Genomic DNA, 230083 nt, shown 5'->3' on the forward strand with positions numbered 1-230083 from the left:
TGTCTGCATAGCACAGTATTATTTTAGGAGCTGTTGTCCTATTCTATACTCTCCATTTCTGGCACCAGTAAATATTACAGATCTGTGATGTTAACAGCAGTTCTTGAAATGCACATTAAAGCCAGGTTGCACAAAAGCTGTTTAAAAATTAGATGATAAATTCTGTACATAATTCCACTGCACCTATTGATCTGTACAGATATTAAAGACATAGCTGCTCAGTAATATGTTTTAAAATTCTTATCCATTTTGTATTTGTAAAACTGCAAATAGTGTCAAAGTACATTTCTATATATGAGAAGTCCAGTAAACCTTGTATTAGCTAATACGTTTAAATTGCCTTGTAATCTGTTTACTTAGGTTACTCAGGTAAAAGAAAATAAGATGAACACATGAACATTATGGTAGGAAAATCTGTCATCTTCCAGGTTGTAAATGTTGTGGTTTTATAACTTAGTTTGGGTGCAGACTTGTTGGGGAAAAAACCCCAACAAACCAGACATTTTTGCTTGTTGTAAACTGTCAGAGTTGAGTATCTTGGGTGAGTTACGACACTTTACAGCAGTTGAAGATTTGTTCCAGAAACTCATGTACTCTGATACAGTCTGAAGGGTCCAAATCTTGCATACTGTAATGGAAAGCAGGATGTATTATTTTAGTTTTCCACTGCAATACAACTTTGCTTTCTCAAGAAGTATGTATAATGAATTTGGCATAGTCTATTAATCAGTGGAAAGGAACAGCATAATTATCCATGCTTTATTTATTAAATATTTATGTGTATGGTTTTTTAAAAAACACTTAGTATGGATGTTATTCTAATGTTTGACTGTATGCCTTTACAACATAATTCCTTGTTTAGTGTCTTGCAACTTTGCCCTTATGCCATTATTATATTGGATGAGTAATATTTAAGTGATAAATATAACTACTTCCTGGGAGAGCAGAGGAAACTGCTGCAGTTATTTGGACTCCATTAATTTTTCTTTTGAAAGTCTTTCTTACTAGCGATTTATCTGCTTTTTTTTAAAAAAAATAATTTCATTCCTCATTATAAAAGCAATAAAGCCTAATTTCTACCAAATGTTATTAATGGTATATGTGTTAAATGAACTACTGAAGTAGGGTTTCTTTTAATTACACAACATTGCAGACTAGTTTGCTCTGTCCCTCTGTAAACTAACTTTTGTAAAAGTCCCACAAGATGTCACTGTTCTTGCATGCTAGCAGAAGCCTTTCTTCATTTTATGTGGTTTTGGCAAGATACTCTTGGTTTATATTTTTAGTTTAGTCCTGTGATATTTTTGTTGCTGATCGGCTTTAATTTTCTATTTTTCTCCAATAAGTGGCAATTACTTTGAAACAATTAAGAAGAGTCACCAGCACGCAGTTGTTCTGAAACAATATTTTCTTCAGAATTTTGTCTTACACGTTATGATCTCGCAACCATGTGCATAAGATTCAGTAGATCAGCAAAAGCTTAGACTTGGTCATCCTTCATCTATACATCACATCTTCGACATTAGGCAGAAAATGAGAAAAAAACAGAAATTAAACTAGCAGTATGGAAGTGATAGTATTACCATAATACAGCTGTATGCCATACAATCGTATCCATGTGTACAGAATTTACAGTGTTACGTATTAATCCTCAGCATTAAGACTATGAGGTTAGTGTGATAGCAAATGTGTAGATTCTACACACAGATACAAGCCTTTCAAAAGTGGAGTCAATTCTATAGAGTGCCTCCTTTCTTAGAGTGTTTTCAATATACAGCAAAGGTCTAGTTTCAGCTAGCACTTTATACTGATGACTGCAGAAGTCTGATCCAGGTGACTTACTGTCCTGGTTTCAGCTGAGAGGGTTGATTTTCTTCATAGTAGCTAGTGTGGGGATACGTTTTGGATTTGTGCTGGAGACAGCATTGATAATATAGAGATGTTTTTGTTCTGTGGACTTATTGTTGAGCAGTGTTTACATGGGGCCAAGGCCTTTTCTGCTTCTTGCACTGCCCTGCCAGCGGGATGGCTGGGGGTGGACAAGGAGTTGGGAGGAGACACAGACAGGACAGGTGACCCAAACTGACCAAAGGGGTATTCCATACCATATGACGTCATGCTCAGTTTATAAGAAGCTTGGAGGAAGAGAGAGGGGGGGCGGCAGCGTTCGGAGCGATGGCGTTTGTCTTCCCAAGTAACCGTTAAGCGTGACGGAGCCCTGCTTTCCTGGAGATGGCTGAACACCTGCCTGCCCATGGGGAGTGGTGAATGAATTCCTTGCTTTGCTTCGCTTTGCTTGCGTGCGGCTTTTGCTTTACCTATTAAACTGTCTTTATCTCAACCCACGAGTTTTCTCACTTTAACTTTTCCAATTCTCTCCCCCATCCCGATGGGGGGGGAGTGAACAAGCGGCTGCGTGGTGCTCAGCTGCCAGCTGGGGTAAAACCACAACACTTACCTTGCTTTTGAGGTTCAGTCTCTGCAAAACTATGTATACCAGGAAAGTCTGCTTTCTAGTCATGTCACTCAGCCACAGCCCTGTGAAGGGGTAGCGCTACCAAGTCACAGTGGTTTACATGTCACAATAGCAACAGAGAATTTAAGTATTGTAATATGACATCTTTCAGTAGAAAGCTTTAATGTATTGTGGATTTCAGTACAAAGTACGCTAAGTACCATCACAAACCCTGGCTCTTAAAACAGACTAGAATGGTAATGTCTCTGGTGTGCAGGTGAATACATTACTTTGTAAGAATCTCATCCTATTGTCATTTCACATCAGTATATGTCAAGAAGTCTGGAGCACCAGATCAGCTTACATAAACACCGATTTAGGTCTCGGATCTGAAAGTTACACTCAGAGTGTAGTTTTCTTTTGTATTAAATAAATGTTTACTTTTATGAGCTGCTATGTCAGATATGTATTTCTGAAATGTAATCATGTCTCTTTGAAAACATATTTGGAAAACAATTTCAGAATTGGGATAGGATGGAGGAGCAAGATGTGAACGGGGAATATGTTTTCACCAAAGTAACATACATAACAATACCAACCTATTTGGACCATGTTTAATAAGCATATGAGCTAAACATCTGCTAGATTTCTTATGTAGTGTGATGGAAGAACACAGTGAAGAGGAGAGATCCTGCAAAAAAGGAGTGCTGTTAATTATTACAGTGGTTTCTGCTGCTGCTATTCTAAACTTGTGTTCATGTAACTGCTGGAAAACATTTTACTACACAAGGTATTAGTTTGCAAATGGCAGTCAAAATTAAATCCTTGCATACTTAACATAAAATCTGTAGCACTCTTCCATGAATGTGAGTGTTTACACCAGTGTTTTTATGTTCAAACTGAGCTTGCTGACACATACCATCAGAAGTCAGCTGTGTGGTATCTCCTGTTTTCTTCCTAAAATTTGAGTGGTTGTCCAAAAAAGATGCCATTGCTTTTGTATGTGCATAGGAAGTGTGTATTTTGATGAGCCAGCCTGTATTATACACGTCCTCCTACCCTGTGTCCACAAGAGAGTGCGAGCCAAAACATTTTTCAGTCTCCTTTTAAAACGTGTCTGCAAGAGTCAACTCTGCAGTCGGGAACCTTTTGACTGGACACCAGTTCTGCAGGTATTTAAGCAAGAATATTAATATTCACGTATGTAGTGAAACAGCTGTTGGTCATGGGGGTCAACTTCTGTAGGCAAAGAGGAGGTGATTTCCCTACATACTGCTCACTTTTAGGCCTGTTCGTGCATCTTAGAGAGTGGGGATAAGCAGTATAGTCTCCGTACTCTTCTGCAACCTTATTGCTGTGTCAAGGCATTCAGATTACTCGGAGGAAGAACCAGCCTCAGATCTTCTCCTGGTGAGCTAGGCAGTTCCTGGGATCATCTTCCATCCCTACACTGATGTGCACCTCTGCCTTGCTCATTATAGGGTATACTGGAGGGTTCCTTCATTGCTGGAGGTTGGGGCCGTTCATGACCGAACCACCTTTGTTTGCATATTTACTGTCTGAATGATGGTCAGTCAGGCCTGGGGAAGGGCTTACTGTTTAAATGATAATATAGACATCCTGAGAGGCTTTGGAGATGCACTTTTAACAAGGGGACTCCGGGGTGACGTCTTTTCTCACTTTTGCAGAGCTCTCTATCCCTGGGTTTGATATTGGCGAGATAACTTGAAAGAGGTTTGCATCTGTTTCACGCTTGCATCCCTTCACATGTCCCAAAATATTAATGTGGTTCCAACAGCCCCTACAGCGCAAAGGAATTTTGTGTGGAGTATGTGCAAAGGGACAGTAGAGTCTGGGTGGACAGTGCTCCTTAAAAAGTGATAGCTACAGGAGGAGAGGCAGCTGTTCTGCACTCACTACTGGTGCAGAAGCTATTCTTCTAAGTCCTGATTACTCTGACATCCATTTGAATTTTAGCTTCCATGGAGCTTCTCCTTATTTTTGCTGGCTAGAAAGGAAAGAATTGGGCCAGTAGTCTCGTATAACACTTCATTTAATAACCTTTCTGTATCTAAGCTGTTATAATAATAACTCAATTGAAACTTCAAGGCAATCAAAAAAAGCCCTTCAATATGTTAGCCCCCTGTAGAGAGGAAAATCAGTAAAAGTGAACAAAGACGACATGGATTGAACATTACATGTAAAAAAACAGGAGGTGCAATATCTTTAACAGTGTTAAAAAGCATAGGAATTCCTTTTGTAAACAAAACACAGTTAAAGTGAGATACTTCCCAAGTATTAACTACCCAACAGATGCCCTCAGCAGGGTTCACAGCTGTTACTGTGAGTGGGAATTTGCTCAGCCAATTGCAAGCAAAATCCTTCTCAAATAGGGAATTGCACCGAAAGACCTATTTGCTACTTGATTGACCAAAACCATACTTTTGATCAAAATGTTTTACAGCAGAGGTTGTGAAAACGGGATGCCTTGAACAGAATAATGAGAGTGGGCTCCACAGTTGAGTTGACAAATTCTACTTTATTCTCCCATTGCTGACCAGGTTTTAGCAAAACCACGGCTGAGATTTCTCCTTATTGTAGTCTCCTCCTGTCCTGCAGCATGCTTTCAATTTGAGATTGTAATCAGCAATGGTAAACCTCTAAATTGCTCAGAAAAATGAAGATTTGAGGAATACTTGGTCTTTTTGTATTACTGAGCTATAAGAAAGATCATCATCTGCTGTAAAAAGAGGAGATACTATTTTCTATAACTATGATGCATGGTAAGCATTTATGGCTCTGCCTTTATTTCTCTAGCAGTAAACTATATTTAGTTCCTCATCTCTTGACAAAAGTAGTAAGAATAAAAAGGGCTTTGTTATAATGTTCATGTAGCTTTAAACAAGCAGTACACAAACTAGACTATTGTAATTCCTATTTGTAGAACTACTTTCCATTGTTTCTCTATAACATACACATCGAGGTTTTTTCCAAGAGCCGTCTCTGTTTTGTTGTGTTCTGGACTCTAAGCATAAATTTGATTTTGCAAAGTAAACCCCCATTGTGTGGAAGCAAATTATAGATAACTTCTTCAAAAGTCTGTTGAAAATGAACTCCTGGCCATTTGGGCTGGAAGGCTGTGGGATGCTAAGGGATGAGCAGACCTGTAAGGAATAAGTGCATGTACATATGTTTTGTATTTATTGCAGTCATCTGTTGCCTGTTTGAAGGACAGATCTGGGAATTCTTGGACAAGATGGTCCCTTGAGGAGAACCTGTTGCATGTACTCAGTGGAGGAAGATGAGCTGTTGTCTCCTCTGTGGGTAATCACTGGTTGCTGCCTTCGCATGCCATTGAATTCCAAACTTGCCTGCAGGAACACAGCTATGTATGCACTTCTTCCCACAGCCTCTGGTTCCCAGAGTACCTTCTCCCTGTATCAGGATACTGACTCTTCCATCACAGTCCTTTGAATATAAGTCTGTTGCTTATCATCCCAGATGAACGGAGTAACCTAGCTGTAGGAGGTATTTTTTCCATCTGAGTGTCATAAGCACGATAGATGACAAAACGTACGTATTTATCCCTATCCAAATGCAACTAAAGCAATTGTCGGCATTCTACAATTTAAAACAGACAAACGTACAATTCTATCAAATTCTAGGAAAGAGCTGAAGGAAAACAAGATTTACTGGCTTTGAGACTTCTACCCTATGGCTGTAGTGGTTAAGCCTTGCTTATAGGTGCATTTCAATTTTTGGCGTAAACTTCTTCACTGTGAGAAAATAAACATTTCAAGATATTTTTAAAAAGATCTATTTTTAAAAAATTTCCTAGCTAGAGGCCTTTACATTACCTTCCCATCTGTGTGATGCTAGTTATAATTGTGCTAGGTATTCTGATGTTATATTTGGTACTAGAATAGATGTAGGGTTGAGAGTTGAAAGCAACATATGAAGATGTCTGTGCATCTGATTGATAGGAATTGAATGTTAAAGTGAAGAAAAAAAAACTTAAGAAATAATTATCTTGTAGTGGTTTTGGCTTATGTGTATTGTGTGAGCTTAGAAATAAAAGGGGGAAGAAATCTGCTCACAGTAACTTTGATTGGTGACGCCCTTTAAACGTGCAGACTTAAGGGCAAGAAACCCCACATGGAAATCTTATTTTTTAAAAAAAACCTACACAAAAACACACCATTCAATAACATTTTCAGAAAATAAGCCTTTTAAGACAACCCACACCTGAAAGCCTGGAACTACTGAGGGAAATCACATTTTTAACAACCCATCTCAGGAACACAAGCCCGAGAGAAACAATTTCAGTCAGTCAAAATGCCATGCATTTCTGCCTAGCTCTGCTACTGAGTCTGGCCCTGCGTGTGTTAGAAGAGATTTTTCCTGACCAGGATGGGCTCTGCCAGTAACATCAAGCGGGATCCCTGCATGTTTGCCTGCTGTCACGTTCCATGTGCATTGTCGTGTTATCCCAAGAACAGCAATCGTACGAAGGTGCCTCCGTGCTTGGGTCCAGCTGTGCCCACTTGCATGTCGAGAGACAGGTGTAAGTAGTCCCCAGCCAGAGAAGTTGTCCAGTTGCTGAAGCCATCAGCTTCTGTGTAAACTGGTTTGTAGTGCTGCAAGAGAAGCAGGGCAGAGAAAAATAAGCTATCTCTGTATAACCAGCAGATTTCTTTTGGGGGGAGCTGGAAGAAAGCCAAGCTGCTAGTCAGATAACCATGCTACTAGCTTACCATCTGTCCAAAAGCAATTACTTGGAAATGGCAGGTGAGGTGAGAGAACGAGGTTATAGCTCAGCTGTAATGCAGAGCCAGCCCGAGTCACTGATCTAGTACTTGGCAGCGTGAGAGTCTCTCTTCTTGACACGCAGGTAACTCACTCTGTGAGTTCAGATGTACCAGCATGGTGAGTGATGGCGTTCGCTGCAGGAGAATCAGGGAAAGGCTTAAAGCAAAACCTGCCCTAGAGGCAGCTACCTCAGGACACCAGAGCGGAGATGTTTGAAACTGCATGTTCTCGTCAGCCCCAGGAAATGCCTTCTGAGGCAGAAGGCTGGGGGAGAAAATGAAAGCATGTGGGGAAACTTAATTTTGCCTGAGACCCAACAGAGACATCCCCCTCTACCCTCGCCCCCACCCTGTACTGCATTGCCCAGTGTGGTGGAAAATCCAGGCTGTGCCATGCTGCGGGGTCAGTGCAGCTCTCCGCAGCTTCCACCTCTGGTTCACCAGCGTGGCAGCAAAGGGTTTACTGTTTGAAGGTGTTGAATTCCTGCTCTTTCTGTTTTACCCTGTACCCGGCTACTTTGCTGCCTGCCATGGTTAGCAGAGGGAGCTAGTGACTCCCAGTCCATCGGGGGAAAAATCAGAAGGCTGCTTGCAGTTATCTTGAAGGAGCACTAAGCCAAGTCTGGGGCTTGTCTGTCTGGTCCTGTTACCCAACGCTCGGCATGGAGGTACATCCCCTGAGCACAGTGTGCTGCTTTGGCGCAGGTTGAAGTCAGACCCTACACTCATAGCAAGCCACTTGGAGCCACCTTGGGGACATCAGGAGGTCTCCCTCACGAGCTGGTCTTCCTGCAAGCCTTCTTGTAGATCATTGCATTGCCCCAGCCATTTTTCAGCACCTTCCCACCATTTCTGCTTGTGTTCTCCTCCTCTGAGTAACCTGGGTGTCTAGGGCCTGTTTGAAATTGCAGCCTGCTGATTTTGTAGCTGTTGACTCAAGCATAGTCACATCTGCATGTAGGTCAGGGTTGGTGACTATAGTCAAGACTTCATTTATTTGTGTTGTATTTATTTTTAAAGATGGGACACAAATTCCATGAGAGACAGACTCATCTGGTGATCATGTGAAGAGGGTGACTGAGTAGCTGCTCACTCCTGGCCCAGCTGCTTTCGGGTGAGCTGGATTCAGCACATGTGCTTCCAGTTCAGCTAAGGGAGAAATTTTGGAGGGAAGACATCTGATAAAAATTCCTCCAGCAACTCAAGGAAAACATGAAAAACAAAGACCTCTCCATAGTCTTTCTTGATACCTGCCAGTCCTGTTTGAGTCCCAGATGTCTCCCAGCTCTTCTACTTTGCATCCCTCCTTTTCTGGTTTGATAGTTTTCCAAGGCATAAAAAATGTGGGAACTTTATCTGTTCTTAAGAGAAAGAAAAAACGGGAGCTGCTTGCGAGTCTGGAATACAGCACAGTTAATCATCAGCTTCATATTATGTAAATTTCAATGAGAATATCAAAACTCGAGGCAGGAACTAAGAACTTAAGAGATACGAGGCAGGTAAAGGGGAAAGACTAATAATTTCCATGGTTTTGCCCATACAACAATTTCTGTTCCCAGTTGGAGGAGCTCTCCACCAGAAGTGACTGGTGATTTTAAATGCTACTATTTTTAAGATGTTTGCTTTGTGAGTAGGAGTCCAGTTTCAAAAAAAAAATGCTGAATACTCACTATGCAAGCCTTCGGTCTGTTGGTGGATATCAAGCTAGACAACAGAAATGATCATCAGAAGGGAATAAAAAGAACAGTATAGGAGAAACAAATAGATATTTGTTATTGGTATTGCATTATGGGCCGTGAGCAGGATGACAGAGATGATGATACAGGCTCTGGCTCTTCAGAGAGAGAGGAAGAGCCTCTTTACCCATTAATTAAGAGATTGGCAAAAGAGAAGGTTTTGCCATCACTGAGAATGGATGGAAGTGAGGAAAGATGACAAGAACAGCGAGATGGGGCTAGAGCCAGTGTGTAAGGAGGAAGGTCCTAGGACCTTCCCAAGTGAGGTGGGAGGTCTCTCCTTGGGAGGAAAGAAATGGTACCTTTTTCTTACAAGTAGGCAGAACTTTCATCAAGGTGGTAAACCTGCTAACTTAAAATCTTGTGCATATGGGGGCTTGATGGTGTCATTTACACAAAGCGTGAAGGAAGGACTTCACTTTTAACCTGAGACTTGATCATCCCACTTCTGTTTGTGTGGCACTTCACCTTACGGATTGCTTCACTTGTGTTTTAATTTTTTTCAAGAAAATACAGCATGATTTTTTGCTATATTCAGAAGTGGTCACTCTAAAAGTTAGCTGGTTAACTTCAGTGCCATTCCATACTTGTCACTGAATTCCTTCTCATCCTACTGAGTACTGCAATCTTACACAAATATGTGCACTTCTGAGTATAGGAAATACATCTACAGCAGCTTCTGTCCTGTTCAAAGCTCTGACTTGGTATTCTGGCTTGGTACTGGTGTGAATGGGTCCTACCTCCTGCTCTGCCTCCTTACATTGCCCCGTGAGTTACTGTACCATGGCCTGGCTATCAGTTCTTTGCTTTGCCTGTTTTCCAGCGCATGAACTGCTTGAGCACTTGTTAATCCTGTCAATGGAAAGCACGGTCACACTGTCAGAGGTGATTACCATGGAGTTTAATCGATAGAACTGAAGTTTCTTAGCACAGCATTATGATTGAAATAGCTGTAAACTAGTGCTAGGGAGTCCGAGGTGGAGAGAGAGAACGATGGTGCAACTCTCCATGCCAAGCACGCTTTCACGTGCCACTTGCCCTTTTAACCCAGCCAGAAGCAGCACCTGCATCCTTTCCCTTCTAATTCAGCATCTGTACTTTCCAAAAATGGTCTTGGGTTCTGTTTGAATGACTGATGCATTTAAGTAGGCCAGAGTCAACATCAATAAATATAGGGGGTTTGCCTTACTGTTTTATTTCTAAGGGAATTGTAGGAAATTTCTTGTGAAAGCTGGTATTTTTACACAAGCCAGAAGGGGGCGGTGGAAGCTAACAAATAAGTAAAATCCCGCATTCACTGTCGCCATAACCAACCAAAAAAAAATAATCCCATCGTTCAGGGTACACAGTGCCAGTTTTCTAAAATTGTGTTTCAGTAGCACAGGAAAGAAAAGTTTTGTTAATGGCTTAGTCTTAAATCTTCCAGACGAGACAGAAATCACTGTCATGGAAAGGATTTATGTCCAGTGCAGTCATTGTCAGACACCATCATCCCAACGTCTGCCGCTGGGGATGCAGTCTCCACCTGACAGGCTAATTTATCAGTGAGGGTGTTGAAAGTTGGAGGGGTTTCTGACAGCAGTCCATCTAGGCTGGCTTCAAAAGAAAGTCTTGGGCATTTGGAGCTTTTACTTTCTGAAGCGAGTTTGTGGTTTCTATTGAACTTATAATTGGGTCAAAAGGAGGAGAAAAAACCCTTGAAAGAAAACTACCCCGGGTAGTGTTTACTGTGATAATCTATGGATGGTGTTTCCATAGCTGTGGAGACAGCTGGGTTAGGATAGACTTCATGTCAAGGCCCTCATTAACCACTTTTTTGCCAGATTTGCTGGCCAATAGTGCCAACCATCAGAAACAACATGTTCCTGTGCTCCTAGCAGGGCAGGATGTTTCATCTCAGCAAGACATTCCCTCTCCTCGCCACTTCCAAATCATTGAAGTCCACAGGACTGCTGTGCCAAGCCTAGCATTGTGGTTGGGTCCATGAGCCAACATCCTGGCAGCCCTTCCCCTGCCTCCTCCTGCCCCACTCCAGATCTTTGCACCAATGTTCCTGAAAGACTCTCATCACTGAACTGGGAGCTCATGTTTTGTCCCCTCCATACTTATCCCAAGCTGATCTCTTACTACCCTGCCTTTACCCTCCTCTGATCTACCACTGGTAACAGCCTTAAACCCTAACTGGGCTGTTCATCCAAGCTCCTCAATCCCAGGATATGAGAGGTGTCTTTTACTGAGCTTTCTACTCAGGCAGCAGTCACCCTGAACCACCTTCAGATCCTTCCTCAAGACAAATTTTTACCCTGTGGTCACCAACTCTAGCCAGCCATGAACTCCAAATGGAAGAGATGATAGCGCTGTGTGTGTGTATGTGCCTGTGCGTGCAGAATTTCTGGGGCCTCTTTCTGTCTGATTCCTTGGGTCACTCTATTGATTGGCATTCAGAGAACAGTGACCGGAGACAGGAGCTTCCAGATGAGGTACTCCAGAGCTCCATGCAGCGCTGGACCTCTGCAGCCCAGTGAAGGTCCTCAACGAGTGGAGGAGCTTTCCAGGGGCAGGAGCAGAGGCTACGTTTTGGTCCTGCTAGAGGTTGCTGGCCACTTCTGTAAAATCGGTCTGCATCCACTGATTGGAGTGCAGCCAGCAAAACTTGGTGTCAAATCCTAGACTTCCAGACTTGACAGCTTTGACTCATGTAACTTGAGAAACACCAAGAAAAGTATTTCATTGTGGCACAGCTCTTACGGACTGCTCAATGCATCGGTGCTGGGCAGCAAGCAGACAGCAGCCCTTCAGCAGTAAATGCAAGTGGCTTTAATCTCAAAGACTCACCTCTAGCCACGGATTCTTCAGCAGAAGTCCCAAAGTGTCCCATGAACCAACTTTCAGCCCTAGTCTTTGATCTGACTTTTCACACCTGCCTTCCCCAGAGTAAGGTTGGTGGATAGATCCAGCCTGCATCGGCAGGTCAGGGAGGTTGTTCTGCTGTTGCTCTACCTCTTAGCTGAACTGTCTGCGCGTATCTGCCTATGCAGTTTGTTGTCCCTTGCACCACACACATGTCTGTGGGGAGCCTCCTTCTCACACACCACAGCTGAGAGGCTGCTTTAATTTTGTAATTCACTTAGTGTGTTTAAAAAGCAACCTGAAAATAAATTTAATTGGGACTCTTGGGAGGAAGGGAGTAGGGAGAGGAAAGTCCTAGAAGCAAAGAAGAGGAAGAGATTAATTTGTATCATCTTCATGTTTTTCTTTAACTGTTCCAGGCTCGCATTTGATATATCTGCATTAACTTGAGGTGGGACAGTCTGTCAGTGAGACCTGAGCCACAGAGCAGACCCAGTGCCTGGTGTCAGCAGGTCGTGTGCTTTCGTAATGCTTGTGGTTTCACTATTTTGCTAGAACACAGTTTAGAGCAGAGGAATCGTGAGGTGCCTTCTGGCATTTTTTCTTAACAATGAGGAAAATGATTCTCTGGCTTTGCAGAGCTGAGAGTCTCATGTTTGAACTGCTGGGTCTGAGGAGTTCATCCTGAAAAACTTTTGCATGGCCTTTGAAAAGTCCAGCTCTGCAATGTGTGCCAAGCAACTGCAATGACTTAACACATTTGGTTTTCAGAGACTTGACTGAGGGATCCTAGATAGAAGGTTGACCCTACTAATGTTTGCAAATGTGTCTTGTTGTAGTTGCTAGTGAATTTGCACTCTCACATACAGCTGCAGATGCAAGAGGAGAGATGGAGTTCTTCCTGAGTCTTTCTAGTTCTACATACTCATTTGGAAATCAATTTAATGCATTTTAATTGCCTATTTTTCTCCTTGGTTTTCTCTTTATGGCTACACACCAGCAAAAAATAATAATAAGGTAGAGTCTAGCCAGGCAGCCTGCTTGACTCAAGAAGATTTTAATTTTCAGGATTTGTTCTTCAAGATAGCTATTTCAGCATGCAGGGATGTCACAAAACAAGAATGCTGCCATTAGCTAATGGAACAAGTAAGTCATTGGGCTCGTAAGTCATTTTGTTACATGAAGAACCAAACACTTATATCCTTGACCAAACTACAGGTGTCTGGGAATCCATTTCAGGATTCAGGATTTCATCCCCTCGGTCAAATCATCACTATAAAGAAAACACCTATTGTGCCTGAAATATGGTGTGAAAAGAATGAGGGAGATGATAGAATTCAAGCTGTGAGGAAGGAAAGGTGTGCATTAAAAGCCCAATCTCTTGCCAGCCTTTTGTGATCCCCCTGGTAAAGACAAGCTTCTTGCTCTGCGAAGCTGATCAAAGGGCTTCTCGGAAACCCCTCATCCATGGAGCATTTCTGCGAGAAACAGGATTTAGCTGAGGTCTGTGGCATCCCTGGACAGCCAGAGCAGGCAGGGTTGCACAAAGTTGGACTGGGAGTTAGGATCAAAGCCAGCCCACCACTGAGGTGTCACCGACTCTGCAGCTGGTACAGTTCAGCTGTGACCTGGGCACCGCTGAATACAGTATCTGAAACTTGCCATCGCTATTGAAGTAGTACACTTCAGGCAGCTGGAGACATCTGCGTTCAGCATCTGCATCGTAGCCCTTCATTTCCAATAGGGCGCAGTTTCCTATAATTTCATCTTTTAGGCTGAAAAGCTCCAAGTTTCATCCCTGTCCAAGGCTTCTGTCTTTGGAAAGACTGAGAAGCTCAATGTTTGGTGAAAATAAGAGAAGAGGAGAGTATATTGCTTTACACCATCGGGCTGCAGTTCATCATTACCTACTTTACATGAAATGTAAAGGATGCTCCTCAACGGTGCATAGCCACAAGTGAGTGAATAAAACCTTGCCACCTCATTTCATTACCTGGAAAACATTTCCTTTCTCCCTCGATACCTCTCATCCCCTGGGTTGATCTATCATGTTGAAAGTACTCGGGAAAGGGGGAGCAGAGACTGGTGTTTGCAAGTGTCTGGCACAAGGGGCCATCATCAAAACTGCTGCTAGAGTAATCCAAATCCTATTCATAAAGTTTGTGAAGGTGAGCCCAGAAAAGTTTAAAGCAATGATTTTCTGTTTGCTGGAGTTTAACAAGGTTACTGACTCTGCATCAGAAAATAAGGTCAGTAAAAAATATGCAAGTATTGGAGTATCAATATTAGAAGGATAAACTTGGGTTAGAGAAAAGTGCAATAAATAGGACTGTGCACATGAAGAGAGCTAACAGGCCAGAGCTCCTGGGGCTCAGTGCTGGGACTTGTTCTGTTCAAGAGTTTTGTACAAATGAGCCCGAGGCTGGCACGATATGCTGGGTGTCCAGATGTGGATGACATCATGATAGGAGGGGAGGATGCTGATAAATTTCAGGAATGCACCAGACTACAGGAGGATTTGGAGACACTGGGGGAACAGGCTAATACAAAGGAATTCAGTATTACACAATGGAAGTTTATTCGTTTAGGGAGAACCAATAGCACATTTAAATGCAAGTTTAATGAACTAGAGCAGGAGAAAACTAATGAAGGAAAAGACTTGGGCTGGTGCTGAGGAGCAGTAGGGATAGTAGGAGCCCATCAAGTAAATAATAGCACAGCTGAGATTTTGGAAAAGGGAACCCATGCCGCAGCTGGGGAGTCCAGGACTTCACATTGGGTCACCGATTTCATGTGGCAACCAGGGTGCTCTCGGCATTGAACTCAGAGTCTGAAACAGGCCAGTCCCTGTTCTGTGCGCCAGAACACGGAGGCAAGAGGAGATGCTACCACAGCACGTGTCTTTGCGGAGACAGCTAAGGACATGTTTGGGCCTCAGGGCACTTGGTTGAGACCACAGCTCAACAACGTGCGCTGCCTTTGGTGTAAATCAGATCAGTCTGGGTCTCCTCTGGCTGCAGGGGCAGATGCACTTGGGGAGGGGAGAGGACAAGAAGGACTTACAGGGACCTGGTGCTAAAAGCAGACTTTCCACAGCACATAGAACTTACAGGCTTATCGAGAGGGAAATGAGCCCCTTTTGCAGTGGAAGAGCCATGTGCAGCACTTCCTAACTCCTGCCCATCACAGGCTCAGCCACTGGCCCCTGGGCTGCCGGGTGAAGCAGCACCGCTGCACAAGCAGCCAGCCCGGGCCTCGCGTCCATCCTCCTGAGTCACCGCTTCCACAAAGCCTCCTGCAGCAACCCCGCTCCCGCAGCTGAAACGTAGACATCTGGAAAAAACTGCTTTGCACTGCCTGAAAACGAAGGTGTGAACCCGTGCCTCGGAGGATGAATGAGGTGAAAGCTGCCATCCCTACAGCGTGTAGGAACCGATACCTGCCATGGGTCCCAGTCTCCTGCAGACATCATGAATCTGATGTTTCCCTTCCTCCAGAGAAGACTCTGCTCTGCAGCCAGCTTGAGTCCCTGTGTACCCAACCAGCCTTTCTTTCACTAGGTACCTTTGAGCGAGGCAAAAAACTTGTTACCAGCCTCTGTACCAGCAACTGGGGAAGTCTAAAACACATGAAATATTTCTGGAGCTAAAATATATTGTCTGGTAGAAAATTTTGCCACTGCTCCTTTGCAAGTCTGTCTACACTGCGTAAGTATAAAAATTTGTCAATTTTTTTAGTACTATTTTACAAACAGAGCGTTATACATGCTCTTAGTTTTTAACCACCCAGTGTACTGTAGACTTAATTGGTAGTGTCCAGGAAGAAATGCGGAGTATCAGTATTTTCACTTTTGATGGTTGTTTTGTCGAGGGGAGTACCTGGTGCGACCCCAGGGTAATGCAACAGAGCTGGGATTCAGCCCACTGCTGGTACCCACCATGATCCGGACCAGCCATGGAGGGGGGTTGCTGCACATTGACCCCAGCCAGCAGCGAGGGGTTCGCCCAGAGCAGAAGGGGCATACCTGCCCGCGATTCTGGTTTGTAGAAGGGGCAAACCCAAAAGGAAATAAAGTGGCACTGACGCAGCATGTATCATTATGAAATTATTTCTCTGAACTAATGTCTTGGTTTAATTCAGTCGCACCTTTCTGTATACGGGTCTGGTGTGGCTGTCTGATGCCTGTCTTGATTTTAAAAAGTCGGTGTCTGAACGAGTGACTGTAGCTCCAAAAAGGTTTAAGGTCCTTTGCCTGCAGTCCCTGGCTGCGTTCCTAAATAGTCGTTTAAAAAAGAGTCTACTAAATCAAAAGCCAGGTAAATCAACAGAGCACTCAACGTCGTAATGAGACCGGTTATAAGGTAAATTACAACATTATTCAAGCACACAGAATTCCTCCTCTGGCATTTCTCCTGCTAAGTGCAATGTGCCTTAAAAGCGGGGAAATGATTTCTGGCAGCATGTGAAAGAGGCTGTGTCTGGGGGATGGGAGGATGAGCCCAGCCCCTGCCTTTGCATCAACTTCTAACTTTGGGGGGGCTTCGGGCAGCAGCTGGCCACCGCTCAGCTGTGCTCCGTGCCTTCTTTGAAAGGTTCATGGATGGGTTTTCAAAATGGTGCAGTACCGGCCACAAACACTGGCCATGTGCTCTCTCAATTTCCAGCAAATCTTGTTACAATTTTCAAAGCAGGGGATTAGAAAGACTTTAATTAGGGACTTGGTTAGGGAGGCTTGAGACTTATAAATCTTTTGTTACAATGAATGAAATTCTGAACAGATGCTGATGCTTTTGAAGCTGCCAAGACCCAAAAGATGGGCGCACAGACCCTAAGGAGATGGCCATTATTATATACGTTAGATATAAAAGGCTATAAGGATATAAGGGCAAGAAGCCCAAAACAGAACAAAATTTCTGGGTAGCTTTTTCTGATCCATATGTTTGATTATGGGATTCTGTCCACTTATTGTAAGAAAATATTTGATATTGGTAAACATTGGAGAGAGAGGTTCCCCCCCGCCCTACTCTCAAAACACATTTATGCAGATGAAAGATTCGCATTTTATAGGAGACCACGCCAAGGAACAATTTGTCCCAAGTCTTGCAAGCAGGTCAGGGTACAAGTCAGGAACAGCAGCCCTACCTGTCTGTTGTGCTGTGCTACTAACGTGTATCCTCTGATGAGGCGATAACTAAGGCATTTTGGTTGAATTAGAGGTTCCCTGAGAAATACTGTAGCTACTGTGGTACAAAGCTCCATGCAAATCATCCCTCCCAGTCTGATGAGCCCCAAAGAAAAGGAGAGAAAAGCAAAATGCAGGAGGGAATACACACACTCCCACGACTTAATATAATGAGAAACTAATCTAGTAAGCATGAATCAGACTCTTCAGTGATTAAAACATCCTGTGTAAATACTCCACAGGTTTTGGGGTGGTTTTTTAAAGGACAGCAGTACATTTACATGCAAGAGCTGAGGACAGAGGGCAAATATATACCTTTGCTTGCAAAGAGGAACAGAAGGGGTAAAAAGTGATCAAAAAGTGCCCATTCAAGCCTGCGGTGCCTGCGGTTTGGAGGAAGCGCATGTTGGACAGCCAAGCTGCCACAGGCGGCTCCAGCGTTGGGCAGGTGCAGCCCAGTACAAACTGGTCACCCTCAGGGCAACGGAAAATCGATGGGAACCCAAAAAGGCTATGTTGTAAGACAGAGGCTCCATGGCCTGCTCTATTCCCCGCTGCGCTACATCCTCTTCAGCCCAAACTCTCGCCCCAGACAGCTGCTTCCCGCCAGGCAGAGCCGTGCCGCACTGCCTCCCACAAGCATTGCCTCGGCGTGCAGCCACACGGACAAGTTTCTCAGCCTGACCTGGGCCACGCAAGGCACCACGCGCTCAGTCTCAGCCAAGGCGGAAAGGTAGAGCAGGGTAGATGAACTGTCCCTGGCAATTAACCTAATTACTGGCTAAAAGCAGCAAGTGCTTTGTCTTCAAGCACAGCTGCCTCTGCCGCAGCGTGAGGGAAGGGGAGCACCAGCTCACCCCCTCCTCCTTGCTGTGGGATGCATGGATGGAGGGCCTGCCCAGGGAGCACGTACAACTCTCTGCAGTGGAGATGGACCATGATAAAAGAGGGATCAGCAGAAGCGTTTTGTGGAAAGCTGGAGAAGGCTGGCTGCATGGCGGTGAAGGGGGGTGAGACACAGCCTGGCACAGCACTGAGGACAAGGGAGGGTTTCTTGCTGGGGTACGCATCTGCCCAGCTCTGTGTATCCAGCGGAGCAGAGCCTGCTGAGGTTCCCCCTCCCCAGCTCTGCTGTGATGTACCCACAAGGGATTAGGGCTGGTCGGTGAGGGACCAGCCTTGGACACAGGGAGTCATGTCTGGTTTTAGTGCCTGATCTGCCATGCAGTGATTCCCACATGGGGAGAAGAGGGGTGATGGGGAGCGAGGCAGCAGGAGCAGCCTTATCTCCCTGTTGTGCACCGCCAACCTCTCCCTGCACACCAGCTGTGGTGGGCAGCACTGTCACCCTGTGGCCCAGGGGAACACTTGAGGTGAAGCTAAATGCAGAGACCTGCCTCTTCCATCTTGCACCTGGGAGGTGAAGAAGTGCTACGGAAGAGCTAGCCCTGCCTCAAAAGGGAAAGGGGATCCCATTTCAGGTCCCCGCTGACCTAGCACTGGAGGTCACCATAAATTGCTCCAAATACTCCAAAGACTTTGTAAAATGTTCTTCTTTTTTCTTCTGTGGAAAGAGTTGTAGGTTTGTGTGTCGGAAAGTCCAAATTAATTAAGGCCAACTGTAGCCATAGCAATTACAGGTAGGGTTTAGCCAGCAGATGTTGGAAAGCGAAGAAAACAATGCAGGGGCCGGCCAGGCGCACGCGCCTCGGCGGCAGCGCAGAAGAAAGGGCTTGGCATCTGGGCAGTGGCTTTTAAAAACGGCCAGGGCGCATTTGCTACAATAATCCACTGAAACAACAGCCGTCTAAAAATAAGGTTGTTTTCTGTACTAAGCTCCTTTTAACTTCATTAGTCATCACCAGCTCCCAAAATAAGCTCCGTGTAACAGTCTCTCCTAGTAGCGGCTGTAAACAAACTTGGGGAGGCGGGAGGGAGGCGCAGGGGAAAGGGAAGAGGAGCAGCGGGCGGAGGCGGGGCGGCGGCGGGCGGCCCGGGGGCGGCAGCGGGGGGCGGCGGGGGCGGCAGGGCCTGGGCCGGGACCGGGACCGGAGCGGCGGGGTCGGGGCGGGGGGCGGCCGCGGGCCCCGCGCTGCGCCGCCACCGCCGGCTGCCTGCGCCGGCTGGCGGGGCCTTGGAGCGGAGCCACCGTGGTCCGGGCAACGGCATTAAACAGGAGGAAACAGACGGGGGATTCCGTCATTTCAGCGGGGAGCGGGGGGGGGACGGGCAGGAAAGGAGAGTCCCGCCGAGGGGAGCGCGGCTCCCGGCCGCCCGCCCCGCGCCTCACCCCCGCTCTGGCCTCCCGGGAAGGCGTCGGGATCTCCCCCCCGCCCCCCACCGCCGTCGGGCAGCTCCGGGAGCCGCCCAGGCGCACGCGGGACCGGGGAGGAGCGGCCCCCGCCTCGCCTCCGCCCCGCCGGTAGCGCCGAGCGCCGCCGCGCCACACCGGGGCCGCGCCGTCGAGGGGAGGCGCTGCGGCACCGCCCCGCGCCCTCCCGCAGCGCCCCCTGGCGGCGCCCCGGCGCGGCGGGGGCCCGGCCCATCCCGCTCCGCGGCCGCTCCGCACCTCTGCGCGGGGGGCCAGCTCTGCGCTCGCCTCGTCCAGGCGACCCACCCCGGCTCCCTGAGGGGAGGCCTCGAGGTTGGGGACCATGCCGCTGGGGGCTTGAGGGTTTTTTCCCTCTTTTTTTTCCCATTCAGTTTTCCTTGAAAGAAAAGCGTCGCCCTTTTTGTTTTGGTTTTTCCCCACCAGAGGGGACGGCTGGGTCCAGGGAGGGGTGTGGGGGGTGTGACTGTGCTCCTCGGCGGGCGCGCTCTTTGGTGGCGACCGTCTTCCACCGTGATTTAGTGGAGGTAGCTCGCCCCGAAGAATCAGCCGCGGCCTCCTGTTCCCCAGGAGCAGACAGGATTTCGTTTATATTGGGTTTATTTTCAACCACATATGGGTGTCAGGCACTAGATTTATGATTATTTTTTTTCTTCATACACCAGATATGCTCAAAACCACCCCAACTCTCCGCACGCTGCCGTCCAATTCCAACAGGAAAGTATGGTCCCCTCCTGCCAGCTCTGGGGGCAGAGGGAGGACGAAGGGGGAGCGCGGAGCGAGGGGAACGGGGCTCGAAGCGGCGGAGGCCGGGGCGGCGCGGCCCCTCTCGGCAGCCCCCGCCCGGGCGGCTCCTGCCTCTGACGGGGTGTCACGGCCCCGTCGGGGGCCGGGCCGGGGCATCCCGGAGGTGAGAGGTGGGAGGAGGAGTCGCTGCGGGTTGGAAACCTCTCTTTCCCCCCGCTACGAAGTGATGAGATACAACTGTGTTGCTGAGATATTTACAGAATAATAATAAATAAAATAATAATAATAAATCTGGAGCGACTGAAACCGAGTCCACCGGGTCTGTTAGTAATTTAGCAGAATGGGATTTTCCTTTCTCTCGCCTGCCAGTTGATGCTCTTTTCCAAATTTCCACAGCGGGGGAAGCCTGCGATTTTTTACATAATGATTTCAGCATGCGAGGCTGCCTCGCTTTTTTTTTTTTCCCCCTCCCTGCCTGCCTCCCTCTCTCCCCCGTCTGCCCTCCCTCCTCTCCTTCACTTCGCGACCCCGGCGCGCCGCCCGTTCCCTCGAAGAGGGTACTCGGCTCCCGCGGGCTGCGGAGACCCCGCAGGCGGTGGCTGGGCCCGGGGCTGGGCGGCCGTAGTGCCCCGCGGAGGGGCGGGCGGGCGGCGCGGCGGCCGGGGCCCGTCGGTGCCCGCCGGTGCCCGCCTCCCGCTGGCCGCCCGCCGGCGGCGGGGCCGGGGCCCGGCTGACATCACGGGGCCGGGGCGGGGAGAGGGGCCGGGAGGGGAAGGGAGGTGGGGGGGTGTTTTCCAGCTTTAAAAAGGCGGCGCCGGGCGCGCAGCCCTGCGTCAGAGCGAGACTTCCCCCGCTCCGCACACTCACTCGCCCCCGTCCCCCGCCTGCGGCACCCGGCGGGCGGGCAGCGCCCGCCGCCCCGTCCCGCCGCCGCGGCGCGGGCAGTGCCTCCGAAGTCCCCACGCACACCCGCCCTCCTCTCCATGCCCCGGCCCCGGGGGGGCGGCGGCGGCGAGCTCCTGTGCCTCCGCGGGCGCGGCTACCACGCCGGGGGCGGCGCGGCCCCGGCCCCCGGGGCGTGAAGGCGGGCGGGGGGTGCGGGCGCGGGGCAGGCGGCGAGGGGCCGGCAGCGGCCCGGGGCGCGGCGCCGGGGCTCCGCCGCCCCGCCGGGTGGATGCCAAGCGCTGCCCCGCCGGCCGCCGCCGCGCCGCCGTCGCGGGACCCAGCCAGCGGGAGAGAGAGGCCGGCGGCGGCCCCGCAGCGCGGTGCCCGCCCGCTCGGCAGCACCATGAAGGCGGCGGAGGAAGGTAACGGGCGGCGCTGCGGGCGGGCGGGCGGAGGGCGGCGGTGTCCCCCGGTGTTTCCCCGCGGCGGCCCGGCGGTTTGCCGGCGGCCGCTTGCCAATAGGTGTCTCCTTCGCCTCTCGCACGGCGCCGCCTCGGCCGCGCCGCCGCTCCCGGCCGCCTCCCGCCGGGCCCGGGCCCGCTCTCTGGCCCGCTCCCGGTGCCGGCTCGGCCCGGCGGGGCAGCGCGGCGGCGGCGCTGCATCGCCCTCGCCGCCAGCGCGGGGCTGCGAGAGCGCTTGGGGTCCGGTCGGGGGAAGGCGCTGCGAAGCGGCTCGGGGATTCCCTGCCCAGACCCGGGCTTGATTTTGGAGGAGGTCGGAACGCACGCTGTAATTGCAGCCATCCCTCGCTCTTGGGAAAATGAGGGAGCCTCCTAAAAACGCGGGTTCCGGTCAGCGCCAGCGACCAGCCCTCCCCGGCGCACCGAAACAGGAGGGCACGCTGCGGCTGGCTGCGGGGCTCCGCCGCCCCGGGTCCTCCGGGCCCCCGGGGGTGTGGGCTGCCCGCCGACGCCGGCCCGGAGCCGAGGGAGCGCTTGCCCCGCGACCCTGGCTCTCTGTCGCGACTTCTTTCGATGCCCCGTAGTAACCCTGCTGCGAAAAGTGCCCTGAAAACAGAGCGGCAAAGTTTCTAGAGGGAAGGATCGTGGGCGCGGGGCTTGGGAAGCGCTTTGCGGGGGGCTGCTCCTCCGGGCTGAACTTGGTCCTACCAGGGGCAGCGTTTGGCTGGAGTCGGGACCGGCTTCAGCCTCTCCTGTGCCAGTGGGACATTTTTCTCTCCCGGAGCATCGTTACCCAGCACTGCTCTGCCCACTGGCGAAACTTTCGCACCTCGTTTTTCTCTGCCAGCGCCATTGGGCACCACCGCGCCGCCTCGCCCCGGGAGCGGGACCCCGCAGACGGTAGCCGGGCATCACCTCCGCGCCGCAGCAGGTGCGGGGCAGCTGCCGGCTCCCCGCCGCGGGCCCGGGAGCAGCCTTCTGCCACCCCCCATCCCTCCCCCTGGCTCCCAAGTTTCCTTCCGATCTGGTGGTGCTGTCGCTTTGCTGCTGGGGCTAAAACGGCCTGCCGGGCTCGGGCTGGGCACAGCGAGCCCGCACATCGCGGAAAGAGAAAGTTGTGAAGAAGTGGGGGGGGGGGGGTCGCGTCCATGTCCGCGGTGTTTATTTCGCAGCGTGGGACAACGGGGCTCCCTTCCCCGGGTTTGTTCCAGAAAAGCCGGACGGGCGCTCAGGACCCATCTTTTCTTTCTTTTTTAACACAGATGTTTTCACTCCAGGGGTTCATTTCAGTTGACAGGACTCGGCCAATGCAAAAGCTACAAACGCGGCTGTGACTGCGGCTCCGCTTTTGAAGTATGCGAGCGCCTTTTTGGATGAAAGCTAATTACGTTTTATTTAATAGCATTGGCTTGCGTGCCTTTCGCACGCTCCGACCTCCGAGAGCTGCGTGCACAGCGTTTCCAGCGCTCTGGGCTTCAAGGGCACCGAATGCACTAACTTGTAAAAATTACACCCAGAGGCAGCTGACACAAAAAGCATACGGCCTCTTGTCAAAAAAAGATATAATCCCCCCCCCCCCCCTTTATTTCTGTGGAATTTCTGATGCCTGTGTTAAAATGTCGCCAGCTCTCGTCGATAGTTCTCTTCCCTGTTGATTTATTTTGTAAGGGACTAAGAAAATGAGGCCAGCCAGAAAGTGTGACCCAATCCAGGAAACACGTAGGGGAGCCCTGCAAGTCAGGATCGCTGCCTGCAATTTAAGGTGCCCCTTGATTGCCAAACTGCAACAATCAAAGAAAATAGTCTATTTCTTGCTTAGCCTGGCAAGAAACTCTCGCAAAGTGTCCCGGTGGACCCCGCTTTTTTCTTTGGGTCGTAGCTAGGTGCAGAGTCCTTTGCGTTAGAGAGTACCAGCAGGTTAACGCCATATGCAAGTTAAATTCTCCTTCGGGGCTGGAGCTAGAGCAGCCCGCCTGCTGGGTCCCTTGTCGGCCCCGCGTTGTGACCAGGGGAGTGGGGACAACTCAGGTTAACTACAGGGAGAGGCTGGTCGGCAGCGGCTGGGCTGGTGGGTCGGGTCGGTGGGTCGCGCAAAGGCGCCTGGCGGCACGGGGATGGCCTTGGCGGGGCACATCGACCCCCCTGGCTTGTTTCGCTCTCCCCAGTTTAATGGCACTGTTTTAAACTGGATTATGAACTGGCGCGACGCTGTTATTCCGTCCTTACGTGTGGCATCGCTTCGGTTTTACCTTTCCGTAGTACATCTTTCCTCTTTCTCCAAGGGAAGTGTGCCAATCGAAATATTTCATCGACAGCACTAATATTTATGGCACTGGCAAATCAGGCCGTCTGTAAATAGTTTTGGGACACTTCACCCATCTCGCAGGTACCAGATGTGGGAGAGGCAAAGGAGCGAGCGCTGCGGGTACTTGAGAGCTTCTTCTCGGTACCCCCCCGGGGTGCGCCGGCAAGAGGTGGGGAGCAGACAACAGCCCGGCGCGGAGGGGCGGCAGGGGGGTGAGCCCGGTGAAACAGGGGGGCTGCGCCGCGGGGGCTGGGGGCCGGGTCGAGGCGGCTGTGCCGCCCGTAGGCCCTGGGCAGGGAGCGGGAGGCGCGGCAGTCCCCGCCGTCGGGGCAGAGGCTGCGGGCCGTGCGCGGGTCAAGCGGGACGCTCTTCCCTGCGGCGCGGTCCCTCTCCCAAGCTGAGGCGGGCCGCCCCTGGCCTGCTCCGGCATCCCGGTGTGAGCGCGGCCCCGGCAGCCTCAGGCAGAGGGGTTCCGCTGCTGCCAAGGCCTTTTGCACACTCGGGTGACAGCCCCGGCAAGTCGGGGAAGCGGCTGCGAGCAGGGGACCGAGGGCAAGCTCCACGGCGGCGCCCCGGCGGCTGCCTCACCTCCGCCCCAAAGCAGACCCCGTCCCCTCCGGGACAAAGCCCAGCCCCACGGCGGGACCGCCCGCTGGCAGCACCCTGGGGCCGGAGGGCCCTGCGTGCCCTGGGGCTGCCCCGTCGGTCTCGGGGGCTGCCGATGCCCACCGGCTCCTGCGAGAGACGAGACTGCAGCGCGGCTGGTCCCAGTGAGGAGGGGAAAAAGCATAACGGGCTCGGATGTAAAAAAAAAAAAAAAAAAATGTTTTCCTGGCACTTTATAACGGAGATTTCAGCCATAAACCTGGAAAATGGTATTCCCTGAGTTTAGAAGGGAATACCATTTCCATAACCGCTTTAAAAAAATATTCCTTTTGAAATCCGGCCTGAAGCTCAGGGAGCTCAAGAGTCGAGGCGAGCCAAGCTGCCGGGGCGGGGGAGCTCCTTTGCCTGGCGGAGACTTTCAAACGGGACGGTATAATCCGACAGAAGTGCATTTCTAAACAGAAATTTCCCCAATTGATTTTTTAACCCGTGCAAGCGGGAAAAGGCAGGCCGGGGGAGCGCCGTGACTGCCGTGCCGCCCCGTCTCGCACCGTCACCGGGCCCTTTGTAAGCGGCCCCCAGAGAGCGGCCTCGGGCCGGGGACCTTTCCCTCCTCGGCGCACGGAGGCAGCCGGTAACGATACGAGTCCCGCTTTAATGCGCTTTTTATAGCAGTTGGCACTAGTGGGTGCTGCAACTAAGTAAAATAAATAATAAATAAATGAAAGCGAAGCCTCCTGGCTCGCAGACACGGCGTGGTGGGGACCCTCGGAGGAAGCCATAGCAGCACTCAGCAAAAGCCGGTGTCCCGGCCAGGCACACAGAGCCGCCCCCCCCCCCCCCCCCCCCCCCCCCCGGGCCGATGGCGGAGAGCGCCGCTCCTGTCCCGCTCCGTTTAGCGGGAGCCCGGCATCTGCGGCAGTTTGTCACCGCCGGGCGGGAGCAGGTGAAGTCCCGCTGCCCTCATCTCGGCCCCGGGGAGCCGGCGAACCGGGGGTCTGTGGTCCCCTCCGGTGCCGGAACCCCGCACGGGGGACGCAGCCGCGGCCTCGGAGGGGCTCCCCGCGGCGCACAGGCTGCGCTGCAGGGGCAGAGCCCCGGCGAGGGGGTCCGGGGCGGGGAGGGCGGGGGGGGCCGGGCACTGCAGTTGTTTGCATCGACCCGGAAACATCAACAGCGGGAGGGAGGGCGGATCAGAGGCGGCGGCAGCGAGATAGGCCGCCCGTCGGGGCCCGGGGTCACGTTACCGCCCGCAGCGGCCGCCGTCCTGCGCCTTGCCGGGGCTCGCGCGCAGCCCGCCGCCGAGGGGGAGCTGGGCCCGGCCCGCCGGCAGCAGGTGTCCGGGAGCGACGGGGCGGGCCCGACGGGGCGGACCGGGGGCTGCGCCGCCGCCGCCTGGGTGCCGGAGAGTGGCGGGGGTCGCGGCGGGAGCCATGACGGGCGTGGAGGCCGAGCAGGAGTTTGACTTCGATTTTCTCTTCGAGTTCAAGCACAGCGATGAGGGCGGCGGCGGAGGTGGGTCGCGGCGGGGCGGCCGGGGCACCTCCGGGGGTGCTGGCGGAGGGATGCTGCGGGGAGCTCTCCCCTGCGCAGCCCGATTCGGGAGGGGGAAAGGTTATTCCCCCCACCCACCCGATGGGAGCGCGGCCGGGGGCGGCGGGGCGGAGGAGCCGGCAGTCCCGCCCGGCGGGGTCGGCCCGGTCCCGGGCGGTGCTTGTCGCCTCCGCCGCGCCGGCGAGCGGGGCCGCGGCGGCCGGGAGTGAAATCCTGCCCCGGCACCTGGAGCCCTTCCTTGCGGTGCCCTTGTAGCACCCGGACCAGCCTGCAAGGGGAAACGACTCGGGAAGCGGCCGGTGCCTAATCTTTGAAACTTCGGGATTGTTTGAGCTCTTCAGAGCCCCGCGTTGCCTGCTCGCACGGCTGCCCCCGTCTGCCTGCAGCCTGTGACCGACCGGGCTGTCCTCGCAGGCTGCCCGGCGCTGGCGGGGGGCGATCCCCTCGCACAGCCCTCACTGCCCCCAAATTCCTCGGGGGGGGTAGAAGTGGGGATCTGGATCTTGCCCATTGCCAACCCACTTCTGCCCCCCTCCCCTTCCCCCCATGAGCTGGAGCTAGTTAGGCTCAGGGTTTAGCTTGAAGGTCATCTGTAAATAAAAATAACGGGCCTGAATTTATCACGGGTCACACCATTCCCAACTCTGGTCTCTCAGTCCGTCTGTCTTTTATTATGACTTCTATCAATACTTGAGGTGGAAATGAGGCGAACAAGTCTGGAACTGACACACAGAGAAAGTTGTCGTTTCCTGGTATGAGGTTGACTGCTACAGCGTCGGTGATAGCTGGTCACCATAAAAAGCACTCATACAAATAGATGATTTAATGCAGCTTCGGAGTAAGGCTGTCTCTGTGTCTGTGCTTCATCTTTTGCCTTGGAATTGGAGCAGGTCCCCAAATCCTTGCCTGCGTATTGCAGCCTGCCAGGATGCAGGTGAAGGCATAGTGCTCCCCCTCGTGATGCTGCCCAATTGCCCAGCTCTCTGGCACATCGTCAGTGTCCAAATAGTTGTTAGGAGCTTCTCAGTTTTTAGAAAAATGCTGGTTTAAGAGTTTCACACAAAGCTTTTCAGATGAGTGTCCTAGTAATTAGACACCTGGAAAGTGGAGGGGCCTAAGCAAATTAAGTGTCAAAGTACTAGTGAGAAAAGTACCTAACTCCATTAGGCAATTTTGAAAGTATGAATTTAAACACAGACCTAGACGTGGCTTCGTCTTTAGAAATGTAAAATAGCCTTCACTTTCTCTGAAGCCCCTCTGAGCTGCAGGTGTTCAGCATTCCTAATTAAAGAATGTAAATAAAACCTGATGGTGCCCAGTGCCTTGCAGGATTGGCCCATTAATGGTATAAAGGAATAAAACCTTTGTGAAATTAACTAGAGAAAAAAAAAATCTGATTTTTTTTTTAATGTTGTCACAAAGTGAAGTGTAATATGTGAGAATGTGCTTACAAGTCAAGGGGTCCAATTCCTTGTCCTAGTTATACTTAATGTAAGTGTGGATTTGTTGGAACAGAACTGTTGTAGACCTGCACTGGTCTATCTGATACCGGGATTTGGCTCAAGATATTAAAAGACACTATTGAAAGTGTCTTGGTAGTAAGTGCTGGGGGCCTCTATGGATCACAGTTGTGACAGTGATTCCATGTTAAAACGTTACCTTCCTTTTGCCGCTACGCAGCTGCATTATGTGATGCAGTTTCATGCCTTTGTAGCCACCTCCGTCTCCCTTCCCTCAAGACTGGCATTTTATTTCTACGTGTCTAATTCATCCTGGTGAGGAAGACGTCAGCATGTTATGAATGCTGACTATGTATGCGCATTTGAAGAATTTTGTAAATACGGAAGTTGTGGAGAAGAATGTGCTTTTTCAGAAATTGTAGCTGGTGGTTTTTAGCTCACAAACCAAAGACTCTGTCTTGTTTCTAGTTCTGGCTTTGGGGCTTTTATATTTGGTGGGCATACTTTCTACATGCTGCCTGAAAATTTAAGATACCTAAATATATTTGGAAGGCTTTGGATCTTGCTTCTTTCAATTTTGAGTACTATTGTGTGAGAAGTTGTATGACGTGTTATTTTTCTTGGCCCTTTAAAAATTGACTCTTTTAAAATATGCATAATAGTTCTAAAAGAGGCTATTCCTTGCCATGTGCATTAGGGGAACTTTTTGCTTGGTGTACTTGAGGCTGTCTTTTAATTTTTTTTTTAAACTGGATTCCAAAGGCTGGTCTGAGCCTTTATATTGCCTATTTGGCCTGGGCCGCAGATCCCCAGCAGACTTCAGTGTTTAAATTTCACCCTAGTCATGCATTAGATTTTAAGAGGCCTGCTGGTTTCACAGGTCTTTCCATGCAAGTAATAGTTATACCTGCTATTTTGTTTGCTTACCTATTGTTTTTCAATAAAAGCTCTAAAGGCACTGATCCTGCAGTCAGCAGATGCTGCTGTTGCACCCCGTCTGCAAAGTGCACCTGGTGGGCGCAGAGCTGGGGCAGCCTGTGGTCCCCTGCCTGGGGCGTCCAGCTGCGTGGTGGAGCCTGGCTGGAGGCGGTGCCTGGCTGTGCCATGTCACCAGCGCCATCCACCTACACAGCAGGCCAGGAGGCTGTGGAAGGGCCCATGGGGTGTACGTGGAAGAAGAGCCAAGCCAGTGTCCTGGCAGCAGTGCAGTGCCAGAAGCATCGCCTTCCTTCAGAGCTGGAGGAAGAAGTGAAGGGGTTGAAGCTGCCTTGAAGGCGCTGCTTAGACCCTTTCTCTGAGATAATTTCTGAAATGGAGAAGGTCTTAGCACTGATCTACCACTTTGGTTTTTTTTTCCATGAAGAGTGAGAGGGGAGTGGTGGTTGTGGTGACACTGAGTGGCACGGCCATGTGGCTGGGTAGCAACAAAAGGGGTCTAATTTTGAAAGGAGGGCGCTCTGATCCCCCAGGCAGATCTGTGTCTTGCCGTGACCACTGCAGTCAGATTATCCTTGTTGAAGGAGCAACTCTTTCCTCACAGTTCCTGCCTGCATTGTTTGAATAGAGTGTGAAGCTGCAGCATGTTTTGAATAATCCAGTTTTATTTGTGGCATGCTCCGGTGTAATTTAATGACCCTTCTTCAGTAAATGGCTGGTCTCTGAAGGCAAACTAGAGAGTGAGTTCAAAAGGTGTCATTGCTCATCGCTCCTGACTGTTACTTGACATGACATACATCAGCTGGAACATCGAAGAGTTGCTGTGAAACTGTGACAGCACATTAATTTTTCCTAAGTACCATTTGCCTTGGAGTCATTGCCAGCAAGAAAGGCGAGCGCGGGATCACCGGAGGATGACACCAGAGAGGGCTGAGCTGATAAACAAAAGAAAGAGAATAGCCCGCTGTGCTGGTGTTATCAGCTCGGAGGCTCGTTTGCATCTGCAGCCAAAGCACTCCCCGGGAGCGGGTCATGTTGGGAATAACAGCTGCAGTAATTAACACAGCTTTTTCCCTATCTCCCTAGGGAAGGTGGGCAAGGGTGACCGCCAGGGAAGCTTGCCTCCTGGGGTGGAAGGGGACGAGCTCCCCGTGTGGACCAGCGGTGGCCAAGGGGGGTGCAGAGTTTCCCTCTATCCTGCAGGAAAGTGCCGCTGCCATAATAAACCTCAGGGAAGGCTGATGCGGTGCAAGCGCAGCTTGGGGCTGGGGCTGGAGCTGGGTGCATTTCCAGCCTGCTGAGAGGAACCTGCAGAATAGCATTACCCAGACTCAAAGTTCAGCGGCTGTTGTCCTGAATAGAAAGGTTTTGCAGTCTTTCCCCAGTCAGGCAAAAGGTACTGGCATTAGGGCCTCTGGCCCGTGTGTGCTGGTGACGCAGAGCTTCCCTGTATCAGAAGGCACGTGGTGGATGACTCCTGATCCCACCGCTGCTCAGAGCACCAGGGCCACGTTGCCCGTGGCTGAGGGCTGCCCGTCTCCCCGCACACAGCCCACCAGTGTCTCTGGGTGGCAAACAGAAACATACGCAGCTCCAGGATGGGGGAGCAGAGCTGAAGGAGTCCCTTCAGCAGGCTGACGGCGAGGCGAGGCAGGGATGGTTTCTTGTGGATCAGCTTTGAGATGCTGGTCCCCGTAGCAGAGCAGGGATGGAGGCGCGTGAAGGATGGGTTGTTCCCCTGTGCTGGGTCAGGGAGCCCATCAGCACAAGTCTGTGATGTAACCTGTCACCTTCCAGGGTTTTCACACTGACTGCAACTCTGCTATTGCTTTTATACACCCAGAGCCGTTAAATGGTTAGACCATTGGCCAAGAGCATGCTGCTGGCAGCGCTCGATGTGGCGCACGCAACAACCAGTAATTTCAGTGGAATTTCAGCTGTCGCGGAGTACTGAGACGTCCATGTTTATCCTTCACCTGGCCTCTTCCAGTTGGGCTGGAGGATAAGTGGTCCCAGAAACCAGAGCAGGTCAATAGATCCCTCTTGTTCCAAAATCCTAGTTAACTGGAACCAGTTGGAAACTTGCTGTAATGGAAATTTTGGTTGCATGTAATTTTTTTAACAGAGTGCAGTCGATCATGTTCTTTGCTTTAGTCTTCCTCCACTTTTTTTTTTGTCCTGTGTTTTTTGCGTATTCCAACTTTTCAGGGAGGGGATTAGGCTCACTTATGTAAAAGCACATCTCTTGAGCAACACTGCAGTCTCTGAATGCTGAAGCAACATTGTTTGAAGACTTGATTTTTTTGCTCTGAAGGCTCATATAAGAAGAGTTTCCTTAAGACAAACTCAGTCCGGGTACATCCCCCTCCCAAGATAGCTTCAGTTAGTGGCATTCAATAGCTCAATTAGTGGCATTTTCAAGGATGTTAGTCTGCAGGTTCTCCCCTAGCATGACACACCTGTGGGCTGGGTTGTTAAGGACAGCTCTCCTTTTGTGTGTTGTGCCATGTCCCTCCACTCCAGTTGGGTATGTTACTAAGTCAGTATATTTGTGCAGCACCTCATATCATTCTTGTTTGTTTGTTTGTTTTTTCCAGAACACTATAATTATACATCTTCAAACGTAAATGCTGGCTTGCCTCTAAATGTGGCACATTCCTCATTGTCAACTCCATGTCATGGTCTTCAGACATCAAATCCTGTCATTTCAGTTGTCCCATCGACAAACCATCCTTCTGGATATGGAGGACACATTGACAGCGGGGCCTCCGAGTATTACCTGCCGCCAAACATCAGACCTAACGGAGCCCCAGCGCTGGAGAGCCCTAGAATTGAGATCACTTCTTACATGGGACTTCATCATAACAACAACCAGTTTTTCCACGATGAGGTTGAGGAGGCCATCCCAAACACCAAGCGGTCACCTTCCACTGCCACTTTGAACTTACCGAACATCGAGGCGTACAGAGACCCGTCCTGCCTGAGTCCAGCGAGTAGCTTGTCTTCCAGAAGCTGCAACTCCGAAGCGTCTTCCTATGAGTCTAACTACTCGTATCCGTACACTTCACCGCAGACCTCTCCGTGGCAGTCCCCATGTGTCTCTCCGAAGACCACCGACACAGAGGAGGGCTACCAGCGCAGCATGGTGGCCTGCACTTTGCTCAGTTCCCCGAGGCACTCTCCATCGACATCTCCCAGGACGAGCATCACGGAGGAGAACTGGATGGGGGCTCGCAACTCCAGGCCTCCGTCACCCTGCAACAAGAGAAAGTACAGCCTCAATGGCCGGCAGACCTCCTACTCCCCGCACCACTCACCCACCCCTTCTCCACAAAACTCGCCACGGGTGAGTGTCACAGATGAGACGTGGCTGGGGAACACCAACCAGTACACCAGCTCCGCCATCGTCGCTGCCATCAACGCCCTCACCACTGATAGCACCATAGATATGAACGACGGTATTCCCATCAAGTCGAGGAAGACCGCTATCGACCACACCCCGTCCATGACTCTCAAAACTGAACCGGCTGGCGAGGACCACGGGACCATATCGCCAACTGCCGATTTGTCACCAGAAGACTTCTCCAGCTTTCAGCACATCAGGAAAGGAAACTTCTGCGAGCAGTACCTGTCTGTGCCACAGCATCCCTACCAGTGGGCCAAACCAAAGTCTCTGTCTCCGACATCCTACCTGAGGTAAGGAACCCTGACTTAAAGGGCACTCCTGATACTATCTTTACTATGTGCTTTTTTCCCCCCGCTTCCTCTTCCTGTCTGTGCTTCCTGCCAAATCCGCCCATCCACTCATTCCACTTAGCTGTATCTTGTGATGTTGCCTCTGTTGTTGGTGTGGCGTGACCATGAGTAAAGCCTTGAAGGGTTGAAGAGGCTGTTGTAGGAGCTGGCCATGTGTGGGTTGTAACTGGTTATCTGCTTTCCAGGGGATGAGCCCCAGCCCAGGCAGTCTGGAAATGAGGTATTCAGAAGCTCGTCAGGCAGCAGGACATTTTGGTGCCATCAGACCTGTGACTGTACTTAAATAGTTCATCATGACTTAGTATGTTTTTATTGCAGGACAAGGAGATGGTCTCATTATTGTGGCTGTTACAGAGCCTTTTACCTTTGTGCTTTATAGACAGTGAATAGAAACAGAATAGGAATATAGTTCTTTTGTGCATTATTTCAGCTTTCACTTCATCTGAAAACTGCTTATCAGTCTTCTTTTCCTATCTGTGTTGGGCAGTGATTTTTTTTTTCCCCCCACCCTTCCCCACCATTTTTATATTCAAAGAAGAAAACCTTATTCATCAATTAATAATACTCAATATACTGGTCACATTTATTTATCACAAGAGGACTCCAGGTAGGAAGCACCACAGAATAGCCAGAATTTGAGTTACATCCATTTGTTATGATCTCAGTTATGATCTTAATTTTAAGTCTTCCAAAGGCTGTATACGCAAAAGTTTGCAGGCTGTTTTCAGTCCCTGGTTGTGATGACGACTCCTTTTCCTCCCAAAGCACACCTGGCTTCTTGCTTTTGACAGGAAGGCTGTCTTTCTCAAAATGAAAGAAGCGGGCATGTAGATTAAGTGTTTTAATTAGCAATACATTCCCTGGCTCTCAATCTTGCCAGTCTCACTTTTCTCCAGCCAGCACCTCTCTGCCACGTGCTGTCTCCCAAAACTGAGATTGAGCAGTCCGTGGCCCTTTGTGTTACAGCACGTAGGGCTGTGATCCCCTTCCTCATCGTTCTCCTCCTCCTCCTCTCTGTGTTGCCCAAGCTCCTTGCAGGACCCTGGCTCAATTCAGTGCTGGGAAGCACAGCAAGCCCTTTGGGTCTGGCCGAGCCATCCAGAGGTAGGCACTCGCTGCCTTTCGGAGCTGGGATAGAGACTTTTAACGCTAGGCAAATCCTTCAGAGCCTTCCTGTATACTTAAAAAAAGCCTTTTATGTTCTCCCACTGAAGTGCCAAGTAGCCTGTGCTCATCAGAGAGGCCAGCCATTGGCTTTGTGTCGGGGACTGCTTTTTGCCGAAGACTTCAAGGACAATAATGGGACAGTTTGACCAAACAGGCTTTTATCTTTCTGTTGCAGCGAGTGGCCCATAGGTGCTTTGCTGTGGTTTGTTTGGAGGCACCCGGCATGCCTGTGCGCTAACACAAACAAGAAAGGTGAAGTGTAAAAAACGGAGCCCCACTACGTTGTGTATTTAACATCTTTTTCCACTGTTTTGGTTTTGTATAAAATATGTTTCCTGGTTCGCAATATGTTTCCATGTGATCTCATTAACTCGTGCTCTAGGGCAGTTGGAAGTTACTGTCGAAATGTGATTTTAAGTTATTTTACCAATCAGATACACTGACCGTGCTTCCTTCCACCAAAAATACCTCTCGTTTTATGTATATGAAAGTGCTGGGCAACTGAGCTCAGACGTCAACAGGATCACAGCCTGCGCAACAGAAACTATGTTATTTTAAATCTTTCCAAAAAAATTGGTTAAGAATTTGTCACAACAGAGCTGGATTTTTTTCCTGTTATGTTACACATCTGTTCTATTTCAAACGTGAGGGCTGGAGGGGTGGGTTCCAACAAACAACTTGGTCTCCAAAAGCTACCCGGTCATAATGATTTTGAGATAACCAGATTTGATTACCTCCTCTGTCTCTTCCTGAATACGCGGTACAATTTTCATCAAAAGCCAGTGTGCCCTGGAAAATCACTGACGCCTTTCCCTCCCTCTCCTGCATTCCCATCTCTTTGGGGGCAGGAGGGAACAGGCTCAGGCAGACCGTCAGCCGGGTGCTCTCTCCTTTCCCAGGGTTTTATAGCGGGCATCAGTCTTAAAAGGGAAGTGGCTTTTTTTTCTATTGTTTATCATTGTTTGATGATGTTTTTCACTTGTCGTAATTAAAGCTCAATCCGCTTTAAGCTTTTCAAGTCCCGGAGCAAGGGAATAACAAGAGAATATAACAAGAATATAATAATGCCTGCCTTAGCAGAAACACAGTCTTTCTGTGCCTCACGCTTCTCTTGGTGGCTTATGAGGACTGTGAGCTCCGAGTCTCAGCCCTGTCCCCAGGCTGTGGGCTCTTTGGAGCAGGTTTGGGCTCACACATCCCCCTCGAGGACTATGAACGTGTGACTCTGTTCCTGCATGGGACTCGGCACGCAGGTGCTGAGGATCGCGGGACGGGTGGGAGGGCAGAGCCTGACCCCGCAGCTGAGGCTGGAGCTGCGCACAGGGTAACCCAGGTCTGCTGGGGATCTGTCTGCTGTGTTTCGTGCTTCGGTGGCGGCCCAGGGCCTCGCGCCAAATCTTTGGATGTAGAAAATATTTAGAGACCAAGCAGAGATTTTCAGGGGAAGCTTTGGAACAAACCCTGAGGTAGTGATGGGAATTGTACCTTTTCCAGACCAAAATTGGGTTACCTAAATGTACCAATCTGCCTTAAAAACTACTGGAGGTGAATCATTGCATGGAGAGTCAAGAGATGGTCTTTGTGAAATTCTGCTTTAGCTTTTAGCTCCAAGGTCTTTTTTTTATTTCAGTATTTATTGCATTGCTACAAATGTAGCAAATAGTCTAAAAAGAAGCACTCTACCAGGCAATTACTGTATGAGCAGGTGATGCTCTGTATTTCTCAAGCCCTTGCTGTCTCAGTTGTGTTCCTTTCTGTGACATTTCTCCATCACTCCTCAGTGCTGTGTAATGCAGAATCTCTTAGGGGCAAAAATGTCAAAGCCAGAATGCAAGTACAGAACTAGACTTCTGCCCTTGGGTATGGGGGCAGTGTTAGTGACTATTTGCAAAACTAAAATCCCAGTTTTATTTTTTACCCACTCATTAGCATGTCCTAAATTATCCTATATTAGAACAAAAAGTATAATAAGCACTCATGAAAGTACTGGATTTCTGAGTATCTTACACAGTTTTATGACTTACTCTTCAGCTGCTGTATTTGACTAAATACAACCTGAAATTTCCTAGAGACGGTTTCTTACTCGATGAAAAGTAATGTATGGTAGTTATTTCTAGTGTCATCAATTTGATCCAAGAAGTGTGTTGGCCTGTAGCACTTGAGTTTTCATTATATGCAGTGTTTTTTGGGGGGAGGGGGAAGAGAAATGGTTGGGTTTCTTGGTCGGGCGTATGGCATGTATGAGGTCTACCACACGAAAAGGAGCTTCCAGGAACAGACACCCAGTTCCAGGTGGCTTATAAAAGCTCCCTACTGTATTTTCTTGTACAGTTTATTTTTTTAACCGTTAAAAGCCACATTTTCTTTAGCTGTAGTCTCTTTTTCAACCTCAAAAATATACATGTGTGTTCTTGACCTCACAGACACGGGGTCATGTAGTTTTACATCTGGAGGCTGTAGTTTACATCCAGAGAATGTATGGCTGAATACCTGTCTACCAGGTGCAAAAGCACGTTTGGCTTTTATCTTCATCAATGGGTTTGTTTATTTCTTGTGGATTTTTTGGATTCTACTTCTGTTACTGTGACAGTATTAAACCCAAGCATGCAAAAATCATTCATTGAGGCCCCAAACCATATCATTGCCTTAAAAGTCATGACTTTAAAATGTTGCATATTTTTTTTCTTCTTTATTTTGATTTGTGTACCTTTCAGATACTCTTGACACATTTTTTTTTTAAATAGATGTTTCGGTTAAGATTATGAGGTAGAGTGTAACCTTACTTGGGAGAAGTTGAGTTTCTCAAGAAATTGGGGTTTTCTGAAGGTGGAAGAAGGCACCAACAGTCTTAAGATGAGATAGTCATCGATGCAGCAGCACTGGATTTGCTGACTTGTGCGTTCATGGCAAACTTGTGTGTTTACGGCAAGCGGGAGGAAGTTCCTCAGACAAAGTAAAGGACTGTCTGGGCAAGACCCAGTGAAATGGAGACTTGTGGCTGTTGTGTCAGTGACCATCCCCTGGGACTCATTAATGTTAATTAAGGGGCAGGGGCAGTGGACAGGGAAGAGCCCGCAATGCTGCTAACCTTTTTCTGTCTCCTGCTATATTCATGCTGGATGGGGATGTTTAGGTGCTTCAACAGGTTTGGTTTGTCACTGCGTAGCAGCGGCTTTTGATTACATTAGGTCACAGTACCGTAAAGCTGGAGACTGCTTAGAAGACTGTCTCACTAAACTGAATCTTTTTTCGTTTGTTTGTTTGATTTAATCCTCCCCACGCTTTCTCCTGACTGTTTTTCAGTTCATTCAAACGCCCCTGTGAGCATCTTATTAATGGCTTTCCTTCGCCAGCTCGTTTTAGCACCGCGTGATTCTAAATTCAGAATGAGCAGACATGCGATGCCAGCTGTTTGTTATCTCCATTCCTGTGGCAATAGTTTCTAACTCTTTTTCTAAGCCAAAAAATGCAAATTTTTGCATGCAAATCAATCTCTGAATGTGAAATTTTAGGACAGTAGTGTTAAGTATTATCTAGGAGTATGACAACGACTTGCATTTTCAGACTTCAGTGTGAGGAATTCCAGCGTGCTGCATGCACTCCACGGAGGAGCTACTTGCTCCGCATGCCAGCAAAATACAGCCAAGTCTAGGGTGGGACACAGCATCTATTTTAACAGCTCGCAGCCAGATTGCTCAATTGTCAGACAGGAAATTAAAAAAAAAAAGAGAGAGCAAAATCTACCCACTTTAACTCATAAGCGAAATATAAAGCAGGTATATTTTTCTGACCACAGTCAAGTTGGTGGACACATAGGCATCATCGTTGTTTTCCTACTCTTCCAAAAAACACAGAAGGATCTTGAACAGGCATCCGCTTCAATGTGAGACTTGGGTAATAAATAATAAATTGTAACCATATTTGCATTTGGTGCACAGTTGGAGCAGGGGCAAACTAGCAGCCTGGTAAAAGTTTCAGCAGCCCTGTGGTTTCTCTAGTTTATGTTTTTGTTTCTAAAGGAACACTCCCTGTTAGAAAAAATAAGTTTAGTGCCGGGCACCCAGTCTCAGCCACACTCCGTCTAAGCGACTTGCTTTACTTTGGGCACTGAATCACATTTTCCATCCTGCCCTTCCAGGCGGTGGCGTATGCCGCTGTCAGGCAGCTACCTGGGTAGATGATTCCATGCTGTGGTACTTGGCCAGCAAGCAGGGGGAGTCCCTGTGTGAGACCAGCAGTTGCTCTGACACCTTTTGCGCAGCAGCCTAGTTAAGGACAAAAAATGTTTGCAAATCTCTTTTTCAAGTGGACTTGGGCATCTAGTAGCTTAGAAAGTGTAATGGTAATTTAATTCCCCAGTGCATAGCAGTCATGTGAAAATGGGGCTTAAACACCTTTGCAACGTTTAGTAGAAGTTTTTGGCTTTGTTTCCTGCCTGTCTATAATCCAGTGTGCTGCTTAGTATCTTTTTTTTTTTTTTTAAACTTGATAAATCTTTCTGCTAAAGGCAGAAGTCATCCAGACTGGATAATCTGTTTTTGATTTAATCATATTGTGTATCTGGTGTATGCAAAATAAATCACTATTCATCTGTTTTGTAATCTGATTTATGTAGGACAGAGTTACATTCAGCGAGTTTTCTACAGCCTAACACCAGGTTTTGTGAACCCTCCTTGAAACAACCATCCCTCATTACAGCATTTAGGAGGACTATAGTTAGATTTATTATGGTGTAGAAAGGAATGGGACAGGTTTTCAGTTGGTGGAAAATTCGATCTGAGGGAAATACGCTGATGTATATTTGGTTGGAAGACCTTTTCTTTCTCTTCTTGACCCCTAAGGAGGGGCTCTTCTCCCCTCCGCGTGATGCTGGCTACATGAGGTAGTTTAGGCCTTTTCAAATTGATAAGGTTTGTTTGCAGCAACCAGATTTGATTTTGCCACTACACCGTTTGCTTGGTGACTTTTTCCTTTAACCACGTTTAGCCGCAGGAAATTAAGTGCACGATGAAGATAACCTAACATAGGAAATAGCTCTGACAGCCCCTGCCCGTGACACTGTTAAATGCATCACTCTGCTTCCTTTATCAGGAAAACTGCCATTAATTGTCAATTTATAATCGGGCAGGTGGTATTTTGAAATTTCGATGATAGATTGCAGGCTAACAGCAAACTGTATTTTTATTTTCAGGTTTTATTTGAGAATGTGAATTTTACAACTTAATTATACTGACATTTTCAGGTGCTGATTGGAAAGGGTTTTTTCCTGGGGTTTTTCTTTGTTTTTTGAAGAAATGTAATTAGTTATGAAACTATTACTTACTTATATGTATCTTTAAAAAAATCCCTCTTCACTTGAGGACTACATGCCTCCGGTCAGAATTGTCCTTTTTAAATAAGAGTTAAAAATTTCAAATCTGATAGATGTTGTGTCCTCAGGAAAAAAAAAAAAGATCCATCAAGTGAGAATTTACTTAAAACCAGAAACATCTGTTTAAAAATGTGTGCTGATCATCACCAGGAGAGACACAGCTGTTTTGCTCTCCTCCGTGTCATTTATCATTAGTCAAATATGGTTTATCCAGAATATTTTTTTTTGAGACTTTTTCAGACTAAAGTATGCGTACCTAACGTGCTAGGCAAAGAATACTGGCTATATACAATGGCCAATTGCCTGTAATTTTTTGACATCTCTTTGCTCTCTGTATGAGTGTCTAGTAGCAGAAGAGCTTCTCCTCGCCCCCAAGGTGGGCCCACTTGCACGGGAGCTCAGAAGACGTAGTGTCCTGCCTCTAGCCAAGGCTGGGGCTCCCGTGCTTGGGAGGGCAGTAGCCAAATTCGGGATTTGTCCCTGGCAGGGTCTTGCCTCTGCAGAGAGTGCTCCGCTGGCTCCTGCTGGATCCAGATGTTCATGGGAGCTGGGAGCCCTCACAGAGGCAACATTTTTCTTTTGGATGAGCTCACATTTGGGCTGAGCTGGGAGCTGTATGGCTACTTTCTTCTCTCACCCTGTTGTTTTTGAGGATGCTCCATGTCCTGAGGGCTGGAGAGCATAGTAGCTGGAAGTTTGGAGCCTGCGATGCACCAGCAAGCCGTGCGGGGGTACCAGGGGTTGCCCAGGGAGTGAGGGTGGTCTTGGTCCTCACCCAGGGCTGGGACTTAGTGGCTCCAGCTGCCCCCGTAATGTGTGTAGTGCCTATCTATAGGCATTCAAATCACATAGTTCAAATTTATAAGCAGTGAAGAAAGATAATGTAGAGAAACTTAGCACCACCTGAAATCCCATCAGTGCATGTGTGCACGTGCACTAGCATATACAAGCTAAATATGCTGGTGATAAAGGGCTGGACAAGCACTTTAAAAAAAAAAAAAAGGCAAAGCAAAAATAAAAAAAGTCAGTGCAAGTGGTTAAAGTCGCTGTCCTGCAGTGAGAGACAGCAATGATGCTTTGGGGGATGTGAGAGCTGTAATGCCTGAGGAGCCACAAGTGCGCTGGGTTAGTATGTGGATCGCTGGGACAGTGAAATGGAGTATTCAGTTTCCAGCTGAATATGTGCTTGTAATATACACATCCAGTGCGGAAGCTCTTCTGCATCCTTTCCTTCCCAGCCAGCTCATTTCAGCCATGATTCACACTGCCCAGACTGTTCCTTGCACCAGGGCTATAGCAGCAAGGCGAGGAACCTGTAAATCCCGGTGGCCAGCCTTCTCTCAGGCTGGGGTGAGAGCTAATTAGCCCTTCAGCTTCCTCATCTGCGTGCTGCGGCGGGATGAGCCCTCTCGCCGTGGCAGGTAGTCCTGGTCCATGTTAACAACAAAGAGTTGAGGACCGTGATTTTCTGCCTGCTTGTCCTCTTCTCCAGGCTGATGGGAGAGATAATAAAGTTTGATGTAAGAGGGCAGGGCAGTATGTTGCGGTTGTGCTGTTTAACTACTTGCAAAGGCTTTTGAAGGACATCTGTTGAAGAGATATGACCGAAGGAAAGAATATACACCAGACATAAAATCAGTGTTTTCATCGTGAAGCTTTTTGCTTCAATTTTAAGATCAATAAATGTGTCTCAGGCCTACTGTTCCTACAGTGCTTGTTTGTTTCTCTTTCTTTTTTTTAACCCAAAGCTTCAACTTAGCATTTCTTACAGCCAAGCTCTGCTAACTATTTTCAAGTGTGGTTTTACTCTGGAAGTGGGTTTCTAAGAATGACACTTCCCCACCATCGCATGCTGTCGAGTTGCTTGCTTGTGTGATGGTAATGAGTCCTTAATATTTTACTTAATTGCAGACTCAATACAGGGCCGGAAGAGCTAGCTGGATTTTCTTCTGGCTTGTGCATCATCGTTTGTAGGATTTGTAAGCAAGTTCTGACTTCAGAGCTTGCTCCCTTGCAGTGCATGAACCAGAAAGAGATCAGCTTTGCTTTGAGACTCTCTGACCTGTTTTGTGTTGTGAAGGACGCTGGGAAATGGCTTTTTTTTCTTCTTTCTGCTCCCTGTCAACTGAGCAGATCTGTTGAAATCCATTAAATTCATTAAATGCAGAACGCCTCCAGAGCTGGTTTGGCATTCACTTTCACAGCAGAAATCCTCTTCCTTAAATTCCTCTGTGTCTTTCTGCCTACCTTTTTCCTTTTGGTTCAAGAATCAATATATTAAGATACTTGTAAGCTGTGTCTTAATATTTTTCCATTTTGTTTACAAACCGGATAGCATCTGGGCCATCAGATGTGCTTGACCCATAAATGTTCATAAAATAACCATTACCTTCTAAATTACTTATGTCGTGGCATTATCCATATTGATGAAATTTTAAATGTAAGATGGTGAAGGATGAACTGCGAAACATGGTCTCTAAAGTAATAGTGCTGGATGCTTGTGGTCTGTGATAGTGTACTTGATGTCAATTTTTAATACGTTTTCCTTTCCATTATAGCCCATCCCTGCCTGCCCTTGATTGGCAGCTGCCATCTCACTCAGGACCTTATGAACTGCGTATTGAAGTGCAGCCGAAATCTCACCATCGAGCTCATTACGAGACGGAAGGCAGTCGAGGGGCTGTGAAGGCATCTGCGGGGGGCCACCCTGTTGTGCAGGTACCAAAATGTGTAACGAGCACCACAGGTTATTTATCTCCATGCTCTGTGGTGAGCACCCTTTCTTCTCCAAAACCGAACAGTGACGGGAGATTTTTCCTGTCCTCAAACACTATTATGCGTGAGAATGCCTTAAACTGGCTGGACCAAGCCTTTATTAAAAACAAGGCAGGAGCATCTAGTTGCTCTTAGCAATGTGAATAGAGCGCAAGCGGATTGCTTCTCTGTCCGCATGCGACTTAGCAAGAGTTCAGCTGGCAGGCGGTGGCCGTGGACCTATCTGTGCAGTCAGATTCCAGACATGCAGTTTATACTGAAATCAGCTGGGGACGTGCCTCAGTACATTTAGTCCTTAACTTGCGGTTGGATCTAATCAGAGCTGTGAACACATGTTGGAGGGCAGAGCTGTAGCAGTAATGTGGAAGTATGTTGTTGGTTTGGATGTTGCAGTGAATGCTGAGCAAAGCGCAGCTTTTTGAGTTTCTTCTGTTTAGTTCCGTAAACCCTTCCAGCCACTCTGGAAAGCATCTGAGGTCTGAATCTAGTTTCGGGAATTCTACCGAACTCTTCAGTTACTGTATATAAAGCATTTAATTTAATAACACTGTAAACTGACGCTTAATTCATTTATATGACTAGTCCCATTCATTTTTAAAGGACTTTTCTCAGGAGTGGGAAGAACAAGATTTAGTTGTTTAAAACAAAAAAAGAAAAAGTAGTGTGAGAGAGCCAACTCTGCCTGTCCCTCCTCGGCTGCTTCTTTCTCACCCGGAAGTTGAACTCTCACTGCCTTCTGTCGGGGTTGTGGCCCCCTGTGCAGCGGAGCCCAGGTTTTATCACTGCCTGGACAGCACAGGACTCAACGGGTGTCAGGGCACTGTCTGTGGGAGGGAGGCAGGCGCTGCCGCCCTGCTCACGCTGCTTGGGTTTATGCCACAACTCTTCATGCAGGAGCAGCGGCTTGTCGAAAGACCGGATGGCTCAAGATGATGTACAGACCACACGTGCAGGGCTCGCGTGCGTTTGTTTATTTGCTGTAAAACCCTGTTAGCAAACACGTCGTTCGAAGGAATGATGCGAGTCTGAGATGACACTGGGCAGGGAATGCTGCTGCAGAACTCGTGTGCTGCTGCGGCAGCTGAAAAAGGAAAGTGAGGGGAGTTGTCAGCAGCAAACACGGTTCGCTCTTTAGCTCTGCCAAAACTCATCAGTGACATGGGATTATGGAAGTCATCTGCTGAAAGACGAAAGGTTTTAGCAGAACATTTGTGAATGATATTAAAGAGGGGTTTGTGGCAGACACGCTTGATGACAATTAATACCTACTCTGTTTGTGGCTTGATGCAAGGAAATGTAAATGGGGAGGCATCAATTCGCAGCGGCCAGCATGGCGTTTAAAGTTTCCTACGTGCTTTTTGGAAAGACTGAATGTGATGCCAACATTTAATTGGACTAAATGCGTCCAGACATTTCCCCTCTCATCCCCTGTCCCCGTCTGTTGGGAGTGAGCATGCTGCTTCCAAACACAAACAAGTGTCAGAAAAGAGGAGAGCAGAGGAAATTGCGGAAGGGCATGAAGGGAGAGGGGAGGAAGCAGCCAGTCCTAGCCCTGTCAATTGGCTCTACCGGTTTAGTAAGGATTAATGTATTTTTCAGTCCTTTTACTACAACCTGAACATCCTTTTCTCCAAAAAGAACAGAAACATAAAGAGGGCCAGAAAAAGCTTCTCCATGTTGACATTGTCATCCCAGCCAGAGTTATCTGTTTGAGGAAATACTTAAAAGCTTCTGACTTAGATCAGAGTTGGATGGATGAAAAGTACTTCCAAAAAGAAAGTAAGCACTTATATTTTTTATAATTGAAATAGTAAGTACTTATAAATAAAGAAGTACTTTAAAAACAAAAGTACTTATAAATAAATGAAAGGAGGAGGAGGAAATCTAGGGAGCAACTTCTGATAAATCAGTGACTGACAAAAGCTGTAAAATGCATCTCTTAATCAACGTATTTCCAGATGTGCAGGTCCTTGGGTCAAGATTGATTCAGTCCACTACGGTATACAGAAAGGAGTTTAAGTTTCAAGGCTCACACCCAGATATAAGCTCAAACAGTATCTGAGTGTCTTCAGGTGAGAGATTTTGGATCAAGCATTTCCCTTTCCTGGTGTTTTCAATTGTGTTGACTCAGGGAAACCCCTCATAAAACTGCTCTGACCTCTTGCACTACCCTTTTGTGTTGTTTTTTTCTTTTTGCCCTGTGTGGGCAGCCAGGTCTTTCTTACGTTGCTGCTTTGGGGGAGCTTGCTGAAGTTTTGCTTTTGTTAGAGCTCTTTTACCTTCAAAAATGGGAGAATGTGGAAGAGGTCTCTTCCTCCCTTCTCCATTTCAAACCCCCTCTTACTAGCATCCTGCTTCCCAAACGAGGAAATTTTCTCACACTAATACCTCCACGTATCTGTAGGGCATGGTAAGGCATAGGAGAAGTAAATCCAAAAATCATCTGCTGCTCGTGGCATGGTTCCCCAGCAAAATTGCCAGGAGGTTGCTTTCTCTGCAGCTGGAGCATGTTTATCTTTTTTTTTCCAGGCAGCGTTAGCTTCCTTGCTGCTGCTCCATCTCTCCTTGTAGGAGGTAGAAGGTCTGAAAATCAAAGGTTTCCAAGGCAAGCATGCTGGATGAGGAGACCAGCGGTGTAGGAGGGCAGGAGTCTTTCTTGGGTGTGACATGAAGTCCAGGGTTGGAGACCAATTTTTTCCTTGGCTCTAGTGGCCCCTCCAGGCTGGTGACTTTTCTCTGGAGCTGGAGAGGGCCACATGTAAACCTTGAAGAGCTTTGCACTGGGACTCAGCTGCATGCTGAGTGCCTGCTGGTGTATGGAATTACTCTCCTCTCCCAAATCTGAGCCTGGGAAAGGGCAGGCAGTGCTGAGGACGGCAGGCTGCCGGGGGAGTTTATGCTGAACCGTGGAAGGGGCAAGCCTGGCGGGAGCTGGCGGCTGCCTACGGCAGCAGAGTCTTGCCCCAACCTGGTGCTGGAAGGCGCCACTCGCTCCTTATCATCTCCATCATCTGCGTGGGGCTTGCTCACTGGAGGGTCCTGCGGGCTTTCTCACAGCAGGAGAGAGAAATCCTGCTTCATGCCAGCAGGATTTCCTATGGATTTCCTTTTGTGGGATGGCTGCACCCTCCCTTCTGCACTTAGGAACGATATGGTTTTGAGCGCTTCAAGTTGCCTGTGAGGGCTAATGACCCTGTAATACAATATTCCTCTCTCTCGCATTTCGTCTTTGCCTGTTTGGGGGTTTGGCTGCCGTGGCAGCCCCAAGCTATCGCTGTTCTTGATTGCTAAACGTTTTGAGAGTGGGATGAGCCGGCACACCTAGCATGCTAAAAATGCTGCAGAAGATTGGCAAGCAAGCGGTGCTGGGGAGCGGTGCTGGTGAGCTCACGGCTGGCGCCAGCTTTTACCCCTTGGCTCGGGGAAGTATTTTGTGAGTTGTCGTTGCCTTTGGTGATTCCAGACTGGGGTACTCCCCCCTCTGAGTCAGAACGGGGCTGGTGCCCCAGCTGGCATCGGGTGTTACGAAGCTGCACGCCGTGCCAGGCGACAGTGAAACCTGGGACCACTTTGGGGAGCAAAATCATGCCTGTTAGCAGCCTGCTGGCACCTCTGCGTTTGCAGGACTTCACAACTAGGCTGAGGATTGCTCTGAATGAAGCAAGATGAAGTGAATGGGAAATGGACTTTAGGAAACCCACAGAGTTAGATAGCTACAGCCATGTATTAAGCGAGGTGAATTTAATGCAAGGGGTTTACATCCCGAATGTCTTAAAAACATCCTCCATTTGGACCTATCTCCCATTCTTCATTTTTGAGAGTGGTGGTGAGGAGTTGCGTAACATGGGGGTTACATTCCAGCCAGTGATGGCTCTGTTTCAGCTGCAGGTAAGTAATCTGGCAGATAAGTTTAGGCTCCCTGGGGAGGGATGGCACCAGATTATAAATATATGGTCTATAGATATTCTAATTAATAACTCATCTTTGGAATAAGTCAAGCACTTTGGCTGCCTGAGATGGAATTTTTACAAGCAGGGTGCGGTGTATCTGTGAGATAAAATCCAAAAGATTGTTTAATTAAAGGATATGATGTACTCCCATAGAAGACTGGACTAAATGGTGAAAGAAGATATTCAAAGGCACAGAACAGTCTAGCAAGCACTTTCAAAAGTCATGATTATTATTCAGGTTTTTTATGCAAAATATGTCAGGAATTTTCTTCAAGATGACTCTTGACATGAGGTCGATAAATCAGTTAGGAAAAGGGAAGAAAAGCAGTTGTAGGGGTTTTCTTTTTTATCTAGGTAACCAGTACTAGCCAGAATTTGTTTTCCTCTTGGAAAAATAAGTTAATATTCAAGATACAGTGAATGCTGCCTTGCCTTTCACTGTATCGCTTTGCAGTGAGATGGTAGAGGTTGTGTACGGCTTGTGTGCTCCAGTACAGAATTTGATCTGAGCCTGTGAACAGATGAATAGTCTGAACTACCTCATTTTACAGGCAAAACACAATGATTTGTCTCCTGATTTACATAGTCAAAATGTTGTCTGTGCCAGGAGACTTGCTCACAAGAGTTGGCAGTGTTGTTTCTTGACAAGATCTCAAGTAGGCACTTTGGGTCCGATTTTCAAAGGCCTTGAGGCATATGTTGGAACTTTTAAATCCCCTTATGACTAACAAGTGTCAAACTCTTCTCTAAAGCAATTGCTGCCTCAGTATTTTTGTACATCTCCACATCACCATAATTAGGCACCAGGATGCCTTTGAGCTATTTGTGCACGTGGAGCATGTTATCGTTTGCTTCCCATGAATCAGTTGCTTTTGTTGCTTTCAGATAATAAGCTCAAGTAGTGTCCAGGTCCAGGTGCTGGCCACCACAGGTGTCAATCAGAGAGTCCTTTCATCTTCCGGACCCGAGAGCTATGAATACCTTTTGCAAACCCCTCAGGGAATAGAAAGCCTTCTTTATCAAACCGCTGTAACTTCAGGGGGCAGCAGTCGGTCCAGTGAGCTGCAAATGCATTCAGGTTGGGGCTTTATGTTTTAACACAGTCTCATATAGCACTTCTCATGCACCAGGCTTCACAAACAGGTAACAGCATGAGGTAATGGAGTCGTGCAGTTACGCAGAAGGCAAGATGGGAAGAAGAGAGAAATGAAGAGCTAAAGGAAAAGACTGGAAAGACGTGTTCAGTACTGATGACAGGAAGGAGATGAAAGGATAAGGAAGCTGAGAGGAAGGCTCTTCCAGATGGAGCGGGGCAAGTCCTTTGCAGCAATGCTCTGATAAGAGAGTGAGCCTGTGGTTAATTTTCAAGTACATAGTATGGAACTTCTCACATACCTGCAGTGTGTGCGTAAGTGCTTTTCTTGGTAGGGGTCCGTCAGTGCTGCGAGTGTGTTTTAAACAACGGGGCTGCCACCATTGCTGGGTGAGTCAAGGGAACTGGAATGAAAACAGTCCCTGGTGGGTCCAGCTCATGGCCATCTGACACCTGACCAAGAGGAGTAGATGTCGAAAAAATTGTGTTGGCTGCTTTCCCCTTCCATCTCTGGGTCTGTCAGGGTAGAGAAGAGGGCATAGTCTCATAAGTAAGCAGTGATTCAACTTTTCATGACACAGTGGACTTCCTCTCTGTGCTGTTCTTAACTTCTTTTTAGAAGACAGCATCACCCTTTTATCCAGAGGAAAATATAATCCTTTCTTATGGCAAAGATATAAAGACATTGGCAAGCACCTGTTAGCCAGGTTGCAATTAATAGCACAAAGCCATGCAACCATACAACAAACCAGACAGGGAGCCTACATTTTATAGCCTTGTTTTAGACAGCCAGTACTTCTTAAGAATAAATCTAAGCTGAATGGGTTTCTCACTTCTTGCATCTGTGTAGTTAAAGCTCACCTCAAACTAGCAGACAGATAATCAAAACTGAAAAGTAGAATGATTTGGCAGATGTTTTAAGGCTGATATTGCTTCTATAAATCCAACAAATGGAAGAAAGCCCATTGAAAGCTTTCTGTCGTGGTTTTTCATCATTAGAAGATTGTATTTTGGGAAGAGGGGAGTTTCTTTTTTTTGGTATTTCACATGAAGATGGTCCCACAGGGCAGCTCCACAAGCACAGCCGTATAGGTAGCTTATGACTTCCCTGAGAAGGGCCAAGTCCAGAAGGGAGCCGTTCTGCAAAGTGTGCTGCTGTCAGCCGGTGAAGCTTTCATGACCCTGAAAATGCAACTTCAGCTCTGATTTATGGGTAGTCCTGGGGACATGCCTCTGCTATTTGGCGCAACAGCCCTTTCCAAATGAAAAAGGAAATTTCCACCAGCCAGCGCTTGGGGGATGCACTCTGCTCTCCTTTAAAAATGATACCTCACCCACGCTCGGCCTGACGGATGCCGCAGTACATATCCCGGCTGTTAGGACACCGAGATATTCAATCTGGCATTCCAGCCCAAAGGATTTAGCCCAACATCCTAAGTTTGCCGTCAGTTTGGACGCTCTGGCTGCTGGCTAAGCAGAAGTTAGTGGTGGCCTTGAGAGAGGAGGGGATAGAAAGTGCTCCCACTCCTCTGGTCTTGCTGTCACCGTTCCCTTGGGAAAGGGGGTGATGATATCAGCTCCTGGCTTTCCCCTTCCTTGGCCTCTCCTGGTTTCCTTTCTGCCTCATCCTTTGCAACAAGGCAGTCGGTGGCATTGCTGTTGCTGTGTGGGGTATCTTCTAGCTGTTCTCTGGTGGTGGTTGATAAGGCAAAGACCTTCTAGGTTAGACCTGGGAAGGAAGCAGAGGAGTCATCTTTATCTGCACCACTGCTCACAGAGTCATCCTTTTTGCTTCCCTTGCCAGGCTGGTTTTGGTTTCTGCACACGCACTCTGAGTGTCTAGAACAATGTGATGGAAGATGGAAGACTCTCCAAGACCAAGAAAGACACAACATAAATGTAGTAGTCTTTCTTCTCTTATTCCTCATTTACTTTGTCCTCAGGTCTCGTGCTGCATCCTTTTGCTCAGTGAATTGTTTGCAGTATGGACAGAGTCTTTTCTGCACATTGTCAGAAAGGGCAATTCATCATTATTTTGAAAGCATACCTCAAAAACGTGCATCACTGGTCTCCAGGGAGGAATCAGGACTCATCCCTGAGTGTTTGAGTGCTACGCTATTTTTGCCTTTTCATCCCTTTTGCCCCCTGCTTAATATTGCATCACTCCTGCTAAAAGTTGGAGATGCCGTGTTTCTTGTTCTGTCTCCAAATTTTCTTTCTAAAAGTTGCCATTCCCCTTTCCTGCAAGCGGTCAGGTCCCAAGCAAGATAAGAAAAATCCCGCTTGCCTTGTTTTTTCTACGTAACTAAATAAAGTGCAAGTGAATCTGTGGGCCTGGGGACTATCTGTCAGCCGGTGGTGCTCACTGCAGATGGAAACAAAAAAATTAATATAATCAGCAGTTGAAATAGGTGACTTCTTTGCAGCAATGTGCTAGGAAAATACCTTCACAAGCCGCAGCAGCCCGGCAAAGGTGTTTGTGGTACTGCTAGTGAGGCTGCTGCAAATGTGCTTGCAGAGCTAAATGTTCCCAGTTCCTTCCTTTGTACTCTCTGTCAAGATCTGCTAGAGCTCAGGAGCCTGTAGTGTGATCTATTCTCTCTTATATTTCTTTTTTAAAAAAGTATTAGAAAGAAACAGTTCAGCTTAAGTGATACAAGAAGAGAAAAATGACAGCCAATGAGATTCCTGAGGGTTTTGGCATATTTGAAAGCTTAAAAAATGGTCATAATGTAAAACCAAAAATTGGCAATTGCTTAATTGATGCTCTAATAGATCTTTGTCTTTTGGGAACATTATTCAAATGCCTGAGTTATTCAAGTTAAAAAATGGCCCGTGCATCTGCATAGTGATTGCTTTCTCACAAGGACAACTGGTGGTGGTGGTGTTGCGTTTTTTTTCCCCATAAATTTGTGGTAGAAGCACCCTTCCACTGAAAATGCACGCATCAGGGGGAGTACCTAGAAGTGATGAGAGTCACAGAATCAGAAGGCTGCAGTTCTGCAGACCTCCCTGTGCTTCAGCAGCTCTTCTGCCCTCCCAGCATCCAAGAAGGAGCTACAGATGCTTCTGGTTAGCCAAAAGAGTCTACCAGTAGTGCTACAAATGGGTACCCACTTTTCTAAAGAAAAATACAACGTAGGTAGACCTTTTGCTTGCCTTAAATTACCAGACCTCAGTTAGTTACAAACAAAACAAACCACCCCATACCAGACCACATTCAAAGCAGTATTGGAGCACTCCTGCAGTCAGTCAGTTTAGCCTGCTTAATTCAAGCACGTGTTTAGGAGTTTGCTGACTCTTACTCAGTTTAGCTGTTTTGAAGAAAATAAGACTGTGGATGGGTTAGATGTTGATGACTGGGTTTAAAATGGCTTTACAGGGAGGTTCAGATGATACGTGAGGTTGTGGTCTGGGCGTGAACCACGCTTGTTACTTGACTTAGTTTTGGTTGCAGTTGAGAAGACCTACACCAAAGTTACCAATCAGCAAATCTGCTCCAGACTTGTCAGATTATTGCACGTTGACATGCGCCCAAAAGCTGAAATGAAACACGGTTAAAATTAAAATGCAGCTTTACCAAAAGCCAGATGCTTCGTTATGAGCTGAACTAACCTACCTGCCAAATACTGCTAACCTGCATGAGGCAGGTGATTAATTTTTTACAAGTCTGCTTTGGCAACTAGACATCTGTCCTCTATTCCTAAGTGTAATATCTCAGGGCAAATGATTTTTTTTCCTTCTTGGTACTCCAAACTACATAAAACATATATATCATGAAAATTACATTGTGTACATTCTGTATGAAGATATACTGGGAGGCAGTTTGTATTTCAGATCACTTTCACACCAATGTAATTCTATTGGAATAATTTCTGGTTTTATACTTTCTGATTTTATATGTAAGAGTAAAAAATCACATCCATAACACACCTTGTAATCTGGAATGTCAGTATATGTGGTTATAATCTAGGTTTTCCCTTTTAATCAGTCATTGTTCCAACTAACAGGCTGAATCAGTGGAAAATACGGTGTCAAATTACTCCGTTGCTCTCTTGAAGTACATTGCAGCTTTCATTATGACCAGGGGTTTATAATTTCTTTACTTGTGAAGAATAGCTCGAGATCTTCTTTGATACGTGCCATGAAAGGGAGATGATCCATTACAGCATCTGCTATATACATACACATAAGTAAAATATGTTGCATGCTGTCAGTGCAGCGAAATCAAATAAACTTTCTCCTCCCTCCACATGTTTAAGAAGTAATCTAGCAGGAGTTGCATATTTTCACTGAAACAGTTGAAACATGCTAGTGATCAATTTACTTGCACATGGTAAAAATAATACAGGTTGCAGACAGATTTGTAATACAGTTTTTAAACACCTGTTTTTAATGTTTCAGTACCCAATAAAATGGAGGAACTCCTGTTTTTGGTTTGCATGCAGACATTATGTACGTTGGGATTTAAAAGTCTACTGCCTAGGTTTCAAATGCAGCCCTGTTCAAAGCAGTAAACAACACTTGCAGACATAGCATGGGTACGTTTTTGGGAGTTCCTCGGCACTTCCGTTACAGACACCAAAGTCCCCCTCAATGAATTGGAGGCACTGATAACACCGTGTTACTGCCAAATGGGAATCCTGGTGAAAACCTGTTGTCCTCACCAGAAACAGAGCTCCTCCCTTACCACTTGCAATCTTACTCGTATAAAAATATTGCTGGTCCATTTCTGTGTAATGTAAGAGAAAAAATGTGAAAGAGATTGAGCAAAGTGATCTTTCTATTACAGTGCAACAGAGCATCCAAGTACATCCTTAAATTTTCACAGAGTGGGATTAAGTCTTGAACACACGCTTAAGTTTGCTACCAAGGAAGGTTACATATTCAACTGGCAATTAATTGTGTCACTTATTGTCACTCAGGTTACTCAGCTGCAAAATCTGGACTAAGACACTTTCACTGCCTTGCATGGGTGTTACAAGAGATTGGGTGTCACACGTGAGCGTGTGGAGCTGCCAACTGCCCAAAAATAGCACGAAAAAGAGAGCAAGTTGCGCTCTGTTCTTACAGACCTCTTTACTGCTTTTCAGGAGAGATATTTGCTCTTAAAAATCTGATGCACTTTGGGCATTGGTTGCAGGTTCCCCATGTGTTGCTGCTTCATTCTGATGGTTTTCAGGTGAATGCTATTAACTGGATCCTCCTTTTCCTCTGCCTCTGTCTTTGGTTTCCTTTGATTTTGGGATCCCTTAGGATGATTGCCTCTGCTTTTTGTTCTGCCCCCATTATGCTTGCCCACGTCTAATGGGCATGGAGTCCCTGTGTCTCTGAAGCTTTTACTGTGTGTCTTGTTAGCAAATCAGATGTAAAGATGCTAGAGCCAAGCTTCCCATCGCTATCCAAAATCTTCCTATTACTTTCCTCTGTCTTTGGGCAAACTGTACCTTTCTTCATGTCATTTGAATCTGTAATTTAGACTAGTCACTGAAGTCTGCTGTATTTAGCTGATTCCTGTCCCTATGCCTGCATCAAAATAGCAATATCAGCATATCGTGCATGTTTTGCACAGGACATGGGTGCCCATGTTTACTGTACTTAATAAGCCGCCTGTTCCTGTCCCCTCGGCTCTCTGCCCATGAAAGGACAGTGGCTAGCGTTCGGGAAGCCCACAGCATATTGTGGCTGTGCAAGTAAATAGCTAGAAGGGAGTGGATCGGAAGAGAGATCACGTTTTGTTTCTGGAGAGCTGCTCAGAGCCAAGCCCTGCGTGAAGCCGGGGAACAGCTCAGGCACAAAGGGTTAGTCCCGAGTTTTCACCTCCCTCCCAACACCTTCACCTGAGGCTGCTGCCTGATTTAGCACCGCAAGGAGAGACACCTCAGCCCAAGATGGTTGTGGCACGTCAGGATTAAGAAGCTTGAGCAGGGCTTGCACAACGTTGCCTGTGCTTGCCTGGGACCAGGACTACCAGTGCTGTGGCTCTCCTCCGTGTGCACGCGGGGACATAATGCTTTGCTTATGAGTGCGGGGTGGAGGAGGGTTGCGAGTAACTATTTTGGATGAGACCGACCATTGTCCAAGTGAGCACCAGCAAGGGGGTGGCACACACCACTGGGGTGCTGGATGCAGCTGTGGGGTGAGGGGACGGGCGTTGCGTGGGTGCCGCCACCGGCATGCCTGGTGCAGCGGGCAGCACCGGGGCCGGCGGGGGGCCAAGCTCCTGCCACCATTCCCCCCTCCCTGCACATCCTGGCCTGGCATGTTGTTGTTATGATTGCTATGGAAATAATTTCAATATGTTTTGTAGTTCTGAGATGCTGTGTCTTGCATTGTTTGGCTGGGAAGCTGCTTGACTGATTTTAGAGGGTGGCTGTACATGCACAAGTACTAGCTGATTTTTTTTCGTGGTGGAAAGTAGGAGATTCGCAGCATGGTTTTAATTAGAATCGCTCATTTAGTCTTTCACTGCAGTGTGTTCTTTAGTTGAAAGATAATTTAATTTTCTTTGTTTTGGAAGATTTTCGTGCTTGTCTGTGTGAAATGTCTTTATTTACTGTGCCTCATTGTGCTTTGTGCGTAGCTTTGATTGTGAGGAGAGTCAAAAACAAAAACTTCCCTGGGCTGTATTATTTTCCACCTGCTGTGGCTTTTAATACAGTCTCACTGCTATATGCGTACCAAGTGCCTGCATTTCTAGGAGAAAAACACCAGAGAAAATTGCCAAAGCATGCAGGGTTAGATTTAGCTGTAAAACTCTTATTGACTTGAAGAGGAATAGCACGTCTAGAAGTTGTGAAGTGCTGAAGAAGTGTAACTGGTATGGGTTTGGTTTTTCACCTTGGAGAAGTCCACAGAAGACAACGCTTGATGAAAAAAGCAAAAAAACAAAAAAAACCCAACCCTGCCACTCTTTGCAGAACTCTGTATTAAGATCTTATAACGCCTCTTGTTCTATAGAGAGTATTTGGTCTGGTTGAAACACAGTACAGTGTGGAGCAGTTGTGTTTATATCTATAACAATATTTAGATAGTGTCTGTCATCTCAAAATAAATAAAAAGCTATATAAAATGTGTAAATTATGCAGGAATTCATAAAATGGCTTGGAATGTGCAGCTTTTAAAAAGAATATTAAAGCATTTATTAATCAATAATCCTTAATAATACTGTAATAATTTTCCAAATGGCTTTCAAATTAATTTTCAACTGCTTCTCTGGCAATGATGTTGTTTTCATTATGTGGGCCTCATGTGTCATAGCTCTTCTTCTGCAATAATATAATATTCCTCAGTATAGACTCAAATACTGTTACTGAATATAGGTTATAGAGTATTATTGACTACAAAATGGCATACGGCAATAGAATTTTACACAAACTCCACCCATAGCTGCAAATGTGAGCTGCCAGGGACAAACAAATTTAGACCACAACTTGGAGGCACATGTGCTAGCATCTAGGTACACAAGTAATCTCAAGCACATGTCCTGAACACATCAAAGCCTCATTTTCTAATCCCTCCCGGTTGTGAGGAAAACCTTAAAATATGTGAACTGACATAGCCCCACTGCTGGCTGCAAGAGCTCTACTTGAAATGGAGGCGAGTTGGAGAGATTTTGCAAAGAGCAAGACAGTGCAGTGGCGATGCTGGCGCTGGGCTGTGGCTCTGCAGTTTTGCTAGCATAAATGAAGCCGCTGAAACTCTCAGCCCAAATGGATTTTACGTGGGTAGTTGCTCTAATCACAGGGCAGCGTTAACCTAGAAGCCTTCTTGTAATAGCAGATATTTTTAGGAAGATTGCCTAATGAGTAAAAGCATTCTTCTGTTCCTCCAGTCTTGAGTAAAATAACATAAAGAAAATAAAAATTATCAAATTTGGCCTCTGGCCTCTCAACTCTCCAGTTATTGGTTTTTCCCTTTTTGTGTTATAAAGGTATGCAATATAGGAAGTTTGAATTTAGTGTAAAAATGAACGTTAGCAAGAGTACATTGATTTTAACATGCACTCTGGTTTTGAAGCAAGAGCAAGGCCACCCAAAATGTACCCGATGCTGCTCCAGAATTCCCCGCGTGGTCCAGAGCTGAGGTGGGGAGCGCTGCTGGGACCGGAGGGGCTTGCTGCAGTCTTTGCACACGAATGAGTTGATCCTTGCAGCACGGCTCCTCTGAGGGAGGGAAGGGTTATTTGTCCCATCTCAGGCAGGGGTAGGGCAGCTGTGGGTGGAGCTGGTTAAGTGTCCATCTCCCAGCCATGACCACCCACTGTGCACCCTGTGTTGTGGCTGACGCTAGTCCCAGGGTACAGCAGACCCCCAGAATCAGGGTGGAGAAGCCGAAGCGCTGAAGTTAAGCTGTGGTGGAGCTGACTTTGACCTTTCCCTGTGGGAGAGAAAAGGGCTGCAAAGTATCACTGTTCAAGTTGATGGTCTCGTACCCCTGCTGTGAAAAGCTGTGGGCGACTGCCCAAAATGCATGATGGTGCAGTGCAAAGTGTTCTGTCTGTAGCGGGCTTTGCCACTGCAGGGGTCTTCTTACAGAAGCTCTGCTCCGTGTCTCTTTGGGCTAAGTGCACTGTGCCTTTCTTGCAGGACTGCCCTGGGTTTGTGGGACGCTCATGCTTTGAACTGTGGCCTGGGCTGGTTACAGGGGCAAGTCTATGTTTTGGGTTTGTTTGGCTAACCGTAGATGTCTGCAACTGAGCTAATTGTCTTAGTTTCTCTCTGTAATCAGGGTAAGGCTTGTCGGTATAGAGTTCAGGGAGCTATTAATTTTATTCTGATGTGAACATCTGAAGCAGCTCAGGTAAGTCACACCTTCAGGGTGCATGTCTCATTTTGCTGGCTGTGAAGGCAGCCAAGGTGACTAGACCCTGTTGTTGTCCAGCCCGTATGTGTTAAAGTTAGGTGATGTGAATCACCTGGCTTTTCCCTGTTTCTTTTTGACTTCATGTGTTGTGTGTAATTATGTGTAACTGGGACCAGCAGGCTTTAAGGTCTTACCAGTTTGCCAGGACCGATATTTACTTCTTAGGTCAGATACCCAAGTAAAGCTTGAGTATGGTGAGGAGGAGAGGTGCCTTTTAAGACTTTGACATTCCTTTCTCTGGCTAGGGACTTGACCTCATGGGCCTCATGCTTGAAGTCAACAGGTTGATATAGACGCTGTCTTGGTTTGGTGTAAAAACACAGGCCTTGGTCACCAGGACTCATAGTTCCTCCCTTCAAAGGAGAAAGTGTTACCCTGAGCATCTTAAAATCCCAGTCATGCACTGATATCCTGCTACAGCCACTGTAGCAAGGTGTCATCTATTGGCAGCACCAGTTAAGCTACTCTGTAAAGCTTTTATTGGCAAGTTCTGCCATTAATCTTTGCAACATTGTATTTGGCCATCTTAATAGCTTTAAATGGAGCTGTGGTATGAGCTGGTTAGTATTTGCATGAAATTCTAGTGCAATAGCTGTTGCTAAGTAATGTTACCCAATGTGACAATATTCAGAATAATCAATTGAAAATAGTCTGTATATGTTGAGAAAGTTTATCTAAGAGTTCTTCATGCTTGTTTTATTTACTTGCTGTTGGAGATCACAGGCCTTTCAGTTCATGAGCCTTTCAGAGCTGCTCATGTTATGCTTTGTGGTCAGAGCATCTGGTTTGTTGCATCCTTTTTTTTTTTTTTCCTTTGGTAAAACAAGTGACATCAACCAATGGCATCACCGTTGCTCTCAAACAACTCACAGTGTGGAATCCAACCTCTCTAAATTTTCACAGTTTAATCAGACTGTCTTGGAGGTCAAAACCTTGAAACCGAGCTATAAAATATACCTGACCTATTTTTATTGCTGCATTAAGATGCACTCTGTAGAAGGCATGCTCCCAGATAAAACTGCAGTGTAATCGGAGCTGTAGGACCAGGTGGATCAAAGGTGGCTTGTGGAGGGAGAGTAGGACCAGAAGTGTGCTCTTTTCTGCTCTGAGACAGGAGTCAGAAATAGCGTGTTTATGAATCTTGTGCGTGTGGTGACTACACTTTTTTGGGGAGGTTGAAACAACGGAAGCAGAACCTGTCTTGGGGAACATACACATGCAGACAGCACTTTTCTGACTCCAAAGAGCAAGAGGGTTGCATTAATATGCTTTATTCCCCAAGGAACATGGGTGTGAATCGTACAAGGATTGGAACCAGAGGGCTGGGAAGCACTGTTTTCTGTAGTGAAGAAAGGGTTACCTGGCCACATGGCACAGTTACTGGCTTTTATTTTATAAGAAGGCTGAAGCACAAATTGATTAAACATAGAGCAGGCTGGAAATACGTGAAAACTTGTTATGAAATTTTCTCTGCTCTAATCAAGTCATGTATCTGTGATGAAGCAAAAACTATCTGGCAGAGCTGGAGATGGGAACTCGATCACCCTGTGCCCAGCTCACTCCTCCTTCAGCCACAGAGCCATCCTTGCTCTGCACTTTTATAAAATGCCTTGAAATGCTTTCCTTCTTTTAATTCCTTTCTGCATTAAAAAGAACTGGACAGAGGTACCGTGAAATTTGGAAGCCATCAATATTCGTGTGACTTGCGGAAGAAGGGAGGAGGTTTATTTCAGACCTTCAGACAGCCTCCCTTCTCACTCCCTCCTTTCCCCAAACACAGAAAGCAGTCAGGGCTTAACTCATGGACTTTCTGATTATAATAAGCCCCCACTTGGGACATACAGCTATATAGCGCGCTAGTGCACTATGTGCTTTGTCTGCCTCTGTCACTGAGTTTTCAGGTCCTGCTCTGTGCTGTGGCCTTTGACTCCAATGGCTAATTAAATAGCAAGTCATCTTACGTAAGAATTTTTTTAATTTAATTTTTCTCTTTAAAGGAGTTTTTGGCAAGTCAGAGAAATTAAGAATTGGAAGTGTATTTATAGTAATTTTCATGGCAACAGAACAGTAAGTCCAATATTCATATTATGAATATGGCTCAGTATTTATAGCTCTCCAAATATTTACAGAGATAAAGCCTTTAAACATAGCCCCAGCTTTCTGTCTTCAGTAGTAGTTTAAATAAATGTCATTGGGATAGGAGTTAAAATTTAGGGGAAAGCAACTGTTTCTGGCCTAATGCTGTCTCACTGGTGTCTATGAACCCCAGAGCTATTTTTCCTGGAACTGTGTTGCCCTTGTTCCGTGTGAGCCAGTGTTCATCTTGATGTGCAGGAAGGGCACCTCAAAAGCATTGACCCTTAAGCAGATAAACCCTGGGGATAACTCAGCACCCCGTTGCCCTCGAATTTGTAGGGGTGGGAAGTCAAAGTCACACAGTTACTGCAATGCTAGTGAGCCACCGAGTGACAACACGGCATTCGGGGTGCATGGGGTGTCTCAGGTTTGGAGAAGTCGCCAATGGATATTGGCAGTGGTGCTGTGCCATGGCTGGGACGCACATCGCTGAGGGCATCACGCCCGACCCACTTGTGCTGACGGCACCTGACACACGCCCGAGGATCCCGGGCCAGCCTGTGCTCACCCACAAATGGGAGCTTGCTGGATGCGAGCAATGTATCAGCAGCATGACGAAAGGCAGGTTCACAAGTATAAGCTTGCCCGGGGTATCTGCCTAAGAATATGTAATAAATTCCTGTTGCAGTGCTCCTGTGATTTTTTTTTTTTTTTTTAACTCTTACATGACCATGGGTATGACTGTCCAAACTGAAAGCCGTTACGGATACTAAGGGCAAATGTTTGAGTGGAAGCTGAGTAAATTGAAGGGTTGGGTATTTCAGGGGAACTACCTACTACTGCACTGGACTTCCTCTCAGACCCAGATTTTTAATCTGCGGTTTCCAGAGCCCCTCTTTCTGTTTTCAGCGTACATTTACTCAAGTGCAGTTTGAAAACTTCCCATGCTTCAGCTTCGTATTGCTATGGATCCTGTCCAAATGCAAATGCACGCAGCCTGCTAGGGTGGTGAGCCCCAAAAGGTCACACGTGGTGGCCGTGCCGCAGGACAAGCTATCCAGGGGAAAGGTTGTCCTCCCGTGCAAGGGCCAGCGGCGGCCCCCCTTGGGAACTGCAGGGCTGTTCACGAAGAGGAAAACTTCTTCATTTAAGTGGGTGCCACTTCTGTCCCTCCACGGGGCAACAACTCTCCCCAGCCCCGTCCTGCAAGGAGGTTTTGGAAGCTCCCACAGCTGCAGAGTTAGGTGATGCTCTCTTAGAGATGGGCCGTGGTGCGGAGAGGGCTGGCTGCCCCCGATCACCTGAAATTGGGGTTGGGGATCATGAAAGGGCAGCTAGGATTATGGGAAGGACATCTCTTTAGTCTCGTGGTAGAAAATGGCATGAGAGCAGTAATAATTTCCCGGTGTCCCAGTGAATAAGGTGCTCTGGACCTACAAATTCATTCTGTTAGTAACTCTTTTTCTGGTGGTCATCCCTCTTCTAAGTCTAACAATTTTAGGAGGAGTCTGAGTTGGGTTGGTTTCTAAGTACATCTGTTTTTGAGGAGGAAAATCCTTCCTAGAAATAGGGAGCAGCATCTTGCGGCTGTTTAGACAAGGAGATTTCATGGTTGTGCTGAGAGCCAGCAGCCACGAAGGCTGTTTTTCCCTGGATAGAGACCGAAATGACTTGTGAGCCAGTGACTGAGTGTACAGCATCTCTATTACATTAAGATTAATAATTCCTCACAGCATATTTGCAGCTGGAAGTTTTATATAGATCTTTATTCATCATGATGTGAACAGCTGCTCTTTTGCTGCACTGTTGAATTAACGTCCAATGGCAGCACTAGAAAGTGCCACATAAAACACACTCCTGCTGTTTTCCATTCACTCCTTCTCCTGTCCAGCTCTCGCCCTCTGCCCAGGCTTAGCCTTTTGCAGGAACAAGCCATTTTATTTTTATTTGTGGACCAGCTCTGACTACATTTGGATCTTAAAACAGAGTTTGAGTGAATCCAAGGAAAGTTAGTTTTAGAAAGGAAAAATAAATCTTGAAAGCAGCACAAAAAACCTGTAGGAATTCCTGTTACATTTTTATTTGAAGTAAGTGAAGGACTAAGGTGTAGTAGCATGCATGTTAAGTTGCACAGAACATAAATTATACACTTTTCTTGGTTAACTGTGTCAGATAAAATTCAGCAGAAGCTATCACAGCCAAAAGGTTGCCTCAGATCCTAAGGAGGTGTTTTATTTTTTTTGTTGGTTTTTTTTTTTTATTATTCTGAAGTCTGTCTGCTCTGCTGTTTTGAATAAGACGCTCCTCTTTTTTTGGCTTGTGCTCTCATCAGAGAACAGAGTGTACGGGAGCACTCTCACGGCCCAAGTTTAGCACCTCCACTGACAAGTGGTCTGGAGCTGAGCTTTGCACCTCATCCGAAAACTGGCACCCCCTTTTACATGCCTGTTCGCCAGCAAAGGGAAGAGGTACCTGGTCAGGATGATGTGCCCCTCTCAGTCCTAGGTACACTGTGGGCTGCAGCAGCCTGCATCCCTCTGGAGCAGAGACCTAAAAAGCACCCGGGTGATACGGCAGTGGCTGAAACATGTACACCTGCAGAGCTTGAGGCTGAAGGTGGGGAGAAACAGCTGGAAAGAGACAAGGGTGCTGCGAGAGCCCGCAGCATGGCAGGTGCCGCGGTGGTTTGTTGGTGTCCCGCGGACCCTGCGCGTCTGGCCAGATCGGCACTGCCAGGCCGCTCCTTGCCCTGCGGGGTCCCGCATCGCTCAGCTGGGGGCTGCCAGCCCTTGCCTGGAGCCCGCTCTGTAGGGCAGAGTACAGCTGCCTGCTGGTTCCCTGCCACTGCCCTGGGGCGTGCCGTGCCCCTCCCCGGTCTGCGGGAGGGCTGCCTGGCTTCCCCTGGGCACTTGGTATTAAGCCCTTTGGTTTGGGAGGGGAGGCTGAGTGGAGAGCCTCTACCATCCCCTGGCTCTGGGCACCAGAAGTGTGTTTTTTCTGCAAGCCTCCTCTAGCAAAGAAATTTGGAGTCAAAACGGGCTGGAATAGGAATAGGAGAGGACTTTATGATGCAGGCAGTCTTTTCACATCTTTTTTTCCCAGACCCGTAGGTTGCTGGCTCCCTGAGCCTTCAGCAGCAGGTCCCTGGGCGTTTTCAGCCCGGGGGTGCGGAGACAGGGCAGCTCAGCGGCTGCCCAGGCGAAGGTCGGGCAGGATCTCTGCAGTGCACACCAGAGTAGATGCCCAGGTCTCCTGACCTCGCCCTCGGTGCCTCCGCTTCACGTGACAATCGTTGCCCACAAGAACAACTTTTCCCTTGTCTGGTTTAAACCTGTGATGCAAGGCTTGTCTCCTAGTGCTTCTGTGTGATAGCTAAAAGTAAATTCTTTTTCTTAAAGATCAGATTGATGACCCTATTTTTATGCATGCTTTGCTCACAGCTAAAATCAGTACTTAAAATGTTTGTGCATTTTCTTTGTGGTTCAAACAGTTTGATCTTCAATTTGGTTTTAAAAAATTAGGACGCTGAGCGCTTGCTGATGTTCCTTTTTTGAGGCTGTATTTTAGGTGCATTTTAAAAACATGACAATTTCTTTCATTTTATCATTCATCATGTGCAGTTACTGTAACAAAAGAAAGACCTGCTGCTTGAGAAAGTTAGCAATAGAGCTGTTTGGTGTGTAGCTCCAGAAGAGACAAGAAGCAATTACTTTAAAATTTTCACTATTTTATAGATTTTATCCTGTTATACCTTTTCGAAAGCATTGGAATAACGTTCCAAAACATTTATGGGAAAAAAAGGGAAAGAAGCCCCCTTTCCCCAAACTGGGTGTTTAGTCTCACTAGTGATTCTCGTTGAACAGTTCTAGAAATGCAAGTGGGACAGATGGATGTATAAGGCATTGCTGAGCGTAAGCATTGCAGTACTTACTGCAAGCAGCGTGGCCATCAGTTACATGGTAGGATAAGAAAATGTAGATATTGTTCTTACCATTTTTAGAGGCGTAAATGAATGTATTTGCTTGTTGTCTTTATTATGTACTAGAAGTACAAGGAACGGGCACACACATTTGTAGACACATAGCTGATGTGGATGTTACCTATGGATTTTTTTGGCACATCATTATCATGAAAGACGCAGACCCTAGTAGCCTGAGGAGTCTCAAGCACAAGCTGCTGACTAATTTGGAAAGTCCCTGGTCGTGCCCCACTTTGTTACTAGTGGGAGCTCTGCCCTGAATGTATTGGGACGGGCTAAGCCCTAAATCAGCCCCTATGATTGTTTAACATATTTACAGAGTCTGAGTCTGGAGGAGTGCACTGCTGTAGGGTTTTTGCAGTCTTTTCCCAGAACTCCCAATAAATATGCTTAAAAGCTATTACGTGGTGTAGCTTCCTTTCTTCCTGATGGCATAAGTGGATGCAGAGAGTGTACCTGACTGGTGTATCCTGTCAGAATGGGACCATTCTTTTGGTGTCCTCCAGGAGCCTCTCCGGGCACAGAGGGCATCTTGTTATGACAGGTAGCTTTCTGAGCATTTCAACAGATGCTTCAGCATGCCAAAAGCATAAAGCACTTGGAAAGGAGCAGGCAGAATATTTCAGCCACGTTTCTTAAAATAAATGTCGTGGCTTAAATAATAGAAGTTTTCCTCGCCAACTCTAGAATAAGCACTAGTGCTGAAATAGCGTTTGAGTTATTGGACACAACATTTGCAAAATTCGGTAACTATAGTGAGGTTTGGGGAGGTTTTGCTTTTTTTCCAGCTAACGCTCATGTTAAAAGCACCTCAGCTCCGTCTGCTCATGGTTTTTCAAGTCTGTTTAATTCCGATTGCCAGATTTCATAGATACGCACCAGGCGCATGGTTGGAATCCAGGCAGGCTGAGTATGTGATAAACCTCAGGTTATCATCGCTGTAGGACTGAATCAGATAGTACCTCACAGTCTGATGTTGGCTGCAAGGGGTGAAACAGCACTGTTTCCCTCGCACTTTGCTGGCCGCCGGAGGAAAGCGCCTGGTGTTCAGCACCGCGGCGCCTGGATGCACGAAAACAGTCAGCCCCAATGCATGGCGCACAGCGCGTGTGCCCAGGGAAAGGCTGGGATTTGCTTTGGCACCCTGCGCCAAGATGAACGGCGATCTACTGGTGAGAATCAAGATGTGTTGGTGGGAGAGGGCGTTGTGAAAGCAGTGACAGAGAGGTGTAGGAATCCCAGGGAAAGCTTGGTGTGGTGGAGCAGTCGCCCAGCCGGTGCGGCCTTTCCCTTGTTCTTGCGTAAGATGATGTAAGGTGACAAAGAGCTTGACTGTGATCGGTCCTGTTCTGGTGTTAATTACCAGTGACTGCATTGCTCTTGATAGAATTAGACGAGTGTAAAAGAGGCCCACAATTAAGTCTGATTTTGATCTTAGCAGCTTCAGACAATATAAATGCAAATATCATTTGAGACCAATTCAAATATTTTTAACAGCGTATCTCAAAAGGGAAAAGAGCAGAGTAGTCAGTGGTTGGTCAGAACAAGAGAATATGACCTACTTTCATTTCAAAACCAAAAGCATTGACCACAGAGGTCTTACCTGCATGCTTATGTTTTGCCTGCATTTTTCCTTTGTACTAAACTGGGTGACTGCTGTATCCTCACCTTTATTTGGGAAGGAAAACTCATTCCAAAACATCGTGCACCTGATCCTTATTTGCAGCTAAGTCCTTTTACACTTTCACAGTAGGGGAAAGTACAGCTCTTTCCACTTGGATCTATGCATTGCCAAGCAAAGCATGCTTGGTAGGAAAGGCACATCCTTTATTATGAATGCCGGAGCCGAGAGCAGCCTTTGTCACCCGTACTCAGCCGGTGAGTTATTAAGAGAAGAACTTCGGACTGTGTTACACAGAGAAAAAGATAAAAATAGGGTGTCTGACGCATGCATCCCATGTCGCACGCCAGGAAACAGAATCGTTATACCACCGAGTACAGTATTCCAGAGCATGCGTGGAAAATATGCATGGATGTGAACGTGCGAGATCTTTCCTAACCAAGAAAAATACTCAGTTTCCCTTTTCCCCCTTCCCATTTTACGTCTTGTCTTGTTTGATATTCCCTTTACCTGTTGACAAATCCAACAGCCCGGAGTCCCGCAGCTCTGCCTTTACTGCCACTGCTCCCCTCGTCATCCTGCTGAACAATGTGACAGTAATGATGCTCTCCTATATTTTGAGGGAGCTGCAGAATATTCTTGCTGCACCCAGCTAAGAGTAAGCAAAATCTGCCCCATTCTCCAGACATCTGCAGCATGCCGAGAACTCCCAAAGCTCAACACTGTCTGTCACAGAAATTGTGCGCTGGGTGCATAATCTAAAATTAGTCATCCACAGTATGTGCCCCTTTAAATGTTAATCCTTGCATCGTTTTCTTTTATTGCTTCTGTTGGCATACACAATTATGTGACATAATATAAAAGTAAATAATGTGATGCAATGGGTAAAACTCAAAGGGAAATACATATCAGACATCAGATGCCTCCTACAGCAGAATATGAAATAAAACTTACAGTGAATTGAGAGGATTTTGCCTGTTTTGAGGGCAGCAAAACCAACCGTATAGTGATTACGTTATAATGTAATGTCTTTCTGGATGGTTTTGACATTTTGCAGCTCTTGAAAACTCATGTTTGTTCAGTGCTGTAGCCACTACTTGTCTTGAGGTGCAGAAGTAGCTGTCAGGGAGTAAGTAACTGTGGGTAATGGGTCCATAGCAAAGCCCAGCAGGGGTGTATGACAGGGCCTTTAAAAAAAGCAAACATAATTTTATTTTAAAGATCACAAGCCTTAAAAAACAATGCAAAACATGCATCTGATCTTATTATTTATTTTCCAGCATGTGAGCCCTTCTCAGGGGAGGGCAGGTATGCAAAGCTGAGGATTTTGGCTGTTCAGTTGCGTCCTGGTAGGAAACCTGTGGGAAAAGCACAAGCTGAGGCTCAGCAGTAGGTTACGAGATATGGCAGCAGCCGAGTTCAGATATAAAGATAAAGCCTGAAATAGCAGAACCCAATGCAAGACCCTGTTTTTTGACCCTGTTGCCCGGATTCAGTAAAACATATGGGTACCTCAGTGTTCAATTTTGCTTTTGCTGAATTGAGGTTTGAGTTACTCACTAGTCTATTTTTACCTTTTAAGTGGCCTTGTAATTCAATATGTGTTTGTTTTAATTTTACACTCTCCATAAAAAGCACCATCCATGACGAGTTGGAGAAGTGACCACTGGTAATGCATAGAAATTTAATCAGCTAGTGTGTCACACTGTCTTACTTTCCCCCTTGCAAACCTGCATGCCACTCGTGACCAAAAATACCCTGTGATACCCTGCATCTCCTCCGTCACCTCGGCTTTGCCACTGAGGCTCTGGAGATGCCGAGGAGGGGTGAGATCAGCCCGGGCCGAATCCAGGTCACTCCGCCAGCCACGCTCGCTTGCACCAGTAGCACTAGCGAACAGCCAGGGCTGCAAGGGGGGTGGGACAGGGATGGTGGCAATGAGTACATCGGCGGCTTCCCCGTGGCCGCTGGCTGTGCCAGGAGCACGCCTGCGGTCGCCCGCCGGCAGCTCAGGCTGCTTCTTCACTTACGGGAGTTAAAGCCCGCAAGCCGTCTTTCTGCATTGTAGGGCTGATGTTGGTGTCGAGGGTTGTAGAAGGTGGCTGTTCCACGTGGGGTGAACTGAGACCTGCAGCCCTCAGTGCCCTGCTGAGGGCAACATGCAGGCTTGGCTCTGCTTTTCTCACTCCCTCATTTTGCTGATACTGCACATTTTCAAACTGACGCTAATGTATTTTCAATTTGACAACGCTGATACAGAAACCCCCCCATACCATATCACAACCCCCTGGCTCTGAGCTACCTTTGTGAGGTGGCTCAGCAGCGCAGAGCTAATGTAGTACTGGACAGCTGGAAATGAGCCTCCTCCTCCTGTCCCAGTGTCCTCCCAGTATCCATGCACTTTAGGTAAGGATGTAAAAATTGCTACACCAAATCAAACATATTAAAGCGCTTCTGTTTTCCTCTTGGCTCTTTTGACCAAAGCATGGGGTGAAGAATCCGCAGTACACCCAATTAGTGATAGAAGATTTGTCTAGGCACAACTTCCTTACTCGTGCATTGGTCACCGTGGTACCTGAAATATGCCGCTGTGCATTCCTGTTGCCATCAGTGTATTTGGTAGCAGTGGGAAGGCCTAGTGCCTGTGTTTGCACTCACCATAATTTTCCATTGCTCAAGGAGCAAAAGTGACTCAAGATCTTTGTTCTTAATAGCATTCCCGCTGTCAGATGGTAAAATACCCTGGAGAGATCGGTCTTATGTTATTATGAAACCACAAATTACTTTGTAAGATTTAAGGAGAGTGAAAGCAAGCAAAACACAGATATCAACAACATTTGATACAGGTTTCACCACTTGCTTTCAGCGTTACTTAGCTTTGGACTGGCATGCACCATAAACTAAAAATGTTTCTCCTCACCAAATTATGATCAGTGGTCTAATGTTGATCTATCAGATTTAGTGATGGTGCAGCAATGGTGGATAACACATGCCCAAACCCATCTGAACCATTTGCAGAGGAAATGAAACCTGCAACAAAGCGAGCAGGTTTGCTCTGCGATGGCAGATCTCCTAGGACAGCCCACCTTGCCCGTGCTCCTCTCTCCTATAGTTGCTGCATCTTCCCTTCCCTTGGGACGGGGCTTTGGAGCTAACTACTGCAAGGTAACTATTTTTGTGAGACTCGTTTCCCAGCGTCAGGTGGCAGCATTAAGTAGAGGTTGGAGCTGTCCCCAGACAGCTCCACCTGTGGTCTCCTTCACACCAGTGTGAATCTGGAGTAGCTTCTTCAGGAGATGGTGGGGATGAGGTCAGACTCTGCTCCTGCTCCATCCGCAGCCAGTGGCAGAAATAACTCTTGTTGTCATCAACTCTTGTTGTCACTGTAACATGGATGAGGTTCAAGTCAGGCCCAGTAGCTTCAATGAGATTTTTGTGCGATTATAACAAGAATTTGACACACATGGTGAGGTACTAATCAAGTATATGTGATCTGCTTCCACACTGTGCCCAGAGGTATTTACCAGCATAAAAATCAATTAATGAGGGGACATGTCCTGCGCAGCAGCCTGCTGCTGCATGAGGGATGACCCGGGAGGCTCGGGGATGGACAAGCTGTGGCCTTTCCACTTGCAGACTCTGCCGGTTTTGCCACCCTCAGTACTGGGAGGGAACATGGACTTCATTGTGGTTTTTTGCTGAACGCCACAGCAGAATTTATGCAAAGTTTTCTGTGGACGTAGCAGGAGTGCTCAAAAGCTCACCCCATCTAAAGTGCCTCAGGTCCTTCAGGATAATGAGACATTTTCTGACTGCACCTTTTTATTGTACCAATATTACGTTACAGGAAGAATGGAAGGGGGGAACTTAACACGTAGCACCTGTCACGAGTTCTCTCCTTGAATTAGGCTCTCCTGCTTATAAAAATTTAATTGATTCCTAGCAGTTTATGTGCATGGTGCTCAGTGGGCGTTTTCTGTTCTCTTGCCAGCTACATGGTTACTTAGAAAGCGAGCCGCTCACGCTACAGCTGTTCATTGGGACTGCAGACGACCGCCTGCTGCGACCCCATGCTTTCTACCAGGTTCATCGAATCACCGGGAAGACCGTTTCCACCACCAGCCACGAAACAATACTTTCCAACACCAAAGTCCTGGAAATTCCACTTCTTCCAGAGAACAACATGAGAGCAATGTAAGACCCAGGCACTGTATCGGACTCCTAGCAGTTTCCTCTTCGTCACCCCATTTGATTTCTTCTGTGTTGGTTTTGTGTTTGGGTTTTTTTTGTACACAATTTTCATTTTCCTATCTCTTTTTTTTTTTTTTTTAAAGTTCTCTCTGTACTAGTAGGTTTTCACAACTTTACTGGGACAAATTGCCCCTAATCAGCTTAACAACAAAATGAACTTCACAAATATTTATGACAACTGATTGCTTTCATTCTAGGGTTTCAGCCAATGTGCTTATTTGCCATTTAAAATAAGTATCTCAGTTACCAAGCTGTAAATATCTCCTACCTCAGCTCCTGCATTTAGTTTCTAAATATGACACCTCTTGCTCCTATGCGCACTAGCACAAGGAACAGGGCCTATTAAAATTTATCTTTGGATGTCAAAGGAAACTCTTAGAGAGCATTTCCAAATACCCTAGTGGTTTTTTGAGACAAATAAAACCACTCTTATTTCTTATGTAATAAAAATCAGCATTTTTCATGGCATTTGTTTAGAAGCAAAGCTTCTAGAAGAGGAGCAAAGGTGATACAACTTACAGATTGGAGTTACTTAACTGGGGTAAGTTTAGTCCTGTGCAGAAAAGCAGGCATGGATGTCTTAGGATCTCTGAATTAGTAGGAGTCTGAGTGATAATTAAGTGCCCTGTAGGTCCATTACACACAGGTAAATTTCATTATAGGATTGTGTATAAAGGGTCAAATATCCCTCTGTGTATGTGACATACATGAGACCCTTCACATTATTTAATCCCCTTCTCTCCACCCTCCTTGTTCAAATGATCCTATCCCTTATTTGACTTGTCTCCCCGCTGATTCAAATGATCCTAACCCTTCTCTGAGGTGTCTGCCTTGGGAGGAATTTGTGTGTGCTTGCGTGCATGTACATCTCTTGATGTGTGTATAAATGTGAGTGTATTCATATTTCTATATAGATCTGTGCACCTTTGTGTGTATGTATAGGGAGATAGAAGGGTAAGTAGGGAGATAGAAAGCAAGCAAGAAATCCTGCCCCACCAAACCAAATACCACGGGAAAGTCTCAGGGAGCTTACTAAAATCACAATTTCACTCATTATTCATAGTTTTCTGTGCCTTAATGAAGTGTAAAATGGTATCAGACACCCGAAGTCCTTCCTGTAGTGGTTATTAGAAGCTGGTTTGCAGTGTCATGTACAACATGCCCCGGAGTGCATCATGTAAATAGAAGAGCTAGAATGTGTTTAGCTGCATTGCCAGCAGGGCTTAGGGTGATCACTCAAGACCTGAGGACCTCTGTCCTCAGTGCATTGTGTTAAAAGTCATGACAAGCCTGCAAAATTATTGGCCCCATTTGCTGTCATCATAAACTGGTGCAACTCCATTGAAGTTATTGAAATTTCACCAGTTTGTACCCACACAGTATTTATTTGGCCCTTTATTTATCCAGTTTGAATCACATTTTTGGCCATCTAGGAACATTATTACCATTTCAATCATCTTTCTCCCTAGAATAAAGGTAGTTAACACAGTTTGGGAGTGAAGCTGAATATTTTCGTGACATGTGCCAGATGATTGTAGTAGAGCTCTCTCAAGAACCACAAACAATGCTTTGGCATATATAAGCCTTACACGTCAGTAGACTAAAACGTCATGTAGCACTAAAAATGAATTGAAATTTGGAGCCAAAGACTTTTCTCACACATACTTTGTGTATTCAGGCCTTGATATACTGAAGCTCATCTGCATACTTAAACTTTTGCACATTTAGCTACTCCTATTGACTTCAGATTTTAATGTCCATGACTTTACAAGCCTGAATTTAAATGCTTTTTCTCCTCTAAACTTTATTGGCTCTGAACTAATCGTCACTAAGTACTTTTTATTTATTTTACAAGTGTTGCTGTAGGAGAGACAGTATTGAGAAGCACAGTTTCTTCCGTATTTTATGGATCTTTGTGTAGAATTTTGACATGGGTACAAATATTTCATAATTCTTACGGCTTCACGTGCTAATATGCAATGTTGAGGAGCTTTAATATTTTCATTAGTTTTTTTGATCTTATCAGTAAGGGCCTTTTTGTTATTTTGAAATCCGTACTTTAGAAAAAATGTAGATCAAAACCCTGCTGCCATAGTTCTTTGCATTTTGCTTCAGAACAGAGCTTCAAAGGTCTGGAGGGGGAATTAAACTCTTTGAATGCAAAATAAAATTAAACTATGCATATTCAGTGTAATAACAACGCATGCCAGAGACCAGTACCCAGAAGAAATTGCCATGAAGGCTTTGTAGTCAAGGCCAAAGCAGAGGTATTTTTGCAGTGGTTTCTGAGTGCGTATGTTTATATATCTTTTGTTCTGGGAACTTCCTCTATTGAAATTTGCTTTGACAAAAATCTTGACTTGTAAACTCATCCAGGAGAAAAAAAAAGTTAAAAAAAAAGGAGAGAGAGGTCAGAAATAGTAATAGTTCCATCTGACGAAAAATACATTTTTCCCTAGTGCAGTGGGAAGACTCCGAGTTTATTTTTTTTCATGCAGAGCTTCAGCTCAACGTTCTGCTTGGGAGTATTTATTTCCAACTCATTCAAATACAAACAACACATTGACAGTAGAACTGACCTCAGGGACAGCTGTGCTTATTAATAAGCATTTTCAGGACTTTGCCCTAGAATAAAAATCATGTCAGATTTTTCTCCAAATTAGCTGTAACAAGTGAAATCATAAGTAACCTTGCATTCTAGGTTAGTAACGCTCTGTGCACTACCGTCTCATCCCATTGACTTTTCTAGTCTCACTATTTCTTTGGGCTTTGGTTAATCTGTAAGCACCATCCTTACAGGTGTGTTGGAAAGGAAGGATATTTTAGATTATTTTCCTCTGGGAACTGAAGTAACATCCTAAAGTTGTCTGCTCAACAGCAGCTACTACCTGTTACTACAGATAGCCTCAACTTAGCTACTTGTGGATGCAAGTACTAGGCTTAACAAAGTCTGCCGTGTTCAGCCTGGTCATTGGGTCGTGTCTGACGCAGATTTTTTAAGAAGGATGTACAGGACAGAGGGAAGATACTGCACACTTGTGTCTTCCTGAAGTCTGCCTGAAATTAATTGAATTGCTCTGTGTTTCCTTTTGAATAGCATCGACTGTGCTGGGATATTAAAGCTCCGAAACTCTGACATCGAGCTGCGCAAGGGAGAGACAGACATTGGTCGGAAGAACACACGTGTGCGGCTGGTCTTCAGGGTTCATATCCCGCAGGCCAACGGCAGGACCCTGTCCTTGCAAGTAGCCTCCAACCCCATCGAGTGCTGTAAGTAGCAACAAACATCCTTCTCTTGCTGGGTATTGTGCCACTCTACACGCAGTCTTTGTCCACCAACATGCTATACGTTGGTTTTGTTTTACCTGTCTAGTCAGTGAACCTTAATCTGCTTTCCAAAAGTGTGTGGTTTATACTGAAGACAAAATGCCCATGTCTTAGGAAAAAATATGTAGCTTTGTGCATTGATTTCTATAGGAAAGAATGCACTTAAAATAAAAGTAGAGTGCACTTAAACTAATAGTAGACCTGGGAGTGACAAGGCTTTTTTGGGTTTTTTTGGTGACTCCCTATCACAGAGGTAACTGCTGTGGGAGTTTTGGAAAACAGCTATCATGTCCTATCACTCTCTGTCTCTCCATGATAAAGCAAAAACCAGCAAACAAAACCCTAACCCCTTTGATGCGGAGCTAGCAGTATACTAGAGCTGACACACTGCACAAGCTGCTTGCAGCTTCAGAAAACCTCCAGAAACCAGGTTTCCGCACTGGGGTCTCTTTGATTGAACAGGCTTCTTTTTATCAGATACACTGGGGCACCCTCCAAAGACACCTATAGCCGTGCTGGCTCCGTAAGCCTTGTCAGCCTCCCACGTACAAAACAAACCCCATTCACTTCATGTAGCTTTAACAGCCCGTCATAAATGGTAGAAGTTGAATTTCAGTCTAACAGCTCCCATTCCTAATTTGGTCGGCTGGATGGACTGAAGCAGTTTTTTAAGGTTTTGTTGGATTCCACAAAGTGGATCTTTCTGATGCCGACAGGATAGGGAGTAACTTAATGTCTGGTGAGTATGTGGGAGGTGAGCCCTGGGAGTGGGGAGCAGAGAGGATAGGAAGGAAGACTTGACCATCCCTAGACCCATATGTGCTGGAGGGTTGTGTCCATGCTTGCCAGGCTGGAGTCCCACGCAACATGTCTGGCAGGTTCTGGAGCACGTCAACATTTGATCTCTCGGAGGCATGGTGCTTTTCCAGGGATCATTAATAGCAAGGCTGCAGGAAAGAGCATCCCTGCGTTGCTCTTGCAAAAGCAGTGACATTGGTGACAGACTTTCAGACCAGCAACAGTACTCCATTCTTTCACCTAGGGTGGCACTGCTGCCGGTCTGGTAGTCCGAGTTTGCAAGAGAGGCAGTTGTTGTAGGAAAGAGTAGTGCTGTTTGACAACAGTGATAGCTTCTCTCCTTCACAGTCATTCATTTAAATAAACAAACATTGGCAGTGTGAAGGGAGTTACGTTAAGATAAGCCTATGTTATTTATAAAGAATAGCAGAGCCTCCTTACCTATAGCAGGTAGACTGGCATAAAGCCCTGTCTTCTGGGCAGGTTATGTATGAAATTTCCCCTTTGTTTCTTATTCAAGGGCAAGTTCTAGGCTAACAGGCAAAGCAAAAAAATGTGAGGAGTCATGTTTTCATCCTGCTCTTGTTGAAGTTGATGAGAGCTTTTCAGTTGCTATATGGCAAGATAAGGTACAATTTAAATACATCCTGAACTGGTCTGTGCAAAGGTACCAAGCTCAGGAAGCCACTAAATATGAAGCTGATTGGGTTTGTATTAGTGGACTGCAGTTTTGAGGGTTGTGTAACGAGCAAAAGTGTGGTACATGCCTCCTGAAAGGAGCAGAAAACAGGAGAAAAAAATGTGCTAGTGTTATTCCAGTGCAGAATGTGTAACAAACTAGTGCCAAAAACTTCATGCATCTCTTAGTGCACGTGACACCAGGAGGAACCACGTAATCTGGATAAAATGTCACGTCATCCCTTGAAGCACAGCCATGCTTGCTCTGTGTCCCAGTTAGGGGAGGATAAAATATGGGCCATGAGAATATCGTATTCTGTTTGCATGGATCCACGTGTGCTTTGGCATGCGGGTGCTGGTGGAAATACGCTCTCTAAACTTTGAACTTGTGCTGGATTGCGAGGCTCATGGCTGCTGCTGCTGCAGGACAGTTTGCAGAATTAACGATACAGTGTTTAGTGACTGAAACACATTTTGGACATGGATGGTCGTCTTGTCATGTGTGCCTTGTAAACACATGGCATATATGTTATAGATAACATAAGAGAAAATTATTTTAAATAAATTTCAATAAAAATTTTTTGATACGGTACAGATCAAGCTGAGTTTTAAAACAGCTTGTTCTTTGTGAGCCTTTTGAATCTGTACTGCTATATTTGATAACCCTATTGTTTACAATCGAGGTGCTTGAAAATGAACCGTTTCCTGCAAACCTTCTGACCTTTCTTTGTTTCTATATCAAACTCAGCTTAGCTTATGAGGGTAAGCATTAAGTTACTTACTAATGCAGTATTTACTTATTTGCGTGTGTGTGATTGATTGTGGTTGGTTTGGTTTTTTTTTTTTTAATCTTCTTTATAACTCTGCAGCTCAGAGATCTGCCCAAGAACTGCCTCTGGTGGAGAAGCAAAGTACTGACAGCTTTCCTGTTATTGGAGGGAAAAAAATGATACTGACTGGCCATAACTTTCTGCAAGACTCCAAAGTCATCTTTGTGGAGAAAGCACCAGGTATGTCTTTTCAATCTAGACTCCAGTCTGCCTTTTTTCCCCTGTTTTAAAATCTCTGCCAAATGATGAAAGCATAAATACAGTAATGACATTTTCTTCTGCATGTAATAGGTTTTCCATGTCACTGGGCAAAGCTGTGAAAGTGATCTGAGCCATGCCTAATGCTGAGGTTTCACACTATGGCAGGTGTAGTTACAGGTAGACAATAGCGACATTGAAAGTCAAAGTTGGGCATTTGGTTTTGTAGCAAACTGCGGCTGTACTGGGTAGGACCTGTGAAAGGGGTTTGAAACATCAGGTGGCATGTCCCCGTAAAACCTGCAAGTGGTGCATCTTGTTAAACCTTTCTGTAATTTGTGGAGAGGGGGTGGCGTTGCTGGTGATGTGTATGTGCACGTGTGTCTCCTTCTGTGGCAGCCGAGACTGGTGGCATTTACAATCCACTGGCTGAGGAGGACTTGCAGCACACACGCATTCATTTGAAGGAGGTATTTCTGGTTTACCTAGAGACTGGGGAAGGACTGCTGCCAGCTCCCCCCTCACATGGTGCTGCTCCTGCAGTACATTGCTGGTGGGACCGCTCCTCCCAGGGAAGGGTTCCTGGCCAGGCTGAAGCAGGGCAAGGAGCATGGGGTGGGAGCTCGGGCTGGAGCAGGAGGTGTCTGCAGGAGTGGTGGTGTGACTGCAGGAGCGGTGGGTCACAGGGTGACAATGCATAATAAATATGAGTGCCCCTGCGGGAAAAGGCGGTGGGAGCAGAGCTGTGAGTCAAAGTCAGGCTCTGAAATGAGATCGTTACGGGTAGTTTTGCGTCTTGTTTTGGAAAGGGTTTCCGTGGCACTGGCACAAGCTACGGATTCCTCAGCTGCTGGCTGAAACCCCCCCTGAACTTTAAACTGTCTTGGGCGCTCCTGAGGCCGCCAGCGCGGGCTTTGACGCTGCGCCTGTTTAACCCTCCATGTCCATGAGGTTCCCATGCCATTCTCCTGCTCTCGGCTGCTGCCAGCAATGCAGGAAGGGATGGCGGGGTGAACAGGGGAGGCTCTGGAGGTGAAGACCTCTAAGTAGGCTCAGCAGGCTCAGGGGAAGAGCAGAAGACTTCCCTGAAGTTTCTGGGCGGAGTCCTGGGTTGGTGAGGTTTAAGTCCCCGAAAGTGCGTGCAGGGCAGAGGTAATGCCCCAGCTCCTTGGCTGGAGCTAGGCGGTGCTGTTCCTGTGACCCCCAAGGGCCGCGCTGTGTCTGGTCAGGCTGTGGCCTTGAGATGAGCAGAACACCCTTCTTGTTTCTTAAGTTTAAAAAAAAATGGAAAAAAGGTGGTATTGCAATTAAAAAACCAGAACTCTGCTCTTTGCCTAGCATGAGGCAAGAGAAGAACTTGACTGTCTACTTCACTGCACAGAAGTGGGTTAGCGTTGTGTGACATGTCAGGAGCAAAGTCCTCGATCTGTCTCATTACAGGAAGGAAACCACATTAAAAGGTGCTTTCCTTCATGCTTATTTTCTCTCCTCTTCCTTTATTGAGTTGGAAAAATTCTGAAGTATCGCATCCCAAAGTATTATGATGGTGATGCTACTTGCCCACCAGCAGGTACCATAGTGTGGATTTGGACACTGCGTCCCTTAGCATTAAGTACACCAAAAGCAGGATGTTCACTGTATAGCCTTAAACTGCAAAAATGCAAAACGGGGCCAGTCTTATACTTCTTAACCAGAAAGATACCTCCCTCAAGAAAAGGAATTTGAGGCTGCACAAAGACAGCATATAGATAGAAAATAATTGATATAAGCGACATTTTTTAAACATTGTGGGAGATGGAGTGTACTACTGCACACGGGGAGTGCTGATGAGGAAGAAAATGATCGAAAGGCCCTGCCTGTTACCCTGAAAAACTCCTGGAGTGAACTCCTTGGGTGCATGGTTTGGCAGGATGGACCAGTGCAGGAATGTCTCTTCTACATGAAAGCACTACCAGAGATCCCCCTGCACTCTTTCCCCTGGCATGGAGTGGGGGGTAACAGTCAGTGAGCTGCTATTATTGAAGAGCAATCAAGATCATTAAGTCAGTATTGAAAGATCTGATCGTAAACTGTCCTGCCTGGTTTTAGTACTCTCACCGTAGATTTGTTGCGGTTGCAGGGTAGTACTGCCTTGTGGCGGTACGCTGCAGGGGCCGAGCCTTTAAAATTGAGAGTGTTCAGCATCTCCAGGAGCTGCAATCATGTCATTAGGAATGGCACACAAAAAGCAAAGTTGCCAGGTGATCTGGACTGAGCAACTTCTAGGGCTTCTGTGTTAAGTTGTGTGCTACGTTGTCTAACAGCTTGATGCACTGGAAACAAACAAGCACGATGCATTGTTGTCTTAGTGGCAAACTACTCCAGCTCAATTTTTGAGTGGAGTCACTGTATTTAATGTCAAAAGAACAAGCATTACTAGCCTTCAATTTCGAAAATTAGCGCATGGTGTTTCTTTCCCTTTCAGCCCTCGCACGTCTATGTAAGTAGGTCAAGAGAGGGAACACCAGCATAGTTCTCTTTCTCTTAGAAAACTGGTTATAAACTTTTGTGATTAGCTGGAGACATTCATTAGTTTTGCTGCTGTTACTGCTTTTGTTTTTGAATTCGAAATGTTAATCACGTTTCTAGTGGGTAGCAGCCAAATGCAGCTATTACAAAGTAGTAGATCACAGGAATCATTGCACTCATAAAGAGAACATATCTTTTATATAAAATTTAAATATTATACTACATGAGCTCAAGTCTTCAGTCCTCACTCGGGCAGAGTCCCCAAGCCAGGAGGCAGTCTTCGGAAGCTCGTCTAATTCATGCTAGTCTGCATACTTAATTGGTTAATGCAAAGAGTTTGAGAACACTTTTTTGTTTGCCTTTTTTTTTTTTTTTTCCCTTCTGTCTGAATAATTTCTTTAAGTCTGCCTAGTGCATTGTGGTCCGCTGAATGTTTTTCCAAGCATGAGTCCCAAGCTCTCCGTCTTCAGGGCTAGCCCTCAGCTGTTGTAGTCTCTGGAGGAATGGCATTATCCTGGCCTCCTTGTGTGGGGAGTCTGTCTGAGCAGTGACTCATACAAGAGGGAATCCCTGAAGAATGATCAAATCAATCCTTCAGCCGGGGAGGCAGCCGTCTTGGTGCTTTCAGCTTAACCCCTTATTGGCTGCTTTTTAGCTGAGAAGCGTATGAAACACAGCAAAATATACTTTACAGCCCTGCAACTCTACGTCTCACAGAGGAGGAAGGAGGCAGCCAAAGGATGGAGGTGCACTGAAAGGACCATGGGAGGAGTGCTGGGAGGACCTCCTCTGAAAGGAGAACCCCTCACAGTGTGGTCCAGCACTCAGGCAGAAGGCACCCCTTTGGATAAATAATGAGTCATTTCAGAAGTGGATTAAAATTTGCTCAGGCCTTTTACAGTACTGTAAAAAAGTTCTCGTGTTGAAATGAGTCCTTATTTTATGGGATTTTGGTCAATGTTTTATTGCTTGCACATCAGACCATATTTTCCAGTGATGAATGATGGTATAAAACGACTGTCCAAGAAGTCTAGCGGTAGTAAAAATGTGAATGTTGAATGTGCTTTGAGAGGTTCACTCTTTTAAATTCAGAATTTCCTTAGATTGGGGAGTCCCACGATGACTTTGCCTCTTACAAGTTACACTAATAATTGTTTTTCTTATCTTCTTTCACTTTCTGTCTCTCCTTGTAGTCAGGTTTTTCTCTTCCTGAGTTTCAAAAGGGTCTTGTGAGTCTGTGTGTCATGGTTGTTGGGTGCTAGGTTTAGGACGTCCGATACCAATCTGGTTTTCATCAGAATTAGTACTTTCGAAAATATAAAAAACCGTACAACTTCTTCCTGGCAAAGGCCCTTGATGTCTGTATGCTGGTGCTCGCTCTGGAGGCAAGGTGTGCGTTTTAGTTACAAAAGTGGATGAAATGAAGTTGATGTTTGTTAGCTATGGGAGGAGGTGTTTGGCTAGGAGGGACAGAATGTTTCCTGTCTAACACACGCATCTGCAAGATCATGATCTGGAATTACAATAAAAGACAATGATTTATTTACTTACGTTTTAAAAACTTTTTATTTCATTTCTAGATTATAAATGTACCAGGCAACAAAAATCTTGAGGGAAGTTCAGAAAATGCAGAGGTGTTTGGAGAATATGTTTTAAGGACTGTATATCTGTCAGCTATCTTTTTTTTTCAGTAACAATTTCTGCAAACACTGTGTATTTGTTTTCAAAGCTAGCTTTTTGAAGGTAATATGAATTACTGAACACAGAGCAGCACAAAAACCTAACAGAAATGACCAGACTGCTAGCTTCTAGTATATCAGATTATGATTAGTGATCTATAAAACTGAGTGTGGTGGAAAAATCCTAGTTTCTCTTCACTCAGTTCGCAAAATGTTTCCTGTAATTGACGAGTGAGAGCTTGCTCATGAGACACAAAGCCAATATCCCAAGCACCAAAGCACAGGAAAGTTATGGGTATGTCTTCCTGGCACACTCTAGGATGTTGTAGTGTTGCCCAAGATATTTTGGGATTTAGAAAGAGTCTTGTGCTAAGATCTGAAAGAGTTAATGTACCCTGAAAATTGCTCCTTGTTCAAAAATTGCTCCTTACTCCTGTAGCTAGAATGGTTTTGGCACTGGAACTAGCTCAAGTATTTCTGGACTTCATGGATTTGGCCAAGTCTAGACATACACAAGAGATCAGGTTAAACTGACTGAAATTATCATTATTAGCAAGTTGTGATTGATGAGAAGAAATGGATATTTGGTGTATTGTTATTATCATTTGGCTGAGTTTACACAAGTTAAATTAGAGCTCCAAACCCATTCCTTTTGCTTGGTGCTTAGTGACCAGAGCTCGAGGCAAGAGTTTTAAAGGGTGAAAAGGCAGAAATGTAACACCCAACTTCACTACAGGATTAGTTTCTCAAATAGCACTGACTTTGAAATTCTGATTCTGGACTGTTAAATGTTGAGGGCCATTTTGTCCTGGTCAAAGGCCTGCATTTGAGCTTCCTTCTAACAAGTGCCCCTCCTTGAAGATGCATCATTCTCTTTGATGGACTAATAGAGTTCACAATTTGTAACACTGTATCTCTGAGTAACACTGAAGGCTTATGGACTTCAGTGGTTTTGAACATGTTGTTAATTACTCAGCCTTCAAATCAACAGTGATCCTAGCACCTACACACACTCTGTAACCTAACTACATCATATCCTCAGCTATTGTGCCCAAAGCCTTTGAAACTCAAGTTCCTGAAAGACAGAGAAATAAACAGCACTTAGCAACGTTTTCTCTGGGGATTTTTCTCTTTTTTAGTATTTTTAAACAATTAAAGAGTTTTTCAAATTTAGTTATTGCCTCAAACTGTTCATTCTGCTGTTGTTTTTATTTCATTACATGAATTTTTCTGTCAAAACTGTTCCTCTTCCCTGCTGGAACAGGTTTTGCTCTTAGAGCATGAAGGCAGTGACGTGGCATGGTAGTAATTATACTAGAGCAGATGAAAGATAGCTGGGTGAAATCACCAATTTTTTTGTGGTATATGCCAAAGGAAATCACACTTTTCTGTAAGTATTTCAGATGGGAAAACTTACAGTTTGCCTCCCGATAGACCTGTGGTCAGGATTGATCAGCCAAATGTTTGCACAAAGTTAATGTGATATGGAAAAGAAGGAAACAGGATGAATTTAAGTGTCCACTCAAGCATTTCACAGGTTTTTTGTTTCTCTCAAATTTCACTGTCTCTGGCAAAGATTAGAATCAATCAGTTGCTGCTTTAAGGTACAAATGTCAGTCTGAGAAATCCAATTCTGTTTCCTGTATGTTGTGTGAGCAAAAGTTACCTTGTTGTATGGCAGGTGACTCAAGTGCAGTATTTTAGCTTCAGGAGAACTTATAAGAAGTTCTGGAAAATCATGTTGATGAAACATTTGAGTGGCGTGTGGATGGAACGGATGCGTTGGAGAAGCATGTGGGCTTTTTGGTTTGACTCAGCTACACTTTGGATCTCAGGGTTTGGAGTCTGTTTTGACGTGATGTGATGTGATGGGGAGACGGGTGACCTGAGTCTTGGCAGAGCTCCATTTGGTAAAAGATCTTACATTCTCAGAGATCTTTCCATTGCTCTTTCCATTGCCAGTAGCAGTCACAGTCTGGGGGGCAACTAGCCAAAAAGGGGTCATGTTTCACACTGGTAATCATACTGTAGCTCACATAATAAATAAGCAAGTGGCAAAACTCCCTTTCCCCTCTAGTCCGATGGACAGATTCTACATAATTTTGTCTTTGTCTGTTTATCCAAGTTCAGGACACACGTTCCAGTTGGCAGTGAGCGGTTGCACACTGACTCATGTGCAGTGAGGTTAAAAATTCTGGAAATGAGATAAACTGGAAAGTTCAAAGGCATACAAGTTGGGAGCACAGAGTTCATGTGAAGGTCACTTGAACCTATTTCCTAGAGATGTATTGATAGCTGAAGGGGGATCTGGCCACTGCCCAGAAATAGATATCCTTGGGCAAATAGTGTCATCAAATGGTGGAGTCATTTCATGGTGGAACCCTTTCATGCGCACGCAGGAGCAGTGATGTAGCTTGTAGGAAATGTCAGCACGTTTCAGTTTTTCCTGGCTGTTTAGTCTAGGGAATGGCAAAGACAGACCAGGACAGCAGCCATACGCATGAAATGGTATCAGCAGTAACAAGCCTCATCCAGGGTGTTGCTCTCACAGTGAGGAACAAGATCAATCAATCACAGATACTTGCTGTGGACAAGAGAGAAATAAGGAATAACCATATGGTCTCTAGTTAAAAGTCACTTGTGTGAGTAATCCTGTAAATTTTTAATTATTCTAGAAACTGTGACTGAATGCTTGAAGTTTATTCTTTCATGTCTTTGCCAGACTAAGTGGTTTCAAGCAGCTGTATCCGTGCAATCAAAGCTTTGTCTCTGAACTTTTATAACTAGTACAAGATTTCACATAGTTTTTACAGTTACTGTCCAAACACGCAGGAATTCACAGCCCTTACCAGAGAGCTGGGAGCCTAATGAAGCAATCAGTGCCTAAGACAGTAGAGGAAAGGAGTAGGGTGGGTTGACTTTGGCCGGCTGCCATGTACCCACCAAGCTGGTCTCTTACTCCCCTGCCTCAATGGGACAGCAGGGAGAAAATAAGATGAAAAAGCTCATGGGTCAAGATAAAGACAGGGAGATTGCTTACTAGTTACTGTCACAGGCAAAACGGGCTCCACTTGGGGAAAATAATTTATTGCCAATTAAAAATAGAGTAGGATAGTGAGAAACAAAGGCAAAACTAAAGCCTACCTTTACCCCCTCCTCCCTTCCAAAGCTCAGCTTCACTCCTTCACTCCCGACTTCTGCCTCCTCCCCCCGAGCAGCACAGGGGGATGAGGAATGGAGGCTGCGGACAGACCATAGCAGCTCCTCTGTGCTGCTCCTTCCTCCTCATACTGTTTCCCTGCTTCAGCATGGGTCCCTCCCACGGGAGACAGTTCTTCATGAACTGCTGAAATGTGAGTCCTCTCCACGAAGTTCAGTCATTCAGGAACAGACTGCTCCAGCACGGGTCTCTCATGGCCACAGTTCCTGCCAGAAAACCTGCTTCTGCGTGGGCTCCACAGGCCACAGCTCCTGCCAGGAGCCTGCTCCAGGAATGTGGGCTCTGCGCAGGCTGCAGGGTGGATATCTGCTCGGGTCTGGTAGTCTCTATGGGCTGCAGGGGAACGGCCTGCCTCACCATGGTCTTCTCCATGGGCTCAGGCACCTGGAGCACCTCCTCCCCCTCCCTCTTCACTGACCTTGGTGTCTGCAGGGCTGTCTCTCTCACATCTTCTCACTCCTCCCTCTCACAGATGCTGCGCAGCGGTTTTTACCCCTTCTTAAATACATCATCAGAGAGGCACCACCAGCTGGGCTGATGGGCTCAGCTTTGGCCAGCAGCAGGTCCATCTTGGAGCTGGCTCTGTCAGACATGGGAGAAGCTTCTGGCATCTTCTCACAGAAGCCACCCCTGCAGCCCCTCTGCTACCAAAACCTTGCCACATATAAACTAATACAAGGGGATACCTCCAAAGTACTTAGTTTTTGGGGGCATCATCTGCATCTTTTGGAAAGGCACAATTCCTTGTCTCCTGTTACTTTCCTGATGTCATTAAGAGTTCGTTCATGTCTCAGGCATGAGACATAGGCATCACAGGAAAAGTGGGGAGAGCTGAGGGAAGAGGAGCATGTTCCTTTTAGGTCTGTTGAGGGAGTAAGATTACATCTTCAAGAGCAATGTTGAAGAAAGTACAATGACATTTAACAGAGGAATAGAGAGATAAGACATTTCCAAGGTGAGCCTTGTTGCAGGGAAGCTGATGTCAAAGCAGATAGTCAGAGGAGGGGAGAAAGGACCTCTAAGATTGAGCCCGACCTTCTTGGACAAGAGAAACAAGAAAAGGGACATGAGGGGGACAATGAAATGGAAAAAATAAAATGCCATTCAACAGCTTTCTGTTTAAATTCCACTAAAAAGTCATGTGACATTGCCATAATGGGTTGTCTCTGGAAGATGAGAAGTTGTGGCCATATAGATAAAATGAAGAGTTTGTGTCTTAAAACATAATCATGAAGGAAGAATTGAAAGCATTTGGATCAAACTTGCATCTTAAGATGAGAAAGAAGTAGGAGTAGCTATAGTACAGGTGGTGGTGTTGGCATCAAGCACAGGAGAAGCAGAGGGAAAGAATTGTTCATGGAAGGAAAATTTGGAACTTGGTTTAAACTGGCTGTGAGGTTTGTTACTCCAATAGTCTCTGAGAAAATATGAGACAGATTAGACTGAAGAAGATGGACCAGGAATATTTTACTCAGTTTCAGCTGCGAAGTCACAGGTTCAGCCTCCTAGAGGTTCCCAGAGGAAAGTAAAATTGTGAAGACAAGGAGATGACACGAATGTAAGCCAAGAGAGAGTGAAGTACTGTCATGACTGCTGGTGGGTGCTGTGTGTGCTGTGTGTGCTTGGTTCAACCTGCTTGCCCTAGAGAGATTTTGCAGAGATGTTAAGCTGCAGTTTTACTTGGAAGTTGAGTGTCTTAGACCTGGAATTACTTAGAGTGATTAAGTAAAACCCTCAGACCAATGGTAATTTTAATAAGGGGAGGTGCCAGAGAGCACAAATTGCAGAACCAGCTTCCATTCTGCTGAAAATAGGATCTGGCAGGTCATTCCATGGGTTTTGGCTCAAAATGAACCCCGATCAGTCAGTTGTCAGCACAGTGCCTCCTTTTAATTACCTGGACTAAAATTACAGTTCATTTGCAAACGCTTGAACTCAGAATAATTAAGTCTCTTGGACATACTGTGGTAAAAGCAGCTAAAAAGGCTCACCATTTAGGCAAAGTGAGTCCCTCAGCTTTTGGCTTGCCCAGCTGAGCAACCAGAGAGCAAGTGCATGTCTGGCACAGATGCCAAAGTACTGTAAGATACAGTTTGTACTGGATTTTTATCATCTAGCTGCTGTATGACTTTTTTATTGTTAAGGTAAAAAAGAAGAAGTAACTTGAGAGCATCATATGCATGACAGACACACCTAAGTCTACATAATATTCAGCTCAAAAATGTATAGCCGAAGGAATGGACAAAATCCATATGCTGCAAAAATGCCTATGAGGAGACACAAATATAGCAGCTTTGATGTAGAAATACCAATAGGTCAGTTATGCATGAACCCTGCCGTGCATAGACTGGTGCATGCCAGAAGAGATGCCAGGGATGGGGACCAAAGCTATGGGGGAAGTCTCTGTAGCAGGACAGTAGGCTGTGAGGAGAGCAGAGAACAGCTGGGGTCTTCCTGGCAAGGAAGAGGGAAATAAAGTAGGCAAAAATCAGACCAGCCATGTGGTGTTGTAGCAAAAGTAGTGGAAGAGCAAAGGGGAGATCAAGGTGGCTGGAGAGGCAGACAGGGAGCAGGCAAGCCATGGCACCAGCTATAGCGGTAGCAGGAGGTGGAGCTGCTCTGCAGGTGGCTCTGGGGACATGCACGACTCGGAGGCATCTCCCCGCTCACAGCGGAGGAGATGGCAGATCTCAGGAAGGTGAAGTGCCATTGAGGCAATCAAAAGAAAGGTCCTAGCTGCTTACATTGCAGATATTTATTCTCTACTCCCTCTGCATTTCTGAATGTTTTCTTGCTCTCTTTCTGCCTCATCTTCCCTGTACATCCCATGGCAGACTGCTTGGCTAGTGTTGGTTTATCCCTATAGTCCATCCCCTGTAAATGTCTTCAAAAAGTACACTGGTGTGTAAACACAGGCATAGACTCCCACCCACAGATTATTGGGCTTGCTGGTGTCTAGCTGGGGAAATGTTCACAGCAAGATGCCTGCAAGACCAGCCTAGAAAAGCCTGGAGAAAAGAAGGCTCCGGGGAGATCTAATTGCAGCTTTCCAGTACCTGATGGGGGCCTACAGGAAAGATGGTGAGGGACTGTTTATCAGGGAGTGTAGTGACAGGACAAGGGGTAATGGGTTTAAGCTGAAGGAGGGTCGATTTAGATTAGATGTTAGAAAGAAATTCTTTCCTGTGAGAGTGGTGAGGTACTGGAACAGGTTGCCCAGAGAGGTTGTGGAGGCCCCATCCCTGGAAGTGTTCAAGGCCCGGTTGGATGAGGCTTTGGGCAACCTGGTCTAGTGGAGGGTGTCTCCGCCCATAGCAGGGGGGTTGGAACTAGATGATCTTTGAGATCCCTTCCAACCCAAACCATTCTATGATTCTGTTACTCTACGAAAAGTGCCCCGGCTCCTTGTGGCATCCCCAGATCCAAAACGCTGCTGCCTCTGGAGCAAAATCCAGCACTAGTACACCTATGCCAGTGTGTATCGACCAGCAGGTAAGACGGCACCGGTGGGTCATGCCCAGGACTGACGTGGGGAGTGCTCTCCTCCAAGCAAGGGAAGCTGCCTCTTTGCCTCTCTCATTGCCAGCCCAGGCACAGACCTGGCCTTGCCTGCCCTGTGCCTGGAAGCTGATAGCATCTCTGCACAAAACTGGGTAACTCTTAAGTCTAACAACAAGACTTTGCCTAAGTCTTCATCCTCTTCTCCCCATCCTTTCCTTCCACACCTGTTCACAGATCAGTTGTCTCAGCACCGTAAGTGTACTTCCTAGTGAAAAGGGGTTGGAGTGTAAATTGAAAACTTGCAAATCTTTCACTCCTAAGGGATTTGAATATGCATTAAAAGGACCAAATAGGAAGGTAGACCACCTTTGCAGAGCACCTCAAAATTATGCTGTATAATCATTTTGCATTGCATCTGTGCCCTGCCTCTTGTGGACATGTTGAAGTAATCTGGGATGTAATATAGGCATTGTTGGGGAGGGTAGTCTCACAACACATTAATCAAGTACTGGGTTCCTTTGGGGAGGGTAGAGCTAGTTTCACCATCTTACTTGCAATGTATGAATGTAAATATAGATTTATAGTCCAGCCAGTGCAGCCAAACTCTGTTGACCTGCAGACTGGAAGAGTATAAAATGTACACTGTTTACAGGCAGTGAAATCCTAGATAATGTCTATTCTTCTTGTATCTCAAGTGAACACAGGGCTACTAAAGAATATAGACTGTTTTAACCTGCTATAGTAAAGTGAAATCACTTAAATATATCTGAACGCTCCCATTATACCCGTTTCATAGAGGCAAGGTTTAGGTGGTTGCCAGATGTTACACCCTCCCCAGTTTCTAGGCTCGGGGGTTTTTTGGTACTGTATATTCTTTCCCCTTTCTGCCATCCATCGGTCTGTAATTAAAGTTACATTGATGGTTTAACTATTGTGAGCTTGCAAACCCCTGGCATCACACTTGCAGTTCCCTGGGGTATGAAGGTAAACCCAGCCCTAGAAACCCTGGGGGATCTGTCCTGATGGGCAGGGAGGAGGGGAAGATGGTAGAAAAATTTCTTTGGAAAGTCTTTACAGCTCTTTGTGTTGCTCTTCCATGAAGAAAATCCATATGTCGTGGTCTGCTAGGCTTTATGTCTGAATAACTGATGTGCTAGATTTACACAACTACTTTTTAGCACTGCTTCTGTGTTAAAACAGGCCTCTACAGTGCCTTTTTATGTGGAAATCTTGTAGCTGGGTGTGGTGGGGAAGCCGTTCAGTGACTCATACTGCAGGGAATTCCCTGATGAATTAGAGTATTTTTACTTCTGGACTTGTGCGCAGTTTCCTTTCACGCCGGAGCAAGCAGCTGATAAGAGCAGACCACAAAGGCCCATTCACCATTCAGCTGCCGCATGTTAAAACAGGGTGTTTATGCTTTGCAAAGCTGAAAATCCACCCCACGTAACGCGGTAGGTTCGCGGTATTTTCGTCATTAGCAGTCCCAGGTGCTCTGAGTGTCACAGCACCGAAAAAAAAAAAAGGCTGAAGTGGCTGGTGAAGTGCACCCGAAGCAGGGGTGGCTATAAATAACAGCGATCAGTCTGTAAATGTCAGGCTTCCTGACAAAACTCGGTGTCTTCAGCTGGCGGCAGCACTGATGGCCACCTGTCAGTGCAGTGCCGAGCCTGGGCACAGTCGGAGAACCCATGCAAAACGGGGGTTTTCTCACTCCCCCGGCACTGCTGCACTCCTGCACTGCCTCTGAGGAGGAGGAGGGATTTGAGGGTCCTTCGTCCAGCCTTTGGCATGGGTCCCCAGGTGAAGCCTTGGCTTTGTCGGGTCCACTGCTGCTGCTGCTGACACTGAGGGAGCGGGGCACTCCGCCGGGGACTCTGCAGGGCCTTTGCCCTGCGGTTCTTGTGTGTGGATGTTTTGTTTTTATTTCCCTTTTGTAAAAAACCCACAAAATAAACCAAATTCAGTATAATACCTAGACACAACTTTTTAGCTATATAAAGAGATGCCTTTCTGTTCAAAATATTGCACTATAAATCTTCAAAATTCCCAAACAAAGCCAGGCATTTGATTTGGAGAGGACACTTCTTATTACTTGGTAAAAGTAAATAGCAAAATGAAAAGGAGTGAAATGAGACCTTTGGAAAAGCCGTTTTCTCCCTTTTCCTCCCTGCCTCCTCCTCTCCTTCCTCTCCTGCCTCCGTCTCCCCTCCTCCCTGTATAACAACTGCCCATTTGGGTACGGTAATTCCAGAGAGTAAACTTTAACGGGAATGCCTGAAATGTGTCTGCTTCAGCTTTGTGTTATGTCTGTAATTTGAATTATTTGCATTTTGGAAAGGTATAAATTGCTCTGGTGTACTTTGGTTGGCCAGTGGCCAGGAGGGAGTTGCCTCGGGCCCCGAACCAGGCGGGCTGCTGCAGATGTGGCAGGCGTACAATGGAAACTTTTGTTGTGGAGCAGCCCTCGCTCCTCCAGCACACACTGATGGGAGGCGGCATCCCGCCTGCTCGCCAGGGTCCCCGACGTATGGGCACTGGGGGCAAAACCGTTTTCTCCAGTGCAGGCAGATTGTCTTGATGCTTCAGGCTCCCACCGACTGTTCCAGAGCCATTATTCCTTTCTCTTTTTTTTTTTTTTCCTTTTTTTTTATTTCAGCTGAACTGTGTAAACCTGCAAAACATGTTTACTGTAAGAAGTTGACGTAGTGGTCTAAGGTTTCCCTCCTGGAGCTGGTCCCAGTCCGTGGGCGTTGAGATTTCCCTCTTGGTTCACCAGACGTAATATGAGGAATTGTCTTTTTTTTTTTTTTGTCTCTGCTTCATAACAACTTTTCCTCACTGTGTTTTTGTTAAATGAAATGTCACTAGCTGTTAATGAGTTGTCTATTCCCTACTTCTTCCCTCTCTTCCCCTTCCCCTCAGTCGCTGAGCTGCGATGGTCTGGACAGTCTCAAGGGAATTTCTTGGAACGAAACCCGTATTGTTCTTACTAGCTTCCAAAGACAAGCCACGGCTCTGGATTTTTATTTTCCTAATAGTTTAGATTACAGCATTTAGAATATTTCTGAACAAACTCTCTTTGTCATCATAAAAATTTCAAAAGTGCGTAAAGGCAGTGCTGTGTGAAGTAATTGAAAGATTAGCCAGAGATGGAGTCGTTTTGAATTTTACTGAAGTATCGGCAGGAAATAAAAAACAGAAACCTGAATCAGATCATTCGTCTTGCAAAGCAGAAATTAAACATAATGAAAAACCTGAACTTCTGGTAATCCATTTACAAAAGCAAATTGAACACATGTTAACTACTAGTCTGGATGTCTGTAGATTTAAAAAAACCCCACCAACAAACTCCTTACAAAGCAGAAGTTCCTAGACTTTGCAAAATGTGTGATAGTGTCGGTGTTGTGTTACTTTTATAACTGATTGAATTAATTGGGTGGGGCAAGGGAGGGCTACAGAGGCTCTATGAGGACGAGGTGGGAGATAAAGGAGGCTACTCCCAGACAAGAGATGTGTCCTGGCTTGCCAAATTTTGGTCAGGTTTTTTCTACTGACAGCTCGGGGTAAGCATCTGTTGGATAAATTGTGAAGTGATCGCCAGTCCTCCCAAGAAGTCTGCTTCAATTCTGGCGCTCTCAAAAGGCATCGTTAAGGAGACCTGAGCACAGTCTGGCTGCTCCTTCTCTCCCCACAGCCGAACGTGGCAGTACCAATTAAAGGGATTCCTTTTCCAGCATCACAATTTAAAATGTAGGAGGAAACTAAGGGCAGATCTGCTAATTGTTTCCTACAGAAAGACCTGCCAAATCCACTGTGCTATTTGTGCTGTAGCTTTCACGTTCCACTTCTTTCCATACGTTAAAAAGAAAGGGGTTTTGGACGTTAAAACAATCACCAGGGCTAGTCCCTCAGCAGCATTCCTTTCACAGTAGGACAGCTGTACACAAAAATATTATTTACAGACGTTTGTAATAAATCAGGCAGTTCTAAATGCGTCACCTCCATCCTGGCCATGAAAGCAAAGAGAGAAGAAAAAGTGCATTCACTCTTTTACCTTGCCGAGAGCTGTTTTTCTAAGGCAGGCCCACGTCTATGTGATGAAGTTCAAAATAGCTAATATTTGCATTTGCATGTCCCGATGCTGCAATAAATATACAAAAGAGATGACATAAAGTCTCATTTTCCCTTTCATTCTGATGACATCTGACAATGGTGGGACTCATGAAGCTGCATGTGTCCCCGCTGCCCGACTTAGACAGCAGTCTGCTTGTGGCCTTTCATACACGTTTGTGTTTTTCTAGGCCTGCAGAATGGAAACCTTATGTTTTGTATTATTTTTCTAATTTCTTTGCTGTTGAGTTTTGAAGCTACAAGGAAGAAAAAACCCCTGTTGTTGACCAGTGTCTTCTGTATCAGTGAGGCGCAGGAAAAATCACCAGAAAAAAACAATTTCTTCCAAAAGACAGGTCCCCAGAAAAAGTGATATCTGTGGCTTAAATCTATGTTTGCTTGAAAACAGAAATACAGTAAATTAGGAGGATCCAACACACCACTAGAAGCAGCTCCAGAAAACTGTAGATGGGACCACTGTAGCTGAGCTAAACCAACTTTAAAATGGAGTCAAAAGCTATGTTTCCCAGCCTATGGCCTTCCCTTTTGATCCAAGCAGCAGAATTATGACAAGCCAGACTAGGAGTATATTAAAATGAAATACTGCATGGCTGAGGAGCTTCCTTAATACTACTTTGTTTTATTTTGTTTAGTATTAATGTTAAATGTGACGTACTGCATAGGTAGTGATCAGAAGGCCTCATAGGTAGCAGTATTTTTGTCTGAAAGTTTGGGAAACTAAGGTACAGAATAGTTGCATATTTTGTCCTAACTAGTGGCAGAATAAAATCTTGGTGACATTCCCCCATCGCAGTATCATGTGCTCTGGATTGTGGTTTCCCCCTTCAAAAAAGCTAAGTGGTCTCCCGTCGTGGATTACCCAGATGGCCTCCTGGTTGGGCAACGCTTGGTCAGTGCATTTTGAGAGCTGGTTTTTATATATGCAGTGCCCCTTCAAAGAGACTTTTTTGCAAAAGTCATTCTTTCGTAGGCTTGGGAGAGGAAAAAAGGACGGAACTAGATATCTTTTTCTTTTGTCTTTTAGATGGTCACCATGTGTGGGAAATGGAAGCCAAAACCGACAAAGAAATGTGCAAGCCAGTAAGTCTGCCTTAAATATTTTAACATCAAGATGAAAAATATATATTGCCTTCTCCAGCACTGTTACTAAAGAGGGATTTCCAAGGCTTTGGCACTGTGTCTCCCCACTGAAACAGAACAAGTACTTAGGCCTCCCCTCCTGGAAATCTTTCTTTAATGGGAGCATGGGGTAAAAAGCCTTTGTTGGAAGCTGTCCCAAAAGTAGGAGAGACCATTTGGAAAATATTTTTTCATTGTCCAGGATGGGCCAGCCCCGTCTGCTCATCTTCTGTCTTGCTGGGTCAGTTCTTCCCTCTGCTCCCAAAGCAGTTTCTGATCATTTTCCTTGGCTTTCGTCTACAGTCGATGGAAGAAATGTGAGTCCCCTCACAGGAGATCAGCCCCACATTTGGAGAAGTGTGGTTCTCTCAGCCATGACTATAAGTGGGAAATATGGCCACTATTCCACCTCTGCAGGAATATGCAACAGTTTGTTACTGCAAACCTGCTGGAGATATGCAGACAAACAATTTAAAGACTTCAGCTGAATGCAGACCAAATGCTAAGATGAGCGTTCCCTTTTATTCTTGCAAAAAGTGCCAAGGGAGATTTTGATCATCATAGCAGATTTCACTGTGCATTTGTGTAAGCTGATGCCCTAGCAGCTAAGTCATTCCTTAGCCCCATGCTGGAGCATTTGGTTTCTGACAGTGGAAGATCATCTACACACTCTCCAGCCCTTCTTCCTGTAGCACTAGATGTTCTTGTAAGATCTCCCATCCACAGAAACTAGCATGCTTAAAACTTCCTGAGTTGTTAACATGAAAAAACATTTCATTGTGGAAAATGGAAATATCTGAATAATCATATGCGTGTCCTAATTCTCCTTTCAAAGGAAGTTGTGTTATGGTGAGATATACTGGGGATGACCTGCCAGCTGAGCAGTTGTGTTTTCTTGTGCTGGTCAGAGATTTGATTGTTGTCCCAGATTCTTGTCAGAGGCAGGACAGATAGAGCCTTGTCCATAAGCGGTACCGTATTAGCTGTCCAAAGAGAAGAGGTGAAGGCTAGTGATTTTGTAAAGACCTTAGCCATGCTAAAATCTTATTTACCTACTTCTTAAGTCCTTGGCACAGAGGACACTGGGGCGGCAGGAGGCCATCCCTGCCCACGAAGCCAACCAGTTTCCCTGCAGAGAGTGTGTTTCTTCTTGTGAGCCCAGGCAACTCCTTCTCAGAGTTAATATGTGAATTCTGTTGTACAGCTTGAATGCCTTAGTTGTGCCTTGACTTTCTGATTTGTTGCTTTGCAGAATTCGTTGGTGGTTGAGATACCACCTTTCCGCAATCAGAGAATTACCAGCCCTGTTCAGGTTAACTTCTATGTCTGCAACGGAAAAAGAAAGAGAAGCCAGTACCAGCTTTTCACCTATCTTCCTGCTAATGGTAACAAAATATATTCCCTATCTCTGCTAGTAAAAATGAGAGATAATGATGATTACTTAGAAAGATACGTGAATCTGATAACTTTTTAGTAATTTGGAGGTATACCTGGTGCTATAAAATGAGAGTGAGAATCAAACCATGAGAGCTGCCTTTCTCTCTGCTGCCCACACATGAGACCTTCTCTGCAGATTATTTTCTTTTGTATTGGTGGCAGAGACCTGTTGGAACAAGGACTTTTCCTGCTTTTGGGAGCTGAAGAGCCCCAGCACACACTCACATGTGTAGCCAGAAATTGTGAATGTGTTGAACTCTCTGCTAAGTTGCTGTAAACCCTTGGTCTGACTTTGTGGCCCCAGAGGGTACATCATTGCATTTGAATAATACTACTGAATTTGCACCACAGCACTGTAAGCATGCTGGGCTCTGAGCTGGAGGTGGTGTGGGGATTCTCTTTCCAGTCATCCTGCACCTTGCTGTCTCATGCGGGGTGAAAGCAACGCTCCAGGCTGATGCCGCTCTTGGGTAGCAATGCAAAGTACAATGTGGATGGAGATCAGAGTGCTCCATACAAAATGCTTCATGTATAGGAAATGTTCAGAAACGTGTGCCAGTTTATTTTGGAAGCTTATATTGGTGTCTGTGAAGTGACAATAAAGTACTCACACTAGCTGAATTCCAAGCAGGCTTTTAATAGCAAGTAAGTTTAGATTTATTTTTTTTTTTAATTTTAAATTACTCTTTTTCTGAGAACATTTGGGGGGGGGGGAAGTAGGGAAAAAGGGTGGTTGTTTTACTGTTGTTGTTTTGGAAGGCAGATAAATTAGAAAAATGATTAGGTTCATGCTTTTTTGTAGACTTTCCAAGTGAAAATAGTCCTTCTGAGGTAAATTCCCACAGAGCAATATTTGAGTCATGTCACATGACTTGATGAGACCTGCCAAATTTTTGCAGGTGAAACGCCATAAAATACACATTTGGAATTTCACCTAGTTAGCTTGCATGCACTCCAGACTTTTATCAGGACTTTAATTTAAAATAAAAGCACAGGAAACCTAACATGGGCAACTGACTGCTTATTGCATATGTGCTGCATAGCTATGCTTCACTGAATCAGCCTACTTATGCAAACTTCATCCCCAGTGGGTATGTCTGTGTATATTTAAAGGCTGTTCATCTCTTATATTGGAAAGAAAAAGAGTTGTTATTCTCTTGCACAACACTTTTCAGCAACAAAAATCTGTTGTAGAGGCCGACAGGTATTGCCTTGCCACCCAAATTACCCTCAAGTTTTTCAAATACATGTCTGTTGTTAACTGCTGTTTGTTAAGCAGCATCTTTCCTCTCTGGTCTTTACATAGGCCATTTTTTACCATTTTATTGTAAAACATGGGAATAGTATTCACTGCTGCAAAGTTGGTTTATGCTACCACCACTCTGAGTTTGAAACATTTGATGTTTCGTTTGATGTGAAGCGATGGGAATAGCTACCTAGTGACAGGCAACAGAGAACCAGCCTAGGCTTTATTCTGCAAAGACATCTTTAATTATGGTAATTGTTGAAAACTTTGGGAATCTTGTTTAGTCTACTGTACTGATTTAAATTCCTGTGAAATATTTTTGTTTCAGTGTAGAGAAACCTGAAAAAAAAAAATAACACGAGAATAGGGGAAAGGGAAGCAAGTATTGAATAGTAAATATGCCTTCCCCCCATTCCTGTTTAGTTCTTCACTCATGTTCTCTTAATATATATGTATATGTGCATACAGGTAATTGAAAAACACCTTACATTCTTTGCAAACTCTTTCATAACAGTGACAAGAGTGAATGTGCTTCTGCAATCATCAGAATTAATAGTATAGTATGTTTTTGTAATGCCTGTGTTATAGCTGTAAGATTTTGTCCTTATGTTGCTGGTGGTTGTTTCCATTGTGCCTTTCAAAGATAACAATCACCTTGACTACCTATTCAGAAACTATACACAATGATTGAATCAGTCATTTATGCTGCTGTATTTCTAGGAGTCATTTTAGGATGTTCTGCTTTATTTGATTTCAGTCACAACATTCTATTAATGTTTCAAGACATTGTAGAAAACCAAAGTTTAGCTCATGAAGAAAAAAATAGTTGAGTCAACAACCACTGTGTGATCAGTGTAAAAAAATGTGAAGGAGATAAGCACTATTTTGGTGCAGGTAACACTTTGTCTCTTGTTTAAACAAATCCCATGAACATAGGAGGTGTAGGTTTTTGACAGGCAAATGTCAGAGTGATCATCAAGTGTAAGATGTGGTTTTACACAAATCAGATGGTATCCTGTAAGCTTCTCCTTCTGTGCTTCAGGACTAGTCAAAATGCTAACATTTCGGTGCCTACCATAATTTTGCAGGTATTTCTGCATGAGGAATCTTTTAAAAGCTGCATGACGCACATTAGATGTATATTTTACAGCTCAACTGGACTGTGCCAAAGCAAAATACTGTATATGGACTAAAGCCTAAATATTATGTGAGCCCACTGGCCGTGCTCCTTCGGTGGGTGTGGGCACGCGCAGATGGTACAACCAGCAGGAGAGCCATGGGCTCGCTGTGCGGTTCCCACCCTGACTGCAGAGCAGTAGGGTGGTTTTTTTCCTGTAGCTCCTGTTTCTCCTCATTCCCTAGGGGAAAACTGCCAGTGGATCCAGGGACACGTGGCCTCACTCATCCCACCTCCCGTGAATGGTCCTATAGCGTCTCCATGGAGTACAGTTCTGTGACATGCAGCCAGCACAAGCTGCCCACTCCAACAGAGTGTTATGGTTTCGCCACCATAAGGCTTCTCCCGTGCTGCGGAGATGTGGCAGGATTGTACTTCTCCTCTGTGTTAGCTCAAGTGTTTTGCAGACCAGGGACTTACTTGATGAACGTGAATTCTTGCCTCAGAAAGAAAAAACCTGCTGTAAAAATGAAAATCTTACTGCTCTGCAAATGAAAAGTTTAAATAACAAAACAAAACAGAAAGTAGAGGCTTCACAAATGAGAGCCAAGGTCTGGAAAACGGGCTTGCTTAAGTCTTTGGCTTGGGACAGGCCATAAACCCAAATACTCATAATCCACTTCTAATTGAAATTTTGATTTACTGTTCTGCTGAATTTGAGCAATCCCCGGATCCTGTATTAGCCTATATTGTACGGAAATGGCTGTAATGTCATTTTTTTTAAAGTATTGCTTCAATATTACACATCACTGAGCAACTGCATATCAGTTTTGTCTTGGAGCCTGCAGGCTGTTGGCTCTCAAGACTCCTCCCCAGACATGCCTGGCACAGAAATATAAGTAGTTTCCATACCATTCTAGCACAGGTGAATCCTGCAGCTCATATGGTAAGTACTAATATGTTTTGCATTGCCACGTTCCATCACAATGTGACGAGGAAGGCGCATGACCGGACACTACAGTCAGGAGTCTGAGCAAAGTACAATGAGGAGACACTTGGATATTTGCCTTTTAAAGTCCCTCCCCTGCTGCAGCTCTGTGCAGGTTGTGCTCTGTGTCTCTGTTATGTGCAGCAGAACATTTTGGAAAACTGTTGGTGAACCCTGCATTTGTGAACCCTACCCTCTAGAAGAACGCTTGGTTTTCATTTCTGTTTATGACTCTGTATCATTTTGCTTCTATGAATTTATTATACCATTGGCCCATGTATGCTTTTCAAACAGGAGGAATAGTCTTCTGAAATCACTAGATGTAAGCAGTAGCATTTGAGGTATAAACTGATCTGGAGAGGCTGAAGAAGCACACAATCAGACACGTCTGCTGTGGTTCCAAATCCTGTGCTTTCATCTGCTAAGAAAGCTGAAGGAGTTCTCCAGCTCAGAAGACTTTAAATAACACACCAAATGATAAGGGTTAGATCTCTGTTTATTCAGATTCTTTTAAAGTAGGTACATCAAAATGGAGGAAACGTGTTCAATAACTTATTTTTTGCAGATAGCAGCAAATGCTTTCTATGATTTCTGTTATCAAATGAATATTGATATCATGAATGGTGAACATAGAAAAGTTTTTCTTTGAATTTTATTTAGACAAGTAGTGATACTAGACTAAGCAAAGACAGGCTAGTTTGTCTAGGAAATATTTAATAAGATGGAAAAAGGAAAGTTAATGTGTTTCTTTTACTGGAATGACGCTTTTGCAAAGAGCTGATGATAAAGTATTTCCGGTTTCTGTTTCTGTCAGGCTTCTTAATTGTCAAAGCATTATTAAAAAACCGTTTCACTACTTCTAGTATTTATTAAAATGGTGTTGATATGCTGGGCAACTTTTGTTTTGAGATGTGTTTTGCGACCCATAGGGCCAGATTTCCAAGTGCACAGCCTTCACTCGTAGAGCCAGCTTTCTGCAGCTTCTTTGCCTCCCTGCAGACACCTGCACAAGCTCCCAGGGTGCTGAGCTCCTCTGAAAACCTGGCCACATAGACAAGTGACTTGGTGGGGGCGGGGGTCCTTTGAATCTGTGGGTACGGAGCTGTGGTGACTAGATGTGCCTTAGTGGTGTTGTTTACAGCCTGGCAGTGCGAAAGTGAAGCTCTCAGTGTGCTTCAGAAAAGGGTGAGTGGTGCCCGCTGCGCATTGCTCTCAGCACCCTCCTAACTTCCTGCCTCCGCTCTAAAATTATCTCCTGCCTGCCCTACAGATGAGTACAATCAGCAGTTTTCTAGTGATTGCATTGAGCAGCCGTGCCTGTTTCACCTCGGCTCATCCGCCCACAGCTCACTTTCTAAGTTAAAAGGCCACATCGGCCACCTTACCAGAAAACAATAAAATGAGGATGCAAAGTTGCCGCTCCGATGTGACACAGAGCACGACTTTTGCCGATCATTTCCTGACACCTCTCACATCTTGAATATTTGTTGAATTTTCATGCTCGAGGCTGGCAAAATTATTAGCCTAGCCATGTCTGCACGGGAGCAGCTGGGGAAGCAGCACCAAATTCAGTGCCTGGGTTGTGAAAGGATCCTAAACCTGCGGCATATGCAACATGACCATGGTAGTGCACGTCAGCAACGCCTCACAGCCGGCCTGGGGAGCCGGAGGAAGGGGCACGGAAGTCACTAGGAGTGTGTTACGCCCAGGACCACCTTAGGTCAGTGCCACATTCTCGGCGATGTGTGCGAGGGGACTGAGCGTGGCCAAGCCAGGCCTGAAGCCTCGGCCCTGCTGGCAGTGTTTCCATCCAGCCCAGCAAGAAGCTGGGCTGCTGCAAAGCCTGCGCGGGTGAGGTCAGGGCAACAGGAGGGACAGGAGGGGAATTTTTTTTTTATTTTAGGTAAAAATATGAATCATGGTTGCTCATTTTTACACTATGCGCTGTTACAGTTTATTTCATTTTGGCTGCTAGGTGGCTGATTGTTACTTTCGACATTCAACAGAGTAACAAAAAGCAGGCAAGATTTTGTCAGAGTCCTGTTTCCATTTAAGAGGATCGCAAAATTCATCATCGCTGGGCACATCAGCCTCTCCGCTCCCTTCCAGCAGCCGCGCGAGGTCTATGGCAGAGCGGAGCAGACAGGCATTACGCTCACCAGCGTTACAGCCTCGGGTGCTTTTGCTCCCAGCTGCTGGGTCCCCACTAGAGCTCCCCACACTTCATCCAGGTGATATCCCATTTCGGCCATCAGCCGGAGCCTAGCCAGCTGTATTCGACCTGCAGATGGTCGACATCGTGGCAAAACTGTGCCTCATTGTGCGGTGTTCCGTCTTCATCTGGAAGGCCAAGAAGGAGCATCACCTGTGTGATGTCCCTGCTACAGGCAGGGGTGGGCAAGCACTATATAGAAGCCCCTGGCTGCGTCTGACCAGCAGGCTCTGTCACAGCAGGAACGATCACCCATAAAAGATAACTTCCAGTGCATAAAGTTGTCTTGTGGCAGTACCTCCCTTTTCAAATATTCCCCTTCAGGTGACAAAACCCAGCCTGTAGTTTTGGTCACCAAACCCCTCTGTATGAGCATTTTGAGGACTCTGTCCCTTACTTCCCAGCGATTTCACATGCATATGTTAGCAAGCATGGGGCTTTAGGATCTTCCAATTAGCTTAAAAGCCAAAAGGTAAAAATTGTGTGAGGGAGAAGGGGGTTTAGAATTACATGGGCTGGAGTACAGGAGGTGCTTATTTTTGTTCTCTTCAAGTGGCTGATCTCCATAATTAATCTAGCCCAGTGATTGATCCTAAAGGGATGTGGTGGTCGTGGCTGCAGGAGGTGAAATGCATGGGTGAGAAATGACATAGAAGGCCGTGGCCAGTGCAGCCTAGGTGTTGTGCACAGCTAAACCTCCAGCCCAAGGCAGCGGTGGAGACAGGTGCTGCACCATGGGAGCAGCAGTAAGAGCAGCCCGAGTGGCCATACCACAAGACTTAATTTATCCTTTTCAACATTGTAGGATTTAATAAGGTGTTATGATGGAAAATGAATTGTGCCTTTTAAGAATTTTCCCCCTTTCTTTTGAAAGAAAGCTAATGCATATCTTCTGTACTAATGCAATCCAAATGCCCTCCGCTTACCTTCCACTCCTCCCCACCTGGTTTAACAGTGTATGCACCAAGCTACCATATGTAATCTTCTGTCTCATAAATATGCATTGAATAACCTAATAGTTTAACAGCTGTTGAGAAGCATTTAGTAAATGAGTTAGATGGAAAGCACTTTCTAATCAGATAATGGCACTGTCCGAGATTATAGGCTGAGATGTATGCTCAAGGCATCCATCTACCTGGAGGCTATTCTTGTATAAAACTGTACATATGCATCTGATCCCATAAAAATACATACACATAAACCCAAAGAGGGCAGACAGGCATGTGTTAGAGGTAGCCCTCCCAATGAGCAGTACCAGTAGCAGTGTACTAGCAAGAGAGGGTCAGTGAGTTCAGATACTTGCGTAGATAAAAGCTGCAGTCGCACATGTGTGCTGCCTACAGCTTCTTGATAGTGTGAGGCTCCCTTTGTTTCTGAGTCACTGTGCTCTGGTTTTATTAACTAAAAAGCAAAAGCTTGATAGTAGCTTGACCTTTAAAAAATGTTTTAGTTGAATTGGTACCGAGGGAAAAATATCCATTTCACGGACAGCATCTGCAAAGGCCCCTGCAGTGACTGTCTCAGGAGATCTCTGGGGCTGAGTGCCTGTCCCTTGTCACTGAGATTGCCACTGCTGCAGATACATTGGCAAGGCATTTCAGAAAGTTTTGCTTGGCCAGTGCTGCTCTGCTGTTACAAAACAGGGGGATTATAGTTTCTGAGGGCAGCCAGCCCATTACCTCTCCCCAACACCAGACTGCTCCAGAGTCAGAACGAGGGGTGAGGTCCTTGCTCTGCTCCAGCCTGCTGGATCCAGCTGATGCTGCCACAGAGGCCAGGATTTTGTCTTTGCACAAATCCAGAGTGGCTGAGCTGTACATGGAGATGTGTCCACATCCCTAACCGTGTCTCCGGTTGGGCAGCAGCAGAGCAGCGGCAGCAGTTGGGATGACCTGTGCAGCGTCTTCTGAAGGAATGCCTGGCTCGTGGTGAAGAGGGTGTGCTGCCTGGCTCAAAACTGACTGACGGGGGAGCTCAGCTCAGTAATGGAGATTTAGCCACCTAACTCCTCAACCCTCTTTGAAAGTCTCATCCCAAATTCTTACGAATTACGAGACGTTTAGTCCAGAAGTTGAAGAAATGTGTGTGTGCACATGATGAAAAAAGTAGTGTTTTGATTTTCATATGCTAACCAAAATCTGTGTGTTAGTGCCAAGGAACTACATCATAGTCTGCACCATGAAAGGTGGCTATTTTGTTTGATAGGTTCAATCAAACTTAAGGGTAAAATAAATATATTGTAGTCCCATAAATGTCTGCATTGATAATACTACATGGAAATGGGAAATGGTTAGTTTAAAGTTAATCAGGATAAACATCTGTTTAATTTATATGATTATATTTTCTCAGTTCACATATTTTAATAGCACCCCCCAAAAAAAAAGTTTAAAAACTTTAAAAAGTAAACAGACTTGTTAGCATTGTCAAAAAATACATATAATTTATATTTAAGCACTTTCTGACTCCTTTTATTGAATGTGCATGATTTATTATTTTTCTTCAAGGTTTGATATATTAACTTTTTACCTGCTAGAAAGGCCTTTCATTTAAACGTGGGTTTGCAGAACTGGCTGAAATATTTCTCCCAGATTCAGACCCACACAGAAGGACCATTGTCTTCCACCCAGTGCCTTGGTATGATGTCATAACCCTGGTCTCTCTGAGTAAGAAGCTTTGATTTACAGACAGGGCTGCTGCCAACGTGCGGTTCTCAGAACTTCATATTAAATTAGATGACATAATGACATGAGTCCAGAGTCTAAGAAGGCATCGTCGAACCATCGAAAAACAGTTAGCACAGATCGAGTGCTTATCAGACTAATTTAGAACTGTGAGCTCTGCCATGTTTTAGTGTTCAAAATCAAGGACTATTTAAAATCGTCTCTCGGACGACCTAATGCATTGTGAAATAACAAGCGTTTAAAAATTCACCATATGATCCAAACTTGCATTTATTTTTTCCTTTTTATGACAAGGGCTGGATCCTTCGGCAGAGTGGGGTCTCTTAAACAAGTAACATTACTTTTGTGTCTGAGTGTATGTAAAACCTGCATCATCTTTTCTGTTTACGGTTTCACAAATTCTGGCTGCATTGCTGCAATTTATTATTGGAAGATCTCAGTGTATGGCAAATTTAGTCACGATTTTTCATTCTAACCAGCTGAAAGTCTGCAAGACTGGGTGCTATCTCAGCACCATGGAGCAGCTTTGAGACAGAATGCTTCTTGCCATTTGATATGGCTCTGCTGAATTTAAGAAGTAGTCCAGTTTCTGCTGAAAGTGCTTGCAGATTCTGAACAGCTGTAGGGTTTTCCAGTTAATTGCCAGTCCAGGCCTCCTGCATGACTAGGAGTGTCTCCTTCAGCTGGCAGGTTTTTACCAAGTCATTTCAGATTTGAAATATTTGAGCTAGAAGTTAGTCAGGCTAATACGGTTCTCTGTTAAATATTAATCCTGAGAAAATTAACTGTACTGTCTGTATCATGTCGCATCTCCCTGTGTGAAATATTGACTTGCGCACATGAGTGATGGTGGAAGTGTGTATGTGTTATGGCAGCTTGCTTACCATGCCTCCACAGGGATCCATTTGAGAATGAAACCCCATTTTCTATTCGGGTCTGTAAAGAGCTGTAATCGGGTTTGTAATTGAGCATGAGTCAATAGGTAATCGGTAACGCTAGTCCACGGCTCACCAGTGATCAGCCCTGGCTGCTCTGGAGGAACCCACTGGGTTCCTGCCTAAGAGAAAATGATGAAGGTGGGCACATAAGATTTGTGTCCTCAGCCACTCTAAGTCAGTTGCAGCTGCTCACCCCAGCTGAGGGTCTCAGCCCCCCAAAAGTCAGTGAGACAGTGAGTACAGTGTGTTAAGAACTGGTAGCCTTATTATACGCAAGTATTGGAACTTGTTTCAGTAACGCCCTAGACAGTGTGGGAAGCCAGTGAGTACAGGTACAGGCTGTTCCTGCATTGGTTTTGGATGGTATGCCTTGAAATACCCACAGCTGCTGCCTTGGGCCCTCTGCAGTCCTTTGCAAAGTGGAAATAAATGGTTGCCCTTTTAAAGAAAGAATATAAGGTGATTTACACCACCTTTTGACACATTCAAAGTATTTTCAGAACAACCAGGAGGTCAGACCCACAGCATGTTTGAGCTGAGTTTGGAAATACAAACATTGGCAAAGAATTTTGGTCTTTGTTACTCCATTTGCTGAAGTTATGTAGGCTGAGGAGAAGATGATACAGGATGGAGTGTCATAAATAAACTGTTAAGTGGTGTCATGTAGCAATTATAGGTATATCCGTCCTCCACAAGTCAAGTAATACAGTTATTCATGTAAAATACAAAAGATGAGGTCTAGCCAGTAAGGGAAGTGTTAACGTCTTACGGTTCTGCTGACACGCTCAGCTTTGCAGGTCTGATTCCAGATCATCTGGGTCATTAGTAGTGGTTTCTCCGGAAAAAAAAAAAAAATCCTACAGAGCTTACTTCTCCAAACTGGTACCCTGTGAAGACATTTACATTTTTTAAAAGGAGAGTGAGTGGCTGCCATCCCAGCTTGGTAAGATCCATTCGTTCACTCTGCAGTGTTAAGTGGCCATATAAATGGCAAAGCGCTGAAAAGTCAGATACAAATCCCTTCACCATTTCAGCGCTAATACTTTTTCTGTCTTTCACTGTGATACCTATTCTAGCGACAAGATTAGCATACAAACGAAATATATGATATTTAGCAAGGGGACACTTTTTTACTGTGTTGAAAAAAAACCATTAAAAAAGGTAATGGAGACAATTCAGTTGAAAAAGTTCAGACACCTCTAAGCCTAAGTGCAGGTAGTATCTGTCCATTTAAAGACTATTTGTTTCCCATTACATGAAATAACTGATGCTCAGGTGTACCAGTTCAGAGCAATACAAGGGGACAATGTAAACAGATGTTAAATAAAATAGGGGTCCCACTTAATCTCATATCTCTCCTTCTTGTTTCCCTCTCTGGCTACCGACCTGCCATCAGCAAACAAGCTACTGTGACTTACCCTGACTGGTCCTATAATTAACACCAGTCTCTATTTTTCCTCTGAAGTATGAATTTACGGGCAGCCAGGAGTGTCCTTGGTTGCTGTCACCATCTCCAAGAGAGTTTTTGGACTAACAGGTCTGGATTAGAGTCCTTCTGCCCATCAGTCCTTCGCCCAGTGCAGAGTAGGACTTAGTGGTTATCCTCTGTTGGTTGTGGCAGGTATATTTCAGTGTAACAACATAGGAAAACAAATTCTCAGTGTTCATGGCCACTAATCAGACCTCCAAACAGACCCCATGGCATTGCTTTTATAAAGAAAAAATTCAAAGTGAAGTGACAAAAAAGTGCCTGGTAAACCAAGTAGTAAAGATGTGCCGTACATAGAAAAGCCTCAATGAAAAATCAGCCTGAGATCAGGAACCTGCCTTCTTTAAAGCCTCCAGCCTGCCTGCCACGAGGGCTATAACCCTTCCCTAGGTTATAACAAGTCAGACAACTCCGGGGTTTATTGGAGTTGAATTGCAAGTGGTTGAGCTTGGAATTATTTAGCACAGGTGTTTCTATAACAGTGATATATTGGGAAAAATCAGTGTTCAACAACCATCATATTTCCAGCTGTGCTGTGGTTAGTGCTAGTACAGTGCACCTAATACAAAACATGTGAGAATATTTGCTAGCTCAGGAACTTGTTAAAGGTATTTTCTTACAATATCTGAGCTGCTATGTTTATCTAGGTGCGTTTCTTTGGTCTTGCGTTTTCATAAAGGGTGTGATATTGGTTTTATAAAGCTGTCACTGAACCTGGAATCTGCTTCTCTGCAACCAAGTGCATTAGTAGCCCTGCTAGCCAGTGCACAGCACACAAGCAGGTGAAAATAAGATTATGAGGAATCCAATGACAGTCCATTATCCTTAGCACATTTATCTTGAGCAGCACCTGTGCATCTGTTACATATATAGACCTGTTTTTACTAGGGGTGCTAGAAATCTTGAAACAAGTGTTGCAAGCATCTATATGTAAAAGAACATAAAAGGAGCAAAGTTAACAAGAGACTAGGGGACTGTAAAACAAGGGTAGTGAAGTGCGTTCACCAGCAGCAAAATTTGTGAGTGTTAAAAGAGGTTTTATATGTACACATGCACACACGTGCATTTTTAGGGTTCAAAAGACTCATACATGAACATGGTAGATGGCTGGAGAATGTATATGGGGGTTTGTAAAACACATGCAAATAAAAATACTGTCAGAGACACTCACACAACACTCATGCTCTGAGCTGAGTTGTGCAAAGATTTTTCATTAATAACTTTGTGCCACAACAGGTCAGTTATTCTAATACTCTGAAATATTATCCATATATTTCCAACAGCACCTTCAAGCAACGGCTGTTCCCGTGGCTCTCTTTTTTGGGAAAGAAGATAAATGCCACTGTGCATCCATACTCAATTGTTATATGCATTAGAGTTGCATCTGGCTAGAAAAAATACATCTACAGACTAGCTTGGCTCTGTTATTTACAATTTTCCTGATAGAGAAAGTGTGTGTCTTTTACCTATGCACTGCATATGTTGTAGGAGAAGCAGTAATGGCACCTCTCTCTGATTTGAGAGAGACGGCTGATGTGAAAAAGACACTTTGATTTGAGGAGGGACCTCTTCTCCGATTTGAGAAAGCAGCTCTACTTTTGTCATGATTGAGTTGATGCTCATAGACAGTCATTCTGTCCATGTGCTGGTGATACTTAGAGACGTGGCTTGACAGTTCAATTTGAGTCTGTTTTGGGACAAGGGGTAGAGCAAGCAGAGGTCTAGAATAGGAGTCAATTTTTCTTGGTAGCCAGACACTCAGTTAATGTTTGTTAGGAGCTGGCATTAGCAGTTTGATCCAACTTAGAATGACTGAGAGTTGGATGCAACTTATTCAATATCTTACACCCATTGACTGGTTAGTAAGATTAAACACAATCATGTAAAAACTAAATAAATCAAATCCTATTCTCAGAAATACCCTCATAATTGAAAACTTCTTGTACATAGTAGTTTGTAATGTATCTTTGCAATTTTACTTTCACCGAATTCTGAAAGCCCCACCTCTACCTTATCATGCTCTAGTTTACCGAACGTGCAGACATTTATCAAATGGACCATCAGTAGCTGTAGAAATGCAGTAGTATATCCAAGTTAAAATTCTTGCTTTGATTACTACAAATCCATGGAGCCCTTGGGTCCAAAGCTTCCACTGAAGCACAGCTATTTGCAAATAGATTTTTATAGCACATTAGTGCTGGAGGAGAGTCCAAAGAAAATAGTCCTTTTCAATATTAGAACCAGCTGTGACTTTCTTGTGCTGATGACTCATTCATTTTTTTTTATAGGGTGGGAGAACTAGGCAAAAGACACACAGAGTCTTATTCAAGACGTTGTTTGTTTTGCAAAGGGTATCCTAGCCACAAGCCAACTTGATCATACCAATACGCAACTCATGTTTATTTAAAACTTTTTTCTTTTAACAGTTCCAATTATAAAAACAGAACCCACAGATGACTATGAGCCTGCTCAAACCTGTGGACCAATGAACCAAGGCTTAAGCCCTCTCTCTAAACCATACTACAGCCAGCAGATCATGATGCCCCCTGATCCTGGTTCGTGCCTCATGGCTGGCTTTGCCTCCTGTCAGCAGAGAAATGCTGTGATGTCACCCTCTCCCAACGCAAGCCCCAAGCTGCACGACCTTTCATCCTCTCCTTACAAGTGCATCCCCAACCCAGGCCACAGTCACCTCGGACTTCAGCAGCCCACTGGAGGTGTCCCCACCATACAGGAAGTGCCAAGGTCTATAGTTGTGCACCCAAGCTCCCCTGAGCAATCATCTCACATCATGCTGCAGCCGCAGGTGAGTCAACATCTGAGCAGTAGCTGTCCCCTTGGTTATCAACAAACACTCTATCCCAACAGTCCCTCTTCTCCAGTTCCATCTGTTACCCAAGAGCCAACCTATTTGCAGTCCTGCAGTCCAACTCACTCATCCATAATGGGTCAACAGCAGCAGCAACTGCCGAAGGTTCACAGAAATGAGTCTCCAACAACCCAACCACTGTCATTGCCAGAGTTGCATGAGGAAAGTAATCATAATTTGGCCCCTATTCCTGTAACGATCAAGCGAGAACCTGAGGAATTGGACCAGATGTACCTGGATGATGGTAAGTCTTCTGCAGCATAGGTTTGCGTTCAGCCATGTTGCTATATCAGTGAGTTCCCTTAACCCCCTCCTCCTTTTGAATCCTGGTGGAAAAAAGTTCAATTAACAACCTGGTGGAATGGTGCGGACTTTTGCTTAGATTGTCTCTATATGGGAAAGGGCTCTTTAATTTTGTTTGCGACAATGAAACTGTATTATCTAAGCATTAAATGCTGTTAGTTACCATAGAGCTAGCTGCATGACCGATAGCTATGTTGCAATAATCTTAACCGTATGGTCTTGGCTTATACCCACGCCAGTGACCTGTGGAACTGCAGTGAAAACATATTTAACATTGTCCCATCCACAAAGCAGTGAAATCTCTGATGTGCAAATCTGTTCACGGGAACTAAATGATAAACTGCTCTACTTCAGTTGAGAAGGTTCAAATTAAAAATGGAGGTAGATCTTTCAGTGTAACTTTTCAGTCTGACGGCATCTGACATTAAGACTACTTTTTCTTCCATTCTTATTGTGGACTTGCTGATGGGGTTTTTTTTTCTTTTGTAAGATTCTATATGTATATGTATTCTACACGCACCACTGAAAAGTTAAAATGCTGTGATGAACTTGTCAGACTCTAGTTTCCAAAGATTTATTAGTCGAATGTAATAAAAGGGATAATCTGGAATTTGATTATGTGACCTCACTGAACTGTGATTTAGCACTTGCTGCTAAGTATCCCAGTAGTATTCTGGACCCTCACCTTAATTCAGTACGTGAGTTCCCTTCCAATAGCCGCATAACTTTATATAACATACCATGCTATTTGAAGAAGAAATGCCTTTGAAATGGCTGCACTGAAACTAAATGGTGCCAAGGAACATCTGAATGTGATTGTCTTTCAGGGAGAATTTAAAGACAGTTCATTGCACTGTTTTTTAAAAAAAGACATTTAGTTATTCTATTTTAAACAGCATGATACTCACTGAATTAGGATTACAAATGAATGTTTTGGAGCTTGAGTAGCAGCCTTTTGCTTTTCAACTCCAGGGAAATTATTTTTCTTAACAGAAGTTATTATTGGCTACATGATAGACAGGTCTAAGGAATTTTTCCTAATTAGGAGTTCAGTTCACTGAAGTTCTGCACAACACATCTTTTGGTTTTCTTCATATAACATGCATTTTTACCACACATCTATGCTGTAAGGAACAAGATTTCAACAAACCAAACAAGAAATGTACACAAACCAGAACAAAAAGCTATGCCCAAATTTTGGTTTTGAGAGAAACCAGAAGTTATGTATGGAAGGAAGAGAATACAGATAAAATCTAAACCTAGTCTATAGCTGTCTTTCTAGAAAAGCACAAGAAATGGGCAGTCTTTCTGCCTTACGTCTCCAAAATCCAGCAACCACTTCTCTGACAGCACTATGAAAGCTGCCTTTGGCTGGTCTCTGCTGGAGAGATGGGACTGTAGCTCAGGGATGAAGGGTGAGGCTCTTCAGCCGTGTCTACTTCAGGGTTCCCCTGGAGGAACAGAGGAATTTGCTACCATGTGGTCTGATAGAGATTTTAGGTTTTTTTCAGCAATGCTCATTCTCTCTGACAAAGCATAAATGGTTTAGCCTTTACCCCCCCATCTCTCCTCCATCCCCTCTTCTGGACACACAAACACACCAGTCCTCTGACAGATAATCAGAAGTAATTGTAGAAGCCACCATGTACATCTGCACTGATACTTAAAGTTGACTTTGAAGATCTTTTCAGCTAGCCAAATCCAGATATGCTTCTCTTTGGCATCCAGCAGGCTATCAAAATCGTTCTGTGGCTGACCACAAGAACTATAGACCAAGAAAGAATTCATAGACATAACAGTAATGGTAACAGTATATAATAGAAAAAAAATTAACTTATGTTGTTCCAAAAAAATTAAACACCACCAGTTCCCCCTAAGGGTGGTAATCAGAAATGATAACCAGAAGGAATCCCTTTTTGATGTCTACACTGATATTTAGGTTTTTCTTAGGCGTCCCACTGATGGAGTGTAACCCACATGAGCTGCCCTTTCCTCTCTATGCCTTATCTCGCTGCCTGAAGAAAAGGTCATCCACTCTATGTTTTGCTTTGACAAAATGAAGCCCTTGTAGAAACCAGGAGTGGACTACTACTGTCTTCTTATTTGTCTCAGTATTTGGGCAGTCAAGTGAAAAAACGTGTCAGAGGGGCTAAAGGCAGGAAGCATGTCTTGTGGGACTTGTGTTGGCCAAGACCCTCTGTTCAATTCATGCAGAGCCCCAGCATGCCTCAGACACAGCACAGGAGCATGAAGCTGTGAGTCAGGCTGGAAGCCTGTTTAGATCTATGCTATATGCATTTCATGGAGGCAACCTTACCACCATGAGTGCAGAGATTGGTTTCACATGACATTTAATCTGATGTAACTGCAGGCTCCCATGGAAAGGGTAGCCTCGATCCATTTTGCCCTTAGCCACATGGTCTTGCTGCGTCCTTTGAGTCATATCAATTGATTATGGAGTGGCAGAGCAGGCTAATGGAAAATTAACCTGCCAAACCAGCAAAACCCACGTAGTTTTCCTCTGGGTCAGCTCATGGAACCACATCGCCTGGCTCCAATAGCTGGGTCCAGCCCACGAGAGGGGCAGGAAGCCTGTTGCTGCAGGTCAGGGAGTGCAGCGGGACCGCTCTGGGTGGCAGCAGCCCACCCATAGGCCAGAGTAAGCGTGACTTGATGCCACATCTGATGTCATCTTATCCTCCCCAGCAACTATCTAATCAACGCATCCTGTTTCAGTAAAAAATCCCCTTCTCGTGCTCACCTATTAGCTATGGAAGGATGACATCTGGGCTGCCTCACACAGTCTCAAAGGGCAGTGTGGCCACTACGGTGACTGCCTGGAAACCACCAGTAATTGCTCCTGGTGTCCTGCTCGGTGCTGTTCACTGAGATCTGCACTGAAAAGGCCAAGCACTCCACATGCACAATGCCTTTGTGCCTGGTGCCGCTTCATTCAGACCTCTGGCCATAACTGTGGAATAAGGGACAATGGATTTTGCTGAGTAGCTCATACCAAATAGGAGCAACTCATTTTTCATGTGCTTGATTTTTTTTTTTTGGTATAGGAGCTTTTAAGCCATCACCATTGTTTCTTGTTAGTATCATATCCATCTTTAAATTTTTTCCTTGATGGAGGAGTGGGTGGGATATCTGTGCTTTATGACCATATTCTGAAAACCAAAATATCAAATCATACCCATGAGTAAGGACAGTTACTCTTTTTTAAATAATAGATTGCTGCTGTACCTCTTTATAATTTCTTGTCTCACTGATTCAGTTCAGATCCCTTCATATAGCATGATTTAAACTTTTTTTCCAGTTTTTTTTTAATCTTTGCACCTGTGAACAATATGAAACCAGAGAGAGGTCAGATGTACTTGACTGCTTTCCTTGCTTGCCACTCTAAGTATACCAACTCTTTCCCTCATCCCTAAAGTAATTTAAAAGTAATGAAATATTTTAATGACATTAAAAATGAAATTCTCAAAGCATCACTCCATTAAAAAAGTGTATCTTCATGGTGTCGTGTAGCTCTTTAATACCTCCAGTTTTACCTGAAAGTAGTTATGAAGTGTGAGGCAGACATCTAACATACTTATGGGACTACCAGACAAATAAAATATCTAACTGGTTATGCCAGATAATGTTTGGTAAAATTTTGGTTGCTTATTTACCACTTTGGGGAGGTTTGATTTATATATCTAATATATGTATAGCAATCTTGGACCAGGTATAAACAGAATGTTTTTGGTTTCAGCTTATGGGATCAAAGCAAATTCATTCCTTTTGGTCTGGAGTATCTCCAAATATAGACCATCTATACTGCAGAGTATAGATGGAAAAAACCAGTCAGTGACTTTATATAAATATATATCCTGTACATGACATTTTTCTGCTTCGGTAATGGTGGGCAGCCGAAGTGATATAAAGGGAGCACCTGAAGAGACTTCCATTTTGGCAAATAAGTTTTGCTCTTGGCAATCTTGTTTCAAATCAAAATCTACAGTAGCCACCTGGGCTACTCATTAAATGTGCTGTCTATTTCAGTATGTGAATATATGATTCAACACATAGAACATATTTAAAACTCACCCCGTAAAGTGATACTTGATATATTATGGTTATGCTCTTGATATTGAAAGGTATCTGGCTTGTATACCAGCACTCATTTAAAATAATTCTGAGTTCAACCTCCTAACAAAGATTATGGCTGACTCCCTTTCCTGCTTTCACAGCAAGACTTGATTAAAAGCCGTTGAAATGTGACATTTATGCCTGGGTTTGGATCTCTGCAGGAGCCCATGGTCCTTTGCAGCAGGAGAGGGAGCTTCTTCCCTGCCAGAAGCTCTTGCAGCAACCACGGGCACCCTGGCAGAGCACGCCAGGGCTAACGCTGGCTCCTTGTGCCTGTGCTGCCCTGGACAGTGAAGGTTATATGACATTCCCTTTTCAGATCTAACCTGGGAGAAGTGTGAGGTGCTAGGGTGGTGGAGCTCATGGAAAATCCTTAGGCAGGCTTGAGAGACAAGTCCATGCAGTAATTGCTTTTAAGAGAAGGCATTTTATTTGGGCATCGATGAGTCTAATGTTCTGTACAGCCCTTTGAGGTGTGAAGTGGAATTAGCATTGCCCAAAGAGATGGTCAGTTTGGGGAAGCTACAAGCTGATGAGAACTCTTCCTGGTCACTTGAACCAGTCGTTCTCTCAAGGAGATGCAAAAATCTACCTAATTTATATCTCACTTTTGAATGTGCTCCTCTCTCTAGCCCTCTAACTAGGACTTGGCCCGAAAGCTGTGCCAGACTGCTCTTGAACTAACCATGCTTCTTTTCTGTTGACCAGGGTAGCTCAGATAATTTTTCCAAATTTTAACTGCTTTTCGTAGTGGTAGAAGAAACCGTGATCCAGAGGCAGTGGAGTGTAAGTTCACACAGCTTTCAGGATGTTCAGGCAGCTGGGGACTGGCCAGGATCACAACAGGAGATGCTAAAGGTGACTTGAAATCACCTTCCGTATCCCCATTTCCCTTTCCTGGACCTAGTGTAGCCTGTGTGGAACACAGAACTGAGCTCCAAATCTTTTATTTCACCAGGATGGAGAAAGTCCAATTAGGCATACTAATGCCAAGAAACATTTTTCAGGTTGTAACTGGCACTCCCACAAGCTGTTACATTTTCTACCTCCAGCAGAATGACACTCAGTTTTGAAATTATTTCCCGCTGTTAGAAACATCAAAGAAAGTAATTTTCATTCAGATTAAAATTAAGCTATTTTGAAAAAGCAAGGGGGAAGCACATTGGTACCAACAGGAAAAAATGCATGACACATGTTCTCAGCAGATTTCAAGGTGTATTGTAGTTGCTGTGATCCCATTTGTTATATTAAGGCACAGAACTTTACAAAAGGAGTTTTTAATTGAAAGCAGAGCAGCATCCTGGAGGATTCTTTAATCAAGGTATGCTTTAGTACTGAAGCTGAAGAAGATCTTTGGATTCTTCAAGCTTTGCCTGGGTTCTAATCTCGACTTTTGAGAAGCAGTCCCAGCCACGTTGAAATCGGCGGCATGCTCCCATTGCCAGCAGTGGGGCCAGGGTTCCACCCACCATTGAAAAAAACGTTTTCCAGAACACCCCAAGTCCTGTGTAGGAGCCAGAACTGGAATAACAATATCTGAAAGACAGATCTCCTCTCTGAAGTTTTGTATATTAATTCAGCCTCCTCCTCTCCACACGGACACTTTCATAAAGGTCTCTATCCTGATCTTGACTTGATCACATCTATAAATCTTTGTGTAGTAGGATGAAAATACATAGGCCATAAATGAAGGTATCTGATGTTTAGATATGTGGCTAACAGAAAGTATCAGAACCACATCATCATCTTTTCTGAAACAAGGAGGCTTTTGTTCTTGTGATTGTCTTTGCACAGCTGTGAGTTTTATAGCACCATACCAATGAATGCACTCATTGCAACTTTTATTTTACTCTGAAAAGGTAAATTGGGAGCATTAAGCCCCCAATAAGTATGTAAAAGTGGCAAAACCACAGGTAAAGTGTTACCGAAAGCTGCAGCCCTGCCAGCCATTTCATTTTAAACATGGCTCTTTTAAAAATAACTTTTGCAGTAAAAGCTGTAACTCCTGGATGTAATATGAGCTATTGCTAATGTCATTCCCATGAATTGCTTACAGTGTTGAACTGTTAGATGTCTGACAAGTCCATATATCTCCTATACAGCATATATGAAAGTTTTTTGCCTCTAAACCATATGTTCTTTTTTTCACTCCTCTATATTCTTCAAATGCACGTGGTTTGGTGATATAGTTTATTTGAACAGGAACCATAGCAGACAGAATTATCCTTTTGCTGAAATGTATCCTTTTTCATACATCTCAGCTTCATGATTAAAGCAATTGGCTCTTGAGGCATTAAGTTTAGTCTGCTGCTGCCACAGTTATGCCTCTGAAAACTCCTGAGTGCACTCGGTGATTTCCAGTAGTCCAGATGTCATTAGAACAATGCGCAGGTAGTCTGCAAAGTCCAGTAACACTGTCTACACTTTGGTCTGGCTTGGGCAAGCTTTTCCCTCCCTCCCTCTTGGCCAACCTCACAGCTCTGGGGGAAACAAATAGCTTTCCTCATGGAAAGTTTTACTTAATCTGGCATGGTGCCTGAGCCTAGACCCTCCTCGTCTCTAATGATGATTGAAAGTGTACATGCTACTGTGATAAAACATGCTGAGTCGTTAACATTTGGGGCTTGGGTTGTACACGATGAGTAAGGGAGGACTGAAGTCATGCGTTCGAGTCAGACCTTTGGTGGACTTGCACGTCTGGATTTGAGGGGTATCCTGTTACACGAAACCGCACACCCACGGGATCGGGTTTTGCTGTTTCTAGCGGGTTTGCTGAATTGGGTTTTCCTGGAGGCCCACCAAAAGAAAGCCTCCAGAAGAGCAGCTGACCAGACTAGGTGTCACTCCTGGTTTTCTCCAGTCCCAGGTGTGCAGTTGCCCACAGAGCAGACCTGCCTACCTCTTAGCTGCAGTATGCTGTGAAATCTAGCAGCACACTTTGCTTTCTTCTAACATCAGCACTTAGATTCCCAGGGAGGTCCTTGAGTCTTAGGCTTTCAAGGAAGTGTCCAGTCCCTTCAGAGAAGTCCTGAGTCCCTCCACCCTCATTCAGTGATGGCAGACACCGGTGGAGGGAGCAGGAGGCTGGCCAAGTGATGGGAAAGCGGCAGAAATCAGCAGGCAGTGTTTTGCAATGTTTTGGTACTCAAGAGTATTTTTAGTGTTGAAAACCCAGCATTTGCTTGATGTGCATCTGCACGCGCACCTTTGCGTTAAACATTTTGGGTCATTAAGTGTTCAGCTGAAGCTGAGTTGCACCCCCTCTTTTCAGCTAAGAGCCAGCTTCACGCTGCAGCCCTGCTAGTGGCTGTCCAATTAGCTGGGGAAGAAGTCGCTTCTCACTCCCATGCCTGATTCATTCTGCTATTTCCATAGTAATGGCTGTTGGCATTGCTGTTTCAAATGGTAAAGGGGTTATTTTCTGTAAGTTTTCCTTGGCGATTGGGGGAGAAGAAGTTGCTGTATCTGAGCCTTGGTAACATTTACATCTGCTCTTAAGCCTGGAGGAGTGCCAAGGAAAATATGTGGCTTGCAGAAGCACAAGCTTCATGAGAAAGCTTTGTTCCAATGCGATTCATTTTAGGAATATGTTGTTTGTTTGAAATGTTTTTGCTGAGCTGTGCTGTGTTAGCTGGTCAGGTGTGGCCTCGTGGCTCATGTATGGCCTCCCTGCTCTCGTATCCTGAACCCATCCTGGCAAAACACTTCTGGGGAAGTTGTAGAAAACCCCTCTTCTCCAGGGAGCAGAGTATCACGCAGACCCCTGCCGCATCTCAGCATAGCTGGGCTAAAGCAAACCGCCAGCTCAGCCCAGCAAACACATACGTGTCAGAGGAAGCGCTCTCATGAGTAAACTCCCTGACTTCACGTACGGCGCTCTTGGCTAAGCGCTAGCAAGCTGTAGTGTTGCTAGATCGCAGAGCAGTGAAGGGCCTGCCTCTGCTCCCACTTAAGTCAATAACACCATCGTTCCCTTTGGGTTCATTGGGAACAGGACCAAGTGTATGGCTGGTAGTTAAAATGCATAATAGCTGCATTCATTGAAATCTGGTCACTGATAGACAGGCAGAGAGGGAGTCTTTTCTAGCAGATTTCTGCATGGCACAGTTGATTGTTTCATCTGTGTCTGCCAAACAACCAGGGGGCTCGCTCATGGGCCTGATAGCGGCTTGACCATCACTGTCGAGAGCGGGCTGCTTGATAACCTGGCTCCTGGTCTTTCCTCTTCCCAAGTAGCTGATGCTGATTGCAACCAAAGGGGACACAGGCTTTCCACAACAGGCTTATCTCTGGGCTCAGAGGAAGCTTATGAAAAAAAGCAGACCCTCAAAATGTTCCCCTCCTCCTCTGTCACTGAGGAAGCCTGCAAAGTCTGGACGTTGAAAATACCTGGAGACAATCGGTAAGAAATATAGTACGAAAACCATGGTCCTGTTCTTCGCTGGCCAGCCTGGCTGGGTTTGTCTGCAAACCAGTGGACCAGCCCTCTGCCTGCTTTACAGGCTTTGCTTTGTAAGTAGGTCTTCTACGTTTTGCACACTTTGAAGTCTACTGCAAGACAAATATCGGAAAACAAAGTGAGATGGTGCTGCAAATGTGTTGTTGAAATTCCCAAACTGTATTGTCCCTGAGCCCATGAATTGCAATATGAGCACTTGAACAGTCTTGAAAAGCAATGCTACAGGCTATCAAAGTCCATAATTAGTGGATTAAATTCTTTGATACTTACGTAGTTATAGCTCATGTTATCCAAGTGTCATGTATGCACAAGAGCATTCCTCACTTCCCTTGCCTTCGCACAACTAAAGCATGATTTTTCTACTTAATTTTGGCCTTTCTGCAGCCATATGAGAATGCAGAAGACAAGATTTGACTCTTCATGTCTGTGCTGTCCAGATTGCTCTTGGTGTTAGATTTCTGTGGGAGCCAGCGTTGAAGATTTGTTCCATTTCATAACTCTTGTGATATCTTTGGGATTGCAGAATAGGTATTGAAGTAGGTATCACGAATCAATTTTGATACCCTGGCATCATCAATCAGTTCTTTTTCTAGTGCTTCAGGGAAAATAGGTGTTTCATTTCCACCTCATAAGCAAAATCTTCTGCAAATTACTTAAGGAGTAGAAAAAATGCTATTTTGGGTCAGAAGAGAAGCCTCCAAAAATTCAAAACTGAAGAATATTTATTTTAACTTTTATTTCTATCCTGTATATGCAAATCCATACACACATAAAGTATGTGTGTGCATATATATGTGTGTGCATATACACAGACATATATGTAATGAGCTATAAGACTTAGTATACTAATACTTTTGCTTCTTTGAAGTTATGGTGGGCGAGAGTGATGTCTTTTCTACTCATGACTAACTTCTCTGAAAATCCTGCAGGTGCCTGTTGAGTAAAACCTTTTAGAAACATGAGGTCAGGTGGATAAGCCCATCCTGTGGACCTTCTATTGTGCGCAGTTAGTTTCTGAGCTGAAATGCCTGTGGCAGCTCTGAAATCTGGCTTCATGCTGCTGCATGCCTCTGAGCTGCAGTTGTCACTGCTGCTGAATGTTTCTCGAGCATCTGAGCTTTTGCTATCCAGCTATTCTTTTGGAAGACTGTAGCAGCTGGTAAAGATGATCTCTTCGCTTTTGGCTTTTTTTTCCCGTGTCATAACTCTGTGTTCCCCCATGCTCCAGGCTGCGCTTGGACTCAGCTATTCACTTGAGGGCTTTCACCTCAGAGCATCTGCACGAGCCATTAACAACTGCTCCAGGCAGCTTCTCCTTATAGTAATATGTCTTTCAGTCAGTAGTAATGGGAGGTTCAAATGTTCTCAATCTAAAATGGCTATGTGTGAAATTGTCATATAGAAAGAGGTTAGCAGAGAAACTGGTCCTGATTTTTTTCAATTACACACGCTCTTGTTTGTTTTCTTTCTTCTGAGAAATTTCCCTGACTCATTAACTGCTAACTGTTGCGGGAGACGATACAGAGCTGTCCCTTGGGCCCTAGCAGTCAAAGGCTGGAACTTCCTGAAGTTGCTAGAATTGATGCAACACAAATTCAGGTTTCACAGAAAGATATAATGAGTCCAAGCTCTGGCTAGATGTACCTCACCCAGGCACGGCATAAGTCTCTTTGAAAGGGAGCCCTTGGAAGGGCCTCCAGCAATGGAGATGGCTGCTCTACTCCAGTCCCTGAATTCTCAAAAACCAGGGATTTTTGCTTATTTTTTCTTTCACATAGAGAGTATGTTAAGATGGGGAAAGACCTCATTGCAAAAGGAAAAGAAGCAAAACTGATTCCAGGGCAGAAAGTGCCATCAACCACAGGGAGACTACACTTTTTGCGTCAGCGGACAAACATGGCAGCAATGGCAGCTTCAGAGAACTTTCCAGGATTTCTCCCACTGTTTCCAGTAACTCAGGCTGGACCTTTACAGGCCAGACAAGCGCTACCACAGTCTGTTTAAACCATAGACTCGCAATTGAATGTACAGTGTCAGATCACCACTTGGAAGGAACCTGCAAACCTCCGTTGTTGCCAGGCAAACTGCGGGTTTCTGCCCTATTCAGCATACAGCCAGAATTGTAGAGATAAAGGTGACCATCTCATCTCCTTTGCAGAAGGTTTAGACTTTTACCTTTTTGCAATCCAATATCCCAGATGTTTCACCCTATTTCAATGGTAAACTAAAGTCCTAAAGAGGAACCGGCAGCGCTGAAGTCAAGGAAAGGTTTGCCGGAAGGACATGCTAATGTGAAAGCATCTTCTTGCACTATTTTAGTAGCTAGTTTACAAGTCCAGAGATAGCTGCAACCCTCAGTTGAGTTGGTGCATACTTGTTGGCAGAGTCAGATCTGTGTGACAGGACTCCAGGACCCCTATTCGAAGTAGGGGCTCTGTGTGGGGCTGCTCCCTGGCAAGGATTCAGCACAACTGGGGGATCGGAGCCCTTTGTGACAAGTGCAAGCAAGTGCATGTGTGTATATACATTTGTTCTATTTGGGAAGCATACTGAAAAGTAGAAGCTTTCTCATGATGCTGTAGCACTGTTAGCAAGCATTTTAAATTTTCAGACTTAGAGTATGGCTGTGAAACTACCTGGTGGTGTAATTAGAGTCAAAGAAGGCTTGAGAAAAAGAGAAATGAGAGGAAGGTTAAATATAACATCCTCATAAAAAAAAAGATGAGCAAAGATGAATTTTGGAAGAAGAGAGGAAAGGGTGAGTGTGGGTGTGAGAGAGAGGAGTTTGTCTGAAACCGAAATGGTACAAATGAGTAGTAATAGCCCAGGATTTGACTGCCATGGAAAAGTGTATCTAAAGAATACCTCACTTTGGCCCAAAATAATTTAAATATAGAGAAAAGTGAGAGGAGATGATGAAATGAGCAATGTGCTTGTTAAACTTACATATATCTGAGGAGAGAGTGTATCATCTGAGCAGTAAGCTCAAGTCAGGGGAGCCCATCTGTTTGTCTGTGTTGATCTGCAATAAGAAGGCTGCACCTCTGTGTGGAGGTAGGAGGTTTCCGTGGCCCCGCTCCACTGGGGCAGGACCCTCAAATAACCCTGAAAGTTATTGCCGTGCTCTATCGCCACATATTCTAAGGAGCGAGGAAAGGGCTTCAGTGCTAACACTGGGTGGAGAGAGCTCTTGTAGGGACCCCCCAAAAAACCTCAGAAATATGGTAGAAAAGAAGGGGGTGGGAAGTGCTCTTTGAGTAAATACAGTCACATCACCTGAACTTACTGAGAAATTCTTATATCAGTTTTAAGACTTCTGTTGCAGTGTAACAGGGCACTCAATAAAAATAAGGAAAAAAACCAGAAAATATTATCCATTAGCTCTTCCCCAATTAGGAATTACCCAGAAAAAATACTGCTAGAAGGAGCAGAAGCGATCAGCCTTTGACAAGGCAGAGGAGGATTTGTAAAAGTTCGTTTTTAAGGTTATGCGATTGAAGAATAAAACAGGAAATCCCCTTACTTTGCAACTTTCGAAAGATGACATTCAAATTACATTTAGGATACGATCCAAATGCCATGAAAATTTTTTCCATCAACTTCGATGGATGTTCTAAAACAGGATGTGTTAAATCAGAGGAAATAATAACAGAGTTGCAAGTAAATTAACAGAAGATTCACAACACATTATGAATCACTGTATTAAAGAATCAATTAGAGTCAGCTATTTAAATAAAAGCAGAGTAGTAGTGCGCAAAATAAAAAAAAATGAACTAGAAAAAATTAGAACATCTGCTGAAGTTTCCAAAGCTATATTTAATATTAATTTGGGAAAAGCACATGGACTGAATGGTGTCTCATCAGAAATTTGTAAGTGTTTCCAGGCAAAAATCGCTCAGATGATACTTTTTTAAAAAAAAATAAATCTGCTCAACTAAAAGAGAAAACTGCTCTCTAAACCCTTCCCTACCACTGAATTTTGTTATGGGGAATATCACCATCTTAAACCAGAGAAGCAAAAAAATGCAAATGTTCCTGTATGATCCAGTTTTTTGTTGATTGTTAAGATCTAGTACCAGAGTCTCTGTCCTGCTGGCTGCTGCACACAAGCTGCACCTTCTGCCCCAATGAACTAGTTTGCTGGAGCAGGGCCTGCCCTTGTGTAACAGTACAATTAGTTAACAGTGGGGTAGACTTTATTATTATAAAGAATATTTCAAATTCAAGCATTCAGCACAGAGGAGAGTATGAAAAGTGAGCAGATTTTTGGTAGAGATGCCAGATTTCCTTCCGAGAAATCTACAAAGGGATGGACCATTTCTTTGGTTGTTAGGTGACTATTCAGAAAAAAATCTGCTTTTGAAATTTGAGGTGAACTTACTGTCTTTTTTTATTTTAGTCAGGAAGGTGGTAGAAGACAGGACTGCCTATGTCTGATCATAGGAGTTGTGACCCTAAAAACGTTTGGTCAGCCAGCTAGAGATCAGCCAGCTGCATACCTGATGTTTCAGTGGCTGTATTTATGGTTTCTCTGATGATGAAATCTAGATTTCTGCAACGACCAACGTAATTTCTCTTCTGTCAGTTAAGTCCTTGTTTCAAGGAGGAGCTGGCAGATGCTTGTGACACCAAACAAGGCTTTTTGTTGTGCATGGTCCCCTGAGCAATGTGGGCCACCGCCTCCCTGTGCCTATTTTCTGAAAAATGTCAGTGTTCAGAAAGTTGTCTGAAGACAGATTTAAATTTCATATGACAAACTTTCATTGAGGGGAAGCACCACTGCAGGGGGAAAACCCCACACCTTGACACACTAAAATGATTGCAAGAATTCTTCTTTAAGATGTCTAAGTAGGAATATTTCTGATAACCTGGAAAAGACATCTAGATTTTACACTGCTGCTGCAAAATGAAAATCTTAGGGTGGAAGAACTTACCTTTGGTTATTCTTGACAGAGAAAACTAGAGTAAGTCAGCATAGATACATCTAGATGTAGTGCAGCTGCACTGATTTCTACCTGTTCAGACCCTAAACCCATTTATTTAAGAATGAATGTACTAGCTGCAGGGACGGTTCTTCTAGCTACATCCTTACTTGAGATTACCCCACTTTTAAGAACGAACAGACATTTCTGTGTATCTTTTTCTTTTCCTTTATAGACTTTTATTTATATTATGTATCTGTATCTCACATGCCAATAGAAATCAGGAAAGGAAATTAATTTGTATGAATGGATTTAATAAATTTCATGATTTACCAGTAATGAAATCCTGGTTTGCAGAATGAGAAATAATAGGGCTTTTCCAAAATATCTTAATCCTTGGCTATGGCTAGTGGCATAAAATGAACCATTCTTTCCTATGTGTCTAAAGTCCAAGTTGTGCTCCATGTAGCTATGTGATATTCTTTCCAGTCTCATGTCAGTAAATAATTGCAGTGCTGCTCTTTAGTCTGTCTCTGACCTTCACTATGCTCGCCTTTCTTGAACAAAAGCTGAGAATTGTGACAAGTTGATCTCCTTCTGCGATCTGATCTAGTCTAGTTGAGAGGAAAGTTCATTAATCGTACTCCCAAATTCCTTAACCAGTTTACCATAAATGTACTACTCTATAAGCATATGTAATACAGCACAGCCATAACAGTGCTTAAAATAGGATTAGGCAATACCTCATATTTTCTAACTACTTCTACTTTTGCGGAAATACAAATTCATTTTCTTTATATTGTCAAGGGTGATTTTTTTGTAAAAAACCCCATGTTTTAACTAGTTTAGGTTTTATGAGTTTAGGCTAGAATATTGTCTAGTCTGTCTAAACTTGGCAACTTTGTGTAATTCTAGTTGTTATTACCTGAACATGAACCAAAGATGATTCGTATTTTAAGGAGCCTCTTTTGGGGATGAGAAGAACCAAGTAGCTTAACTTCGTCTTGTTTTGACAATTAAAAATTGGCAGCTGAACTGTGTGCTCAAGCAAAGCAAGGATTTTTAGGCCTAGAGAAATTTTTTAGAATCTAGAAAGGAAAAAACACATGCTACTAAAACCCTTTGTATGGTTTTCCACTCTTCCCTAGAAAGCGGGTAAGGCTCTAGGATCAAACTGTACCTGCATGCATATGCATTAAAGCCAACACGCTGAAGTAAACACAGAAATGTGGTTGTCCTCTTTGGGTGGCAGGAATTGGAAGTAAGTCCGCTGACATCAGAGAAGCTTCACAATTCAGGCAAAATAAGAGAACATCTCTACTTGCCTTTTTTGTATATCAACATTAAAACCTTCAAATAATCTTCATGGAATAATGACTAAAATAGGGTTTTTACAATGCAGTGACTGATTGTTTCCTGCCAAGCCATCAGACCTGTACCTTATGCATTTGTAGACCACCTTTACGTATCTACCTGTGTTTAATAAGGACTTGACGCAAAGTCCTTTGAAGTGAATAGGAATTCTTCTGTTGTCTTCTGTGCTTTTTGGATCGGGTTCCAACTTATAATCATGAGAATCTATCACTTAGTGATCTTAAAAAAAGTCCTATGTTAATAAAAAATAATGCATGAAAATCTCTAATACTGGGTGAAAATTTAAGGACCCAGAAGTTGATGCAGTTATAGTTCCCCAGGTAACTGTAAAAGATTATATTACATTAATATGTAAAGGTTAACAGTACATACAATAATCTGAAATACTGTCTATATTGTACATGAAGTGTGACTGACTTGCGGGGTTTTAAGAAACCTCACTTCGGTTGTTTGGGTGTGCTTATATTTGAAGCAATATTTGTGATGGTTACAAGGCCTAGGCCAAAGGGATCTCAATGTTCTTGCACATTGAATAGTGAATAAGTATATTTTAGGTGAATGCACCTGTGCCTGTTTCTTTCTCCCCCCCGCCCCATGCCAGCAAGAAAGAGAACTTTCTCTCCTGGAGTAGTTGTCGTACAGGTATGTAAGGTCCCTTTGTGCCATTTTGGAGGTCTCTAGAGTTGCTGTAGTATTTCGCATGGTCTGTAACAAGACAATGACAACACTGCACTATGCATTCTCCACGGAAAACAGGATAATTTCAACAATTTTCCATTTTCTGTAATGTTTTTCTCTGAAGCAGGGAGCCTTCTTTATGTGTGCAAAGCTTTCAGTTGCAGCTCTCCATAGATAGCCATGACAAAGAGAAAGCATGAAAGCTTCTAGGACAGAACATTCATCCTCGCTTATCTGGCCCTCGGAGACATTAGCTAATCGAGGCATGATACTCCATACAATAGGACAAGTGCTGTAAAGCTACCTCTGTTATCCCAGCAAACGTGGAGACTTATCATTCCCATGGCCATTTTACAGGATTTGTTTTCTTCTGACAACAACATCCACAGCCTATGGTGCTATCAACTCCAACAATGAATCTGATGCTGGCTCTGTGTGTTATCGGCTCCCTAATAACTGCCTCTTTTTTTTTTTTTTGCCTTTTTTTTTTCTTTCCCACCCCATTTGTGAGAATTTGTCCCCTGGAGCTCTTCTCTATCAGGGCCCTGCAGCTGCTGTTATTTTAGATATGGCAGGAAGTAGGTACCGGAAAACAGCGAGAGCTCGCAGCGTTCAGAAAAATCTAGAAATTCCTCTGATTTACCCCAGGCTCTGGCTCCAATCAAAGCCAGTTGCAAAAAAAAAAAAAAAAAAAAAAAGACAGAAGGGGGGTGTTGGCGGTGGGAAAGGCCCAAGCAGACAACTGCGTCAGGGCTGCGTGTGTCAGGAAGGAGAGTTTCAGCCATCCCCTCCTGCAGGGTACCAGGGAGATGCTTGACATGGCCATGCAAACCGAGGAGCGCTTGGCTGCCACGGCAGAGCTGGGGCCAGCACGTGGGCAGCCCCACGCCGGCAGGCATGGCTGCCAGTACCCTCCCTCGCCTGCTGAGAAAACCCCCTCTCGCCTCCCCAGGGACGTGTGTTTCTAAAAGCTCATCCCTTTTTTACGCTCTCCCCTCTTGTGTCCGGTGTGTGCCTAAAGCAGATCAGCTTACCCAGTTGTCGGGCGAGCTCCCATAAATGCTTGTAGCAGCACTTTGCAAAGTGCGCCAGCCAAAGGCACTGGTGGAAAGTCACTAGAGCAAGAAACTTACATCACTACTACTACTACTATTATTATTATTACTACCGCTATTATTATTATTATTATAATTTTACAGCTCAGGATACTTCTTAATCTGCTAAGCAAAGACATTTTTAGCCACTTTGAAAACCTTTTAAATCAGGCTCACTATGGAGATGACTTCTAAAAGAAAAGAAAAAAAGAAGAAATGATAAAGAAAAACACCTCCAAACCTTTCAGTTCGGCAAGTGGTTTAGAAAAAAAGACACCACCACCCCCATACACAAAGACATACACGGAAAAGATACTACCTTTAGAACTGATTTTAATAAAGAAATCTTCCTCTTTGACACAGCAGATAAGGAGGAAGATGTCCGCCCACAGACATCTCACACCATCAGCAATCTAGTTAACATCTGTAAATGTTTTAGGGAAAGAAATTACACTTTGAGACATTTCTTTTTTAATTACAGGCTCCAGATGAGATTTGCTAGAGCAGGGAAATGTATCCCATAGCGACTGATGTCAATAGCAAGCAGTCCCTAAAGCCAGCCAGGATTGGGAAAGCCATGCTGTTTGCTGCTCTTGGCACTGCTCCCTGCTTTCACAATGTCAAACTTAGAACCGCCTTTATATGCACTTTCCATTTTTTTTTTCCACAGTAGCTGTTGCCAGCAAGCTGTAAACTACCGTATATCACTCAGATTTAAGAACCTAAACTTTAAAACAAATTAAACTCTTGTTGACATTGTAATAAAAATCAGAATCGAACTGAACAGCTCAGTAAAACTGCACTTCAATTATTTTATGGATTTAAGATTGTTTTCTAGGATTCCCAGACTCCCAATACAGCAAAGTTATTTCCTCTTGGCAGATGTCTGGAAAAAAAAATCATTGAATGGATAAAATTATGTGGCAGACACTAGGTTGAAGACTAAAGGGAGGAAATGGTGTCTCCCCAGCACCTGTAAATATTTGCTCTGTGTCTTGACCAGAAAAGCCTTTCGTCCATACTTTGAAAAAAAATTTCAAGGTATTTATTTTGTGAGTTTTTAAGAAAATAGAATTTTCATGTGTCAAAACCCAGTTCCTAACTAGGTGTTCATGTGGTTTTTGAATGAGAATGGCAAATACGGGTCTGACCCACCCTTCAGAACCATGTTCAAATGCAGGTAAATGCATGCAGCACACGCGTGCTCCCAGTTGCTGGACTCTGCTTATCTTTCATCTCCCTACTTAGCAGTTAATGTTGGATATTTTTTTAATAATTCTCTTTTTTTTTTTTTTTCCCTATTCTGTAAAATGGAAACAGAGGTTTCCATCCTGTTAATTGCCAGGTTTCCATTCTTTATAATGTTTCCTCTCAAAACAGTTTGGAATGAAAGTATTTCAGAAATGTGTGTAGACGGAAGCTACTGGAGATAATAATTTGTTTCATGTAACTGTGTTTTACAAAAGGTGTGGTGCACGAGAAAGGCTGTTGGATGGAGCAAACAACAATCAGCTTGCGCAGCCTTTCACCAAAACCTTTTTTGTACTTTACTTTTTTTCTTTCATCACATCAGTGAAATGTCCTTTATGTCCCTAAAACCCCAGCCTGAAAAGTGTTGTGTTCCCAGGGTCTTCAGCAAGAGCTGACCCTTGCTGGGTTGGTCCCGACACAAGAATGCTTCTGAAGATTGAGCCAGATGTTGTACATCTGCATGCCCATAGCTAGGTCCCAGGGTCTACATGTTCTGGCTGGACCCCCCAGGCAGCGGGGAGCTGCCTGTCCTGTCCCTGGAGCAATGTGTAGTTGTGTGGATTTTCCAAAGTCGCTGTGTTAGGCTCTGTGCATTCACCTCCTGATCTGAATTGGCTGAGTTGACCTGACTGAATCTCACGTAAGCAGCCAGTTTTCTTCACTGTAGCATTAAGAAATTTTTTAAAGCTACTCTGTTAAAGTTCTTCCACTCATTTTGTTGCCTGGAGCACCTCTCAAAGTGCAGGCCAAATTCCTGCTGGAGTTTGAATGTGCTGCCAGATCACAGCCTGGGCTGTGGAAGCACCCTATCATTTCTCAGCTATCGAGAAGCGAGAGTTTTGGAGTCCAAGTACTCAAAAAGAGGCAGAAAAGAAGTCTGTCGCACATTGCGAGTAGTTGTTTGGAAAGTGTAATGCAAACATTTTGAATAAAATTTCAGGTCCTTAAGTGTGCTTGAGAGATGAGTGTTGTATGCCCGTGTTTCTCAAGTGCCTTTTTCCTAGTTCTCTAGTGCTGGCCGCAGGTTTGCCATGCTTCACTCTTGGGGCAGAATAAATTTCCTCTCTGGTGGTGAGTGCTGAGCTTCAGCACAGCTCTTGTGTCAAGCACTGAGCCGCAAGGGGGAAGGTTTCTTCTTCCCTGGGAGCCCGGCTGTGATTCTTACTGAATTTTTGCAGCCGTATCTGGTGTGTTTTCTGTTGACACTGCTCTGTCAGTCCAGCCTAAGGAGCCATTCTGCAGCTTAACACAGCATGTGGGAGAGGGGAAAAGAGGAAAAGACATTTTGCCGTGTTTGCAGCTCTGTCACACTGGGACCATGTACAAATAAGAGTATTCTTCCAGCTGCTCTAATTTGAGATGCTTGCTATAGGCAGTTTTAGCATCCAAGGAGTACAGAAGTCCAGCAGCTCTTCAGGAGTCTGGACATGGTGGTTTTCACAGCTACATCTTCTGTGCTGAGGAGAGCACCTAATAACGCCCAGCTGGTGGTTTCCCCACCATGGCTCAGCTTGCATTGATATGTCTCCAGCGTGGCTCCACTAAATCAGCCTTTGGATCAAACCTTGCCAGCCAAACTGAATGCAAGTTTTGTCATGAAAAGGTCTTTACCTAGTGTAGTTAGTGTGGTGCAAAACCAACGCAAGAGTATTATTAACCACTGCCAATGTTCTTCTCCAGGGAGCCGTGGCACATTCCTCTTTGAACTGCAGTGTGCTTCAGCAGCAGACGCTGCCGTGGTTAAAATAAAATCCTGTGGCATTACGTACAGCTCGCATTATGGTGGTGGTCAGGTCATCGTGCCACAAGCAAATTTATCGCATGATGATTTGCTTGCATCACTTTTTTTGCAGGCTGTTTGCAGCCACCAGTGCAGATTCCCAGAGCTAGGCCTGCTTCTGTGCCCACTGCTGAAGATTAGCAGCTGTGTTCCATCACCTAAGGATTTCCCCCAGCTAGGGTGACCTTTCCCAGCCTAGCCCCCAGCAGGCCCCTAGGTGGATTTCTTTTCCCTTATCAAACATATTAAAATTTTTATTAGCCCCACCCAGCCTTTCTCTTCCATTGAGCAGCATGTGGCCACTCACTGAGTCATCTCATGGCCATCATTTTATCTGCCTGAGGAAAAACCCTGTGAATTAGGGGTTAGCAAACAAAGCTCAGCCTTTCACCACAGCATAGGTGGGAATGTGGCCCAACAGTGGTTGCCCCCCAAAGCAGCACATAAGCACATCATGTGTTGTATATGCAGCAGCATCCTAGTGTTATCCCTGCCTTGGTGCCCTCTTTGCTAGATTATGTGAATAATAGCATTGATCTTTTCTGTTTAGCATGCACTTTGAGGTTTGCTGATGAAAAGGGCTATAAAAGGAAAGAGGTGTTGATGATGGTGATGATAATAGGGCAAATAAGGTCCATTTAATAAACAAAAAATCCTCTTTCCTCAGGAAAAGATCACATAGACCCTGTTTTAACCTATCTCAGGACACTTTTAGTGTTGAGGCCCAATGTTACTCCTGCTGAAGTGCATCAGACTTTGAGGCTGGTTGAGCGGAAGAAGAGCTAAGTCTCTTGGCTGTTCTTTGCCTAGAAAGAAAAGGGCACTCCTGTGTGACCCAAGGTGCTTCTTTCTTTTTTTTTCCCATTCATTATTTCTTTTCTTTATTCGATATGCCCAGCTGCCCATGAGCTGGTTTTTTATTACCAGCAGCGCAAGGTGGCTCATTTTGGAGGATTCCAGATGCTCACTGGGGGCCACACTACTATTACATAAAGTCAATTAAAGAGCATACGTGCACATTCCATTGATTTGATTTAGAACTAACAAAAGCTTCAGTAATGTGCAATTACAAGAAACTTAATGACCCCTTTATATTGAATGCAGCTTCTGTGGCACCTAATATGCTTTGATGAATTGCTTATTATGTGCAATGTTGGAAAAGCTTCTAAAAAGATTAATAATTGTATAATCGATAGAGAAATTCAGTCTTATTTGTTTTTTTTTAAACTCTGAAATCAGTAAGTCCTAGAGATTATGGATCCTCTTTTGCTCCCCTTTTTCCTCCTGTAGCCTCAGAATTTATTTTTTTTCCCAAGCTAATCTATTACTTTCCCAGCATGTGGAGAAACCCTTTCTTGTGTTATATGGAAAGGTCTGAACTGATACGGATTACCACATGAGGTCCAAAAGGCTGGTGCCAGCTGCCGGCAGAAATCACCAGTGCTGAATGTGTGAGCATGGGATGCTCCTTTGGCAGGGCAGGAGGTCCCCAAGTAGCAGCCTCCAGCGCTGGGCTCAGAGCTTTGCAGCATGGTCCAGACCCACTCCCACTATCCCATTCACTGCCTGTAAGCTTTAGGAGCTGCCAGCTCAGGTGGGCTTTAACCTTGCTCTTCTAGCCATAGGATGCTTTCAGAGCCTCGTGTTTCAAGGGTTGCCCATGCCACAGTTGACTGCTAGTTGTGAGGTACAGCAAACCTTGTGGGATGGGATCAGAAGTATGAGAGTAAAAGGAAAAAAAAAAGGAAGTTTAATTTCTGTTACATTCAATGTTTAATAAATACTGCCAGAGATGTCTGGAGGCTAAAAACAGGCAAATGCAGAATTGCTTTAAATTTGTTTTGATTTTGAATCCACTCTTGTCATGCTTCAGGGCATGATTCATGAGTTTTGAATGCCGGGGTCTGACAGCACTATTTTACTGTTGGGCACTAAACTGGAAACTAAAACTGATCACCAAGATCAGTTTTTATTGCTGTATTTCTTATAGTGGGGGCAAATTTCTGTTGTCTCTAGCAAAGCGGTGCATGCTCTTCCTTATTCCTTCCTGACTGGTGCCCACAAAGCTTCCAGCAGTACGGGCCTCGGCTTTTGGCTGCCTTAGGTAGGATTTGCGTAGTTCTGTCATGTGGAAATTTTGTGTAAAACGTAAAATATGTCTGTTTTATTTCCCTTACAGATGCTCTTAGGAACGTAAACACATAATTTTGGTTAAAATGTGGTTTATTTGTCCATTGCCCAGCCCTACCCTCACGCGTGTGTGTATGTGTGTGTCAAACGTGGCTTGCATCATGCCGGGGCAGATCCTGCAGCCTCTGCGCAGCCCAAATTCCAGCCGCTCCTGGCAAGGTTGGTCTCAGTGAGGGCTACTGAAAGTTCTTGTTGACTCTCTGATTCTCTGGTATAAAAGCTCAACCAAGCGCAGCCACCCTCAGGTTGAGAGTAAAAATGAGCTAAAGGTTAGACCTCAGTGTGCTGGGAATCAGTGTGGGTCTGTTGATTGCTGTGCTAATTCCCAGCAGCCGGGGAATTCATCCCTAAGTGTTTGCAGAGCAAGAGATGCAGGGCGTTCCCAGGGTTGCATACGGGAGGGATGAAAAAAATCCAAACCCGCGAGTTTTGGTGCCTTAGGATGGGACTCATTTAGTCTGGGCACCTAGTCAAGAGCCCCAGTTAAATTATTGCTGTACGGCGCTGTCATCGCACTACAGCGAGGAACCTTTCCCATTAGCCCTCCGCAGCGCAGCCGTTGTGGGAGATTTTGCGTTATTTGGAGGTTTTGAGCTAAATAAGGCAGAGGGTAGAGCAGGTAGGAAAATGACTCCATCTTAATGGCTGTCGTGCACAACAATACCATCCATCGTGCCAAGCTGACATTCGTATGGGAGGATCATGTTTTATTAAAACCTGCTACTTGTTGTCACTCACTTGCTCCACTGTCCTATTCGCTGTCTCCAAAAATAGCATGGCCTGTGGTGGTGGCTTATTATGATTAAACAGATAAAAATAAGTTTAAGGTTTAAACACATCCAGGACACCTGAGGTAATACAAGATCTGACTTCTTTATGGAACGTGTGAAGTTATATTTTCCATTGCTTCACAAGACTTGTTTTGTTTGGTTTTTAATTCAGAAAGCTTTAACGGGATCTATAGTTTCACATTACAGGCTGGCACCACAGGAATTTGTATCACTATTTTCTGATTTTTTTCTTATTCACAGGACAATACTTACCAGCTTTGAAAAAAGAATTTCTCTAAGACAGCCCTATTTTTTTCAGTGATTTAAGTAATAATTCTATGTTGTTTGTTGCAGCTTTCATATGTTAGAAAGGAGTGCTGCTTATTAGTAGTGAGGAAGTAGGCACCCTGACAAAAACTGTAGGATTTTACTCATGTGATGGAGTTTATACCAGGAGCTTCATTTCTTTACTCACTGTATATGTGTCTATATTTAGCCATTTTTTCTCTTTAAATAGCTCTCTCTTCTGTACATGGAGATAAGGGAAAACATTTTTTCCTCCTGTATTTCTGCTCCCTCTGCATTCATTTGCAACTTTGAATTCCTCCTCAGTGATGCTAATATGTGGCATTTCATCTGAAAGGAAGGGCATAGGAGAGCACAGGAGCCTGGTGGAGCAAGTTGTGGCATTGCTGGTGGAAAAATCCGAGGGCAGTAATTATAGACAGCAAAGTGAACGTCATACTACGAAGCATTACTACAGATAGCGTGGTGTCAGCATCAAACTCATAGACTCACTACAAACTTGTTTCCCTGTCCCTGTTCATAAGCTTAATAGTGACAGCATGGTCAGAGCAGTACCCAGTGGAGAGGAAAACACAGTCCCCGCTCCATAATGCTTGTGAGCAGGGACGTGTTGCCAGCAGTAGAAATTCAGAGCACTTAGAGGTACGTCTGCACTGTGAATTGACACCCTGACGTGGGTGTCTGTAGTTGTACTGACATAAGGCTCGACCTGAGCTAGTGAATTCTGCTGGAAGGCAAAAATCATGAGCCAAACTGAGGCAGTTTTGCTTTCAGGACTGCTACTCTTTTCTGGAGGTTGCTCAAATGTGACACCTAGCTGTGCAGTTTGACCAATGTCAAACATGGTCCAAATGTGGTATCCAAGCATGGCACTGCATTGCTTGGGCAGTTTACACCCATCTGAAAGATGAAGCTTTATTGTCCAGACGTGGCAGAATCCAGGCATAATTTCATACAGGCTTTTCACACATGTAGCTTGAAAGATGCAGCTGGTATTACTTGTGTTTTCCATGACACGTGCACCAGTCAGAGCAGGTTGCTTTTGTTCCTTTTTGGCAAGAGAGCATTACAGCATCCAAACCTCCTGCTTCAGTTGTGCTGCATGGTAGAGACAATCGTCCCCAGCGGTCACAGGCGGACATGAAGTAACAAACAAAGGTTGGTTAGTCAGCTGTGGAAAAAAGCTTGATGTAACCCCAAAGGCCTAGATGTCTTGGGAACATGCTGTGTGGCTCTTCCTATTGATAAGGAAACCAAAAACCATCCTGAAGGAACCGAGCTGATGCCATTGCTGTTTACGCAGGAACAAGGACACATACATGTACAGTGAATCACAAGGTGTCAAAACCTCTCATTGCCCTTTTGCTTCAACTCTGTCACGGCCCTTAAAAAAGAGTGGAGTGGAGAACCGCCAAGCTTGCTTGTGAAAGACAGGCATGCGGTCGGAAAGGGGCACAACAGTAAATAAAAACCACAGCTCCACTACTCAATCTCCTTGTAGAAGTCTTTCTGGGATGCTGCTGAAGTGAATTGAAGTCAATAGAGAAGCAGTCGTTGACTTCTGCAGTCTTCGGCATGTGATGTGTGAAGAGACAGCAGCTTAACCTGTCCAGAAACTGGACCCTTAATGTTACCACTAACAAAGTGAACAGGGATGAGATGATATCTTTTCAAAGTGCCATCATTCCCTCCCAAAACTGTAGACTCAGCTCTTTATAATTGTGGGTTTGACCATGGCTCTCAGCTCACCTTCCATTTTTTCAGACTCTTGGAAACATTCACCTGTAGGAGTATGAAGTCTTCCAAGCTCTCGTATTTGTAGCCCCAAAGAGCTCCCCAGCTGTGGAAACGCCCTGCATGTGCCTTCTCCCCACTCCCTGCACCACTGACCTTGTAACTTCTTTGATATGAGTGGGATCAATATCTGAGCTGGAAGGCAGAACTTTGCCTCAGAAGAACAGGTTTTTTATTAAAACAAAAGGCCACAGTGTTATCCGTATTAGTAGTCAGATACAAGGAAAGCAGAAATGTGCAGAAATTTAAAGTTTTGCCAGTTGATGGAATCCATGTACAGCCACCAAATGTTAAAAATACTCCATTTCCTATGAAGTTCACATCTATATATGGAACCTACATTTGTTCAGATATATCTGGTTGTCCTGTTCCGTGCAGGAACCCAAACTGTTTCATCGGTAAGACACTGATTTTGCTAATTAGTAAAGCAAAAATTTCCATTGCAAGGGCATTTTAAAGCAAAATTAAATTCAAGAAGAAAAAACTCCTTATTAAACTAAAATGTGGTGTAACAGCTCACCACATCCTGCTACTGTGGCATCTGCTGTTTAGCAAAGGAAAGGTTCCGCTTTCAGGCGCCTTGACAGGTAGAGAGGTCACGTGTTACCTGCATTTCTCAGCACTATTATTTTTTTTACTTTCTGTCAGTGGAAAAGCTGAACATGACAATGGAAAATACCAGTTGAGGGAAGGCATTGTGGGGAACTGTAGGTGTTAGCTATAAAAGTGACAGCGGCCCCCCTCCCCAAAGCCAGCAGAAAAACAGTGAAAAAAAATCTGATGACAAAGGGGCTGTAAATCATTGTACTCAGCTGTTTGATCTGATAGGGATCAGCCTGTCGCTTTAAGGGAAGTGTTGTGCTAATCTAGGCATTGAAAATTAAACATCTTGCATGCTATTCCAGATCTGCTGCTTAGCTGTATGTAGGGCCTCCAGCAAGCCAGATAATTCTTTGGGTCTCATCTGTCCTGTCTATAAAATGGGTCTTTTTGAGTACTCAGGTTATGTTGTTTTAAAAATGAGTGCAAAGCCTTTGCAATCTTTCTTTGAAAAATGTTGCGCCCATTCAAAACACAACTGCTCCTGGAATGGTACTACAGACGTGAATGGATGCGTATCCAAGCAGCAGCAGAATCAAAGACCAGCATTTGGTTGAGGAATGAAACTCAAACCCAGGCCAGAATACTGCTTGTACTGAATACTGCTGTTCTGTGGAGCACACACAATCCTCTTGTAGTAACAGGTTTGTAAGCCAAAACTTGAGCATTCAAGACAACAACCAGCTGACTCTTCTCAAGTACATAATAAATATTTTGTTAGAAAGGTGGGAACTAAGAGAAAAATAACAATTCTTTTCTCTGCACAAGCAGTATATCTTACCTCTCTGGGGAGTTCTGCAGTGGTCATACAGGACCGAGTGGAGCCCTGAGGATACCAAGGGGAAGGAGTGTGATAGATGAAAGAAGAGATGGTGAACAGGGAACAATCAGCTCGTTCACAACACATGAATGAAATTATTGAGAAATTTAAAACAAAAATAATTTTTTCCACCAGCACATCCTTAAACTGTGGAACCCGTTGCTGCAGGAAACTGTGAAGGCCAAAACAGGTTCAGAAGGTTATTAGAAAACTTCATGGAAGAAAGTTCATCAAAGTTCACTAGAAACAAGGATGCAGACTTCCTGTCACTCACGAAGCCCTTCAGCAGAATAAAGGTGTACTAGAGAAAGCATCACTGGAGGTGTGCCCGGTTCCTATGCTCTTTCCCAAAGAACTGGCTAGTGGCCATTGTGGTAGATGTGACATTGGTACAGATGGACATACAGGACACTTCAGCAGATCTGTACTTCAGTAGCAGAATTTTTTATTTTCTCTTGGGAAGGACAATCTTGGGTCAACGTACAGCAAGAATATTTGATATTTTCTTGCCAAAAGAAAAAAAAATCAGCTTTGGGTCAAACAAAATATTCTAAAACATTCAATTTGATACAAAATAAAACATTTCCTAACATGCAACAAAATCATTAATATGTTTTGGAGTATTAAAAGAAGCAAATTTCCCAGGAATTTGAAATAAGAAATGGCGATGCTAAAAACATTTGAAACTGTTTGGAAAATGTAATACGTATTTTCATGTCATTTTGACTGACCCAAAACTGCATTTTCCCCCCAACAAGTTTTCTCTCCACAGCTGTTTCTCAGACCTGGAGGGAGAGAGGTGTGTCTTCATGGGAGTGCTAGACCATGCAGCTGGAGGTGGTGGGGAGCATCCTTCTAGCAGAACCTAGCAAGCATCACCCAGCGCACTTCATGTGCACTTGTTGTCTGGTTTCCTCCTGTTCCCACCAGCTGGAGGGTTTTCCTTCCAGCCTCAGGTGCCTCTGCGGGCAGCACGGGAAAGCCCGCTCTCAGCACACTTCCCCTTTCAGCTCTCGTGTTTAGTGCTGTCTGCAAGTGGTCTGCCTCTACAAGATCAGCTGCTTTGCTGGATCATGTATTGCCCCACCTGGGCCTTCTGCGTGCACCCTTGTCCCTCTCTGTAGGTTTTTTCCACTGCGTTATTGGGAATTTTTGCATTTTCAATGCTGTGGTGGGTAAAGGGGTACAAGTGACATTGAAATAGAGAGAGCTGTGTCTGAACCGTGCTGTCTGTGGGCCACCACACGAGAGAGATGTTGAATGTCCTTTTGGTGTTTTTGGCTCTGTTTGATTGTGAGATCCGGTGGCAATGGGTGCACTTTGGTTGAGGTTCAGTTGTCTCCCGAGTCCACACTGACATTGTCTAGTGACTATTGTTGAACAGCTGTCAGGTGTTGTTACACAAGGACAGCAGACTGCTACTCATCAAGGTAGAGCAAGTCCACTTCTGTTAAGAAAGTAACATAATAAAAATGACCTATAAAGCCAAAGGTCTAATCTGTATCCTGTTGGAGTCAATAATAAAATTGCGAGTGATTTCAGATGGGGACAGATTGGTTTGGCTGCTGAGAGCTGGAGAGAGTGTGACTGAAGGACCATGGTGGTCTAATGGGCTAAGCCAAGGCAGCTGGGCTCCTAGCTGAATGGAAAAGTCACATCATCTCTAGGGTAAGCCATGTGTCTTACAGCACTTCAGTGACAGAGGGTACCTACTGTGGCTGGAAAGGGCAGCCTCTGAGTGCCTAAGCTGATTTTGGAGATGGACCTTTGGCTCTTAGACCCTCATGTCATCAAGTGGTTTCCAAAATACTTTCACTAAATGCTTTAATATGGAAAAGCACGGGCTAGCAGGCTGGGGGATGTTACTTTTGAAAGTTTTACTGAATGAATCAAGCAAGAGTACCTCAGCATGTGGTATAGCATTAGTCTGACATTCGAGATATGTGAATGCTAAATCCTGACTGAGATGGGGAGCTCCTTCGCTTTTCCACCTACCTGTCCCCATCCGTGGAATACCAGTGATACTTATGTTTGCATTTTACAGGAGTGCTGTGAAGATTCATTATTTAATGTTTCTAAGCACCAACTGTACAAAGGCCGAGGATTGCCTTGAGTAGTCTCTTAACTTTGTGTGATGTAACAGAAGCTTTGAGGGAAAGTTAGCAAAACTGTGACACTGTCTGGCCCATATGAGGATGTGTTTTCATTGTCACGCTCCACACCAAGATACCACTGTGTGTTTTTGCTGCATACCCAATGTTGCTTTGAGAGGTTTATCAAAGAAACTATCTTTACAAAAGCATCATGGAAAAATCATCCCACAGAAGAAGTGCACTGTTTGCATTCAAGGCAGAGACTCAGTCCTGAAAGCTGTCCGGAGTCCTGCAGCATGTAAATGGAGTAGTGCTTCTTGCTGTGTTTGGATGCGTGCAGGACAGTCTTTGCTACAGAGCAGGGCTTGCTGCTTGAATTTGTTTCTGCTGTTTGGTAATATTAAATATGAACGCCATGGCACTCTCGAGAGAAAGAACTGCTTTGTCTTCACATCTCATTTCCATACCGCTCTTAGTTTGCTGCCATAAATAGGTAGTTACAAATACAACTGATATTTCCTTTCTGAAGTATTGTGTGCATATCCATTGGTAGAAGTGGTTTTGGTGGCCAGGACCTGTGACACAAATCCTGACTGATTCATGTGTTGTAATTACTAAATGGGCAATAGGTCTGCAGAAAAGAAAAAAAAAACCAGCCAAAAAAACCCCAAGAAGAAACCTAATTGCTTCAGGAAGTTGGTTTTAGACAGGCTTGGTCTTTTCCAGTAAACACGTGAAGTTGTCCGGATGGCTGTGAACAGCAGCCCACAAGGAAAGGAAAACGCGGGCTTTTCCATGGTGCTTCCATGACGTAGGCATGTGTTTCCCACTCCCAGCAATGTTAGGGAAACTCAGAAGTGGTGATGGCATTTTGTCTATCTTCATGTAAATCAGGTGGTGGCAGTCGCTGCAGGGAGGTGGGGTGGAAATAAAAGGGATGTTGTGTAGTCCACTGTAGATGGCCTTTGCCAGGTTCAGTCATTTCCTGTCCATCTGCCAAAAATCACAAGCTGATAAATGGACATAATTGGAGTGTGGGAAATGTATTGCTTGATGATCTGCAGGGGAGGGGGAAAAGAATGAAAAAAGACTCGTGAATAAAGAAAACAACACTTTATCAGTGGAGATGCAGTCTGACTGGCTGATGCTGAGATAGCAGACCTTATTTATTCTTTCCTCTGACTCTTGCCAAACATTTTAACTTGCTCGTCTCTCCCATCTGTCTGGGTGGATGGGAGTGAAGGCTGCATGTCCACATGTGTTGGTCACCACGAAAGGAGGGTATATATTTACCAGCTCCAGGGAATGGGCAAGCACACAGCAGTTTCTTTTCTTCTTTTTTTTTTCCTAATACCATCCCACAGTGGAAAAAATCAGCACGTGAAGTTGTATTCTATGTAGGCATTGCAACTGTACATACACAGGTTCAGTGGCTGGCAGCTTTCTGCCATCAGTACTTACCATGGCTAATATACTTTCCAAACGGCTTTTTATGGAAGGGGTAGATTATTCTAAGATTTCCTGTGTTTCTCTTTGCTTTACATTTCTGAGCCAGTTCTAGAGCAAATTACATGTTTTATCTGTAACTGATTTGAAATGTTAAATATGTTTGATGCAATCAAGGATCCAGGATGCTGCTGTTCTTGTGATGCCTGGTTTTACACGGTATTTAGCATGTTAATAACCTCGGTTAATCCTGCTGGTTTGCACTGCGATCAACCTGTACAAGCTATCTCGTGATGTTACAGTTACTGTTCAGAGCTGTGCTGAAGCTGTCAAGGAACGGATGCAAGTTGGGGGGGGGACTGTGTACTGAAGAGATCCACCTGAAGCAGGGGGATGCTAATCGATTCCTTTTCTCTTGTCTTTTCTTTGCAGTAAATGAAATTATAAGGAATGACCTTTCCAGTACCAATGTCCATTCATAGCTTTCCATACAGGCCTAGTATGAAATCCACACACACTTTTGACTTAGCTGGCGTGTCAGCTCGAGTAGAGATACCGAATAAACTGAAGTCGTTGCCTGGTACCACTCTGATCTTCCACCTTACTGAATGTCAGGAACTGAAGATTTACCTCTTGCTTACGGAGAAGTAGCTCCTCAACTTCAACTGATGAAACAGCTTCTTTGAAGAAAATCATCTCAAAAGAAAGAGGAGGGAGTACGCTCCGAGACGGCGCATTTCATGGGACAAAACTAGGAAACTCAGCAAAATCTGAGTGCTTCTTCCCAGTGCTGATCTTTTTTGGCATGGCACGCTGGAATACAGCCCTGGAAGTGCCTTATTTTACCAGGTTGTGGCATCAGGGCATTTTTAATAAGCTTTGAATTTGCTACCATTAAAAGTGTTGGTAGGTGCAGAAACTATAGAGCTTGCATTCTGGAGAGTGATATTGGAAAAAAAGCATAGGACTCTGCAGCAAAGTAGGGAGAGCAGTAAGATGTGTTTATGAATTCCAGAATTTCTTCAGCTTTTCCTCTGCTGTAATGTACAGCCTATTGCCTTATTCTCAGTGCGTTTCAAAAGCCTCCTGATTTGTCATCATCTCAGCTTTCTTTTGCATATTGTTTTTATTATGTGCTAATAAATCATAGGGTTGTTAGTAGTAGCATGTTAAGATTTTGATTTTAATCCAGCTTCAGTCATAGCACAAGTGAGTTGAATAGCACAAAATAAAAAAGGTTGATGGACAAAAAATTGAAATCTATCTTTTACATGATAGATGAATGTGTATGCATGTACATACATACTAGTATATATGCATATATTTATATATGACAAATAATATAGATGGTTGCCTAGTGAGGGCACTGAATTTAGCAATAATTTCAATTTCTGAGAATGCATTTCAGATCCACAATAAGTATTTCAGCTACTTCTTTTGAGGGTTTGCTGCACCTAAAGCAGGTATGCATTTTCTTTCCTCATGCAGTTAAGCAAGCACTTTAGATAGGCAAGAAGGATGCATACAAGATACATGTTATTTACCAAATGACAAAATATGAGTTATAGTAACTGTAAATACCAGTATGGAAGAGTGTAAAATATTTGTTCAGTTATAATGTTATTATTCCGCAGAAGCCTTATAACTCTCTGCTACATGTATGAAGAAGAATATTACCAAAAAACCACAAAGGTTTAATATGCAGCGCTGTATAGTGTGTTTTCAGATGAGCTAATGTTTCTGGAGCTACAGGTAGGCATGTAGTGTAGCCTTTAACATTGTAATTTTTACAATCAAGTGCTTATTATATAACTAGCAACAACCTATTATTTCATATAACCAAAAAAATAAAAACAAAACTAAAATAAAATAGCATGACTTAAATTAAAAATGTTTAACATTAATATTGTGCCTTAGGAATCTGTGCCCCCTTCTGGAAATACACCTGAACTACACCTCCGTGCTGGGGTGGCTCCTTAACCCTAATGCAATGAAGATTGAACAGGTTTCACAAAAAGGTGAAATCCTCCTAAGCGTTATAAAACATTATTCTGTGTAATTATGTCTTACTTTCTTTAGGGGAAAAAAACAAAAAAACAAAAAAAAACCAACCCAGAAAGCCATATTTGTCACATTTGCACATTACTGTGAAGACATGAGAATATAATATGGCTATATGTACATAATACGCTGTTACTGGTCCTTATAATAACCTGTTTAATCCTAGTTATTTACCCTGTATTTAGCATTGTAGACATTGCATGAAACATTTCTTATAGACTGCCATATGAAAAGTTAAAAAGCTTGACAGATGTCAGCTTGACTTGTAGCTAGAAAATAGAACCAATAAAGCAAAATGTTTTGCTGGAAGCTAGTCTTAGAGTGGTTCATTTTATGTTATCTTGACAAATCTTCCTTTCTCATATAAAATAAGCATTTTTACGTTATATACATATATATATAAAAATATATATCTCCATCTCTTCTATTTGAAGCTGTTTGCATCCTGCTGCATCCTGCTAATATAACCATCTTAGTATGGAAGTAAAGTCTCTTGTCAGCCAGACTCTTCTTCATTTCCCCCTTGCATTTAAAGTCATTGCTGCCAAGGAGAGAAAATGATATATGATATAATTCTCAGATTTTATTCTCTCAGTATTTCAGAAATGTCAACAAAGTGTGCGTGGAGGAATCTCTGGTTATGCCAAAGGATATTTTTATTCATATACATAAATACCTTCGGTGAGGCTTTTACAATACAGGACAATGATACACACACACACACACACAGACAGACACACCCTCCACATGTTCACATTTCAGCAGTAATTTTAGCAAAGTTTTCAACTGTATGGTTTGGATATGTTGCACCTCCTTCATCCTTATTTTTATTTTCCTCTTAAGCTATTTTGGAAAAAAAACCACACCAATCTGTTACTTTTAAGCCTGGATAATGGAAGATTATGCATCTCTTGTATATGTATTCATAAAATAAAAATGAAAGCAGAAATATTTCCCGTATGAGACTGCTATCTTGTTTTTATATGCGTGTTATGATTGTTGCTGTCAGTTTATCATAATGGTTTTCATCAACCCTTTTTGAAAACAAAGCAAAACCAAGAAGCCACAACGCTCTGAACTTACAGTGTAGTCCTTATCAGTATGTTCAAAAATACTTTTGCCAGGGATGATTCTGACTATTAAAAAGAGCCCTCTGGATGAATTTTAAGCAGTGAAACAAACTACCTTATTAATCATGCAAGAAAGTGTATATATTGCTTGGACAACAGTTTCCTTTGCTCTCCCTGGAACTATTTCTGAAATGTGTGGGTTGCTAAGGGTAGGCTTTGGATCTGTGGTCTTCAGTGCAGTACACACAGAGAGACATTTTTGTAGCCCTGCAACGGGAGGGCTGCCCACAGCCTGGCAGAAGGGGATGGCTTGCCATGAGCTGCGTATGTGCGATGGATCTGTATGATGGATCTGATCTGTGTGGTGGGTCCTACCCCCTGAATGCCCCCACTGCTCTGCCCTGAAGGAGAAGGGGCAACAGGAGGGTGTCAGCTTAGTCAAAGATGGGCTGAATGTGGGTCTGGGTTTCTAGTCACCTCATCAGGTGGTGCCTTTGTATATACCGACATGTGGCACCTGATAGGCCAAATCATACAGAAACGCTGGAAAAACCTGAGCTGCTTCGATTTTTCCAGACCAAAGGCAAGTTATGAAGTATATAAGCACGACAGCATGCCTACTACAGCAGTCCAGATTTAAGTAAGTGTTTAAACACGTTTCAAAAATTCCTCAAGGAGACACAAATATGCATTTAAGTGTTTGTTGAATGAAGACCTTTCTCTGCCTTGGGTTTGTCTTCCTGTGAGTACAGGGTGACCCACCCTGCTCATTGTCACTCCTGGCTTCCCTGGGGCTGCTACTGAATCCCTTGCGATTTAAGGAGAGGCAGATGCTCCAAGCCCATTAAAACCCAGACATGGCCCTGCTCTTTAGAGGTCAGTTGAAATGCTCTTCCTCTGCTTCCCTGTCTGGAGGGTGGAAATAGTGATATTTACTCCTCATGCGGACAGCGTGAGCCGTATTGTTGGTGAGGTGCGTGGAAAAAGGAAAATACTGAAAACTCAGTCACAAATTCCCTATGTTTCCCGGAGACCATGGAATAATTTTGTACCAAAGCAAAATGTCTGGTCACAAACTGAATTCATTCAAGCAACATACTTCAGTCATTGTGCTACCTGGCTTCCTCCAAACTTCCTTTCCTTCTCATTTCCACACATCCCCCCCTCAAAGTACAGCAGACCCAAGCACGGCTACATTAACCACATCTTGACCAGACTTCTTTAAGCAAAATAGCCTTTAGCAAACTCCTAGCTGACTACTTTCATTCATAACCAAAGCAGAAGGTGAATCCCACACATCCATCTGGTACTGTTTGACTAAATAGCCTTGCTGGAGTCATGCCTTTGAGATTTTTCCTTTCCAGCTGAAAATCGCAAATTTCAAGGAGTTAAGTTTCTTGGATAGAGCTGTACTGCCTTGAAGCTAAGCTTTCCTTCACCATGTGTGTAATTTTATTGCATTCATCACTGTAAATCTATTGAATTTGTCTCAGTAAAAATAAAACAAAATCCCTCTCATTAAGTATATTAGAGAGCAGTGTTAAAGTCAATCACATAAGATCTTTGTTTCTGTAGCTTTTTTTTTTAAAAAAAATGGTCTAATTTTATGTTATAAGCAGATTGGACTCTTCGTCAAACTAAAGCGAGTCCCATCTTCTCCACCTTTGCACACACTTGTCCAATACGGAGGTTAAGCGTTTGCCTTTGTTAATTTGCCTGTGGTGTTTCCTCTTTCTCAGCAAGTTAATGTTTTTCTTCCTTGTGTCTCTTTCCAAAAAAATGAAAAGGTTTTGATTCTCTTCTTTTCAGGTAGCCAAATAATTTGTTCAGAGCAGATCAGTTACAGATCCTCATACTGTTGGCTTTAATTACAAGCCATTCTTGATTCCAAAACCAGCTTTTTTTTGGCCAAAGAGACTGTATTTTTGGACTATGCAAACTTATGGAGCTTTAACAATTCAAATGGTTGCGTTTTCAGGATTTAAGGCAACTGGTAGCATACCTGGCACTTGCCGTCGCCCATAGGCACATTAGCTTTTGTCATTTAAACTGAAAAGTTGCTGACTGTAGCGCTTCCTTAGCTACTTTCAGGGACAGGCAACCCACAAGCCACTCTTCGCAGATGTGGCAAATTCATTTTCAGTCATTTTAGGAAATCCCTTTCTTTTTTTTTTCAGCTAGGGGAAAGAGTTTCCAAATATGCCGTCAGCATCAGTTTCCAGCACCTCTTCTGAATTAGTTTTGCACCCGCAGCTCCTGTACCCAGCCTGTTTCTAGCACCGCTGACAGAGGACTTTTGGGTCAAAAATAATATAGCAAACACTGACAGTGGGTATCGGTGGCAGAGCTGATCCTAGCCCAGCGCTTAGTCTCAGCCTGATGGCCAGTTCACTGATTTGACTTCACTGGTCCATAGCTGCTCCAGTGGGAGCAGCCGCCCAGCCGGGCAGTCGGGCACCGTCTGGAGCTGTTGTAGGCATCTCCCTTGGCCATCACTCCTCCTGCCCAACTTGGGGGTGCCCTACATGTGTTGCTGGGGCCACCACATACCCATGATGCTGAAGGTGTTTGTAAGCAAGCCCTTGGCACCTGAATTGAGTGTGGCTTTGCCTCTGCTGGTGTCACTCTCTTGGCTTCCTCACAGGGGTTTCTGCCAGCTCCACGACCATCCCATGCCCACCAGCCATCAGGATGGTTGGGACAGGGGCGTGGGGACTCACCGGCTGAGAGGTTGTTTATCTGCCACACTGGGAGCTCCCCAGAGAACAGACTCTGCATTTTCCGATGCATTGTTAGGCCTTGCACTGGTTACATTTACAAACTCAGTTCTGTGGTGTGAAATCTCCAAGAACACCCATGGTGGGGGGGTCCCAAAATTCAATGCAGTGCTGTTCCCATCCAGCTGAGGGACATTCTAGTGACACCAGTTCCATGTAACAAGGGGAGAGCAGACACCTCTGGACCTCACCAGAAAATGTTTCAGTGCTTGGCAGGAATTTTTTAACTGCAAGGTTTGGGGTTTTTCTGGTCTGTTTTGTTTTGTTTTTTAATAGGAAAAATGACATTTCCTACAACATGAAATCTTCTGCTCTACTTAGTTTTGGGGGAGGGACGTTATTATTTTATTTTCTGCTTAGAAAATACAAACCACATTATTCTGGGTCAGGTTGATCCAAACTGCACCTTCTTTCCCTCTCACTCCCCTCCGAATCTCTGGGCTGGGCTGCTTTCCCAGACGATGGCTCCCCCTCCACCCAAGCAGAGCTGCACAGGCGTCACATGCGTACTGCCTCTGCCCAATTTCTTGAATGGTTTCTTTGCAGGAAACTCCTCATGGATCTTTCCTGCCTCCCTGGCCCCCTTCCAGGGCTGCTGCCTGGGCCGAGCTGATCCAGCCCAATGCTCTCATCCTCCTGGCAATCTCTTCCTTTTATTATATTTTTACTGTAAGCTTCTTGTATATTTTATCCTATAAAACAGATTGGCCTTAGTCGGATGATAATACCAAATTGAGCCCACACCTTTCGGTGTATTGAATGAATTACTCCTGTGCTTTCCACCCACTCCATGCACAGGCAGCCACTCCTCTGGTTTTTAACCCTGTCTGCCTCACTGGCATACCAGGATGGCTCCAGCCCAGTGGTGAGCTCCCTGCGAAGTACCCTGCACAAGAAGAGGCTGAGACACTCATGAGCTCCTTGCAAAGTACCCGGCAGCAAGAGGCTGAGACACTGGGTCCATGCATGAAGGGGACAGAGTTCGTTGCTGGTGATACAGGGGTTTTAGTTCAAGGGACCTTGTGAAGGACCTCGCCAGCCGAGTGCTCCCCGCTCCCGCTGCCGGACGGGCAGTGCCAGGGAAGGGGTGCCGAGCCTCTTGCTCTAACCCACTGCAACCAGCTTGCCCAGCAAGGCTCCATCCCCTGCCATGGCTTGTGTGTGACAAATCCTTGGCAATCCCATAATTTAGTGCTGGTAATGGTGTTGCCAAAAAAAGTGTGTTGGGGGGTAAGGAGCAGGAGAGGCACAGGGAGGAGGAGAAGCACCACATGGTACTAACCTGCTTGCCGGCAAGGCAGCAGGAGCCATGGGTCTTTCCCTCCTGGCGACGTCGCAGGCTGGGCAGGGAGGGGAGACGCACCGCAGCACAGCCCTTGGGTCCCTGGTTGTGCTGCCCCAGCCAGGGCCGAGTGTGGGCCTGCCCAGGCGTGGGCTGAGAACAGCCACACATCAGTGCACCTGTGGAAACAAACCCTGGGCCAGTGTGCCCCCAGGGACGTGCCCCAGGGAGACCGCCCATCACCCTCCTTTAGACCTGTGCAGGTCAGAGCAATTAAAGCAGGTTTATGGTGGTTTCTCCATCCAGCAGCATGGGGGGACGGGTGAAGGGGCTCCAGGGCCAAGGCTGCACAGCAACAGCAGTGCGTGGGAGGGAGCGAGCTCTGCCTGACTCCTGGGATGAGTCTGTGCGGGTGGGTGTATGAAAACTCATCTTCTTTTCTCTCTAACTTTCCAACTGAACAGCATGGTATGGGCAGAGAAGCTGTGGGGCGGAACCCCAGCACCGTTTCCCTGTCCCTCCTTATCTTCGGGAGCAAAACCACCCTTTCAGCAGGGAATTGCCTCTGGGAGAACGAAGGTGGTTTTGGGGTGCTCTGGTGCAGCCACTCACATGACTCCTGCTGACCTCAGCTATGTAAATGACAACCGGAGCATCTATATGAAGACGCGGGCCGGCGTAGGAGTTTCTGGTTCAGTTTTCCCTGCAGTGCACATTGCCATCGATGCTTTAGAAAGTCGATTTCAAGAGTAGCAAACAAGATCAGAAAACTCTCACTCACAATTTAGAAAGTCAGTAGTTTCAGGGTTTAACCCGTAGAGCACGAGCACGCACACGCGGGTGCTTGTGGGAGGGACAGGGCAGGAGCCAGGTGCTGCTCTCCCCACAGCACTGCGTGCCCGCTGAACCACAATGGTGACATACTTGGCCCATACCCAGCACCACCTTCATTGCAGATGATCAAGTGAACATTCGTGTGGTGATTAAATAGCTATGACCATCTTGCTTTGATGTAAGGTAGCAGGCACCACAGACCTCTAGCAATGCTCACGGGCACAGGGTGCCAGGGCGTCTCCGGCAGTTACTCCAGCTTGCAGAGAGGGATGCTGCCGTTAGCAGATTAACCCCTTGGTATTGCTGCCAGCGACCAAGAGGGCCAGGAACCACTGCGTTAGCAGGATGTATCAGTGAAGGAGGTCACCACATAGTAAAGAGCACAATAAAAGCTTAGATCCAGTAAAAAAATTTTGGTCTACACATTCTAAAATACGTGGGTGTACCAAAAGATAAGTAGAGAAGTAAAACTTGTTGCTAAAAATAATAATGGAAAATGGTTGTTACATTTGCGGTTCACATGTATGTGGCCTGTATGAGCTCTATAGGCCTAAAGAGTTAAGCAGTGTGTTTAATTGACTAATAACGTTAAATAGCTTCTTATATAACACAATGCGTCCCTAAAACATTTTTGTGGCTGAAGTGCGCACATTTCTGGTGATTCAAGTACGCTATCTGAGCTCTAAAGCAGTGGTCAAGCGCAGTGACAGCACATCACTTATCACTGCTACCTACTAGCCCAGCGGTTGACCTAAAACCCCAACATTTCCTTCCCCCACAGCCAGGGCTGTGAAGTGCAGGATAACAATCACACCATACGCTGTCTGCTGACGCACTTCAGTCCCGATGCAGATTACAGCACGGTCTTGCAGAGTATCGCTCCCCACAGCTCTGCTGGGTGATGGAAAGCACAGAAAGACCTTTTCTTTCTAGGCAGATCTTTATCAGCCTAATGTGTCTGAACTGCTCAGGTTGAAAGGAAAGACACTGAGGCAGCCTGGCCCTGGGGTTTGTGGTTTTACAAGCTAGTGCTTTATCCGGACTCTTGTGGCTGCCTCGGTCAGGCGTCCCCAGTTTGAGGGCACTTCGCAGAAGAGAAGTGTCCCCATGTTTGCCTCCCAGTTCAGGGGACCTCTCCTGCCACCGGCTCCCATGGACACACTGCCAAATGCTGCTGAGCTGCTGGAGAACCAGCGTGGTCCTGGCAGCTGGCATGGTACTTGGTCAAAACCCTTGGAATTCTTTGATCCAAGAAATCAAGATTTTAGTCTCTTTGGGCCTTTCTTTAATGTGCTTGGAAGGGCTGACTGCACGTAAAGCTTCTCATTTACTAAACACAGTGAGTTGTATGACACAGCACTGGACTGTACTATGCCAGACTCTTCTCAGTGGTGCCCAGTGACAGGACAAGGGGCAACGGGCACAAACTGGAACACAGGGAGTTCTGTCTGAATATGAGGAAAAACTTCTTCACTTTGAGGGTGACTGAGCACTGGAACAGGCTGCCCAGAGAGGCTGTGGAGTCTCCTTCTCTGGAGATACTCAAAACCTGCCTGGATGCGATCCTGTGCAACCTGCTCTAGGTGATCCTGCTCTAGCAGGGGGGTTGGACTAGATGATGTCTAGAGGGCCCTTCCAATCCCTACCAATCTGTGATTCTGTGATTATGTGATTATGTGAAGGCTCTAAATATCTTTGTTTCTAGGATTTTTCATGCCTCACAGCCACACTTCATAACCATGACAAGGAACAAGTTTAAGCCTTTGTGGTCACATGTGCAGTTAATCTGGACCAATACTCAGCTGGAACATAAACCCAGTCAGTGCCTGGGGTTCCTCTCTCCTCCCGTCTTCTCCCACCATGGCTGCCTGTTGCTTGGCATGCAGACATACTTTGGCAAGGCACCACGTCAACAGCTTCCCTAGTTCACTGGCTGTGCTGTCAGCACAAAAAGCTTTGCATGTATCCTGGCAAGCTGCTCAGGGTCCAGACACCCCCAGGCAACCACAAAGATCAGAGGAGGGTTCGTACTTCAGGGGTCCTAGGTGCTGTGCGCATTGAAACCAGACCTGCAAGGATAACAGTCACAGCATGATGCAGTCCCTTGGAGGGCTTTTTTTAGCTCCTGGTTTCTTTGTAGCTTACTGAGCATGGTAGCTTTAGAGGTTCAGGCCTGTGTGCAAAATTTTGCCTGCTGGATGACGTTCCTTAGCACTGACCTTCTACATCAGGATGGGAAGAACAGCATTTTTCAGCTCTGTCTTCTGAATATCCACTTGACATAGCACAATGGAGTTCAGTCAGTGCTCTTTAATAAATGAAACCACACATCCTAGCATTGCCATATTCTGTCTTATAATACAAGTTGCCACTGGAGACGGTATCAGTACTATTTTCAGCTGATGGGAGTTTTCCAATTTTTGTTTTCTTCTATAAAATTTTGCATCATAATGCCAAATGTTTAGGTACTGTGGGATTCCCCCCCACCCCCAAACTATTTTTTCAATTAGTTAAAGAGCTAGCCAAAAAAATATTGAACTTTGGAGGAGAAAGAAAAAAAGGTCTTTCTTCAGCTGGCTCTATTGTTCACATCTTTGATTATTTTCTTCTTTGTGCAGAGCATAAATTTTGCCCAGTTAAAAGGAACTGAACTGATTTTGATCTTCTACAAGTACAACTGTAGTTAGTCCTGAATTATGCCAGAATAAGTGAGATCAGAATTGGGCTCAAAATCCTGCTTCTCCAGAGCTTTATGATCAAAGTTATGTTGTGCAAGAAACACTGAGGGGGTAAAGGGAATAGAGGACAACTGGCTTATTGGAGTCAAACAAAGGGTTAGTGCAGTAGCTACATGCACTGCACTTTGACTGCCTTGCAGAAGAAAAAAGTCCATGTGCCCCAGCCCCATCTTGGCTCTTTAGAGAAGGTGCAGTTGCATCACTCTCATCCCACCTGATTTCCAGGCTCCATCTGGCTGTGTACATAGGCCCATAGATGCTAATTATCAGCATTGCCAGGCCCATCAGCCACCCCTCCTGACCTGGAACGATTGGCTGAACTTGTGGGTCTGAGGTCATGCCTGCTCCCAATGGCCTCCCAATCTGTTCCTCTTCCTTCAGCAGGTCAGCAACTTATCTGCATGTCACAGGGAGCACAGTGGTGGCAATTCCATAATTTCCTGCTTCTGGCTTCTACTGGTTTGAATCCTGAAGAGACAAATCTGGAGACGGAAACATGCTGTTTGCACACTGGCTCTTGGAGGGGGTCTCATTTCGGATGGTGCAAAGCACTCAGAGATACATGCAAGTGGAGAAACCAGAAGCACCAGTGAAAGGCTTTAACACACGCTGCCAGGTAGGCAATAGAAGAGTGACCAGTCAGTCACTCAGCAGACACGGAGTCAAGGAGACCTTACTGTATAGACTGTCATCAGGCTTTTGGCGACTTTCTCCAACCAGTGAAGCTGACAAGGCTCAGGAAGGCTCTCTGCTGCCCAAATGGACCAAACTGGTGAGGCCAAATCCTGTCCTTTGATCATTGCAATATCCCAGACTGCAACCTGGAGGGCACTGAGCAGTGTTAAGAGGAAATGTGCAGGGGCAATGATCGTGTTTGGAAAGATACTAGCAAAGGTATTTAGTATAAATATTGCTGTTTCTAGTCTTACTGTATTGCAAGTTCCTAGACCAGATACTACCCAAAGCAGGTGTCCCTGCCACGCACTCCTGCACACAAATGGGTGCACCTCCCTGGGGAGGGTTGCATCTCCTACCAGGAGGAATTGAGCCATTACCAACGGCTGACTTCTCCAGCTGTCAAGATCACTGTGAGAGAGACCTAGCCTCTGCTCAGCCTGATCCTGTGGCCTTTGCTAGCTTTATTCCTACCCTGCTAACGTGTGCGGCTTGTGTCGCGTGGAGCTGGGATGCTTCACAACCTAGCAACGATACATATTTACACAGCCCTAAAGATTCCCAAAGTAAGCCTTGTCAAGGCTTTACTCACAGACAGAATAATGATAAAAGATTGAAAAAATAGAAAGGAACATGCTCCAAGATAATTCTTATTTTATTTTGTGGGGTTTTTTTCTTGTCGTTGCTGTTTATACTTGAGGTTAGTTTTGCTCCTTATTTTAGGAAGATATTCTTTGTTAAGTTTTATATGTATATTTTTTCAGTTATGCTATGTAAAAATAGAAGTCAGCGCTATCAATATTTATGCATGAAGCAATTGTTTTAGAAGGCCCATAGCTACAGCACAATCCTTCCTCTGTGTAGTTTCCATCGTGATTTCAAACAGCAAAAGGAAGCTTCAGAAGGAGTTTTCTGTCCAGAGCTTTGGACAGGGAATGCACCCTGGTTCCCAGATTTAAAAGAAAAGGGAGCCAATGTTTCAAGTGGCTATGTAGTCAGGACAATGGAAAAACTAGTATTTCAGCCTTGGTTGCATAGAATGTTTACTGCCAAATCACTGAATGTGAGGTTTTGGTTTAACCCTCCTTCACTCCCGCGTGGCTGAACTTTACAGACGTTACTGAAGCTCCGAGCAGCACCTTCATTCCCGGTGGTCTCGAGTCCTCCTTGCTCTGCCAATGCGATTAAGCGCGGTGGATCCAAGCCTGCCCTGATGGAAATCCCTGTGGCTGCGGGGCCGTAACCCAAGCCAGAGTTTGCCCAGCTCAGTTTATGCTGCGCTAGATGTGAACAAAGGCCTCACTGACTGTGGCTCACTGCGGAGGAACAGCCTCCAACCAAGATGCAACGCCACCACCAATATAAAGCGATTACATTCACGCTAGGTGTTTTGCTTCACTTTAAATTGTCACCAGGGATTCATTTGCTTTAATAGTTCTTTCTTTGTAAAAATTTCAGTATTCTGTTTTTGAACGTGGGTACCTACATTATCTGTCCGGTCCTGCAGTTTATGGGCTCTATAATAATATATGCTCGCACTTCACCATTCACTTAAAGCCCTAAACAGAAGACCTGAATATTCTGTTTGAAAATTTGGCTCAACCTGTCTCAGGATAGATTTAACAATGAAGGGAAGGGAAGGGAAGGGAAGGGAAGGGAAGGGAAGGGAAGGGAAGGGAAGGGAAGGGAAGGGAAGGGAAGGGAAGGGAAGGGAAGGGAAGGGAAGGGAAGGGAAGGGAAGGGAAGAGAAGAGAAGAGAAGAGAAGAGAAGAGAAGAGAAGAGAAGAGAAGAGAAGAGAAGAGAAGAGAAGAGAAGAGAAGAGAAGAGAAGAGAAGAGAAGAGAAGAGAAGAGAAGAGAAGAGAAGAGAAGAGAAGAGAAGAGAAGAGGAGGAAAGAGAAAGGAAAAAAGGGAGGAGAGGGGAAAGGAAAGGGGAAAGGAGGGGAAAGGGGAAGGGGAAGGGAAGAAGGGAAGGGAAGGGAAGGGAAGGGAAGGGAAGGGAAGGGAAGGGAAGGGAAGGGAAGGGAAGGGAAGGGAAGGGAAGGGAAGGGAAGGGAAGGGAAGGGAAGGGAAAGGAAAGGAAAGGAAAGGAAAGGAAAGGAAAGGAAAGGAAAGGAAAGGAAAGGAAAGGAAAGGAAAGGAAAGGAAAGGAAAGGAAAGGAAAGGAAAGGAAAGGAAAGGAGAGGAAAGGAGAGGAAAGGAGAGGAAAGGAGAGGAAAGGAGAGGAAAGGAGAGGAAAGGAGAGGAAAGGAGAGGAAAGGAGAGGAAAGGAAAGGAAAGAGGAAAGGAAAGGAAAGGAAAGGAAAGGAAAGGAAAGGAAAGGAAAGGAAAGGAAAGGAAAGGAAAGGAAAGGAAAGGAAAGGAAAGGAAAGGAAAGGAAAGGAAAGGAAAGGAAAGGAAAGGAAAGGAAAGGAAAGGAAAGGAAAGGAAAGGAAAGGAAAGGAAAGGAAAGGAAAGGAAAGGAAAGGAAAGGAAAGGAAAGGAAAGTAAAGTTTTGGAAGGGCTATGTTACACTAACAGTCATAAAGCAGCCTCTGAAAGTAAGGCAGTGTCTGCCACTGCCAAACAACCGAATCTCATTAGTTTGGAGCCACATTTTAGGGCTCAGGCAGCTTGTTTAAATACATTTATAGTGCCCCACCACCATGGGCAGGCCTGCTGCAGCTTCACCTTGGGTCTCTGTCATTTCTGTCCAGTGCTACAGAGCAGCTCCACTCCAACCCTGTGCATGGGGCTGCTGCTTATCCCAAGGGATCAAGGGATGTCAGAGATTGCACACATGAGGATGGTTTCACTGTCCCCTGAAGCAGCAGGGTAGGGATGCAGCAGACATCCGCCACTCCCTAATGCACACATCTGTAGCTATGGAAAGGAAGTGATGAACAAGTCCTGCAATTAAAAGCATGGAAGTAATTTTAAGTAGGTAAACTGCCAGAGCTGGTGATGTGCCAGAATGGGATTTGGCCTGGACACCATGGCTAACACCTGCATGGATACAAGAAACGCCGTGGGATCAATGACTTTGAGCTCTCAAAGCCTCCCACCGCCTGTGTCGCTGCAAAGCTCTCCCCTCCAGCAGCACAGCACCGAGGTGCAACATCTGGTCTGCAGTTGACACCAGAAACATCATCATTACAAACTAGTCCAGTGAAGACTCAGCCTGAAAACCACAACCTAATGAACCTCTAGCCCCACACTGTGCGAAGGCTCTCAGCCCAGCACAGGCCGATCCGGGGATGGTGGAGACTAATGGAAAACCTCCCCTGCGCACTGCCAGGCACAGCCATCAGGCCAGCTTGGTTACTGTAACGTGTGACCTCCAACAAGAGCGTAGCAAAAAAAGAAGGAGCTGACCACAGGCAGATTTCTTCCTAACTGTGTCACTGGTGAAGGCCGTAATTCCAAACTGGAGGTGGGAGAATGGGTTTGTTTTTACAAGAAACCTGTCAACGGAGAAAAGAAAAATTTGAGGAGAATATAGCAACTGGCTGAATTTGGCAAAAAATTTCAGCTGGACAAAATAGCTAAAATAGTTCAGACTTGGAGGGGGGGAGTGGGAGAAGAGAAATTCTGAAAATCCATTATTTGCACAACTCTCCTCCAGAGAGCTTATATTATACTGCCCGCTACCAGCTGGCCCAAGATTTAGGTTGCCTAATATTTTCCGTTATAAAAGATTCTTTCAACATTTTTATTTTTTTAGAAGCTCTAACACCTCCATTGTTTGCAGCAGGCCCTTATAATTTGGCAGGGACAAAGCCCCTGGGCTAGAGAAGTGCCTTTTCTTTCATCCATGAAATTCCAGTCAGGTTTGGCTCGATGAAAAAAAAAAAAAAAACCCTGTTAAAAATCACCATTTCCCTTCTCTCTCTTATGTGCCTCAAGAAAATATGCTGGCGTGCCGCCAGCATAGCAAGTGAACGTGAACATTCTCATTAAATTGAGCCCAGATTGTCACCAAAGCAGCCATCCAGACTCTGCTGGGAATGTCTGGGGGCTTCCAGGGCAGCTGCAGCAGCAAGAGAAGAGTTGCAGGAGACCAAGCACCACCCCAAGGAGTTTCCCCAACAGGAGAAGGAGGCAGAGAGGGGAAGGAGCTCCTCCTGCTCCCGATTTAAAAGACCTGGCAAGCCAGTCTCTGTGCCTTGGGGCTCCTGCCCCTACTTCTTAGGCTGGGAAGAATAGAGCCAAGTTCTCACTCAACCAGCTGTGAAATAGCAACACTAAGCCACACTCCTCTTTCTCCAGCACCTTGCTTTTCTCGGGAACACCAATCTTACCCTACCCTCCCCTAATATAATTAACCCTGTGGTCCTAACTGTATCGGCCTGTTCTGCGATGCTGAACAGAGAAGGGGTTTGGTGGTTGTTAGGGGTTTTTTTTGCAGAACTGAAAAGGGGATAGTTGTCTTGAAAAGTTTCTTGTCTGCAGGTTGGAATGTGACCAGCCCAGAAGACTGTGCAGGAAGAGAGAAGAGCCCAGGAGCCAGACTTAACTAGGGAGGCAGCTTCAAAACAGTGGTCAGGAAATAGAAATGGGACCATGTGTACAGAAATGAGCCCAGAGAGCTAATTGGAGTGGAACGGGAAATGGGAAAATTGGGACATCATTGTGTGGGAGACCTCATGAAGTCCTGGAAGATCTTAAGTAGCCAATATAATCCACTCCTGGCAGAGGAGGTTGTATTATGAAAGTCAACATTGAGTGGAATATAGCGAGATGAGCACTAAAGCAGAAAGGAACATAGAAATATACCATTTAGTGGTCCCGCAGTCTTGTTTTTGGCGTCCACAAGTGACATTGGAAAGGATGGCACACAGACGCTCTGCAGCCAGCAAATTCCTGCCATTTGTGAAAATCCTAGATCAATACTAAATAGCAAGAAAGTGGTTTATGCCTCAGAATATCAAGTTTTATAAGTCTTCCCAAATCTGTTAGTATTAACTGAAAATTAGATTGAAAGCCAAACATCAGAGTACACCACACAGAAAAAGTTCAGCTTGCCTGTCCAGATCTCTTCATTCCCATAGATGCGTAGCTGTCAAGAGAATCTAGCTGACTTCGCAAGGGAGGTGCTTATCCACGGAAAAGCTGTCAGGGCCCATTTAAGAAGTTTGGTTGTTGCCTGGAGACAACAGGCAGAGAACAATAGAAAGTCACCTTAGCTCTGTCATCCTGTCCTTGCTCTGTTGGCTGTGTGTGCAAGGTTCAGCCATAGTCTGACCCTTTGCTCCATCCAGAGATGGTGCACAGTGAAAAGCCGCTAGCTAGGCTTGTCCCAAAGCTGAACTTTTCCAAGAGGTGTGACTTATTCCAGTGGGCATAGCAGACCAGGTCTATACTGCTTTTGAAACCTTTGCTGCTGTGTGCACAGAGCCTGGATGCATGAGCTAATGGGCTGGTGCTAACTTACAGTTCTTTGCATGGCTCTCCATTGTGCCAAGTAGACACAGTGGTAAATACGTTGGTAAAACACAAAAGAAAAACTGAGTGGTAGCAGTGAGAAGGCAAGAGTTGGTATCTTTACCTCCGCTTAAGCATTTGCTGTAGCCTAAAGATGGGTTTCTAAGTTAAATGAGACGTGGGTGGCCAAAACTATGCCAAACCTTGGCTTTGCTTTGATGCCCTTTTAGAAATAAAACTCCACTCTCACATCTGAATTCAAACAGAGTCAAATCTGTGCCCCTCAAGGGAAAGTGGCAGTTCAAAGATGGGTCTTGGTACTGCTTCCAATTTAAGTAGAAAAGATTGCGTATTTTCCCCTTCAGCTGGATATTGTATTAATTAGCATGATAACTTCTGGAGTGCTACTAATAAACCCTATGTTCAACAACTTTGGCAGTAAAAACCATCGAGGCAAGCATCAGCAATTCTTGAAGACAGAATATAACTATGAGTACCTGAAGACTCTTTTTTTGGATTGCAGGAGTGGGATAACTTGTCAGGAATGAATAAATTGGAATCAAATATGTCCAGAATTCAGACTACCTAAAGATGGAATAATCAAAACCATCAAAGCTTGGTGCATAATAGTTTGAGACAAGTGGTCCGGCAAATATTGTTCTAATATCATCTTAACCACAAGGGCTGTTCAGATGTGTTTCTTGAAGACGTTTAAGTTAGCAAAGAGTACTCATCATTAATCTTTTATAATGGCTTTTGGGAGCCACAGTTCATTTAAACATTTTACATTTTTATTACTTATGTATGCAGGGCAGCAATTAAAGCTGTCGTGGTCATATAATGAAGACTAATGAAAGCAAGACGAAGGCAGGTTTTCATTTTCTGTCAACCTGAATATCCATCTGCTTCTGCCATCTCCCTGCCCCCTCCCCCCCAAAAAAATTTTTTTTCTTTGCTTGAAAGCCAGCTCCCCAGTCCCTAGGCATTTAACCTAACACCTTCACAACTGTCCGGGATGAACTATGAAGACTAAATGGTCCTTTCTTTTCTTACATGGAAGAAGCATATCTTGGTAATCAGACAAGTACTGTAAAAGGCTGAGTCTTTCTCAATGCAAGTAAATGTGAGTGATGCAATAACAACATCTTTATGGTATGTTTTCTTGGCCACTGTGAAGTAATAGTTTTGGAGGGGAGACAGGGATTAGTCACCCCGCAATTAGTCATTCTGCAGTGTAGTTTGATATTTGAGAGATCTGTATTTCAGAAATGCAGTTCTGCAACTATAGGACCTATTTTCAAATACTTTCTGCTTTCTCCTTTTAATTGGGAAGAGTTTGTAGGAGAAAAAAACATTCGCTCTTTACATTTAATGTGCTTCAGAACTCGTAAGTCTCTATTTCATCTTCATACAAACTTTGCTTTCCATTTCTCGGGAGCTGTGACCAAAACCTCAGTTTGGGAAATGCCTCCATCCTAGCTCGTCTAAAGGAGAGCCCACCAGCCTGGCCAGGCATCCTAATGCTAGTGCTACAAAGGGCCAGGGGGTTAGGTCATACAGGTAGGGCCAATGCTCCCTCACATGTGTGTCCAGTAGCCTGGGAGCCCGAGGTGGGGCCGGTGCTCCTTAGCCTTTGGTGAGGTGCAGAGGGACTTACGGCTGCTGCAGCTTGCGTGCCTGGAGGGACTTCTGTACGGAGGGAGCCATGAGCTGGGGCATTGGGAGACATCTCCTTCCCAAAGGGGATTTACTGCTTTGGGAAGAGTAAAGGACAGAGATGGCTGAAACTAGAAGTCTTCTCTTTTGTAACAGTCAGAAACTTTGCCACAGAAAATTGGTTCCCTTTAACTGGAATTCTTCTGAGTCAAAAAGGCAATGCAGATGTTTTAAAGTGTTAATCATAAATATCAGGGGAGAGGGAGCTTAATGGCAGAGCTCCCAATGAGTAACAACTTAATGTTTGGCCTCAAATATTTCAGCTGGTAAGATGTCACATACTTCACTGATCTGTACATGGCAGCTCTGCAGTTGTCTTAACCATTTCATTTTTGGAGTGAGTAGCTGCAGTCTAGCTTGTGTGTCAAAGTGTGCTATACAGCAGGGTTTGCACTAAGCACACGTTCATCACTGGTGCAGGCACCCAGACCGGATCTAGTCATCTCCTTATAAGATGGCTTGTTTCACCAAATCTCCCCACCACAGCAGAACCCGGATCTTCTTTCCAACCGACCTTCCTCCCAGCTCCTTGGTATTTCTCCATTGCCAAACTCTTGTCTCCTGAATGTATTCCATGCATACCAAACCCTGCTTGAAATATGGCACTGAGAGCCTTCCAATAATTCTGCTTGCACTGGTATAAATAGAGTTAATATCTTCTTGTTTCAGACACGTTGTTGTCATTATTACTTACCAGCCCAAACTCCAAACACAAAAATCAAATCTGGCAAAAGAAATACAGAACGAGTCGTGGGCCAAATTGATTTGACTTAAAACAGCATTGAAACAGATGAAATACTGTGTTTCATTTGGAAAAACAGCAGCTGTGTCTGTACAGTTACTACTGTGCTTCTCCAAAGGGTTTTTCCCACATGCAGGGCCAAACTCAACTAAATGTAGCTTGGAGTTAGAAGGTAAAGCTCCCATGAAATTCCTGGATCAAACTATTTGAAGATGTAAACAGGGTTACTTGATTTGAAGTCAGCTGACAGTGGTATGCGTTGCACCAACTATGGGAATTCAGCATAACATCTCTGCTGATGGCAGTGAACAACTGAGTAGAAAAACTCCAGCCCAGAGGACACCAGCTAAAGAGAGAGCCTTGCTCCTCTACCCTTTCCTCTCTGCCAATAAGCAAATGCCAAAGTCTGTACTTGGCAGCATAGCAATCGTCGTAATTTGCAATGATTTAATATTAAAATGTCATCACTGAAGTGCAAGGAATTCTGTTTCTCCCCAGTCCCAGTGTGTGGTAGCTATACACAGCTGCCACCTTCCCACAGCCCCGGCATGGTGTAGGCCTCTCATACCAAATGACTGCAAACACACTACAATTACAAACAAAACTGTTTTCTGTTATTCTGGAGGACCCTGTTTGGTGCAAGCATGATGCATAGTCATCTTTTCACGAGAATGTGGTTTAAAAGCGGAGTTAACCTGAAGCAAAACTCCCTGAGTGAACCTAGCAGAATTGGTAGCTGCATGTGTAACTCAGCAGGGAGTTGGGTTGTGTGATGCCATCCCTGGAAGCAAAGTCACCCAGAGCAAATGCAATTCAGACTTGCTTTCAGTGGCACATATATAAATCTACCAGGGTCAGAGCAAGCATTTCAATGCCATTGTAACAGAAGCAGCATCTGAAGTGATTGTTATCTTAAATGTGTTTTAATTTTTAAATCCTGATGGTTTCTCTGAGAATGGGATAGCTAAAATATCTTGTAGATCCCAAAAGTGAAGTTTCGTTTCTTTTTGATTCGCCAGTGGGTTTTGTGCCTCTGATGGAAGGGGAGCAGCCAGTTTTCAGATGACACTCATAGACCTTGTTTCCCCTTACCCAACATGGTGTGCATGGCATGCCTGCGTTCCTGAAGTTGAACACTGTGCTCCAGCTGTCATAGAGTCAAAAAAGGAGGTATATCCTTGAGACAGCTCCAGTCCTTTTACACAGGAATGATGCGGGGGAGAAAATCAAGGCAGATGCAATTAGTGAAAATCAGAAACCCTAGTGCAGCTTCTCTCTCTGGCTGTGTTTGTGCGGTGCTCAGCACAAACAAAGCATCCTCCCATGAGCCTTGGACTCCTTACAGCCCAACAGAAGGAAGATCACTACAAGCACCAGGTATTCCTGTTAGCAGGAAGCCTGGTAAATGCTCTTTCCATGCCAGCAACACCTCTTGTTGGCAGGCTTACTTGGCAGGCTCCAGGCACTGAAGCAAACACACTCTCTGTTTTGCAAGATTCACTGAAGTGGGGCATATCCCTGTCATGCCTTTCAAGAGAGTCTGAGGAGTTGGTTGTGGCCCTTCAATGTGAGAGAATGAAGTGGCCAGAAAAAATGGAACTGCTTGAAAAAGAGTTGCCCCTTAGTTATGCCAAGCAATATGGAAATAATTTCAGAGTGGGTTGCGTTTCCCTTTTTTTTTTTATAATCTCACTGCATTTTAAGCCTGGGTTTTGCTTTACATTTAATTTTTTTCACAATCTCACTGTATGTTAAAAGAACAAAGAATCAGTACCGTGTAAAGAGGGAGAGTGGAGAGCAGAAGACAGGGTGCAAAAAGCCTGGGAGAAGCAGATATTCTGAGCTGGCTCCTCAGTGGTACCCAGAGGGATCACAGGATCATTCAGGTTGGAAGGGACCTCAGGAGGTCTCTAGCCCAATCTTCTGCTCCTGCCTGGGTCAGCCCTGAGATGGAGTTTATACCGTCTTCTGGGCTCCCCTGAGCCTGGAACAGAAGCAGGCTACCTGTCATGAAGCTGCTTCATGGGGGACAACCCATGGTGTACAAGATCAACCCACCGGTGTGCCATTGGGCATGCGGACCTACCCTTTCCTTCCTGCCTTTACTAGGGGCTGTCATGCCATGTGTTAAGATGATCTAGCTTAGTCTATCAGTTTTTGAGTAGTGCAAAGGAAGGGGAGTTTTTCCCCTGCACCGAGACCAGCCAGTGGTGAGCTGCTGCACTCTTACCTCACTCGTGGCCATGCCCTCTGAGCAGGACCCGGACAAGGTGGTGGTGGAAGCTCCCAACAGTGTTCTTCCTTCAAGCAGAAGTAAGAGCACCAAGGACTTGTGCAGCCAGCAATGTCCTTGGCATGCCTGACTATACTAAACCCAGCTGGTGGTAAGTGTTAGCACCACACACATACTATTTTACCTTCTACTTGTTGCTCCCTCTTCTCACTTTTAATGCATGAGTAAACAGAGGCACTTAAAACCCAGGTGACTTGCTTGAGATGGTCTATCCCAATGGAAATGCTCATACCTGGCAACTGCGGCTCTTTGTCCTGTCTTCACATCATTAGGCCATTCTGCTGTGAGTACATCCCTGCACACAGCGTCACAGAGACTGAGGCAGCCATAGAAGTTATTCTGGGGGCAGTGCACAGGCTGGGACAGGTGGTGCCAGAGCGCAGCATCCCTCCTCTGCCTGGCCTGCCCCTTTGCCAGTGGCTGCCCAAAGCCAACAGACCAGAGGAGTCAACCCAGCATTGTGGCACCCAGAAATGAGTTATTGCTGCGATACGCTAAACTTTTCATTAGAGTTTGTTTGGGAAGGGTGGGAAACAGCCACGCAGAAAAGAGACAGAGACAAATAAACCCTAGAAAAATAAACTGCAGACAATATCTTATTGATATAGTGTCTGGGGCTGGTACTTTAATTCAGGCAACATGCAGAGGAGGCAGGAAAGCCCTGGTCCTCGGAGTAGCCCGTTATTTTCCCTGCTACCGCCCGTGCTTCCCCGCCTCCAGTCATCACCAGAGCCGGCAGGGGTGCCTTCAGAAGGGCCACAAGGGCATTTTTGCTTCTCCTGCTTTGCCCACTCTTTCATTACGGCGAGACCGTGCCACCACCCCCACGCCAGTGCTGTCTGCTGGGGTGCTGCTGAGGGAGGCTCGGGACTGTGCTGCAAGCGCATCCCTGTGTCCAGACCTTACCCGAAGGGCTGGGCCGGCAGCCGCAGCTGCCCGAGCGGGGCCGTACACGCAGCTGGCTCCTGTGCCTGTTGAGTCACCCACTGGCTACTTCTTTCTTGTTGCTTTAGCTAAATCAGGCGATCCGCCCTGCCCTCGCAGGGCTACTTGGCAGCTGCTGAGCAGCCTGGTCTGTGCCAGCCGGCGAGGGGCTTTGCTTGCTCTCAGGCTGGAGTTGCTGCAGTCAAGAGAATGGGCAAAGCGTACATGAGGAGAACTGAAGCCTTGTATATCTGTCAAATAAAACTCAGAGCCCCCAGTCTGGCTCTTTATCAATTATTTGCCTGCTGCTAAAAGAAGAAAATAGATTTCCTAAGTGTGTTTCTGTTCCACACACCAGACAGATAGTCTGGCTAAATGATTTATGGGTGTGAGTTAGTGCGTGTGTATGTGTATATGCGCATATGGTTCAAATCCTATAAAGCAGAGTCCTGCCTGTGTGTGCGTGTGTGTATGTTTAATGCTTTGTATGGTACATCATTCCTTTTTCCTGTGTGTCTGTCTGGTTTTCTTGGGCAGCGCCAGTTAAATTTTTCTTTTTTTTTTTTTTTTTTTTTTTTTTCACTTCACAGGAATTGTGCAGTGGAAGCCAAGAGCATCTGCCAATTCTGCTGTCCCAAAAATAAAAGTTGACACTCTTCTCCTAGAAACAGTTATCTCCTCAGTGTAGTCATGGTCAGACACACCCACACCCATCCCTTTCTTGAAACTGAGACTGAATTTAATAATGTGCTTGGTTGCTTTTATTTCTGACTTAAAATGTCAAAGATTGAAAAAGCCTTTTTTTAAGAATGCAGAGGATTTAAGTGTCCCCAGGACACGGCACTTACTATTGTATGGAGTGGACTGCTCCCTTCCACACTGGTAGCTGGGAACAGCACTGCAGAAGCCAAGGGCAAAGGTGAAAGCAGTGATAGGAGAGTCACTCCACCTTCTCTCCAAGTTAAAATTCCTCTCTTCTTTCATCTGTGCTAAATGGACTGGTACAATTTTCAAATTTCCTTGAATTTTTCATTTTGTTTTTTGAGGTTTGAGACTCCTTTCCATGCCCCTAGTTTACTCAGAGAAAGTAAAAATTAACTTCACCCCAATCGTAAGTGCCACAGAGTCTGAGGAGGGAAAGCTGCTTGGCCGTGAAGCCAGTTCACATCCCCGCCTACCAGAATAGCAGGGAGGGGTCGGTTAGAGTTGTGCAGTGGACGACTGCACTGCACTGCAAGTTATGCTTGCCCTGTGCGACTTGTTTTCTAAATTGCTTGGCAGAAAAGTAGCTATTCAGTGTTGCTGCCCTAGGTATTTCAGAAACAGTGCTTTTAGTAAGAGGTGGCAAAAGCCCATGAAAATGTCCGGTTCAGATAGGAAAACATAACTTAGAAAATGAATGGACAATCTGTTTTCCTGAATTACACCCATTTCCACCTGTACAATACCTAGACAGCAAGTGAAGTTCTTATAAAGCAACAGCAAGTCATAAATGCAAAGTGACTTTTACCACTGATGTTGTGAAGAGCCGTGACAAAATATATTCCTTCTTGGCTTGCAGAGACAAAATATATTCCTTCTTAGATTGTGGAACCCCCCCATTTATTTCTCTCAGTTTAGGTGAAGTAGTTTCAAGTTCCCATAACATGAAGTCTCTTAGACAATGCTAAACAGCTGATTCTAATTTTTCTCTCCATGTGTTCAAGCGATTGTAGTTGATTGGGTATTTTTAAGCTTCCAGGGTTGAATAGGTCTCAGTTACAGGCGTTGCTCCACGTGGTCAGAGCTGTGAGTGGTTTGAAACCAGGGGACAGGTGGAAAAGGGCTAACGTGACGATAGAAGAACATTTTATATTTTTCACTGTCCAGGTGATTGCCAGCTTGGTGAGACCATTGGATATAGAAGTCGCTTCAGTACCTGAGGAGGGTTTTGTGATCCTTCACAATGGCTGTCTAGTGGGGTCATTGGTTCATTGCTTTTGGAGAAAAGGAGGTGTGTGTTTAAGCCTTTGGGGACAGCAATCCGTTCAGGATCAATTTCAAGATTTTCTTTCCTGAAGCATGGGAGAACAAAGCTCCAGAGCACAGGGATGTCTTTTGTTACCCTACAAAGCAGTATTTGTGGCACTGCAAGTGCCATCAGAAGATATGTTTTAGCTCCTGTGCCTATGCTCAGCCTTTGCAAAGGTAACATTAAGTGTGTTGGATTGTTATTACTCACATGTTTTTGCAACCAGACAAGAATTGTGTTATGAATTTGTAAAAGTCAAATACCAAGTTAGTCTTGGCACTCTTGGAAACCTGGATAAATTAACTTTCTCAGTCATGGGAGACTTGTATATTTTGTACAAGAAGCAGCTTGGATTCAAGGCAGCTCTCTGCCTAACTGCCTGTTTTGAGGACGGGGTTGAACTGATCCACCTGATTTGTAAATTATCAGATCCCATACATAGATGGTGAAAATAAAGAGAGATCCAAGCTGAGAAGAATACTGCAGTTTGACTGTAGACCAAGTGTCCTTTTAGGCATGCATCTATGCTCTGAGCTGCTGTCTGAAAATGTCTTTTTTTCCTCTACAATAAACCTGAGCTTCTAACTGTGGTTCTGCATGGCACTCAGATGTCTGGAGGGAATGGTATAAGTAGTAGTCTGAATGTGTGACTCTACATGTGACTGTAGAGCACAGCATCTTGCCTGTAATGGTTAATAGCTGCTCATCTTTCCCATTTCTTTAACATCCTATCCATGTTTCATAGATATTAAATATGTAGCATTTTTGAAGGGGGGTGTTTTCTTCCTCAGAACATGTTTGGTTTTAATGAAAGTGGTAAACATTGTGCTGAATGCATCTGTTCATCATGACTGGAGTGTACAACAGATATGGTTAGGGAGACCATATGAGCATCTACAGTGTGAGGATCAGTAAGCAGCGTCTGAATCAAACTTTCAGTCTCTGAGAGGTTTTCTCTGGGATATTGCTTTCATTTGGAGGTATAACCATCTTTATATACCAACCCATTTGTTTATTGATGTGGTTAGGAGTATGGGCATTACATTTGAGTGCTAGCCCAACACCTAGAAGACTTCAGGTTGGTGTCCTGCTCTGAGGAATCTCTGGCAGTTTGATTACTCTCTCTGCACTGTTTCTGTCGATCAGAGGGCAACTGCATGAAATATATTAAAGGCTGTGATTCTGAAGGTCAGCCAGGTCATTGTCTAACTTCTCAGCACAAAATGTTGAGGAGAGGGTAGTAGGCATCTGAATGTGGCATTCCCATCTCTGAGGTGGATAGCTACGGCAGATAACTTGGTTGTGCCAGGAAGTCACAGTAAAATAGAAATCAGTGATGTTATAAGCTTGAGTGGAAGTACAAGTAAGCTGCAGTACCTCTTAGGTGAAGGCAGGCCTCTTGGACCAGCCATCCTCCAGTAACTGAACTTGGCTTTCACTATGGGCTAGTGGTGAAAGATGATGATTTATGAGCTTACCCTGAGCAGCAGAGTCCATGCCATCTGTATAGTGAATTAGCTTTCCTTTGAGAGCTATATCAGAGTCAATGAGGTGGGTTCCCATTTTGTGAGTTGCAATGTTCCCCATTAACTTCAGGAAACCTTTAAGGAATCAGGGAAGGCCACAATAATCAAAGTAAAGGTAATGCATAGGGAAACCCACAATACTTGGAACACAACTTCATAGAATCATAGAATCGTAGAATCATAGAATGGTTAGGGTTGGAAGGGACCTCAAAGATCATCTAGTTCCAACCCCCCTGCTGCAGGCAGGGACACCCTCCACTACACCACGTTGCCCAAAGCCTCATCCAGCCCGGTCTTAAACACTTCCAGGGATGGGCCATCCACAACCTCTCTGGGCAACCTCACCACTCTAACAGTCAAGAATTTCTTTCTAACATCTAATCTAAATCGACCCTCCTTCAGCTTAAACCCATTACCCCTTGTCCTGTCACTACACTCCCTGATAAACAGTCCCTCTCCATCTTTCCTGTAGGCCCCTTCAGGTACCGGAAAGCCACAATTAGATCTCCCTGGAGCTGCCTTTTCTCCAGGCTGAACAACCCCAACTCTCTCAGCCTGTCCTCACAGGAGAGGTGCTCCATCCCTCTGATCAGCTTCGTGACCCTCCTCTGGACTCGCTCCAACAGCGAGTTGTCACTACACTCCCTGGCTCTGGAAAGTCAGGAAAAAACCCTGTGCACCTAGATCTGCCACTCTGCTGTGGGTCAGGCTGGCACCAGAGCTGCACTCTTTGGCGACTGATTTGTTTAAAAGCAGTTTAAAAAGCATGATGCTGAACTAACCCTTCATCTCTGTGCACTTAGGAGATTGCTGAGCTGCATGCAGGGACTAATGCAAGAAACCACACTGATGGGTGGTGTGGTGTGGTGGAGAATTGCCATGAGCTGGAGCTGAGGTCTGCTATAGTGTGCCATAAGCACCTGCCCACAAGAGCATGGGAATTCAGCAGGTATGGGCTACTATGAGAGCCCAAGAACTGATACAAGGGGTAGCCAGAGGAAAGCTGATTGCTGTGCACAATAATGTGTTTTATTAATCCTGCAAAACCGAGGAGCTGTCTAGGATAGAGACCAATTGCTGGTGTCTCTCTCTTGGCATTTTATCTATTAATAACTATTGACTCACAGAGCAATATAAAGCACTCCTGTGATGAAAACTGATCAGCATGGAAGGAGAGACTGCTGCTGAGTTGTGATAGCATCTCTTTCAAGGAGGAACTTTCTCTCCAGTTTGCAAATGCAAAAGATGCAAGCTTTCCAGTGTGTGTACCCCATATGACAAGCTGTTTTACAGCTGAGATTCCCACTGAATGTATTTTTTTACATGGGCAGGTACTTACCAAAGATGTAGCCTTGTGTTGACTACATGATGTCTCATGAAGTGGTTGGTGAACCTGAAATTTTAGATTCACTAACTAATCATGCAGTACATGGCTCTGGTGATCTGAACGAAGGACAGCATACATGTGAGAAACTGAAAATCATGGGTCACTTCACCACTAAAATCCAGTGACTGGGAGAAAAGCCACAAGTAAATGCTGAAACCATGCTGAGATAGAGAAAGAGAAAGAAATAGAAAGGTCTCAAAAAATGGCAGTATTTACACACATTTCAAAAGGTGTGTATATAGAATCATAGAATCATAGAATTGTAGAATCATAGAATGGTTAGGGTTGGAAGGGACCTCAAAGATCATCTAGTTCCAACCCCCCTGCTATGGGCGGAGACACCCTCCACTACACCACGTTGCCCAAAGCCTCATCCAGCCCGGTCTTAAACACTTCCAGGGATGGGCCATCCACAACCTCTCTGGGCAACCTCACCACTCTAACAGTCAAGAATTTCTTTCTAACTTCTAATCTAAATCGACCCTCCTTCAGCTTAAACCCATTACCCCTTGTCCTGTCACTACACTCCCTGATAAATAGTCCCTCTCCAGCTTTCCTGTAGGCCCCTTCAGGTACTGGAAAGCCGCAATTAGATCTCCCCGGAGCCGCCTCTTCTCCAGGCTGAACAACCCCAACTCTCTCAGCCTGTCCTCACAGGAGAGGTGCTCCATCCCTCTGATCAGCTTCGTGGCCCCCCTCTGGACTCGCTCCAACAGCTCCATGTCTCTCCTGTACTGGGGCCCCCAGAGCTGGATGCAGTACTCCAGGTGGGGTCTCACAAGAGCTGAGTAGAGGGGCAGGATCACCTCCCTTGACCTGCTGGTCACACGTCTTTTGATGCAGCCCAGGACACAGCTGGCTTTCTGGGCTGCAAGCGCACGCTGCCGGCTCATGTTGAGCTTCTCATCAATCAATTCCCCCAAGTCCTTCTCCTCAGGGCTGCTTTCAATCCATTCCTCGCCCAGCCTATAGCTGTGCTTGGGATTGCCCTGACCCACATACAGGGCCTTGCACTTGGCCTTGTTGAACTTCATGCGGTTTCCACGGGCCCACCTCTCCAGCCTGTCAAGGTCCCTCTGGATGGCATCCCTTCCCTCCAGCGTGTCAACCACACCACACAGCTTGGTGTCATCGGCAAACTTGCTGAGGGTGCACTCAATCCCATTGTCCATGTCGCTGACAAAGATGTTGAACAGTGCCAGTCCCAGTACTGACCCCTGACGGATGCCACTTGTCACTGTTCTCCACATGGACATTGAGCCGTTGACCACAACTCTTTGAGTGTGACCATCCAGCCAATTCCTTATCCACCACGTGGTCCATCCATCGAATCCATGTCTCTCCAATTTAGAGACAAGGATGTCATGCAGGACAGTGTCAAATGCCTTGCACAAGTCCAGGTAGATGACATCAGCTGCCCTTCCCTTATCCACCAACTCTATAACCCCATCACAGAAGGTCACCAAGTTTGTCAGGCACGATCTGCCCTTAGTGAAGCTGTGTTGGCTGTCACCAATCACCTCCTTATCTTCCATGTGCCTGAGCATAGTCTCCAGAAGGGTCTGCTCCATAATCTTGCCAGGTACGGAGGTGAGACTGACCGGCCTGTAGTTCCCTGGGTCTGCCTTTTTACCCTTCTTAAAAATGGGGGTTATGTTTCCCCTCTTCCAGTCGGTGGGAACTTCGCCGGACTGCCAGGACTTCTCAAATATGATGGCGAGGGGCCTGGCCACTTCATCCGCCAGTTCCCTGAAGACCTGTGGATGCATCTCGTCAGGTCCCATGGACTTGTGCGCCTTCAGGTTCCTTAGATATTCTCGAACCTGATCTTCTCCTACAGTGGGTGGTTCTGCATTCTCCCAGTCCCTGCCTTCTGTGATCTGGGCACTGTGGCTCAAGCATTTGCCAGTGAAGACTGAGGCAAAGAAGTCATTGAATACCTCAGCCTTCTCCATATCCTGGGTAACCAGGTCACCCGTTTCATTCCGGAGGGGACCCACATTTTCCCTCGTCCTCCTTTTATTACTAGCATACCTATAGAAGCTTTTCTTGTTGTCCTTGACATCCCTGGCCATAGTAATCTCTGTCAGGGCTTTGGCTTTCCTAACCTGATCCCTGGCTGCTTGGACAGTTTCTCTGTATTCTTCCCAGGCTACCTGCCCTTGCTTCCACCCTCTGTAGGCTTCCTTTTTTTTGTTTGACTTTGCCCAGGAGCTCCTTGTTCATCCATGGGGGCCTCTTGGTATTTTTGCTTGACTTCCTCTTTGTCGGGATGCATTGCTCCTGAGCTTGGAGGAGGTGATGCTTGAATATTAGCCAGCTGTCTTGGGCCCCTCTTCCTTCCAGGGCTTTGTCCCGTGGTATTCTACCAAGCAGATCCCTGAAGAGGCCAAAGTCTGCTCTCCTGAAGTCCAGGGTAGTGAGCTTGCTGTGCGCCCTCCTCGCTGCCCTGAGGATCCTGAATTCCACCATTTCGTGGTCACTGCAGCCAAGGCTGCCCTTGAGCTTCACGTCCCCTACCAGGCCCTCCTTATTGGTGAGAACAAGGTCCAGCATGGCACCTCTCCTCGTGGGCTCCTCTGTCACTTGGAGGAGAAAGTTGTCATTGACACATTCCAGGAACTTCCTGGATCGCTTGCGCTCAGCTGCGTTGTCCCTCCAGCAGATGTCAGGGTGGTTGAAGTCCCCCATAAGGACCAGGGCTTGTGAGCGTGAGGCTGCTCCTATCTGCCTATAGAGGGCTTCATCTGCTCAGTCCCCCTGGTCAGGTGACCTGTAGCAGACCCCTGCTATGATGTCCCCTGCCCTAGCCCTCCCTTTAATCCTGACCCAATGTATGAACATATATATGTGTGTGTATGTGTGAGTATACCTTGGCAACAAATCTTTTTTGTGTATGGAAGGTCTGCCTTGGAAAGTACCAAATATCAATTTTTTCTGGGGAGTATTCCTGGAAAAAGGGAGAAATGCAACTTTTAAAAATTGACAGACATTGTGTATGTATGTAAGATTCTAAAGATGATTGTCCTCTACAATTACTTACTTTAACAGTCTGCATCAGGGTGCTCTGGAGTAATAAGGATGTTTTCTTCCCCTTTTTATAACTATTTTGTACTCAGATAAATCCAAAGCCAGTCTATAGCTTTAATACAAAGCTGATACAAGTCGAAATACTAATAAAAACCAGTCAGGCTGATTTTTTTTAAAGTAAATATATACAGCACTTTGGGTTACCATTTTTTATTGTAACTGCATAGTAAAATGCAGCAAAGTCTGCATTTACAATCAGAATTACTTTCTAATGGGATTGAATGCTATGGCCCCTGCAGTTGCACAGCACCAGGCCATCTGGGGTGCATGTTCCTTGTCTCTAACAGCGTGGGCTATACATGCAAGGCTGCAAGATGGACCTTCCTCTTAGTGATCTGTGTTTCAGCCATATTCGACATATTTTTTCTTTCCACTTTCAATATTTTAATGAACTTTTGACTCACAGCAACAATCTTCATTTTAAAAAAAAAAAAAAGGCAAAAATTAGTAGAGAAATCTAATCCTGGATTATCCCACCCATTCCTGACTTGTGCTCTCAGGATCTCAGTGGGTGCTTTTTGCTAATCAAACAAATCTGAGTCATAAGAGCTCCCACTCACTCTTTTGCTGCTTTTTCTTTCTAGTATCCCTAATGTAAACAACAGCAAGGGAACACCTAAGTAACAACAGGGGGTAAGTGCTGGGAGAGAACATCACAGTGGAACACACATAGAAAAAGAAAATGCATTTTTCTGAAGAATTCTGGTTTGGGATGTGATCTTTGTGCCTCTTAGATCAGCATGAATGAAGAGAAGAAGCTCTCAGCATCATAATGTATGCTATTGCACAGAACTTCATGGGGATAAAAAAGTCTCACACATTATCTATTTATTTGGGTCTATAATGGACACAAGGAGAGTGGTTGAGAGTATCTGGGAATTGTTGCTTCCTTTCAATGGGTCGCTAGGAAGTAGCAGGAATAAGGCTTTCCAAAGTTTAAGTTAGCTTTGTCCCCTTGGGAACATAGTATGAATTTTACAAAAGGAGGGAAGGTTAGTTTCTGTTTGTTTTCAAGAGAGAAAGGAAATTAGAGAATTTAAAGAAAACCTAGGTGAGATTTGAAGCTACCTGTTAAATGCAAGCGAAGTATCAAGGGCTACTGACCAGACTGAGCCTACTCCCACTATGGAACTGGTCTCCAAGGAGCTGCCACAGGTCAAGACGTCTGCTGTGGTGGAGGCCACGAGAGTCATGATTCACACAAAGAGAATGTGAAGTAAGTTGGTTATTCTTTGAGAATTCACAATGGCAACGATTGGGAACCAATATGCTGGCCAAGAAAACAGGCAACAATGGGTAAGAGTATAAACATGTAGGGCAGACATATAGGGGGCAGGCAGCCAACAAAGAGGAAGGAAGAAGCTAAAATAAGCCGATGAATGAACAGACAGGAAATATTTAGCAGTGAAAGAGATAACGTGTGACTTAGAGGGAAATAAGAGGAAAGAGTTACAAGGTTAAATCTATAAAATAATACAGTGGTTATTTAGGGGAAATTTTTCTGATGTCTTGCTGCAAACAGAAAGGACAGAACAAAGAAGTACAGGGGAAGTGCTGTAAAAGTACCAGCAAACAGCCGGCAGTGGCACCTTGCCCCAGCAAAGACTAGCCAACCCCTCTTGAATGGTGGTTTATCTTGGGCAATCACCCTGCTGCTTTATGCCTTCTCTCGCCTGGCTTGCAAAATGTATGCAGTGTTTCTGGAGTCTTTTGAGCACTTCTTTGCTGCCTCAGGTCTAAATGTCCTCTTCCCTATACTTTGTATAGGTCATACCCTGTGCCCCTTACTCTGCTTTGGGGTTCTGGCAGGGAGGGCTGCTGGAGCTGGTAGATTTGTGTTCAGGTAATGTTCACACAGAAGGGGACAGAAACAACCATGCCAGCTTTAGTGAAGTTGAAAGGAGGTGAAAAAGCAGATGGGATTAACTGAGGAAAAATACTGACTCTTTCAAGCAGATCAACTGCTTTCAACTGCATTAGCAGGGCACATCCAAACCCAGTTTGGTATCTCTTCTTGGGCTGGGAAGAAGTAACAGCAGGTCCTTGTCTCTAAGCCCATGGCATGCCTCCAGTCCTGCGCTTTCCTCCCCTATGGATCCAACCATCTTGTAGGTTGGATTCAGGCATATCAGAGAGAAAAAGAACAACCTGAAAGGCTTGTTCTTACAGGTTAGTAAATAAGGTATGAACTTTTATAGTGGAACAGAGCCACAGTTCTAGGCAACATTACATGTTATAAAGCTGTAGTTTTTTAGACAACTTAATAGAAGAAACAGCTGGGTCTACACAGAACTCTATTACTTTAGCATAAGGCAATTCATGCAGATATGGGGGGGGGGGGAGGGGAGGATTGTCTCTGTATGATTGGCCTCCCCTCTCTTTCTGCATTCCTTCACATGGACTTGAGTTCCAGATTTGAATAAAGTTGAACTCATAAAATGTTCAAATGGTTATGATCTGCATGTTGCATCCTGAAATTAAGAAAGTTCCACATTCTTCTAGTTTGTTTGGATGTGGCTTTTTTGGACAGCTCTGAAATAACATTTTGGGGAGATACCAGAAAATCATCAGTCTGAGAAAACTACTCATCCATCAAGGAGGAACATAGATTATGACACTAAGAAATAGGGGATTAAGATGCTCCAGGACAGCTTCCTCATTCAAAATTAGAAATAAGGAAGTGGAAAGGGAAAAAGCAATGACTTTGCTTTGATTGGCACAGTACCGTGATTTGAGTGCAGTGCCTGACTTTGCTCTCAGTTGCCCTGAGGAATTTGGTGTAATCGCAGTGTAAAAGTGGCAGGATCAGAATAAGACCTGTATAGTTCTCACACACGTTCACATCTCACAAAGCCTTTTGCGTGGGACTGGCTCAATATTACTCAAAATACAAAAGTAGGCACTGATTTTTGGAGCTTACCATTTAAATGCAAGCAGCTTTTTCTAGATTCTCTCTCCTAGATTAAAATGACAACCCAGAATAAGGTGTATGTGGCCATGGGAGCTTCTTTTAATCTTGTGCTTTCTGACTGCCTAGGAACAAGAGAAATCCCTGGCCTGGCTGCACAGGGTACAGAAGGCCTGACATCTGTCTGAGACTGAATCCAGTTAGCCTGGGCAGTAAGAGTGATGCAGATAACCCACAACCCAGCAACCAAAAAATCAAGGTCTTTGCGGTTTTGTGGTCCTGAGGAAGGTGCTGTGTCATAGGAAGGTGTTGATGCCTTTGCCAGTATGTCTTAACTGCTGCTGTTATGTACAACTGCCAGACTAAAGCTATCACAGCTATGTCTGTCCATGCTGCAGTCACACCTTCTTTTTGTTGCGTAGGCAAGCACTTGGATACCCTCTGTAAACGGTGGCAGTCTTCCAGCTAGCAATGGCGTCTGGACTCTGCAGTACTACCTGCTGAGGTTTTTCCTACAACATGCCACTTCTTTATTTACCCTTATTCCTGGCTCTTTCCCTTCAGGCAGAGCTTGGCAAGCAGCCCTGTGGCCATTTTCTGCACTGAACATGTGCCAGAGGAAACCCGCTTGGATAAGGACTGGGACATTTTGACCGAAAGCAAGGTTGTGAGTCCCAATGGATACTCTTTTTTAATGTGTTTGTTAGCATCATTGGTTTTCCTATTTTTGTTGTATGAAATAGTTTTCTGTCCTTGACTAATGCAGTGAGCTATTATTCATAAGCTTTTCTTACAAGTCTCTACTTTGGTATGGAGGACATTTAAATTCCCTTCATTAAACTTTCTTAATTCCTTGGAAAACAATATAGCAAAAACTGTATGGCAAAGACTTTAATGTATTTGAAGTAATTCTTTCTCATTTGCTTGGGTTTCTAAAAGTTAATTTTTAAAAAATGGGGTTTGATAGTAAATGTGTTTTAATGAAAAGGCACTTTGAAAAAACAATTCACAACTGTCAGGCCAACTTTGTTAACCCTTGCTTACATCTGAGCAGTACTCCATGTAGTGGGGTGCCAGCTTAAGACCTCCAGATGCTCCTCTGCAAGAAACAGTGCTAGTGGTAGTCAGTTGCAGCATAAGAAAAACAATGCCAGTCACCCTTTGGATGAGTTGCATATTGGTATCAAAGATCAAAATGACTAATTTGTTCATAAATGAATAGAAGAATCCTTGTTTCCATTTTCTTTTTTCAAATCAAAGCTGTTCTTAAAATCTCTGAGCCCGCAGTGTGCCAGTTTTTACCTTTCATTTTCTTGTTTTCCTTTAAAAGATTCAGGTAGCAGACCCTTGGCAACATCAACCATGTTTATGGGCAGTGATATTTGCTTAAGAAATAGTGTCATTGACATACCTTGTGAAGTGATGATAAACATCCTGAACTTGTACACAGAAAAAGGTCAAAGATCAAATAGATTTCCTCACCAGGGAATTGTCCTGTAAAACACAATGATCCTGTTTGTTTGTATGGTAACACAGGAGTTATGGACTGCAGACAATGATGATGTGGACTGGATTGAGAGATTTTGAAAGACACATGTAAGAAGTTGGATCTTTCAAAGATGAGAAGGTTGTTGCCTTGTCACTGTGGCCCCTGGGTTTATTCCTTCTCATGATAATGGGGTGAAAGTTGTGTGAAATTAATACTTGCTACTGGCCTACGTCAGAAAGCACTGGAAGAATTCAGCTTGGTGACATAATCAAAATGAGGCTCTCCTCTACCTGACAGGATAAGAGCTACTTTCAGACAAAAAGAAACTTAACCTCTAATGGTGTTATGAAGATGGCAGTGACTATAACCATTAAACAAACTAACGGCAAGTGCTGGGCTGTGTCTGTGTGCATTCACTTCAGCACTTACTTCCCTTTTGCTGACTCAATTGCCTTCAGCTAGCTGTAGCTCAGACAGGGAGAACATGTAAAGTGAGACCAGCTGAGTGTGCAGACAGTGGTGAGGCGTTCCAGGGGAGCAGTTAACGTTAGTGTCTTCATAAGATTTCCAAGTTCCAGTCAGCCTGGAGTTTGCAATTATTTTTAGGATAGAGTCAGCATTGGTTGGTTGGACAATTTCACTGTCAAATTAAATGTTAGTCCAAAGCAACATTAATATTACTTTGTCCTACTGCTCTGATGACTGTTGTGTAGACTACAAAATCTGAGGTATGAGCTGCCTTTGCCTGTACCAGGAAAATTAATTCTTCAAACAAGACAAAATATTACTTGCCCTATTAAAAAAAAAAACAAAAAACAAACAAACAAACAAACAAACAAAACCAAACCAAACAAAAATGAAGTCAGGATGTTTCCATTTGGGTCTGCTTGGTGTTCGTCCTGTTCTCTAATACTTGTTCACCTGGCATTCTCATTATATCAAGGAACCATCCTATGAATATATACCGAGCGACAGCTATCTCCTCTGGAGCTGAAAATCAAAATTACTACATGATGCAACAAGTCTGTGTGATAAATGAGTGGAGGGAGTGGAAGAGAAATGATGAGGCTAGCAGAGACAGGAAACAGAACTATATAGACTGCCTGTAAAATTTGTAACTTTGCTGTACGTGTTAGGTTTGTTTCTCTAAGATATAAAAAGAGGAGAAAGATTGATGATGTCAGTAGTTCCTTCTTGCCACCTGGTTCACTGTTATGTTGAAAAGATGAAGGTGCATTCCTTTTATACATCAGGGTACATTTTATGCTTTCTGAAACAAACCATACCATGGTATTTTGCAGACTTGCATTTTCTGTTTAGTTACAAGAAAATGAATCTGAGAAAATAGAGTAGAAGTCATAGATCCTTGAGCACTATGAACCTGCTAATTTTGTAGTTAACAAATGTCTAGCATATTGCTTTGCCTTTCTGTTATAAATATTTTCCAGAGGAGTGCTGTCTCTCGAATGGACTATCTTGTGACCATTAATAGGAAACGGAGAAAACAGTGATGAGTGCTATGCTTGGATGAAAGCCTGCCAGAACCAGTAGTGCAGTAACACACAACACTCCTGCTCAGACTTTAAAGCAAGCATCAGACTCAATAATCCATTTTTCAAGGGTGTGATAGTGGTGCAGCTGGCAGTTACATGACAGAAAATGACAGAACATATATATAAGTACATATAATACAATTTTGTGTGTGAGGGGGGCCAAGACAGAGAGAGAGATCAGACTGCCATTTTATTAGTGAAAGCTAACCATATATCAGAATACAATTTTGCTTACATTTGCAGGGAACAGGAGTCTATCTTTCAAAAAAAAAAAAAAAAAAGTAGGTCTTGGTTCTAAGGAGAGCAGGGAGCAGGCAGGTGGGATAAGGCAGGACCTCCTAAGGAAGGCTAGCAGCACTGTGCTGCAGGCAGGCAGCTCTTTGCAGCCAATAGCTGAAATGACTTTACTGAGGGGACTTCACTGGGACTGTCAGCTACACCAACAGCAGGAACTAACCTGGGTATATGTAGCACAAAGGACACAAATCTCTGTTCCCCCAAGCTAGAGTGCTTCTGAAGCACAGGAACACACCACACGCTTATCATTTTCATTCAAACGAAAAAAGGAGGAACCATAACACAATCTGGTCAGCAAAATGGCCTTGCGGAATTGCTATGGAAAAAGGCTGCAAAGTATGATTTCTAATGTGAGAAGTTTGAACCAGTCTTATGCTGGTTAGGGTTAGGGGTTAGGGTTAGAATTTAGGGTTTAGGGTTTAGGATTAGGGTTAGAGTTTAGAGTTAGGGTCATTAGGGCTTAGTGTTAGGCTAAGGATTAGTTATAGGCTTGGGGTTAGAGTTAGGGCCATTAGGGTTAGGTGTTAGGGTTAGGGCTTAGGGCTATAGTCATTAAGGTTAGGGTTATTAGAGTTAGGGGTAGGGTTTAGGGTTATTGTTAGGGTCATTATTGTTAGGGCTTTGCGTTAGGCTTAGGGTTAGGGTTTGTGTTAGGCTTTGGGTTAAGGTTAGAGTCGGGGTCATTAGGGTTAGATTAGGGGCTAGGCTTAGGGTTATAGTCATTAGGGTTAGGGTTACCTTTAGGCTTAGGGGTTAGGGTTATTAGGGTTAGGGTCAGGGGTTACAAGTATGGTTTGGCTTAGGGTTTACAGTTAGGGTTAGGGGTTACATTTACAGTTGTAGTTATTAAGGTTATGGTTAGGGGTTAGGGTAAGGTTTAGGCTTATTAGGGTTAGGGTTAGGGTCAGGGTTTAGGGTTAACATTAGGTTTATGGTTAGGGTTTAGGGTTATGGTTACGGTTAGGGTTATTAGGGTTAGAGTCAGGGTTTATAATTATGGTTAGGGTTAGGGTTTACTGTTATGGTTAGCATTAGGTTTAGGGGTTACAGTTAGGTGTTAGGGTTAGCTTTAGGGATAGTGTTAGGATTATAGTCATTAGGGTTAGGTTAGTGTTATGCTAGGGTTAGGTTTAGGGTCAGGGTTATAGTCATGGTTAGGTTTAGGGTAAGGGTTAGACACTTCTAGAATTGCTTTCATTTTGGCTAGGGTCAGGGTTTGGGTTTAGGATTTAGGTTTAGTGTTAGGGTTTAGGGTGTGGGTAATTAGGTTTAGGGTTTAGTTTTAGGTTTAATGTTCAAGTTAGAGTTAGGGTTGGGGTTAGGATTATGGTTAGCTTTAGGGTTACGCTTAGTATTATAGTCATTAACATTAGGGCTAGGGTTAGGGTTGGGATTAGCATTTAGGGGTAGGGTTAGGATTATTATGTTCAGGTTAAGGGTTAGTGTTCGAGTTTAGTGTTCTGATTAGGATTAGGAGTTAGGCTTAGATTTAAGGTTACAGTCATTAACATTAGAATTACAGTTGTGTTTATCGTTGGGTTTAGAGTTAGTGTTGTCAGGGTTAGTGTTGTCAGGGTTAGGGTTAAGGTTAGGATTATGGTTAGGGTTTAGGTTTAGGATTAGGGTTAGGGTTATAGTTATTAAGATTAGGTTTAGGGTTATTGTCATTACAGTTAGGGTTAGGAGTTAGAGACTTCTACTTTTGCTTTCACGTAGGAGTGCTAAAGTTTCTGCACTCCTCTTTCATTATCTTATGTATTTTTGCACTACTGGAATTCTTTAAATGCTAATTTATCTGTCTCTTCTAGACATCCATGACCTCCTTGTCATCCCCATTATTGTTCCCTCTATTTTTAAGGTGGTCCACACAGCCCAGGCTGCATGAGTTCTGTTCCCTTCTTGCATGTTTGCATCTGAAGAAGAGCTGCCTGCTGTACATACAAAGCGTGTGGTGCCTAATTCTTCCCATCAGGAGACAACTTTTTCAGGATCTGGGAAATTTGTCACCACAACTGCTGTGGTGGCTTAGTCATTTGTTTGTGGTAGCACCTAACATCCTCTGCATTAGAGCCTTGCTGTGCAAGGCACCGCACAAACATGGAGTAAGAGGAGCTGCCCGTCCCAAAGAGCTGAGAAAATTGGGCAGAGAAAGGCCAGGCATGGGAAGAAATAACACAGAGCAGTAAAGCAATTGTTCTGCAGGTACACCGCCCTGGGGCGACACGAGGATTAAGAGCTGGCTTTCCTGATGCCAGGGATTTACCTGGCAGCCATGCTGCAGGGTCAATGGTAACAGCCCTTTGAAGAATAAACTTCTGAACCTCCAGATGAAAGGAGCAGCTGTTTAGCAGTGATGCAGGACATGGATTCAGTGCAGTGCTTTTCTTCATGTGCCTCCTATTAATCTCTAATTACCCAAGCCATTAATTTCTTTTGCGCTTGGATGGACTGATGTCCATGCATCACAGAAATCTTTTTCTTCACCTTTTTTTTTGGAATCTTTCTTAAGAATGAAACCTCTGTGGTAGAAACAATATCTTGTGCATAGAACAAAGCGAGTGGCTCAGAAGATGAAATGTTTGCCCCTGGGATCTTCCCCCCGCACATCACAGCACATGTCCTCCTCGGAAGGGTTTCTCCTGGCACTCCACCTGAGGGACTCTCCATTTCCTGACCAAACACCACATGGAAAATTAAACTTCACAGAAAATATATATAAAATCCAACACCTCTCTATAACAAGCTATATGGAGTGGCCAGATATTAAGTCGTTAATTCTTACCACTGTTTAATGCACAGTGTATAATTACCACTATGTAATACTGTACAGCACATGATTCTTTTGATGTGCTGATCAAATTCTAATTTATTTCACTTTTTTTACTTACCTATTCTGAGTCCTCCGTCCCATTTCCTTCTGACAATAGCTCTCTTCTCTCTCTCTCTCTCACTTGCTTTCTGTGCAGTAACATACGTGTTACGCAGCCCTGTCCCTGCAGCGTGTACAAGATTTCCTTAAGCTTACCAGAACATGTACCTTGGACCAGCTTAACTCAGAAACACCAATACTGGTTTTCTGCCCCAGACCTCTGCCCAGGGCAGCCCTCCTATCTTCAGCCTAAGCACAGCCCCAAATCTTGATCTGTGGGGGAGAGAGGAGTGGGATATGTGGAACAAAATATCATAAAAAAAGGTTTCTGCTTCACTTTCTTTTTGCTGTAAAATCTATTCAGCTTTATGAGCTTGTGCATCTCTACATCTGTATGTATACAAATGCATGTATGCATGCATGTGTATATGCATATGTATACACATAGATGCACATCTAGATACACATAGTTTTTTAAAGGTTACTGAGTACTGAATCAATGCCCCTTTCCTCCTTCCCTGTTTTTAAAGCCATTTTTCAGATTCATTAGAAATCTCACCACACCGATAAATGACACGTCACTGAACGGCATCTGTTAAATTTTTTGCTGCAATGGGAGGATGGGACCTGGCTACTTTTTTGTGCAGGGCTACTTCTGGAAAATAAAGGAAAGCAAAGGGGCTCCTGCAGGGAGGAGGAAAGGGGAACTTGGTGGAAAAAGATCTCCATGACTCGCCGTGACTAGCACGTGCCAGTGCCGCTAGCTCCGGGCGGTCGGCAATCCCGTGCGCTGGGGAAGGAGGGGTGCCAGCCCCTAGCCCCCAGGAGGAGGCGGCTGCTGCAGGCCCCAGCGCCACTGCCTTTCATTTTGCTTTCGCTCAAGACTCTCTCTCCAGCCTCCTTTTTTATGGCTTTATGTAAACTCTGGGGTCCTGCCGGATGAAAGTGCTCTCTGTTTCGCAGCGGAGCTGTGGCTTTTGGATTTTACAGCCCCAAAATTACTTCACGATGATCCAGAACACACATCACAGCCCAGAAACCACACGGGAGCCGTGCTGGTAAAGGAAGCTGAGAGTTGCTGAAGTAGCCAGACTGAAATTTATAACCGTGACCTGGGCCTTGTCAGGCCTTTACAACACTGTGTAAAGTGAATTGCTGCTTAGTCACCAATTTGCTTGGCAAGATTGGCTAGATTAGGAAATACATAAAAGGTCAGACAGTAGGAGTTTGTCTAGACATCCTATTTTGGATTATATGCTCTACATGTTTCTGTGGCAACCCCTGCAAAACATTCATATTCTAGCAATATTTTTGAAGGCTCCTTTTCTGTAATGAGCTACCGAAGCTTTTGTGAGCAAAATTAACTTGTTTCCTTACTGCCCGCGGCCCGGCGGCTGCCCAGCTACACCCTTTTAGGAAGCGAAGGGGAGCCACCTTGGCCCAGAGGCTGCCAGGCTGCCGGAGCACCAGCACCGTCGGCTTCCTCACAGAGACCATGCCCACGGGGGCAGCCATCAGCCTCGGGAGGCCTTGTTACCCACTGGTGGTGAACGAGACAAGAGACAGGGACCGCACGCTTCCCTGTGGCTGCCAGAGCACGCTCCATCGCCCTTCACCTTCAGCCCAGGCTGCCCGCTGACCTTTCCAGTGGCAGAGCGATGAGAGGACGCAGAAGAAACAGGGACTACCTCAGGTTCCCCACTTGCAAGCAGCACACTGAGGCCTGTAAATAAAAGAAGAAGCACTATGGCTTGCCACCTGCAGCTGAGTCCACCATGATTTGAGCTGGGCTGCTCAGAAATTTTAACAAAAACAGATGCAAAAAACCCGAAGTATTGTAGTGAGAGAGGAAAACCAGCCAGCCAGGCAAAAACAGGCTCTGTAGCCAGGCTTTTTACTTCTGTGACATTATTGTTATTTACTCCCTTCCATCCCATCTCTCTTGCAAGTGAAAAGTGGGAACAATTTCAAATTTAGAGCTCTGGACTTCTTCCTCTTGGCTTTTAAACTGGGGTGAAAAAAAAAAAAAAAGAAAAGAAAAAGTGAACTCCGGGACTTTCAATGACACTAATTGGATTTGGCTGGGCTTTCCAGGTTGGATCAAATAGATGCCAATTTAAACTAAATAGAATGTAGCAAGAAAGATTTTATGAAAACCAAAGGCAGATTTACTTTGTCTACTCAAGTAAAAATTAATGAATAAATAAACACTCCAGACAGCGCTTTTGACCAGGTTTGTTAAAGTAAGTGCATGCTTTAACTTTATGATTCCTATCATCTGATACCTGGAAAACTGGCTTTCAAATTCATTCCTGAAAAGGCTGGTATTTATTAGGACTGGTCAGTTTTCTTTCCTGTCCTCATAATTATCTTCTGGATAAATAGTACTGTGAAAGGGGTTTTGCATTGCTGTCTGCTGACATAGCCAGCACCTGGAGCCACGGTGGTGATAATTCAGTGGTGCAGCAGACATTCCTCTGAGAATACCATGCATCTTGTGCAGTGCTCTTCCTCGCCCACCTCCAAGCCCTTCGGAAAAGTGGGTATCATTATCCCCACTCTGCAGATGAAGAACAGCTGGAGGAAAGCAGAGCTTAGAGAAATAAGCAGACAGTTTTGAGAAGGTGTGGACTATTTGCAGCTTCCCTGACAATCTTGGGGCAAGAGTGCTGTTTCTGTCACCGCTGACTTTTCATACGTGTGTCAAGAAGGTGTGTAATTAGTTTACTTTATAAATTAAACTGCAAAATACCATACTGAATTATAGCAGGGGTAGACTGAGTTGCTGAACCAAGTGAGGTTTCTGAAGTAAGAGCAAAGAATAATAGCTGCTGTGCTGATACCCTTTGAATTTGAAACCTAACGCTCTGGCACTTCCCAGGCAAAGTGAGTCAACATGCATTCGTAGTTGTCTCTGGCACAGGCAGAGGGATTGCACATGAATTTGGGGAGTGTAGCAACACCCCCAGGGCTGAGAGTGTGTGCGCTGATGTATGTACTTACATGTATCAGCTTCTACGCTCTAAAATAACCACAGGCAGATGCATATTTCATGGCCTACCTGTGCACTGAGACTCCCAGCTGACAGCGTATGAGTCAAATAATGTGAAACTGAAACATGCCGTGGAAGTTCCAGGTTCGACCAAGCAAACACCTCTCCAGTTCTAAATTGCTTTCATCCAGCTTCCTTTGGTCATACTTCCTTGGTGATTCGCCTATAAAATGAGCTTTTATTTAATGTTTTGAAATACCATGTTAATAAGAAGGCTATAGAACCACATCAGATATTTCTGAATTCCAACACAAATCTGTTATCTATTATTATTATTATTATTACTATTTCTATTACGCAAAAGGCCATGTTCAGGCAATGGAGGATTGCAATACAATTTGCCAAATGAGTAACAGGTCTCTGCCCTAAGGAGCTTACAGTCTAAAGGCAATTTTGGCAAGGTTTTCAAAGGTGCTACGTACCCACAGTTTACAGTGACTTCAATGAGAACCTGTGATTACAATGACAACTTTGAAAATCATGCCAAATATAAACAATTACTTTTTTCCCCCCCTTCTTTGATATCTTGAATTCACTTGTAACTTTTAAATTACAAACATATTATCAAATTTTATTGTTTGACTTGCTTAGTCTCATCTCCCCTTTTAGGACTGATCTTCATTTGGTTGATGGACATTTATCATTTCTTCTCCTACAATGTAAGAGAAGCCTGATTGTCCTCCCAGGGATGGCTAGCCACAGCTTGGGATTATTCTACTAAATGTAGCAACTATTGGGATGAACTACATTCCTATTTTTATACATAAATATAACCAGAAGGTTGTCTATTACTTGTAAAGGACAAATTGAGGGGGCAGATTTGACTAATACTTACAAATATAAGGGGCAAGTAGGTGGTATATTTTAGATCTGTGACAGTATGTAGAATTCTCAGGGCACAGGGAAAGGAGGTTTTGATAGGTGCTTGTGCATAGTGGGGAGGATATTTTAAAGTAGTTTTTAAAAATAGGCTTTCTGGCAAGCTAATACCTTCAAAATGCTAAGGCAATATAACCTGTAGCAAAATACATCATTAAATTTAAAATTTAAGCAAGTTACAGCTCATGATTTTTTCCACTATTCATAAAGATAGCTGGATGTGGGATATGCACTGTGTATTGTGGACGATCTCTGATCTCTCAGTCCTCCCTAATAAACAATGCAATGCAGTATATATTTCTAAAGTGGGGTAAAGGCAATTAGCAGATTATGCCTGGATTAAGAGGAAAGGGTTTTGTATTTTTCTGGGAACTTGGATGATGTTACTATCAGTCTGCTATAGGACTCCATATTCTTCACTTTAAAACTAGGCTATGAAATAACAGTATTTTTGTGAAGTAGAAAAGCAAGTGAGAAGATAAATCTATTGATGTGATCTCGGTACTAAGCTGAAGATAAAAGCAATGTAGAATGTGTGAAAGGCTTGAAAATTAAGAAAATTCTGTGTACACGGGGAAAAAGGTAATTTCAGTCACACTCAGCTCTTATTTAGTGCTTTTCTCTTGTGGCCCTTAGAGAATCTGTGAGTACACCTACCTGATTTCTGGATGGGGAAACTGAGGAACAGACAAGGAATTTTACACGTTCAAGTCTGCCCAGTATCCCAGCTAGGAATAGCACCAATATCCTGCTGCTGCAATGCTGCATCCATTAGATTGTATTAACTACAAATGCTGATTCACCTGAAATCCATGCAAAAGCATTGTTGAGTTACCACCAATACTGGCAAGCAAACGACAAAAGAAATTTATTATCTCTGACCAAATATGCCATGAGAATGGTCTGTTACCTCTGACTGTGACATCCTCACTTGAACCTGCTGTGAGATGGGAAAAGGCAGCAGGGTCTTTTGATGACCTGGCTCAGCCCTTCCTCCTCTGCCCCAAACCTTCCACCCAGGTTGCCCTAGAGAGTTTCCGTTCCCCTCCAGGAAAACTGTTGGATCATCATCCTCCTGCAAGTTTCCCCGTGCTTGGCATCCCACCAGAGCTATGTTCTTTGGTAATCTCCTCTTCACCTTCACATCGTCCACATACTTAACTATAGTTACCGTTATTAATGCATGTGTTATCTTATTTTGGCAGCAGTTTTCTAGAAGATAAAATAAGAAATCTACTGCTTTTGTTGATGTTGCTTATCTCCCATGTCAAGTACTCACATCCTTCTCTTCTCCTCTCTTGGGTCTTTTCCAATGTCTGTTTTCCCTCCACTAATTGTCCTTCTTGTTGAATATTGTACTGTATTAATACTTTTTCTTCCTATTTCCCTCTGCCTTTTTCCCTCTCCCACACTTTGTTTCTGTTCATGACCTCCATCCTCCTTCTTCTGTGTCTCTTTCCCACATTCCTCCTTTTCTATCTGGTTTGTCCCAGTCCCCTCAGCCAGAAAGAAACACATCAATCATGTCAGGAGGTTTGGGGAGTTTCAGAGCAAGTGCACGAGCAGCATTTGGTCAGGCCAAGCGAAGCATCTGCATTCCGCAGTTTCTCAGCCGCTTTTCACCTACCTTCTGCTTAGTCTGAGCATATGGAAGAAGGCACAGCTGCTGGAGAGGTGCTCTGTAGTCAAAAGGGATGAAGAGGTGATAGAGCTATCCAGAAACTAGAGTGCCCATGCCTTTTCACCCTGTTTGCCACAGCTGGAGCTCACCTCCACTTTTCTTAGAGGTTTAGAAAAGGGTTTTGGGCATGAGCTAGGGCAGGGGTAATTCATAAAATATTTGCAACAACCCTCAAATCAGGTCACTTCTGTGGCAAAACTAGAAGAACAGCAAGGTCAGCAATGTTATTTAATACAGTGAAGCAGATAAACAGATACAAAATTTCCTGTGTTTAAACACAGCTTTAGTGATGGTCTTCTGTGTATTTAGAGGTACTGCCAAATCAGTATCACAAAAATATTGTTTAATGAAAAATATTAATCACAGAGAGGACACTTGTGTTTTTAATTGCCCAGTCTGATTCAAAGGTATTAAGAACAAAATTTGTACAATTGCCTGCCTTCATACCGAGTTGTCAGTCTCTGTGCATACAGCACAGTGTCTTGTGACTGCTGTACAAGAGAATGATTACACCAGCACTGGAAACAGCATTCTAGGAATATAAACACCCCTTGAACTGCGCCTGTTTTGCAGGCAGAGCCAATATGACCAGAGGATTTGCCTGCTCCCCAGGACTGGCGCCTTGAGCCCTGAGACTAATTTCCCCCCCAGCTTGCTGTTACAACCCTCCGCCTGCAGAAGCAGCTGCCACGGGAAGGATGGGCAGGTAGATGGTGCTTCCCAAGCCGCTGGTCCTTCAAGTACCATCCTGTGCAGATGTGCTCTCAGTGAGGACAGGTGCTTAAATTGCCTGGGGCCCTGCCTACATTGACTCCCATCATCGCTACCACCAGTGGAAAAGTTGTACACCAAAAAAAGCTTCATGTAAATAGACTCTTGTTTAAAAGCTTAGTGCCTTCAGCTGTTTCTAACTGAAGCATGTAAAGGTGTAGGAGGGAAGCCCTAATGGCTTACGGGGAGCTGGGAAACACCAACTTCCGTGAAATGCCTGTGGCCAGCTTTAAATATTCTTAGAGGTTTTATTTTTAACTGTTTCAGTAAGTAAGAGATCTCAAGTGGTTGTTTGGAGGATAAGTAAACGAAGTGCTGGTAATTTAATATCAGCTATGTACTTGGCCTCATAATTTTTCTTTTCTCTGTCAGTTCTTCATCAAGCCACAGAAACCAAACTTTAATCGTTGTCTCTTCCTCAAAACAACGCAATTGCTTTTGCAGTTCTCTCCTTGACAAGCGTCCAACAGTGCATTATCATATGTGCAGGATCTCACAAGACTTTTAAAAGCTGCATATCATCACAAGCTGTCTTCTTGGTAAGAAATAGTTTAGCATTTGCTCAACAGAAACAGTAGTTAGCTGTGAGGTATAAATTTCTAGATGATGACTGCAGAGTTTGGATGGTGATGTAAGGGCTGCAGAGAAGGCAGTAACTCTCTGAGAATGCCTGCCCAGAACTCCTCATCACTGAGGAATGGCTAAATATACCATAAATTGCAGGCTGATTGGCTGGAGGAAACTTCAGTTTCTAATTATCTCCTGCTAACGCAGGCACTGGAATGAGACATCTAACCAAGTTACTATGATGCACAGACTATCCTCCAACCCACCCCCTCCCCAACTTTTCTACATTGTGTTCTTTAATAAAAATGCTTACTGTTTTTCTCCCCCTTCTCGACTTTGCCTTTTTCCATTCTCCTCTCTAACACTCTTTTGAACGGGTCTGCCTGCTGTCTACACCAAGTCACTGAACAGATCACTTCACAGAAGGTTTCCAAAGAGAAATTGCCCATTCCCTTCATCTGATTAGTGAGGTGAAACTTTGGTCTTTGAAACCTTGTTCAAGCCAATAATACATCCATCCTCTGACACATATACAGATTTAGTATCTGCTTCCTATTAATGTCCTGCTAAGATGTAGGTCATCTGGACTGCTGCTTCTGCTGATACACTTCCATAGAGTTGAGCTGTCTGTAGTGTGCTCAAAGGTTGCTTCTGCAGATAACTTGAGTGCAGTAGAAACAGATTTATACAGTTTTCCTTCCATAAAGCAGTCCCATCAGTGGAATTATAGACAGCACTTCAGGTTTGTTTGATTTAGCTGTTATAAATCAAGGTAATTTGTCTCTTAGAATTTGACAGGATATCCCCTTTTAGAGTTACGTTACTTTCAGTAATTAAAAAAAAACCTGAGCAGCTAACTATTGCTTTCAGTACAACAGAAGTTTGCTTGCTTTTATATCTGAAATCTTGCCAATTAAGGTTTCTACTTAACAGTTAATCCCATTCATAATTAGGCTCAACCAAACCCTGGTATATATTTCCTAGTAATCACACCACCAAAGTCATAGATTGGGATGCAGAAGGTAAAAGCAAACGGGCTATGTAATGGTTAATCACAGATAACTACAGTGCAGAGAAAGGAGCGAGTGCACAGACAAGTTGTCTTTGGAGTAGTGGATATCCCAGTAGCTGTAAGCATGTGGGCTGTCAGCCACGCACGCTGTCAGTCAGACATTAGGGAGCTACCTGCTGCCATCAATTCCCTACTGCTGGACTCCAAACTGGGCAGATCAAAGTCAGGTGGACACGGCACTGACTCCAGGGGTGGCCTTGCAGATCACAGAGGCTTGCAGACCACAGAGGACAGGGTTATCCCCAGCTCAGACACTGAGGCAATTGTTCCATGCTCCCCAGTTCAGGAGCCCATTTTATGATGCTGAAGTCATATTGGGCAGCTTATCCTCTTTAAGAATGTCTCTGTAATTGGATAAGGACACAGCATAAACTGATGAATTAAAACATGGTGCCTAATATTTAGTCAGTTAAAATAAATTATTTTAATTCTGCACCAGTTTCAAACATTTCTTGTTTAACAGGCTTAGGAAACTAAACCATGTTGTAGTAGTGGAAGTGTTACATCCAGCCGTATTTATTGCCAAGCCAAGAACTAAGAAGATAGTGCTGCTGTCTCTTCATCCTCTGAAATCTCTCCATATGCGTATTTATTCTGTCACTGTTGGAATATGTTGACATATGTTAACTAGTGAACCTTAGAAAGAATCGATTATATCAATAATTTCATGTATAAATACTTTCCAGGATCATAAAATTCAAGTCAATAGGTAATTAATTGTTGCCCCAATTGTGACCATGCAGGCCTGAAGCCATGTGCTGGATTGTTCACCTCACCCATATTTGAAGTTTGCATAACTGATACAAATTGATTAAGAAGCAGCATGAGATGGCTCTAGTTTCTTCAAGTGCCAGTTTAGTACCTGTTTCCAGTAATGGAAATATATGGTCATCTGGGATGGAGCTAGCCTTACAGTTAGTGCACAATCTTCAAGACAGCTTTCTGTCTTCAATCCTTTCCTGTAACCCTGCTGGTTTGCAGAGGTGGGGGAGCAAGTCTGACAGCTCCAGGCCTCCATTGCACCGCTTGTGAGGCATTTGGACTCCAAATATAATGCTGCAAAGGTCCTCAAGACATCAGGCCACATGTCTTGAGGACATTCATTCCCCTATTGCTCTTAAAAATAGTACTGAGGTGAACGATGCCAGCCGAGAAGAGCCTCTGTTTTCTTTTGATCATAGCTGATGGGCTCCATTAGCACTTACGCCTTAACATTTTTTGTTTTGCTGTTGTTTAAAAGGAATGTACAAGCCAAGGAGCTGTGGCTTCCAGGTGTAAGGTGCAGCGAGTGAGGGCTGTGCTGGCACATGTTCTAGCTCTGAGGAGCTTCATTCATGTGAGCTGCTGCTGTTAATTTGCATTTGCAGGATCAAGCTCTTCGTCAGTCTCCCAGTCATTTCGCTCGGGTTTTCACAAGTAAGCAGGGGCATTTTATTTTAGAAGAGGAAAACAGTGGTAATGGAAAGTGCAAAAAATTACTCAGAGGGCAGGGTTTTACTACCCAAAATGGCCTTGGCTCATTTCTTTTTTCTTTTTTTTTTTTTTTTTTTTAATTCAATGCAAAAGTAGAAAAGGTTGTTCCTTTGAGTATACTTCATGTGGACGGTTGGCTTTCCACATAAATTCTCTGCTTTGTTTCATCATTTTGTCTGTTATTTTGAATGAGAGAAGGAGCAAGGGTTAAAAAAAGTGCTTGGGTTTGAGAAGGATATAAGACCAAATGTTGTTAGAAAGCTTTTGCCAGATGTCTGCATTCAGTGATATTTTTTTAACAGAGTTGGTATATTTTCTTGAAAAATAGGATGTAGTTCTAATAGGTTCTTTACACTGAAATATTTCAAACCCATTTCACCTAAGAATTCACTAGTTATGTATACTTTTAATAAAATGGGCCAATAGAAATGGCCACTGATTTATGGTAGATTGGTTTTAAGTCCTAGCTGTGACATGGGTAACTGGGAAATGCTTTGGGAAGAGCTGAGTTAGTTTTCCAAGACAATCTGAAAGAATGAGTTCTGGTATTGCTGCCTCCCAGTTATTCAGTTATGACCTGGTGAGCATGACTAGGATGGCACACATAGTGAGAGGAGAAGAGGCATTCTTGCCTCATTTCTCTTAAATCAAAAGGTAAGGTGGGAGGGATTTCAAGTTGTTATCACCAAGACATAGTTTGCTGGAAAAACATTTTTATCCATGATCTAAACTCAGAGCCAAAATTAAAAACTTCTAAAGTAAAGAACAAAAAAATCCCTTGGGATCCTATCAAATGTTTTCTTGGAACCAAGACTGCGAATTAGGCTTCTATTTTGTTCCACTGAAGGCAATGAATAATATTTAATAACCTCCTTATGTTATTGTTGGCCTGCCTCTGGAGGGGTTACCCTGACTGGTCAGTGTGGATAATGGATGTCAAAAAAGGTGCTAGGCTATTTGTATATACCTTGGCGAAAATTTTACCATCTTCGTTCAAGAGTGATATGGGTCTTTATGAAGTGTACAATTTTACAGCTTCTTTGGAAAAATACTCATTGTTGCTGCGTTTAGGGCAGATGATATAGAAGAAATAATTTGGAAGGCTGTCTATGAGATGCACAGAGGGATAAGACATTTCTTTAACTGGCAGAGTAGCCTAATCTGGATAGATTTCCCCTAATTAAGATGGGGTTCTATGTCAGAGGGGTTGGCCACTGCTCCACCAGCAGGGCTGCAAAGCCTCAGCCTGCCCTTCTGCTGTTCCTCTCATCACTGGTCACCTGCACTGTGTCCGCTAACCATCGGTCCTTCAGGAGCCAGTGGGTAGAGCCATGGTTGTACAGAAGAGCATTAGCTGAGTGCTCGGTCCCAAACAGCTGGAAATCACTCAGCAGCTGTGCAACCAACACTCTCAAAGCTCCTTCTCTCTGAACAAATAAATAAAACCAATGTCAAGTACCCCACCTCTGCTATTGAAATGGTTGCCTGTAATATAACCAAATGGCAATGTAAACCCCTAAGCAAATTTCAACCTCAGTTACCCCTCTTCTGAAGTTTTATTTTTATTTACAGCAAATGGAATTAAAGCTGTTCAAGTTAAAACAAAATGTCATGATGATTATCTGGCATATCCCATATTTTTCTTCTTTCTTCTGTTTTCTGCAAGTGACCAAATGTATACATTTTTTGGATAGCCCAAATAGTGTTTTTTTTGTCTCACTGTGGTGTTTCTGGGCAGCACATGTGAGGATACAGACCATTCCTGTTCCTTTGAACACTTTCATGCTTTGATTTAGGGCTACTTTCTGATTTTTTTTTTTTATCAAAAGGTGCTGAAAAGCAATAGCAAACTGTAACTGTTTTGCCCTCATTTAGAGGGGACTTCTTATTGCTGCACTGGGGCCTGCTGATCTGTCATCATATCTCCATAAAGCTGAAACTTTTATTTTTTGTCTAAATCCTCTAGAAGATTCTTTGCATTTCATCATGTTATGTTTTACTTACGTTGACATAAAAAAATCTGCTGTTTCAGCTCCCTGGGTTTTGTTGCTGATCTCCTCACTACAAGGAGAAGGAAGCACTGTTTCAAGCCTCTCACCATTGCCTCCATGTATTCCCCTCTGAGAGTCACTCAGCTTTGCAGCTAACAGAGGAATTTGTCTGGGGTCACGTTTTTTGTCCTTTTTATTCTAAGCAAAATTTACACCAGATTTTGCTAGTTTTGTTGTTTAGTAGCCACAGCTCTCCAGAGCCATCCTCACTGCCCCACTGCCAGCAGGTCACTCAGGTGCCATGGGGTCTGAAGGCAAAGTGACCAAAGTTCCTGCTTTTTGCAAAAAGTTCAGTTGATTGATTTGGCCAGGTAGAGTCAGTGAGAGCCAAGTGCTTTCCCAGCGAGTATTAAGGGTCCTGCAGTTACAATATTTAAACCCTTAGAAGTGCAGCTATCCATGTATCTCACAAAGCACATGTACAAGTTCATTGTTGCTCCAGATATCACTGGTGACTGCACAGAAAGCTCCAGCCGAGCCCAGGGCTTTACAGCCCATTTAGTAACTGGCATTTTTATGCCCATCCAGGTAAGATGGCTACCTGAGAAGCACTGCAGAGTTTTTTTCCAGGACATAAAAGCCTTTTCCATAGATTTTTGCTTTGCACTCGCTGGCCACATTGTCAAAGTCACCTGCATTTGTCAGGCAGCTCCCCTGACTCACCTAGTCCCAGTGTCACTTTCACTGCTTCCCTCCACTGCCCTACCACGGCCCTACCACGGCCCTGCTGCTGCAGCTGGCACGAAGCTAACAGGTCTTTCCTGAACCCATCAACCCCTCTTTGATGTTCACCTTTCCCTGCGAGAGGCGACTCCACTGCCTCGCTGGCCGCAGGGCTCCTTCCAGCCTGCCGCACGCTGCTCTGCCTCTGCCAGCCTTCCCCGCCTCCATGGGCAAAGAAGAAAGGGAGAATAAGAGGGTGTGAATGAGTAGACAGATAATGTCATTAGAAACTCCCTTCTGGCAGCGCATTAAATCTTCCTTAAAAGCTTTGAGGAGCTTCCTGAAAATATGAGTGCTAAACCATGTGGTGGGGATGTCAAACTTTGGGCCAGCAAGCCGCCATAGATCACCCAGGCCAGGTCATTGAACCCACATCTTTCTCTCAGCCAACCTCTTTCCCCACGGCCACTCAAAACTAGAGTGGGAAGAAGCTTAATGAAGTTTTCTGAAAGTAATTCACTGCCAGCTGCCACCTTTGCCAGGGTACCGTAGCCTCTCTGCTGTGATGTGACTGATTATACAGGTGTTCCTTCTGACCCATGCTTACTCAATGCAGAAAAGGCCCCCCAGGCTGTAGCCATAAGGGGCAACGTTACTTGCCACAAGAGGACATGTGGACTTTACTGGTGTATAGCTTGCCCTGGAGTATCTGCTACTTTTCCTGTGAAGTGACAGCAATGGGATAAATCCCCCATATTAAATAAGACTTTGGTTGTTGCAGCTGTAAAATTGCACTGCAGTTTACAGAACAGAGAATACTGTGATTTGTTGGTATTATGGTGGTGCTGAGTAGCCTCACTTGAGGGATGTGCTCATACACATGGTGAGTGAAAGACCATTCCTTAGCTACAAAGCTTAAACCATCAGCAACTGACAAGGTAAAACAGGAGACCAAAACAGACAAACAACTAGGCAAGGATTAGAGAATGGAGAAACAAAACTCAGTTGATTAGAAAAACAAAACTGTAATTCACAAACCAGATAGGATTTAATCTTTCCATTTTCTTGATGGTAATAACTTAGAGAGGTGCACAAATGTAGAAATCGGTTCTTGCATTGCAAGAGCTATGGGTCTGGTGGGACAGCTGCAGTTCCTGAACATGCTGTCTCTGGGATGCCTGTGGGGATGGCAAGGATGCACCTGGGAAATGCCCCACTGCTGCTGCAGCAGTGGTGAGCACAGAGCACTACCTTTACCCTTTCAGTCTTGCAAACTCACTTGACAAAGAACTTCCTTCCAAGACTGTGCCATGCACACAGCACTCCATCCAGGGAGTACTCTGCTCTTACCAAAGAGACTGCTCTTGCAACGTGGTTTAAGCATTGACCCTTCCTTTGCTGACCTTCCTTTTCTGGTCTCTAGATAACTGTTATGGCTCAGTCTTAAGTTACACTGAGTCAGCCCTTGGCTTCCCAGATGTGCACAGGGGCTGCGCAGCTGAGTTTGTTACACAGCTTAGTGGACTGCACAACCTGGGAGACCTAATTCATAGTTGTTCTTTGGCTACACCCTTATGTTCAAAACACAGGAATCATGTCTTGAAAAATCATGGGACTCACTTAATGATCATGAGATTTAATAAAAACAAACATGGATTTCTTTTTATTTGCTTTTTCAAATGATTTCACTTTTACACTTCTAGGTGGCTTTCAGAGCAGTGTTCAAAGCTCTTCGCCATACCTATGAGGGCTGCAAATAGATGTAAATCCAGGAGTTTTAATTAAAAAATTGAATACTGAGAGATTTGTAGTTAAATCAGGAGCACTGGCAGCCTTGAAATCACAACAATTTACATTGCTTCACACACCCCAGCTTTACAGCAGTGCTACCTAGTGCCATCTTCAGTGCGAGCAGAGGACCTGAGAAAAGAAAGGTAGGGTGGAATTGAGACCTCTGTTTGGTGTCCCTTTTGAAGAGTGCAAGCCACATCACACTACTCCCAGATGCCCTGAATATGCGATGCTGTTCAGAGAAGATTTCTTTCTGACAAGTCTACTTTTCTGGCCTGATACTGATTGTCTCTTCATTGTGAAGAACCCATCTAATAGCTGAAATGCCATGAACGCTGGTGTGACTCTGGGAGAGCTTGTTCCAAATGGGGTATAGGAAGAGTAAAATTAATTTGCTTCTATAGCTTTTGGGGATGGAGAAGAGCAAGGGTTGTAGTAAAATGACAGTAAAAAAAATAATGTGTTAAAGTGACAGCCCCCCCTTGCCTTGGATAGATGTCTCCACCCAGAGAAACCAAGAACACTGGAAGTCTCCGTGATCTGGATCCATCATGGGAGTAAGACAGGATGGCTTGTGAATCTTACCCCTGAGGTTTTGTGCAAGTGAAAATTCATCCAGGCTTTCAAATACAGCCTAATTGGAAGGTGGAATTTACGTAAAGCAACTGAATTTAGTCAGACAAGTTTCCTGGAAATTAGAAATAAGTTCAAACTGCATCATTGCAAACCAGTTTTTAAACGGTTCAAACTCTAGCCTATATGATCATCTTCTGTTCTTCCCCCTTCCTGCCAATCCATTAAAGATTTGGCCTCTGCAAGTACATTATTAAAGATAGCAGAAAACTGCAAAAAGCACATTTGGAACCAGTTTTGGCTTTTGAAAATCCTAATGTACTGAAATACTTAAACTCTCCTTGCTGAATACTCTTCACAAATTTGAGGTTTCTGATGTCGATCTGAGCCTGGAGTTTGGTGACACAAAAATATGAAACCTTTGCTTCGTTCAGTCTTTGCTATTAAAATTTTGTGAACAATGGGCAGACCCTGAAATCCTGCCCGTAAAATAGCAAATTTTGTATATTTTGAAGTTTGTGGAGTGATGCAGAAACTATAGGTGAAAAAATAATTTTTAAGTACAGCCCTAATATAGGTACAAAGACTGTGATTAATTCACATGAGGAAAGCAACCTAATTTGAAGTGTGGGGTTGTTTTGGGTTTTTTTCCTGTGGTCATTTTCATAATTGGTCAGAAAATCAGCTTTGATCAAGGAATGTTTTTATTTGTTTTAACTATGTCCTACTTAATGGCGATGCAATAATTAAAAACAATTACATTAAGGTAATTATGTTTTAATAAACATAAGCTTGGCACTTCAGACTGGAAATAGAACCTGTACTCTGAGCCAATTAGGAGCTGTGAAATGAATAGGAGACAGTTGATTGCAGTTTGTGGAATGCATTTATTAAACCAGTAACAAATAATCTATTAATCTTTCTCTAAACATCAACAACATGAAAGAGTTCCTCACCTCAAAGTCAGTTGCATTAAATAATTTCATGCGAGCAAAATGAGACACCAGAAGTTTGCATGTCGGGATATGATTTATAGCATGAATTAGCTGCTTTTGTGTGATGGAGGGTATAATTAAACTCCAGTGGCAGCATGTGGCCATAGCGAATGGCTTGGCAGAGAGCTGATCTCTGGAAGACGGCTCAGAGGGAAAAGGGTTTGTGTTGCTGGTGGCACCGGCAGGTCAGCGGAACAGCCTGATCCCTGGGCAGGCTCCTTCCTACCTTTGTCATTCACAAAGGAAATGCACAGATTTACCAGGAGCGAGGCAAACCAGACGGTACTGTACATGCCCAGCGAGCCTTTGTAAAAACAGAAATATTTCACAAAAGCCGTCTGACCGAGACTAGAAATATTGTGGGTAAAAAATGTAAAGGGAAGCGGTCAACTCACAAATGGCATTACTTCCTGAGTATGCTTTACTTGTGATGCTGGTGTTACCAAACTGACTGATACAGGGAAAGGCTTGTGTATTTTCCTTTGGCTTCCTTTCCTTCTCAGGAAAGCCAGGTCTCCCGGTTGTCCCTGTTGCTTTTATTTCTGATGCAGGAAAGGAGAGAAAAGCATTTAAAAAGCTGCAATATTGTGAATCTGTAGACTACACAGAGAAATGGGAAAGGCCAGAGGCAGTTGGCATAGGTGTCATTTCAGAAACTGCTTCTCATGTTCCCTTCCTGTTGGGCAGGATATCTAAATAGCTGGCGGTCATCTAGCTGAAGCCCCCAGAGTCTGCCAGAGCAACAGCATGCATGGATAGCCAAGACTTGCATGTAAAGCTATCAAATGTGCTTATTTGCAATCTATCTGCTCAAGTAGATGATTTCTTCATTCATTTAACTCCATGCAAGGACAGACTGCTGCTAGTGCCATTGGTATTTTCAAGATTTTATACGGATTTCTTTTAGTTCATTAAGGCAGATGATCTCTTTCATATGGCAGGCAAAACCAAATAGCTTAAGTTTGTGGTAGTGCATCACAAGCTTCTGATTTATTTGAGAGAAAAATGAAACAATGTAATATTTTATTGGTCTGATGTACCATAAAAAATTGCTGTCTTTATATATGTAAGCCAATAAATTTGCATTAGTAACATCATTGCAAGTGATGGAGTTAAACTTCAAATTCCCTATGTTAATAACTTTCATCATTATACTGGTCTTCACTTTTTCCTTATCTAAATCCACATACTTTTGCCTGTTTCATCTTCTTTAACTCTCTGTAATGCCATATGGTCTTTAATGCCTTAGTTAACAATCTTAGCATCTTTCAAGATCTCCTATATCTATTGTCCAAAGGGGTGTTTCAGCAGATATGAAGCTGATTTCCAGAACTGACTGGAAAAGGGAAAACATGACCTCCATTTTTAAAAAGAGAAAAAAGGAAGACCTGGGGAACTACAGGCCGGTCAGTCTCACCTCTGTGCCCAGCAAGATACTGGAGCAGATCCTCCTGGAGACTATGCTAAGGCACATGGAAAAGAAGGAGGTGATTGTGACAGTTGGCATGGCTTCATTAAGGGTAAAACATGCCTGACAAATTTGGTGGCCTTCTATGATGGGGTTACAGGGTTGGTGGATAAGGGAAGAGTGACTGATGTCATCTACCTGGACTTGTGCAAAGCATTTGACACTGTCCTGCATGACATACTTGTCTCTAAATTGGAGAGACATGGATTCAATGGATAGACCACTTGGTGGATAAGAAATTGGCTGGACACTCACACTCAAAGAGTTGTGGTCAATGGCTCGATGTCCAAGTGGAGAACAGTGACGAGTGGCGTCCCTCAGGGGTCAGTACTAGGACAGGCACTGTTCAACATCTTTGTCAGCGACATGGACAATGGGATTGAGTGCACCCTCAGCAAGTTTGCCGATGACACCAAGCTGTGTGGTGTGGTCGACACGCTGGAGGGAAGGGATGCCATTCAGAGGGACCTTGACAGCCTGGAGAGGTGGGCCTGTGTGAACCGCATGAAGTTCAACAAGGCCAAGTGCAAGGTCCTGCACCTGCATCAGGGCAATCCCAAGCACAGCTATAGGCTGGGCAGAGAATAGATTGAGAGCAGCCCTGAGGAGAAAGACTTGAGGGTGTTGGTGGAGAAGAAGCTCAACATGACCTGGCAATGCACGCTTGCAGCCCAGAAAGCCAACCGTATCCTGGGCTGCATCAAAACCAGCATGACCAGCAGGTCAAGGGAGGTGATCCTGCCCCTCAGCTCCACTCTGATGAGACCCCACCTGGAGTACTGCGTACTCTGGGGCCTCCAGTACAAGACAGACATGGACCTGTCCCAGCAAGTCCGGAGGAGGGCCACAAAGATGATCAGAGGGCTGGAGCACCTCTCCTGTGAAGACAGGCTGAGAGAGTTGGGGTTGTTCAGCCTGGAGAAAAGGCGGCTCCAGGGAGATCTAATTGCGGCTTTCCGGTACCTGAAGGGGGCCTACAGGAAAGATGGGACGGGACCGGTTACAATGGCATGTAGTGATAGGACAAGGGGTAATGGCTTTAAACTAAAAGAGGGTCCATTTAGATTAGATGTTAGGAAGAAATTCTTTCCTGCAAGGGTGGTGAGGCACTGGAACAGGTTGCCCAGAGAGGTTGTGGATGCCCTGACCCTGGAAGTGTTCAAGACCAGGTTGGATGAGGCTTTGGGCAACCTGGTCTAGAGGAGGGTGTCCCTGCCCATGGCAGGGGGGGGTTGGAACTAGATGAGCTTAAGGTCCCTTCCAACCCAAACCATTCTATGATTCTATGATTCTATGATAATAGTCAACATTATGAACTACAATAATTTATGTAATTTATCCATGAACTGGATTCAGTGTATCATGAAGGTTGTCAGAGTACTTGTTTTATGTCTATGTGCTATTGAATGCAACAGGAACTGCTGGAAGAGGGTTGGGGATCCAACATGTCATCTCCAAAGACGCAAACACTAGTTTATGCTTGAAAGGGTAGTAAGCAAAGCTGGAGAGCTACATCATGCTTTTTTGACGCTAGTAAAATAGCATGACACGTATTGCTTAGTTGAAAACCTAGATTTTGAAAGATTGCTGAATACTTAGAAAATCTCTTTTATGAGATGGAGGTATAGACAGCTGCTGAGGAGTTTTACAGGGACATCTTGCAGAGAGATCTGGGGCCCTCTCTAGGGAGTGATAAGACTCCAGAAAAAGGCAGACATGCATGTAGACTGTACTGATACATTGTTACATATCACTTTTCTCTCTCATGTTTTTGTTTTTTAATAACTCTGGTTTAGAAAGTCAGTTTGGTTTCCTGACTGCCATTGTCACAGCACCTAAAACCACAGATGCTGAAGGTAAGTCAGTCTACTGAGGCAGTCACACGTCATGAGAAAGGGGTACAAGCCATGTCCTTGGCTGATGCCATCTCAAGAGAGCAGATGTAGGTTAAGGTCTGAGCAGATGCAGCTGGAAGGCAGGAAGGATAAGAGCTGCAGTTAGCCCAGGAGCTGTGACCAAGGCTCTCTTAATCATAGCCTCAAGTTACTAGCCGAACAGCTTGTGGTATGAGCTGCTGGTGCCTCATGCGAGGAAATGGTTTTGTTAAAAATGGTGAGTTTGAACGGGTAGCCAAAGACTCCATAACATAGTTTCCAAAAGAGCTGATCTGAGAGCAAGAGAGAGAAGGTTTCATTATCAAAATTGTTGTGTGTGGTTTCCATCTCTCTCTTTTAGGTATCTGTCATCATTTATTGGTTAAGACTTAATACCTAAAAGAGAGTATAACTCAGCATTCATTGCCAGAGCTCCAGAAGCAAACATTACTGCTATTTTTTTAACCACAGACAGCAAATCTTTCAGAACACTTTCCCCAGCAGCCTGACCCCTACTCTCCTCTGCCCAGCATCCCTCTTCTTCAGCGGGGCAGCTGAAGTGGCTCGTAGCCTAACACTGAGCCAGACCTCCTTGTCCCCTGCAGCAGCGAGCATGGCACAGGGGATCATGGCCACGCTGGAATCTCTTCGTGAGGAAAACACAGGCCAGAGAGCTTTGACAGCACCCCGGGGAAGGCAGGCTCACCCCGTGGCACCGTAATGAGGCCAGCAGGTCTCCATCAGTGCACTTTCTCCCCCCTTGTATGCATAAGATAACAGTGAACTTCTTAACCTCAAAGTTTATCAACCATTCAGCAAGCTTAAAGGTATTACCACAATACATCCTTCAAATCAGAATGAGCAGTGTAATCCAAGTTACCTGTCATGTATGAATCAATGAAACAATTTCATTGGCAACCAAGCACTTTATTTCTGTTTCATGGATTGGAAGCAAGTCCCTCTTGATTGAGAGGCATGAGACAGTGAAGTCATATATGTCAATCAATCTCCCAGCAAAATCCTCTGTGAAATGTGAATTCTGGTGCCTTGCTACACAGAGTTTCCATCTTCTGAACCATCAAAGGTACAAATCGTGATGGGAAGCCTCCCATGATAAGCCAGGCCAGGAGCAACACCTCAACCCATGGAAACTTAAAACAGAGCAAGAGTGATTTTAAAAATACACCTCTAAAGATCGCAGGTTTTTCCCCATTGTGCAAAGGCTCTAATGTATTTTAATGAGACAGCTACACAGACACTTTAGTCCAACAACAGTTTGAATTGCATGGTAAGGCTGTAGGCAATCAGAATTTTATTTCTAGGTCTGTGCAACCAGACCAGTGGTAAGGAACTTAACTGCAGCTTGATTTTAAACAGTCCCCAGTGCCCTCTGACTGCAAAATGAGCTAAAGACAAGTCCCCTCACAGTTTCTGCTATCGTGCAAGTTCAAACCATGTGGTCAAGAGTTATGGAGACTCAGCTGGATTTTAGTATCACACATGGTTTGCTTCCAGCAAGTTAAAGAGGAATTCTTAGCACCCAAAACTGCTAGTATCTGACCAAAAAAGCATCAAAGCAACACAGAGACAACTAGAATCAATGGCTGCTTTCCCAAATATAGCCCTTTATCTCTCAGCAGCTTAAGATCATCATACTGATATGGAATAAAAATCTCGCTCTGCCTTCTGGGATGTTGAATGGCAAATCATTTAGGTGGTCAGTTGTGCAGATTCTATAATGACGAATGCAATAATTGCCCATACCCAGTTAGTGTTAGTATTGTACTGCCTCTCATTTCGGTTCCAGAAATTCTGACACTTTATCTTAATTTAGACTGGTCTTTTTTTTGCCACTTTACTACTTTTATTATTTATGTCAAGTGGATGCTGTACTCTCTCCCCACAATACAGACAATTAGTACAGTGCTATATATGTTGCATTTAATTGAATTCCATATACCTCTAACAAGGCTGCTGATCTAATCCCAGTGCAGTAACCTCCTTGATAGGAAATATCACTGGAAGAATGTTTTCTGCCTGAGAGCTGTTCGTATGTATGAGCTGCTGCAACCAATTAAAACATTAAGAAACCTACAGTTGAATAAATATCAGTGAAAATATAAGAAGAATGGAGTGGTAGTTTTTAGCCAGTTTTATGGAAAGTCAATAGGTATCCAGAGGTCCAATTACAGGAAATGTTTTTGCAGCATGAAATAAAATTATAAGAAATAGAGAAATAAATGAGAATGTTATAGGCACCTAGCATGCTTTTGGTCCTGGCATAATGAATTAATTAAGAAGAATCAGTATTAAAGATGAAATTCTGCTGTGAGTTGCACCTCTTTAAAGCTGGCATAATTTCATAGACTTCACAGAAATCACACTGGATATAAAAGTGAGAAACATGCAGAATTCTCACACTGACAAGCCAAAATTTATCATCCCTTTTGAACTGCGGTCCACCTCCCCCTGCCTATTTAGTGCAGTTCAGGGGCCAGTTCAGAAGCCAATGTCCTCAGTTAATAGGGAGCAACAAAATAAAGGGCAGCATTTTATTCCCACTCAGTTACTTTGGGGTGTCTTAGTAATAAGGCAGCTTCTTTCTTTAGCTGTGTGTTTCAAAAAGAGTGGGGAGGAAGTCTGCTGTTCCTCCCCTAGATTCATTTCAGGCCATATAGTCTCCTTGGCTTTATGCTTCTGCACTTTCCTCTGTTTTCTTGCACACAACCTGCCGGGAAGCCCCATCTGCAGCACGCATGGGATGGCAGTGTCACCCTGCCCCATCTACCTGCTGTTTGCCTCATCAGCACCTGCAAGCACTGTTTGCTGTTTAGTTTCCAAACTGTGCACCTCTAGTGTTGCCAAGTGTGCTTGGTAAAACCTACTGAGCCATTCATTTAAATACTTGTTAAACAGGAAACTGCTGCTGGAAAGTTGAGTGCTGTTTTATATTTAAACAACTAGTGGGAACAGGCATGAGTGTCATTTTGCGATGTAGTGGAAAATTTGAATGACTTGCATTATCCTACATGTATCCCCTTGAAAACAAACATGAAAGACTGTTAAGGACCCAGCTTAAATCTGTAGGCTTTTGCATTGGTAGCAGCAGTGAAAGGGTTAACTTGCACAGTTCTTTCACTGCAAATGTAGGCGTTAAGGAAAAGCAATGCACACAATGGTGCAGCATTGGTGTTTCCCTTGTGATTGAAGAAAAGTAGTTATTAAGGTCAACCATGCTTATTTTTGGCTGATGTGGAGCCCTTTTCAGCCTGAACACTCCTAAGGAGTGTACTTAAGGTCAAGAAAGTTGCATATTTTGTGAGTGAAGTAAACAAGGGAAGCAAGCAGTGTTGGTGTGTTGAGTACCTCCTTATATTAGCTGTGGAATATTAAGGCTTAAGATTTCGATTTAGCCTCTGTCTCCTGCTAAGTTGGGCATCAGTCTTGTCAGGCATGACGGCAGGTCATCTGTAACTGTGGTGTTTCCAGAAAGTTCGAGGCATCCAGAGCGATGCCAGGTTACAGAGGCGTGGGAAGCTCAGAGATGCAGCCAAGGTGCACGTGGGTCAGGGTCATTTGGGCCTTCAGATGTTCTGGGAGGGTGTTGCTTCACACCTGTGTTTTTTGCCAGCTCTTTCTGTTCTGCAGGAGGTTTTTGACTCCTCTGGTCTCTTTCTTTATGTTTTGATAGGCTGTCTGTCTGTAGAAAGTGCATGAACTCTTGGAAGAAAGCAGACCTTTTGCTCCTCTGTCATCCAGTGATGGTGTGATAGCTACCACAGTGACACAGTGTCTATTTTACCCACTGTAGGCTTACTCCTCGACAGTGATGGTCATGGTAGTTTACATAGCTGACAGCACTGCCATACTTTACAGCATAGCCAGGAGAGCTTTCCTGAGAATGCATTTGGAGACGTGCATTAGGCTATCACAGAGACACGTATTAAGGTGAAAGCGGGAGAGCGCCTTACATTTTTCCCGAGTGACTCAAATGGTTAGCACCTCTAGTCAGCTTCCCAGATATATCACAATATTTTTCTAGTCATCATCACACTTCACTCTTCATGCTCTTCTATTTGCCTCTCTCACTTCACGTTGACAAGTGCCATGTAAACTATCTTACTATTAATAGAAAAAAGATATTATAGTTATGTATTTATAATGCGTATATTATATAATTTGTACAATCAGCATTTGAATTCTTATTTATAATTTATGCTCCACAAATTAAGATGGTTATTGATGGTCCAATGCCAAGAAAATACTTTTAATTCTAATAATTTTCTCATTACTTTTTCTAATCATTTTCCTTTTGTGCTTAGGTATGCACTGGCATTACAATATTTTGGAAGGTTGCCCTTTTTCTTCAGTCTTAAAAGTCCTCTTCATTTAATGTATTCTTGTATGCTGGTGTCTTAGACTGAGCTCAGAAATGCATTGCAAACTACAGGCTGAGTTATTTCTTCTGTGAATGCTTTAAAGGACAAAAAAATGTTTTTCTGGTCTTGAAAATCTGGCCTGAAAAGCATGCAGAATGGTTCTCCGTGCAGTGGGTAAGATGTTGCAAAAGCTCGTCTGCAGCCAGGTAGCGTCTGCAGCTGTTGGCGGCGTGCTTCCTCCCGGCAGCCCGAGCAAGCACTGATCCCACCCTGATCCCAAGATAGGCAGGTGAGGTAATGCAGCTGTGTTTCATGACTGTGACCCAAGAGGGTGGTGGCTTTTTGGGGTTTTTTTTGTAAGTTTTTGCCAAAAGAGAAAGTCAGAATTAGCGCGTGCAAAACACATCTAAACAATGGAACACATACAAATTAGAGTACCCACCCACAACGCCTAATACATAACCAGTGAGTCACGCCTGGAGCCCAGTGTGAGAAATCTGTGTAGGTGGGTTTTAGTTAGTTTTCTTTTTGATTGCAGTTGCGCTTCTCTCTAGCTAATAATTATTGCACTCTGAACTAATAAACATAAGGATCTGAGCATTCCATCACGTCCAAATGGTAAATATTTCATTTGTTAGACTTAAAATTTGATCCCTGTGGAAATGCAAATTAATTATGTCTTAGGACCCTAAACCCCTTGCTGCACATTTGAGTTCAGAGATTAAAAGTGAGATACTAAACCACTGGGATGAACCCAGTTTGAGGTAGTAGTGACCAAAACAGTCACTATTAGCAAGTTATTCAATCACCTATGCAAAATGTGAAACGAAATGAACAGCGATAGCCTCCTGTGGATAAAAGGACACATCACAAACATCACCGGCAGTACTGGCTTCTTTGTTATTAGGCTCAGCAAAGATGCCAAAGGTTTCAAAGGTGTGGAGCCTGAGCTGCCTTCTCACGCCCAGCGATGGTCCCTCCAGGTCAGGGCTGGGGCTCACTGGCAGGGCAGCACCGGGAAGTGCGGGATGCCGCTCCCTCCTCTCTGATCGGCCTCTGATAAACAGGGAGAAGCCCGGTCCTCAGAGACATACACTTGGCACTTTTCCTGAGTGCTGCACTTAGGAAATCAGAATAATGCAAGAGCACATAGAAGCCTACACTGTTTGTAAATGCAATTTGACTTTTAGTGATTTCATTTTAATTATTCTCAGAAACAGATTTTTCTAAGCTCCACAATAATGTATATTTTTACATTATTTAAAACAAGTGAGTTTTCTAACCAGCCTCTGAGGGCCTCAAAAAGTTCCTGTGTTGTAATTGCGTCTCAGTATCTTAATGCCACAGACATCTGAGGTTTTCCAAAACATCTAAGCAGACACTGGTTGTAATTTAGTAGCCATGAGTATTGTTTGACGTCATTGTTGCAGCAGAAGTTGTAAGAAAGCAATGTAATTCTAAGGTGAGATTATTTTTTTTAAGTGCTCATTGCTTGCCTGACCCTGCCACCTCTACCTATTTTTGTTGCCAGCATCAATGGAAAAGTATTTACAACTTTTTAGGAGAGTGAGGCACTTTTGAAAATCCTGTCCTTAATTTACTGCTTCTGTAGTGCTTCTACGTCCTTTCTTCTTTACTTCTAATATTTCCACACCCATTCCCTCCATCTCTGCTCTGGTATCATCCTTGCCTTTGATCTTTATGTCTCCTCTTTTTTCTTACTGTCTCTCAGGGTATTCTCCCAGGGTTGTTTTCCTATTGCACTCATTATTGTCCATAGACAACAAGGTGACTCATTGCGACCCACCCTCATGTTGTGACAAGCCACAAAAATCAATACTTCCATGCCTTGGTTGGACCCTCCTTATTTTCACATCCTCACTTAACCTTACATTTCTGATCTTATTTAATTGTTCCTCTGACCATTAACAAAGTCATAAAAAGCAAGGCATAACAAAGAAGATTTATTTCTAAAGTAATTCTAAAAGTACAGTTGCTTTTTCAACCATCACTTATTCCAGGAAACTTCAGTGAATGGATAAACTGGATCATGTCTACAGTTGAAGCAATTCAATGAGATCAGGCTAAGTTCAGTGTTTTCTGACCTATGGAAATGCTCATGCAAGATACACAAGACAGTGTTTAGGACCCCTGCAGTTCATGTTTAAGGTCTTGGTGAGCACAGCCCAGCTTATCTGCTGGTATGGCAAATGCTGAATGGTATGAGTCACTTAGACCCCTGACACACTGCAAAAATGCACATTAGAAGGAAACCTTTATTCAGTCTCTTGGATTCATGCAGCTTTCCTTTCTTCCATCCTGAATAGGAACACAGCCAGGGCTGACTAGTGTTTCCACGCAGAGTGTCCTTAAGTCATGGTGCAGACTCAGCAGTTTTGGAATGGACTGTAAATTATCCTCTACTACCCAGCCCAAAGCAGACACCACAGCAAGGAACTTGGACGCTGGGACTTTTAGTTCCCAATGAGATTTTGGTATTCCAGAAGGATTAAAATTCTTCCAAAGTGGATGTCTTGCATAGCCATAGCTCTGTGCATCCTCAAACATATTTTACAGAGCATATGAGTTCAATGGAAATCTGATAACTCATTACAAGCTATGGAAGCTCCCTTTCATTTGGAGACCTTTCACAGCCAGTCTAAACCACTTTCTTCAAATAGCAAACACATTATCTTCCCTCATTCCACTCTAAGTGTTGTATGTTTTTCAGTCTTTTCTTGGAGAGAAGTGTCACTTGAAGGAAGATAAACACTTGGCAGCTTTCTGTCAAGCCATGATAGACAGCACTTCTGTGCATGCATGCAGCTTGTTTATTCATGACCTGCTATGCTCTGCACATTCAGAGCTTTGTCTCTCGTAAAAGTAGAAAATAACATCTCTGTTGTACTGAAAACTTTTAATTATTTTTTTTTTACTATTATTTGTTTGGAGAGGAGAAAATGCTAGTGCTGCCTGGAAATCAGAAAAATGTAGAACAGAAAACCTCATATGACCACATATGCCAGATGCAGTCCACAAGTAGCTCCATTATTATTCGTTGTCCTCTCAGTAACCTCTCCCTCTTGTGCATAGAGGAGTGCTTGCAGGCACCTGCTTCTCTGAGAGCAGCAGGTAATTTAACCTCCCTGGTAGTTATAAGAAGCTCCTCAGCCACTAAGTGGAGACTTACAGTCCCAAGAGTCAATCTCATCTGGAACATAGTTCTCCTTAAAATAAGGTGATAAGTTTAATGGATGGTGTATTAGAAAAAAAAGAAAAAAGTACCTTTTTCCCCACATCCGATGTTTTCCAACTGACCGCAGAACCAAATGGAAGGAAGGAATAGGGCTCAAAGAGATTATGGAGTGCTACCAAACTGTTCTAGTGAAGTGTTTTCCAGATGTGCTGAACAAGACTTTCATTGCCATGAGCTGATTATACAGAGTTCAGCAGGGTGTTAAGGTTCAGATACTACAAATACAGAAGTTAATGGTAGTTTTGCCATTGTTATACAGGGAAACAGACTAGGTCCCATATTTGCAAACCACATTCTGCTTTCAGTCTGCCCAGCAACATTACTGAGCTTTGGAAGTGGTATGTCACCTGAATAATGTTCTGTCTGGGTCCAGTCTGCAGGGATAGAATACCTCCGATGCTGGTGAATGTCACACACGCGAACATCAGTGAGGCCAGAGTCCCATGCCCAGTAGCGTGGGTTTCACTGATGTGGTATAGCTCCTCAAAACACCAGTCAGATAAAAGGAAATAAGCAGCACCAAGTGCCTGTCTGGACTGCAATGTCTGAAAACGAGGTGTGCAAGAAAAGGATCCATGGTTTTGGTAATGTCACTGGATTTTTTCAACCTGCTACCCCTACCTGAGAGCAATTGAACTCCCTAATTTAGTCCTGTTGGAAGAAAACTGGAGTTAGGTCTTAGGGCTTAATATGGCACCTGTGCAGGTCTACCAAAAAACTCAGTGCCCCTTATAATGTCCCTCCAGTTGTTAGCAATCAGGTTCAGATTTGGCTAGTCTTGCGCAGAGGAACCCCTTACTTCTCTGGTCATCTTCTTTTCTGGGTCCAGCCAGGAGATGTTTATTATGAGATGTGGAAAGGGTTGGGATGAGGGAGAGTCTCTGTTCCACATCTCTAGGAAGGCTATGCAGGGCCACTGAGACATCTAGACCTTGTAGGAGGGAAGGATCGACATTTCCTATCTCTAGAACAAGAATGGGAATAAATAAGGAAAAGGCACAAACTGAGGTGGGATCACTCCGTGAAAAGGTTTGGTGTCCATTGTCAGTCAAGTGCAGACTAAGAGAAAAATCCTGTCAGCTTTGTGGTCCCAAATCAACATTTCACATTGGGCTATCTCAGCCAGCCGCGTTTACCCCTGTCGCGCTTCCACTGCATGAGGTAGCCCACCTCAGCTTGTCTGTTGTCTCTTACGACATCTCAGAAATTTTAGAAAATACAGTATTTTCTAGGATTTTTACTGATAAAAATATTTTTCTCTTGTTGCTAATTAACTAAACTTCCTGCTCTCTCTCCTACAACCCAAATTAAAATATGAAACAAATCACAGACACTTCCTTAAAATTTTAACTCATAATTTGCTCTGAGCTACACTTTGTTCTCCACTGGCTACTACAATGTAATTTCTTCTAGACCATGACTGTCAGGTGGTGGTGAAACACCTTGGATAAAACACCATGAAGTTTTTGTTCTCACCTATTTAAAATTTTTTGTTTGTTTACTTGTTTTCATCCCTGCTGCTTTCCAAAATGATTATTCTTCTAAAATGATGGGGAGAAATGACAATTTGGGTAACCACTGAGGACTGGAAGCTTCCTACTTGGACAGAGCTCCCATTCTTCATATTCAGTGGAACTTTATTTAATCATGAAATTTAGGCTCAGGCGTGCAAAGAAATATAAATATGGACTTGATTCTGTAATTAGGGCAAAATTCACATTGGCCTGAGATGAATTTTCACCTACTGAAAAAGCTGTAGAGTTTTATTCTGTGTGTAAAACACATACAACAAACAGCCCTTTCTTCCTCCCATTTAATTAAAACTAACACAGTGGTCTGAGTTCCTTTTATCTGCCCATTCCTTCACTGGAATTCAGATTTTTATATGTATTTTTAATAGAAATACTTTAGACCACCCTAGATAGACTTCCAATATTTTACTGATCCTATAAGAAGTATCTATCTCAGGGATGTTTGTGTTGTTACAACTATAATCAGATAAAGCAGCACTGGGTGGTGCCCTGTTTGGTGTCCATGCAGCAAGTGATGTGTGATTTATTACTAGCGAGACAAGTACAAGAGGAGATCTTCATCCCAAGGAGTCTCAGGCTATGGGCTCTGTCACACATTTTACTCACTGCCGCTCCCATGTGCTAGAGGGGTGTGCAACCTCAAGCGCTGGAGGCATTTTGCTTGCACAATGATGAGGTGACCAAAGTGCCCCAGGAATGTGGAACAGAGAGTTTCTTCCTGCCACAGCCCTGCTCAGAGTGTTTTTCTCTCAAAAATTGGTAACCAACACTTCATGATTTGTGACTGCATGCAAGGACGAGCATGGAAGTGGCCTTTCTGTGCTATATTATTTCCTTCTGTGCACCATATAAGAGAATTCAGTCCATCCCCACATTAGATAAAGTGGGCTTATTAAAATTCCTGTTAACATTTATGGTAAACTTCCTACTGATTTTAATGGGATGTGGATCAAGCATGGGAGGCACAAGGATCTGGAACCAGCAGTAATGTGATCATACATTTTTAGTTTGTGTTTGCGTGCATGCATGTGAATACGAGCCAGCAGAGAGGATTGTTAGTGGCAGCAGATTAACTCAAGCTTTACTGACAGATGAAATACGGAAGTAGAATTCTGTGGCGATAAGTGTTACTGAAAGCTCTAAGACAGGCAGAATGAAAGAAAACACAAATGTAGAAAAACATACTGAATGTGTGTTAAGAACAACCACAGAGTGCTGGAGACCACAGCTGACCCAAAGCTGAGGAGCAAAAAAACACAGAGGCATGGACAAACGGCATAAATCACTCTGACAGACCTATCATTAGATCTGTAGGAAAGACCACCTAGAAGGCCCGAGGGAGGGAGTCACCAAGCTTGTGTCTTCTGCTGGAAAGCATTATGGCTGGAGATACGCTGCTTGCTGTAGAGCTGCAGCTATTTTGAACACTAATAATAGTGTTTCTTTCCAGTTAGTATAAAGCAGGAATTGTTTCCCATGTGATAGTAGAACTATTTAATTTACTAGACTGGCCTGTCATAACCCAAGAGCAAAGAGTTATGAGGTCATTTCATTATCACTTCAGTATTAAACTATCTTGATGAGCCAGTAAAAAATTATTAGATGTGTTTTCTCACAGCTTGAAAACATCACGTCTATTTTCTTTTCAAGGAGTTGTTATGACCTCCAGTACAGATAAGAATTTTCCCTGATGGGGATAAAACAACTTTGTTAAATCATGTATCTCAGCAGCATTTAAACAGGGCATTTTGGCAGAGAGAGAGAGAAAGAGATTCTGCCTTTTCTCCTAGTGGCAAAGAGTGTATCTGACAAAAATGTAATCTTCTTTTCCTTTCTGTGTTTCCAAAAGATGTCTATTGTCAGCTCAGTTTGTTCATTTACTTATTTCACTGGGAGGAGGAATCATTTATTAAAAAGTTCACTTGGGAAAATTAAACCTATTGTAACTTGTTTACAAATGGTCTATTGACAACTGGCCGTGCTTAAATTTCATGAATCATCCTAATACGCCATGGATGAGATACTAGAGTGTGCGAGGAGACCATCAAACACGGGCTACCGTTGGTCTTTCTTCTTGAGGTGGTTGATAAACCTTGTGTTGCTTTCTCATGATTCTTGAAGGTGGATTAAGCCTGCTTATGGACATCTTGCCTCTCTCTAAAGAAGAGAAAAAAATGCAAAATGCAACCAAGGGAGTGTCAAACTGAATGTTAATTTGATGCTTGAAAATTTTAATGACATTCCTTGTTCATGGTCATTCCTGATGCCTGGCAATAAAGTACTCCAGGCTGGGCTCTATACAGTTGAGCTGAGTGACCCTGAACGTGGGTGCACAGCAAAGGCTGAGGCAGAGATGAGTGTTCCCAGCATCCTCATGTGTGCATTACTCAGCAATGGCTTGTTCTAGAGTCTCATACAAATTATGACCTGAAAGAAAGGGTAAGGGGATGTATGCTGACTTTCTGAAGCATCAGACTATCAGTTTCATGGCTGGTTTTTCACTGTACTAACTTCTCCATTTCCAGACTCAAAAAGGAAGTGCATGTGACATATGCATCTAGCAGTTTTGTCTAGCAGTACTAAGTATAACGAGATTTTAAGGACAGTGTTTTATAACACGGAGATACTACTTTTATATTTCTTTCAACGCAAGTATTGTGTATCTCCATTCAAGACCAAACATAAACTTCCCAGTTGGTGCTGAGCCCTGTGCTGCTGCAGTTCAAGTGCTAATGCTGTCATACCTAGCTAATTTAAAGCTAGCTCAGGTGTTGCTGTGCTACACCAGACGTCCACAGAGAGGTTAAGTGACTGCCAGTTTTTCATGCAGGAATAAAACTGCATCCTGCAGTCTATAACAATCCATTTAACATTAGTACTGCTTTTGCCACTGGCTTCTGCTAAAACCGGTACAACTGGATTAGATGAAAAAATCTTGTCAATAGGCTAAGAAAGGAACAATAGGCACTCTGAAGAGTTGACTAAAACAATTTCCAGTTTAAAAAGACAAATCAATATGTGAAGTAACTTCTGGTTTTGTCCCTCAGTGCTTAGTATAATGTTGGAGAAAAATGGGCAAGATACACTAGCTAGGAGGCTGTAATACCACAAAAGAGAGAAGGAGGTTTAGGCCTGGCGATCAGTGGACCAGGATGTTTTTTCTTCATCTCTGGCACTGATCTATTGTGTAACGCTAAACACGTCGCTTCTCTGAGCCATCTGCTTGAAAAAAGAATTAATAAAAGCCTCATTTCAGACATATAGAAATACATTAAAAGGAGCTCTATAGACAACAATGATAATTTCTGTAAAGTATTTTAAAATTGCTATCCAGTTTGCTGCTGTGCAAGCTTAGTTGTGTCTGTCTGAAGCACTGAAAAGCACCATTTCTGTTTGATCAAAGGTGAAAATGCTTTCTCATTATGCCAGTCCTTGAATTTAATCAGGAGTTATTTTTTCCCATTTCGTATTAGTATTCCTTTAAAGTAAATGGCAGGTTTTGTTTGTTCCGTGGTTTGTATCCATCCCTCTTTGTCAAAGCAACAGTCTGAACTGGAGAAGGACTGCTCTGACTTGAGCAACCTATAATGCTTTTCCATAGCACGTGATTCCTTGAATCAGAGGAAACCCTCCTGCTGTTCCATGAGACTTGTACCTAAAGTCATAGTCTGCACATGATAAATCCCCTGTCATATGGATGACGGTTCCGTTTTTCCTCCGAGTTTCACAGATACTGGAAAAATAGGATTTACCTGTTTGGCATGTTTGAGGGCAATAGGATCTCCATGTCTGCCCCACACCATCTGCAGCAATCCTCAGGGTTGAACGCACCTGACCTGTGCAGCAATAGTACCTCACCATTGACATCAGGCCTGTATCTGTCCAGAAAAGAGCTCCTTGGACACAAAGGTGAATCGCTTCTCATTGTAATAGCTACCACTCATAATCCCTTTAATTAATTCATCAGTCCAAGATGGTCTTTGGCAGTTGCAAATGGTAGTGTGGTGCCTGGGCTGTAACTTTGGAGCAAAGGAGGAGAGAGTGGTATTAAGAACTGAGTGCCCATCAGTTTTAATAGCAGGGCAGCGGTTAAATCACCAATTTTTCAAAAATTCACTTCAGAGAGCAGTCGTTGTAGGGGTTTTGTACCCCAGAGAATATCTGTAGCCAGCCACCACTTCCTACCTGTATAAATTAAGCTGAAACTATCCACAGTTGTGAAACTGTGTGTTAGTGTCAACAGGTAAAAGGAAAAAAAAACAGAAAGGAAAACAAGATCTGGCCCAGGGACTCCACTTCTGGCTGCAGGGGCCATCTGAGCTGCCAGCCACAGAGCAGCTTGGACAAACTGAATTCAGCATGTGCTCCTCACCGCTTCACCTGCACTCAGCCATCACGTTCCTCTTCTGCTGGACCACCTCTAACATCCCAGATCTCAAAACAGCACCAAACAGCGAGCTCTTCTTTCCTTCAATCAGTCTGCTACAAGAAATGTCATTCTTTTAACCACATTCAAAATTTTCCTTCTCAAAATAATAGTGACGTGAGATTTGGGCTGGACAGCATTGAAACTGGGAGGAGAATGACAAAGATAAGACCTGCCATCCAGAAACAAATACTAGACAATGAAAACTATCTCTAGCAAGTACCTAGCAAAGCTCCTCTTTCCCTATAAACATAAAGCATTTTATTCAATCTGTGGACTAGACTTCAATATCACAGAGAGAAAAAAAATCTCTTTTTCCTCTTTTGCTCTCAGAGGGAAAGTTTTGTGGCACGTATGCCAGCTTTCCTTACTGGATGTTCGACACACCACATTAACCCTACAGCTCGATTTTCAGCTCCAGGAAGCCACAGGGACACATAGTGATGTGGCGTTTGGGCGTAGTGGGCTCTCCTGCCTAAATTATTTGTGGTTCCAGCATTCCGGAACTGCATGGGCTTTCCCAAGCTCCTGCTGGGAGCCCTTACACCATCCCTTCCCGGATCTGCACTCACCGCTTCTGTTTGCTTCCCGCACCCACAACCTTCTGTCATTTATATACCTTGTCGGGCTGGCAGCTGAAAGTGTTTATTGCTGATGTTTATCTTTGTGTACTGATTGTTGTTCTCTCCTCATGTAATTTTATTGTTTTTCTATCCTTAACGCCTGTTATTTGTTGGCAAAGGAAAGCTACTGCAAGAGCAACAAGAAGCACTCTCGCACAGAGAAGCGCGGAATGAAAAGAGGGGTTGGACGGAGCCCCTTGTTTGCATTCAGCGGACAGTGCCTTGCACTCATTGGAACGCGGCATTTTTCCCCTTGCTCTTTTCCCCAAGCACACCTCGGCTGGGAGCGGGGCGCAGACGCGGCGGCGGCTCCAGGCTGCGGGGCGAGCGGGGCCCCTGGCGGCGGCGGCGGCACTCGGCGGGAGCGTGGCGGCCGGCAGCCCTAACGGCCCCAGCGCTCCCAGTGCGTGCCATTGAGTTAATGCTTTGACTTGTGGCTTTGGTCTCTGCTTACTTGCACGCATAAGAATGGCTCAGTTTCAGAAAGCAACTCCCGACAATTTTTTCATGAGGTCTCACCTCCAGAAAGTCATCGATGCCGAAAAGGAGCGAAACGGAGGGCAAGGGACAGAATGGGAAAATGTACTGCCACGCAGTTGACACTGGTGTTTCTGATAAGGAACGACAGACACAAAACCTTATTGTGGATTTTCATTTGAACAGCCTTTAAACAGCCATGGGGTGCAATGTTTCAACCTTGTGAATCTTCCTTGAAGTTTAGATGCAGTTGGTTTAAGACCATCTTTGATGTCTAAAGCCTCACTGATGTTTTGTTCAAAATTTTTGGTTTAATCTCATCACTGCTGATCACTCCAGCCATAACCAGTAAATCCTGTCAGCATATATATAGGCTTAACTAACTACAAACACACTGACCGACAGTTTGCCGCAAAAGCGTTAGAGTACATTGCAGGTTTGACACATTGGTGGCTCAGAGAGTTTATTGCAGAAGTGGTGGAAGACAGAAAAAGAAAGTTAGAAAAGGGTACTGGAAATTATTATGCAGAGACAGACAGTGTTAAAATACTTTGTTTCCTGTTCATACCATGAGCTTTACCCACTGCCGATGTAAACATTTGGGCATATCCTTAGGCAATGGACAAAAAGGGGTGGAAATCAGACAGTTTATACCAATGAAGCTGATACATTTCCAGTAAAATTCCTGATCTTGTTGTTCTGTTCACTGGAAAGCAAATTTCAGAACGAGGGGTAACACCACAGCAGAGTGTACTGAACCCTAAAGTTGTCGATAGCAGCTTAGTTGTCTAGAAAAGTCTTGCCTTGGCTTATCCCACAATGTCCTGCTCTAGTTAGGCTTTTTATTTTCTGACATTTTTACTCACCAACTTTATTCTGAACCCCTGATCCAGTCAGATAGTCTTGTAGAGAATGAACCAGAAGCCCTGAAAAAGTCTGTTCCCCCTTAACAATGCATTTAGGTGCAGGATTGACATTGAGCATATTATTAATTTCATGGGTAACAGTACAACCACTTAATAAGAGTTGGCCATGATTCAGCAACGTATCCCTACTCAGCAAAACATTTAAGCATATACTTTAAATTCTATGGACTTCAAAAAGATTTAAGCCTGTACTTAGGAACCTAAACATTTAGATAGTTTTTTTCCTTCTTTTCACAGCAGGAATGACTGACTTAGCTTTTTAGTAATTTAAGACAGAAAAAGGCCATATAGTTCAGCATAGTCCATCCCTATGCAGGCATCCGAGAGATTAAATGGGTAGGTGACACAGAGCTAGGACCTAAATGAACTTACCTTTATTTCACTGTGCTCCGGGGGCGGGAGTCTGAAGCGTCTCTTCCTGAGTCTTCAAGTTATCTCTTCATCATCCAAACACCCCATTTGTCAGAAGGCTTCATGTGTCTCCCAAGACCTTGATATAAGCAGAATTTTATTGTCAAAGCCATTTGAAGTTGAAGAGAAGCCATTTCTCACTTTTTTAATAAATAGAGATACTGTTTATATGAATAAAAGTGAAAAGTACTTTCCCTAGATACTTTTGAAGCTTCCAAAAATAGAGCGAACTCTCAGCCAAAGTTACTGTTGCTGAGCTTCCCCAGGAGAGCACCAGTACATGGTACTGCTGTGTGAAATAGTCTCACTGCCAGTTAAACTGGTGAGAAATCACGTTTTGGTGGTTTTGTAATAAAACAAAATATTTTGTGGCCTGGCCCCTAATTCTTGGCTTATTTCTAAAGAAATAAAGGCTGTTTCCATAGCTACAAAAATAGGGAAACATCTCTGTAAAAAATTAGGCTGCAGTCTAAAACTGAGAAATTTCACAATTTTGCCCATAGTTAAGCAGCAATTCAATCTACAAACAGAGAACCTTGCTCTGTTTGCAGTAAAACTCTGTACTGTTCGAAAGAACGTGTTTTCCTCTTGATCAGATTTGAGATATGTAGGTGGGCAGTTTTCATATGAGTTACTGCAGAAGCATGCCCCATCACAGGACCTAATCCTGCAAGGTGCAGAGTGCTCTCAGTTCCCAATGGTGTTAAGAGGAGGAGAGATCACACAGCACCTAAATTTTTTTTGCATTTTTTCACTTTTTTTATTCTTTTGGTTTGTATTAGGAAGAGCTGGATTTTGGACTTGCTTCTGCACTCCTTACCTACCTGAATCATCCCATAGGGCAAGCAGATAACAGAGTAAAAGCTGTGGTAATGGATCTTTTACTTTTAACATACCAATAACTGTGAATAGAAGAGCCATGTGGACAAACACTAAGGGCCAGAGGATGCAGTCAGTGATACTTGCTTATTATTTTCTGTAATGGAGAGACTATTTACAAGCTAAGCAGTCTTTAAGGCTGGGTATGTATAATGTGGAAAAATATTAAGTAGATCAATATAGTAAAGTAGAAGGAGTTCTGCCAGGTACCAGTATCACTGCCATCAATTTGTTTTGAATGATGTAACTACTAATAGTAGTTAGTCATTGGTAACACTGCCTGTGTATGGCTTTATTTTCAAATATCATACTTATCAGCACTCTCTAAAAATACAGCTTTATGAATGCATGCTCACATTTGAATACATAAATATTTGTTAAGCAGGAATTTTAAAAATTATTAACACATTCTAGTGTTTTAAAGTATGTCTTTAACATAGTGATGTAGACTTCTGTGAATGTGTAAGAAGCACAAAAGTTATCAAATTATAGCACCTTCACAAAGCCTCAGAGCACTGCAAAGAACAGCAGTGGTTCTCCTTTAGAGAGAATCCGTGATTATTGTTTTCGCAGACATGGTGGTCGCTGAGGGCAGAACAAGAACTGCATACTTCTTGAGCCTTCTCAACATACAGCCTGAGATGATGGGAGCCATTTCCTCCAAACCATCCAAAGATCTTAGGAGATAATTTCACACTTCAATTCTGCTTCATAACAAATGGGATTTTGTTATAGCTGCATCGTCATAACTGGGTTCCCATGCATGCTTCCACATGCAGCCGACACTGCACTTCACTTGCCACTGAAGAGAAGCGCTTTTTAGGGAGTAGAAATCTCCATTATTGCTATCAGTTCCTGCCTTGTACAGTGGCCTGAGAATTGCTTTTAATTCTATTGCTACTTCATATTCAGGACTCTCCTTCAGTAATATGCAGTGCATTTTCTATTAGCACTCTGGATGGTAAAATCTAGTATTGTAGTCGGAGTCATTTACACAATTCTTTTACTGCCAACATACAGATGCTTGAATGTTCAGCTGCTTCTAGCACTCAAGAGAAAACACTGTGTTATAACTGGACTTTACGTTAACTAGCTTAGGTCCTGTTTTTCCACAGGCCAGGTTTGGAACAAGCACTCAGCACTTGTCTCTTGTGTCCTGTTGACTTGATACAGACATTTCTCATTGAAGCACAGTAATTAGATTTGCTCTTTAGTACTTCGTAAGGTAAAACAGAGGTTCCGCTTAGATGGATATGTCAATCCTGCAAGTACAGTAAGCCTGCATCTCAGGTGCTACCTACTGCAAGTGTATTTTAATCTATTTCAGATATTGCGGGTTTATTTATAAAGTGTGGTGAAACCAGATACACCTCTATTAAGCTTTGGAATCAGCTCATAAAAGAGAAAAGCTGGTCCATCTCTCAGATCATATTTCTCCAAATTCCTAAGAAAAAAATATGAGCCTAAGCAGCACGTCTGGCAGTTTAGTGCAGTGAATAGCTAAGCTGAGGTGGCTTTGGCAAACTGTGCCCTGCTGGCAGCCCTTGCTATCAGCTGAGCTCCCGCCCAAGTGCCTCCGCTGATGGTCATCTGGTAGCATGCTTTAAGGAGAGAGCCTGCATCCAGAGTTTTAAAGGTCAGCACCAATACCTTGAATCCTGCTGGCAGCCAACGCAGCTCAGAGGGTGCTGGTGTTACATGCTGCCAACTTAAGCTCTGATTAATATGTGACTGCTGCATTCCTGACTTGTTTCAGACTCTGAATGATCTCAAGCAATAGCCTAAAGCAAAGCATATTAAAGGATGCTAATGTTGAGGTGAAAAGACTGTGAAGAAGCATAGTAAGTTCTATTTAGATGGATTTTTTTTCATTCTAGGTGGATCACCAATTGTGGGATGGAAATTAAAATGTGTACACACCTTTTGAACTGCAGCAGGTGTGAGTGATGGCTGTTAATTGCATTGAAGTGATTGATGTTAGACCTTCTGGGGATGAAAACAGTAGCTTTTTGTTGTTCTACAACTGCTATGAGTTTGCTCTGCCTGCCTGCCTACAGTTTCTTCCCCTTCCTTTTCAACATAGAATCAAAGGGATTCTGATTCCTGCTCCGGACAGCTGGTGAATGTTCTGTTTCATCTTTCCCATCTGCAAGATAGATGCACAGAGATTTTGTTTGGGTCTCGATAGCAGTTTGCTGCTATAGTTCCAGACCAGTTAGAATAGATGCTCAGAAAATAATATATTAAGTCCACTCCAATAGACTTGTATGTTGGTCACAGCAGTAGATGAGTTGTGTATAGAAATGTGCATCTTATGTTACATGCAGCTTTTTTGGAACATAATGTCCCACTAATGTTGGCTCAAGTCCCATATTCATCAAAGGCCCCTGACTTTTACAAGATAAATGGGGATTTAAATTCTAGGAAGCAATTTGCTGTGTTGCATGAAAATTAATGAAAATCTTGCTGCTTCAACAGTGGTAGACAGAATGGTGGAAAAATATGTAGCTCTGGGACTAATTAATAAACCAAGGGATTTTAATGCATTGCATAGAACTGAGCCAGAGATTAATTTGGCCCACATTACACATACTTCGTGTAATGAAGGATATTAAGCTCCCTCATAATACAGTGTTGTAGGATTCCTACACGTTCAATACAGGGCTGCACCAGTTTCCAGTTGCTCAAAATTGTGCCTTTTGCAGAGATGGTGGCAAAGGTATGGTGTGTCACTTTTGCTTTGTATTGAATTTTGTCTCTGGTTTTATTTTCCTCTATAACATAACACTTTATGGCCAGAATCTTCTATCCTTTCTAATGATAAGCAATATCTTGCCTTATTGCTTTCAACAGAGCACCACACACGGGTGTCACTTCAAGACTGTATAGGTGACAGAATCTAGTCCTTAAACAGGAACTCCAGTTAATCACAACTTAAATGTTTGTAGAAAAATCTGCAAAATGCCAAGTCTTTGCCAAGGCTCTTTGCCTTGCTAGAAGTGAGCTGGTAGGAAAGAAACATGCTTGTTCACTCTAGAGACCTGCTCCCCAGTGGCAATACACCCTAGTCAGGCTGGAAGAAAAGGAGAAGAACAGAGGCAGAAGAGGCAAAATTCAGTTTTCACAAAAGCAAAAGATGATGCCAAAAATTAAGTACAGCAATATAGCTGTTGCATGGCATTAGGTAAGATCTTTTGGTTATGTCTGTACTCACGAACTATGGGCCAAGGTGTACTGTGCGCAGTTGGACCTGGGCCAACTAACACTCTCCCAGACAATTTGTAGGCATGGTTTTGGGTATAAATACAGACTAGGAATCATTCCCAGTAGGTAATTTGAAAGCCACCCTGTTTTGGCTGAAGTCTTTCACCATCTGTATGGACACAAAATATGTTGTGCCAGTCATTTCAGTGTCAGGAAATGGGCAATGGCCCATTTTATTATCATTTTCTATTAATATAGAATTATCGTACAGTAGTTATTCTATGTCTATACTAACAAGATGATTAGTATAGACATAGCCTCAGAGATCAGGCTGCCTCACTTCATTCATTCTGTAATATAAAGATAATAATGTTTGTCTACTCACCTGCCTAAAAAGGATGCTGTAAGAATTTATGCTCCATTAATAGTAAACATTGAAGATTTGGGGACAGGAGGACAGAACATAGATTAAATAGACCATATTACTTTTCATCTAACTTTGGCATTGCTTATAAGTATGCTAACAGCAGCATTTGCTGCCTAGCACCCAGTAATTTTTATTTTCTGATACTGGGTGAAGGGGAAGAGCCCTGGTTGAACCTCTAAATGAGAAGTAATTCATTTAAGAATTAGCCTTTTTACTCTGCTGGACAACTGCTACAAAACTGACTGTCTCCAAAGCAAGGACGTGGTATAGTGAGTTTGCCTTTACGAAGGGTCTAACATGTATGCCATGGGCAGAAGGACAAGCACATACATATCCCAATATACTGTAAGACTTGCTCATTTAAATGTCACATAACAAATATTAGCTATACAAAATAACAAGTTGGCTATCAACTGTCCCTGGGGTTGACATTCTCCAAGACCTTATGAAATCAAGTTGGCAGGGTATGAAAGATACGTTGTTGCTCCCACACGTCTCATGCAAAACTTCAGGAAATTGCATTCATGTTTCTTACACCAACACTCACAAATGAGATTCACTTTTTCAGTGCAAGGACACTCAGAAAGACATATTAAAGAACTGCTATCCTCATCCACTCTGAGATTTCACAGTATTAAGTATTGTCTGGAACAGTGAAACCAAGAATATTGGAAAAACAAAAGGAATAAGAGAGGGTAATTCATCCACTGAAGATGAGAGCAACAGAAGAGGAGCGAGGCAGCAGGTCAGTCTGTGCAGACAGGCCCAGGAGAAAAGCCCTGGTGTTGCCCTGTGTCAGATGAGCACAGGGCCCCTCCAGGAAAAAGAAGGCAGGAGGAGCTTAACAGGAGCATGGTGTGTGCCCATGCCTTGTGTGGACACTGGGGGAGAAAATATGAGATGTTAACGCTCTGGAAAAGGCATCTCAATTTCCTAGTATTGTTCGAGTGCTTAAATGTGCTGTGGGCTTTGCATTGGGTTTTGTTTTTTGTTTTTTTTTATTTGCAGCATCCTATATCTGACTCTACTAGGGCTTAAAGGAAGAACAAGTTGAACATTTGTCCTTCCCCACCCCCACAGATATCACAGATAGTGAGAGGAAGAGTCCTTCGTGCAGAGGAGATTATATAGAGAAGAGACAGACAGTCTGTTGTGTCCCTTCTTTCATCAGTTCAGGGAATTAATGCTTTCATTAATTCAGCAATGATAATTTAACAAATCTGATGCGGCCTTGCTTATGTTTTCATTTTGTTCTTTTAATCTAACCTCTTCAGGAAACTTTGATGGTCTAGTTGTGTACATTTCATCACTGGAAAGCACTGTCTGGAAATTATTTATGGTATGATCTTGCTCAGCCTTGGTGGTTTTTTCTTTTGCACTGAAGCAGACACAGAGTCCTTATATTGCCAATGATCATTCTCAGATAAGGAGCAGTAACAAACCAGTGAAGCGGGGAGGAGAGATTAACTTAAACTGCACCAGCTTAGCTGGTGATGCGCATACACTTACACTGCATGAAAAAAGGGGATTTTGCCATGTGAAACTCGGTTAGCATATACCCAATGGAAATCTGTCCCAGTCCAAGGACTACATATACATGTGAGAAGTTTAGGTCTGGAAATGTGCTTTCATGTTGAGGTGCGGACAACTGGCAGAGGTAGCTGTGGAGTGTGACCTGTTCCTCTGCCGATGCTTGGAGATCTCTACACACTAGAGATCAAGTCCTAGCAGTCTAAATGGTACTCAAGTTCAACTTCAGTGATGAGGTCTAACACAGAGCATAGGTGAAATCTGTGGCTTAGAGGCCACATGAGATAATGATAATTGTTCCATTTACCCTTCAAAAATCTATTAACTGTAAAATTTTTCAGTCCCTAGAAATGCTTTAGGAGATTGATTTGTCATGAAGACTCTGTCTAATGCACATGAAGTGACACGCACCTCCTGTTGTTGCCATATGTTGATTGCTTAACTCAATCTATTGAATTGCCTATGTTCTAATTGAGCACTCTCCCTCACCAGAGCATGCAAGCTGGGACAGCCAGGCTCAGCAATAACGTGTTTTGTGGTGGTGGGTTTGTTGTTTGGGCTTTTTTAAGGATGCTAATCTATAAAAAAAAAAGAATCTTACTGATTTAAACACTGGGTTTCCAGTCTCAGACAGGCACCTGGGGTACAGGCTAAAGAAACTGGTTTATAATTGTCATTTGCTGATGGCAAAGCTATGAAACAAAGTGACAGTGCTAGGTGTTCAGCCAACTGCTAACTATAGCCATGCTGAAAAGAGGCTGAATCACAAGAGCCAGACTTAATTTGCACACCAAAGGAGGCCACTGAGAATGGACTGAGGAACAGTTGAGAAAAGAAATGCTATGATTTCATTTCACCGCCTTATTGTAAAAGAAGCCTAAGAAGCCACTGCTGAAAGTTAGCTTTGGTGAATTTCTTCTTCTTGAACCAAGGGTGATGTAGCACAGGGCGTGAGTGACAGGAAGAGGAAAGGTTGAAAGATGACTCACTACCTTGTTTGCGAGCAGAGGCAAGTGCTCGGTAATTATGGAGAATATGAAATTAATACCTAGATAGTCTCGTTGCTGCCTTTAATAATAAATAAGAGTACTTCTGGTGGCATAACACTGTATATTTGAATTGGCTGTCCTATGAGGAGTCTATGCTTTTCCGATGGTGTTGGAGGGATGGTGCATAATCACCATGTAGCAATACATGTTCTGAGCTTCTGTGCTTCCTGCTCATAGCAGACACAAAAAGGAACAATCATGGCTAATTATGACTGCTAGTAGAGAAGGGACTCATGCCTTAAGGACTCTGAGTGCTTAGCTCAAATATAATTAAAAACAAGAGTTTAGAGTGAAAAAGCAGCCCTGTCCAGTAAGCAGAATGATCATAAATTTATCCTGTCCATCTAGGTAGATAAAACCTTTCCAGAGTATCTGAATATGCTTAAAATAAACCCCTAGTAACCCTACAACACACTTAAATACCCTTGTTATCTAGCTCCAAGCAGTTCATAGGGAAGGAGAAAGGAATCTGGATTGCCTGTAGATGTACGTGGAAAAAGCACAGTTAAAAATGATGGGAAGTCAACCGCGTGGCTTCGGACTCCAGTCTTCTCAGGGTGACACTGTGCCAGCGCTGGCTCGTCTTTCAACTCAGCTGACCTTAATCACGACCATAAGAGGTAGGTCAACAGGCAACACCACAGATTTGCCTGATATTATTTTCAGTTTTGCATGCTAAAATGGTTCTGAACTATGTTTGCTGGCAGCACTTAGCAGCAATGACTTAGCGCAGCTTTCCAAGCAATGCTGGCATTGCTGATTCATGGCCAGTGTGCTGCATGCCATCATCCAGCCACGCTCTGTGCCACCTGCAGTCTGCAATGGCAGCCCCACATGCAGCACATTACAGCAGCCTACTTTACAATAATACTAGATGTGAACTCCTGTGTTGAGATGTAAATCTGGAATAAAGGCCATATCTTCCAACATTTTCAAGTTGAAAGAAGTAGTTTCTGACCATACCTGAAATTCATTCCCATATTCAATTGGTAGATAGGGGAAACAAGAAAAAGACAACTGTTTCGAATCCTGGAAACCTCCTTGCATCAAACCACTTGCAACAGGAGGAATGCCATTGTACAGGTGACAGCCTTTAGACATTCTCCTCCTTAAGTCATTCCTCAGATTCATCTGGTTGAATTCAACTGCTTGACCCGCAGTGCCGGGTCTTGGGCAGGTGGCAGAATGCCACAGAGAGGAACCGATCCCATCCGGCCTGGCTAATTAATGCAGTCAGGTCATCGGTATCTCATAGTCATCAAAGGCTACCTAATAGATATGGTATTGATGTGTCTTGAATAGATATGAAAGTTGTGACTCAAAGTTATCCCAGTCATTAGCTTTTCTGTGCTAGACCATGGTCTGAAAACAAAGAAGTTGACAAGACACAATGTCTTTTGTCCAGACACTTCTGGAATTATTTACCTTCTGCCTCCCAATTGCAAAAGGAATCCATAGTTACCTCCTGTGAACTTGGTCACAATTTGTACAGTAAAAAGTGACAACTGGCATAGTTCAGATAATGTGACCTTCTGTCCTATCTGAAGGAAACATGATTTGACTGAATTCATCCACCCACTGAAATATGTATTTAAATTTCCAAAATGCTCTCTGAACACTAGAGACTTTGTACAGGTGTGATCTTTAATGTGTGCGTCTGCACTGTTAGAGCATTTCCCTACCATGACTAACGTCTTGAGATCCTTTCCAATATTATGAAGGGTTTGGTGCAATACTGTGAATACATTTCCTAGGAAAAAAATATCTTTTCCTAGGAAAAAAATATCTTTTCTGGTTCTTCCAAAGTTCTTTTCAAGAGTCTGTCAGAAATTCTTGAGAAAATTAGATGGTCATATAGAGAGATCGTGAAATAACGTTATCTTATGAGCTTTAACCATTAGAATATTATTTAGAGAAAACAAATGTACTAGGGGAAAACATTTGGAAGAAAGGCCCATATTTCTTGCAGATAATCAATGCATTTGCTGGGTTATGCGTGTATCTTCATTTCCTGTGATCATTGTGCTCATTAAACAATGTAAAATTACACACCCGAATAATCATCTGCATGGCTAATCTCCTTGTCTGATGAATACAGTTTCAGATCTAACTCTTCTGCATATAAAAATGTTTCCTTTAGAATGTACCTTCTCAAACCACTTTAGATACCTCCATAGACTAACCCATGACATAGATGTCATTTTGGTTACTCTTCATAAAACTTAAACAGTAGTCATGATGATAAGGGGTTTCTATGACTGATGTGCTTATTAGATCTTTCTTTTTTTAATTAAGAAATCTCAATAAAAATGGTGTTTAAAAACCACCAGGGACTTTCCTTGTCTGAGTGTTGTGACTTCTCTTGCAAAGACATTTCAGCAACCACATAGAAAACTATTTAAAGAAAAAAAGGAAACAGCACGTTTAAAGTTAGATTAAAATAAGCGTGATTGATCTGAACTTCTCTTTTTTTTTTTAATTCAAAAGTTTGTCCTTCCCATAGTGTTCAGGAAAATGCGCCTGTGTGCAAAAGTATATGATGCCTAATTGGTTCTGAAAGTAGAGCTCATCTGTAAATACTTCAGTGGGAGAAGACAGTGACGAATCTCCCCCGTTACTCATCAGGATAGAGCTCTTGCTGATTGTCAGTGCATAGTTTCCTGAGCTATCACAATTCTGTTGGTTAAAGTCATATTTCCAGAGTGCCAGGTATCTGTTCTGTACTTAATTTAATACAGAATATTTACAGCTAGTGGATAAGTTAAGTCTGAGGGTGCATTTTCTCCTGCTGGCATTTATGTTAGACCAGAAAAGCTGGGGGGAGGGAAGCAGAAAAAGGAAACCTTAACCTTTTAATATTTAAAAGCAATATTTTAAAAGCAAAATTAGGGAAACACAGTTAACAAAAATAACCAGGGGAATATAACATTTAAAATTAACTAAAGGAAGCAGATTTGTTAATATCTTTCAAAGACAGTGGAAAGTCAACAGAGTTGCAGTATGTATCTCAGTAGTGCATTTTTGTGGTAATATTTTTAATAGGTTTTCTTATGGCTCAGTCTCTCTCATTTTCCCCAAAATTCACCATATGGGGAGGAGTCAGGGTAGCATAAGGGCACTGGCAGATAAAGATTGAACCTATAAAGTATTAAATTCAACTCAACCAAAATTTTTGTGGGATCCAAACGTTTGTCTGTCTAAAGATAGTTCTTGCATCCAAACGCTTTCTCCCGAATCTCTCTTTAGTGGCATAACTTGGGGGTGATATAGGTACCAAAGGGTTGGTTTCTTTCCATTTTTACTGTTGGAAATATTCCATTTCATATAAATTATTAACTACTGCTGGTCTAGAAATTGCAGTAAAGGGAAGAGAGCAGGGAGAGAGAAGACACCCTGAGACTCTAGCCCATTAGTTGGGAAATACAACAGAGTTCAGAGTTCAAATACCTTCTCAAATAAATACTTAATTATTGATATTAAGTGGAGCACCCCTCACAGGAGAGGATGAGAGAGTTTTATCCCATATTAGTGAGTAGCCTGGTCACTCAGGCAGTCACCTCGAATACAAGAGACCAAGTGCAACTCCCTGTTTGAGACCAATGATATGAAACTGTGTGGAAGGGAGGGTTCACGTTCAGGTACCTAAGCTAGGAGGCTAAATTAGGCTCTAAGGGCTCTAAGTTAGGGCTAAATTAGGAATACCTAGGTTAACAGGTACCCTTGAGAAGCTCAGCTGTTGACCTATTTTAAGATGGGTCTTTGCGTTTTTGTGAACTCTTAATAACTAAGGAAAGATCACTTAGACAAACACTGTGCACAGTACTGGAAACCTGCTTTTTAAAACACATACCTCATGAAATATATGCAACATTAAAAATGTTTAAATAAATAGCTACTATCTACTCTGCAAACAATAAAGGTTCAACGGGTCAGACAATTTTCCTGCAACTGACATCTATTAATGCCATTCTGGGTATTCCCCTGGCATGAGGAAGTAACTGTCATCTTGCTACTAAGGATGTATTCATCAGACTCATTGACCACAAGGAATGAGTGTAAGTGACCACTTGGGTACCTACATGAGGAATCTTTGTCTAGAACAACAGCTGGATTTATATTTTTATATATATATATATATTTATACACACACACACGTGTGTGTGTGTGTATTTTTTTCCTTGTGATTACAGGATAAACATCCACTCAGAGTTAGAAACTTGCTGAAGTATTTCCAAGACGTCGTACTCAACATATGCAATAGGTGTAGGCAATAATTTAGCCTACTGCTTGCATATTTGAACCTATGAATATTTATCAGGAAGGTCTGTTCACTAGTTGGCTAGGTTCTGCCAAATGCTGTTAAAACATTTATTATAATGTATGTAAAATGTAAAATTGGGGGATGTAATGAATTTCTGTTCAGATCCCAGTACTGAAACAAATGACAGGTACAAATACCTCTTACCTCTCTCCTCAATATTTTTGAAATTTAAGGTTAATGTAAAGAATGAGATTGCTATTGGAAGGACACAAGAGATATACATGTTTCAGCTGATCTACGCTTGCACATAAGAAGAAAGATGAGCCAATGATAGGGAAGGGAATGAAGCTATTAGTGGATTGTCAAAGGAAAGGAAGTGCTAGAGAAGAGGTTTTGGAATTAGGAGACTGATAAACATAAGTTCTGGTCAGAAAATTTGGAGAAGGGATTTCCCACTGGAAAATTGACATCTTTCAGCAGAGGAGTGATAACTTCAAAACTGTGATCTATAAATGTGACTGCAGTATCTCATTATAGGCCAGAAGTCCCACCTGCCTGAGCAAGTTTCCCCATCAGCCTGCACCTCCCATGGCACGGTACAGCTGTCCCCAGCATGAGAGCAGCTCCCCCAGCACGATGGGCACTGAAGCCAGGATGGGAAACTTGTTCATAGAAGAGAATGAGGAAAACAAGTCACTGCATTACATCTTCTAAGAGGTACCACTGTGCCATATCTAAATGAAATCATTTGGGCTTGAATATGCTGGCTGAAATGTTGCATTTCCTTATATTTTCAGGCATTCTGTTTTTCAGTTACAGTCAACATTTTCCATGATAAGCGGATACTCTTCTCAGGTCTATGCTGCACATGCACAAAATAACAAACTCAGTCCTCCACTGAAAACAGATTTGAACATTTTCAAGCAACAATCATCAGACTTAAAAACTGTATGTGATAGTAAATAATGAAGCACTTCTATTTTTCAAATAATTTCTGAAATTGTGGTTAAGCAGTTAGCAGGCTTCCTGAGGACTTGAATCAATGACATTTCTTGACTTTGTAAAAAGCAGCAATCTCCATGATGGATCCTTAAGGCTGGTCAGTGAAACCAACTTTCTCTCTGATTATCTTTCTACCTGCCTGGCACTGACAGAGAGAAGACAACCCAGAATGTGGCCTCTGAAGGTCTTCAGTAAATTGTGTGCTTAACCCTTAGGCATCAGTCTAGTTACTTTGGAACAATCTTGAAAGAACAGTACAGAAAAGGCAAACCTACTTTTGTTCCATTGACTCAAGCATTTGTACGTATGTCACCTCCACACTGAATATTGCAAATTTGTCATTGGATCATTTCACCTGATACTTGTTTTTCATTGTGTGGAGCTTTGAAAGTCTCAGTGAGAAAAATCTTTATCGCAGAAGTAAGCCTTGCCATTGAATCAGTACATGCTGCATGGTATGTTTTGCAAAGATGTGGCTAATGTGGGGGTGGCAGGAAGGGGAAGCAAAGCTGGTATTTGTTTCTTTAATTTCTTACACGGTTCCATCAGAAAAGCCATCTTGCCCTAAAGTTTCCCCTGATGTTAATCTCCTAATAGCTTGGTTTCCCTCTACCCCATTGATTCATTGGTCCAATCTTTCTTCAGATTTGAACAAAGGGGGGAAAAAAGTGTTTTCCCATCTGCAATAGAAATTCCTATGCTGGTTCTCTGCCTTTTACTGTCAGACGCCTACGGGTTAATACTTGATAAAAGGGAAGAGGTAGGTATTTGTCTCTTGCCTGGAGAGAAATTCTTTGCCTCTTTGCCAGGGAAAACATCTGATCCTGTTGCAATGATTTTTCTTTTAATTGGAATGCAAAGATCTTATCTTTTTATTACTCCTTTATTGTTGATAACCACTCCACTCGCTCACTCTCCACAAATGTCCAGCTTATATATACAACCAGGGAAGCAGTTCATTTTTCCTCCTTTTTAGCTTTAATGATTTGCCTAACAACTGAATTGTGCCAGAGTGGTTCATATATCCCTTCCTGCGCTGCAGTCTCTTTCTCAGATGCCTGGTCTATGTCTGTCTCTTTCTAATTTCCAGGCACAGATCGGCCTAGTGACTGCCTCTTGCTCTAATAACTGCCTGAGGTGTGGGAGACCACTTTATGGGAATTCAGTCACACAGGCATATGCAAAAATAACAGTAAATGAGAAATTTGCAGTGAAAGGGAAACATTGCATGCAAGTCATACGCCCACTACTCTCTTAATTTAGTTTCTTTGTGGCTTTGCGTTGCCATACGTTCTGTAATGTCAGATTAGTGCGTGGGGAAGCGGCGGCCTCGTGGATAGAGCTGAGGCGCGTGAAATCTGGGTTTTATTCTCACCTCTGCCCAGCTCCTGCAGATGCACGGCTTGACCTGCCTGCTTGCCAGCAGCCACAGAGAGTCTCGCCAAGGGTTGCCCGCCCTGCTGATCCACATCATTGCTGCAGCTGAAGGATGCTCCAGGAGAGTGGCTGTGGGCACCTCCACAGCCTCAGGGTTCCCACAGCAGCTCAACTGGATGCTGAGCAGGAGGCATTTGGGGCTGCCTTGTAACCAGGACAGCCACAGGTGGCTTAACCCTGCCTCTTTCTATGTGAGATAGCCTCCGTCCTCCTAGTACTCATTTACCATCAGTTCTGATGTGTGTGAGCATGTGCTTCTCTACAGGCAATACCACTTAGTCTGTTGTTCTTTCACGATTGCTGCTCTTCAAGACCCCTCTCCCACCATTGCAGGTCCTCAGCTGGATCTTAAGTCTCCATGACCTCTGTGTTTCCTACCCTCCTTCTCTTTCTTCCTCCTTCCCATATTCCTCTTCCCTTTGCCCATTTTCAGTTCTGGTTTTGACCATCTCTTCCCCTCCCCTCTTCAGCCCCAAATTGCCCCTGCCAAAGGAAAGCATTTGGAGAGAGGCACTGTGAAGTGCATGAATGCAGATGAGCAGGCATCCAAATGGGGACAGCTGGGCTCCGGCTCCAGCAATTAAAGGCATCAGAGGCAATATGTAGTGTTTGCCCATGGTCGTGATCTGCATGCATCACCACTGCTCAATGTCTGCACCCTTCTGAGCTGGGGGCCTCATGCCGTTGGCTCATCTCTACTCCTGATGACTATGCTGCAGGACACCCCCCCGCCCCCCGCCTCTACTGCTCTGGTCTCTTTCATACTGCAAACTCTCCAGAAGAGGAATAACTACTTCTACATGGGCTTGTAGGACAATGAGCCTAGTGGAACCCCCATCCTAACAGTGATTTACAAGGAGGTTGCCCCATTCCTCTTCTGCCTCTACTCCCCCACGCAGCACCCCACACCAACCCACAGTGTGGGTGTTCACGCTGTGGGTGATGCTGCAGAACGGGTCCCTGCTTCCCCCCTTGTACTGCAACTGCAGCCAGCTCTGCCACTGGCTGCTATGGAAATATATCATCACCACTGGGAATCAAAATACTTCCCTGTGCCACAGGGTTTTTGTGAAGCTTAATTCCTTACAGGCTGTGTGACATGCTTGGAGTCTGTGCAGTTGTGAACTTGCAGCATCTCTGTTTTGGGATACTGCATCTTGAAACATATGAGAATATTAGCTGTAGCACTAAAGATTTGTTTTCAAAGGGTTACTGCAGCTGCACACACACATGCACTCTTTATGACTATGTGTTATTATTTTCTAAGCATGAAAGAAGAAAACCCAAATTATATCATGTCTGGAAAAGAAGGGAAAAGCTTTTGTATAGTTTAGAGTGAACAGGTAAATGTTTTTTCTCAGTTCTATTTAGACAATGTAGAATGTAGCCACATCTCACACTAAGCATTTCTGTCCACTTTTCAGTTATCACTACACCATTAGAAGAAATGGAGAGAAAGGTATGTCCTGAAAAAAAAGAAAAATATCCTTCTTTTTAGACAAAAAGGACATTTACCTGAAGTTACCCTGCAAAGAAAAATACCAGATTTCAGAAATGTTACTGATATGGGCTGAAGTCTAAGACCAACACTCAGTGTAAGAGTAGCACTTCTCTCAGATACAGCTAAGACTGCTGGGTGCTACTTGCTATGGAAAATGTACTTTTCCTCCATTAAGTGTTCCAGCGCAGACTCCCGCTACATACAGGCTGGTTCTGTATCAGATCCTATCAGTCATCCCAGAAACCTTCTGAAACATAAAACTGCCCTTTACTGGGAAGGGGAGAAAGCAGAAGTAAGTGCTGCTCTGCTGCGTTTATGTGGAGCCTTTATTACACCTTGAGCAGCACTGCTGAACTGTATGTTTTGTTTATCTGTCAGTGGACTACTGGGACTACTAAACACATGTACATAGCTTTAAAAAAGTAGCAACACTGACAGATAGCTGCCACTTGAAGAACTCTTTAGCTTTTGTTTATCAAACTATCTGTCTACAGCAGCAGCCTGAGCAAATAGGTGAACATTGCCCATGTCTTGGTTGTACCTCCTGGAGCTTTTGCTTGATAAGAACAGGAACGGCAGAGTTCAGAGGTGAGAGTGCCCAGCCTTCACCCCTCTGCATTCAAACTGAGACCCTAACATCCCTCCTTGCTCAGCCACTAGGATGATGTGGAAGGGAAGAAACCACAGGGCTGCCAATCCCAAAGATAAAAATCTTAAAGCAGCTCCCCAGCTCCCCAGCATTCCAAGCATTACCCTAAAGATGATGGATTTACAAGTTAAATGTGCCTTCATGTTTTTGAGCCAGAGAGTTCATATTTTCAACTTTTCTGTTGAACCGTGAAGTTTTTTAGTGACAAACAAGCTGTGAAATTATGGCAGTTGTCAATACAGCGTTCAGTCTCCTGGCGCTTGCCTGCGTAGTCTTTTTGTAAAGATTTAGCTGTACAGTCAGTGCAATTCACTAGCATGGACACATGTATCAGTAAGAAGTTGAGTGTATGGGTGTGTTTCAGCAGCAGTTCAAAGCAGGACGCATTGTTTAAATCCTGCATTGCCCTTGGCATTAATACAGCCCTGATGATACTTTAGTGTATTGCATCCTGACAAAAATGCCACAGGGCAAGCTATACCATCAGCATGTCACTCTGAATGCCATAGTAGAAAATAGCACCTGTGATGGCAAGCCAGTTGAATCAACAACCAGCAGAACCCAGGCATGAAAGTTTTCTTCAGCTCTGCCATCACATTAACCAGCCTGGGCGTAAGGTGCGGCTGGAAGGATGATCCCAGGCTCCCTGCTGTCTCCTCTTGCCAGTACTGGTACCCAAGCTGCAAGCCAAACAGGGGAACTAATCAGATTAAAAACTGTTTAGTTTTGTCTTATGTTTTCAGACAAACCAAATTCCTTGACTTGCCTCACAAAAAGAAAATGGGAATGTGAAGCTGTAGGCAGAGGAGGAAGGCTAAACTAACCTTCTGGCAACTTCTCACAGCTCTGTCGGCAGAACGTGCTTTGGGACCACACTGGCAGGGAGCGTGCCTCAGCACACAGGCCAAAGATACAAGTTTAGGACACTAGCTCCCTGAATACACAAGCCACTCAGAATACATCATCTAAAAGATCTTTTCAATATAAGTTGTATGTTGGGGTGGGGGCGAGAAGAACTGTAAATTAATTAAATGCATAGTCAGCATAGGAACAAAGCTGAGGTTCATTTCTGAAATGTGGTATTTATGGCAACACCTCATGTGCTGCAGCAGCAGCATTGCTTTCTTATTGGTTCTGTGTTTTCATAATCCAGCTCTATTTGAGAGGAAACTAGTACATCTTTATTTCAAAATGGAAAAAAGCACTACTGGTTTTAATTTTCTAACAACTACTCTGTCACATGCACAAGGCACGTACACATACAATAGAAGCAGAGGCTGAAAATAAAAATCTTGCACTGCCATCCTGTGGTGAAAGTTAGGAAAACATTAGGTTGTCCAACTCCGAGGTCCGGGGTTATTATCCTGTCTGAAACGTGGAGGCTTTGCAGCAGAGTTAGCAACGGCTCAAGGACGAAGAGTTACGCTGGGTGTTACCCCAGGAAGCACAGAGTAGAACCTCAAATACCTTTTGTAGTGCAGTGCCTTCTAGAGACCTTTCAGAAGACAGGCAGTACACTCCCGAGAATGTATGTTCTTAAAGAGAAACATTCTGGCTGAGCAAATAGTGAATAGCATCTACAACATGGCAGACCAGGTGAGGTAAGTGCAGACAAGCTGGAGTGGGGTCCTCTGGAATCACTGGGAACTTCACACAGTTTCTAAAAGGCAGTCTGGGGGCTACTTTTGGGGTTGACTTTGGCCTATGAAAAGTACAGTGAAGTTCACTTGTAAATAGGTCATAAATTCCTGCTCACTGGCTAAATGGATTTTTTTCCAGTGAATCACCACTAGACTTAAAAAGAAAAAAAGGGACAAGCCAAAAGGGCATGAAGTCAGCCAACAAGGGAAAGAGAGAAAAGGAGATGTCATGCAAATAATGTGCAAAATATGCAGTTGAAAAGTAAAATGTTTACCAGAGTCTCAATCATAATTGAATTCTGCATGAGGATGGTTCTGACTTGTGCTCTCACACCTGAAGCTTGTTTTTCTACTAGACTAGTAGATTTTACTATTATAAAACTGTGAATTTAGTATATTGAACAAGGCCCCCCAGACACATACCCTCTCCAGTTACATTTCTAAGACACAGGCATTTTTGTCAAACTGAGATGCATACAGTACACACATTTGTGCAAAAACCAGTGATGGAGTACCCCAGAATACTATGGCTTCTTAGTTCTTACTATGTCTCCTTGTGAAAGATTCCATGTGCTAGGACTATGCTAATTGAGAGCTGGCCTCTCTGCCTGGGTAATGCGTCAAAAGCTATAAGAAGCTGGCACCTGGAGCAGAGAGGATGCTGATTAAGGCTCCTTCATGGATCATCGTTAAGACCATCTTTCCTTTGCTTTAAAACTGCCCATCAGCAGGATCAGGGTGAGTCCAAATTTTGCCTTCATGAGGACAGAATATAAAAATGTCTCTCCCCCAAAATATTCCTGAAATAATGGAAAAGAAAAATCTCAGCACGATCCATACAGCAAATCTTCAGATAAAGTAAAAGGGGAAAAAAGGATTTAGCTCTCAGTTTGTGCAGACACCCACATTGTTTCTGCATGTCTCAGTGTGTGATTATGGGTTTCTTAGTAATGCGTATGGAACTCCACTTTCACCAGTTCAGACGTTCACGACTAATGCTACTGCCATAATTTATGGTTTGTGTGATCAGCTTATGAAGCTACCAGGCTTGTCTCTTATGCTAACACAGTATACAGTATGTCTTCTTTGATCATTTATGTGGTTGTGCCATCTTCCCCCTTCCACTTCAGATGTACTTGTTTTTATCCCAGCTTTGAAAAAAACTGGTGCTTGCCTCACCCTGTTCTCACCTGCTAATGACTTCTGTCTCCAGGCACATCTTTCCTCTGCAAGGCACCTGATCAAATGATTTTTTTGTTGTCATTTCTATCAGCAGCTCCATTCTTGATCACTTTTGATTCTGGTTATCTTCTTTGCAGTGCTATGATTTTTCTCTTTGATTAAAAATCACTGCTGATAGCTTCTTCCCTTTTCCCCTATCAGAAAAAGTTATCAGAACTTTTCCCAATCCACCATAAGCAGGAAAGTATTACCTTAAATCCTCTTCTGAACTTTGAATCTTACCTGTTATATTTTTCCTGTGCCTGTGCAGATGAAACGCCACACTTCTCATCTCCCAGTTGAATGGTTTTTTCCCCATTGCTCTAAACAGATTGTTGTCATCCCCCCACCCTCCATTTAAATAAGGGCTGTCATACTCAGTGTTTTCAACATCATTTCTCCTCACAGACCAGCCTGTGGCGCTCTGCTTTAAGGAGCCTGTACAGAGAAACGCAAGTCCTCGTAGGCTGGGGGAGCGCTCCAGCGCCAGCACCTGGCAGGGACAGCGCGCAGCACCGCCTGCCCACCCAGCCTGTTGCCAAGGCATTGTCCTACACCCTCATTTTTTTCCTTGCACTGGAGACTCATGGCAGTGGGAAGGGGGAGGGTGAAAGGGAGGAAGAGAAGGGCAAAAAGGTTTGGTCCAATAAAACCTTTTTTTTTAAAAAAAAAAAAAAAAAGCTTTGGTATTCCTTAAAGGGAAGGGTAAAATGGTTTGGTCTGAATAAACTTTCACACAAGTCAGGTAAGAAGAGCACAAGTTTCATTATGGCAGGGCTTTTCAGCTGTTTGCTAGTTTTCATCTCTATACATTTTCCAGTGGAGGTGAGGGGAAAGAAGTTTCCATTCTGTAGATTACTAGACAGCAAAGTGTCTTTCTTAATCACCATCCATGGACTCAACAGCCCCAAGAGTCTGCAGGGCACAGGCTGGAAATCACCACTCTGAAGTTTTGCAGTCACAAACAGCTTCAGTTATAAAAATTGTCCATTCTGTCTGGTCGATGGCCCAGTCTAGAGCTTGAATGAACTTCTGTCGTGATGGCACAGGAATCTCTGTCATCAGCTTCTCTTCTGAAATGAAAGTGTTTAGACACATTCTCCTTCTGCAGAGGAGGGAAGGGATGTGAAGTTGTACGCAATTGTGCTAAGGGAGAAGTGTTGATTCATGCTTCCGAGTCATGCATTTCAAAAATTATGGGGGCTTCACAACGTGAAGCATGACTGTGAAGGCACCGTGGGAGTAGCCCCAACAAAGTACATAATGGTTTGCTTTATGAGTAAGGACAACTACCTGTAGGGTTTTCAAGGGCAAGACCAAAAGGGTGTGTCCCTTTGTGTACTGGGGTATGTATGGGTAGCCAGCCACACTCACGAAGGTGTGCATGTGGTAATCTCTTGTGCAGTTGATGTGGCATGAGCCAGTCTGTATACTGCTATACAGAAAAATGTCCATACAAAAGTATTTGCACTGCTGAAAATATACCTGCACAGATCCATCAGTGCAAAACTAACCCCGCTTGTAGAGAAGGAGCTGTGGGGAATAACTTCCAAAAATTATTTCTTTCTTATATCCTTTTCTTTCAGGTTGCCCAAGAAAAACAAAAATTGAGAAGCTAAATTAGTCTCCACTATATTTCCACTGAGGAGCACAGAGCATTGCCAGAGATATTTGCTGGGAAAAAAAAAAAAAAGATCCTCGGCTAACAGAGCATGAAGATCACATTTTCAAACACAAAGAGCCAGGTGATATACAAGTTGGTGACAGCACAATTTAAACTGCCCACTAATTGATTATTGCAATGCTAAGAATTTGCATCATCTCCTTTTGAAGGCAATTGACAATACTTGTGACAGTTCAGTGTGAGCGGGATCAAGCCCCAGATACGCATTTTATTGTATTCCGTGTGTTAAAGTCATTCCCTGAGTTCCTTCTGTAAAAGCCAGCAGAAACCCTGGCAGAAGGTCCTTGGCTGAGAATTCAAGAGTCTAGAAACAGGAAAGGATTGCCACAATGGAAACTACCCAAATCTCTTTTACATGGGGTGCTCACGTACAGCAAAAGCTGCTCTAGTTTCTGATGGTAAGTCCTGCCGGCTTTTGAGGAGGGTAACACTTCCCTTCCTACAGGATGAGGTTATTTCACTTCTCCAAGTGAAATCTGTCACTGGTTATCACAGTGGATCCAATGAAGTGTCTGGGCATGGAAGAGCTGTGAGAGCTTTTGAATGTCTCCATATTTTGTTGTAATATTTAAATATGATACCGCCTTGCAGACTTCTTGCACTGAGGAATTATACATAAATAGCTATAAGCTCCCTGCCATAGGGACTGGCCAATCTGTGACTCTTGAACAACTTTTGCATCACTTCTGAGTAGTTCAGATACAGCTCTCATACTAACATTACATCATGTAATTGGCAACGGGGCTGTCTAGCACTAGGACAGCTGGTCCATTCAAATCCCCAGCCGCAGGGGAAAGCTGAGAGTGACTATGCC

At 44.3% G+C, this 230083-nt stretch overlaps 2 protein-coding genes and 1 long non-coding RNA gene across 10 annotated transcripts in view; all 3 read left to right on the forward strand.

The window, feature by feature from the left end:
• ATP9B (ATPase phospholipid transporting 9B (putative)) overlaps nt 1-1089 on the forward strand; it is a 182855-nt gene extending 181766 nt beyond the window's left edge. The window contains 1 exon segment of the mRNA XM_075745250.1: nt 1-1089. This exon segment is cut by the window's left edge and continues 723 nt beyond it. The gene's annotated coding sequence lies outside the window, so the exon portion shown is untranslated.
• A 19838-nt stretch (nt 1090-20927) lies between these two features.
• On the forward strand, nt 20928-137222 carry NFATC1 (nuclear factor of activated T cells 1). 8 transcript variants are annotated; one of them, XM_075745192.1, is made up of 11 exons: nt 20928-21414; nt 30912-32010; nt 41167-41326; nt 66959-67161; nt 70316-70488; nt 72891-73031; nt 89116-89171; nt 90463-90595; nt 103745-104124; nt 104236-104431; nt 134634-137222. In XM_075745192.1, the coding sequence occupies exons 1-11, from the start codon at nt 21282-21284 to the stop codon at nt 134681-134683; spliced, it is 2724 nt and encodes a 907-aa protein (XP_075601307.1). In that variant the 5' UTR covers nt 20928-21281; the 3' UTR covers nt 134684-137222. The 8 variants fall into 8 exon arrangements, with proteins under 8 accessions (XP_075601307.1, XP_075601305.1, XP_075601309.1 ...); XM_075745190.1 differs by having other exon boundaries at nt 103745-104431; XM_075745194.1 differs by lacking the exon at nt 104236-104431.
• A 76663-nt stretch (nt 137223-213885) lies between these two features.
• On the forward strand, nt 213886-229462 carry LOC142600482 (uncharacterized). Its single transcript, XR_012833986.1, has 4 exons — nt 213886-214040; nt 216431-216494; nt 220673-220852; nt 229172-229462. It is a non-coding gene; the product is annotated as an uncharacterized LOC142600482 (long non-coding RNA).
• The last annotated feature ends 621 nt before the right edge of the window (nt 229463-230083 follow it).

Source organism: Balearica regulorum, chromosome 2 (genome assembly GCF_011004875.1).
Source record: "Balearica regulorum gibbericeps isolate bBalReg1 chromosome 2, bBalReg1.pri, whole genome shotgun sequence".
Classification (NCBI taxonomy): Eukaryota; Metazoa; Chordata; class Aves; order Gruiformes; family Gruidae; genus Balearica; species Balearica regulorum.

Coding starts and splice junctions, on each gene's coding strand:
- NFATC1 (XM_075745190.1), top strand. CDS start 21,282: ATGCCAAGCGCTGCCCCGCCGGCCGCCGCCGCGCCGCCGTCGCGGGAC. Junction 90,596..103,744: donor CACCTATCTTCCTGCTAATG/GTAACAAAATAT, acceptor TTCTTTTAACAG/TTCCAATTATAAAAACAGAA. Junction 104,432..134,633: donor CCAGATGTACCTGGATGATG/GTAAGTCTTCTG, acceptor TTTTCTTTGCAG/TAAATGAAATTATAAGGAAT.